Source organism: Antechinus flavipes, chromosome 2, assembly GCF_016432865.1.
Source record: "Antechinus flavipes isolate AdamAnt ecotype Samford, QLD, Australia chromosome 2, AdamAnt_v2, whole genome shotgun sequence".
In the NCBI taxonomy this organism is placed as follows: Eukaryota; Metazoa; Chordata; class Mammalia; order Dasyuromorphia; family Dasyuridae; genus Antechinus; species Antechinus flavipes.
In genome coordinates, this window is record NC_067399.1 from 48,428,724 (window position 1) to 48,717,081 (window position 288,358).

Sequence of the window (288,358 nt, forward strand, 5' to 3'; positions counted from 1 at the left end):
CAGAGATCTGTCCTGCAGGTTGGGATGAAGAAAATGACCAGGGCTGGGGCTGGCAGGGGAAGGTTCCCTTGCCACCATCCAGTAGTAGTAGTAGTAGTAGTAGTAGTAATGATTGTAGTAGTAGTTTAGTAGCGATTGTAGTAGTAGTTGTTGTTGTTATAGTACAAGTAACAGTAGTAGTTGTGGTAGTAGTAGTTATAGTAATAGTAGTAATAGTTGTGGTACTAGTAGTAGTTGTGGTAATAGTAGTTATAATAGTAGTAGTTATAGTAATAGTAGTAATAGTTGTGGTACTAGTAGTAGTTGTGGTAATAGTAGTTATAATAGTACTAGTTGTAGTAGTGATTGTAGTGGTAGTAGTTGTAGTAGTAGTAGTAGTTGTGATAATAGTAGTAGTAGTTGTGGTAGTAGTAGTAGTTGTAGTGATAGTAGTTATAGTAGTAAGTAGTTGTGGTAGTAGTAGTAATTGTAGTTGTGATAGTAGAAGTAATTGTAGTTATGGTAGTAGTTATAGTAGTGATTGCAGTAGTAGTGGTTATAACACTACAAGTAGTAATAGTTATGATAGTAGTAGTACTAGTAGTTGTGGTGGTGGTGATTATAGTAGCTGTAGTAGGTAGTGGTGGTAGTAGTAGTTATAGTAATAGTAATAATAGTTGTGGTACTAGTAGTAGTTATAGTAGTAGTTGTGGTAATAGTAGTTATAATAATAGTAGCTGTAGTAGTGATTGTAGTGGTAGTAGTTGTAGTAGTAGTTGTGGTAGTAGTAGTAGTTGTAGTTGTAGTGATAGTAGTTATAGTAGTAGTAGTTGTGGTAGTAGTAGTAGTAGTAATAGTTGTGGTAGTAGGAGTAATTGTAGTTGTGGTAGTAGTAGTTGTTGGGGTAGTAGTAGTAATTGTAGTTGTGATAGTAGAAGTAGTTGTGGTAGTATAGTAGTGATTGTAGTAGTAGTGGTTATAGCACTACAAATAGTAATAGTTATGGTAGTAGTTATACTAGTAGTTGTGATGGTGGTGATTATAGTAGCTGTAATAGGTAGTGGTGGTAGTAGTTGGAATGGTGGCAATCATAGTAATAATAGTAATGGTAGTGGTGGTGGTGGTAGTAATGGTGGTGAGTAATTGCAATAACTGGGGGCACAGTGGATAGAGTATTGGCCCTGAAGTCAGGAGGATGTGAGTTCAAATCCAGCTTCAGACACTTCCTAACTGTGTGATCCTGGGCAAGTCCCTTAATCCTTGCCTCAGTGTCTACTTGTAAAATGAGAGTAATGTCACCTACATCCCAAGGGTGTGAAAGTAGAAGGAAATATTTGGCATATATATGCATGTCTGTGTGCACATGATGTATGCATGTGCTTATGCACACACATGAGTTTGCATGTGTATGTGTTTACATTATATGTGCATGCACAGGGATGCATGTTTGTGCATTGTGCGCACATGTATGTGTGCATGTATATGTATGTGTAGGGGCATAGTATGTGATGCATCACATACACCTGTGTCCAGCACATACACGTACACACTTGCATACTGTGCACATGTGTACATGTATGTGTATATATGGGGCAATATGTATGTGTTTACATTATGTGTATATGTATCATAACTGTATGCATGTATGTGTGTTGTACATGCAGGTGTTTATGTGCGTACATATGGATAGCTGCACATAGTCATACATGCATGTCTATGCATCTGAGACAGGGTGCAGGTTGTGTTTATATGTGTATGCATTGTGACGCGCATGTGTGGCACTTGTGTGCACTTACACATGCATGCATGTCAATCTGCACCCATGCGCATGCATGCAGATTAAAACAAGGCACACTATGCAACCGTGCATGAGAACATGCAAGTCCATGCGCACGCACATATATGCACATAAACATGGCTGTCCACCTGGATGATTGGTTGGTTGTTTTCCTTCCCTCTTGGAAGAGGACCAAAATGGCTTCTCTAGGTCAGCGTGGAGTTACCACCGATCCAATGTGGCTGATCAGACCAATAAGAGCCACAGGTCGGACACACACATCCCGAGTGTGACTGTTTTTTGTAAATAGTATTTTAAAACTTATTTTTATTTTTCATTTTATAATATCATTTAATAATATTTATTATCAATATTCAAAATACATTTTTACCTAATAGTATTTTTTTAATTACATGTAAAGATAGTTTACAGCATTCACTTCTGTAAGATTTTGGGTTCTGAATTTTTTTCTCCTTTTCTTACTTCTCTCCTCCTCAAGACATCAAGTAATCTGATATTGATTATAATGTACTACTACTGTTTTTTGCTAAGGCAATTGGGGTTAAGTGACTTGCCCAGGGTCACGCGGCTAGGAAGCTTTAAGTGTCTGAGACCAGATTTGAACTCAGGTCCTCCTGACTTCAGGGCAGGTGCTCTATCCACTACCCCCGTGTACAATCATTTTAGACCAAAAAAATTTTATTTTTTCCAATTACATACAAGGATAATTTTTCAACATTGATTTTTTACATGATTTTTGAGTTCAATTTTTCTCTTCCCTTCCCTTCCCCCTTCCCAAGACATCAAGCAATCTGATACTGGTTCTACATGTACATTCATGATGAACTTGTTTTAAAAAATAAATAAATAAATAACTCTTTCAATAGACGTTGTTTCCTTTCTAATCCGCTGCGCTTTATTTTGTGCATTTAAAAGCGAGATTCGGAGAAGGCCTGAACAGGCCTCAGCGAACCTCCGCCCACGCACAAAAAGAGTCCCGGGACAAGCCGCCTTTTTCTCCCTTTGTTCCCGCTCGGCCCTCGAGGCCCAGACGCTGCCGTTGTGGACACGGGCTCGGGGCGGGCTCAGCCGAGGCCTCCCTCCTCAGCCGTCCCGGTGACAGCTCTCCGGCCCGGCCCGCCCCGAGGCCTGTTCTCAGCTCCGCTCGCTGGGAAGCCGTGGGCATTACAGGGGGCGGAAGCTAGTGAAGGGGGAGGGTCTCCTGTGGGGAGAAGCGGGAGCGCTCCGGGGCCGTCTGCGCCTCGTTCCTGTAAGCGAGCAGGGCCCCCGTGCCGGGTGCGGCGCTGCGGCTGCAGGGTCCATTAACCCCCCCTCCCCCGCCCCCCGAGCCGTCTGGCCTGCCGAGGATGCCCCGGCGCCTCTCGGGGGGCCGCCGCCCGCTGGGGAGGCCTCGGAGCCGGGCACGGGTCCCGGCAGCCCTTGGGAAGGGCCAGAGGACGGGAAGGGGTTCGGGCGGAGGACACGGATGACCCGTGGGAGCCGAGAACCAGAAGGCTCTCCCCTCAGACGCCCAGAGTTGGAGCTGCCCCCCAAGTGGGGCCCGGGGCAGAGCCTCCCGAGCTCTCCGCAGCCTCGGACGGGGGAGAGACGCCGTTTGGTCCCTTCGGGGGAGTAGCAATTCCGTGGAGAAATAAAGGTCCGGGATCACCTCGCTGCTATGGGAGGACGTGAATCCACGCCCAGCGGGTCAGGACCCCTTCTCATTACACCCCAGCTGGCGGGTTCGCTCGCCCAGGGCTTCGCGGCTGCGGGGGTCTCGAGCCTCGCGGTCCAGGGTTCTCTCCCACAATCCCCTGCTGACGGCGGTACAGCTAGCGAGGACTCTTTCTTTTTCAGATGTGGTTGGAGCAGATGGCGGATGAATCTAGTCACGGAATAAGTGCCGGCAAAAGCGAGGGGCGCAAACGGCCGAGAAGCTTGGGAAGCTTTCTGTGAACGGATGAAGTGTGACGTAACTAGAACCAGAAGCACGAGATGCTCGCAGCAACTGCAGGGATGCAAACGTAAGGAGGGAAAAAATCCGAAACCGAATTCTAGGGACTAGAACGTCCAAAAAAAGCGCGTCTTGAGGAATTAGGAGAAAACCCATTTCCTTGCCCTCCTTTGCCAAGACGCGGCCCCTGACTCGGGATGTTTCACACGCCGCTCAGTAGCCAGAGCTCGCTAGTTTTGCGGATTTACTTTCTTGTTCTTTGTGTCAAGGGGGGGCTTGTCCAAATGAGGACGGGGAGCGGGATCAGGCTGGGCTCTTCCCCCAGGGATTTCTCCTCATCCTCCCCTCTGCTTCCAAGCACTCGGTCCCGTGGTCCAATTGGCCCGGCAGGTAATTGATGACCCATAGAACATGATGGAGTTTCCTCGGCCAATCTTTCCTCCTTTCGGCGGAAAGAACTGTTCTCGTACTTGGCCCAACGTTGGACTGATCCCATAGGGAGAGATCTCCCCTGGTTAAAGCATTGTACTTAGCGTCTTAGCACTTCTTTTTAAAAGGCTGGAGTATTTTGATCATTCCCGGGTCACTTCCCATTGCTCTCCCCCGCCCCCCTCCACGAGCTCTTCAGTCTCTCCATGGGAACATTGCACTGTGAAAACAAAATCTAAGAACTGAGGCTGCGTTCCGATTCCTGGAAAGACCCAGAAAAGATAAGGGAGCATTCCCAGCTTCTACTTGGTGCCTCAGTTTCTCCCACCCTGTAAGGCTTGCAGCCGGAGAAGAGAGATTTTTAATGACTCAGCCAGCCCGTAACGGGCTCTGAACCAAGAGAAGAAAAACAGGGACTTCTTTTTTTTTCTCTTTATTAAAATTTTTATCTTCCAAAACATGTGCGTGGACATTAGCCCTTGCAAAACCTCGTGTTCCACTTTCCCCCCTCCCCCAGGCCCTCCCCTAGTTGGCAGGTGGTCCAACATAAAACGGGTTCTTCTTTCCCAGTTTATGAAATCTGCCAAAATCCAGGGCTCAGATCTGTTGATCGCCTGATGGGACGGGGCTTGGTACCCAACGCCAGACCTTCGGGCTGACCAGCTTCCATTCCCTCCTCAGCTCTGCTTCCGGTGCTGGGCGGACACCCCCGCCGTCCCCTGCAGCTCCGCTGTGTGTCCGGTCTCCTGCCATCAGAAGGCCGCTCCCTGGGACGCCGCTGGCTCCTAACTTGTTCCCGCGTCCCGGGACTCGGTGCTGGGGGATCGGAGGCCCGCTCTGGCCGTGTGGCCGTTCCTCAATGAAGAGGGAGGACAAGGAGGGAGGGCATGGAGGGAGGACAGGGAGGGAGGACAGAGAGGGAGGGCACGGAGGGAGGACAGAGGGAGGACAGGGAGGGAGGGCAGAGAGGGAGGGCACGGAGGGAGGGCACGGAGGGAGGGCACGGAGGGAGGGCACGGAGGGAGGACAGAGAGGGAGGGCACGGAGGGAGGACAGAGAGGGAGGGCACGGAGGGAGGACAGAGAGGGAGGGCACAGAGGGAGGGCAGAGAGGGAGGGCACGGAGGGAGGGCAGAGAGGGAGGGCACGGAGGGAGGACAGAGAGGGAGGGCACGGAGGGAGGACAGAGAGGGAGGGCACGGAGGGAGGACAGAGAGGGAGGGCACAGAGGGAGGGCAGAGAGGGAGGGCACGGAGGGAGGACAGGGAGGGAGGTCAGAGAGGGAGGGCACAGAGGGAGGACAGAGAGGGAGGACAGAGGAAGGGCACGGAGGGAGGACAGAGAGGGAGGGCACAGAGGGAGGACAGGGAGGGAGGGCAGAGAGGGAGGGCACAGAGGGAGGACAGAGAGGGAGGACAGAGAGGGAGGGCACGGAGGGAGGACAGAGAGGGAGGGCACAGAGGGAGGGCAGAGAGGGAGGGCACGGAGGGAGGACAGGGAGGGAGGTCAGAGAGGGAGGGCACGGAGGGAGGACAGAGAAGGAAGATAGAGAAGGAGGACAGAGCGGGGGACAGAGGGAGGACAAGGAGAGAGGGTAAGGAGGGAGGACAGAAAAGGAGGACAAGGAGGGAAGATAAGAGAGGGAGGACAGAGCTTTCATAGCTTTGCACAAGTCACCACCTCCGTTCCCTGTTCCATTCCCCTCCATGACTAAAGACTCTTCCTTCTGCTGGTTCATGCGCCACTTCCTGATGGGGCTGATGGGGAGAGGGCCCAACTCTGAAGTCAAGAACACCTTCGGAGCCTCTGGCTCCGGATTCGAGTCCCTCCGGGACGCAGCACTGGGGGATCTTGGGCCGGGGCCTCCTTCTCGGTGTTGCAGGGGCTCTCGGAGTCGATGGGCCGCAGAGAAGGGGTGGGAAGGGTCTCCTCCCTGAGGAATTCCCTACCCCGGAGAAACCGTGGGTCTCGGCCCTCCCCCACCCGGATACACCGCGCCGCCGGGCGTCCGGCACCGCCCGGTTCTTTTTAGTTAAGAAGCGGAGCCGGAGTCCAGCGCTGCGCCATCTGTGCTTCTTGGCTCCCTCCATCCCGTTTGTCGTTCGGTTCGGCGACCTCTGACTCTTCTTGACTCCACTGGGGTTTTCATGGCAAAAATTCCCATGCCATTTCCTTCTCCAGCCTATTTGACAGATGAGGAAACTGAGGCAAATGGGGTGAAGTGACTTGTTCAGGGTCACACAACTAATAACTGTCTGAGGCTGGACTTGAGCTCAAAAATATGAGTTTTGAATCCAGGTCTGCCTTCCTTCCCTTCCCCCTCCCTCCCTCTCTTCCTTCCCTTCCCCCCTCCCTCCCTCTCTTCCTTCCCTTCCCCCCTCCCTCCCTCTCTTCCTTCCCTTCCTCCCTCCCTCCCTCTCTTCCTTCCCTTCCTCCCTCCCTCCCTCTCTTCCTTCCCTTCCCCCCTCCCTCCCTCTCTTCCTTCCCTTCCCCCCTCTCTCCTTCTTTTTCTTCCCTCCCCCCCTCCCTCCCTCTCTTCCTCCTCCTCCCCTGCACCTTCCCTTCCTCCCTCCCTCTCCTTCCTCCTTTCCCTCCCTTCCTTACCTCCTTCCTTTCTTTTCCTTCCTTTCTTTCTCTTTTCTTTCATTCTGTCTTCTTTTCTTTTTCTTCCTTCCTTTCTTTTTCTTCCTCCTTTCTTTCCTCCTTTATTTTTCTTTCTTCCTTTCCTTCTTTTTTCTTTTTCTTTCCTCCTCTTTCTTTTTATTCTTTCTTTCTTTTTTCTTTTTTCTTTCTTTCCCTCCCTTCTCCCTAAGACAGCAAGTTATCTGATATAGGTTAAATACGTACAATTCTTTTAAATCACATTTTCATATTTGTCATGTTATTCAAGAAAAATCAGATCAAAAGAAAAAAAACTGTGAAAAATAAACAAACAAATAAAAGGTCCATAGCAGTCTCTGTAGTTCTCTCTCTGGATGTGGATGAAACTTTCTATCCCAAGTCTAATGAAATTTAGGCCTGCCTTTCTATTCACTCTGCCACCTTGCCACTTGTGTCTTGCCCTTAGTAGGTGCTTAATTAGACAAACACGTGTTAGAATTGACTTGTATGGAATACTAGTCTTTAGATGTGCATATTTCTTAGAAACCAGGAATAGGGTGTTTGGCTGAGCCGGGAGTGATGAGATAAGCAGAAAGCTTCTGCTTATCTCATTATTAGCAACCTCCCAAATCAGATACTGGTTAGAGACTAATTTGTTTAGAGATGGAGCCTGTTTTTATTGACTGAACACATCAGTCCCGTTCCTCTCTCTCACCTAGCAAATCACTTTTTTTTTTAATAACTTTTTATTTTTCAAAATACATGCAAAAATACTTTTCAATATTTACCCTTGCAAAAGCTTGCATTTTTATTTTTTCCCCCTCTCTCCTAGGCAGCAAATAATTTAATATAGGCTAAACATGCAATTCTTCCAAACATATTTCCCCATTTATCACAGCAAATTACTTTAAAATTTTTTTTTCACATACACAGATGGGTATGTGTAGAGGCTGTGTAGGCAGCCAGGTGGCGCAGTGGATGGCCTGCTGGGCCCAGAGTCAAGAAGATCTGAATTCCAATCTGCCCTCAGACCCTCACCAGCCTTGTGAATCTGGGCAAGTCACTTAGCTCTAGTCCCTCATCTGCAAAATGAGGCGGGGGAAAGGAAATGGCAAATCACTCCATTGTCTCTGTCAAGAAGACCCCAAACGGGGTCATGAGGAGTGGGACACGACTGAATGACAAACTGGGTGGCAGGCTTGCCATCAGGAAGACCTGAGTTCGCATGCTACCTTATTAGTTATGTAACTTTGGCCAAGCCATTTCATTTCTCTGTAAGACAAAGGCTTTGGGTTCAAATAACCTCTACACTTTTTCCCAGTTTAAAATGAATTATTAATAATTTAATTAAATTTTAAATATTATCCTAGGATCCTTTATAAATTGCAAGCTCTTTGAGGACAGACGGTTTCATTTTTATCTATCTTTAGTGCCTATAATAAAGTGGGTGATTAATCAATGTTTGTTGATTGAACGGGCATTAATTAAGCACTCACTATACCTGCCCTGTAATCCCCCCTTAGCATTAGTAGGAAAAAAAAGCTGGGGTCTGGTCCAACCAGCTCTCTCCCTGTCATCCGGTTCACTGGTAAGGAAGTGATTTCTTTTTATGAATGCCCGTTCCCAGGCAGGTGATGGGGCCTACGAGCTCTGCTTGTAGACACTTTGTTGATTATAAAAGCAGCTAAAGGTTACAATAATAAGTGATCGTTATCTCCAAGTGATCTAACAGAAAGGGAGATTGACTCACGGGCTTCCTGGCTGACTCAACTAGCTGAGAGATCAAATGTAGGAAGGCAGGGCTGCGGGTGGGAGCCGCCGTGTCTACACTATCCAAGTCTCGTCAAGTCTACACTGCCCTTTTGCCTGCCAGGCCATCCCCTTCTCGCAGGGACGGCACCGAACCGAACACTGTTGTAAGCAGATCATCTGTCTTCCATGAACTTCTATTCACAGTCTGTTTTCTTGTTTGTACAGAGTTGCGTGTATATATATGCTTCTTGGGGGCTGGAAATGTTTGTTTTTTGCCTTTTTTTGCATCCTCGCCTTGCCTGTGACCCTGTGGTTCAGTTATATCCAATTCTTCCGACTCCATAGGGGATTTCCGTGGCAAAGACGCTGGACTGGTTTGCCATTTCCTTCTCCAGTGGATTAAGGCAAACTGAGATGAAATGGTTTCCCGAGGGTCACACAGCTAGTGAGTCTCCGAGGTTGGATTTGAACTTGTCTTCCTGATTCCAGGACCCCCTGCCCCCAGCTGCCTTTGACATAGTGGGTGCTTCTTGACCGGTTCATTGATCGACTGGGGAGATGGAAGGACAAAGAGAGGAATCCAAAATGATTCTAAGATTTTTTCAGACTTGGGGGGCAGGTGAACATAACAAGGACAGCAAACACCGTGGGGACACTGGCAGTATCAGGGAGGGAAGGTTTCAGGAAGCGCCTCTGAGCATGGCAACCCAGACTTCGCAAGTCATGAAACTTTGACAGGAACACGTAGCGCCCCGTTTGGGCGGGAGATAATTCCCCCTCCGCGCCTCCTTCCCCCAAAGGCTGGGTTTCTCTTTAGACTCGTCCTGGCATAATTATTAGTGGAAGGAGCCAGAATGGAAATGAGGGGATCTACGGGCTTATCCCCAGGATGTCACCAGCCCACCGCAGGGTCCAAGTCTCAGAGTCTTGACCTGCTGGTAGACAGTGAGCCAGGTCGGGGAAGGGACTGGAGGAGGTGAGAAATCTCAAGTGATTTTACCCCCTCTGAGCTGTGACGGCCTTTTTGGTTCAATGAGAGTGAGGGATATGTGAGAGGAGTGGGGCGAGGTGGGAGCTAGAAGGGGAGCTCGGGAGTCCCTCAGCCCTTCCCCCATGCTGCTGGTGGCTGGCTAGAGCAGACTCGGGGCAATTAGCTGGGGCCCAGAAGGAAGTCCAGGTTTCAAGGCTGTCACACAGTAACAAGTGTTCATTCCGGCACTTCTGTCATCCCCGGATCACGGCTCCGTCCGGTTTTGGGAACGTCATCCGGGCTGTCCCAAAAGGCTTCATGAAGATTTAATAGATTAAAACTGCCTTAAGGCTTTTGGGATACTCTTGTCTAAATGTGAACTATTCTGAAGAAGTATATTTATAGGGGGAAAAATACCCTGAAACTTGTCTAGAGATTTTCTTTTGTCTAAAGGTTTTGAATTTTTCTTTTTATAAACACTCCTTCCTTCACTTCTAAGAGAGAGTCCTTGGAGAGAGGCAGAGAAAGTAAGGGGAATCCCTTTATTTTATCCAGGGTTGATTGGCAATTAATAATATGGAGAGGAGAGATCTAGTTTTCCTGTGTTCATAGCCTTTTAAGGCCAGCACAGTTCTTAAGTGGGAAGAAATAAAAGTGCTGTTATGGCCTTGGGCTCTAAGTAATGTAAGGCAGAGATTTATAAAAGGGGTCACAGCTAAAAGATCTGGGGGAGGGGTGGGTATGAGAACTGAGAAATTCACAGGGATAGTAGAGAGGAGTCAGAGCACTCGGACTCGAGGGGAACCCAGGGCCCGGCATCATTAAGGGGAAGCAGGGGAAGGCTGCCAACCTCGGCCCCACAAAATCTCAAGGAAGTGACCCTAGAGACCCCAGGACTTTGCTGACAGAGGTTTTTCCTTGGGGATGTGCCTTCACTCGCTTCCCAGCATGCTCGGGGCTGGCCGAGCCCACCAGCAGGATGAGGAGTGCCGCAAAGAATAAATGAGAAGGAGACTTTGCCAGCCCCGAGCCGGGCTGCTGCACACGGCAGGGGGAGGTGAGGCGGGCCCGGGAGCTGCATTGTCGCAGCTCACTGCAGAGGTTCTGCTGCATGTGATTGCGGCTGCCGCCCCAGAAGCCGGACACGGGAGCTGCAGGGAGGTCATTTGTGATCGGGCCGGTGACGGACCGGGCACGCGCGAGTCTCCCGGGGAGCGGCTCCCCCGGGGACCGGCTAATTGGGTTTCCTAGGGAGCCCAACTTGTTTCAAGGAAGGTGACAGACAGGACTGCGTTACTTCAGATGTCTTATACGCGGGGCCCTCCAAGCGTTAGACAAAACACGTTACCCCAAATGGTTCCGAGACAAAGGAGTGAGCGAGGGGGCTGCTGGGGGCAGACCCACTCATGGGCTTTTCCTTTTGAGCAAGAGATGCTAGGAGAGAACAAATGAACACCAAACAGTGTCAGCTGCTGCGAAGTTGTAGGGATGGTGACAGGAAAGGAGTCGGAATTTCATGGCAATAACTGCATTCAAAAAGAATAAAGCTGACTTTAAAAAATTCAACAGGACCGTCAGGGCAAAGGGGGTATCTCTTTTCTGTTTTACAGTACTTATCATTTTGGCCCCTAAAGTACTTTTTCAGAAAGAAACGAGATGGAATTGTGACCCAAACAGGTCTGTGGTTTGGTACCCAACTTCTCAGGGCTTACCACCTACACATACACACACACTCTCTCTCTCTTCCTCTGTCTCTGTCTGTCTGTCTCTGTGTCTCTTTTTCTGTCTGTCTGTTTCTCAACCTCTCAATCTCAATCTCTTTCTTTCTCTCAGTCTCTTTCTCTCTGTCTCTGTCTCTCACTTACACCTGGGGTTAAATGCCCTAAGTCACCAGCTGGGAAGTGGGAAGTGTCTGAGTGAGTCAGGTCCTCCCGACTCCCCGCTAGTCTTACAGATGGATGGGCTGATGGGAAGACCAAAAAATTGGAGGCAAACTGAGGTAGGAACAAAGGGGATCCTATAAAAGAATAAAAGGGTGACTAATTAGTAAGTGGAAATATCAATTATGAGAGGAGGCTGGGACAAAGTTATTCAGTCACAGACTCTCTGTGACCCCATGTGGGGTTTTCTTGGCAGATACTGGGATCGTTGGCCATTTCCTTTTCCAGTTCATTTGACAGATGAGGAAACTGAGGCAGACAGGGTGAAGTGTCTCTCCCAGGGTTCGAGGCCAGATCTGATCTCAGGAACACGAGTTCTTCCTGCCTCTAGGCCCAGGCTCTATCTACAACCACCTGGTTGCCCGAGGGGACATAGAACTGATATATAGCCTTTCCACACATTATTTATTTGATTTTTGAAATACCCTGATGCTTTTGTTCTCTCTGCTTATCAGAAGATGATGGAGTCTCTGGGAGCCTAGTAAGTGTTTAAGCTGAGATTAGACCCAGTTCTTCTTTACTCCAAGGACAGGAAGGTATCTATTGGGCCATCTGGCTGGACTACCAGGTTGGTCAATAAAAGACGCTGAGAGCACAGTGAATTCTGTGGCATCCTGGCTGGGGGAAAAAAGGGGAGGAGAGAAAGTGAAAGGGAGCTAGAACTGGGAGGGCTTCTGCCTCTTTCCTTGTGGCCTCTATGGACTTTCCTAGCCCATGACATGACTGCAGGGCTTCGGAAGCAAACTTGGAAAGAGGAAGAGGAGGGAAGTGGAGAAAAGAAAGAAGGGAGGGAAAATAGGGGCGGGGGAGGCCTGACTGAGAGGCCTGAGTGACAGGAGGTATATGCACATATACCTACACATACATAGCTACGCATGTGGCACATAAAGGTCTTTCTTATTCATCGCTCCATCTCTCTAACTCTGCATTTATCTATGCTTCTGTATGTCTGTGAATCTGTCTATACAGCCATCCCTCATGGATCTAATCCATCAATCCTTCCATAAGCCATCTATTTATTTTTCTATCCATCTATCCTTCTCTTTTCTGTCCCCTCTATCTATCTATTCGTCTGTCTGTCCTTCCATCCATCCATCCATCCACCTTATCTATCTGTATATCTCCTCCTTAATATGGTTCACCAGGTAAGGTTAAGCAAGGAGTGAAAAAGTGGGCAGAAATGAGGGCAGGAGTTGGTTTGAAAGGATAACGTGCTGGCCTTGGGAGTCAAGAAGATCTGAGTTCAAATCCTGCCTTAGGCACCCTGTGTGATCCTGGGAATCCTTGTCTTCTTCATTCTAAAAATGTGGATTTTAATAGCACCAACCATGGGGTTATTGTGGGGACGAGAGTACATAAAGCACTCTGCAAACTATATAAATGCTAGCTATTCTCATTAACTGACATAGATTTCAAAATAATACCACAGTTTGGGTTAATTAGCCACAGTGAAGGCGACTGGGCTGGAGAGGGAGACCCGCCCCGATGACACCGGGGATACGTCCCCAGAAAGTGTCCAACACGGTTTTTGATATGCTCACTATCCATTCAGTCCATGAAACGGCATCTTTCTTCTAAGATTTTTATTGATTTTTTATGTCACCTTCATTCTAAACCCACGCCTTCTCCCATCAGAAACGGAAACCCTCCCCTCGCACAAAGGGCGGGGGCTGCCCTCACCCCATTTGCCATCGACAACGCAGTAACCCACCAAATGGGGGAGGAGCGGGCAGAGCTGGGCCTGTTCTGGCCCGGGCAGGGGCGGCCCGGTTCTGGGGCAGCCGGCAGGCCCGGTCCCCCAGTCCCCGTGTGGGGTGCAGCCCTGTTGCTCGGGGTGGCCGGGGGACCAGAGGCCTGGCCGGGCTCTCAGGAGGCACTAACTCACTGCTGACAGTGCGAGGCGTTGGGCTGCACCCGAGGGTCCCCGAGGTCCCTTCTGGCTCCTCCCAGCTGTGCGGTGACCCCGGGGAGGAGGAGCACCCTCAGCATCAATGGGCAAGTGCTCCTCGTGGGATTCGGAGCGATGAGCCTCCCGCGGGGGCAGGATGTCCCGGGAGCCTCTGCAGGCATCCCAAGTCACCCGGGGGGAGCAGGGCGGGAGGGGGAGGGGCGTGGGGGCCACGAGCCCCTCATTGCTGCCCGGGGGAGCCGGGGATGGCTGCCTGCCCCCCCTCGGGAAGGGCCTCCTAGGGGAGCACCACTATCTTCTTCTCCAGCCTCTGGGGCGGGAACAGGAAGCTCCTCATGATGGCGTCCAGTTCTTCCAGGGCGAGCTGGGCGTGCAGCGCGGCCGCCTCGTCGGGCTCCGAACGCGCCACGTGCTTCAGCAGGCGGTACAGGTCCCTCAGGACGTCCCTCAGCACCTGCAGGGAGAAGCGCGCACGTGAGCCCGCGGCGGGAGCCGCTCCCGGCCAGCGACGGGCCCGGGGGCTGCAGCAGCGGCACCGAGTGCTTCTGCCCCACAGAATGGGCGCGGCGGCCCTCGTTCTTAGCGGGAGCCCGGCTCCCCGGGGCAGGAGGCCCCGCCCCAATTCTCTTTCTCCCTCTGGGCCCGGTGTCTCCCAGGAGACTTTCCCCAGGATTCCTCAGGTAGCCCCCATGGGTTCTCCGGGAGCGCCCCAAGGGCGTCCCCTCTTCTCTCCGGCTCCCGTCCTGAGGCCCCGGCCCCCCCTGTCACCGCGGAGCGGGAGAAGCGGCCCCCCTTCCCTTTGTGTGGCCGGGACCCCAGAGGGAGGGGCGCTCCGGAGGAGTCTTCCTAACTCATGGATTAATAACCCTTGGCCCTCAAGGAGCCGCCCCCAGCCCTTTGGCCGCTCCGCTCCTCGCTGCCGCGGCGTCAGTGAGGCAGGAAATCCCAATGATTTACGGTTGGTTTCTCCGACGATATACTTTCTCCCTGGAATTGGTCAGCAACCTGCACAGAGGAGGCCTTTCCCCCATGACTTGTGGCTTTCACAGTTTTTCCGAGGATCCCCATCCGAGTTTGGGTAGCTAGAGAGTAAGAGCCAGGAAAAAAGGTAGGGGTAGAAAAGAAAAAGAAAAGGAAGCGACACAGCAGGAGGGCTCCTGAAATGACCGTGCAGCATAAACTAGAGCAAGCTTTTATTACTATATGTAGTGACTTATGGGGTCAGCCCAGGGGGACGGCGATAATTTGCAGGCAGAAAGCCCCGAGTTCATATCTGCATTTATGTTTTTCTTCCCGGGTTATTTCTACCTTCTGAATCCAATTCTCCCTGTGCAACAAGAAAACTGTTCGGTTCTGCACACATATATTGTATCTAGGATACACTATAACCTATTCAACATGTAAAGGACTGCTTGCCATCTGGGGGAGGGGGTGGAGGGAGGGAGGGGGAAAATCGGAACAGAAGCGAGTGCAAGGGATAATGTTGTAAAAAATTACCCTGCCATTGATTCTGTCAATATAAAGTTATTATTAAATAAAATTTTAAAAAAAAAGGAAATGAAACCTCAGAATTTTTTTCATTTGCATTTATCTTGTTTTTAGTGAATTGAATTTTTTTATGTAGCTATTAATTTTCAATTCTTTTGCTCATACATAGTAGGAATAATTCTTAGTCATATATTTGTGTTAATTTATATTTTGCAAGTTAGAATTTTATAAATGTTTAATTCAATGATTTTTACTATTCTGCATTTCCTCTTACAGTGGCTACATTGATTTTTGTTTGTATGATTTTGAATTTCATATAATTAAATTTGTCCATTTTGATATTTTATTTAAAAAAAAAAAAAAGAAAGCCTCGAGTTCAAATGCAGCCTCACCCACACCCACCCCCACCCCCCTCCCCCCCACACCCAATGATCCTGGGCCAGTCACTTACTCATTACTCATTGCTTTGGTTTCCTCATCTGTAAAAGGAAGAGGAGCCCTCACCTTCTGGAAGACCAGATGAGATAATATATGTAAAGTGACTGGCACACGGTAGGTGCCATATAAATGTCAGCCATTATTAGCTATTCTCTTTGTCTCTTTCCCTCCATATCTACCCATCCACCCACCCACCCCTGCCTACCGATCCAGGTCTATCTCCCTATCGATTTCCCTACCGATCCATGTCTATCTAATCTCCAAGTCAAGCAAATCACCAGAGGATTCCGTCTGCCTCAGAAACAGTCCCACACAGGCACAAGAAACATTTTTACAGGCATTTTCCATTCAGTACAAGAACAGACGGCTCTTCTTTGGAGACTTTTTCCTTCTTCCTGATCAGAAGGTAGGGGCTCTGTGGGGGGAGGGCAGGCACACACCTTCCCCCGCTTTCCCTCTCCCTCTTCCCTCCCTGTCAGAGGTAAACACATGAGAGGAATCCTGAAAGAGCAAGCTTCCCTAAGCAGCAGGGCTGCCCTCGTTCTCATGGATTCTGTGCTCTGTCTGTGGCAAGGTCACTTTGTCCCAGCCTGAGAGCACCAGTGGCTGTGCTGGGCTCCTCAAATGCACCTGATGTGTGGGGGAAGGGGGAGTTTAGGAAAGAACCGGGAAGCCCCTCATTTCCCTCCAGAGAGAAGGCTGATGATTCTACATTGCCCTCACCATACAGCCTGCTCTCCCTGTAGGATAAAAATAATGATAACTTGCAACAATGCTTTATCCTTGAATATGAATTACCTGTAAAAGTGCAAAGGTCACTCACGCCAGCTGCAGGATCTCTCCTTTAGGCACCAAGTGTCAAGCGCAGCTCCTTTTTAATTAAAAACTTAATCCCAATAACTCACTGGTGCTCTTCCTCCCCGAATCCCTGTAACTCTGGGAATCCCACACATCACAGCACTTCCTCTGGACTCCCCATGGATCAAAGCACCACGTCAGGGAGGGATTGTCATCAAATCCCTCAGATCATAGGCTGAGCATGAAGAGAGTTCAAAGGTAAAGTTACACACAGGAGTCTCTGTGGTGGGCAGGATACAGGCAATCCCACCTAGGAAACCTCTCATTAACAGTTCAGCACACCTGCTGCTCACCCCCTCGCTCCGAGGGTGGGGGCAAATTCAAATAGCTTGGTTCACAACAGTGGGTGGTGAGAAATGAACCGCTTTGCTGTCTGAGAGGCAGTGGGGTTGGGGAGATCCTTAGGAAGCAGTCAGACTCTTTGAGGAATGTCAAGGAGGGATGGCAAGGGCATTTTGCCAAAAAAAAAAAAATGGATATTTTTTTCCTTTTCCCGCACAGACTTCTTGTAGCATGTACCATGGATGCTGCAGGGATGGGGACGGTCAAGTGGGATGGACTTGGCCTAGAAAGATCATGGATGGCCTGCATACATTTAAAAGGGAAGGGGAGAGCTCCATGGGGTTGAAGGACCCAGGTTCACTCACAACAGGAAGGACAGAGATGAGCATTTTTGCCTCCTCAAAGAGCCATTGGAATATCCTGATGCTGGATAGGACAGAGAAAACCAAAAGAAAAAAGGTGGTAAAAATTAAAAGTGATTTTGTGAAGGAAAATTAGATGAATGTCTCCCATTCTTCTGTTATTATCCCAGGATCAGGTTATCATAAATAATTACAAATGAGCACAATCCCTAAGGGGCAGGTGAAATGAGATCTCTCTCTCTCTCTTCTCCCTTCCTTCCTCTTTATCTCACCCCTCCTCCCCTCTCTTTTGTCTCTCTCCCTGTCTTCCCTTCTTTCTCTTTTTCTCCCCTACCCAATAAATTTTAAGTGGTAAAGAGTGTGAATAAAATATTTAAGAAATCGTACTAACATATGAGATAAAAAATCTTAAGATGCAGCTTCCGATGGCTAAGTACTATAATTAATGAATTCCTAGTTCATCTGTCTTATTACTCATTATTTCTTTCCAGACCCCTACCCTGGATCCCTTCTACCATCTCTCTGCACCATTCTGTGTTGCTGAGCAAAGGCAGAAGGAGTCACATTACAAATTAACTGGATCCATTACAGATCAATGTTATCCAATCTTATCTGGGCCTTCAATGTTACTGTCAATCCTTTTACTTTTCCCTGATTGATTTTTTTTTTAAAGCAATTCTATGTAGTATTTTATTTTTCCCCAGTTACATGTAAAAACAATTTTTTTTAAACATTCATGTTAAAACTCTGAGTTCCAAATTCTCTCCCTTTTTCCTTCTCTACTCCCCTCACTGAGAAGGCAAGCAATTTGATATAGGTTATATATGTGTAGTCAAGCAAAACCTTTCCATACTGTGAAAGAAAACATAGACCAAAAATCCCACAAAATCTGACAAATAAAGTTAAAAAAAAAAAGCATGCTTCAATCTGCATTCAGCCACTATTAGTTCTTTCTCTGGGGATATATTTTTCATCATAAGTCCTTCAGAGTTGTCTTGGATCATTGTTTTGTGAAAATAGCTAAGTGGTTCAGAATAACAATATTGCTGTTACTTTATATACAGTATATTTCACTCTGTATCAGCTCATCTAAATATTTTTAATGAAAACTTTTTATTTTCAAAATATATACATGGATAATTTTTGACATTCACCCCTACAAAATCCTGTGTTCTAATTTTTCTCTCCTTACCCTCACTCTTCCCCCAGTTGACAAGTGATCCAACATATGTTAAACACGTGCAATTTCTCTATACAAATTTCCGCAAATATCATGCTGCACAAGAAAAGTCAGATCAAAAAGAAAAAAATGAGAAAGCAAAACGCAAGCAAATAACAACAAAAAGAGTGAAAATACTATGTTGTGATCCATATTCAGTTCCCACTGTCCTCTTTGTGGGTGTAGAAGGTTATCTAAATCTTGACCAAGTTTTCCTGAGAGGATCCTGCCTGCCATTTGTTAAGGACCATGCCTAACTGAAGGGGCAGGTCAATTCTTCAAGAGCCTCCAGAGCTGTGACACTTGAAGGAGTTGCAAAGCAGTTTTTAGATGCAGATGTTCTTTGTGGATTGGGAATAAAATAAATTGGAGGCAAAGGGAAGAGGAGAGAGGTCAGAGAACAGCAACTGCCTCTCAGTCTCCTTGTAGCATTATCATCCTCTGACATGAAGATATCCATTCTACAGGTCTGAGTTAGCCTCCAGCAGCCACTGGTGGGTGGCTCCCGTATCACAACAGCCATTTCTTATAGCACAAAAGTTATTCCATCATAATACACCACAATTTGTTCAGCTATTCCCCAATTGATGAGCATCCCCTCAATTTCCAATTCTTTGCCTCCAGAAAAGAGTTACTATAAATATTTTTAATTTGCATTTCCCTGATTTGGCTTTCTATCCTATCCCTATAGCAGCTTTTCAAAACCTCTCTTCTAAAGGCACCTAACATTATCACCCTCTCCATTTCCTTTCTGCTAGCAGAAGATCCTGTTTCATCTTTCACCAAACAAAATTGAGACACTTATCCCAAATTCCTTCTTGTCCACCTTCATATACTCTCCTTCTTTGGTCTAGTTTTGAAGAAGAAAATGGTCAGCTCCTTCAATCATTTCTCCTTTCTCCATAATTATATAAACTACTTATCCATTGAGTCTTTCCCTGCTCTTTACAAATATGCCCAGAATTTCCCCATTATTAAAAAAAAAAAACTTCACTTGATGCTTCTCTCATCTTCTTGAGCTATTCTTCTAAAGCTTCCCTCCCACTCACTTCTCAGCCTTTTACAAACTGGCTCCATTCTCTCTATTTGATGGAAACCACTCTCTTTAAGATCCACATTAAGTCCAAAGACCTTTGTTCTACAGCATGTGACTGAGCCAATTACTCCTTTCTGGAGAGCCTTTCCTTCCTGGGTTTTCATGGCACTGTTCCTTTTTGCTCTCCTCCATCCTGAACTGATTATCTTTCATATCCTGGTCCTTATCTACTTATCTACTTAGTTTCCATGGATCCAACAATTATCTCTCTGCCATGTCTATATAGCCATCTCTCACCTCCCCAGAGTAAGTTCTCATACCTCTACCCTGACTGGGTATCATCTAGGAGTCCCACAGACATCTCAAATTCAAGATATCTCAAATACAACCATATGTCTTTCCTATAAAACATACTCCTTCTGGATATCTCAAATACAACCAATTATTTTTTCCCACAAAACACACTCCTTTCTGGATATCTCCAATACAACTGTCTTTCCCATTCCCATAAAACACACTCCTTCTGGATATCTCAAATACAAGTGTCTTTCCCATTCCCATAAAACACACTCCTTCTGGATATCTCAAATACAACTATCTTTCCCATAAAACACACCTCAGATATAAGAAACTCTCTTTCCCATAAAACACACTCCTATTTCTGGTGAGGACATCACTACTCTTCTTGACTTAAGATTCATAATCTAGGCAATATTTATCATTCTTATTCTACACTAGACTCCAATCCCAATCCAAATGGTTGCCAAGTCTGGTTGCTGAAACTATCTCAATACCTCCCTTTTTTCTCTGCATCATCACTGCCCTGGTTCCTCCCAATTGGACTATTACATCAGTCTCCAAAATAGTCCTCTTGCAGTCCAGTCTCTTCCCTTTCCAATCCTTCTTCCACAGACATGCCAAATGTATATTCCCCCCCCCATTTAATAGCATTTTATTTTTTCCAGTTACATGTAAAGATAGTTTTCAAACTTCACTTTAATAAGATTTTGAGTTCCAAATTTTTCTCCTTTCTTCCCTTCCCCCCCGCCTAAAACAGTAAACTATCTGATATAGGTTATACATGTACAATCATGTTAAATATATTTCCACATTAGTCATGCTGTAAAAGGAGAATCAGAACAAAAGGGAAAAGCCACAAGAAGGAAAACAAAACAAAACAAGAAAAAGTGAAAATAACATGCTTCAATCTATATTCAGACCCCATAGTTCTTTCTCTGGATGTGATAGCATTCTACTTCAAAAGTATTTTGGAAATATCTTGGATCATTGTACTGCTGAGAACAAAGTCTGTCAAAGCTGATCACAAATTTATATTTCTAAAGTGTAATTCTGACCACGATTAGAAATGAGTCTTTTGTATAACATACATACATACATCTCTATTTGGCATTTAAAGTCCTTCACAATCTGGGTCCAGTCTGTTCGTCCTAGACTGATTATACATTAACCCCCCTCAGATATTCCATATGTCCTCTCCAGGCTGCATTCTGGAATTCCTCTGCCATGCCTCTGAATGCTCTTCATCCTGGAAGCTCAATGTTCAGGTATTGTTCTGACTAAGCGTCCATGACCCCATTTGGGGTTTTCTTGGCAAAGATACTGAAGAGATTGGACGTTTCCTTCTCCAGCTCTTTTGACAGAGAGAAAACTGAGGCAATCAGGGTGAAAAGACTAGGGCTCTGTCTTCTTCACTACTTTGCTTCAGCCCTTGCGGCCTCTCCAACTGGCCCCCATTTAAAGAGAGTGCCCAGGGCACTGAGGTCTCACAGTTCTCCAGACTTCCTCTAACATTTCCTCTCTCCAGGGCACCTCTCCTTCCCCTTTCCTTCCCTCTTCTGCTCTTCAGCTTCCTTCTATGAACTGTGTTCTCCCATTAGGGTGAGAGCTCCTTGAGGTCAGGGACTATCTTGGGTACCTGGAGCCCAGCAAAGAACCTGGCACAGAGCAAAGGCTGAATAAGTGCTTGGTGACTGGCTGACCATGCTCCAACCAGTCGGTGTGCTCGTGGTTCTCTGTACGTGACATCCCATCTCTTGTCACCGTACCTTTGTGCATATTGTCCCCCACACTTAGTGGGGAAGGGCCGAACAAATTCTGATGCACAAATGACAGGAGATATTATTTTGCCAAGAGAAACCTGGGAAGACTCACGTGAACTAATGCAGAATGAAGTGAGCAGAGCTGGGAGAATGATTTAGTCCACAGCACTGTTAAGGAAAACAACTTTGGAAGACTTACTTATAATTGACTCAATGGCCAAACACTACTCTAGAATTTTGATGATGAAGTATTTTTCCCCACCTCCTGGCAGAAAAGTAGATAGTGCAGAATAAATAAACTAAAAAGCATCTGTTAAGTGCTTCCTACGTGCCAAACACTGTGCTAACTGGGGATACAAATATAAAAGTAAAGGCAGTGCCTTTACACTTACAGTCTTACAGTCTAGTAGTGGGAGATGACAAATAGCGAAGTGATGGCAAAAGAGGGATATAGTGGTTTGAAAAGTTACAAAGATGGTGGATGGGATCATAGTGGAATAAGCTGACATACTCTTTGCAGAAGCAATCACAAAATTAATTTGATTATGCTTCTGGAACTAGTAGGAGAGAAGGAAAACAGAGAGTGAGGCAATGGCTGGAAAAGACACAAAGCATGGCTACAGCCAGGCCAAGAAGTAGGGGAAGACTGAGGACTTTCATGCTCCAGGGTGAGACACATATTTTCAGAGAAGATCAATGTATGTTTGTTTTATTTCAATAAACTTTTTGTTTCAAGATAGATATGCAAATGCAGGCAGGCAGAAATAGTAAATGTATTTTTTCCAGATCATGATGCAATAAAAATCACATGTGATAAAAAACCAGGAGAAAATAGATCAAAAATGAATCGGAAATTACATAATCTAATCCTAAAGAATGAATGGGTGAAACAACAAATCATAGCCACCATCTAATTTCATCCAAGAGAATGACAATGAGATGACAAACCAAAATTTGTGCGGTTATTAGGAGAAATTTTATCTCTAGATGCTTACTTGCTTTAAAATAGAGAAAGAGAAGATCAATGAAATGGGCTTACAACTAAAAAAGCTAGAAAAAGAAATAAAAAAATCAAGATAGATATAGCTTTCAAAAATTTTTTTTATTTCACAGTGTGGGGGGAGAATAGAAATATAAAGGTCTAGTGATAGAAATAGATAAAAAAGAAAATAGTATTAATTAAACATTTAAAAACACATAAAAGGGTATAGAAAGAAGTTCAAAAGGCATCCCATATAAGCAGAACAGTACTGTTATTACCATATTAAATTTAAAATCATCTGGAGGAAAAAAAAAAACAAATGTGCATAATAGAGACTCCTAGTTTCACACACAAAACCTCTTTTCCTGTTCTTTGCATATGGAAATGTTCGTGCTTATGTTTGTTAAGTTCATGATTAAAAAAAGGAAGCTGAAAAAAAAAGAGCAGCAAATATGTTGTGAGATAATTTGGGTTCTCAGAAATCCTGGTAATCAGTAATTCAGATTTCAGGGTAGACAGTAACTGTTTATTAAGTCAAACATCCGATCAATTCAAACACCTGGACCAAGCTGACTGCCATACAGCTAGCGAGAGGAATTCCTCCTGCACAAACTGGAAAGCAGCAAACCACAACTAGGACTAAGTGTTTTTGTCCGAGAGGTGAATAAACTAGGATCGTGGGGAAATGAAAGGCAAAGGAGAATAAGAGGCAGGTGTTTCTGACCTGTGGGGGAAGCTTCTGGCTTGGAAAAGAATCAATTCTTTATCAATAAAGCCCACACCTCTGCTTTGATGGGCGCAGGGCAAGAAATTGCACCAATTTGAAACAAAAAGACCAGGCTTTTGAGACATTTCATCGAAAGCTCTGGGAGGGTCAGAAAAGAAAGACGGGATTACTAATGGAGTCTGGGGAATTTTTACCCTTGCTTGACAGATACAGACTATTGAGTGTGCTCTAAGTTCTATGCATTGTTATAAATCGAAGGTTGCTGAGCTTTAAAAAAAAAATCATTTATTTTTCAAAGCATTTCTCTCTGTTAGCCCCAGAGATAAATGCAGTTTTTACCCTTTCTGGATTGTGTCTGACTGTTACAAATGGGCAGAGGGCCTCAAGCGCTGATTGGAGGCTCTAGCAGGGAGGGTATTACTAACCCCGCTCATTGAAGAATAAAGAGAGGGGGATTAACTGCTGAAGCACCAAAAAGGCTACTGGGAGGCAGATCCACTGGGCAGCCAAGGAGACAGAGACCAAGATGGCAGCTAGCGATTAGCTGCTCTGAAAGGGGGCGAGGGGAGGGAAGCCGGGTGATACTTGTGGGAGATGCTGCCGGCCGGGCTGCTCCTCGCTGTCAAGGGCTTCCCAAGGTCACGCATCCCTCCCGAGAGGAGCCAACACCAAGCACTGCAGCAGCAGCCCAGCAGCAGCAGGCTCAATGTCTTTAAATAGCACCGCGGGCCGCAGCAGCTTCCCCACACCCCCACAGCACAGAAATAGAACAAAGGAGGCTCAGAAAGGGCTGGTGCGCACAGGCAGAGGCTGCCGCTTTCTGGGCCCCGGCCCATTGTCCTAGGAAGGTGATTAAAATCTTGGCATTAAAACAGCTCAATTACGGTGCCCGACACAGGAAGAGCTTCGTTTCTCTCTGCCCTGGGTAACCACAATGCAGGTAATCTTCGGGGAAGGGCCAAGTCCTCGTGCCCGGCTCGCAGCCCGCAGAGCGCAGGAAGGACGGGGCCTGCGGGAGGCTGGGCCCGAGAAGGCCCGTCTCCTCAGCCCCGACCCTGCTGGGCTATCCCGGGCCGGGGGGACCAGGGCGGGAGGCGGCGGGGGAGAGTCCGGCACGGTTCTCAGGTCTGGGGACCAAGAAGCCTAAGCCACCCTCCCCGGCCCAGTCTCCATCCCAAAGACTTCTGGTTGGACACTAGGGACGGAGACGCCGTTCCCCAGGGAACTTCCCCGACAGGATTCAGCCCCGCACAGGGCCGGGTGTTTCACAGGATCTAGAGCCTTTGTGGAGGGAATCGGGCTGTCTAACTGAACTGACTTCAGGAGGCAAGGACAGAGCCCTGGACCAGAGGCCGAGGGAAAAGCAAAATGCACAGAACACGTGGGAAAATCACGAGAGACCAGAGAAAGCCCAAGGCCGGACCGTGGCCACCACCTCCCTCAACACTGACTCACGGCGGCCGGTTTGGGCTTTGGAGGTCGGACCGAACGTGGGATGCACAGGCCCAGAGGGCCGAGGAGCCGGAGCCCCGGGCTCACAGGCCTTCAGAACTGGACGGGTCACTGGGCAGCCAGAACCGGAGGCAGAGCCTCCTCTGGCACTGACCAGCGGCCTGCGCGGAAGGCCTCCCGGGAGGGGACCCGACATCCTCACCCAGCCCTTGCCACTCTGGGATGCCTCACATCGGTGCAGGGAACAAGGGGAGTGCTGGAGCCCGTGTGCCCCGACTAACAGACAGAATTTACCTTTGTGCAGCTCCTGCCCTCTGGGGACCAAGAGAATAAGGCTCCAAGCTCTTGAAGACTGCTCTGGGCTGTGTCGTTCCTCCCCAGGCTCAACACCCTCAGTTCTTTTAATTGATCCTCATAGATTATGGACTTGAGGTCTTTGGACAAAAATCAATGTGATCTAAAACTCAATTGGTTGAACAAAACAGAAGGCAGAGGGACTCTCACTTCTCTCCCTTTCATTTTTTTTTAGCTTTTTCTTTTTTTTTCCCTACTCTTTTTTATTATAGTTTTTATTTTCAAAACATATGCATGGATAACTTTTCAACATTGACCCTTGTAAAACCTTGTGTTCCAATTTTCCCCTCCTTTCTCCCCTCTCTCCTAGATGTCAAGTAATCTATGTTCAACATATTAAAATATATGTTAAATCTAATATATACATACATATTTATGCAATTATCTTGCTGCACAAGAAAAATTAGATTAAAAAGTATGAAAATGAGTAAGAAAACAAAATGCAAGCAAATAACAAAAAGAATGAGAATGTTATGTTGTGATCCACACTCAGTTCCCACTGTTCTCTCTCTGGGTGTAGATGGCTCTCTTCATCACAAGATCACTGGAACTTAGCTTTTTATTTTCAAAATCTATGCAAAGATAGTCTTCAGCATTAACCCTTGCAAAACCATATGTTCCAAATCTTTTTCTCTCCCTTCCCCCATCCCCTCCCCTATATGGCAAGTAATCCAATATATGTTAAATGTTCAATTCTTCTATACATATTTCCACAATTATCATGATGCACAGGAAAAATCAGATGAAAAAGAAAAAAAAATGAGAAAGAAAACAAAAAAGCAAAAGAAGAGCAAAAAAAAGTCTTATTTCTCTTACTGCAGCCCAAGATTGTTATCAGCTTTTCCGGCTGCCATATCACACTGTTGACTCACACTGACCCATTCATCAGGCCACTAAGATCCCAAGATCTTTTTTCCAGATAAATTGCCCAACTGTGCTTCTCTCCTCTTGTTCCTCTGCAGCTGATATTCTCTACCCACATCTAAACTCCTGCTTGATTTCTTCTCAGATCCAGCCCAATGTTCTCACCTGTCATTATTGTTTTGGATTCTAACTCTGGGACTCAGTGGGTCAGTGATCCCTTCTAGCTTAGTGTGACTGGCCAATCTGACAAGGATGCCATCTACATCCTTATCCAAGTCACTGATAAAAATGTGAAACAGCCCAGAGCAAGCACAGATCTCTGGGGCACTCCACTAGAGACCCCCTGCCAACGACCCTGGGCCATTAAGGCCCACTCTTTGAGGCTAGCCATTCAACCAATTCCAAGTTCATCTACTAATTGAACTGGCATCCAGTCCACATATCTCCGACTTTTCAACCATAATTACTCAAAATATTTTATCAAATGCTTTGCTAAAATCTAGAGATAATATATCTATGGCATTTCTTTGATCTACCAATTTAATAAGTTTATTTTAAAAATGAAGGAAAACTGGTCGGACATGATCAGACTTCTTGATGAAGTCATCCTGATTCCTTGTAATCATACTACTTTTTCTAAAACAATCAATCTGTGATCATTAAGTGTCAGGCTCTACACTAGGTCCTTAAATAGTTTGGTCCTCCGAAACTTAAATTTTATTGGGGAGAATAACTTATTTACAAGTAAGTGCACACAAAATATATGCAAAGCAAAGATAAGGTCTCTTGGGGTTGGAGTGGGAGGAAACCATGAAAGATTCATTTAGGGGTGGTGGGATCTGGCCTGACCTTTAAAGGAAGCTAGAAATTCTGAGAGGATGAGGAGAGGAAGGGAGTAATTTCAAAGCAGAAGACGACTTGGGAAGAAAAGATGGGATGTCATAAGGGAGGAATAAAAAGGCAAATTTCGTTAAATAGTAAAGTGTGTGAAGGATACTAATGTGTGATGAACTTGGGAAAGTAGGCTTAAGCCGGCTTGAAAAAGACTTTAAGTGAAAAAGTCACAGAATATCCAGAGGGAAGACAGAGACAAAACCAAACTCAACAGTCTAGGACTTCTGAGAGGTTACGTTCTAGGTCAGATGACAGATGAGGGAAGAACGCGCCTGTACACAGATAAGCAGTGGCAATGGGGAGACACAGAACATTCTTGAGCAAAGGAGTAACGTGGTCAGAGCTTTAGGAATAGCCCACTGGCACTGGAGGATGGACAGGAAAAAGCAGAGACCAGAGGCAGGGAGACGATTAGGGACTGTAACAAGCAGTCCAAGTGAGAGGTGAGTCTGTAGCCATGGACTGGCGAACCTGGCTTCCACCAGTTCATGAGTCTGTGGCTGCATTTGCCATTTGCTCTTTTCTTTTTGATGAAGCGGGGGCACTAGCCCTTCTCTGGGCTGAACTCCCCTTTTCTGCATTTTTTTTGGAGGGAATTGGAATTAAGTGACTTGCCTAGGGTCACACAGCCAGGAAGTGTTAAGTGTCTGAGGCCGGATTTGAACTCAAGTCCTCCTGGCTCTATCCACTGCGCCACCTAGCTGCCCCCTTTTCTGCATTTTTCAAGTACCACTGACAGTGTTCGGCAACTGCATCTGCCAGTCTAAAGGTAATTTATCTTGCAGATAAAACAGAGGCAGGATAAAAATCAGCCCGTTCCACCAGTTACCAAGTGTTCCGTCCCCCCACCCCGGAGGGGGACCCTCGGCCGTTAATCCTGCTGCTCCCCACCATCCTTCCCCTTTTGTGTCTCCGGCTTCCGCCATTCTGAGCTTCAGCATCCCAGACTCCGTCCTTACGAGACACTTCTGCACCTTCGTTACCTTTCCCTGCCTCCAGTTTCTGGAGGTGATTGTAAAAACCTGTTTGCAGGGCGTTCCCTGCACGTCTGCCTTGCTTTTTTGGGATAATTCTCAGTCTTCCTCCTCAGCAGAGCCGCTTCCCATCCCAACTGCATCCTTGAGAGTTTCTTAAGCCTCCTCGGCTATTTTCTCTGTGGCGTTCTGAGCCGTGGCCTACCTTTCCCTCTGTGGCTTCGGAAGCCTGCCCCCCGAAACCTCTCCAGCTCCTTTATGTCCGTCACAAGCGCTGGGGTCACCCGGCCCCGAGATTCCCAGAGCTGCTCTCTGCTGGGGAGAACCACATCTCTGATAGAACCCCCACTTTCTTCGACTTCCGGAGAAGGAAAGGCAGGCAGGCGGGGAAGCTGGTGAGCGTGGTTCTCTGAGCAGGCAGCGAGCTCCAGGTGAACCCGGACAACCCTTCACCCATCCCCACGACAGCCTCTGAGCTGCTCTGTCTCTTCAACCCTTTTCTCTTTCTGCCAGATGGCTTCTACTATCTTCCAATTAATGAGGGAAAAAGCACCTGTGAGGAGCGGGTCAGAGGAAGAACAGAACTGAATTCTGTTCTGGAAAGAACTCAATCCAAGAAAAGTCCATTCTTACTTATCACTTCTAGATACAGGGCCACCGAACAGTCCAAAACAGTTCCTGCCCCCAAGCTTGTTTTTGAAGGGAATATAGCACACAATTAAGTAGAAAGGGGGGATCAGCAGGGACTTCAGCCGCCCCACACCTCCAGCACCCTGACCCTCCATCATCGGCTCTCTGGGCCCCCGAGGTCTCCCTCCCTGTCTGAGATCTACTTCCCTCTGCCTACCATGCACCTTCCTCCCTTGACCTTCCTGTCCCTGCTCCCCCTTGGTGCATGGCTTGCCTCCCTTTGTGGCTGCCCCCCAAAGCTGCCTCTGCTCCCCATTCTCTCTTCTGAGCCCCCCACTATTGCCTTCCCACCTTATTACCCACCCACAACTCCTCTCTTCAAAGTTATCTCAGCGGCCCAGACCTTTGTGCACTCTCCATTGCCCTCTCCTCTCTGGGTTCTTGGGGTACTGTTCCCACCTGGCTGTTCCTTCTCGGTCTCCTTGGCCAGACCTTCTGGACCGTGCCCCTAGCCATGGAGGCCCCACAGAGGCTCAGTTTTCTTTCCTCTCTTTATCAGCACTGTCACACTCAAACAGAACAGGGGGGCCTAACCCCCCAGTAGAGCTCCCTGAGGGTTGTACGCTGACAGCTTTAAAATACAGCTTCATTGCATGTTCATTCGGTTAAACATTTCCCAATGACGTTTTAATCTGGCTTTGGCCACACTTGGGCCCTGCACGTCTGCTACCTCTCAGTTCCCATGTGATATTATCAGCTCCCAGGTATGCAATTATCATCCCTGTGCCGAGGACTCACAAATTTACTCAGCCATCCTTCTCTCTACTGATCTCCGACTGCCCTTCAGACATTTCCAACTGGACGCAGAGTAGACATCTTAAATTCAGTTAGGTCCAAAAATGAACTTTCTATCTTTTTCCACAAACCCTGCCCGCTCCCTGCCTCCCCACCGTGCCCCAGTCCCCCAGGCTCTCCCCCCACATCCAAGGCCCGTAGACTCCCCTCTGCAACATCTCCCAGACATGTCCTTTCCCCTCTTGGTGCTCTCTAGGCTCACTCCTGGATAATTGTCACAGCTGCTGATGGGTCCATGGCCCAAATCTCTCCTCATTCTAGTGTACCTCGCTCTTGGCTGACAAAGTAACCTTCCTAAAGTGTACCCCCTTCTCCATTTACCTCAGTGATCCCAACTCTGTCTTTATAGTCCTTTACCCCAACCTCTCTTCTTTCCAGTCTTCTTAAATACCCCCCTCCCCCTGCAATATTCTGATCCAACAACAACCTTCCTCCCTGCCTAGGAGCCTCCAATGCCCAACTATTATTCTGGGGCCGGCCGCCATGTCTGGAACCCTCTCCAATCTCATCTCTACCCCTCGGCTCCCCCAAACCTTAGCTTCAATCCCACCTCTTACAGCAATGGTATCCCACACAAGGCGCAGGGCTCCATACAAATGAACAAGATTAAAATATGATTGGGGAATATTTGAAAAATCCATAAAAAGACAACATAGATAATATTACACTTTAAGATTTAGTTCCACATGCCTGGCTGTAGAGATCCTTAGGTAGGAAGTAATGGCTCCATTTCTATGTGAGTTTAATACTGCTGTTTTACAGGAAACTTTTCTTAATCTCTCAATTCTAGGGTCTTCCATATGTGGATGATTTCCATTTATCCTGTTTATGACTTGTTTGTTTGAATATTCTATCCCCCATTAGATTGATTTTTTTCCCCCTCCAATAGTATTTTATTTTTCCAAATTTCTATAAAACTTTGTGTTCCAAATTTTTCTCTTTCCCATCTTTACCTTCCCCCCTACCTACCTCCAGAGACAGCAAGCAATCTGACATAGGTTACATATCTCCCATTAGATTGGGAGTGGGAATCTGTCTTTTTATTACAGTGCCTGGAATACAGTAGGGGCTTAATAAGTGTTTATTGACTATTTATGAAGGTAAGCTTAGCAACTGAATGGATAATAGGAATTATCCTCTAATATCTTTCACTTTATTTTAAAATTTTATTACTGTCCTTTACTTTTACATCATACACATTTCCAAATAAACCTTTTCATATCCAGCAAGATTTCCATTATAACAAAAACTTTTACTTTAGCTTTTAAATAATATTTTACTTTTTCTCAGTTACATTTTTTATAAAGACTTTTTTTTAAGCAATCATTTAAAAAAAGTTTTGAGTTCCAAATTTCCTTCCTTTATCTCCCCCTTCCCTATCCCCAGATGGTACACAGGCTATATATGTGCAATCATGCAAAACATATTTCCATATTAGTCAGTAACAAAGCTATCAGCAAAACCTACCAACACACTGAGAGGATCAGACAACAAATACGACCTTCCACGCCCACAGTCCTTCACTTCTTGGAGGAGAGAAGGAAGGTGCATTTTCTCATTGATCCTAATGCCTTTTCAAAGACACTGCTTTGTTTTGTGATGTGCCCTGAGATCTTTGGGTGCAAATTTCTAAAGAAGGGCAGAGCCATGTATTGAACAGGGGGATGAAAAGCTATACTAACCCAGCTGCATTCATTGCAAGATCGTCTGTAGTACCGCCATCCAGATGGGAGGAATTAAAGGACGTGCGTGTGTTGAGTTTTTGACAGTACAATACAGAAAGTGGGAAGAAGCCAAGTTTGGAACATAGACTATGTTTGCCTTTCAATCATCCTTCATTCTGTCATTCTGCCTAAGGACTTCTTTCACTCTCAGAGAGCTTGCAAACTAACTTTTACAAAAACTTTAGGAGTTTCCAAGGAAGGGTAATTCAATTACCTGTTAAAGGAAACCTGTCCAGACAAATTCTAAGTTCTGTTCTTAGGAAATCTAAAAACTGGGGGAGTTTTAGGTGTCCCAGAATTTCCAGTTTAAAAGTTGAAAGGCTATTACCAAAGGAATTACAGGAAAATTCTACAGGGAATTCCCTTAGCCACTTATTCTTTGTGTTCCTGGTTTCAATTTCTTGTTCCTTCTCTTCTTTCCCAAGTGCCTGGAGCTCTATCAGTCAAATCTGGGTGACAATGAACCGGTTGCAAGCCCAAGTGAGGCTAAGTTTAAGAAATTGTACTTGATAACAATGAGATATCACTTTATATCATGGAAATTGGCAAAAAAAAAAAAGTCAGCATTGTTAGAGAAATAGGTACATTACTGACCTTGCTTTAAATAGATGCAATCTTTTTGAAAATCAACATGGCAATATAGCATCTGAAGCATAAAGATATTCATGTGATTGTACTATAAGGACTATACTGGAAAAATATTACTGATGGAAAAAAGGGACCTATTTTTACAAAATTATTTGTAGCAGAGTGAAGGAAACAGAATGAGAACAATGCATATGTTGAATACAACTGTGTAAAAAGAAACTCAAACGAAAGCAATAACGAAAAAAATCTCGAAAAAATGAAGAAAAAAGTTCAGAAGGAGACAGAGGCAAATGGGACTTTTTGTTTTCATGTCAAATTAAAGATTTTTGCATCAATATTCATTAAAGAAATTGGTCTGAAGTTTTCTTTCTCTGTTGTGACCCTACCTGGTTTGGGTATCAGCACCATATCTATGTCATAAAAGGAATTTTTGTAGGACTCCTTCTTTTCCCATTTTTCCAAATAGTATTGGAATTAATTGTTCCAAATTAAAATTTAAAAACAAATTGTGGTTTGTAAAAATCTTGTGAAGGACAATAGGTAATTCATTTCATAAGCAGTGGAAGTCAGATCCAAAGTCATTTTGCTGTCATCTTAGAGTGAAAATGGAAGGGAAGCAATAAGTAGAAGAAAATGAAAAAATATAGGCAGATTGGTTTTATAGGATGAAGAGTATCACCACACTTGGAACCTAACACGACAATTCTGGGCTGCTTATAGAAAAGTTGGAATCCATGTTTAAAAAGATGGGAAAAACAGCTGGATTAGTCTAAATAGCCACAGAGGAAACACATATTGGAAATGATAAAAGTTGAGGGTCCTGAGGAATTGATTCATAAGGTATTTGAAAGAGAAGATACTAAAATTATGGAAAAAAACTTGAACCTTATTAATACTAAAAAATACTTTAAAAGGGCAAATTTGAGAACACCAGCAACTAATGAAACCCAACCTGCTTTCCCATGCATATAAAATCTATAAGATTCATCTACATATTGAGAGTTTCCCCAAAGAGGGTATTAGTAAGGGAAAGGCAAACTTTTGATCGACCTTGTCTTTATCATCACATAGTTGACTAAAGGATGTAAAGAATACAAGAGACTACTAAGTTTATTGTTTATTATTAATAAAAAAGCATTTGATTCGGTAGAGCAAACACTGTCTTAAAGACATTCTAAATTACAATCTCCCAACCACAGGCCAAAATCATCCAAATTTCTTGAAATACTGAACAACAGAGATAACCTCATTTAATGGCCTTCTGATCATAAACATCACATAAGGCATAAAACAGGGAGGTGCTCACCAGTGTGATGAACTAAGTCCACAGCAAAATACAAAATGAATGGGTGATGATGATAATAATGATAAAGCATTAAGTGCTTACTATGTGCCAGGTATTAAAGATAGAGAAATCCAAGAAAGTACAAGGGTCCCTACTCTCAAGCACTTTAGTTTAATGTGGGAAGATAAACATATAAGAGGGAGCTGGAAAGTGGCAGGAATCCTCATATGACTACATGGTTTGGAGATGTTGGCTGGCAAGTGACTAGGAAGAAGGACTGTCTGTGGATTGTGATGTTCTCTAGGTGTTTCTGTTTGTGGATGATGCCATAAGGCATCAAGCTACAGGACATAGTGCTGTAGCGTCTCTGGAAAGAGATCCATATCACTTAAAAGAATTTGGGCTACTTTTTTGGAGAAAACAGCATATATATGTCTGGGACAGAAAATAAAAATGAATACCAAGTGAGACCCAGAATTAAACAGGAGAAGGGGTATGGGCTGGATAGTTTTTTGGAAACTGAAAAGCTCTTCCAATAACTCTAAGCTTCTCCAAGAAACAAAGATTTATCTTTAAAGATACCAACATCTTAAGTGTTGCTATAATCAAGAGGGATGTGGAATACCCCAGTTTCTAAAGAATTAAAAATGAATTCCATGCAAAGGTAATGGAGAAGCACACATTTAAGTATAGATGGGATGTACAGTATGTAACCAATGAGTAACTTGAAGAACAGGATTAAAAAAAATGTCCCTGGGGAAATGTCTGATTGGAAGAAAGCTTAGGCTGGTTAAGAGAGTGAGAAGTGTGGTCAGTATCTCTTCAATGCTCTGAGAAAGCAAGCAAGGTCTCTGGCAATGTTGGGCACGGGGGACTATAAGAATTTTATTTATACATATACATACATACATACATACATACATATATATACACACACACATACACACATACTCAGACACATATATATATGTAAAAAATGGGAGAAAATGTCTATGAATGGTCACTAGATGGGTAAGCATGTAAAGTATGGGATCTGTACTGCTGAAAGAAAACATTCTAATTAACAAGATCAGAAACCATTTGAACATATAGGTATTTCATAAAGGAGGGGTGTGTGTGTGTGTGTGTGTGTGTGTGTTTGGATGTGCTTGCTTTGACTGATGTTTACCAAATTTAGAATAAATTTCTTAAAATGAAGCTTTAATTGATAACCATATTTGTAGGGCACATATAGTTTTGTAAATGACGGCTCAGATGGGCAAGGTGGTACTGAGGAAAAGCCCATCTTTCCAATATATCTTTAATAGTTTTCCCCTCTAAAAAGAGAGCTGGGAAAACTGTTGAAAGGATAAATCCTTCCAGTGTTAACAAGTTTTCCCAGAACAGCCAGAGTGCTAACCCTCAGAGGAGGAAGAAATACTTTAGTGGAGGCCGAGGATAATTTATCCATGAGTTGGACTAGCAAACAGTACAAAATATTCATCTAGGTTGGCATCTTAAGTCAACACAGTATGTGGAGAAAGGCAAGTTTAGTCATATTTTATTCTCCCCATTAAGAAAGGGGCCGAGATAACTACATTTTGCAATCTGGAGACCCCTTTAAGAATCAGCATTTATGGGAACAGACCGGGAACAAAGCCTGCAGGGAGTGAGGGAAGAGGAAAGTCCCTGAGCTCATCCAGAAGGAAGTCCTAACGAATCTGTGAGCCCTCAAGAGACTTCATCTGCTCTGCTCCTGGCTTCTCCAGAGCACGGTCTTTGTGGGTTCCTCTGTTGCAATGGAGTGGGCAGAGGCCAAATTCAGGCCATGCTTTCCCCAAGACATGCTCAAACTGGAGAAAGAGGAAAGATAATAACCTGAGTTCTCAAAGAAATAATCCCTATGGTTTCTTTTTTGTGTTCTAAGGAAAATGCCAGCTTAGCAGATCCTGGGAAGTACGTGGGCTCCAGGAGAGTCCCAATCATTTTACTAAGGTGCTGTTCTTTCTGTTTCCCCTACAGTTGGAGTAGGGGACCTTTAAGGAGGTGGCTTTTCCCTGCTGGAAGTGAGGCAAACAGATAAGTGACTTGCTAGGGTCATACAACAAGTCAGTATTTGAGGCTGAATTTGAACTCAAGAATTCCTGTCTCCAGGCCCAATGAACTGGGTCAGTGGTTCTCAAACTTTTGTTCCCAGTATGCCTTTATATGATTAAAATTTGTTGAGGATCTGTCCCAAGAGTTTTTGTTTATATGGTTGCATTTGTGGCTATTCATCATGTTAGGAATAACAATTAATTTTGAATTTGTAGACCCTCTAAATGGATTTCAGAGACCCCCAGGATTCTCTACAACGCACTTTGAGAACCACTGGCCTAGGTGATATCAGGCAATCCCTCATATGAACAGAGGATTGTCCCGACACCTTCAGTTTCTTACTTTTCCAAATGCAACATAATAGCTCAGAACTTCCAGAGCCCAAGACTGAGAAGAAGAGGTTCACTGGATTACTTATCTACATAAGTAGTTCTTGGAAGCATATACTTTCTCAAGCCTATGTTTTCTCTGGTGTGTCTAGCTCACATTAAAGTTCCTACAACTAACATCCCCCCCTAGGCAATTGGGGTTAAGTGACTTGCCCAGGGTCACACAGCTAGGACGTGTTAAATGTCTTAGGCCAGATTTGAACTCAGGTCCTCCTGACTTCAGGGCTGGTGTTCTATCCACTGTGCCACCTAGCTGCCCCTACAACTAACTTTTGAAAAGCAAAAAGCACCCCAAAACTCTCCAAAAATAAACTGATCTTTAAAAATTTCTTGTCAGATTTTATCAGATCATCATTTTTATCAGATTTTATCAGATTTATCAGATTGAGAAACTGGAAGCATGCTGAGCATTCACAACCATTTGGCTAATCGTGACAAATGGAAACTAGTGCCAAGTCTATCTGAAGCTAATTTTAAAGAAATCATTGTCATTTGGAGATTTAATCTTCAAAAAAGGTCATGTTCTTGCCTATTTTACGAGACAAAAACAACGAAGGAAGGACAATTCTATAACAAATAAAGAATCGTACATTTGCTAAAGAAGAATACCAACCAAGACCTAAGTTATGCAGATCTATGCAAACAGTTATGCCGGAGCGGCAGGAATGGAGCACTTAGAATGTTCGCGTTCCCAAGCTGTCACTTCTGTCAGCTAGGTGCTTGTCAAGAAAAGGTTGAGCCTTTGTGTCTCGCAGTCAGCGCTGTTCCGAGCATCTGGTTCCGGGCTTGATTTCCCAGATCTGCCACTCACCTAGCTCACTTTGGACAAATCCCACAGATTTTCTCTGCCGGCTTTTTCATCAGCAGAGTGGCGCTGGGAGACGGGAGTGCACGTCCCTGGCCAGTGCCCAGCTCAGAGCTGGGGGCGGGGGTCCGATCTGTTCCCTCACCACTTGCGTATTGACTCGTTACTCTTGCCAAGGCTTAGTTTCCTTGCTCAGCGTTCTTTCCCCTGGATTAAGCCCATCAGCCCCTTTAATGATCCTCGTCTCTTACTCCTTTTGTTTCTGGCCTCAGTCAGACCTCTCACTGGTTCTCCTCTGGTGGATCCAGCTAAATCCCTCCCCTGCTTTCAGAGGTTTAAGCAAGTGCGTCTTATGTGGTGTGGCCCTAATCACCCCAAAATACAGCATGTGACACACAGGGTAGGGAGGCCCGGCAGGGAGGCAGGTGTTCGGTTTTCCCATTTGTAAAGTGGAGCCGGACTTGAAGATCTCGGGATCCCCCTCCACTTCTGAACTTGCCGCTCCTGTGAAATGGTCTCCACGCAATGACAAAACATGAAGATGTTTATGAGCTAATCTTTTATTTTACCATCATCCTCATGTCCCATTTCGTTCCTCCTCCTCCTTCTCCCAAGGCTGGGTCCCCTTTACTTCACTGGTGTCTGGGCATTTCTGACTCTTGGTGACCCCATTTGGGGTTTTCTTGGCAGAGATACTGGAGTGTTTGCCATTTCCTTCTCCGGCTCGTTTTACACGAGTCACAGGGTAAAGTGACTTGTCCAGGAAGCGACTGAGGCTGGACCCGGACTCAGGAAGATGCGTTTTCCTGATGCTGGGCCAAGGCTCTACCCAACGGACCACTAGCTACCCTGGTCCCCTTCGGGAAGGTTCAGTGAACCAACCAAAGCCAGGCCCAAATACGTCTCCATTCCCATCCTCCTCTGCAAAGACTAGTTGGAGGTGCTTTCTCACGGAGCTTCTTTGGGACTAAGCTTGAGCATTATCTGTCACTCCAATTTTGCAGCATTCACTTCGGGTGGTTACTGTAGTTACTGGATAGATTCTTTCCTGACTCTGAGTTCATTTTGCATCAGATCATAAAAGATGGATGAACAATTTAAAAGTACTTAGGCTTCAGTTGGAAGAACAGAGCTTTGTACATAGTGAGTACTTAATAAACGTTTGTTACGTTAATTAGTTAGGAGGTGAGGAGCAAACAATCTGCTAGAGAACTAATTTAACACAACACAGAATAAGACAGGCCTGTAAACACAAACAATATTTTCCTAACTACACAGCACTGCCCCTCAGAATACCTGGTAGCACAACCTACAACCAAAAATGCCAGCAGTCCTATCTGCCTAGCAGGGGTGAACCGTTACTATTCTCACTCATCTCTATTCAGGAGTGCAGTGAGCATCCTATTACTCAAGAGGAAGCAGCAGCCAGACCTTTGCATGAAACCGTTTCTACTGACCTGAAGGTCACATTATGAAGATTCTCAACAAGCTGCAAAAAACTCTACTTTAGAAATTAAAACCCCTACAATAGCTAGAGATTATATCATCTAACCTCCACAAAATACCAGAGTCGAAATTCATCTTCCACTGGATCCGAAAAGTTTTCCTTCTCAATTCTGAGTATAATGAGGCTTTATAATGTTTAGCTTACTTGTAAAAGACAATAAGGAGATAAAACAAATTGTCCGTGGCCTAACTCACCCTCCATCTTTGATTTAGGAGAGACATAGCACCCTTAATTCTGCTCCCCAGTGGTCACTTTCTACTTGGTTAATGTCTGGAACTAGGGCAGGAAATGACATGTGCAGACATGGGAGTTTGATCCCAATAGGCAGGTTCCAGAAATAAGACAAGACCACCCCCCAAAAACCAGGATTCTCCTGAAGGCACTTTGGAATTAAAATGACTCGCCCTTTCATTTTTCCAGATTAGGAAACTATGGCCCATGGAAGGGAGGTGACTTGCCTCATTTCCCCAAGGTAACAAGCCATTGTTGGGTGAGCTGGGCCAGCCCCCCTCTCTACTACACCAGGGTGCTGAGCCCCCTCAAGACGCTGGCACCTTTAAGCTGGGAGAGGAATGGCACGAGATGGGCCTGAAGGCCTGGGCAAGAGGCCGCGCAGGGCGGCCCCCCGGGAGCAGCCCAGCCCCGAGGCAGATGCAGCATCTCCAGGAGGCAGTCAGGGCTCTAACAAGAGGGATTGTTTTCATTCCTGCTAAGGCTCCAGCAGCCTTTTTCCCCAAGTTTGCACTAAATATAACTTGGATCTCAGTTTCCTCTGCATTCGCTCTCCACACAGAACCTTCTGTCTCTTGCAGGGAGTTGTGACTGTAGGAAGGGGCTGGGGAGTCACATAAAAACACCGCCAAGCGACGTCAGGGTGGGACAAACCCGACAAGGCAAGGACCGCCCATTCGGTCTGTCACTGAGCCTCCGACTTCGTGTTGTGGACATCCTCCTGCAGCCTTTGCGAGGCTCGCCCAGAGCTCTAGGACCAGCCTGCCTCGGTCTCTGCAGTGGACGATGGGTCATCTCACTGCACCAAAGCAGCTTTTCGTCTGGGCTCTTTCTCGCAAAGGAGCCTGGGGGGCTCAGTTAATGCCTCCCAATACAAATGCCTGGGAAACCCTCCTCAGAGTGCTCTGGGAAGAAGCTTCTGCCGTCGGTCCCAAGGGAGAGTCAGAAGAATGTGGCTGGTAGGAAGTCCGAGGCTGGCTCAGCACCCTGCTTCTCAATCATTATTAATTAACCATTCTTCCCCGCCACCCCACACTGTTGCTGCTGCCACCACCGGCCTTAGGAGCAGCTGCCTGACTCAGTGGATAAAGCAGTAGATTCCAAGTCTAGAAGACCCGAGTTCAAATCCCATCTCAGACACTAAGTGTTTGACCGCTGTTTATCTCAGTTTCCTCAGCTGTAAAATGGGGATGATAATAGCACCTAACCTCCCAGGATTGTGAGAATGAAACGAGATAATAATTGTAAAGTGCTCAACGCAGGCCCTTAATATGAAATGAGATAAAACACTGCAAACCTTAGAGCCTGACATAAATACTAGCTATAAATATTCTCTATGTCACTGCACTATAGCCCTCCTTCAATGCTTCATCTTAATGTGTCAGTCACCCAGACATTCTAAGGGGGAGGCAGCAAACTTCAAGCTGGATTCAGGCATAGGTAAATGAAAAAATGTTGTCTTAGAATAAACCATGTTAGGTCTGAGAGAATGAATTTTTCAGCCAAATCAAGCTTTGGAGACCAGCCTGTAATAGGAATAATCAGAATGACATAATTATGAATCACTGAGATAGCTGATATTACCTGGTCATGAATCATGGCAGTCACTATCTCAGAAGCAAGAGAACCCCAGGAGACCTCATAGGGAAAGTTCATAGGGGGCAGGACTAAAAAGGAAAGGGATATGAGCAATGATGACATGCATGCAAGAAGTGGCTCAAAAGGCAATCTGGAGGACACATATGGAGGGAGGTTAGTGATGGAGTAAGAGACAATGGAGAGAGAAGTTGGGGGCTTTGCAATGGTTTCTGTGCAATACAACTTGTCCCCAAAGTCTTAGTGCAACTTTAAGCTTCAAATAATTAAAAAGGTTAGTTATTAAAATTTTTGAAATATTAACATATTTGTAATTAAAATGCAATGACTGTCTTGGACTATACATTGCTTTAGTTAATTTTTGAAATTTGTGAAAATTTTCATCATCTGCTATTCAGTGGCAAAGGACTGCATTTGTTATCCTACCCTTAAGTCATTCAAAGAATCAGCTATGATGCATACATAACAGTTCTGATGTGACCCTTCCCCTCCCCCCAAAAAAAGATCAGGTAACTGAGGTGATCAATTAATAGGACTTCCTCTACCAATCCACCAGTCTAAGAAAATGTCACCCAGAAACTGTTGCATAGACAATGCATTATGACAAATTGCCCCTTCTTATTAAAATTAAAATGGAATATTTATTATTTAAGATTCATGCTAAATGAAAAGCAAATTTAAATAATTAAACTCTCGAGTGATTTTTTTTTGGAGGAGTAAGTTTGTAGCACTTACACTTCTGAAGTTATTAGTTTGAATCTGCCCTTTTGGGACAACCCAGAAAAAGACTTCTAAAACACTATAGAGATCCTCTGTGGAGAATTTCTAGAGGAACATTGACAAGGATTGCACAAGAGGAGTGGGCTTTACTGTTTCGTGATCTGCAGTGGTAGAGGGAATGATCTCCTAATGAGATCAGGCAACCATACATTAAAGTGCCTGACACTGGAGCTGTTTCTGGTTGAATAACATTTAGTTATGATGTTATTTCCCTTCATAGGACAGAAGAGATAGCAAAGCTTTTAAAAAATAAAAATGACAACTTAAATTTCATTTCGGATTTGAATACAGAATAAAGGCATATATTAGAAATACTCTTCAATGTTAAAAATGACAGAAAAGGTTGCTATAGTAAAAAAAAATAGTGACAGCCCTCACAAATCCATGTGTCAAGGTCTTAAGATCTTCATCATTCCTAAAAAATGTCAACTTTCAATCATACATCCTAATTCAAGGAGGATGATGGCCAAATGATAGATCAACTAAAATTCACTTATATTGTTCTCAGAGAGCTATCACTGTTCTTCTATTTGAATATGGAGGCTTTGGGAAGTTCATAACATCAAAAAACATTTTAAAGCTCCATTTTTTTTAGTACCTGAGCCAGTTTTGACAAACTCACAGATCAGAGTTCGCAAGGACATCAGTAATCATTTACTCAAATTCTGCCATTTGATAGATGAGGTGACGGTTGAAAAAGAAAAGTGGAATGGCTCGCTTAGTAAGGTCACAGAAGTAATCACTGAGGTGAGATTTGGACTTGAGCTGTATTGTCACTACAACAACTCTCCAACTCTCACTCCATGCTAAGGAATATCTTTTTAACTTTGAGGTTACTGCAAATCACTAAACTGAGCGGAACAAATCTTTTTTAAGAAAAGAATTTCTATTAATTTTTACATCTACTTCATCCTTCATCCAACGAAATGAGAAGTCTTTCTTTCCACTCCACTGGGCTGCAGAGCAAAAGTGGCAATATGGGCTAATAGAAACAAGACTGCTATCACCAAAAAGCTTAAGCAAGCAGAATGGGTGTTAGGGGCCACGAGATTATAGACATAAAATTTTCCTCAAATCTCTATGTGGGAATAACTGAGAGGCGACTGTAATACAGCACGATGGGCACCACGGTTGGGGATGCTGGCACTGTGTGATGAAGCCCAATAAAGTAGTTGGGAAGGACTTGTATCCTTTCTCTCCTACCCTGACTCTAGATTTCCGAGGAGTGTCTCCTTCAGATTCCCTGTAATTCCTCTACTGGTCCCTCCATCTCCTTTTCAAGACATCAGAACAATAAAAGTGCTTGGCAGACGTTTGGCAAACAAGAAACCCCGTATTATCGTGGGTTGCTCCATGGAGGAGAGACCAGCAGTTAGGAAAAAGCTCCCATCATCAAAGTGGCATTTTTGTTTCAGCTGCTCCCGAGGGCAAAATAGAAGAGTCGAGAGCAAATCCCCGACTGAAAGCTTTGTGGCGATCTCCGCTTCTCATTAACACGCCTGATGATAAACACACCTACGATTACGAGATTTAACACACCTGTCCTCAAGGATGCACCAGGAAGAGAGACCATAATTCACCCCTTCCCATTTCCTTTCTTGATTAAGTAAGCACAGCTTACAACGTGAAGTAGCATTTCAATAGGGAACATGGGAAGTCAATTGGAAAAGAGGGCAGGACACATATATTGTATCCTATTTTGTATTCTATATTGTAATCTATTTAACATGTAAAGGACTGCTTGCCATCTGGGGGAGGGCGTAGAGGGAAGGAGGGGAAAAATCGTAACAGAAGTGAGTACAAGGGATAATGCTGTAAAAAATTACCCTGGCATGGGTTCTGTCAATAAAAAGTTTAAGGAAAAAAAAAAAGGAAAAGAGGGCAGGGGGCTTTGGCTAAGATGACTTGGGCAGAGTGACTAATGCCATACAACTAAAAAACGTCATTAAGGAAGTCTTTAAGTTCGTTTTCTCTGGCTCTCTCTCCTTCTGCCCCCTCAGGTCTGGGCACTCACTGTCTTATGGCTCTGATACATATCTAGCTATGAATGGATCCAAATGTAAGCATCTTCCTTGGTTCTCACCTGCCGAGCAAATTCTCAACCAAGAGTTATGTGTCCACCATGACCGGAATTGTTGACAACTTGGTAGTTAATTATTTGAATGACCAAGCTCTGATATACTTCTTTCTGTGGACTTGGGTATGTACCTACAAGGTCAAGTGAAAGTTCTCTTCCTTCTGAATATTTTTGTTAATAGACCAGAACCACCTGCCTTTGAGAGGGGGGCCAGTCTTCTCTTCCTCTTGTACCCAGAGAAACTCTGAAACCTACACAAGATGAAAGGGCTACAAGAGGAATCCCACTGAATACAGGGAGCCCCTGCCTTGTGGGCCACAGAGGGAGATGCTGACAAAGGCAGGGGGCAGGGAAAGACCCCTAGTAAGTTCACAAGCCACCACCAAAAGACAGAGGGATCAGGAGCTCGCAGGTAAACCCTGGCTTAATGAAGCCCCCAGGCTGACTGTGTTGCGTGCTGGCTCAGTGCTGGTGAGGCGCATCTCTGCATTCTGTCTCTTGGGTCAACTCTTCCCCTAGCCCATGAGACTAAGAACTGACTGACACGGAATCAGCTACCTGGGGCAGCTCGTCCTGTGGGTGACAGCTGTCCTGGGGAGTGACCCATGGGGCAGACCTGCAAGATCTCCACACAAGTTCTGGGATTCACACATGCATTTGTCCCACCCTATTCTTTGCCTAACACAGTGCTTCCACATGGCAAGGTGACCAAAGAAGTATCGCTGAATGAATGGCACAGTGGGTGGGGGTCCACACATGTTCACATTCTAGCTGTGAGACCCTGACTTACTGAACTCCATTCTGTCATTTCCTCCTTTATAAAGTGAGAGGAGGGACCTGGTGACAGCTAAAGCTTTTTCTGGGATCCCATGAATGAGTCAAAGACCATGGGGAAGTCCAATTTGTAAGGAAGGAGATCCGAGGAGCCGGGCATCTTTCCCCATAAGAAACATGTTGTTGGCGGCTGCAGGCTGCCTCTGTCCCCCTCTTCCCGGTTACCCCTTCCCTGAGTTTGATTTCCTGTTCCAATCACCTGTTCCAACCTCCTATGGCTGGGAAACCCACATCTCCTAGTTCCTAGATCCCTGTGGATCAGAGGAAAAGAACAAAAACAAAACAAACCCTCTTTTCACCTCTCCTCAAACTTCCACCCTGCCTTGCTCAGCCGAGCCCCAAGGACTGCTAGCAACCTCTGCTGCATCTTCTGGCACTCAGAGGATCCTGGCTTGCTCTGGAAGAGATCGAGCAGCCGGCCATGCCCTGCAGCTCTGGCTGCTTCTGGAACATGCTGAGCCAGCAAGGGCACCAGGTCCACCCTGTCCCTCCAGACTCATGGAGTACTCCTCTCCACTCCAACCTGGGTCCTCATTCTGGGTGAGTCTGGCTAAGCTCCCTAATTAACAAGCTGCGGGCAGCCACAGCTCCGACTTCGTCCTTCCCAACCGGCCCACCTCCACGGTCCGGGAATTCTTATTGGGCTCCTGTCTCTCCCTTCATAAATTCACCTTTGGTCCTCTGCACCCGTTCCTACGGAGACTCTGTCCTGCTCCTGCTCCGGCCTCTATTTCTTTCCTTCCCAGTTTCAATCATCCATTCTGCTCCTAAATCCCTCTGGCCCCTTGTCCAAAGGCCACTCACTATTCTCAAGGAGCTGCGGCTATAAGTCACGATCTGTGACCATTTGTCCCCAACAATGGAGCTGTCTAATCTCACGAAGCAGCCCTCTCCAACCATCCCCCATCTCTCAAAGCAGACGATCTTATATTCACCTCTGCCATGTCCCTCCTTCACCTGTCTCTTCTCGGGCCCCAGAAGCCCTGGGCGCCTTTTTCCTTTCCAAGGTTAACTCTTCCTACTTGGGCCCTCCATGCCCTCGCACCTGCCTTCCAAGGACTAGTTTCATCTATCTTTCTCTTTCACTCATTTTCACTTTTCCCCCAGCCAATGACTACCTATTGCCTATAAAAATGACCCGGTTTCTCCTCTTCTTAAAACAAACCTTCATTTGACCCTGGAACTCCCTGTCATATTTCTCTCTTCCCTTTTACTGCCAAACTCTTAAATAAAGGGGCAGTGGACACTTGCTGCCTCCATCTCTTCCTCTCCCCATCATTTCTCAGTTCCCTGTATTTCTCTGGCCCTATCACTATGATGAAACAGATCTCAAACACTACTAATGAACTCGGAATCATGAAATCCTGCTGCTCTTGCTGGTTTTCTCTGCAGCTTTGGACATTGTTCACCACCTCTTCCCTTTGGATTCGACCAGTGTCATGACAAAAAGAGCTGAATTTAATCAGAGGGCCCAGGGGCAAACCTTGTCGCATTCACTGAAGACTGGGCTCAGCGGGGGCAAATCACTTCCTCTGACATCGGGTTCCTTGTTAACAAAATAGCTGACTAAATGGGACATTTAAGATCCCCCCACTTCTAAACTAATGGTCCCCTGATCCATGACCTTCTGACTCTCCTTAGCCCACAGCATCTTTGTTGGTTTGCCATCTGTAAACAGCGATCCCCTCCCCTTCCCACTATATTTTCTCTTGGGGGTCTCTCTTATTCCTATGATTCAATTATCATCTCTTGGCAGCCCATTCCCACAGTGACAGAGCCAGCCCTCATCGTCTTTCTCCGTACTCCGATCACATACCTGGCCACTTCCACCTGGATGCACCGCCGGCACCTCAGAGTCAACATGTCCACAGGGAAACTCCTCCCAACCACTTCCCAGTTCTGGGGTGGGCATTGCCCCCTGAGTCACCAGGTTAGTAACTTCCCAGTCATCCACGACTCATCCTCCTCCTCCAGGTCCCACATGCAGGGAGAGCTGCCAAGTCCTATGGATCTCACTTGTGCGGTGTGCCTCCCCATAGTGACCATTCTCTATTCAGGCAGCTTCCTCTATAATGTGAGCCTTTCATGGAGCCCCTTAATTGGTCTACCTTTTCATCTCTTCCCTTTCCAAACAATCCTCCATATAGCCATCCAAAAATACTCCTGAGGCACAGATTTAGCCATGTATATCACCTGGTCAAAAACCTTCTTCAGTGGTTTTTCTTCCGGATAATATGCCAACTTCTTACTGCCACATTGAAAACCTTTCACTATATGGCATCCACTCACTTTTCTTTCCAGTCTTATTTCACATTATTTCCCTTTATATATTCTACATTTCACCAAAGGGATCTATTCTCTTTTCAAAAATTATTTTAAAAAATTAATGGCATTTATTTTCTTTTACTGGGGAAAAAAAAGCAAAACCCATGCAACAAATCTACATTTACTGCAAAAAAAGCAAAATAAATTCCTACATTAAAAATGTGTGACACATTTTATACTCTGAAACTCACCACCTCTCTGTCAGAAAATGGTTAGTATTCTTTTTCCATCAGTTCTCTGAAATCCTAATGGGTCATTGTGTTGATCAGAATTCTTTAAGTCTCTCAAAATTGTTCATTTTTACAATGTTGCTGTCTTGTATAAATTATTCTCCTGGTTTTGCTCACTTCACTTTTTATAAGTCCACTGAAGTTTTTCCAGGTTTCTCAGAAACCATGCTTTCTATCATTTCTGATGGCACAACAGTATTGTATTACATTTATCTGCCACAATTTTTTAAGCCAGTCCCCAAATGATGGACACTCTTGATTTTCTAGTTTTTTGCCATGACAAAAAGTTGCTATAAACACACACACACACACACACACACACAATATGCACATATATTTTATATATGTATATATATATATGTATATATATATTTCTTTGGGATATAATGCTAACTAGTACTATTGCTGGGTCAAAGATCATGCACGGTTTTGTTGCTTTTTAGGGACTAGTTGTAAAATTATGTTCTAGACTAGATGGAGCAATCCACAAGTCTACCATGAGTACATGAATATTCTTGTTTTCCTATAGACTTTCCAACACTTCATATTTTCCTTTTTTGGTTCATTTTCTTCATTCCATCGAATATGAGGTTAGAGGTTTGAAGGGGATTAATATCTGTTTTCTAAATTCAACATCTCAGACCTGTTTCTGTGAAGTAGCACCTACTTTTAGGACAGTTGATGGCACATGGGATTGAGCAATGGGCCTACAGGAAGTCCTAAGTTCAAATTCAGCCTCAGACACTTCCTAGCCATGTGATTCTGGGCTCAGCAATTTCTCCCTCCATGAAGCTTCTGGTTATCTTTCCAGATGAAAGTGCTCTTTCCCATCTCAAAATTCCTGTGTGTGTGACACAGCTCATCCACTAGTGGAATCTAAGGTACTCGAGGGCAGGACTTCTCACTTTTGTCACTGTATTCTCAACACCCTAGGAATAGCTTATAACAGTCTGCTGAATTTAATGGAAGTTACCTTGTGGCAGTTAGACAGAGCAGAGGTCAGAGTGCTAGGCTTGGACTACGGAGGACCAGAGTTTGAATCCTACCTCAGATGTCAGCTGTGTGATCCTGGATAACTTACTTAGCTTTTCTTAGCTTTCATTTCTCATCCGTAAAATGAGATTAATTGCAATCCCTGGTTCATAGGTTTATTGTGAGAAACAAATGAGATAATGTGGGTAAAGTGCTTTGCAAACTTTAAGTAGTATATGAACATGAACTCTGATTACTATGGGCTATTATTACTTAACGTTTTAAGGCTTCAGTTTGAAACCCACAAAATGAGAGCCCTGAACGTGATGACTTCTAAAGTAGCTTCTAGAGGGATAGAACTTTGACTTTGTCAGGGAAGAATCGCTGGCAGGCAAATGGTTCGTTAAAAGCAGCACAATAGAATCCATCTGCCACACCCGGGTCTGAGCGGATATCAGCAGCATCTTAAAAGGAAATCTTCCCAGTAGGTTTTTCAGTGATTCAGCACCAACCACTGAGTCAAGGTGAGGAGTCACTAAAGTTCACGTTACAGCGGCCGAGGCTGGCTCCCGGCAGCTAACTCACTTAGTGGAGGCAGAGAGCCTCCTGCACAGGCATTCCTGGCAGCGGGGAGCTCTGTCCTGCCACAGGCATCCCTCTCCAACCCCCGGGGCTGCAGCGGCCAATGGGGGCGGCCCACTTACTTCAGTCGCCTTCTGGCTGAGCCCTCGCAGCAGGAGCACCACCACGTGGACGGCAGCTCTTCGAACCTGGACCTCAGGGTCTGTCTTAGCGACGGCCACCAAACAAGATGTCACCTGGAAGGCAGGAGAGAGAAGTCAGGGAGCGTCGGTATTCGGCTTCGCAGTCAGCTTGCGCCGAACCCCACCTTCGGCTCAGCATCAGCGGTCGGTGTGACAGAACTGCCTACTGTCAAGCGTTCTCAAAACTCAACTCGCACCCTGAAATCTCAGGCTCAGTCCCAACTCCCGTCCCTCAAAAGGGGGAAACCAGCTCCTGGTCTCCTGACTTTGAAGGGAAAAAATGTCACCAGTGTTTTAGAGACAAGTAGGGAATGGGAAGGAAATAAATGGTTATACATACAGACATAATGACTTGTTAAGGGAAAAAATGAAGCAACATGGAAATATTTCCCCTAGAAATGAGAAGAGTTGTCATTGTCAAAAGAGGGCAAAAATAGAGCAAACAGACTGACAGTCATGGAAACTTGGCTCCTTGGGCTTCACAGTTTGAGGCCCGACATGAACCTGCACATGCTCTGGGACGCAGGAGGCTCAAACGGCCCGTTAGCAAGTCCGGACGACGAGGCCCTCTCCGACCCAAGGTTAGCCCCAGCCTCATGGCGTGACTCACTGTGGGCAGGGTCCTTAGGCTCTTCCCTGGATTTCTCTGGCTGTAAAGGAGGGATGACAGTGCTAATCTGCCGCACAAGATGGTTCAAAAGCACGTTTCTAAATCTAGTACTTTGGACATAATCTGGCAGCATCACAACAAGCAGCTTTGCCCCTGACCTCTCACCCAGCCCTCCCTCACTCTGGAGAGTCCTCAGAGAATTCTAGACCCTGAAAGGACACACTACAAAATTAAAGTTTCTGGGCTTTTAAGTGAGAAATTGTTTCACAAGATCCACCACTGCAAAAGAGAGAATTCGGATGTTAAAACCTGAAAGGATGAACTAATCATGTAACAACTTTCACTCAAGTCAAAATTGCATGATGGTTCTGTCACATGTTATTTGCTTGGAAAAAGTATGTGTGTTTGTGTATAAGATTTAGACCTCAAAGGCAACATCAAGGGTAAATGGGTCCATCCCCTCATTACAAAGATGGCTAGAGGTTAAATGTCTCGTTCTAAATAACTTAAGAGATGGAGCAGCATCTGAACCCAGGTATTCTAATTCCAAATCTAGCATGTCTTCTGCTGCATCATATCTATTAATATGTTTCTTAGCCAACAGAGAAGATATTCTTTCTGCAATAAGGAAACAGGCAGACTGTGTCTTTATAAATACGTGCAAATATATATTAAGTTTTCTTACAGAATGGCTTTTCAAAAAAAGACCCCAGGAATATATGAGAAGAGGAGCTTGTTGGAAATGTAAACTCTGCTGGTTATATTTGTCACAGCTTTCAAACAGTTGAGCATAGTTCAAAGTGCCTAATTAATCAGTGACAGCAGAGAGGATCAGCAGAAGTAGTGTGTTCTTAAAGATAATTGCATCTGGGATGCACTGGCATTTAATCAAATTCTAATTCTAATAGATAAACCTGCAACCCACAACAGAAGGGAAAATTCAAAACAGCTCAAATCCATGGAATCCTGCTTCTCTGGGAGATCCAGCCGGGCCTTGTCCATGCTCCCCTTCCATGCTGCTGGTCATCCGGCCCACAGGGCCTGGAGAGCCTTTATGTGGCTGGCATTCATGGGGATCCTCAAGCTCATCAGCTCAAGCAAGAAACTGTTGGGTCTCCTCCAAACAGGCAGCAAATCTAAGAGTTAACTCTCCTTGGAGGTGGAGGCTTTACAAGGTAAGAGCTAAAATCAGAGACAAGTTTGAGCCAAGCTTGAGTTCCTCCTGACACCCAGAAGCTTGATCCAGCCAGGTGGGACTTGGGGGGGAAAGTATTTGTGGAATAAAGGGAAAGGCAGAGGCTCCTCAAGCTTTGTCTGCCCCACTTTAGGTCTGATTAAGGAGTCTTTCTCTTTGCAGACTTTGGCCAATCTGCTTCCTAATCTAGACACCCATTGGAGCCTTCCCTTTTTTTCTGGCTTTGATTCATTATGCCTTTATAGCAATTCTCAGTGCTCAGAACCCACTTGTAACTCTGGCAGTGCCTGGAATCAGGAGTGAGAAGAGCAAAACTAGCTGCCTCTCCAACGGCTCTCCTGTTAGTCAGGCATCCCTGAAGTGAGTGCTCCCTCCCCCCTCTCTCCTTCCTTTCTTTATCTGTCTCTCTCTCTCTCCCTTTTTCTCCGTCTCTGTTTCTGTCTCTCTGTCACTCTGTTTCTCTGCCTCTGTCTCTGTTTTTCTCTCTGTCTCTCTCTCACAAACACAGTTGGAGACCACACGCTGCTACAATCCCTACCTCACTGAAAGGAGCTGGAAAGCAGCCCCTCTTTTCCACCCGGAGAAGTGATTGATATGCAAGAGTGGCCCAAGCCTTGGTGCGCTCAGCCATCCAGGACAAATAGGAAGGGAACTGTGAACAGACGCGGCGCTCCTGAGGTTTCCTGGGCAATTCTGGAGGATCAGGCCTCAGTCCTGTGACACACAAGGCCTCTGACAACTTCCATGGACAGCGGAGCTGCTTTTTCCCTTCATCTTGTGCATTCTGAGAACCTGCACCTCCGGAACAAAGGTACTCTCTAGACCATGAGGTCATCCTTCCCAGAACACGGGGACTTGCTCAGCTCGTCTCTCCTACCTCCACTACATCAATTATCGGTTTATCCATGCCTTCTGCCCTAACAACCTGGACCTACATATAATGTAAAACCTATTTAGAAATGCACTGATTTAACCTTTCTTTTTTACTAGCCTGATTTTCCTCCCAGAAGCTGAAGAGACCTACCTGACCTGTGGGCCACTTGTTTTGAGCACTGAAAATGTCTTATTAACCACATGGAAGAAGGCTTCTTCCTTCCCGACTTAATTATAAATCAGACCTACTCGTGGAGAAGAGAGATAAGGATGAAGGAAGCTCTTAGCTATTGAGGTTCAAAGGACGTCAGATCTGGGAGAAAACTTCAAGAGTGTCTGTTTCAGGGGTCCTTAATTTTTTTTTTCTACCAAGGACCATCCTCATATGAGCAATCTGGTGAAGCTGATGAGCCCCTTATCAGAATTATGTGTGTTGCCAAATTTTGGTGAGAGGTTAGTGAAAATGAAAATGCATTTTTCTCCCTCACTCAAGTTCTCAAATCTCCTGAAATCCATCCATAGCTCAGGGGCTCCAGGTTAAGAACTGCTATAGTTCAACCATTTCATTTTACAGAAAAATAAAAATAGCAAAATCAAGAGAAATGAAGGAACTTATCCAATATCACCCACGTAATCAGGAAAAGTTGGTCTCCTAAGCCCAAATCCATTTCTCTACTGTACTCCACTGTCTTTGTGTTTGCAAGGAAGACAGCTCTTGACAGGAACCAGCAGAAACAGGGAGAAATGAAAACACTTCTCAAGCATGTCAAATCTTGACACCACATAGAAGAAAAACCTGAATTCCTTGTGTAGGATGTAGAGCAGCTGAAGTCCTGGGATCCTTCTTTTAGCGAGCACATCAGACCACAGTCTCCATTTGGGCCACCCAAATTGAGATCTTTCTATACCCAGTCCATGGAGACACATATTCATGGAGTTGGGGCCCTGGGGATAGTTCTGAATGTGCAGGCCACAAAGCTGTAACCGATTCAGTGAAACAGCGCGCATTAAGCAAACACTGTGCTCTGGGAGGATCCACTGACAGTCCCGGGCACACTGAAGACTCTTAGTAAATGCTACTTGACTGGCCAACCCAGGCGAGTCATCCTGGACTCTCGTTCTCTCTCCCCTGGCTCGTGTCAGCCAGCCAACCCCGGACCACAGCCCGCGGGACAGCCCATGTAGCCGCCCAGTCTCCACGAGGCTTTTCCCTGCTCACTTCCCCACGTGCGCTCCCTTTCCCTGTCACAAAGGAGGCTCCTACAGGGCAGGGGCTGCCTTGCTTTTGCATTTGTATGGCCAGCATTCAGCGCACTCCTTGGCAGGCGGTGGTCAGTGCGGTTCATGCCCAGGTCAGGCCTTCGTCCCCTTCCATCGGAATGGTCCCAACAGCCTCCTCACTGATCTCCCAGCCTCTGCCTCCTCCTCTCCCCCACTCCGTCCTCCGTACCGCCTTCAAATTTAACTTCCAATGGCAGACTCCACAACGTCACTTTCCTACTCAAGAGGCTTTGGAGACCTGGAGGACAAAGAGCTTGTTCTGTGTTTAAAGCCCCTCAGAATCTACCTCTCTTTTCCGGCTGATTACTCCCTGTCACAGACTTGGCTTTAACTGGATTCTTTGCCGTTCCTCACAGGCGACGTTCCCGGTCCTGTCTCTTCCCCTCGGCCCGATACGCTTCCTCCACGACCCCAAGGCCAACTCTTTCAGGAGGCCCTTCCGAGTCCTCCCACCCAAAACCGCTACTTTCCATATCACCCGTAAGTAGTTGTCTGTGAACATACCGTTTTCCTCAGCAAAAAGTAAGCTCCTTGGGGCCAGCGAGCAGCTTACTTCACCCCGCCCCGTCCCGGGCACAACGTCCGGCACCCAGTGGGTGCTTAACACACGCCGCTGGAAATCATTAAACAAATCACTTCTTGTTGGCTGCATAAAATGAACCTGAGCATTACTGAGATTAAAAGACCCAAGCCCGTCACAGGGATGGTAACAGAGTAAGTGACAATGACAGCCTGAGCTCTCCTAGTGTAAAAGATCTCAGAGCCTCGAAGGATCTGAGGGGCTTCTTAGGGAAACAGAAAAAGCTGTCAAAGTCTCCCTAAGAATGTGGAGGAAAACCTCACCTTTCTCAAAGAAGTGGGCGAGGGTCTCCCTCCATCTCCACTTACTAAAGTTCCTCTGACAGTGACGGCTGTCCGTACTTGTTGAGACCTGACATCTAGCAAAGGTAAAACATAGGCCTTGGAGCAGCCTGCCCCTTCTCCACTGACACGGCGAGCGTGGGATGCTACACAAGAAGGAACATCTAAGAGGAAGAGGCAGCAATTGTGTGGGATGGAAACACCTGGGCTTTCAAATCACAGGGAATACCCTGCCTTCTGAGGTTTCGTGGCTAAGAACAGTTCCATTAATACTGAATGGGAGGGGAAGGGACATGATGCTCCTTGCCATTACCCTTTCACATGCCACAGATTTATTCCCAGGAGCAACCTGGACTGTCTGCCCGGCAGGAGAGGAGACTCCAGTTCTGGAGTCTGCAGAAATGGCACCAGAAAAACCTCTATTTATAACCATATATCCTTAGGCAGAGATTTTCATGGTTTTAGGGTCATAGAAACAGCTTTATATCTTAAAAAAAACCAGGTTTTGCTTCTTCAATGAACATATTTAGCCTTTTCTTCTTTTGAAATAATCAAATCAATAAACATTTATTAAGTGCCTACTATGTGCTAAGCACGGGGGAATATAAAAATAGGCAAAACGTAGTCCCTGCCTTCAAGGAGCTCACAATCTTCTGAGGGAAACAACATGCAGATAAACACACACATAGACATATAGGTATACATGCACATGCACATGTAAATACACACACGTGTGTTTCTACATGCACACACACACATACACACACAGAGCACTTGCTACATGCAGGATGAATAGGAAATAATTAACAGAGGGAGGCCCTGGAATTAAGAGGGGTTGGGCAAGGCTGGAGAAGGTGGGATTTTAGCTGAGGAGGTCACAGCCGGAGCAGAGGAGGGAGCGTTCCAGAGGCCGGAGACAGCCACAGAGAACGCCAGGGGCTGAGAGACGGGGCCTCTCGTTGGGGGAACAGCCGGAGCCGGTGTCCCTGGTTGGGGGTGTACGAAGATGGAGAAGGTAGGAGGGGCTCTGGAGGTGACAAGGAGCCACTGGAGTTTACTGAATGGGAGGGGAGGTCAGTCAGAGCTGCGCTTTAGGAAAATCCCTTTGGTGGCTGAGTAAAGGGAGACTAGAGCGGGGCCAGAGACTGCAGGCTGCCCCCCAGCAGCTTAGGCGACCGTCCAGTGTAAGGGGATGGGGGTCTGAACTAGAGTCGAGATGGTGTCAGAGGAAAAGGGGAAGCCCAGGCTTCTGTGACAGCCTGACCTTGGGTGGGAGATGGGGGACTGCAGGCTGACTCCCGGATTGCTGCCCTCAGGAGAAATGCCAGCCAAGGGGATGGTGGGCTTCATTTGGACATGTCGACTTGACGATGACTACTGGGCATCCAGTCTAAGCTGTCTGAAAGCAGCCGGAGTGTGAGATGGGAGGCTAGCGGAGAGTTTGGGGCGGGAAAGGTAGATTTGCAAACCATCAGCATAGGGAGAGTCATTAAATTCCGTGGGAGCTGATGGGATCCCTCAGGGAAGCAGTCTGGAGGGAGAAGAGAAACAGGGGCCAGGACAGAGCCCCGAGGATCAGTCCCGGGGAGACGGAGCCTTCTGGAGAAGGCACCCTCAGCGAGGTAGGAGGAGAACCACGAGTGAGGAGCAGGGTCCGAGTCTGCAGACGGGCCAAGGACAAACGGCCACTGGGTCTGGCAGCCAAGAGCTCTCTGACAACTTTGGAAAGAGCAGCTTCCTTGGCACGGTAATGTCAGAAGTCAGATTCCAGGGTTCCCAGGAGAACACTTCCTGTCTGTGTGACCCTGGGCAAGTCACTTAACCCCAATCGCCTCAGCAAAAAATAATTAGACAAATAAATGAAAATGAAGAGAGGGAGAGAAGTGCAGCCGATGCCTTTTGGGAGGTCAGCCCCAAAGGGAGAAGAGAGACAGGAGGGTCACGGGGTGGAGGCAGGAACGTTGTGGAAAGCAGGGGGGGGAGCCAGAGAGAGGGCGGGGAAGAAGGGGACAATGGGAGGAGACAGGATGGAATGAGACTGCTAAAAAAAAGCCACCTTATCGACCAGGGAGAGGGAGGAGTGGTCAAAGGCAAGAAGCGAGCTGCCAGCAATGGCCTCAGCTGAGAGGAGGAGGGGGAGCAGGGGCAGTCTGAGGGAGGTGGGGACAAGGGGGCTGAGTGGGGGCCGGCCGCAGAGAGGGCCCCGTGTGTGGCCCAAGAGCGCAGCGGTCAGCCGTGTGATTTCCTCCAGACTCATTCAGGCACGTGTGTGGGGAGGAGTGACCCAGGCTGGGCTGACTATGACCAGTGATGGGATGGGGGCAGGGCTTCAGGACAGGATCGGTTCACCCAGGAGCCAAGAGGGGAGGAGAGCAGAGAGTGATCGGGGCAGGGGAGACTGGAGATCATGGGGAGCTTAGCATGCAGGGGGCCGATGAGTGAGAAAACAGCGTCTGGGCTCCCGGCCTTCAGACTCCAATGGCGATTAGGGGCGAGCCGGCATCTATTCCATGGGTTAACATTATGTCAGCATTCATGACAATGTTGAAGGAAGCCTCCTACCCATTTCACATGCCTGTTCCAAAGGCTGCTGAGACAACATTTGGTTCTGGTTCTGAGGAGAACAACTGGTGTGACTAGGGACATAAATTTATGCCTGAGGGGAGGGCTGAGAGGAGGACGGTAGTTTCCTAGTTTCATATTTGAAAAATAATCTCTCCAGGCTTTTCTCTTTCCCTTTTGTCCCCACTTATGACAGGGTCGTCCCCTTTATGTCTCAAGTTAAAGTTACCGTTAAATTGAATTCAATAAAACTTTTATGAATCAGCCACTATACACATGTATGGACATTAGACACTGGGGATTCACAGGATGCTACAGTCCAAAGCTTGCAACCTAATGGCTTGGAAATCGGGGGAGAGCAAGGATACACTCAAGCTATATGAGCTTTTTAACACACGAAGGTTTGCCAGCGCAGGCAGACCCAGAGTGCAGGTGTGGGAGACACTGTGAGCAAAGCAGAAACGGGACAGGGCAGGACCAGAATGTAGGAAGGAGTTCGAGGAGAGACCGGAGGGGGACATGAAGACCACTCGACAGGGCCCGGAAGGCGGGAGTTACTCAGGCAACAAGGCCCTGCGAGAAGTGACGAGATCAGGCTGTGTGAGGAGGAGAGCGCTGGGGCCAGAAGCGGCGGCCGCCGAGAGGTGGGGGCTGGGAGAGCAGCGAGCTGGAACGGCTGCAGCGGAAGGGGAGGAAGGGACCCACAGGCCCCGGGCCACATCATTGCCGCTATCAACGCCCCACTCCCCCTGACAGATCCTAGGATTTAACATTCGTCAGGAGCCTCCGATGAGCCAAGTGGCCTTCAAAACTGTGCCTCAGAAACACCACCCGTCCAGGTGCCGTGGGGATGGAAGCGAAGCACTCAGGGTTAGTCTAAGTACCTGGAAATTATGGCACAAAGAACGATTTCTGAGAGATTAAAGATCAAATTTAAGACCCTGGGAAAGAGAATAGGAGTCGTAGACCTCCAGGAAAAAGCCCCTGGGGAAAAAGGAAGAAGCAGCTACATGCGATAAAAGCCCTAGGTCGGCATTAAGTAACAGCAGAAGCCTTTGTAATTAGAATCCAATAACAGCCAAAGTACCTTATTACCAATAAAGCAAAGGCATTTAATAGCAGGGAGCCGAGGAGTTACAGGGACTAGAAGAAGGCGCCTATTTATCTCTCTGCGGGCCGTGTCAAACGCAGATTCAGGAGACAACGATTTCTCATGAAGCAGATTCTCCTGAATACCATATTCAAGGGACTAAATAGTCAACAGGCGCACTGCCTCCCCAGCTACGCGGCTCTCTCCATCTTCCCCCAAGCTTTCCTTCTTGAGGCTTTCTGGGTCCAAAGTAAGCTGAAGCACGTGTGCAAACCAAAGGACACGTCTAAAGGAGGATTTTAACCGCACAGATGCAGACACACACACATGTGCGCATCCATGAAGACAAAAGCAGCGCCGGCCGCGTGCTAATCTGTCTTGTCTCCCCCCCAGAGACACCGTCTCCCAACACAGGCGTTAATTGGGATGGTGAGGGGGAGACTGGTCCAGAAGGGCAACAGCGACATCTTCAAGGTCGCCGTGCCCTGAGCGAAAGAAAAGCTCGAAGGAAGCGGCACAGAAAGCATCACACAATACCTCGTGAACCACGGGGCCCAGGAGAAACTGGAGCCGCTGGCAGAGTTCTCCGAGATTGGACAAACTGCTGGCTCTGTGGCTGCCGTCGGGGTCTCTGGCTCCCCTCAGGAAGGTGTGAATCAGAGGCTCTCGGTACTTCGAGACCATGTCCCCTGGTGGAGAAAGAGAAGAAATCCAAGCTTGTTTTACAAGATGTTTTACAGCTTAAAAAAGAGTGTTTCCCACTTTGAGGGCATCATTTCCTTATGTTGTTATGACTATCTCTACGAGGCAGTGGATGAGATCCTGATTGGGGGTGCCCAGGGCTCTGGCTTGCATCCGCCTGCTCCCTCCGGGGAGCTGAGTCAGCTCTGTATCCTAGGCTCTGGGCTCTCTCCTGACTGCCAGACCTAAATCACTCTCTACTGGACACTGCAACCTGGGCCCTCCACAGCCATCTCCAACGCCACAGTCTTAACTAGACTTGGGCTCTTCCTCCCCCAAACCCGCGCCTTCTAAACTCTCCTAAACAAGCACCACAATCGTCAGCATTGATAAAGCGCCCGTCACGGCAGGGCCCGGTGCAAGCGCTCCACAAATTCTGCCTCATTAGCCAGGGCTCTGTTCGCCGTGCCCCTCCTTCTGCCAAAGGCAGCCCGGCTCTTCCAGGCTCAGCAGTGGGCCGGGTGCCTCCCCTCCCTCCCGAGCTGCTGCTAAAGCTTGCTCTCCATAATGCTCTTCCCCCTCCTCACCTACACTCACTGACTCTCGTCCACATGACTCCTCACTGGCTCCCGACTCCTGGCCTGCAGAGCCACCACCAGCACCCCCTTAAGGGCCTGCATGACCCCAGCACCTGCTATTCAGGGAACCCCAACTCCCATTACCTGTAGGCAATAGCAATATATATTATTTATTTATATTAACTGCTGTGGCTGGTCCACAGAGCCCTTCACAACGGGCTCCAGTTTAACTTCCCAGCCTTTCCATCAGCACTGTCCCCATTTAATCCACCTGCTTCTCTCTTTTACGCTCTCCTTCCCTTCCTCCTTCTCTGTTTGTCTGTCTCTTTCACACTTTCTCTCTCTGTCCATCTTTTCATGCCTAGAACAAATTAACATATCCCATCATTTTCCCTGTAGATTTCTCTCCCTTCATGCTGTACCTCCAGTGCCATCTTGTACAAAAAGGACTTCCCCTGAACCCCCATCTGCTGGTGCTCTCTGTACCCATTTCACATGCCAGATGCATGTGTGTTGTATGTTTGTGCGTACGTATGTGTATGTACGTGTGTGTGTATAGATTTAGACATAGTGTCTGCTTCTGTACATGCAGGTGGTCAGAGAATGCTGGCTCCTGGGGAGTCGGGGATAAATGGCTTCTCTTGGAGCAGCCAGATGACTTGGGGAATAGAGCACCGGGCCTGCGTCAGAGAGTTGTTTAGGTGCTTTTCCCTTTAACTCTTCATGATCCATTTCTTGGCAGAGGGAGGGGTCGGTCATTTCCTTTTCTAGCTCATTTTACAGATGAGGAAACTGGGGCAAACAGGATGACTTGTTCAAGGTCACACAGCCAGAAAGTGTCTAAGGCTGGATTTGACCTCAGGATGGTTCAGGAGGGGAGGGCATGAGCAGAAAGGTTCTCCCAAGAAGGCAGAGCATCCCAGGCATTGGGCACGGATAGCGTGAAGGCACGGAGAGAGAAGAGCGAGAACAGCAGAGTCCTGCCCTCATCCAGGAGATTCCCAGACTTCACAAGCACTCTACCTTCCTGGTTAATTCCCATGGCCAATTTCTTCATTCTACCTCAGCTATTACACTCAGGGACAGTCGCCTCTGATCTCGCTACCACCCCAGTGTTACACTTCCATGTCCATGAATTCCAAATTATTTTTATCAGATAGCTCATATACTGTTTTTTCCCATTACATCTTTCCCTTAACTTGACCCTTAACTTTATTCTCCATCCTCATGGAGAATCCTCATCCTTCTATCCTTTCTTGGGCCATCACCCCTACTCTGGGAAACTATCCACCATATTCCCACTCTTAACCCCTTGGTGAACTGTATGATTCTCTTCTCTACTCTTGATCCCCTGTTTCCTTGTCCAATGGCTGAATCTGCCCTGCTAAATCCCAACTCTGGATTAAATCCGCTACCCACTTTCATTCCAAATCACGTACTGCTGAATGGAATTGGAGGAATTTGTGACTATGACTATGTGACCGTATGACTAGATCCACTACCAATTCATATTATCTAAGCTCAGATGGGTCCTCACTATAGCAAGGCAATCTGATTATTCCTCCCTAATCAATTCTCTGTCCTACTCATCACAGAAGCTGTTTCAAACCTTCTCTTTGAACCTTAAGACTGCCATGGCACCCCCTGCCTCCACTTTCTCAAGGAGAAACCTTGTTTTATATTTAATGCAAAAAATGGAGCTTGTTCACTATGAGTGCTTTTCCCCTCCTTTTTCTCTTCTCCTTCTCTTCCTCCTCCAGTCACATCCTCTGACATCCTGCTCTGTCCTCCTTCCCTCCTGCTTCATATGAAGAGGGGGCCCTTTTCCTTGCTAAGGCAGCTTCTCTATGTGAACATCGATCCCATTCCCTGCCACCTCCCCCCACTATTCTCCCTCTTCTCTCTAACCTTCAATCTTTTTGTCTAGGGTTCTTACCCTGCTGCCCACAAGCACCTCCCACCCTTACAAAAGTCCACATTAGACTATTCTCTTCAGCTGTTCTTATCTTGTAGTTTCCCCTCCCTTCTCAGACACGGAACATACCGCTGCACTGGGAGCTACTACTTCTGATCTGCATCTTCTAAGATGCCTCAGAATCTGCCTCTACCTGGTGGCAGCTGCCCTCTCTCACAGCTCCTCGGATCTTTTGCTGGGTCTGCCTCTGGGCAGATGTCCCCTCTGGACCTCTGCTCCGGACCTCCTCTCTGGCTTGGTGATCCCATTGGATCCAGAGGGTCACCTGTCTTTAAACGGATGATTCCCAAAGCTACCTATCCAGCTCCAGAGTCTCTCCTGAATGCCAGTCCTGTATGACTAAGTTCTGGACTTTTCCATTACTATCAAGGGCACCACCACCCTTATCAGTCACCCAAGTCTGAAAATTTTTTTATATGCCATTTTATTTTCAGATCCACATTTTCTCCTTTCACCCTCCTTAAGAAAGCATGTGTGGTCAAGCGAAACCAATTCTCACATTGACTATGTCCAAACAAAGGATCTCAACCTGTAATCTGAGGCTGTCACCTCTCTCTCTGGGGCGGGATAGCATGTTTCATCATGATCTCTGGAATTGTGGCTGGTAATTGTGATGACCAATGTCCTAGAGTCTTTTAAAGTTTTATGTCTGTACAATGTTTTTATTGTATAAATTGTCTCCTGGTTCTTCTCATCTCAGTTTGCATCACTTCATACCTTTGTCTTTCCAGGTTTCTCCAAAACCATTCTCTTCATCATTTCTGACAACACAATAGTATTTCTTCTTAGTGTTTCTGCCCTCCCTTCTATCCTGCCCCTTCCTTTTCTTCTTTCTCCTCCCACTTCTTTATAGAGTTAGATAAATTTCTATACCCAATTGAATGATTAAATTATTCCCTCTTAGAACCAAAACTAATGAGATCAAGCTTCAGATAATGCTCATCCCCTTCCTTTCTTTCCCTTGATTGTAACAGCTCTTTTGCACCTCTTCATATAAACTAATTTCCCATTATACCTCCCTTTCCGCTTTTTCCAGTACAGGTCTTTTTCCACCCCTTTAATGTCTTTTCCTTTGATGTCATCACATCAGAGTCCATTTACAACCACACCTGACATCTATGTGCTATCTCCCCTGTCTGCCCCAGTGTCAGATACAGTTCTCAAGAGTTACAGATATTATTTTCCCATTTAAGGATGTAAACAATTTAATATTTAAAGATATATTTTCCTGTTTACCTTTCTATGAATACTGTGTTCGTAGATTAAAATTTCTGTTTATTTCTGATTTTTTCAATAGAAATGATTGAAAGTCTATTATTTTATTAAAGCTCCATTGCCTCCCCTGAAAGACAATGTTCAGTCTTGTTGGATAGTTAATTCCTGGCTGTAACCCCAAGTTTGTTGCCTTCCAGAATATAGTATTCCAGGCCCTCTGATCCTTTACTGCCAGATCCTAGGTAAGACTTGTGGCTCCTTGAGATTTGAATTGTTTTTGTCTGGCAGCTTACAATTTTTTTTTTTTTTTGAGGTTGAAGTTCTGGAATTTCACAACAATGTTCCTTGAAGTTTTCCTTGTGGGATCTCTTTTTGTTTTTTTTTGTTTTTTTTTGTTTTTTTAATTTTTTTATTTAATAATTACATTATATTTACACTCATTTCTGTTCCGATTTTTTTTTTCCCCTCCCTCCCTCCACCCCCTCCCCTAGATGGCAAGCAGTCCTTTATATGTTGGATATGTTGCAGTATATCCTAGATACAATATATGTTTGCAGAACCGAACAGTTCTCTTGTTGCATAGGGAGAATTGGATTCAGAAGGTATAAATAATCCGGGAAGAGAAACAAAAATGCAGATAGTTCACATTCGTTTCCCAGTGTTCTTTCTTTGGGTGTAGCTGCTTTTGTCCGTCATTTATCAATTGAAACTCAGGTCTCTTTGTCAAAGAAATCCACTTCCATCAAAATATGTCCTCATACAATATCGTTGTCGAAGTGTATAATGATCTCCTGGTTCTGCTCATTTCACTTAGCATCAGTTCATGTAGGTCTCTCCAAGCCTCTCTGTATTCATCCTGCTGGTCATTTCTTACAGAACAATAATATTCCATAACATTCATATACCACAATTTACCCAGCCATTCTCCAATTGATGGGCATCCATTCATTTTCCAGTTTCTAGCCACTACAAACAGGGCTGCTACAAACATTTTGGCACATACAGGTCCCTTTCCCTTCTTTAGTATTTCTTTGGGATATAAGCCCAATAGAAACACTGCTGGATCAAAGGATATGCACATTTTGATAATTTTTTGGGCATAATTCCAGATTGCTCTCCAGAATGGTTGGATTCGTTCACAACTCCACCAACAATGCATTAGTGTCCCAGTTTGTGGGATCTCTTTTTGAAGGTGATTGATGAATTTTTTCAATGAGTATTTCCCACCTGTTTCTAGAGTATGGGGACAGTTTTCCTTAATGATCCATAAGGAACTGTTTTCTTCACACAATTTTTTCCCCTTCCTTTCCAAGCTGTTGAGTCTCTCATACATATCTCTCATTTTTTTCTTCTATCTCTCTTATTTGCCTTTTAAAGTCTTTTATGAGCACTTCCAAGAAGTCTCTTTGTGCTTGAGATCAATTTATCTCACTCTTTTGAGATTTGTCCTATGGACATTTTGTCCTTGTCTGAGTTTTGTCTTTTGGTCTACCTCATCACCATAATAGCTTTCTATAATCAAGGTTCTTTTCTGTTTCTTGCTCATTTTCTTTCCTTTTCTTTTAGTATTTTTTTTTTTTTTTACTTTTAAGGTCAAGCTCTGCTTTGGGGGTAAAGGGGGAACACTGTTTCAAGCTTCCTGTGCAGCTCTGAACCTAGGTTTTGAGCTCAGAGCCCCTTGTGTTTGTAGGGGAAGCATTGCCTGCACTTTTCAGGAAACAACCTGGTGTCTCAGAATTTGTCTTCTGAGTTGGGACTGGAGGCTGCCCCACTGATCTGCTCTTATACTGAGCCAGGACTGAGAATTTTAGTTGCTGATTTGCTCTGATTAAGACCCTCTCACTAGCTTTCCCAGAGTCTATCTGAGCTGGGCTGAACAGCCCTTTCTCCCCAGTGAGACTGACCTTTCTTGAAGTCCTTCCAATCTATCTTTTTTTTTTTTTTAAATTTAATTTTATTTAATAATAACTTTGTATTGACAGAATCCATGCCAGGATAATTTTTACACAGCATTATCCCTTGAAATCACTTATGTTTCGTTTTTTCCCCTCCCTCCCTCCTCCCCCCCCCCCCCAAGATGGCAAGCAGTCCTATATATGTTAAATATGTTGCAGTATATCCTAGATACAATACACATTTGCAGAACCGAACAGTTCTCCCGCTGCACAGGGAGAATCTTCCAATCTATCTTGAGCTGGAAAATGTTTCATTCCGTCAGACTCTGTTCAGAGGCATGTTTCATGGGGTTTTCAAGGGAGACTGGGGAAAGCTTAAGCAGCTTCCTGGCTCTACCCCCAGAACCCCACAACAGATTCCATTCACATTCACACAGCATAACCTGTTTAGGCATTCTCCAATTGATGGGCACCCCTTTAGTTTCCAATTCTTTGCCACCACAAAGAGCTATTTTGCTCATAAGGGTCCTTCTCCTCTTTCTTTGATCTCTTTGCGGGTGGAGTCCTGGTTGTAGGGAGTATTACTCGGTTACAGGGTATGGACAGTTTGATAACTTTTGAGGCTTAGTTCCAAAATGCTTTCCTGAATGGCTGGCCAGATTTGAAATCTTGAAGTCTTCCCTGACTCTTTAATCTTAATCACTCCATTTAATCTAATCAGTAATAGTCTTTCTCCAAAATAGCAGGAGCTACTCCCAAAGCTACCACCCTAGGTCCTCTGTCACCACATAGATACTAGAGTTTCCTTAAGCAGAAATTTTACCATGTCACTCAATAAACTTCAGTGATTCATTGTCTCTAGGACATTCCAGTGTGGAATATCTACGACATAAGTTTTATTATCCTCTGAACCAAGCATAAACTCCTCTGTTGATCATTTAAAACTTTTTACAACCTGACCCATTTCTATATTTCACACTTACTGTTTCTCTCTACATACTTGATGGATGACTCAGTCATACTGGCTGACTTGCTGCTCTTCCCTACACACGATGCTCTATCCTAGGCAGCCAAATTGCAAGGTGCATATATTGCTAGATTTCGAGACAGAAAGACCTGAGTTCAAATCTTGCTCCTGACATATTTTAGCAGCAGAATCCAAGGCAAGTCATTAGCATCACTTAACCTCAGTTTCCACTTCTATAAAATGGGGATAATGACCTTATACCTTTCAGATTGGCTAATATGACAGGAAAAGATAATGATAAATGTTGGGGGGATGTGGGAAAACTGGGACACTAATATATTGGTGGTGGAATTACGAGATGATCCAACCATTTTGGAAAGCAATGTGGAATTATGTCCAAAGGACTCCAGCAATGTCACTACTGGGCTTATATCCCAAAGAGATCATGAAGGAGGGAAAAGGACCCACATGTGCCAAAATGCTTGTGGCAGCCCTTTCTGTAGTGGCAAGAAATGGGAAAATGAGTGGATGCTCATCATTTGGAGAATGGCTCAATAAGTTATGGCATATGAAAGTAATGAAATATTACTGTTCTATTAGAAATGATGAACAAGCTTATTTTAAAAAGGCTTAGATTGATTTTTTTACAAACTGATACTGAAACAAGCATAAATGGGAAAACATTGTATACAGTAACAGCAAGAATGGGTGATGGTCAACTATTAAAAGACTTAGTTCTTCTCAGCAGTTCAGTGATTCAAGGCAATCCTAATAAACTTGGGATAGGAAATGCCATCTTCATCCAGAGAGAGAACTATAGAGACTGAATGTAAATCAACACATACTATGTTCACTTTTTTTCTTTTTCTTCTGTTTTTGTTTTCTCTTGTGGTTTTTCCCTTTTGGTCTAATTTTTCTCTTCCAATAGAATTCATCAAGAAGTGTGTATTTAAAAAATTTATGTACATTTATAACCAGAAAAAAAGACAATTAAAAAAATAAAATAAAAATAAAATGGGGATAATGATAGCATTTACCTCTGAGGGTTCTCATAAGGATCAAATAAACATATATAAAGAGCTTTGAAAACCTTAACGTACTTCATAAAAGATATTTATTAGCTATGATTTTCTGTCTCTTCTGCCTTTATACTGGTAGTCCCCAATACCTGGAATTCTCTTCCTCCCAAGCTCTGCTTCTTGGACTCTCTAGCACCTTTGAATACTCAGCTCAAACACCATCTTTTGAGAAACTTTTCCCAGTCTCCCAAGATGCCAACTAGAAGAATATCTTCCATTTCCTTTGTATTCACCTTCAATATAATGATCTATTTACATGTTTTCTTCCCAATTAGGGAACTTCTCACTCCTATTGTTGTTTGGCCTTCATTCTTGAAGAGAAACAATGACAATATCCTGATTCCTGCATGACCTGGTTTTGAGTGGGATAGAGTTGTACAAAATCTTGTTTCTCATTCTCTCCCCTTGGGTCCCCGAAGTCCAGTGGCAAGACTTAAGAACGTGGATGAATTTTGCTTTTCTTGAATCTTCTGAACTTCGTGCATATTAAACACTTAATAAATGCTTGTTAACTGTATAATGTGGTTGGAAAAGCAAGTCAGAGCCCAGTTGTTAGAGACTTCCCTAGCGAGGAGTCCTTATTTTTATCTTAAAAGCAATCCTCTGGAAGTTATAAATGAATGCTTTCTTCTAGCTAACACCTTCTACAAAATTTGGTCTTACGGAGTCATTTTCCACACCATCTTCCCCTTCTTCCCAGATCTACCATCCCTGTATTTCCCCGTTAGATGTGGTAAGGTGTCAGTGGATAGAGAGCTGGCCCTGAAGCCAGGAAGGAAGGGTCAATTCACATTCTACCCTGATATATCCTGCCTGTATCTACCTGGGCGAGTCACCTCAGTGGTCTTGGGAACTAGGAAACTGCATGGGGAGGAGTTTCCTCATTAGTTCCCTTTACCAATGAAATCAGAGATGCAACTCTAATTGATTGCCTTGAAGGTAATAGGGATTATTTCTGACTTTTTCCTCATCTTGTCTATTCCACTGATCTTTCCTATTTTGTTTTTTTTTTTTTTAACCAGGACCAAATGGTTTTGTGAAATTTTTACTTTTCATATGTGATCACCAACTCAGAACTGGAAGAGAATGTAGAAACCAGAAGGTCCAACCTATCCATTTCATAAATGAGGAAACTGAAACCCATTGAGATTAAGTGACTTCTGCAAAGCAGGATTTAAAATCAGGTCTTCCTAACTCCAAATCCTATGTCTAGTCCACTATGCAATGCTGGGAGAGGGGAATATTATTTATTTTTTTTCATTATTATCTTCCCCATAAATTCTATTTTTGTACTGATCTGCTCCTCCAACTGAATTCTATTATTGTGTCTTGCTCTATAAAGGACACCTTTGGTTGATGTAGCACTAAATATCCCTCCAATTATTGATGTCTTCTTTATTTTTTAAGGAATGTTTTCTAATTGTATCTATACAGATACTGACTGTACTTTGATGGATTCATTCTCAGATTTTTTAGATGCTTTGTAGTTATTTGGAATGGAATGTCTCTTCCTCTTACTGTTTCTTCAGTTTTGCTATAAAGAAATGCGATTGATTCCTATAGGTTTATTTTGTAACCTGTATCTGACTGGAATGACAAATTATCTTAATTAATTTCTTTGCTTATTCCTGAGTTTTCTAAGGAAATTCATATCATTGGCAAAGGGGGTAGTTTTATCTTTGCTTATATTTGTGCCTTTATTTATTTTGCCTTATTGATAAAGTCTTAAGGACTAAAGTTCTTCACCTCAGTCAATAATGTTTCTAGCATTTCTAAAACTATAACAAATTACAGCTGGAAAAAGGAATGTTCTTGCTTTAATCCTATATTTGTTTGCAAAGCTCCTAATATTTCAGTTGACCACAATTTTACTTTTGATTTTAGATACTTTTTGTCATATTAAAAATATGTCTATATTTTGCAGGGTTTTAAAAAAGAATATGCAAATATCATACCTGGCCAAAGACTGATTCTTTATTTGTTGATATAATCATGTGGTTTTTTAAAAATTATTAATTATATTATTTTCCTTTCTGGGCTAAATTTAGCTTGATCAAGTGAATTTTTTTCTCTAAATTGCTGTGATTTTTTGGGGGGCTGGATTTTATTTAACATTTTTGAATTAATATTCATTAATGTTATGGACTTAAATATAAGAGCTACATTTGTCTGAAAAAACAAGTTCAGAAGAATGCTTTCTTCTCAATTTTTCAGAATAATTTGTGTTGTATTAATTGTCCCTTAATTTTTTTACTTAATAGTATTTTTTCCAATTACATGTAAAGATATTTTTAATATTCATTTTTGTAAGATTTTGAGTTCCAAATTTTTTTCCCTTCTCCCCAAGACAGCAAGCAATCCCATATAGGATATACATATGTAATCATGTAAAACATATTTCCATATTAGTCTTGTTGCAAAAGAAGAATCAAACAAAAGGGAAAAACCACAAGAAAAAGCAAAAAATAAATTTTAAAAAGTGATAATAGTATATATATCACTCTGTATTCAGACCCCATCTTTCTTTCTCTGGATATGGACAGCATTTTCCATCTTTTGGAATTGTCTTGGATCATTGTATTGCTGATTAGAGTTAAGTCTATCACAGTTGATCATCACACAATGTTGCTGTTACTGTGTAGAATGTTCTCCTGGTTCTACTCACTACACTCAGCATTAGTTCATGTTAGTCTTTCCAGCCTTTTCTGAAATCTGCCTGCTCACCATTTCTTTTTTTTTTTTTTTTGAATTGTTTAAATAGTTCCTCCCTCAAAAAAAAATACATACAATGTAGTTTTTAAATATTCATCTTTGCAAAACCTTGTGTCACAACTTTTTCTCCACCCTTCTCCCCTAGAGAGCAAGCAAACCGATGTAGATTAAACATGTGCAATTCTTCTAAACATATTCAACATGCTGTGAAAGAAAAATCAGATCAAAAGGGGAAAAAAACACTAAGAAGGGAAAAAAGCAAACAAACAACGACAAAAAGGTGGAAATCTGATGCTTTGATTCACATTCAGTCTCCATAGTTCTTTCTCTGGATGTGGATAGCTTTCTCCATCCCAAGTCTACTGGAACTGCCTTGAATCATCCCATTGTTGAAAAGAGTCAAGACCATCATAGTTGATCATCACATAATCTTCTTGTTACTATATACAATGTTCTCTTGGTTCTGCTTACTTCACTTAGCATTAGTTCATATAAATTTCTCCAGCTTTTCTGAAATCAGTCTGTTTGTCATTTCTTAAAGAACAATAATATTCTATTACGTTCACATACCATAACTTTTTCAGGCCTTCCCTAACTGATGGGAATCCACTACATTTCCTGTTTCTTGCCACTACAAAAAGGGCTGCTACAAACATTTTTATACATGTGGGTCCTTTTCTCTTTTCTATGATCTCTTGGTAACGTAGAGCTAGTAGTGGTAATGCTAGATCAAGGAATATGTACAGTTTTATAGTCTTTTGAGGCATAATTTCAAATTGCTCTCCAGAAGGGTTGGATCAGTTTACAACTCCACCAACAATGTATGAACTTTTCAGTTTTTCCATATTTCCTCCAACATTTATTATTATATTTTCCTGTCATCTTAGTCACTCTGATAGGCATGAGTTGGAACCTCAGAGTTGTTCTAATTTGCATTTTCCTAATCAATTTTTTTCATATCACTAAAGATAGTTTTAATTTCTTCATCTGCAATTTGTCTATTCAGATCTTTGGACTATTTATCAACTGACAAATGATTTGTATTCTTATAAATTTGACTCAGTTCTCAATATATTTTAGAAATGAGGTCTTTTATCAGAAACACTGGCTGTAAAAATTGTTTCCCAGCTTTCTGCTTTCTTCCTAATCTTGGTTGCACTGGATTTGTTTGTGTAAACCCTTTTAAATTTAATGTAATCAAAATTGTCCATTTTATATTTCGTAATATTCTCTATATCTTACTTGATCATAAAGTCTTTCTTTATCCAAAGATCTGACAGCAATATCACTATTTAGGTCTAGTCCCCAAAGAAATCATAAACAGGAAAAGGACTCACATGTAGAAAAATATGTGTAGCAGCTCTTTTTGTGGTGGTTATTGTTATGTTATTGGAATATGTTATTGGAAACTGAAGGGATGGCCATCAATCAGGGAATGGCTGAACAAGCAGTAGTATACAAATGTAGTGGAATACTATTGTTCTATAAGAAATGATGAGAAGGCCCAAGAGCCCCTAGACATACATTCCAAGAAATTGACTCCCAGGTCCTGTTTAGTCAGAAGCTGTCCACGGCCTTTTCCCACAAAAGGGAAGCGGTAGGGAAGAGGCAGACGACGCATTTATTGCATGAAGGTACCACACACATTCAGGTGTCTAAATTCCTGGCACCCCGAAGGCTTTTCTTGGAATCTCCAGCCTGAGCCCCCTGAGCAGCTGTGAGGGCTGGGGCTGACGGCCCCTGACATGGAAGCGGGCTCAGGGAAGCCGCTCTCAGGCTGTGCTCCAGGTGCCAGGTGTAGAGCGGAGCTCTCTTTGCACGCCTGGGTGTGGGGAGAGCTGGCCCACAGCCAAAGAGGAGCTGAGCCCCGGGAGATCGGTAATCCGAGGGAAGGTCTCCAAAGAGAAGAGTCATCCTCTGGGAGATGCTTCCCTCCCCTCATGTTGCGGCAGGTCCGACCCGAGTCCGACTGACTGTCCTGCTGACGACACTGACAAGGCGCCCCTGTTGCTGACGCAGGCAGCGAATAGAGCCCCTGGCAGTCGGTGTCCAGAGAGTGGGGAGAGGCGGGAGGGCAGCAAGGGGGCTTGTAAGCTGCTTCGTGTGATTCCCTCTCTTTATGGAGAAGCTCCCAGAGGCCTGAAAGCAGAACTTCTGGCTCCAGAGCCCAAGCTCCTCCAACCGCGCCACCCCAGGAGTCCTCCGATTTCCCAAGTTAAAATAAGATGTTCTGTTGTTTAATGTCAGCAAATATGTCATAGGTACCTAATTCCAGGTCTAGCCCATAAATGAGAAAATTAAACAATTTAACCTAACTAAAATGTATGATAGGCCACTGAACTTCAAAGGGTTCTTAAGCTGTAAAAGAAGGCTTAGCTCTGACAACCTTCTGGTCCTTCAGAATTGGATAATTATTTACTAAGCTGCTAAGGATATTTGGCTTCTTGGTAAATAAGTATCCATGACAGCAGCAATATTGGTAAATAAATACTGGCATTACATTTAAAGTTTTAAAAACCTGCTATCTCTAGTAAGATATCTCCAGTTTTGGGAGAAATATACTTATCCCCATGTAAGTATTTATTTTTTTTAAACTTTATTGTAGCTATATTATGGCAGACACCCAGTTAGAGCAGCAGATAAGAGCACTAAGCTTGGAATTGGGAAGACATGAGTTCCTATGTAGCCTCAGACACTAGATGTGTAGCTATGGGCAAGTCATCTGTGCCTGCTTCAGTTTCCTCAACTGTAAAATTGGGATATCAACAACATACACCACCATCATTGCTGTGACGACCAAAGGAGATGACATTTATAAAGTCCTTAGCACAGTGCCTGACCCATAGCAGGCATCTTGTTTCTTCCTTCTATTCTCCCCTGACAGGGAAGTGACTTAATAATTCTAGAAATAAGATGCTTATTTCATATTCAATTAGTCATCAAGGAGAGTTGAGAAGGATGAGCAGGATCTTCATCAGACATAGAGTGGGAGGTTATTTTATTCAAAGGGAAAAGACTTTCACTATTAAGAGGGAAGGAAGAAATGGAAAATGAGAAAGGCTGAGAAAAATCCTAATGCAGGGGAAAGATGTCTGAGTAGGAAAGCTAAAGACAAACATTTCTCTGTTAGTGGAAACACCATTTCCCCTTTCACCCAGCCTCAGAAACTTGGAATCATCTTTGACTACTTCCTGACCCTCCCTCCCATCACATTTCAATAATCTTCAAGTTCTATCAGTTCTTATTTTGGACAATTTCTCATTAATGTCTCTCTTAGCACCCCATAGTTGGGCTCTAGCACCAACCCCTTCCAATTCATCCAACACGATGACAATAGATTAATCTCAGAGCACCAATTTTATCATAGCACTTTCCTGTTCAAAATCCTTCAATGATTCCACATGGTTTACCAATAAGATCCAAACTTCAGCCTGGGATTCAAGAGCTTCTAAATGCAATCCCATCCCAAACTCTAGGTTTTAGCCAAATCAAGCACTAATCCAGATCTCGTTCTTTCACGTTTGTTCCTACTATTTCTTCTGCTGGGAAGATTTGTCCTTTCCACCATTTTTCCTTATTATATTGCTTTCAACTAAAAGACCAGATCAAATTCCTTCTCCTCCATGAAATTTTCTCTGATCCTTCCAGCTAGCCTCTCTCCCTAAATTCCTAATGCATTTTTGGGAGGTCCACTCTTAAATCCAAGCCTTGAATTCATTGTTTCTTTGTGTCTCCTCTCCTGTAAGTGCTTTGAAGGAAACAAATTATTATTATAATTTCAATTCTAGTCATCCCATAGAAGAGATAGGGATAGAGTTTGGAGCTATGATTTCACTGGTATGAGGAATTCCAAGATCAGAAAGTTCCTTCTGCCAATTTAAGCTTGGAACACTAAGAGATGAGGTGACTTGCCCAGGGTCACAGAGTCTTAAGTGTTAGACAAAGGAAGGACTTCAACCTAGGCCCTGAGTCAAGGCTGGCTCCGTACACTATGTCACATTTCTCTCTGCACACTGTTCAAGAAATATTTCCCGCATTGAATTAGACTGAAAACCAGCATCAGGAGGCAGATAAGAGATTTCAGTAGGCTGGTAGTAAAGTTGACGCGGTCTTTTAGGGGGCATTCCTTCTCCCCGCTGCCCTTCTGGGCTGGAGGAGCAGACTGACAGAACAAGCAAGCAAGACCAAGGAGTTCATGTTGTACAGCCTCGGACCTCGAAGGGCTCATGACTGGTGTATTTAAAGGTGCCCGGCTCTGACTGCTGACTCCAGCTCCCTCTGTCCACTTGAGTTTGCTAACTACACAGCTGCTCCCAAACTGGGTCACTCAGAATCAGCCTGCCAAGGTACCTGATTCCTCTCTCTGAGCCAGAACCAAATTCAGCATCTGGGCATACTCAGGCACGCTCCATAGTCTTGGTTCACGGGGTCACTTTTATCCTATGATCCTGTGGTTGTGACTGGTCAGCTGTTTTTCAGTCACGTCCGACTCTGTGACCTCATTTGGGGTTTTCTTGGCAAACGGATTGGAGTGCTTGGCCATTTCCTTGTCCACCTCATTTTATTTTAAAAAATTTATTTAATATTTTTCTCCAGTTCAAAACAAAATTTTATCTTACATTTGTTTTTAAAAAATTTTAAGTTCCAGCTCATTTTACAGAGGAGGAAACTGACACAAACAGGGGTAAGTAAGTGACTTGCCTCTGTCTGAAGCCAGATTTGAACTCTGAGTGGAGCTTTATCCGCTGAGCCACCTGGCAGCCCAAATCCAGTACTCGGACCAACCACTTATGAGGCTCGGTGTCTGTACTTTGAAATCACAGACTCTATCAGGAAAGTGGAAAGGGACTGAGAATTCAATTCTGTCCCATGAATGGACTCACTAAGTGCTCTCTGTAAGCTGTAAGAGCTGCCAGGCCGGATTTCAGAAAAGCCTGGAAAGACTCCCATGAACTGATGCTGAGTGAAGTGAGCAGAAGCCGGAAAACACTGTACACAGCAACAGCCACATTGTGCTACGATCAATTATCTGAGGCTTGGGTCACCAAGATAATTCCAAAAGACTTGTGATGGAAAATGCCATCCTCATCGAGAGAAAGAAGATGGAGTCTGAATGTAAATCGAAGCACAGCATTTTCACTCTTTAAAAACTTTTTTTTTCCTCATGGCTTTCCCCTTTTGTTCTGATTCTTTTTTCACAACATGACTAATGTGGAAATATATTTTTTGAAAAAAGAATCCTTGAAAACCCTCTTTTAAAAGAGAGAGAGGTGCCATACCAGAGGTGTGTGAGATCACACTGCAAAGAAAGGAGCAAGGAATGTAAACACAGAAAGCCTGAGCTGGAGTCCCCATTCTGCTACTTGGTAGATGTATATCCTTGAGCAAATCTTCTTTAACCCTTAGTTTCCTTACACATAAAAGAAGGATGATAATACTTAAAACTTACTTTGGGGCCTACTGTGAAGATCAAAAGAGACGTATATAAATATTATGCAATAATAAAGTATGATTATAAATGTCTCAGTTTTCTCATCTGAAAAATGAGGCAACTAGACCCATAAGATTTGTTGTAGAATGAAATTCTATGATTCTATAATTGTGATCTGAGGATCCCATGGGTCCCAAGTGACCCCAGTATGGTAGTCACCAATGAAGCCCTTCCTTGGGCCAATCTGCTGGTGTATCTTTAAAGATCAAAACCAGGGCTGACAAATACAAGAAAAGAAGTACAAAAGCTTCAGTGTGTTCTTCGCCAATGACCACCCTGAGGAGCGATCCTGGCCTAGCGCCCGATCACAATGCTGGCACGTTCATTTCCACCTTCCCACCTGGTCCCCAGCTTTGGGAATTCTCTGCACCTGCCCACCCCATCCTCCTGCGACTGGAGCTGAGAACCGAGGGGCAGGGCCGGGAGCTCCTGGGCCGCTCTGGTAAGAGGATCCCCACCAGGCCCCTGCCAGATGCCTCCCTCCTCCCGAAGCCTTCTGCCTCCTTTTTGTGTGTTGTGCAATCCAATAGGCGAACCAGGGGATTGTAAGCTCCTTGAGAGCAGAGGCTGTCCGCTTTTATTTCTATTTGTATTCTCAGTATTTCCCTCAGTGCCTGGCACATGGACTTACTTACTGACTGATGAGTTCCCCAAGGGACTAAATTCCCTTTCTGTATCCATCAAATTAAGAGGAAATAAATGAGTAGTAAACCAACTTTGTGTATGTCAGAGTGGGATGCAACTATTGGCAAAGGAGCGTCTTTACAAATGTGAATCCAGGGCTATGGAAAGAAGCCTACAGAGACAGGAGAGTTCCTGACTGAACAGCCTCCTGCCCCCCACCCTAACAATGGGCTTCATGGTTTGGAGCAAGGCCCCTTAGAACACAGAACTGCACCTCTGTCTGAGACAGCTCACACCTGGCTCGTTATTTCTTCACGTTATCTGGCTTCACTAGACTTCTTGTTTTGGGGCTTCCCCCCTCCATCCCTCTCATTTCTAGAGAGGAAAGAGAGATATGATCTAGCTCTCATCATTTCCTAAAAGAGGCAAATTAGGGAACTCCCCTTCTGGCTAGAATCGCAAGATTTTGGACAAAAGGAAGCACTCCTTCACAAAAGTCCTTGTCTGAGGCATCATTGTGGCTTGAAGGTGACCCAGGGTTCTTGAATCCCGTGCCAGGAATACAGGTTCTGGCTGGTCCTGCCTGGAGCACAGTCTCTGTGACAGATCCACCAGATCAAACACGAGAGTGTAGATTTTTAGCTAAGAGCCCCAGAAACAGAGCCCCACACAGTAGTGCTATGCCCTGGGATTGTGGCAGAGCAGAGTGCCAAGGGGAAGGGAACAGAGGGGCGAAGATCCCACTTTCCACCTGGGTGAGCGTGGCGGTCCTCAGTGGGCAACCTTTACCAGTGACTGATGCATTAGTAAGCTACTGAAGGAAGTATGATATTGGCTTTCTTGATACATCAGAGTAAGGGGAGCGGATGCACAGCCTCGGTGTTACACTAGTCCCGTTGAATTCTTACAAGAATCAGAACAAAGTCTCCAGAACAGCGCCTCCCTTGTAGGGCTGTTGTGAGGACCAAGTCAGATAATATTTGTTCAGTGCTTAATTAGCAAACAGTGGATATTCCTTTCCCCCACTCTCCTGAATGTTCAACATGATATTTATTGGTGCATTTCTCACGAATTTCAAAATGCTCAAGTCTCCCCCATCCTTAAAAAACTTTCACTAGAGCACAGACCACCATTTCATACTGTATACCAAGATAAAGTCAAAATGGGTATGAACGTGACTTAGACATAAGGGTGATATCATAAGCAAATTAGGGGAGCATGGAAAATTTTACCTGTCAGATCTATGACAAGGAAAGAGTTTATGACCAAACAAGAGGGAAGATCATAGCAAATGGAATGGTTAATTTTGGTTACATGAAATTAATAATTTTTTGCACAAACAAAACCAATGCAGCCAAAATTGGAAAATAGGAAACTGGTGAGAATATTTATAGCAAGTTTCTCTAATAAAGGTTTTTATTTCTCAAATATGTAGGGAATAGAGTCAAATTTATAAAAATAAGAATCATTCTCTGACAAATCGTCGAAAAATATGAACAGGCAGTTTTTGGAAGAAATCAAAGTTATCTCTAGTATGAAAAAAATGCTCTAAATCACAATGATGAGAGACATGAAAACTAAAACAACTCTGAGGTATCACCTCAGAACTTTATGAGTAGAGACAAAGGGTCAGATAAAAGAGATGTTTGTGGAAATAGGCACAGCAAGATTTTGAAACTGCCTAGAAATGTGAGGCAAGTGAGAAAGAGGGAGAAGGATAGCATTTTTACAAACCTCTTTTATTGGAAGATGGTTCTGCCTTCCGTAGAAATAGGGAAATTTGGGAGAGGGGGTGGGTTTGGGGGAAGAGATAAGAACACGTCAACTCTGAAGTATCTCTGACAGTTTGAAATGTCAAATAGACAATTAGTGATGGACTGATAATTGGGGAGAGATGGGGTTGGACATATTGATGTGGGAATCATTGGCTTAAGGATGACAATTAAATTCTTGTTTGCTGAAAAGAACACAGGAGAATAAGTGTAGAGGGAGATGAGGAGGAAGTCTTGGAGAACACCCACAGTTAGGGGGTGTGGTCTGGATTTTGCTCCAGCACAGGGACTAAGAGGGAGAGATTAGACAAAAAAGGGAACCAGGAAAATAGTGTCACAAAAGCCATTTCATCAGGCTCTCATCTCTTCCTGCCAGGTTCCTGGAATAACCTCTTCATTGGCCCCTCCTGCCTCATTTCAGCTTGTACTCTACACAGTGGCCAAAATGATTTTTCTTGATGTAGATGTGGCCAGGTCACTCTCTCTACTCTACAAAACTTCTACAAAATCCAGGAGTTTTCTGTTACTTCTATAGTAAAAATAAACTTTTTTGTTTCACTGTTAAGTGCATTATAACCTATCTTTGTAGGCTTAATAGACATAATTCTCCCTGTTCCTTACCAGGGTCTAACCATCCTTTGTCCTTCTCCACTCTGGTCATCTCTCACACTGGAGATGTACCTCCCCCTTATTTCTCTACCTTACCAAAAACTAAGGGGTAAAAAAGGGAGCCACCGAACCTCCATTTCCTGAAGGAGCGCTAGACTCCTCCAATGCTCCAAAAAAATGGAGCAGAACAAATCCCAATCTGCTTTTCCGACATACTCAAGGAAGGCAGTTTCTTTCCAATTCAGCTCTAAATGGCTGACTTGTACCATGATAATGGTTAACACCTGGATGTTAGAATCTTTGGATTCCTTTCAGGAACCCAGAAATCATCAGTCTTATTGAGAAGAAAACAGCTGTGTGTTCAGCAAACAGGGGGTTTCAGATTTACTTAAATGTGCTTTATAAGGATGGCAAAGACTTTAAAGGTGAGAAGTACAGAAATAATGAAAAGAAGATTAGAAGAATTTTTTAGTCTGTCACTGGATTGCTCCTAAAATACTGAGGAGAATACCAAGAAAAAGATTCTTTAACAAGTATGAGTTTGAAGGATTTCTTGATATCTCATCTTTTCTTTTTTTTTTTTTTTCCTTGAGGCAATTGGGGCTAAATGACTTGCCCAGAGTCACACAGTTAGGAAGTGTTAAGTGTCTGAGGCCAGATTTGAGTTCAGGTCCTCCTGACTTCAGGGCTGCTGCTCTACCTAGGTGCCCCTCGTCTTTTCTTTCTATGCCATTCATATGACGGAGGTCTCAACTAACAGAGTTCCGCTAAAGTGGGGGCCCAATATTTCTGAAGGACTTATAGCTGTCAGTCAAAATAAGCCAGTTGAAGGAGGAAGACTGAAAAAATAAAGAATACTGGATACTCTACTTTTATCATCTCTCTCACCAAAATGTCATTATTTATTTCTGGGTCCTCTTTCCTAGACAAGAGGGTGAAGTTTGGAGAGAAAACCATCCCCTATTTTCCAAGTCACCTTCTCTCTTCTCTAGAAGCCAAAAGTGGGTGATAAAAGGAAAATCCTATATATTAAGAAACAGCTGGCAGTCTTATACACAATGTAAGTGAATAGTAAAGATTTTGTGGAGTGGAGGGCAAGACAATGAAATCTATGGAAAGTGAATGGATGCCTATCAGTTGGAGAACGGCTGAATAAGCTATGGTATGTGAATGTTATGGAATATTATTGTTCTATAACAAATGACCAGCAGGATGATTTCAGAGAAGCCTGGAGAGACTTACATGAACTGATGCTGAATGAAATGAGCAGAACCAGAAAGTCATTGTATGTGGGAACAAGAAGACTATATGAAGACCAATTCTGATAGAAGTGGCTCTTCTCAACAATGAGATGATTCAGGTCAATTCCAATGATCTCGTGATGAAGAGAGCCATCTCCACCCAGAGAGAGGATTGTGGGAACTGAGTGTGGATCATAACATAGCATTTTCACTCTTTTTGTTGTTATTTGCTTGCATTTTGTTTTCTTTCTTTCTTTTTCCTTTTTGATCTGATTTTTCTTGTGCAGCAAGACAATTGTATAAATATGTATACATATGTTGGATGTAACATATTTTTAACACGTTTAACATATATAGGATAACTTATCAGCTAGAGGAGAGAGGAAGGGGGAGAGGAGGAATTTGGAACACAAAGTTTTGCAAGGATCAATGCTGAAAAATTATCCAGGCATATGTTTTGAAAATAAAAAGCCTTAATAAAAACAATAATAAAAAAAGATGATAAAATCTATATTGGAAAAGCTGAGTCTAAGGTGACTACAGGACATTTAGTTGAAAATATTCAAAAGAAAGCTAATGACTAGAATTTAGGATAAAGACTTTAGACAGGTTTAGAGCTATTTGCATCAAAATGACTACTACAGTAAATAGAGGAAAAAAAGGCCTAGGTCAGAGTCTTCAGGAAAACCCATAATTAGATTATGAGATGTCAACTACAATCCAGGAAAGGAGATTGAGAAGACATTATTAGAGAAGATGAGAACCTGGAGAAAGCAGTGTCACAAAAACCCAAACAGGAGAAAGGATCCAGGAAAGGAAGATGGTCAAGAGGTCAAATGTTGTCATATGGTTAAGAGGCTGATTGAGGACATCAGATTGAACTTGGAACATAATGTCTTCCATGGGATTCTCTCTTAGGAGAAATCATAAACTAGATGAATGCCCAAGGAGAAAAGGAATAACTCTAGACCTTCATTAGGTAGAACAGAAAGAACACTGGCTTTGGAATCAGATGTTCTGGGTGCCAAAATGGCACTTAAAACCCACATGCCTTTGACCAAGTCACTTCCCTTGTATTCTCCCTTCTCGTACTACGATTGGGGATTTTCTGGAAGACTCAGGAATAGGAGGAACAAGACAATTGATAACCTAGCTCATTACAAAGTTCAGCTTCAAAAGTTCTGATTACCCCCCCCCCCCACTTCTGCCACATCACACATACAAAAGCAGTCCACTTGGAAATAATTTAGAGCAACCAACGTATCCCAACTTGCCTTGGAGTCCCTCAGCCAGCCAGGTGTTAAAGGGGCGGTAGGTGGGGAAGAATGGGGGAGAAGAGGGGGAGCCATTTTATGATGAAACTGATGAGACTCCCATTTCCTGGGATGAACGTCACTTATTAGAAGAGGAGGGGCAAGGTGGGTGGGGAAGGGTGGGAGGGTAAGACTTTGTGTCATCCCTCCTCCCAGCAGCTCAGGGCTGATCTCACACACAATCTCTCATTACATCTTTTGTAAAAGAATTGACAAATAACACGACTGATTGGGGGCTGCAGGGTTACAGGAAACATGAGTGTGGGCTTTCACAACCACTGCAGAAGAGCCCGTAGACTTCCTCCCTCCCTCACTGAGTACTTTCTGGTGGACGGTTCTAGTTTATGTTCTAGCAAGGAAGAGAACCAACATAATTTTAGTTTTTAGTACCTCAAAGTTCCATGGGTAACTTAAAAAGCTCTTCCAGATTAAGTTTCGGTTTTTAATGCAGTCACAACTCAAAAGCCTCTTCCTATCACGTGAATAGGTCGGCTAAGTAAGTGGCCCTCGGCCTAGAGTTAAAACAGCACGTAAATGCTGGCTGCTGTTGATATTTATTGTTACCACTCCATTTCTTTTTGATCAGGTTTCAGAGGGAATGGCGAACAGCAGGCTATCTCCTTTCATATCCCTGAAGTCTGCAATGTCTCCAGGCTAAATGATCTCAATTACGGCACTTCAATCCCAAAGTGTCTACCTTTCAGCCCTTCAGGTGTTTCATCAGACCTGTATCTAGAGCCACTGACAAGTTCAGGCACTCCCTTTTTCCTCCTGTCTGGCACCTTTGGGTCTGGTAGAAGAAGAGATTCAGGGAGCAGAGCTGTCAAAAGTTGTATTTAGCACCCATGGCAATGAGTTGGGATTTCTCTCTTTACCAAATAAGATGACGTCGGCAGCTTCTTCCTCTTTGAGAACACGACATACCTTCCTCTTGACATGTTTGACAAATGTCCTTCATTTTTTTTTTTTAACATTCTGATTTAAAGTTTTGAGTTCCAAATTCTTTTCCTTCCTCCCCTCTCCCTGAGGTGGTAAGCAATCAGATATAAGTTATATATGTGCAATTACACTGTTCATTTTATACAAGAAGATTTGAATAAAAGAAAAAAATGAAAAAGAAAAAATGAAAAATAGCATGTTTCCGTCTATATTCAAACAATATCAATTTTTCTCTGGAGACAAATTGTATGCTTCATCATTAGTCCTTTCTGATTGTCTTGGGTCACTGTATTGTTGAAAATGTTTTTCTAGTTCTGTTAATTTTACTCTCCATCAGTTCAGGTAAGTATTTCCAGATTTTTTTCTGAAATCATCCTGCTTGTCATTTCTTATAGAACAATAATAATCCATTACAATCACATACACAGCTTGTTTAGTCATTCCCTAATTGACAGAAAATTCTTTGATTTCCAATTCTTAGCCACTACAAAAAAATGCTGCTAAAAATATTTTTGTACAATAGATCTTTTCCCCTTTTGCAGGGATGGATGTCTTTGGGAAACAGGCCTAGCTGTGGTATTACTGGATCAAAGGATATGGACAGTTTTATAGCCCTTTGGGCAAAGTTCCAAATTGTAGTCCAGAATAGTTGAATCAGTTCACAACTCCACCAATAGTGCTTTAGTGTTGCAAGCATTTCTCTAATTAATAGAGATTTAGAGCATTTTTTCATATGATTACAGGCAGCTTTGATTTCTTAGTCTAAAAACTGCCTATTCATCTCCTTTGACAATTTATCAGTAGAGGAATGACTTGTATTTTTAGAAATTTGACTCAGTTCTCTATATATTTGAGAAATGAAGTCTTTAATTATGATACTTATTGCAAAAAATTTCTCCGCACATTTTTGGTTTTCCAATAACTTTGGTTATATTGCTTTTGATTATGCAAAAATTTTAAATTTTATATAATTAAAATGACGTATTCTACATATTGTAATGTTCTCTATATCTTCTTTGGTCCTAAATTCTTTCTTTATACATAAATCTGGCAGATAGACTATTCCATGATCTCTTAATTTTTTTTATATCATCCTTTGTGTGTAAATCATATACCCATTTTGACCTTATTTTGGCATACAGTAGAAGATATTAGTCTATACCTAGTTTCTGCTGTATTGTCTTCTAGTTTTCCAAGCAGTTTTTGTCAAATACTGAGTTTCTGTTCCAAAAGCTTGAGTCTTTGGGTTTATCATATACTAGATTTACTACGGTCATTTACTATATTATAATTTGTACTTAATCTATTGCACTGTTCCACCACTCTTTCTTAGCCAGTAACCAGTTGTTTTGATAAATACTGCCTAATAATATAGCTTGAGATCTGAAAATGCTAGAACACCTTTTTTCCACATTTTAAAAATTGATTCCCTTGAGCTTCCACATGAATTTTGTTATTATTTTTTCTAGCTACAAAATAATTTTTAATAGTTTTATTGGTATGGCACTGAATAAATAGATTTAGATGGAATAATCATTTTTATTATATTGGCTCTGCTTGTCTGTGAGTAATTAATATTTTTCCAATTGCTTAGATATGACTTTATTTGTGTGAAATATTTTGTAGTTATGTTCATATAACTAACCTAATTCTAACCTAAACTATTCTGGGTTTTTCTTGTTGGAAAATATTTTATACTCTACAATTAATTTAAATGGAATTTCTCTTTTTATCTCTTGCTGCTGGACTATGTTGGTCATTTATGGAAATGCTGAAGATGTATTTGGGTTTATTTTTTATCTTGTAACTATATTAAAGCTGTTAATAATTTAAAGTAGCTTTTTAGTTGTTTCTCTAGGACTTTCTAAGTATAACATGATATAGTATGCAAAGAGTAATAGTTTTGTTTCCTCCCTGTCTATGAACCTTAACTTTTTGAGAGTGACATCACGGAGCACCACTGTGTCCTCTTGCCAATTGCCCTGGACTTTAGGTGAGGTCACAATCATATCTAGAGTACACAGAGATAAAATCCTAAGCTAAATGGATTGTAAACAGATATTTTGTTTAATTCTCTTAGGAGTTCTATCTAACACATATTCAAATGTCAAAAGATTTCCACTCCAACTGAGTGTGATTAGAGGACATGATGTCATATTCCATTAATCCCTTCACTGGAGACTTCCTGTCATATCTAGAACAACTAGAACAAAATCGAAGCTCTTATTTCATCAGACATATTTTAGCAACTACCAAGGTCAAAAGAGATTGATACAGGACTGGCAGAATTTCCCTTTGTGGTTAATTGAGATAAATAATTTATAGTTAAATATACAGATTAAATTTATAATTTTTGAAAACATGTTGATAAATTTTGTTATTAACACCAAGTATATTCCAGGCTGGGACTCCCTTGACAGGTCTGAATATGCAGAATGGACATTCTCTCTCTCTCTCTCTCTCTCTTCTCTATTCTAGAACATGCACAGGGATCTAGGACTGTTTTCCATCTACCTACTGTGTGATAAAGAAGGGCCTTTTAACTGACTTTGGAGCTGGAATATATAGCCAAAATGCTCTAACCAGCCACCTCAACCTCTCTCTTCTTGCTGTAGTCAAGTGAGCAGGATGAAATGCTGGAAACCTTCAGGCCTTTATCTCCCCCTCAGAGCTGCTAGGGTCCATGAGCCGAGGGTGCTATGGTTGCCTCTGTCTTTGGGGTGTCTATTCTTTTCAGCTCGTGGAGAGGACTACAATCTTGCATGTGAGCTGAAGAGTGAGTGGCCAGAGAGTCAGGATCTGGGGTCCAGGGACCTGTGAGGAGTGATCTGCTTGAGCCGGGAGAGTGGTGGACGGACTGGAAGCTGAGCTACGCCATGCTTGGAAGTGAATCTGGCAGGATGAAATCTCTGAGGCAAACTCTCCCCAGAGTCTGAAGGGGTGGGTAGGGGGAAGTTATGCCCCAGTTCAGGGAGATGTTCTGTACTTTGGGTCTTGCTATATATTTTCATTAAATATTCCTTTGTAAAAGCTAATTGAGATTAATTAATTAATGGATATGGGGGTTCAAATCATGGGTCGAATCAATGGTATAGTGGAAATACTAATTGTAACTGATGAATGACATTATTGGGAACTCAATGGAATGAACAATTGAGCAAAAGCCATTAGAACAATATTCGCAATCCCTCAAACATATCCTTAGGATTCTGAAGGGCAGTTGTAGCCCACTATCCTCCAAGGACCCAACTACAAGTGGGAAGTGGAATAAGGATTGCTAGAATCTATGAGGTGTGTGTGCATGTTAGTGAATGTGGAAGAATAGTTATCACTATTTCTCTGAATTGTGTTCAGAAACCAGAATTGTCTCATGTTTAAAAATATGAATATGATTAACTTTTGCTAAAACTCCCTTCCTCTCCCAATCTTCTCCCATTCTTATAAAGAATAGGGAAGAACTGGCACTTCCTGTTTCCTGAGGGGAGGAGGATGACTGACAAATGGTCTTGTTAAAAGTGTTAGTACCAAACATTAGTGTACATTTTAGGGCATTACAAAGCTTTCGCACTAACGCCAGCCCTTGATCTTGATGGGGCTTGTCAGTGGAGCAGGTGGAACAGTCACTGGGCAGGAATGTTGGGGTAGTACCTGGACAGATTCCCCCTGCTGGTTTCCACATGCCAAAGCTCATTTTTTTTCCCTATAAGCCAACTGACTTTTGCTTTCAGAATTACATTCCCGCTGTTATCCCTTAAAGGCATCAATCTCCAAACTATGGGTCCTCAGCCATTAATAATCCGGTAGATTTCAACAAGTCCTTCTCCCCTTTCCCAGGGAGAATTCTATAGCTCCTTCATGTGCATTTCTAGTGAAAGATAATCAAATTATAATTTTGATTTTTGTCACAGATCATAAAGGAAGAGTCATCCAGATGGCAAGTATATACAGATATACTTAAAATAATCTTATCCACAAACCTGTGTATAGCTGTTGAGAAGATACTTGAATCACAACTATGAATTATAAATACATTATTTTAGACTTTCAAGGGGTCTTGGAGATTATCTGGTTCAATCCCCTTATTTTGCAAATAATTAAAGAGATGACATTTACATCTGTTTACAAAGTGCTGTGGATATGATCTCATCCAACCCTCACACTAGCCTTGTGAGATATGTCTAGTAAAATAATTATTATTCCCAATTTTACAAATGAGGGAAGTGAGACTCAAAAATAGGATGTAAATTATCCTAGTGATTCAGAAACAGAGACGAGACTAGAAATCAGGGCTCCCAACTCTCAGGTGTAAGCTTCTTCCCATTATATCATAGTTTTTCCATTTATGTGGGGAATCTCTTTTTTAATGTGAGTCAATGTATTAACTAAAATTTCCCATTGTTACTTTTTCTGAAAGCCTTAGGTGATCTATGGAGTATAGGAAATTCCTCCTTGCTTCCAGATTATTTCCCAGGAGGATCTGTTATCTCAACTTCTACCACTAGAGATTTATTCCTTTAGCTAACACTAGCCATTTCACTTAATTATTTATAACGGTAGCCATTTTTAAAAAATGCAAATATCCTTTCACCATTTCCTACCAAAAGTTGTAAAGTAAGCACCTCCACAAGGAATCCAAAAGGACTAAAAAATATCCTCATCCAGAAAACACCAGATTTTCTTTTTAGATTTTGATAAAGACATAGCACTCAAGAGCAACACTGTTTTAGCACAATTATTTGTAAAACATGACAAAGCAGTATGGTAGAAGAACACAAGTATACTGATTTAAAAAAAAACCATAATATAGCAGTAGAGGAAAATGAGTTTGTGAAAACGCAGCTAGAGCAGATTATCCTAAAACTACTCATAGATGCAACTGGAAGGAGAAAGACAGCCAAAAACCCTAACCGATCTGTTCCTTGTAATATAGTGATTTTTGTTCTCTGTGATACTGAAATTACCACATTTTCTATAATAAATCTAACTGGCATTTAAGAAGAGGAAGAGAGGAAATGCAGCTGAAGCAGATCAAATATACACCAATTTAGAAAGAAAAGAAGACTCAATTTTTAAGATATATTGAGAGGATGATATCAAAGAAGTAGAAAAAACTCCCACAAATCCAGAAAAGAATCAACCTTAATTTAATTCAAGGATTAAGAATAGGAAAACTAGAATCTGTACAAAGCACATACTCCATGCACAATGTTATTAAGTGCTGAAATACAAGAACAAAAATAAAGTATCTCCGGCCCTTAAGGAGTTTACACTCTGCTGCAGTAGAAGACATGATAACCAGGCAATTTGATAGGAAGGAGAGAACTAATAATTGAAGGAGTCAGGGAAAGATTCTGAAAAGCAGAAATGAGGAGGGACTCCAGGGTTATAAACCTCTCCTGTTAGAGGCAGGTTTAGAAGGAGGCAAGTTTAGGTGGAGAAGACAGTGATGAGTTAGAGGACCTGAGTTCAAATCTAGCCACAGACACTTCCTAGCTGTGGGACCCTGAGCAAGTCACACAACCCTGTTTGCCTCGTCTATAAAATGAGCTGGAGAAGGAAATGGAGAACCGCTCCAGTATCTTTGCTGAGACAAGCCCCAAATGGGGTCATGAAGAGTAGGATGTGACTGAAAAATATTAAACAAACACAACACAAAATACTAAAAATTGTAAACAAACACAACTAAACAAAACAACAACAGTGAGTTAAGTTCCTGCTCTATATTTAGTTTTAGATGTTGAATATGTAATGTCAATTTAAGATGTCTTCTGCCTTGGGGTTACTGAGCCAACCTAAGGGAGTAAATGAGCTTATGAGAGTATAAAAATGAAAAGAGGTGCCAGAAGTGAATGTGGAGGGGCGCAAACACTTAGGTGGCAGAAGATGGACAATGATATGGAGAGTAAGGCCAGACAGGGAGAAGGAGAGGGGGGGAAGTGCTATGGAGAGGAAGGGCTGAGAAGTGGCTCATTAGTTTGAGAATGGTTTTCAGTTGGACTGTGGCTGAGATAGGAGTGGACAATGGGGCACTGGAGGTGGTCAGAGAGGGGTTTTCTCTAAAGCCTGATAGTGAAATAGAGACAAGTTAAAGGACAAAGGTTTGAAGGGGAAAGTAGGGCCAGCGGAAGATTTTTTAAAAAGATGGATGAAACCTGAGCATATTCCCAGGCAGTCGGGAAGTAGAGAGAGACTGAAAATGAGAGCAAGAGAAATGACAGATAGGGCACGTTTCCAGAAGAGATGGAGGGGAAGGGATTCAGGTTGACCTTGGAAAGAAGGATCCCCTCTTCAAGACTTGATCAAAAAAGGAGACAGGTGAAGAGGTAATGATGCAGAGGAAAAGGAGGAGCTCATTCGGAGGTTACTGATCTTAGGGGAAATTATCTCACATAATTAGGGTGCAGAAGTAGATACCGATACAAAGTTTGAGTGTGGAGAGGTGCTACTCTCTCATCTAAGTTGGTCAAACGAAAGAACTATACACAGCTGGGTACAGAAATATATTCCACTTAACAGTAAATTAAGAAGGAAAGGGAAGAAGGGAAATTAAGAGGGAGAAAAGAAGGGAGTGATGAGTTCTAAGCAAAACAAATTATAAGGAAGTTCCAAAATATTTATAATTCTGTTGGAGGCAACAAAGAATGTAAACCTGAGGAGATACCCACAAATTGAAGAATAAATAAATAACTTCTGACATATAAATATGAAGGTATACTATTGTGCTGAACTCATCAACATAATGGCCAACAATTCCAGAGGACTAATGATAAAAAAAAAAGTTTCTCATCTCCTGAGAAAAAGGTCAAGGATTCAAAATGCAGAATGAGCACTCTCATTTCCTAGGATACAAATGATGTGGGGATTTGTTTTGACTGACCACTCATGTTTTCAATGAGTTTTGTTTTTCTTGTGGTGTGTGTGTGTGTGTGTGTGTGTGTGTGTGTGTGTGTGTGTGTGTGTTGAGGGAATTGAGAAGATTAGGGCAGCAACTGTATGTAAGAACTGAGGGAACCACATTGGCTTTATTTTGTGACTCAATTCTGAAGCTAGCTCAGTTTTTCTATCCAATTAGGAGGCTGGTCCATGTGAGAAAATTTTATTTAATTATGGGAATTGAGAGAAAAACCCTATTGCACCATTTGAACCCAGCTCATGCAAGGACTTTGGTTATGCTGACCAGAAACTCAGATCCAAGACTGAGAGGAGTTTCCTCAAAACTATATATTTCGAGTGACCCATATGTCTTATTTGAAAATTGGCTCCATAACGGTCAATTAGTTATCGGTTCCACGTTCCTTTGATTGCTTAAAGACACTTGGGGGAAATGGGATATTTTTTCCAATTTCAGGAAACTGCTCCGATTTGCTCACCTTCTCCCAACTTGAAAAGTTCCTATTCTTTCATTCAATTAGAAATCTGATTACTTAATGTTGAACTGTTTCCTTTTAATTAACTGACTGGCCTAAGCTGAGGAGATCTGGTCCTGTTTTGCTGGGCAATTGGCATGTGTCATGTGTTGCTTAATAAATCCATAAGCTGAGAAGATTGAACCTTTGTTTCCTCAGCCATTTAATCCTTTACCCACCAGTGTGTGTGTAAATATAAAGAAAACCTGGGAACTCTGATCAACACAAAGACCAACCAAGGATTCATGATTCAAATATACTTCTGATACTCAAATCACCTTCTGATGAGAAAAGATAAAAGAGTCAGATTTCTTTTTAGACATAGTCAATGAGAAATTATATTTTGCTTAACTATACATCTTTGTAACAGGAATTCTGTTTTTTTCATTTTTTCAAGATATTTGTATGAGTATATGGGAAGTAGGAGGAAAAAAAGGTTGATCTTTGCTTGAAAATAAAATAAAATGGGGCAGCTAGGTTCTGTAGTGGATAGAGCACAAGCCCTGAAGTCAGGAGGACTTGAGTTCAAATCTGGCTCAGACACTTATCACTTCCTAGCTATGTGACCCTGGACAAGTCACTTGACTCCGATTGCTTTAGCAAAAAATTTTAAAAAGCAAAGAAAATTTAATTAAAAAAAAAAGTCCAGGAGGCAATCCTTTAGTATACAAGACAGATCTTTGGTACACTGTCTCATCCCCACTCTCTGCCTCCCATTAGAAGATGGAATCATGAACTCTGAAGCCTCCATTTAAGGAGACTCCGCTCACTTTTGGGATGTCCCTGACTTCACTACCATGCCCCCCTCATGAGGGTGACTTCCTTGGTGTGCAGTCCAGCCTACTGCTCTTCTATTTTTGCTTTTTGTCTTCCCTCATTTGATTATAAGCTTCTGAAGTAAAGGAATTGTCTTTCTTTTTTTGTATTCACAATTCAAATCTAGCCACACACTAGCTGTGTGATCCTGGATAAGTCACTTAAACCCAGTTTGCCTCGGTTTTTTCACCTGCATAAAGAGCTAGAGAAGGAATTATCAAACTCCAGTAACTTAGACCCAAACGGGGTTCATGAAAAGGAAGATATGGCTGAAATGACTGAATCATAACAAATGTACATATTTTATGAAATAATTTTCTCTTCAGGACTAGTTACAAGTAAGGCACTAAGAATGGAAATTTTGAGAGGAAAGCAGGAAAGGAAGAAGGTTTGTGTTGAAGGGAATTCCTCTCCCTCAGAATTCCTGAGCAAGTCCATTAGAAAACCTACACCTAGGGATGAAATAAGCAAGTGCCCAGGGGTTCTTGGCTTCTTTGAGATGTGGATTTCTCTGGCAGTCTGGTAAAATCTAAGGAGCCTGAGGAGTGGGGGGCTCCGATCAGCTGATTCTTCTTTCATCCTATAATTGACCAATTGACCTGATTATGTCAATGTCTTTGTCCTCCATTTTCTTTTCTATAAAATGAGGGGGATGGAATAGCTCTAATGATGACCAGCTAATCAATGATCCTATAAACTCAACATCACCATCTCCTGATACAGAAACCCTTTCCCTACGATGGTTCACAAAATTTTCTTATCTTTATCCATGTGTGCCCTATACCTCTCCATAGTCCATATCCTCCTATTTGAGCTCCTTTAGAGCTCCTTCCTTCCAACTATAAGCTGCTATCCAACTCCCCTTCATGATAAGTGTCTATTTTACACTACTCCATCTTCTATAGTAGAAAAATGGCTTCGATAGATACAACAAATGACTACCAAGTTTATCAATCTAGTCTGTATCTTTTTCCTGATCTCCATTCCTGCATAGCCAATTGCTTCTTGGACACCTCCATTTAAATGTCCAACTAGCATGTTAATTCAACACATTAAAGACTAATTTCAATGAAGTCTTTCTATAACCACAAATGCCCCTTCTTTAAACTTCTCTATCTCTCTTGAGAGTACCACCATCCTTCCATTCACCCAGGTTTGTAATCTTGGAGTCATCCATGACGCTGACCCTCTTATTCATCCCTTCCCATATCCAATTATTTGCCAACTTTGTGGATTCTTCCTCGACAATATCTCTTTATTTCTACTCATGAGGGCTTCATTACTTCTTACCGAGGCTGATGTTTTCACCAATGAGGTCAAGACTCACCAGTCTCCCCCATGTTCAATCCATCCTTTATACAACTACCAAAATGTTATTTCTTTAGAGAACTTTGTTCACATTTAACTATTCATTGGGGAAAAGCTCTTCTCATATATCTCTGTTAGTTTCCCCCATATCATAAGTATCAGACATCCATCAGAGACATTTGATGGCGACTTCTCAATCAATTGCTTCCCTTTTTATCCTAGTCAGTCTGAATTTGGTAGTACAAAGACTTTTCAATTTCATGAAACCAAAATTACCTAATGAAATGATATTCCTTAACCTCTGCTAGTGAAGCTTCAGGGACACAACAACATAAACAGAATGAACAAAAGCCCCAAACAGAATGCTATATAATGATAATGATAAAGACTGGTCCCCAGAAAAGGGTTGAGAAAATAAACTTCTCTCTTTTATTTGTGGGAATGAGATATTATAAATACAGTCAAATGTAGCTAATGTGTAACTGAATTGCATTTTTTCCCCTTCACTAGTGTCCATCAAGTTATATAGGAAATTCTTCAGTTTCCTCAAATTCCCATGACAATAGATTCATCCCCAAGAATACCATTAAAAAGGTTATCAGATTTAGCGAGAAAAAGGGGGGATTTTCTAACATGGTAAAGCTAACAGTATGAGGACTAGAAACAATGATCACAAGGATGGAGATATTCCAGGTTTATGGCAAAGTTATTTAAAAAGATTAAAGAAAAGAAATGAGATGATTTAAATGAGGGAGCCATTCTTTTCAATTTTGTAATGATTAAAGTGTTAAAGCCATTGCACTCATTTAATTAATTTAATTTGCTACATAAATGTTCCAACTAGTTAAAGCAGGTCCTAGAGTTTGGCAGACAAAGAAATATAGCCCAGATATTGACAAACACAAGTCATTAAGTCTATGACTTGAGAGTAAGCCTCAAGTTTAAATATAGAAAAATTCCAAGCATTAAGAACTCCTGTTTTTTGCCTACTGAAGAAGTGTCACAGTCTTCCAAAACATATAAAGTACTTTGATTATAATTACATAGCTAATATTGTCACATAGTATAGATCATTTGAAAACTTGCAAAAAAGAGAGGGGGGAAGGGAAAGAGAGAAGAAGGGAGGAGAGGAGAGAGAGAGAGAGAGAGGAGAGAAGAGGGAGGGGGATGGGGGAGAAAGAAGGGGGAGGAAGGGGGAGAGAGGGAGAAAAAGAGAGAGAGAGAGGGAGGGGGGAGAGAGAGAGAAAAAGAGAGAGAGAGAGAGAGAGAGAGAGAGAGAGAGAGAGAGAAGAGAGAGAGAGAGAGAGAGAGAGAGAGAGAGAGAGATATTACATGATTTTTCTAACCTGCTTACAAATGCTTTAATTTACCTCTGAATTGAAGGAAGGGGGGGGAGGGGAAGAGGCAATAAGGCAGGGGATGAAGGAGCTGCTTAAAAGAAGACAACAGAATAAAAAACGTTGACACATTAAAGTGTAATTATGTTATTATCTTTAAAGAAAGGGCCCTTTGCCAGTTCCATCTTGCATCTAAGAGCCAATGATTCTTGCAGCTGGTGATTGCTGAAAAAGAGCTAGAATATCTTAGATCTATTTAAGGGGATCCAATTATAAAAGGTAAGATTTCTGCCTTTAAAAGGAAAAAAAAAAAGGCTTTGCTTAAAAAAAATCAACACATGGATGGTTATGAAACAGGAGAAAGTCATTTCTAAAGTACTTTCATTGAGAAGCCAGAACTGAGTGCTTACGTAATAGTTACTCTTCAATGCTGATTGTGTCTTCTTAGTATTAAAAAAATAGATTAAAAAATGACAATTCCCACTCATAAAAGCTTAATGACATTCTTGCCATAAGCTCTGCTTGCTCTGACCAGTATCTTTCAGGAATCTATTATTCTACTTTTTAAAAGCTTACATTTAATAAAGATATAAAGAAAAAAAACCGGAATATTAAAAGTCAAATCAGCCTCATACTGCCCCTAGATTCAAATTTTGACTGGGATGTAGGATCTTCCTCGCTTATATACACAGATAAAGGGAGTTTCTATTCTTAAAATTAAAGTCCCAGGCTTGGATCAAAAATAAACAAATTAACTGTATTTTTTCTTAAAATGGGTTGGAGTTGGAGGGGAGAAAGAATGAAATGGATTGGAGGAGGGATGAGTCAAGGATACCAAGATTTCCAATAGCAGTGAATGGTGGCATCTTAAAAAATAATCTGATAAATAATCATGAGATAAAGATTAGGTGATACTGAAATAGCATTTTCTGGTTACAAGGTGGGAAAAGGGAAGGGAATAAGCATTTATATAGAGCCTAGTATGTGCTAGGCACATGTGGTACTCTTACTGTTCTTTTTTACAGCTGAAGAAACTGAGGCTGAAAGAGAGGAAGTGGCTTATCTAGAGACATCAGGCCAGCTTAGAATTCAGGTCTTACTGACTCCAGGACCAATGCCTAGCTGCCTCACAGTGTACCTTATAAAGCACTTTACATATACTATCTTTATCTCATTTAATCATCACAACATTCCCCACAAAGTAGACAGATAATGTATTATTTCCATTTTATACATAGATGAGAAGAGAGAGGTTGATGGATGTTAAAATTACTCCTTCTCTTCCCAGCCCCCAAAACAAAAGGATTTATAGACACTGGGTTACTCCTTTCCACTCAAGTTCTCTATTTGAACTCACTTTTCCCTGGCCTCTCCACATATTGCTCTATATACCTCATTAATAAATATTTTAGGCTGATTAATTGATCAAAAAATATCAGTATGGGCTCATGACTACAGCATTGAAAAGGGCAATTATCCCTCATGGTTAACTCCAAGACCTAAGGAGATATGGTAGATGAGCTGTGGAGACTGAACCGGGATTTTAGAATAATGGTTTGGACCAACAGCTCTTGCAAGTCAAATCTTGCTCATCACCTCCTTTTGGCTGTGAATGGTCTTTACATTTTTAAATAAATATAATATAATAAATACTTTAAAATTAAAAGCCATTCTTAGCTGCCACCCGCAGGTCATGGATTGCTGATGTGCTATAGAGAAGAGTCAGAAAAAAGAAGAGATAGGGTAGATATGGTAGAGCACTGGCAGTTTAGTGGAACTAAATGTTGAGTGTGAGGTGGCTGTGATCCACAGGAGTGAAGCTATAGAACTACAGTTAAGTGAACGAATGATTTTAGCTAGAGATAAACACAATAAACCCAAAGGCCTAACCAAAGAAGGTGTTAGTTCTCAGCTATTTTTTGTCTCATCAAAGCTAGAATAATACAATGTGTTCTAACAAGTTCCCTACTTAATCATATAACTTGACATCTGCACTGCTAAGAGAACTTTTCCAAGGATGCAAAAGGTTCAGCTGATTTTGGAAAGGCCCTAAGCACTTTTCCCATCTGGGCTTAGGCCAATGGTAGCCATAGTTGCCCTGATAAACACCAAACTGGACTTGCTTATATAGAAGATAACAAGTGGGTACACTTTAATAATTTTCCATAAATATATCAGCATTCCTATTTCTCCAAAGACCCAGAAACACTGAGTTTTGTCATTTCTAATTATTTTGCCATTTTATGGCCTGTTTCATTTTTATAAAGAAGTTGACCATTGAATCAAGGGATTTTTAAAAAATGTATATTTCTTTGGTAGTTCTAATGCTCCCTAGGAGTGAATGGGTGCTCCCTTGGAGGGCAGCCTTGGGATACCATATTTGTACAGAAATACACAAATCTTGACATGGACCCAGAGGGTCCATGGGCTTTGGACGGTAAATGGAAGCTCTCCCTGGAATCATAGGCTTGGGGAGAAAGAGAGCATGTCCCTTAACACCCAGTGCATGCATCCTCAGAGATTTCTAGAGTGGACTTCTTGGGTGAGATCAAGCTGTTCTTGGCTAAGCTGAGATTTCATTTCGAGTCTTAGAGCCCCTTTCTTCTAATGTATCTTGTTAGCTAAATTAATCTCTAATTTCTGTTTTACTGCTTGCTTTGATAAGTATGGTTGCTTGATGTCTCTATTTGTGTGTGTAATAAGTATTTGGTGGTAGGAAAGTTAAATGATGAGATCAAGCTAATAGTTAACCTCTCACACTAGGGCAGAGCCACTTTCCACCCACAAGAAGGGAAAGTAAGTCTGATAAGGAACATATAGACATCATTATAGCCCAATATTCTTCTTGAAGATAAGACAGCAAAGTGATTCCCTAATTAAGGACTCCTAATCTCCACAAAGGTGGAAACCACAGTGTGCCTTGGAGTGAATCCATGCCGAATGCGTCCAAGTCTTTGAAGCCCAGTTCAATCTTCTGACTATTTTCCATTATATTTTTTGATTGTTCACTCATTTGGACTTAGAACTTACTTTGGAACTCTCTTTCAGCTAATTAGTTACATTGAAGATACTGCCTGAAACATATGTTGTGAATATTTTCCCCAATATGTTATTTTTTTTTCTTTAAAAAAATTTTCTTTGGTGTTGTACAGGAATTTTTTATTTTTTATGTAGTCAGACACATCTATCTAGTTCCCAGAAATTCTATTTGTTGAATAAGAAAAATCACTTTCCCTCTATAACAAGGTATTTATACTATTTCATTATTTTAAAAATTCACTAATATCAGCTTCTATAGCTTCTCCCCCAGAAACTAGACAATGACAGCATAAATTGTAATCCTATGAGAAATCTATGAGGAAGAGACAGTTTAAATGTCATTCTGAAGATAGTTCATTTTGACAGCTGAGGAGAGGACAAAAAAAAGACTAGGGAATTTATTTACTGAGAGAACAGAATTTAACCCTTATGTTTTGAAAAAAAATGTGAGGATAATTCTTAAGAGATTTTGAATGGAATCCTCTGAGAATTCAATGGTGGGATTGTCTTTCTGAAACAGAAAAGTCACATCGAGATGATTAAAAATGATCTTTGTCATAGCTGAGACATCGTAAATAATTACTTCGGTGTTTGTTAACAACAATTAATTAAGCACTAAGTATGCGCCAGGCACTGTGCTAAGCCCTTGCTGGGCTGTTCAACATCATGCTCTGCCTCCACCTTCTCCCCCTAGCTACCTAATCCCTGATGGGTCGGTTTCTGCTTTAACTTGCTGGGGCCCAGATCTCCCAACACTTTCAGGCCATCGCACACCATGTTTCCCTATGGGTACATCCCTCCCACTCCCATCCCCACCCCATTTTCCAACTCCTCTTCAGGCATTACCTTCCCTTCCTTGGGAAGGAATTCCTTGAGGCAGGAGTGCTTAGCCCAGAGCCCCAGACACAGCAAGGGCTGCTCTGGCCACCTTGCTGTCCCCCTGTCCGTCTGGCACATGGTGGGCACCCTAAGGAGAGAGAAGGTGAGGTGAGGGGGGAAGCCAGCGGCAGCCAGCAGAGCTGAGGGGAGGAGAGGGAAGGGGACCCAGACTTGCAGCTGTGAGGACCGCAGAGATGGAGCGCTCCATCCGAGAAACCGCAATCAGGTCTGCTACGGCGTGGGCAATTGTGAGCCAAGGGGAAGGCCACCGGAAAGGAGGAAAGGCTCTAAAGGGCCTGAGACGCCCTTTTGGCTCTCTATTGGCTCCTGGAAGTACCAGGAACCACGCGGCTCCCTGAGCAGAGAGGAGCTGGTGGAGGATGGAGAGACTGGGAGGAGAAGTGACAAGATTTGGCAATCGAGGAGCCATTTCATTGTTTGATACTATTTATCAAGAGTGTGGCTAGTAGGGGCTGCTAGATGGCTCAGACACTTAGTAGTTTTGTGACCCTGTATAAGTCTCCCCCCCACCCCCAATCTCTGTCTGTCTGTCTCTGTCTCTCTCTGTCTCTTGCTGTCTTTCTCTTGTTCTCTCTCCCCTCCACCCGTCTCTGTCTCTATCTCTGTCACACACACACACCCATTAAAGCCAGCAACCTTGATGTTTAAGTAAGCCTAGGAGAATTAGGGAGAATGATTGACAAATAAAGACTATTTTCCTATGGAGAAGAAGCTGCCTGCTTCGCTGTTAGTCTCTGCAGCCGTTTCCGGGGCCCACCCCACTGGGAGCCGCAGCTCTGCTGTGGTGAGGTGCCTCCGTAAGCCGCTGGCAGGGTGAGGGTGGGCAGGGCAGGGAGGTGGGCTCTTTGCAGGGAGGCCCGCTCTACATCCTGCCCCCGCCCCCCAATAAGTGCTGACTAGGATATGTCCCGGTCATCCTGAGCTGGTCACTGTGGTCTTGTCCCTGGCCGTTCTCAGTTCTGTGCCCAGAGCTGGCCCTGGCACTCTGGCCATTGGCCATTTGTTATTTCTTGGTCACTGTTTTTAATGGCCCCAGTAGCAGAGCCCACAAGAAGAATTTCAGGTGCCTTTCCCTCTATGTTTAAAATACTCATTTCCAATTCCACAGACATCGATTACACACTTACTAAGTACCCATGCACAGCATGTTTTGTATTTTTTCTCCTTTAGAAGGACACAGCCATGAACAGGACTTATCTCTCCTGGTTCACATTTTCAAGCTTCTGCTCTAAAGTAACCTGGAGCCTGTCTGAGCTTGTTTAAAATGAAGTTGAATCTATGACTCAAAATGCAATAAAAATACTCCATTCTTTATATATCAAGATGATGCTACTGGACTATTTTTTTAAATTTTATTTTCAGTTCCAAGTTTGCTTCCTCTTTCTTCCCTTCCCTCATGCGTTGAGAAGGCAAGAAAACTAAAACCTACTCCAAATATGTGGGGACAGCCAGGCTGGGCAGCAATCAGAGTGCCAGAGAGGAAGATCTGAGTTCAAATGTATCCTCAGCCACTTTACACGATGAGAATTTCTGAGAAGACTGGCCAGGTTTTAAGTATAGCCTCCTCAGCCATTTAATCAGTTTTTCTCTGTGAAACTTACCTAGCCTGGAATCAAATGCCAGCCCAAGCTTTTTTAGCACTAACCAATTAAATTAATGGATCTGGAAGACAAAGCTAGACAAGATCTGGATGGAAGCACTTTGTTTGAACCACAGAATTTCTTAAATTTACAGGACTCTGACCCAGAGAGGAAAAAACCAAATGAGAGTCATGCACAAATGGAAAGAATTTTCATTAGAATGTTCTTTTTCCTGCAGTGTAAGAAACATAAAATACTAAATTTATAAGAGAGAGACAGAGAGTATATGGGAGGGGAAAGGAGAAGGAAAAAGAAGAAGAGAAAGTAAAGAAAAAGAAAGAAGAAAGAACAGGGCAGAGATTGGGGAGAAGAGGGACAGAAAGAACCAGAGGAGACAAAAGAGATGGGGCAGGAGAGAGCTAGAAAATCTGAAACTCAATTCTTTCTTTATGTTTTCTGTTAGCATGATATAGTTGAAGATGTGTCAGCTGACTTTGGGCAAATTGCTTCAGGGCCTCTGTTTCTCATCTGAATGATGACATTAGACTAGAGGATTCATTTCTAAATCTATGATCCTATACTCTTTGTTCAATTAACACATCAAGTCAAAAGGCATTTATTAATCACCTACTCCAAAGAGCTTATCTTCTCATGGAGGAGCCAATAAGGACAAATATAAATGTATACAAAATAAGTACAAAGTAATTAAATTTAAGGTAATTTGGGAGGGAAAGACTAGCTAGAAGGTGGTGCTTGAGCTCCATTTTGAAGGAAAAAAAGTGATTTTATGAGAGGGAATATAGCCCAAGCATGCAAAGGCATGGATTTGAGAGCTGAATTTAAGGCCCTGGGAGGAGCCGGTTTTGCTGGATCATAGAGTACAGGAGTCATGTCCAAAAAGGCAGACGAGCTGGGCCGAGAGTTGTGAAGAGCTTTAAAAGCTAAACTGTCAAGTTTATGGTCGATTCCAGAGGCTACTGGACTTATGTCAGAAGCAGCATGCTGGGACCTCTTATCACAAACCTCTCCGGTACCCACAAGATCATCTGCACTGGATTCTTCTGAGGCTTTGGTACTCCATAACGCAAAAGGATCTCTGGATGAACACTGGCCTTAAAAAATGTGGGATTTTGTAACAGTTTGGGATCACTGAAATTGCTGCACGTTTCCCAAGTGCCATCCGGCCTATCACCCCTAGAATCACATATACCTTTGTTTGGCATTTAAAGCTCTTCCCAAGCTGGCTCAGCCTAGCCTGCTAGTCTTACTACTGCATGCTACTCCTTCCTATGCAGCCTAAAGCACAGTCAGCAGGAAGCTTTCCTGGACCCTTCAGGTACTGGTGCCTTTGTCCCCAAGGATACTTGGTATCTGTGCTATAATAATTACAATACATATGCATGTAAAGACTAAGCTGCCTGCCTCAGGCTCTGCCTAACAGAGTCAACAATGGTCCTTAGTCAATGTTTGTTGATTGAATCTTGGCACTACCCACACACAATAAGTAGATGCTAATGGGAACAGATCCCTTTGGAAACCCTAGGAAACACATTAATTTCACTTTTAGATACTGTTCTCATTTTACCTACAAAGTACTTTACAGAGGTTACAGAGATCTTGTTAAAATGTTTTTAGGCTGATTTTCTTGAGTTGCTCTCCCCTGTGTTAAGATGTGGGCTACTTAAGATGCCTTCTATAGCCCCCTTTTTTGTTCTTTTCAAATTAGCCTATAACTATCTTATCGTTGGCTGTTTTGTCAGAAGACCAAATATTAGCTGGCTGGCATGGTTGCTAGTCTCTGTTGTTCTCCTCTGGCAAATGTTTTATACTGGCTACACTATTCTAAGAAATCGTAGCTAGATTTATGCCTTTGTTTTTGTTTATTTGGCAAGTGCTAAGTCATTTTTCAACCACAACTGACTCTTTGTGTTGGGGTTTTCTTGGCAAAGATACTGTAGTGATTTGGCATTTTCTATTCCAGCTCATTTTATAGATAAGAAAACTGAGGCAAACGAGGGTGAGGTGAGTTGTCCAGAGTCTCGCAGGTAGGGAGTGCCTGAAGCCAGATCTGAACTCAGGAAGATGAGTTTTTCTAATTCTAGTCCTGGCATACTGGATACTGCACCACCTAGCTGCATTTTTTCAGTATAAACTTTTCCTGGTAGAAGTTTGGTTGGAGTTACTGTTATCACATGCAGGATTTTCTTCCAAAAGAGTCAGAGAGGATACATTTCTGGAACAACTGAATCTCTTCAATACTGATACATTATCAATGAAACTAGAAGACATAAAGAAGCTGCAACTCACTTGAAAGATGAATTCTAGGCAGTACTAAAAGGAACAATTAGTAAAATTTGGAAGAGTTGGCTTTACTAGGTATCCCAAACTATAAGACACAGTTGGTCATTTCACCTTGCAGAGTCCCTAATAAGCATAAACAGACAATTGTGTTAAGTGCCCTTGAAATCCCAAGATTTATTACATTGAACAGATAAAAATTCCACTAAGAACCTGAGAAGGTCCTAAGTCAACTAATATCTTGATTCCTAGTAGCTTCATTGAAAAGGTGGAAATAATCAGAAAGGCCTGGAGAGACTTACACGAACTGATGCTGAGTGAAATAAGGAGGTCATTATATCCTTCAACAACAATACTATATGATGATCATTTCTGATGGACCTGGCCATCTTCAGCAATGAGATGAACCAAATTGGTTCCAACGGAGCAGTAATGAAGTGAACCAGCTACATCCAGCGAAAGAACTCTGGGAGATGACTAAGAACCATTACATTGAATTCCCAATCCTTCTATTTTTGTCTGCCTGCATTTTTGATTTCCTTCACAGGCTAATTGTACAATATTTCAGAGTCTGATTCTTTTTGTACAGCAAAATAACGATTTGGTCATGTATATTTATTTTGTATTTGATTTATACTTTAATATATCTAACATGTATTGGTCATCCTGCCATCTAGGGGAAGGGGTGCGGGGAAGAAGGGGAAAAATTGGAACAAAAGGTTTGGCAATTGTCAATGCTGTAAAATTACCCATGCATATAATTTGTAAATAAAAAGCTATTAAAAAAAGAAAAGAAAAGGTGGAAATAAGAGAAGGCAGTGAAAATACATTTGGAAAATATGGTTCAGGTTCAAGATGTATAGAGATTAAAGACTCTAGAAGCTGACTACTCAGAAGACTCATCTCTATACATTATTAATAGTGTCTTTGAAAAAAAGAGTCAAAGGGGGCAGCAGCTAGGTGGCACAGTGGATAGAGCACCAACCGTGAAGTCAGGAGGACTTGAGTTCAAATCTGGCCCGAGACACTTAATACTTCCTGGCTGTATGAGCCTGGTCAAGTCACTTAACCCCAACTGCCTCAAGGAGAAAAAAGTCCAAGTGTAATAATTCTTAATTCTCTTTCCTTGACCTATTTTCCAGATCAGTTGTTTTGATATCAGCTAACTTATACTTTCTCCTATTTTCCAAACTTTTGATTTTCTAATTATATTTCCTGCTACTTCATGGAGTTACTGATTTCTATTTTATTTATTTGAGTTTTCAAAATTTTATTTATGTAAGGGGAAAGAAAAAAAACAAAGACCTAGAATCTAAGGGGTGCCCCTTAATTGGGGAATGGCTGAATAAACTGTGGCATGTGAATGTATTTCATTCATATTCAACAAAACATTGTTTTGTAAGAATGATAAAAGAGATGACTGCAGAAAATTTTGGTAGTATAAGCTGATGCAAAGTAAAATGAATAGAGTGGCAAGAACAATTTATATAAGGACAAAAATGGTGAAGAAAAAGTCAACTTTCAAAAATTCAAGAATTTTGTTCAATGAAATGAGCAATGATTAGGTCTCCATGCAACATGATACAACATTTATTACCTCCTGAAAGAGAGAAGATGAATTCAAGATGCAGAAAAAGACAAAAAGGACTTTCATTTGAGAATGTGGCTATTATATAGATTTGTTTGTTGGAATTCAAATATGTTTTCATCAGTTATGGAAACTTCTTCATGAGGCAATCTTCTATCAATAGAGATTCTGCAACTAATAGTCCTAGAATTTCATTGAGGGCAAAGCTTAAATTGTGGGTTGTGATCCCTTATAAGGAGGATGTAACTGAACGTGGGGGATCATGAAATTATGACTTGTTATGTATTCAGTAGCCCACCAGGACAGCTCAGGTATACAAAAGAGAATTTGTTAATAATGAGTAGGACTTCAGAGAGGAATACTGGAAAAATGGAACTAAAAGCTTGGGCATGACATAGAAATCGTGCATCACACAGACAATATACATCAGAACTAGACTTGAACCTAGGTCTATGTTGTCCTACCTTACCTAATATATTTGACCTGCTAAGTATACAGTTTTCTGTCATTGGGTCAATATGAACACAACATAAAGATTACATTTTTCATGAGACAGACATTGCAGAGAACCTAAATTAAGGTTAAAAAAAGACACACACACACACACACACACACACACACAACTCCATTCACAACAAAATAATTAAAGCAACATTTTAAATTAAAATTGGCAAAGAACTGGTAAATTAAATGCCAATCAATTAGAAGAAAAGTTAAATTTTAGTACATGAATGCAATGGAATATTATTGTGTTGTAAGAAATTATGAATGTGATAAATACAGAGAAGGCTGGAAATATTCATATAAACTGATACAAAGTGAATTAAGAAGGACCAGGAAAACAATATAAACAATGACTATAATGACATTGCAAATGAAAAAAAAAAAAAACAGACTAAAAATTATTAAGACTTGCATAAATTGATGCAGAATGAAGTGAGCATCAACAGAAGAAGCATTAATGTAATAACAACAGTGTTGTTCAAATGAATAACTCTGAGGGTTGAAAACCCTAATAAACAAAATGACTAATCATGATAGTAGAAATAATGATGAAGAAGGCGATTCTTGAGAGAAAGGGAATGGAATAAATATTCAGAATAAGATATACTTTTTTTGGACATAATCAATGAAGGAATTCATTCTGCTTGACAATGCATATTTGTTATAAAACTTTTGTTTTTCTTTTTTCTTTTTCTTTCCCAGTAAGGAGAGGAGACAGGAAGGAGAAGAATAAGTGCTTGTCAATTTAAAACATTTTAAATAAAAAAGAACACCCTGAAAACTATGAAATTATAACCAAGGTTGACCCCAAAGAAGAATGCTTATTTGCAAAGGACTATGGGTGTGGAATATTATATATATAATACCTGATTTTATTGATCTGCTGATTAATTTTTCCGAATTGGTTCTTTTCCCTTTTAAAAATTTTTTCTTTCATGAGATGGTTCTCTGGAAGGGAGAAGAGGATCTAATGTATGATAATATGTAGGTGTTTGGGACAAAAATACCTACCCAAATTGACTACTCAGAGATCACTCATAGAAAGCAGAATTATTTATTAAAATCTCGAGAAGTGGACCCTATCCTGGTCTGTGAGCCCCAATTTCACAGCAGGATAGAGCCACTTCCTTGAAAATGTTCATAACAGTTATACATTTCAGAAAAAGATCCCCCAAATCCCACCCTCTATATGGTGTGATTGGTCATATAAGCTCTACTCCCCTATTTGGTCAGATGTATAGCTTCTTTCTTTGGACAATGGAATGTAGTCCAGGCCTTATCTAAAATCCCATGCTTCTGGAGAAGCCAAAATCAAAGACTTCAATTAATTTAGCTAACAGTCTCTGATTAATATGTGCTTGATCTGTAAGTTCTTCACCTTTTTTTCCCCACACATAGGTGACAAAAAAACAAAATATATCAGTCATCATTTTTAAAAGAAAATAAATTTTAAAAATTTCCATTTTGGAAATCTGGGCTTAGTGGTAGGATTTCAATTTTTTTTTTTAATTAAAAAACCAACCCCAAACCAAAACCCATGAAATCTCATAACAGCTATTATTGATCAACATCTGCTTCAGACTACATAAGAGGAACATATGGAGAAAAAGAGTAATTGGGATTTGATACTACACTGGGATTGATTTTTTCAGTTAAACATGTCCATGAGCAAGAATTAAACCATGTACACATAACAATAGTCTCTATATCAAAAAATCATTGACAAATTAAGTTGAAGCATAAATACAATATAACTGCGTTATATTGTCTCTTAATATGATGAACTTTTAGTTCAAATTATATTCTTGGAAACCTTACTACAAAAATCCTAATACAACAGAGTGTTAAGACTAATACCTATCAACAGTTATTTTAAACTGTTTTGAAGAGAGACCAAAGAATTGCTGACTTGCTAGTTCGTATAGTGATAGTAACCTATGGGTTACAAGATAGATAGTAGCATACTGTGGTTGACTCCCAACGAGTTGTTCACCATCTCTTCTTCACTTAGTGTGAAGAAAGAGTAATATGGGGTTCAAGGCAAGGATGGGGCATATAAGTAAGGATGATGCTGAAAAATCATATTGAGGGATTACAGGGATTTCCCCTGTACCACTGGGCTGGGAATACGTTCTAAGACTGGTTATCACTGCAGAAAAAGGCTTTAATTTCACTTAAAGGATTTAAACAAGCTACCCCATCCATGCACCTGGAGTTAGCAATATGAATTAGAAACTTTGGCATAAGCCAGGCTGTGTTTATAGTTTGATATTTGGAAGAATGAGCCCAGAAAGATTAATACTTTGAGAATTGGTGGAATTTGCTTTGAAACACAAGAAGACTATTTTGGAAATGTTGCTAATTACAGTATCTGTTTTAAAGGCATGTCTTAGAACCACCTCAACAACCTAATGGAGACAAGTCAGCATGCATCTTCTAAACTGGTTAGTTATGAGCCATTCCAGCAGCAGAAGGCTAATTAAGGGCACAGAAATGGAAGAGATTTTTTTCATTGGAAGGGTACACACCTGCCTCAGCTTGGACAGTGTTGATGATATATACAAGCCAAAGACAGAGCTTAGAATCCAACTTGTTATATTCAGAGCCTACGATTCACACTTACTATTAAATAACCCTCAACATTCAGCACCTTGTGACTACCCAAGTAGTGTGTCTAAGACCCAAATTTAGTAATAAGGAAAACAAAGCCCTTTATTTATTTAACTCTTTTTTCAAAGAGTGGTAAGTTTACTTTTCACTTCCTTCACAGATTCCCTTCAGGCTATTTCTGGGTCTTGGAGGCATATAGCTCAACAATCCATCTTTTTTCTTCCTCTGCCTACCAGAGTGCTTGGCACTTAGTGGTAAGTTCTTAAAATGCTCACAGAATTGAAATGTCTTGTTATATAGCTCTCTGAGTTCAAGAATTGTGGTCTTCAGTCTGAGAGACTAACTGGAAACACAGAGATCCTAAATTTGACTGAAAAGATGCTGGAAATGGTGAAGGAAGAGGTACAGTGAAGCAGAGGAATGGGAATGTGGGTGTATAATAGATGCTTTTTAAAGGAGAGGATGAATGAGTGAAATGTGGTTAACCCGGTGGAAAGGTTGAGGAGGAGGATTTGTGCCTTTCCAGAGCTTTCTCCTGGGTAAGCAGTAAAATTCACAAGTTTTACTTAAGCTCCCAGGTCAATTATTAAAATTGGTGTTGAGATCACTACTTCTAATTTAGTCTTAGGTATTTCTGCCAGTGGATACGTGATGAAACTATAGCAAAGGGCAGATAAAGCCACACCTAAGGAGAAAATGCTTTCTGCTGGCTCTAATACAACTGAAAGGCCAACAGCTGTACCTGCCATAAAAGAGAAGGACCAATCAATACTCCAGCCCCAGCGTTTACTGCGGAAGCATGCGCCTCCACTGATCTGATACAGAAAAGCACAGTCAGGGGCAGTCCCGCTACATAACAAAATACTCCCAGGACATTTCTCCCATGGGCCATACCTGAATGCTACAGCGAGCCGCCTACTCTGTGGCTATGTATAACGAAGAAACTGTGATAGATAAGCCTGGGGCAACTCAGGATGATAACAACTTACAGTAATGAGGGCACCAGTATAATTCCAGTAGGCAGTCTGCCTTTACTAAAGCTTTTTTCCATTTGGTTGTGATGGTGATGAGATTCTTGAAGGTTATGCTGATTCAAGTCAAGTCAACAAGCCAAAAAGCAATGATCAAATTACCCACCATGTGCTAAGAAAGAAAAAAAAGGTTCTTGTTCTCAAAAAGCCCACAGCATGATGGGGAGGCTACAATAAGAAAACAACTATGTACAAATGTACAAAACCCAGCAGCAAGAGGTAGAAAGAGAAATTCCATTTGAAATAACTAGACAGAATATAAAATATCTAGGAGTGTCCCTGCCAAGACAAACCAGGAACAATATGAATACAGTTACATAATCAAATAAAGTCCGATCTAAACAATTGGAAAAAATATTGATTGCTCCTGGGTAGGCCAAGCTAATATAATAAAAAAGACAATTCTTAATCTACTTAATCAGTGCCAGACCAATTAAACTCCCAGAAAATTATTTTATAGAGCTAGGAAAAAATAACAACAAAATTCATCAGGAAGATGATGGCAAGAAACTGGAAATTGAGTAGATGTCCATCAGTTGGGAAATGGCTGAGTAAGTTATGGTATATGAATGTAATGGAATATTATTATTCTATAAGAAATGATAAGCAGGTTGACTTCAGAAAAGCCTGAAAAAACTTAAATGAACTGATGCTAAGCAAAGTGAGCAGAACCAAGATATATTGTACATAGTAATAGCAAGATTATATGATGATCAACTATGATAGACTTTAAAGCTATTCTCAGTGATATAGTGATCCAAGACAATTCCAACAGACTTGGGATGGAAAATGACATCTGCATCCAGAAAGAGAACTATGGAGACTGAATGTGGATTTAAGCTATCACACAACTCATCTCTTTAGCTAACTTTTTTTTTTTGATGATATCTTTTATTCAACTAGGAAAAAAATGGCCATCCATTTTCAAGGTACCAGAATCAAGGCATTGTGCTTTACAGTGTACAAACCTGGGACTGGGTCTGGGATTTCAGTGCTACATGGTACTCCCCTGTCAGGAAATTCCCTTTGCCAATAGAGATCAGGCTCAAAGCTTCCTAGTGCACTGAGAGGTTAAGTGGTCTGGATCCTAGACCAGTGTCCCTTGGAGGTGGGACTTAACCCAGCTGGCTTCCAGTCAGCTCTCTTCCTCCCACCTCATCTTGCCTCCCTCTATGGTCTACAATGCCATCTATGCATTATCCCTATGGTTCCTCCACAAGGCCAGTAGTGTAGCCCCACTTTACATAAAAAAACTAATATTCAAAGTAGATAAATGACTTAGTGAGTGACAAACCTAGGACTAAGCTTTTGCTGCTTAACTCCAAACCAAATTACTTTTCAAGAACTCCAAATACACTGTCACAGCTTCAAAAAAAATCAGAGTCTGCCTCGAAAATGTGTTAGAGGAGAGAAGGGCTGTTTATGTGCTACAGACAAAGAAGGCAAGTGGCCACCGGTGACCAAGATCATTTTTTTGCCACACCAAAAAATCCAATGCTCACCTAATGCTCGGACGATCCTCATCAGCGCTTCTCCCACTTTCATTCTGGTCTCTGGTGGATGCTTTCCAGGGCTATCCCCATACTGTGCCAGCAGGGATGGGAGGATTTCCTCAGGATATACATCTGCCAGCAGGGCAACACCTGGGGTGGGAAATAAAAGAGCTTTATTTCTGTGGCTGGAAAAGTCATGAAAATGGAGGCATTAACCACAAACCTATGATGATGTGAACAAAGAGAAATATGGCCTCTGTTAGTGTTCAAACATGGAGCTCTATTAAAAAAAATGTCATGGACTGTCCCATAATGGCAGCTGAATTCTACGTGTCTATGGCCAGGTGGCAGTACTTAGTGACTGTGAATCTGCTGACCTTATCTTTAAAGCTCCCAGGAGTTTGCAGATCACCAGTCAGGATACCCTGAAATTACACAGATACAACCCCTCCATCCCAAAGCTCCTTTTCTCTTACTCTCTCCTCTTACCCCATTTGTCATTTTGCCCTCAGAGGGGTAGAGGAGCCCACTTAGGATAAGGAGATAGACCACGGACACTTCTATGGGATCACTTACAACCTGACCAAAGCGAGTCAAACACTTGCTATTCAGTAAATGACTTAGTGAGTGACAAACCTAGCACGTGAGCTTTTTGCTGCTTAACTCCAAACCAAATGCCTTTTCAAGGATTCCAAACACACTGTCAGAGCTTCAAAAAAAATCAGAGCCTGCCTCCAACATGAGAGCTCTGACAACTCCGAAATGTGTTAGGGGAACGAAGGGCTGTCCGTGTACTACAAAGAAGGCAATAATATTGTAATTGAGGTTAAAAATCAGTGTCCCCGTCCTTCATGCCTTTCATCCTCTATTTTTTCACCAACAGTTCATTTAAAAAGTTGGGCTAACACTATTTTAATTATTCTTTTTCTGTCATTTTAATTCTTCATTTTAGTTGCACACAAACTTAGATATTGTTCTGAGAAGTTGGTGGTCTGACTGTATCCAGATGGTTGATTTAGGAATGATTCCTACATCGATAACAATGTATTTTCTGCCTACTAAACTGGAGTAATCCCTTTAATTTCTGTGACATTATAAGAGTTCGTCCCCTTCAGAACTTCTGTTCCTGTTGTGATAGAGGCAGGATGGCAAGAGGGGGAGAAGAGACCTTTGAGTCTACTGATAGGTGTTAAATGAACGGCTGCTACTCATGGACTGGGCTCTAAGCTGGAGAGGACTGATAGCTAACTCATGTCCAGAGTTTGAAAACCATGGGACTTGTAGCAGTCTCTTCTACTTTCATTGCACATGTGGAGTGGGGCCAGAAATGATTAAAGGCAATAGTGCAGGTTTCTTCTTTCCATGGATTGCCAAGGCTAGAGAATGCATTGCTGAGTGGCCAGCCAACTGGGGATGAGTCTCCTTGTGCTTAATAAAACTGGTCATCATCAAACAAACAAAATATGTTGCCAGGATCATATTGAAAGCTTTTCCAGCATGTCAGAATCTCCCAAGCTTCTCAAGCTTGATGCTATCTTTTATTCAATTAGAAAAAGATAGCAATCCATTTTCAAGGTACCCAATGTCCCCTCTTAGGTCACAATGAGGGAACAAGAAGGACTTTCTGGGAGAAATTTATTAGTAAAGGTTTTAAAAAGTCACTGGAAAAATACTTTTTAACACACATCATGTTTTGGTACTTATTAAAGTATAGCATCCCCCCTCCAAAAAAACCCAAACAAACCCAATAACAACAAAAAACCCAAAATGGCCTCAAAGTGAACAGTTAGGTTGATATGTAACATTTGGGTTGATAGAGAAAAGAAGCTATGATGTTTACTGTTAAAACAAGAAAGGAAGGAAAAGGAAAACATATAGTAATTATTGAATCTCTGGAAATAGCTACCAGTCTACTCATAGGAAACAAGTTATGTTACAATTTACCTTGGATGAGAAATAAAAAATGGTGACTTAGTTCATTTTTTTAAAATGCCTATAAAACATTGAAAAGGCCATGGAAAATATTCTTTAACTTGTAAAATTTCTTGAAAAAATAGGCCCTTTGATCCAGAGGTACCACTACTGGGTCTGTATCCCAAGGAAATTATAAAAGAGGGGAAAAGACCAGTTTTATTATGCACAAGGAGACCCAGTTGGCTGGCCATTCAAGAATGCATTCTCTATCTAGCCTTGGCAATCCATGGAAAGAAGAAACCTACAATATGGCCTTTAGTAATTTCTAGCCCCACTCTACATGTGCGATGACAGTGCTACAAATCCCATGGCTTTCAGACTCTGGACATGAGTTAGCTGTTGGTCCTCTCCAGCTCAGAGTCCAGTCCACAAAATGTTTGTAGTAGCTCTTTTTGTGGTGGCAAAGAATTGAAAAATGGCTAGATGCCCATCAACTGGTGAATGGTTGAATAGGTTGTGATATATGAAGCTAAGGGAATATTATTGTTCTATTAAAAAATTATGAGCAAGCTGATTTTAGAAAGTCCTGGAAAGATTTATATGAACTTATGCTAAGCAAAAGAAGCAGAAGCAGGAGTACAATATACACAGTAACAGCAAGATTGTTTGATGATCAACTGTGAAAGGCATGGTTCTTCTCAGCAGTTCAGTGATCCACGGAAATCTGTACAAACTCTGGATAGAAAACAGTATTTGCATCCAGAAAAAGAATTATGGAGACTGAATGTAACAAATCAACATATACTATGTTCATTTTTCTTCCCTTTTTCTTCTATTTTTTTCCTCTAGTAGTTTTTATATTTTGTTCTGATTTTTCTCTCTCAACATGACTTATAAGGAAATGTGTTATTCAAAAACAAAAACAAAAACAAAGAATGGACATGTATAACTAGAAAAAATTAAAACAGAAAAAAGAAATTGAGAAAAATATCTGATTTTCCAAACCACAATAGGCACTTTTCTTTTGACAACTGTACAAAGGTAGAGAAGATACACCTATATGGAGTGTTTAAAGAGCTTCCTGTGTGGGGTGCTGGGATGGAAATCCACACTAGACTCCGAATCATCTTCTCAAAACTTGTAACAAAACTCAACCTGAGGCTACTTTCAAGCTCATCCAAAAAGAGAGCGCAGAATCAGTAATCTAGAAGAATACTTTGGTTTGGGGAGCAAAAAATCTCAAAGCTGGGACTGGCTCTCCCTTTGGGAGCTCGGGAGCAATTCTAGCACGGATAGTGTAATCTGGTCATTTCCCAATATTGTACATTTTTCTTTCAGTCTAGCAGGTGCCCTAATGATGCCAATGTGCAGGACTGTGACAGGAATGCTAGGCTTGGGATGCCTGAGGACAAGCAATGATTGTGAAATCTGGCACATGCAACTTGCCAGAGCTTACTTAGCAGCAGTCCCTCATACAAAGAGTAAAGCGCCAGATGCTCTCCAGATCTTGTCAATCAGTCAATAAACATTTATTGGACATCTACGCACGTGCCAGGCATTAACCTCTGGGGCTCCAAAAAGAGGCAAAGCATAGTTCCTGCCCTTAAGGAGCTCACTATCTAATGGGGGGTGTGGACAAGCAAGCTGAACAGGAAATAATTCAGAGAGGGCTGGCACTAGAATCAGGAGGAGGTAGGAAAGCCTTCCTATAAATGATGGGATTTTAGCTGGGACTTGAGGGAAGACAGGAAGTGGGTGATTGCCAGGAAAAAATGCCCAGAGTGGAGAGATGGAGTGTTTGGCTCATGGTGGAGCCAGGAGGCCCAAGTGATGGGACGGATGCGTTCATGTGAGTAAAGTGTAAGACTAGCAAGGTGGGAGGGCCCTGGGTTCTGAAGGACTCTGAACGCCAAACACTGTACATCTATCCTGGGGACCACAGGGAGCCCTGAGAGCTTCCTGAGTAGGGGATGACATGGTTCGACTTGAATTTTAAGAAAATCTCTTTCGTGACTGACCTCAGCGGGGAGAGACCTCGCCAGCGTGCTGTCACAGCAATCGTACCGTCCAGACACAAGGTACCGTGCACCTGTACCTGGTACGGTCAGTGTCGGAGAAGAGGAAAGGGCGACTCCGAGAGAGGCTCCAGAGGGGACACCGCCAGGCCTTGGCAACAAGGTGGCTATGCAGGGTGAGAGAGTGAGACTCCTCAGTTGGGAGGGTGGTGGTGCCCTCCAGAACAATGGGGAAAGTGGGAGGAGAAGGGAGGGTTTAGGGGGAGAGGTAATGAGTTGTTTGGGCATAATGCAATTGAGACGTCTGCTTCACATACAATTTGAAATCTTGAAAAGTCCTCCAAAATTGCAAAAGGCAACGGCAATGGAGCTGGGCGGGTGGAAATATGACTTGGCATATCTACAGACACCCCAGTGACTGCGCTTTTCAGTTTTTAGTAATCTTTATACAGAAAAATGGGAAAAACAAGAATCAGAAAGGCAAAGCAGCAAATAATGTCAGAGTGTACAAACAACTGGGACATCTGGGAACAAAATGATAGTTTTCACCGTCACCGATATATCATGTGCAAACAAACAAACAACAACAACAAAAGTATTGTTCTTTTCAGCCAAATTCACCAAGGCTGCCTAAGGAAGATGATGGGGAGAAGATGGAGTTCTATGTTAAAGCAATCAAAAACAGAAACTTCTCAGTCACAGAGAAGACTTGGGTCCTCAGCATGATGTAGCAAAAGAAAAGCAATGAACTTGAATTCCCGGGCTGTATAGCAAGAGGCAGGTTACTTCTCATTTCTCTCCTATAAAATGGGATAATAACCCACTTACTAGCCACAATTGACAGGACTACTGTGAGGAAAACACTTTGTACTGTACAAATAAGGATAAATAATATCCTCTAAGATTTAAAAGTGCTATTGAACTTTTAGTAAGAGTACTATATTAAATTTCTCATTTGCAAAAAAAGTACTATTCAGGTTCTCCTCAAATCCAGTTTCAAATACTAGCTTTGTGATTCTGGAGAAGTCACTTATTTCTCTTTGTCTCAGTTTCCTCAATTGTAAAATGGGAATAATATTAGCACACATTTCACAAGGATCAAATGAGATATTTATAAAAAGTGCTTAGCACAATGCCTAGCCCCAGGCAAACCACTGGATTGCTCTAGATTAAATTTCCTTATCTGTAAAATGAGATGATTGGCCCAATTGATTCTAAGTGTTAAGATACCAGGTCTAAGTGGTAGAATACCAAGACAGATAAAAATCTTTTGTGCTAAATGAATATATCATTCTCTGAGTTCCTCCCTAGTTTGATTATCTTTAATTACAAGCAAATCTGACATTGAACAAAGACTGTGACTTCTGTCAACTAAATAATATCTAACAAAAATCATTTCCATTATTCCATTTCTATTTCCATTATTTCCAAAACCAAGTCAGAGGCAAGTCAGGGTGAATAGGTTTATAAGATTATCAGTTAACTCACGGTGCATATGTGTTCCTTGTCAGAAATGCAATCTTGTCACATGCTGTTAAAGACCCTTCAAATACTGTGAAAGCCCAAATACTTAGGATTATCTACCAATTAGCAGCTTTAGGAAAAGGGAAATAATGGATATATTCTTTTCTAACTAAAAGGGAATTTTTCGCAATTAACAAGACAACCATCACCTTAAGGCAGGATAGTTGCCATCATGACCTAGTTTCCAAGCAACCGTTCATTAATAAAAGCTGCACTCAGGTGCTGCATCTTGTCTATCAAACAGGATCTTTGCACATCCAGTTTTTCAGCAGTAGAGTCACAGCGGTCACCCAAGGATGACAATTCCTCATCATGAGGGAGCCAGCTGGAGCACAGTAAATGGAATTATCAGCTGTTTCCATTTGCACCTGTCTCAGTTCTGTCATCATCCAGTTGTTCCATTTCCCTATCAGTCTTTTTCTGAAAAATAAATCACATGCAATTTAGGAATGGAAAAAATGGAAGAGACTGGAAAATCCAGCCTCTTCCTTTAATAAAGGTCAGGGGCGAGTAACAGATATTCTTAAATTCTCACATGTAGAGCCAGAATTTGAACTGAGGGCTGCTGGCTCCAAACCCCCAGAGCACTATGCTGACATGGATATGCCCAGGCCAGTAGGAAGGAAAAGTTGTTCAATGTTCTCTACAGATTTATTTTCAACAAAACTCCTCCAAATAATACTTTCTCTTTTTGCTTTAGAGTTTTAGCTATTTTTGTGAAGGTTTCAAAGTTGGAAAATGAGTCCTGAGGAATGAATATTATTTATACATTTAAAACAATTAAGTAGTATAATTTGTATTCAATTGCTAACCATTCTATTAAAAATTCAATGGGAAAAATAGTATATATGTACAATTTATATTAAATTGCTTATCTTCTTAAAGGGAGGAGGAAAATTTGGAATTCAAAATTTTAAAAAGTCAATGTTAAACATTGTTTTTGCATTTAACTGAAAATAAAAATAAAAGTTTAAAAATCCAATAATAGTCAACGTAGCACTTATTAAATGCTAACTATGTGCTGGGCCCTGTACTAAGCACTAGAGATATAAAGGAAGGCAAAAGACAGTCCCTGACCTCAAAAAGTCAATAGTTCAATGGGAAGAGCCAATATACAACTAACTATGAACAAAAATGATATAGATGGGAGTTTCAGAGAGAAAAGGCACTAGAATTAAGTTTTCCATTTTAAGTACATGTTTTTTGTCTTTAGCAGTGTCTTTGAAGATGTGTCTCTGCCTGATGCTTAAGTATGTGATTTTTTAAAAAGATGACATATCTTGATTATTTCAATAATATTTCTGCTCAGCAAACTTTACACACAATAGAGCAAACTCTAGGGCTCTTGTACTTTTTAGTGCCTCTCTGACTGATCTCCCTTTGTCCATCTGCCTTCTGTTCCCTCCTTAATTGCCCTCGAACTCCATTTCATCATTCTCATTCCAAGATTGTTTTCCTCTTTTAAAAAGTAAATAACAATAAAAACAAATAAATTTCTTCTTTTTCTCTACTTCTCCATTTTCCCCTTCAGCCCTAATTCAGGAGTCATGCAAAAAACTACCCTTCTTTATAATTCCTCTGTAGTGAATGAAATGAAATAGTTACTAGTTCAGTGAGAAAAGTGGTGGTGCTGTGGAAAAAAAAGGGAACAGAATGAGGGAAGGAATAAGCATTTACATAGCGCCTACTGTGTGCTAGGCACTGTGCTAAGTAAGCACTTTAACAATTATGATTTCATTTAATCTTCACAACAGTTCTGGGGAGCAGCTGGTGGTATTATCCCCATTTTATAGATGAGGAAACTGAGGCAAACAGATATTAAGCCCAGGGACACACAGTAAATCAGTCTCTAAAGCTATATTTGAACTTGGGTCTTCCTTTCATGGATATTTTTTTTTATTTTGTTTTTATTTTTATTCCTTTCTCCAGGTTTGCTTTTATTCCCTAAGCAATCCAATTGTTCCTGATGGGTCACTGAACTTCCCTGAATATCAGTTTTTTCTCTTATAAAATGGGCCAAATGGCTACATGACTTCTAGCTTTAAGTATCTGAAACTATGAGACAGAGAAGAACCAATTAAATTATAGCAGGACGATGGTGGACTTTTCATCCCTAAAAGCAAAGTTAGCTGGAAGGTGACTTTGCACATCTGTTCAACTTTTATTTCCTATTACTGGTGTCCTAAGTATTAGATATTTGCTGTTTTGAGTAATACTCCAGCTAAAATGATTGTTAGTCTTAATTCTAAAAGGGCTGTGATAGGGTTAACAGAAAATATAATTGGGTCATTCAGGTTGTGAATGCATTGTAGAAACAAAACCATCATTTCTAGTGAAGCTGAGAATTTTAATTTGCATTTCAATTGTACCATAACTATCTATTTATTGATACCTTAGTTCTTGATTAATAGAGGGGAGTCAAAGCAATTGCTATAGGTATTTTGGATACCAAGTAAGAGATTAAATAACATTTTTGAAAATTATTTTTATTATTATGAACTTAAAAGATGGGGGCTAGCTAGCTAGCAATGGAGAGCGTATTGGGCCTGGAATTGGAAAGGCTTATTTAAAAATCTAACTTCAGGCATTTAACAGCCGCGTAATGCTAGGGAAATCACTTCATCTGTTTGCCTCAGTTTTCTTATCTGCAAAGTGAGGATGACAACAATAATGCTGTTATACTTCCTGTTGTGATGCTCAAATGAGATAAAGCACTTGTAAAAGTGCACAGTGCCTAGCACATAGTGGATACCATATAAATGTTAGCAACCACTGCTAGTATAGTTCTTCTACTAATACCTCCTTCCCTCTTTCCCTTCCCTCTGTCCATAAAAAGTATCGTACCCTTACCAACAGATGCTCAAACATAAAACTTTTTCTTTTGATTGCTCTCTATTCCACATTTTTCTGCTTTCACTCAAGAGAGGTTTTCTTGTTTTAGTTTTTAGGGTTTTTATTTTGGGGGGGGTGACCACAAGAAACATAGTACTTAATAATGAAATTAATATAATTTTTTGGGGGGGAATATAGATTTCTTTTAGAATTCTTTAGGGAAAGTCAAATTTATGTAATGTGAATTTATGTAAAGTGAGAACTATCTGTGTGAACAGCAAACAGCAATTCACACTTAAGTAAAAAGTCCTGAAGGAGTCATGGAATTTCATTTTTTACCACTTACTCCCAGACAGATACTTTTTCCTCTTCCATGGGGTGTCTGAGTCTTTTAAAAAAAAAATGCATAAAGATAAATTAAGCAGTCTGCACTGTGCTAAGTATGGGGTGGGGGAAGGGGAAGAAGGCCCCTATGTAGGGAGCTGGGGAGCACACAATGTGAAGACAGCTATACACCAACAAGCTAGTCCCAGAGACAAAGCACTAGGCTGTCTTTAAAGTTCCCAGGGAAAGTTTACGAAGCTATCTTGGCAACAGTTTTGGAGGCTTTCTCCCCAGGCTATTCCCCACAGAGTCCGTCCATGGCCCTCTCATCCCCTCTCTCTCCTCCCTTTGGCGGCGAGGCTGCTTCCTCATTCCATGGTTGCTGCTCCCCAGTGGTGCCCTAATGGCCCCCGAGATTGCTCGGCAGCCTCTGACCTTTTCCTGAATTCCCTCTTCTCTCTAGGCTTCCTCGACACTGCTCCAGCCTCAACGTGGGTGCCTTCTTGGCTCCTTCCGCTGCCTCTTCATCCGGCTCATCCCTGCCAAAGGCAGGTAGCCTCTGCCATGTGTCCTGGGCCCTCTTCTCTTAGCCCTCCATAATATTTCACCTGGTGAAATTTCATCAGCTCCCGTCTGCTGATCTAGGTTAAAGCTCTGATCTCTCCTGACCTCCAGACCAGCATCTCCGAGGGGATGTCCACAACTGAACTCATTCTCTTGTCCTCTTCCAAATCTCCACATCACCTGGGGATGCCTCCATCACCATGTACCTGTGCTCCTTGAGCCCCGTCACCCGGGCTCAATGATGGCCGGAAGTCATTCTCTTAAGAGACTTATTCTCTCTCACCGCCTGCACCCAATCTGTTGCTGAGGCCTGTTGATTTTGCTCTGTAACAGCTCCTGTGTATACCCCTACCTCTCTGCGGACACTCCTGCGCCACTCTCATAGCCTGGGTGGGGGACCATGGTCACTCGGGCCCAGCCTCCCCTCTGCTGTCAGAGTGACTGTGTCAGTCCTGTCACCTCAGGACGGCCTCCACCACTTCCAGGATCAAAGACCAGGTGCTGCTTGGCGCTCAAAGCCCCTCATTGCCTGCCCCACTCTTCCCAGTTTTATTCTTCACACTTGTCACTCAGCAATCCCATGGTCCCAGCCTGCTGGCTGCTCCTCAGCCAAGACAAGGGGCCACTGGACTCTGGCCCTCAGGCCTCCTCCGGGCTTCCCTGGCTTTCCTACACCGACCTTCACTGACCCTGAACCCAAGGGCCTTCCTCCCACCGATTTTGTGTCTTCTCTGCACAGAGGTTCTCATGCTGTCTCCCCATGAGATCGAGAACTTCTTGAGAGCAGGCGTTTATCTCCTGCCTCCCTTTGCATCCTCAACACTTAGCACTGTGCCTGGCACACAGTAGGTGCTTATAATACTGAATGACTCATTTAACTCGAGAATCTTCCTGTCTCTTTGCCAGGATAAAACAAAGAGTTCTGAGGACAAGAACCACTTAGTACATTTTGTAGCTTCATCATATTTCCATTTCTTGTTATATTTGATAAGAATACTAATAAAATTAATCTGTGCCATCAAAGAATATGCTGTCCCACCTCTCAGCAAGATCAGAAGAAAACATATTTCCTGCTTAAAAATTATTGAGGATATTTGAGAAGTGAGTATGTCTGAAGAGTGAAAAGTCAATCAACACTCAGACAAAGCTGTACTAACTGCTAAGTATGTGTCAGGTGAAGGTACAGTCCTTGGCCATAATTCCACTGGGGGAGAAAACACAAATCACTTTGCAAACTAGATCTACACAGGCTAAACTGAAGATAATTGTGGAGGGCCAGCACTAGCAGTAAGAGCTCCTGGGAAAGGCTTTTTTGTAGAAGGTGGGATTTTAGCCAAGAGGCACCAGGAGGAGGGATGAGAAGGAAGAGTGTTCCAAGCATGGGGAGCACAAAACTAGCTGATAGGGAGTCTTGTGCAAGGAGCAGCGACATTGTACCACATGAGGGGAATAGAGCATGAGAAGTGTGGAGAGTTAGGAGGGGGCCAGCTCATGAAAAGTCTTAAAGCCAAATGGAAGATTTTATGTTTGATCCTGGAAGCCAAACACAGCCAATAGAGTTTACTGAATGGTGTAGAGTGATGTGGACAGACCAACCAAAAAGCTACTGCAATAGTACAAGGACAAGGTGATGCTGTGAAGGCAGAACTGACAAGGCCTGGTTATGGGGTATATGGGATATAAGGGATAAGAGACTGTAAGGAGTAAAGGATAATGCTTTGGGGGCATAAAGTCAGTAGCCTTGGCAGAAACAGGGAAGCTCTGAATAAAAGGGGTGGGGAGAGGTACAGGTCTGTTCCGACCCCATGGCACACTGGTGGTACATCAAGTTCCAAACGCCAACAGGCAGCTGGCAATGGAGACTGGAGAACCAAAGGACTATTGTTAGATATCTGGATAGACCTGATGACTGGATCAATGGGAGATGATGAGGGCCCCAAGATGAGACAATGAAGAACTGGAGAAATTGAGTAATTTGCCCATAGTGGTAAGTTTTACCATGAGGATTTGTAGCCAGGTCATCAGAGATCACAGATACTTTACTGTACTGGACAAGGAGACAAGAGATCTAGGTCACCGAGGAGTTAAGACTTGCAAGCTTGCTGTGTCTGAAACTGCTTTCCCTTCGGACCTAATTTCCCCTCCCTGGGTTCTTGCAACCCTTCTTGCCACGGGTGGATATTGCCATGCAATCTGTTCGGGCATGTCAGTAGCCTGAAGCAGCTTCAAGCCATAGATACACAGAGCACTAGGTGAGTCGCTTGGCACAAATCCCTGTTTTCTAGTTTCAAAAATCAGCACTCTATTTTCAGCTAAAGCTCTGAATGATACAGCTTACAGGGATCCAAGAAAGTCATCTCTCTCTTCGGAAAGATATTCAAGTTACGTTAAATAACACGAATTGTCCCTTCTAGGGCTATTGCAGTACAGCCACAATATGACATATTCCCTGACATTCACACCAGGTCTCTCTTCTCATTTGCAAGTAGTCTGTTTTTAAATTCCTATCTGAAAAATGCTTCCTCTCTACGTTTAGGGCACATAACAAGCAGCACGCACATCCTAAGGTGAAGACTGTCTTTGGGTCTTTCACATTTTGATCAACACAGTTGGGAAGGATTCAACATTGGTCTGTCTATCCAGCCTGCATTCAATAAAACCCAATACTTTTCATCACCATCTGTTTCAGTCATGTTCATCTTATTAGAAGTTAAAACAAAATTTATCAATTTTTAAAAGGTCAAATATTTGAAAAAGAATAAAGTAAACAAAAGAATACATTTCCTTATGACCAGCAGGATGAATACAGAGAGGACTGGCGAGACTTACATGAACTGATGCTAAGTGAAATGAGCAGAACCAGGAGATCATTATATACCTCAATAACGATATTGTTTGAGTCTGTATTCTGATGGAAGTGGATCTCTTCGGTAAAGAGAGCTAATCCAGTTTCAATTGATCAAGGATGGACAGAAGCAGCTACACCCAAAGAAAGAACACTGGGAAATCAATATAAACTGCTTGCATTTTTGTTTTTCTTCCCAGGTTATTTATACCTTCTGAATCCAATTCTCCCTGTGCAACAAGAGAACTGTTCGGTTCTGCACACATATATTGTATTTAGGATATACTGTAACCTATTTAACATGTATAGGACTGCTTGCCATCTGGGGGAGGGGGTGGAGGGAGGGAGGGGAAAAATCGGAACAGAAGTGAGTGCAAGGGATAATGCTGTAAAAAATTACCCTGGCATGGGTTCTGTTAATAAAAAGTTATTTAAAAAAATACATTTCCTTTCTCAATATAGAGGCAGTGATCTATGGCCAAAGAATATTTTATTTATTTATGTATATATAGACATATAGATATATGTCTATATATATCATCAGACAGTGGGCATTTTTGTTTATTTTCTTTGTCACAAGGGAGGAGAAGTTATTGAAAAGCAAGAGTTGGAAAAAGAAAAGGGTACAATGAAACATTTTTAGGTGATGGTCAGCCTTACCTAGAAGGGTTCTGTGAGTATTCAAGGTAGTCATGGAATTGTTTTGATAAGCAATGACTGGGCCCCAGAAATGTGCTAGAAAGGACTGGCCCAGATGAACATTTCTATAATAGAACTGGCCTAAATGAGAAGGCTAAATTATTCAATGCAATATGATGAAATTCTCTAAATCTGAGTAACTTCTAAAGGAAGCACATACCTCCTCAGGGGATCCCTGAACACAGTGTAACAGGAATTTTGTGGAATTGCTTAGTCAGCCTTGGAAGCAGGCAAAGGACAGCACCTTTTCTCACACGCACACATACTCTCAACCGTAAAAAGGACACACTTGGAACACTTATTAACATAAAAGTTTCTAAAGCATCATTTTGATGGTTTTCAGGTCAAGAGTGTAGAGTTCACAGAGACTGCTGGTTGAGGGATAAATTTCTCTTCTCAGTCCATTCTATGATAGTGAGTTTTCCACAAAATAGCTAACAATGGAATGGGAAGGGAGTGAAAGAGAAACATGGAGTCCAAGAACAGGCATTTGGGGCAAAGCTTCACTATCTCTTGAAGTAAAAGAGAAGACAGTCCATCGAACATTGCTGTCAGCACATGGAGACTGCATACATCAAGCTGAGTCAACTGAGGCTTCATGGATCTGGGGAAGGCAGGAGAGGACCCTATCCTTCTCTTTCATTAGGCTTATTCACAGCTCTTCTGGACTCCTTCATCTTTGCCATAACTTCCTTTTTTAAACTCCTCACTAAGGTGTATTTTAATCACCCTAGCTATCTTTTCCCACTCTCTGTGCTTACCCTATCTCAGCAAACACTTCCAAGTCCTGAGAAGAGAAATACCCGAGCAACAAACACTTCACATCTCTACAGAAAAATGCTTAGAATTTAGCAGGAAGGGGAACAAAGACGAGAGGAGAGATTGAGTATGTGAGTCAATATATAAACTACTGAACACCAAAGCCAGGAAACACTCATTCGAGAGCAACTATATCTGAAGTAGTCATGTGAGGAGAATTCCTGAAGAACTGTGATCTTACACAAGTCATTTTTTCCTCTTTTAGAAGGGGAACAGATGAAAAGATCCGCCAGAAGCCCTTTTTGAAGTGGCAAGGAACTGGAAACCGAGTGGATACCCATCAGTTGGGAAATGGCTGAACAAGTTATGGTATATGAATGCTATGGAATATTATTGTTCTGTAAGAAATGACCAGCAGTGGAATTGTGAACACATCCAGCCATTCTGGAGAGCAATTTGGAACTATGCTCAAAAAGTTATCAAGCTGTGCATACCCTTTGATCCAGCAGTGTTTCTACTGGGCTTATACCCCAAAGAGATACTAAAGAAAGGAAAGGGACCTGTATGTGCCAAAATGTTTGTGGCAGCCCTGTTTGTAGTGGCTAGAAGCTGGAAAATGAAAGGATGTCCATCAATTGGAGAATGGTTGAGTAAATTGTGGTATATGAACATTATGGAATATTATTGTTCTGTAAGGAATGACCAGCAGGATGAATACAGAGAGGACTGGCGAGACTTACATGAACTGATGCCGAGTGAAATGAGCAGAACCAGGAGATCATTATATACCTCAACAACGATACTGTTTGAGGATGTATTCTGATGGAAGTGGACCTCTTTGATAAAGAGAGCCTTAATTGATCAAAGATGGACAGAAGCAGCTACACCCAGAGAAAGAACACTGGAAATGAATATAAACTGCTTGCATTTATGTTTTTCCTCCCGGGTTATTTATACCTTCTGAATCCAATTCTCCCTGTGCAACAAGAAAACTGTTTGGTTCTGCACACATATATTGTATCTAGGATATACTGCAACCCATTCAACATGTAAAGGACTCTTGCCATCTCGGGGAAGGGGTGGAGGGAGGGAGGGGAAAAATCGGAACAGAAATGAATGCAAGGGATAATGCTGTAAAAATTACCCTGGCATGCGTTCTATCAATAAAAAATTATTAAAAAAAAGAAATGACCAGCAGGATGATTTCAGAGAGGTCTGGAGAGACTTACATGATGAACTGATGCTGAGTGAAATGAGCAAGACTAGGAAATCATTGTACATGGCAACAAGATTATATGATGATCAATTCTGATGAATATGATTCTTTTCAACAATAAGGTGATCCAGGACAATTCCAATAGAGAGCACTATGGGGACTGAGTGTGGATCATAACATAGAATTTTCACCATTTTTGTTATTGTTTGCATGTTTTTTTCCCCTCATTTTTTTTCCTTTTTGATCTGATTTTTCTTGTGTAGCATGATAAATGTAGAAATATGTATAGAAGAACTGCATGTATTTAACATATATTAGATTACTTGCTATCTAGGGAAAGTGGGTGAGAGGAAGGGAGGAAAAAAATCTGGAACACAAAGTTTTGCAAGGATGGATGTTGAAAACTATCTTTGCATGTATTTTGAAAATAAAAAGCTATTAAAAATAAATTAAATTTTAAAAAATCCACAAGAATTCTTCCAGTTCTAACTTTTTATGATTCTGTAAATTGAAAATTACCTTTATATTAGGATCAGCCCTCAGGGAAGTTAAAGATCAAATGCATTATTTATTTTTTAGAATCAATAGCCCAAAAGAAAAGAGTCAAAATAAAAAAGAATTAAGAGGGGAAAACATTTACAATTCCAACTACTAGAAACAAGGTTTTGGTCACACTGTAACCATGGCTGTCACTCAGCCAACAGTTGGGCAATTTGGGGCTGAATTTTCTTGTCCTTCACCTCAATTTCTTCACTGACTGTACACATTAAAGAACTATAGAAATAGAAGCTATTTATAATCACATTGCAGCCAAAAGAAAATACAACTAGTTCTCAACTGTTCAGTAAAAAGCAATTAGAACAGGGATAATGAAAATTCATAGAAAATCTTTTTTAAAACTTCATTTCTTCCATATCATATATATGTTTATATATGTATATATACACACATATACATGTATGTGTGTATGTTTGTATCTCACATATAATTCTTATAAATCCACATATATATCTACATGTAAGTTCTATCACCAAGAGGCTTCCCAGGTTCCAAGATGATGTAATACAGATGCAAAAATTCAATAGAAACAATTAGAGTTGAGCTATCAATAAACAGAATAGCTCATTTGTTCTTAGAATGCTAGATCGAATAGTGGAATTGAAGTTAGGAAGGTCTACGTTCAGATTCTGCCACAGATACTTCCTATCTGTGTGTGTGGTCCTATCTACACAATAGTCACTTAACTTCTTTCTACCTAGTTTCCTCCTCTGTACAATGGAGATAATAACAGCCCCTACTTCCCAGGACTATTATGAATATCAAATGGGATTATTTGTGCAGCACCTTCCAAACCTTAAAGTACTATATAATGCTGGTTATTGTCCCTAGATTCAGTGAGTTGAATTCAACAGGAAAACCATCTTAGCAAATATTAGTCTGGAATCTATGTGCAGGGCACTTAAGAAAGATAGCAACAGTCTTTGCTGTAAGGAGCTGACAATGGGGTGAGGAGGTGGCGAGTGGAACAGCCATAATATAAATAATTGTGAGACATGGGAAAAGAGAGATCTTGGCAAAGTGTTTTAGGAAAATTGGAGGAGGGAATGATCAATTTCAGCCAGTAGGATCAGGGCTAGCTTAAGGACTGAGGTGACAACTGAGTGGCCGTAAAGGAAGAAAAGGATTTCAGGAGGCAGAGATAAAACAAAAGTGGGCCTCCAGCTTGGAAAAAATGCAGTAGAGCTGGGTGCCATCTTGGTTTGCGCTTTTCCAAATGGTAACCAAGAAAAGTGAAACAGATGGGTAGGGTGAAAGTTATGCTGTCTGTTCTCCTGCCATCTGCAATCTAAAAAACTACAACCCAATTTCAAAATATTAAATCAATTAAAAAAGGGATACAGTCTGTGTTTCACATAGAGCCACTATTTAGGCTACTTTGAGAAGAAAAAAAATAAAATAAAATAAAACATTAAACAAAGTACCATTCCTAAAATAAATGCTCCACAAACCACAACATGGTAAACTTTGTTGTATGGGATCATTTACAAGGGGCTGGTCTTGTCAAGTTGTGAGACCAAATTATCAGTTCTGCCTCTGAAAGGCCGTAGGCATTTTTAAGCGGGTGGGATAGAAGGCCTAACAGTAACATTGCCAGGTACGAGGTAGCAAACTCTTGCTCTACCTTTTTATTAAAAATTTACCCAAGGCATGAGTCCCTGTGTGTGTTTCAAGTATATAAAACATCAATTAGCTCAAACTGTCCATCTTGGAGAGTGGAAAGCCAAACTCTAGGCCCTCCATTACCCAAATTAACTAGTAAATTATTAGTACACTAATTAAAATGACTGAAAACAAACATAAAGCCAATAGACACATGCTTTGTATTTCTAAATTCTAAAAACTTAGATGCTCAAGCAATGGGCTAATCATCAAAGAAATAAATGTTGATGGGCAACAAACACAACCTCCTTTTTGGAGTGATCTGCCACCATGTCAGAAGCCTCCAGTCCCAGATATCAATAGGAAACATCTCATTAGCCTTAGAGTTTCTTAGAAAGGAACAAAATGAGTTGTTTTCAAAGGTCAATCAAGTTTAGGCATTTTAGATTTTTATTTCCTCTACGAGGATGGGTTTCTTGTCATCAACTTCCCTGAGAATAGAATCTTTTCCAGGTCATCTCTATACTATTGCTCTCCTCCCTCTTCCCGTGGCTCTCTATTCTTACATCTCTTATTACTTATACTGATTATTCATCTTTAGTGGTTCCTCCTCCTTCTCCCATACCTAAATCATGGTAACCCCTTAATCTAGTCCTGGCTCTCTGCCCTTTCCCTTTTACTTATTATCAATCACTCAATTTTTCAACTACCATCTTGATGAAAATTATCCTCAAATCACATCAAGACACAATTTCTCAAAGCAATTCTGAACACGAATTTGTACTCAGAGCAAATTTTAGAAAGAACACAGGGCACTGGAGGCTATTCACTCTCTCTTCCTCGCTACTCTCTGCACTCTAGGTTTTTGGGACACCCCTCACCCCGACCTACCTGACATCTCCTCCATCTCTTTGGCTGGTTCCTTCCCCAAATCAAATCTTCTAAGTATGGGAGTCTCACAGAGTTCTGTCCTGCCCCCATCTCTCTGCTGACTCCAATCCTGTATATCCAGCTGCCTTTCAGACACCTCAAACTGGATGTCCAGTGGACAGCTCAAACTTAGTATGCTAAAACTGAACTCATGTACCCTCCCTCGCTCACCTTCTCTGTGACCGGGGGACAACTCCATCCTCCCATCCCTCAGACTTACCACCCAAGAGTCATCCCAGACTCTCTCAAATCTGATGCCAAGGCCCATTCACTGTGCCACGCCTCTTGGATTTGCCTCCTTATCCCCTTTGACATTGCCCCCAACCACTGTAGGTCCTCACAGCAGGACCACCACAAGCTGCTGGCTCTCACCACCATGTCTCTTCTTACTCCAGTACATCCACTACTCAGCCTCCAAAGTGATTTTCCTAAAGCCCGGGTCTAACTATGTACCCCCTACTCCATATTATCCAGAGGCTCCCTATTGTGTCTAAGAACAAACACAAAAGCTTCCACTTGGCACCTAGTCCCTCCTCCACTTCCATCCAGTGACATGGTCTCCTGGTTATTCTCCTCCGTCTTTTGGCCCTAGGCATTCTCTCTGGCTGTTCTGCCATGCTTCAAACTCTCTTCCTACTCTGCTCTGAGTACTGATTTCCCAGGCTACCTCTAAGTTCCAACTAAAATCCTACCTTCTACAAGAAGTCTTACAACTCCTCTCAATCCTATTTATTTATTCTACCTCCTATTTATCTAGTATATAATTTGCTTTCTATATATTTGTTTGCATATTGTTTCCCCTCTTTTTGTATCCCCAACCCTTAGCACAGTGACTGGCACATACTTAATAAAAATTGACTGACTGCATCTTCTTAGTGGACTATTATCTAGGCCTAAAGGTATGACATAAGGTCTACCAAATAAAAAGTGGTCAAATAATTTGTTACTCTGTGATAAATCTGAAAAGGCAGCACAAATCAATACTATTATCCTGCAACTCCAAAACAGTGACAGAGCAAGGAGAAATTAATTTAAATCCAAGCTTTCCCTAAAAATAAGTTTCAACCACCCAACTCATTCTAGCTTCTGATCAGCATTTAATTAGTATATTGTTTATCCTTTATAAAAGTTAACAAATAATACTAGCAACAAAGAAAGATAAATAACTAGGGTGGTAAAAAAAATCCAAGAAACTTAAAATATAACAGACCTTAAGAATGAGGTATTATTATTATTTTTTTAAAGATCATGATACTGGGGGGGAAAATTCAAAGATATTTTGTAGTACTTTTTAGATGAAGCCTTCATTATACTGTGTCCTTTCATAAGGCCTCTAATGGAAGATTAAAGTTTACACAGTATAGGAATCCACAGATTAATAGAAAGGTGTAGAATTACAAAGGATTTAGAAGTCTAAATGACTAAATAGCCAAAACATCCAACCAATGGGAAAAAAAGATTATAAGATTTGGATGTATTTGGAATGAAAAGAAATCTAAGAAATGCATTAATAATACTCAGGTATCTGCAAGGACACTGTATAAAGATATCATATATAGACAAGCCTCCAAATTATGAACACTGTGTTCCAAAATGGAACTCGTTTTTCCATAGAAATAATGTTATACATAGTGATTAGGTTTCCAAGCTGGCCCATTAAAGCTACTTTAATCTATAAGCTACTTGAAATATAATACTATGTATATAGTCCAAAACAATCCCAATAGACTTTGGACAGAAAATGCCATCTGCATGCAGAAAAAGAACTAAGGAGACTGAATGTAAATCAGCACATGTTATGTTCACTTCTTTTTTCTGTGTTTTTATCTCTCAAATAGTAGAGATGCTTTTTCCCTTTTGCTCTGATTTTTCTCCCCTAACATGATTCATAAAGCATTGTATATTTAAAATAAATAAATTTAATAGAAAAAAAATTATGTCCATAGTATTACAGAATTTAACTAACACTACCACAAAATTTCTATAACAAAATAGATCTCAATCCCAGTTTGAGATGTCAACGAGGCAGTCTTTCCCACTTTCACAGATGGAGGGGGTCTCCTAACTCCAAATCACAGGGTGGGGACTCCCATGAATAGAACCAAGGAAGCTGATGGAGGCGCCAGAATTTGGAGAGTAAATCCTCCTGCCTGTATAAACCCCTGGAGTGTTCTCCAAGTTAGATTTCTATCGGCTCTTTTCTTTTCTTTTTTTCCCAAGAACACCAGGTGTCTGCTTTCCTTTCCTCGGCCACCACCCATTGCTTGCAATCAAGATTTCTCTTTCCTTCTTAGCTGTATGAGGTACAAAACAGATCATAATCTCACAGCTTCTTCTCAACCCTGCTGTCTCTGAAAATGAGTCAATTCTTGTAAGAATTGTAAGAATTCTTGTAAGAATATACATGTAAGAAACATGTATATATGAGTTGGGATTGTGTATTCAGAGGTATAAATTGTTTGATATTGTTACTGAACTATGGTAATGGGCTTAATCCAGTGACTCATTAAAAAATTAAATACAAAAAAGCTTTCCTTACGACTGTAAGACACTGGAATGGATTACTGAAGGAGAACGTAGAATTTACTCCTTTATAGTCTTTCTGAAATTATTATTGATATAATTTAAGAAGAGTGTCATATACACTAATATGGTCACTAACTTCACACTATATGTTCTTTTCATATAGTTAGTAATGGCACCAAAGGGAACAAAAATAGGAAAAATAGCCAGGCTGGACCAAATACACACAAAGTTCATGTTGGAGGAGACTGCAAGACAACTGTGCTAATAGATCAATATGTAAAATAGACATCTGTTTCAAAAAACTGCTGAAAATCTTTCCTTATTTTTGAGCTGCGAGGTGAGAAAGGAATTCCCCCTGGTTTAGCCAGTAGCACAACCTAATTACCTGTATATATTTAGCATGTTATAAATTTTGGACTTCATTAATACAAAAAAAATGGAGACTTGGAAAACATCAACAAAACTGTCATGCAAATCAAGAATCTTCTTGAGAAGGGCATTAGTAGGGAAGGAGTAGGCTTTTGTAATCGAGCTTCACCAAAGGACCATGACTTTGCCATTTCATGTCTGACTGCCTGAAATATAACCTCCTGTTAACTTTGGTGATAGTGAAATTCTATTAGGTAGAGTTAAATATTGCCTTAAAGACTTTTGAGAAACAAGAAGTTTTATACCTTCTATTTATCAAAATAATTTAAGATTCTTTGAAAGAGATAAAACTGAAATAATGTCATCGATTATTCTTTTGATATAAAATATAGTTAGCTTGCAAAGTGTGTTCGATAACCTATGATAGAGAAAATTCAGAACAGAGTACAAGTTGAAAAGGGATTATCTGTGGATGGTGGAGTTCCCCTTGTGCTCCTGTTTGTGGATGATGTACTATCACATGAAACAATTACCCAGATAATATGTCTCTATCATAAACTCAGAAATCCTTTTTGTAGGAACATTTAATGATTCTATTCTTGGTTAGCATTCTAAATTGAACCAGGGTATTAAGAATTAGTTCGTAGGTCATACTTAGTGAAGACCAAGTTTTGTATTTCTATTCTTTCATATGTGTGTATGTATATACACATTGTGTTCACATTTGTACACAGTACATGCATGTATACATAACTATACAGCAAATATATAGGCAGACTTTTAAAAATATATACAGATAATTAGTTGAGAATCTAGTTATAAAAGTGGCTAAATCAGAGGAAATTCCTTTCTCATCTAAATACTCAAAAACAAGAAAAGATTTTCAGCATTTTTTGAAACAAATGTCTACTTACATATTATTAAAAAAGAAACAATTATGCTGAAAAAAAAAATCCTGGAACAACGAAATCTCCACTAAGAATCTGAGTTTGGACTAACTGTCCATCTATATAGGAAAGGCCAATTGGATAAAGAATACCTACTGCCCAGATTTTTACATGAACTTAGAAGGGCATCCTGTAGAGATTTTTCATCATGATGTGTATTTGGGACAAAAAGGGCAGAGGGAAAGCAAGTTGGGCATGGAACTGAATAGAAGAGGAGAGGGCTAGACTGCTTTTGGGAAATTATGTATCTCCATCAATGATCCCAAACTTCACAAGGAAATAGAAGTTCATATTTTAAATACCAATATTCTACCTATATGGAATTTTGCTGTATGATTAAGACATGGAAAACTGTCTCTAAAAGAATTAAAAAATGAATATCACACAGAAAGGGAGATTCACAGAGTGGGTGGGAGAAGGCTGTAAAATAGAACCACTGAAGAAGGAGGATAAGCAGAAAAAAGTTGTCAGCATAGAAATGTTTGACAGGAAGGGAGGATGAGCAAGGAACGACAGGTGTATGGCTAAAGTACTCCACTGGTACTCTCTTAATGTCAAGAAAAATGCAGGAAAGTTTCAAGCACATTGGGCAGACTATTTTAGTGAACCTCTGGGAGGATATGACAGAGGCATTGCTATCTGCATTCCTGAAAAGAACATATCCATTGGAGTAATAGGAAGAGTCAGAGAACCGTGGATAAACCATGACACTATGCACTTATGAGTATAAAATTCTTGGCTAACACAAATTCCTGAAAATCTGAACAAAACAAAACAAAACAAAACACTAGAGGAAACATCCTGTTGATAAAGCCTTTTATTAGGACTACTTACCCTGAATAGCAGACAAATACACAAAGGTGTCTTCATGTTCCATATTCTCTAAGAATACCTGAAATCATAAAACACAGCAGTCTTAATGCACAAGGAATAGTCAAAACTTGGGAGATTTATACCAGCCTTTCCAACATAAAAGTTAATTTTCTTTTTTTTTCTCTTTTCTAGACAGTGGGCCCAGAAAGTCTGTAAAAAAAAACTTTGTAGAATAAGCAAAATGAATTTTGGAGACCAACTTTTAAATTTAATAAACAAAAGCTTTTCCACACCCTTTGTTAGGAAGATAACCCATCCCTGGTGCTGGAGCAGGACATACATAATTATCTGGAGGAAGGTAAGCCCCTTGAAGCTAGACTCATGGTTATCTCTGCATTCTGCTAGCACAGATGAGCACTTAATAATTTGTTGAAATGAATGGAATCACTGGTGATGTTATTACATAATGATAGGAAAGGGAAAGGAAAACAGACAAGGGAACAAAGTCATCAGTCCTGTAAAAAATGCTCTTCAGTGACAGCTGAGGTGACTACAGGTGGAGATGTTTTGTTTCATGCTTTTCCCAAAGGAGCCAACAAGAACGTTATCCATGTTGAGTGACAGAATGCTGTCTGCACGTTCTGGGTCAGAATGCTTAAAAAGGTGACCAGTTTCTGACTAGTTAGCACTAATGTGATTCCTAGCCCCAAGGGAAAGTAAATGGAAGAGGGTTATCTGTTGTCAGGGAAACACTCAGGGAAACAATGGAGCTGTGTCCCTACACCAACAAATACACAATTAAAAGTCATTTTTTTCTCCCCAAGTCGGTGAGAAAGTGGTGATGAGGGAGCTGGGGACAATGCAGGAGCTCTCAGTTCTGTCTCAAACTTTTCCAAGGGTAGATATGAAAGGGAGCAGGAGAGCCATAGAAAGGGTGATTTTTTCAAAGCAATTGGTTTTTATTAAAATTAGAATCATCTATCACAAAAGGTCTCTCTTTGCCTTTGTTCTTTTGCTCCTACTGTCTGTCTGATATTCCAAATCCTAATTCTTCCTTACAAGTCCACTTCCAATGCCCAAAGTCAACATCAAGCTCCTGATAGTCAAAAGCATTTGCTCTGTAGTGGACACATTTGGACACTGTGGTTGAGTTTAATTGAACTGCCTTATTTTCTAATAAGGCAGTGTGGCAAAGTGACTAGTGAGCTAGTCTGAGTTAGGAAGAGCTGGGTTCAAGTCCAGCCTATGGCAAGTCACTTAAACTCTCACTGCCCCAGGCCACTCTCTAGGATTTTGAGTTGAAGAACAACAGCCAATCTGCCTTGGTGAAGAGGGTGTCCTTGCCAGGAGTGCAGTTAAAAAAAAAAAAAAAAGAATTGTTGGTTTGTGTGTGTAGGTCTTATTTCCACCACAAAATTATGAGCCCGTCAAAAGCATGTCATCTGTTTCTTTATTACCCCCATGAGACCCAAGTACAAATAGAGGATTTATTCAACCCAAAAGAGAGGTGGGCTTGTCTTAGAGCAAGAAAAAGAAGTAACAGATGGGACTATCCAATTGAAACACTTGTGTTCCCAAGTATTAAGGGAACCAAAGGAAGAGCTCCACTACATGACTGGAAGCTATGTGGAGGATTTATGGGATAACATGACCAAGACCGATCCAAGATAAAAGGGATTTCCATGAGCATCCTATGAGTAAGTACTCAAGACTGTTGAAATAACAAGCCCATCCAAGTGTCAAGTCCAAGTTCACAGTGTGGCCCTGGGGAGAGGGTCAATCAATCCTTGTTGAAATGAAGCCTTTCCTAAAATTCCTCCAGTTTCTCACTGCTTTCTCCTTCTCCAAGTTACTGCACTGCCCTTCCTGAGTACTGCTGTGACTCTCCCATCCTCACCCCCAAATGTAGGGTGCATAAGGAGGAAGGGTACGTGAGGGGGAAGGGCTGTTCTTGTTCACTGGCCCAGAAAGTGCTTAGTAAATGTTTGTGGAATCCACTGAAGTGCTTTTAAAGCCACCCTCCTCCCCTCGGATGGGTTTCAGAGTGTGTTCCCTCACCTTTAGAAGCTTCTCCTGGCCCTGAAGTGCCTGCGGAACTCTCTGCTCGATCCAGGAGGAGAGAGTCCTCAGAGCAGCAGCCCGTGTTGGAACTTCAGGGTCATAGGCTGACAAGAGGACCTCCTGAAAGCGTTCTGGGCCCAGGCTCCTGGGGCCCTGGTTGGCAGCGGCACTCTCTGCCAAGGGGCGCTGCCGCCTGGGGCTTGTGCCCTGGACCGTGGAGGGTGCGGGGGGAGCAGTGGAGGGGCTCTCGGTGGGGCTGACTGTGTCGCCGTGGGGCTGCAGCCCATCCGAGCTTCTCTGAGCCCTGGTATGAGGCCGACCCTCCAGCTTGCCCCCTCCTGGCTCTTTTTTCTTCATCGTAGCCTCTGCCGCAGCACTGACCGCCTCAGTGGAGAAGGCACCGTGGGTACAGATGGTGATGCGGAGATCAGCAGCGAGCTCCTGAATGACGGGCTCTGGGTAGGTAGAGGAGACCTCTTCTAACAGGGGGACCAGCTTCTGCAGGACTTCAAAGTCACTGGATTTCAACTGTGAAAAAAACAACAAACCCAGATCAACACAACCAAAATGGATAGATAGCCCGGTAACAATGAGCCATGTATGTCAAACACTGGCTAATTATGACACAAGAAAATGAGGCTTGGAAGGGGCAGAGAGATCCCTGTGATTCCAGCTTGATTCTCCATCCAAATCATCTTGTACAAAGGGTACATTTTATTTATGATTGAACATAAGGGTAAGAATTACAAAATAGTTTGCATTTTCTGAAGAAACACTGTTCTGTTAATCTCATATTCTCTGGCAGTAAAACTTCGAGTACTAAATGGAAAAGAAAATAATAAATATAAGAGATGTTAGGAGGGCCCAAAACTTAAACCTTTGTAGGTTTGGGACCTTTTAAATCACCTCACACATCAAAATTTGCTGTGCCCTAAGCAAAGATTACCATTTTGAGGACAGACTTGTGGTAGAATCCCACTGCAGACCCTTTTCACATTACTTCTGCCAACGCCATGAGGTATTAAATCAGTGTATTATCTGATAAGAGGAAATGACTTATCCCTCCCTCTCTGCTGCTACAGAATTCACACTAAAAGCTTTTCTGATTTGGGGGAGGAGCTTCATGTATGAAACAATTGACAAAACTAATGTTATAAAAATCCAGAAAAATAAAAGGAATGTAGATGTGTAATGTGAGATGATATAGGTTTTCTGCAGGGATAGAAGGATTTTTCTATAATGTAAAACTGGGGAAAAATCCTTCATAAATAATTTTGTTAGTTTCACCATCCCAGATTTTCATTTGTGTCTAAGCATTTGTTCATATTTTGATTTTTCCTGAATCAATTGAAGTGGAAATGTTATACCTATCTAGACCTTACACAGTTTCATGTCACTTCTTTATTTAAAAATTTTAAACACCCTCCCCAAAAAAGAGGGGCCGTTTTGCTTATGTGTAACAGAACACAAAAAAACTGACTGTATAAGAAACTGTGAATTTCTATTTTGTATTACTTTTTAAAAAAACCAGTAAGTTTTTTTTAAGGCTATAATAAATTCGGTGTTACTTTCAAAATTGTGTAGCTTGCCTATGCTTCTTTCTCAACTTCCTTCTATTTGCTTTTGTGAATTTCTGGAATATTTCAATGGCCTTCTTTTTTTGGCATCACTATTTCTAACTCACCCTTACTCCCCCTCCAATTAAAAACAGAAAAAGGGGGAAGGGGAGAAGCAAAATGAATCTACCCAGTGGCCATATCCAAAAATGTATGTCTCTTTTTGTACCTAAGTCCATTCATCACCTCTGACAGAAGATGTGTGATAGACTTTATCATAGTCACTGAAGACATATCTGGTGACTGAATTATCATAGATCTTAGTCTTCCAAAGTTGTTTTTTCTTTATAAAGTTGTTGTCCTACTATAAAATGAGTTTATGGTTCTGCTCACTTCACTGTGCTTATCAGGATTTTCTGAAAGTAACTCTTGCTATTCCTTACAGCACAAAAATATTCCATGACATTTATAAACCACAATTTGTTCAGCCATTCCCCAAATGATAGGTACTCCCTTAAGTTTCCTATTAATTTCTTTTTTCCTTTTAATTCTCCCTTTCAAGATCATCCTGTTGATTCTGTTTGAGACTCTTCCTTCTAGGGAATGTTTATTTTAGGTTTTCTTTTAGGAAATGATTGATAGGTTCTTTCTACTTTTACTCTGACCTCTGGTTCTAACTGATCTGGAAAATTTTTCATTTATGATTTCTTGAAATATAGTGTCCTTGCCTTTTCTTTGTTCACAGTTTTCAGGAAGTCCAAAAGATTCTTAAATTATCTCTCCTTGACCTGTTTTTCAGGTCATTTTCTTTTTTCCTTAATAGGGAATAACTTCACATTTTCTTCTAGTTTTTTTTTTCAATCTTTTGATTTTGTTCTAATATTCCTTGCTGTCTCTTTTCTAATTTTCAGAGAGTCGGTTACTTGAATAAGGCTTCTCTCTTGATCTGTCTGATGCCTTAGGACAGAATACTTGGTACCAGTGGGCATCATGGCTTTTCTGGTATAAGTTACCATGTTCAGTGGGTCATTCCTGCTACTGTCCCTCTCTCATTGGTTTTTCCATTAGTCTGGTGCTTTCTTGAACAAGCTTTCCCTGACTCCAGAAACAGAACCTTGCAGGCTATATGCATTCCCGGTCCTTCTGAGGTTTCCCCAGTAGGTTGCCTGTACTGGTCCTGGTTTTGCTGACAATCTCTCTTTTACTGTCCAAAGGCATCAGCTGCCTATTTGTGCAGTTCTCAGGAGGAAGAAATCACCCACTGCTAGTTATAAATAATCTATCCTTTCAGTATCGTACAACTAGATTTTTCACAATGTGAAATGATCAGGGGCAGTAAATGGAACAAGCCCAGAGGCTTGGAAAAAATTTACATGCTGATTACTTATCATAAACCATGCTCTAATTTTGGATAAGAATTTGCAGTAGAAATAAACCCTAACCAACTAATGAGAATGGTCAGGCATGAAGTAGTGTAAGTGAGAGAGAGAATCAGTGGGGGCCTCATTTCCAGCATCTCTGCTCTCACTGTTTCTCCAGCACAGATCTTATAACCAAATCTTGGAATTTTTTTAACACCCATTGCAGATGGAAGGGGCCTTATGCCAATGGGTGACAGGTCCCCTTTTTATCTGGCTGCTACTTGCATTTTTAAGTGGGAGAGAGGAGCACAGCCACTGCAACCAGATCGAATACCCATATGCCCTATCTCCTGTTAGGAAGCTTGGTGAGAAAGTTACGTGTTGAGTGAGTTTTTTTTTTTAATCTTCTCATTTTTTAATCAATTCAAAAATTTTAAGTTGGAATAAAAGATCCCTAAAGTTGCTTCCAGCAACAAAACAACTTATGCTTCATTAGTATTTGTCTTTATTTTCTATAGTCTGTTTTTTCTACAACTAATTATTTTTCTTTAAAAACTTAGTTGAAACTTGTTCACCATCTTATTTGTATTGGGACAAAGAATTGATTTCAGTGCTTCGCACAATACCAGACCCATAACAACTACGTAACTTAATGCTAGCTGACTGACTGATTTGATAATGGGACTTGTACTAATTCAAAGGATCAGGAAAAAAAAAAGTCATATCTTATGATGAGTGACACAAAGAGAACAATATAGCAGGATGACTGACAGATTTTGTTTTTTGTTTTTTTTAAGTAATTATACTTTATTTAAATTTTGAGCTCTTAATTATCTCCCTCTTGCCCCTTCCCCAACCACTGAGAAGGCAAACAATATGACATCAAGTATACATGTGAAATCATACAAAATATATTTCATGTTAGTTATGGTGTACCCTCCCTAACCACTCCCCCCCCCCCCAAAAAAAAAAGGACAAAACAAATAAAGTTAAAAAGTGTGCTTTGATCTGCACTTGGAATTCATCAGCTCTCTCTCTGGAGAGACTGGATTTTCAGAACTATTTTAGATCACTGATCAGAATAGCTAAGTCTTTCACGCTGATTATCATGACAATGTTGCTGTTAATTGTACAACATTCTCCTGGTTCTAGATCATTGGACACAGCAACAACAAGATTATATGATGATCAGTTCTGATGGACATGGCTCTCTTCAACAATGAGATGATTCAAACTAGTTCCAGTGATCTTGTGATGAAGAAAGCCATCTACACCCAGGGAGAGGACTATATGTGTGGATCACAACATAGCATTTTCACTCTTTTATTGTTGTTTGCTTGCTCATTTTTTTTCTTTTTGATCTGATTTTTCTTGTGCAGCAAGATAATTGTATAAATATGTATGCATATGTTGGATTTAAAATATATTTCTACCATGTTTAACATATACTGAATTACTTGCTATCTAGGAGAGGGGTGGGGGAAAACTAGAACACAAGGTTTTGCAAGGGTAAATGTTGAAAAATTATCTATGCATATGTTTTGAAAATAAAAAGCTTTAATTAAAAAAAAAATTCTTGTGGTCCTGCTCACTTCACTTTGTGTCAGTTCATGGGAGTCTCCCCAAGTTTTTGTACAAGTAGATCCTTTCCCTTTTTCTTTGATCTCTTCGAGGTACAGACCTATTAGTGAGGTATACACAGTTTTGTAGCCTTTTAGGAATAGTTTAAATTATTCTCCTGAATGGCTAGATCAGTAAGAGCATTTCAAGGTTTACAAAGGGTCTTACAAATATCACCTCATTCCATCCTTTCACAACACTGGGAGGCAGATACTATTATCATCCTCATTTTAGAAATAAGGAAACTAAGGGAGACAGAGGTGAAGGAAGGTAAGCAGGAAAGGTCTGTTGCACTAGGATGGGAGTTCAGCACAATCCGGATGCAGACTGTGCCAGCATAGCCCCAGCCCCAACCTGGGCACCAGCAAAGTGGGAGCCAGCCTCAGGACCTCTGAATCCACAGCAGTCCTGGTAGTGTCCAGACCTCTCAGCCCAGAGACACCAAAGCGGGCTTGGAATTTTGGCAGGAAAGGTTTGTCTCTCTAGGGTGAGAAGGCTGGGTAAACTAGCAAACCAGGAGCAGTGACAGCAGTGGCAGTTTCCAGGGGCTTCGGCCCACAGCGGGTCTTTCTACTAGCACTGAGGAAGGACTCTGATGCTTTAGCACACTGGAACTTACAGCCACAGTGAAGCAGGGACCCTTCTCATATTCCCATGGCAGAAAAAAATGCTTGTGGTCAGGTCCACAGAAGGAGCTCTGAAAACAGCTGCTCAAAACCTCTGAAGCTTGGGATAGTGCACCCTCCACCCTGGAAACAGAACCTTACTTTATCAAAGAGTTAAAAGCTGAGTGATAGGCTAGGAAAATGAGCAGGCAAAAGAAAAAAAAAAGATTCTTCCATAAAAAGTTGCTATGGTGATGAAGAAGATAAAACACATTCAGAAGATAATAAAGTCAAAGTTACTACATTTAAAGTCTCCAAGAAAAATAAGAATTAGTTTTAGGCCATGGAAGAACTCAAAAAAGACTTTGAAAATCAAGTAAGTGAGGTAGAAGGAAAAATGGGAAGAGAAATGAGAGTGATGCAAAAAGAAATAGAAAAAGCCAAGGAGGAAAAGAATGCCTTAAAAAGCAAAATTGGCTAAATGGGAAAGGAAGTACAAAAGGTCACTGAGGAAAATAATTTCTCAAAAATTAAAATTGAGCAAATGGAACCTAATGACTTTATAAAAAAGCAAGAAATAATAAAAAAAAAATCCAAAAATGAAAAAATAGAGTACAATGTGAAATATTTCCCTGGAAAGACAAATGATCTGGAAAATAGATCCAGGAGAGATTATTTTAAAATGCTGGTCTACCTAAAAACCATGACAAAAAAGGGGAGTTTAGACATCATCTTTCAAGAAATTGTCTTTTTTTCTTTTAATTTATTTTTAATACATATAGCCTTAGGAATCATATTGGGAGAGAAAAATCAGAGCAAAAGGGAAAAACCATGGGAGATATTTTTAAAAAACACAGAAAAAAAGAAGTGAACATAGCATGTATTAATTTACATTCAGTCTCCTCAGTTCTTTTTCTGGGTGTAGATGTCATTTTCTATCCAAAGTCTATGGGGAAGGGGCAGTTGGGTGGCATAGTGGATAGAGCTCCCTGTGATCCTAGGCAAGTCACTTAACTCCTACTGCCTCAGGAAAAAAAAAAGAAAGAGAGAGAAAAGAAGAAGGAAGGAAGGAAAGAAGGAAGGAAGGAAAGAAGGAAGGAAGGAAAGAAGGAAGGAAGGAAAGAAGGAAGGAAGGAAGGAAGGAAGAAGGAAGGAAGGAAGGAAGGAAGGAAAGAAGGAAGGAAGGAAGGAAACAGTCTATGGGGATTGTTTTGCTCACTGAACCAGTGAGAAGAATCAAGTCTTTCATAGTTGATCATTGCACATTCTTGCTGCTTTTATATACAATGTATTTCTGGTTCTGCTTGTTTCACTCTACATCAGGTCATGTAAATTTTTCCAGGCCTTTCTAAAAATCAGCTTATTCATCATTTTTTATAGACCAATAATATTCCATTACTTTCATATACCACAACTTGTTTGGTGATTCTCCAATTGATGGTAATCTATTCATTTTCTAATTTTCTGCTCCCTTTCAAGAAATTATCAAGGAAAACTGTCCTGATATCCTAGAATGAGGTAGTAAGATAGAAATTTTAAAAATCCACTCATCATCTCCTTGAAGAAGTCCTAAGATGAAAACTCCCAGGAATATTATAGCCAAATTCCAGAACTCCTAGAAAATATTGCAAACATCCCAAAAGAAACAATTCAAGTATAATGGAGTCACAGTCAGGATAACACAAGATGTAGCAGCTTCTACATTAAAGGACCAGAGGGTTTAGAATATGATATTCTGGAGAGCAATGGAGTTAAGATTACAACCAAGAATCACCACCCTAGCAAAACTGAGTACATAATACTTCAAGGGAAAAGGTAGACATTCAATGAAATAGAGGAATTTCAAACATCTGTGATAAAAAGACCAGCGATAAATAGAAAATTTGATTTTCAAATAGAGGACTTGGAAGAAGCATAAGGAAGTAATCAGGAAAGTGATATCATAAGGGATTTGATAAGATTTAACTGTTTATATTCCTATGTGGAAGGATGATATTTATAACTCTAAGAACTTTCTCATTATTATGGTAGTTAGAAAGAGTATATAGACAGAGAGCACAAGAATGAGTTGAATATGAAGGGATAATATCTAAAAAAAAATAAACTAAGAGATGAGAAAGGAATGTATCAAGAGAAAGGAAAAGGGACAAGTAAAATGGTATGAATTATTTGCCATAAAAGAGGCAAGAAAGAGTGGAGGGGAAGAAAGGGAGAGAGGCAAGTGAGTAAAACTTACTCTTGTCAGAAATGGCCCAAAAAGGAAATAATATACACACTCAATATGTATATAGAGATCTATCTCACCCTGAGGGAAAATAAGAGGGGAAGGGACTATGAGAAGGAAGGAGGATTATTGAAGGGAGGATATATCAGGTGAGGGGATGGTCAGAAGCAAAACACTTGAAGAAGGACAGGGTAAAAGGAAAGAGAGAATAGAATAAATGGGGGAGGGGGAATGCAGTTAGCAATAGTAATTATGAAAAGAATTTTGACAAAAGTTTGTCTAATGAAGGCCTCTTTTCTCAAATGTAAAGGGAACTAAATCAAATTTATAACAAAAATAAGAACCATTCCCCAACTGATAAATGATCAAAATATATAAAAAATGCCCAAAGAGCTATAAAATCATACACATCCTTTGACTTAATAATATTACTACTAGGCATGAATCCCAAAAGAGATTTAAAAAAAAAAGGAAAAGGAGCTATATATACAGAAATATTGATGGCAGCTCTTTTCTCAAGGCAAAGAATTGGACAGTGAGGGGCTACCTATCAATTGGAGAATTACTAGATAAATTGTGCTATGTGATTATGATGGAATACCATTGTTTTATAAGAAATGATGTGCAGAATGCTCTCAGAAAAATCTAGAAAATGCTTCATGAGCTCATGAAAAATGAAAAGTACTATGTGCAAACTAATAACAATGTTGTGGGATGACCAGCCATAAATGACTTTACTATTTTCAGCAATACAATGATTCAAGACCACCCTGAAACAATAAACTTATGATGAAAAATTCTATCCATACAGAGAAAGAACTGAATGTCAGATTACAGATTGAAGCATTTTAAAAACTATTTTTCTTGAGGTTTTTTTTGGGGGGAGGGAGGCAATGTTTTCTTTTACATGAGTTTTATGGAAATTTTTTGTGTTAGAAAAAAAACAAAACCTTGGAAAACTTACTTTAGATCTCTGGACCACAGTGAGGTCCTTGCCTCTAAAGAGAAAGGTGATAAATCTATATGACCTCTAAAGTTCCTTCCAGCTTTGGATATATATGCTTTAAGATACATCACCAATCTACAAATGTGTAATAAGGTCTTATTATGTGCCAACCACTGTGTTATTAAAGGCTGGGAATATAAGGAAAATGCAAAACCAGTCCCTGTCCTCAAGGAGTTCCCAATCCAATGGGGAAAAGCATATGCAGCAATCAGGACGTGGGGGAGAAACACAGAGTACACTAAAGGTAGCCTTATTGGGGAGGGTAGAGCAAGAAAAGCCTGCTGGGGGATTGGGGAGGGTACCATTCCGTAAAGGAAGCTGGGGATTTTAAGATTTGGAGATCAGGAAGGAAATCATTGCAGGCAGAGAAGACATCCCAAACAAAGGCGCAGAGTATCACATGTGACACACAGCAAGTGAGACCCAGGATAAAAATGCAATTGAGCTCCAGAGAGCGCTGATGAATTCTGAACAGCAGGAAAGAGAGTAGATTGGTGATTTCACTGGTAGAGGGCTCCCAGGTGAGGAAATTCCCTCTGCAAGGCCAGTTACCAGTGTGAGATTGAGTTAATTGAGCTGGGTCATTTGGCTTGATTAGGTCAGAGTCAGGAAGTGAGCCCAGGTTCTTTTGGCTTCAAGGCCAGTTCTCTGTCCACTAAGCCTTTCTTTCAGTGTAGACAATTAAGTCTTGATCTATTGGGTTTTTACTGGGTAGAATGGTAGGTTAATCTTTTTTCAGGCTTACAGTTAGTTAATAATTATTTATGGAATACCTATTATATTCAAAGCTCTATAAAATAAATAAAATCTTATGCCTAAATATGACTCTAGGAAAGGGAAGAGAATAAGCATTTAATAAGCACTTACTATGTGCCAAGCATGGTAATAAATGCTTTTTTACAAATATTATGCCATTTGATCTTCGGTAGTGACCTAATTTAGCTGCACATTCTTTTTTCTTCTATTTCCCAGTTTTAAATTCTGAACTCTGCACTAGAAAAAAATGAAGCTAGATTATTCCTACAGGGCATATTCTCAGGACCAGGAGAGAAAAGAACAGAATAGAAAGAAAATGGGTTTTTATAATGAATGTCATTTTGGGAAATAATCTTTAAACCTGTGCCAAATAAGAAAAGACTTGAGGACTAGTGCCTATTTGGGAGTTGTCTATTCGTCATCCAGGAAGATATTAAAACAATTGTGCCAAGTACTTAAGAGTGATTTGAAACAGATAAAAATCTTCCTCAGTGACCCCTGGAGTCAACATAAGAGTAAACAGAATTCAACCTTCTCCAAGTTTAGAAAGACAACGGACAAGTGTGTGCTTGGTCCAGTAAACGAGAAGCTCCCCAAAGCCTAAGTGCTCAGAAGGCTGCTCCTGGGTCTCCGTTCCCTGAGAGTCTTCCTCATCAGATGGATCACTGACACGGGTGCCCAGCATTGCTCCCCTTGCCATACAACCCGTCATCAACATCAGGCCTAATACCCAGAGACACCAGGCAGCTGCCCATGTAATAGCTGAAATTTTTCAAGGCATCGGTAGGAAATAATAATGGTCTGCTCCCCTTGTAAACTTCACCTGGTAGTTGGTACCCTGCGAATACCCCCAACCTGGCACTTCTGACCTGGCAGTGCAAGGACATGGTACAGACTTATGTGGAGAAGAATCAATCAGCTCCCAAGGCTCTGTTGAGCATAACAGCTTCTAGACTAAGTCAACTCAACGGCCTTTGGGAAAAACCAGTAAAGTCTGATCTCATCTATGAAAGTGGGAGCCAGGACAAATGCTTTGCTCCCCTAAATTCACACACTACGTTAGTACTCTTACATGAGGGCAGAACAGACGTCCATTTAATAGCTAACATTTATATATCCGTTACCGTGTGCCCATCTACTGTGCCAAGCACTCCACAATTACTATTTTGGTCTTTACAACTCAGGTCATCCTGGGAGCCAGTGCCTCACACAGACATGTATAAAACATATACATAACATAAAACATATGTACATATATTATGCACACACATACAATATAAAAGATATGGGATTCCCACAGTTTGGCACAGTGCCTGACAAATAGTAGGCCCTTTATAAATGATGACAGACTTACATGATTGCATATATATAACTTATTTTAAGTTATTATATTTTTAGGGAGAAAGGAAGAAAATGTGAAACTTAAAAACTTTTTAAAAATGAATGTCAAAAATTGTTTTTACATGTAATTGGAAAAAATAAAATATTAATAAAAAAATTAGTGTTGACTGAATGATCTTAGAGGGAAGATACTACTAGCTGCAGGGTGGGTAAGATCTCATAAAAGTTGAAATTTGAGCTGAATCCAGAAGGAAGCCAGGGAAGCTGAAAGGGAAAGGTGAGGAGGGAGGCATTCCTGCCAGGCAGGAAGCTCAGCCAATGAAAATGCAGAGTCAGGAGATGGAAGATTCTGTCCCAGGAGCAGCAAAGAAGGTCAGTATGGAAGAGCATAAAATGTAAAAAGACTAGGACAATAGAAAGGGGCCAGATTGTGAAGAGAAGGGTGTTAAAAATATTGTCCTTTGACCTTTCTCCCTATTAACTTGTCAAATTATATGCATATAATTAATCATTCTTTTAAAGTCAAGCATTAATAATCCCTATTACAAATGCAAAGGCTACTGAAACCATTAATCTCTTATTCCATTAACATCTTAGTTCATCAAATTAGCCTTAGTCATCTGGATACCAGTAACAAGGAACAGAGCACTGTTTTTTATATTTATGGGACACAGGGAACTCAGTAGATGTTCTCCTATAGGAGAACAAGCCAGGCACCCAGGCCGTGGCAGCTCGGAGCAGCAGGTCATCTTCTGGACTCCTTAGCAGTCATGGAGAGGAGGGTTAAGCAGCGCATGGAACCAACCAGGCTCTTGGTATGTGAGGGAGGAGCACGGAGAAACCTTTTATGTGCTGTCTGACGGTGGACGCCCGGGGGAGGATCCCAGTGTGTCACAAGGAAGGGCCCGCTGCAGTGAGGCAGAGCAGAGGATTCGGTGAGTTGGATGGGAGAGAGAGTACGGTTCGGCCAGGCTGGCAGGGAGCAGGCAAGCCCAGAGCGGGGCAGGAGCAGTAAGCTAGGATGAGCTGCTACTGACGAGCTCTGGCTTGGACCACTGCTTTCAATCAGTTAGTTTCCATAGCCCGGGGATAGCAAACAGAGCCAGGTTTGAGTGCAGGTGGGTCTTGACATGGGAGTGGGAAAGCTCTGAAGAATCCTGCTGAGGGACACAGTTGTCCATAAATAGGAGTGTCTGGCAGACCAAGTAGACAAGGGAGATCCTGTGAGATCTTGGGGGCAGAGACAAGGAAGACTTCACTCGGATTTTTTTGCCAAGGAAGGTTCCCTGCCCTTTAGAAGATTAACTGGGAGTGAAAGAGTTGTCTACTTAGTAATATTTTCTCCAAATTCTGATATTCACCTTAACTGAATACATTTAGGAAGGAAAAGGAAAAGTCTCAAAGTCTGAAAAGAGCAAAAATAGAATATATAATAAATAACTTAAAAATAAGTGTTCAAATTGGCCAACACAAAAATCAATCCCTCCTCAACCTAATGGTAAACACATACTCACACACATTCCAAAAATACAAAAACAAGGCAAAATACCCTATTTCGTCATTATCTAAATTGTGTATGTGTATTCCATGTACGACTGGCAATTCTGAAATGGGAGCCCCTAAACAGAGAGATTAAAAAGGTCCATCCTCCAAGAAAAACATAAAGTAAAGAATGCTGAACAATTGAGAGGAAGGCCTCGCCTCTATAATCAGTCAACAAGCATTTATCAGCAGCTTACTCTGTGCACTGAGGACATAAAGAAAGGCAAAATCACAGTCCCTGCCCTGAAAAAGCTCAGGTTCTATCTAATGGGGGAGAGAACATGCAGTGGTCACACTCTAGAGATAGACATGCACATTTATTTTTCTCTAGATCTCAATGAAAAGTCCCCAGGAGCAGGGCTTCTACAGAAGGTAAAGTGGGAGCAGAGGCCAAGGGGGAGAGGGGAAGACAAGGACCTTCCAAGTGTCAATTGGCTGGAGTGGGAGATGAGGAACAGAAAAGGGGCCAGTGGAGTGAGGCACGCTGAGGGGCTGGGGCTGGAAAGGCAGTAGGAGGCCAGGCTGTGAAGGGCTGAAGAGTTCTTACTTGATCCTACAGGTAAGTGGAAGCCACTGGAATTTCTTAATTAGGGAATAAAATGGTCAAATTGGCATTTCAGGAAAATCACTGACAACTGAGTGGAGGATGGACAAGAGAAAAATATCGATGCAATCCCTTTCCCAATAGGACAAAATGTAGGGAAATACCTGAACAGGTTCTCACCAATAAAATGGATTGTCTCCATATTTCCACCTGCTTAATTCTCTTCAAAAATCTCCCATTCTCTCCCTGGATCTCATTTTTCTTCTTCCATCTAAAAGCAATCCTTTCCTACCCAATGTCATCCATCCTTATTTGAGCTTGGCTATATCATTTATCATTATTCCAACTTGAATTTCAATTATTTATGTGTATGTTTTATTCTCTTTTCAGCTGCCTTGCTACTATATCCTAAGGACTCCCAGGGTTTACCATCTGCCCTCTGATATGCCCTCCACACACACAGGCTTTGTCATCTGACTGGCTAATACACCTAAAAAATCATTAGGCCTTTCAATCTGCCCCCTAAGGACCACCTAGCCTTTCCACCTGCCTTGAAGTTGATCTTGATGAGTGCTTGTTGAATTAAATTGAAACAAAAACCAATATTCCAAGAATCAGAATCTTCAAAAATGAATATTATTTCGCTGAGAAAGCTCCATGTTAATTACTGAGTTTATTCTAGTATAGACTGGGATAGAGTCAGATTTAAGATCACTTGAATGAAAATGCCTCCTCATGGCACTTGCCTAACCTAATACAACTGATCTGATATCCCAAGGCATTTTAAAGGCACTCATCTTTGAAAGTGGCTGGAGACAAAGCTTCTACATTATAATAAATGTGATAATAGTACCAGTTTTTAGCTGGGGATCTTCAAAGTAGCTACAGTTCTAAAAAGCCAGAAGACCAGGAGGGTCAGAATCTTTGGTTAAAGCTGTCTCTGGACAGCAATGAAAGGAAAAAGAATTAGATTCTAGATGGCCCGCTGAACAATTGGTATTAAGATGTATAATACCAATACAGAACAAGATTTCTAAGATAGTCTGTGTCTAAGTCTGAAAGGCCAAAGGAACAGCAAAATAACTCCCATCTATGGACCTGTTTAGATTTACATTGGGCTTTTCTCAAAAATTATATGTCAGATCTATGGATAAAGGGAGACCTTCATGACCAAACAAGAAATAGAGAGGAATATAGGAGTTAAAATAAATAATTCTGATTAAATTAAATTTTAAAATTTTTTACACAAACAAAACTAATACAGCCAAAATTAGAAAGCAGGAAACTTAGTAGAGGGAGTGAATTTATAGTGATCTTCTTTGATCAAAACCTCATTTCTCAAATATATAGAGAACTGAGCCAAATTTATAAAAATAAGAACTATTTCTCAACTGATAAATGGGTCAAGGGATATGAACAGGCAGTTTTCAGAAGAAGAAATCACTTATCAATGGTCATGTGAAAAAATACTCTAACTCACCAATAATTAGTGAAATATAAATTAAAACAACTCTGAGGTTACCTCTCACCATCAGATTGGTAACATGACAAAAAAGAGGAGATATGGAAAGTGGAGGACACTAATGCACTGTCGATGGAGCTGGAAACTAGTCCAACCATTCTAGAGAATAATTTGGAACTATGCCCACAAGGACATAAAACTGTGTATATCCCCTTTTAAAAAAATCTTATTTAATATTTTATTTTTCCTAATTACATGTATAAACAATTTTAACATTCTTTTTTCCTCTAAATTTTGAGTTTCAAATTTTATCCCTCTTTTTCTTCACCCCTTGTCACTGAGAAGGCAAGCAATTTGACATAGGTTATACATGTGTACTATCCTAAAGAGATCAAAGAAAAAAAATGAAAGGCTCTATTTGCAGAAAAATATTCATAATAGCTCTTTTTGTGAGGCCAGAGAATAGGAAATTCCTCATCAACTGGGGAATGGCTGAACAAGTTGTAGTATATGATTGCAATAGAATATTGTCTTATAAGATGATAATGAGGGGATAGTTTCAGAAAAAACCTGGGAAGACTTATCTAAGCTGATGAAAAGTGAAGTGAGCAGAACCAGGAGAACACCATATACAATTATATGAATATTATAATAATGATCAGTTGTGAATGACTTAGCTACTTTGATCAAAACAATGATCCAAGGCAATTTCAAAGAATTCATGATGAAGAATGCTATCCATTTCCAGAGGAAGAATTGATAAAGTTTAAATGAAATAGAACTACATATTTTTTCATTTATTTTTCTTCCTTTTTTTCTCCTACAATATGACTAATGTGGAAGTATGTTTTGCAAAACTTCATATGTTTTGCATGAATTCATATGTATAATGAATTCAATGTATCAATATTGCTTGCTTCTCAAATGGCAGGGGAGAGGAAGAAAAAAAAATTGGAATTGAAAATAAACTTAAAAAAAAATCCAAAACAAGAAAACCAAATGCTTTCCTTATCACAATTCCAGGAAACACAGGTATTATTATTCCTATTTCAGGGAAAAGGTGGAACCTGGCTCTAAGATTTCACTGTTATCACTGAAATAAGGAAACTACCTCTACTGGGATAGTCAAGTAATGACAGGATGTGAGATTGACAGGAACTTAGCCCAAGTTTTCCCGATGTAATCTACAATTTCAACTTGTCTCTTAACAATTGAGAAAACTGAGGCTGAAAAGTAAAATGATTTTACATAAGTCAAGAAGTCTTACCCCAAATGCAACCCCCCAATCTTTGTACTTCCAGTTGTTCTGTTCCCTTTAGGTAGAAGTTTGAGATCAAATGAAGTCTTCAAGAAATAGGAGGAATTTCCTACTCTCTTAATCTGTGGGAAATTCTTCTGAGGCAGGATTGTTCACCCAAGTCATAAAGAATGCCCCTTAAAATGTCCATTCCCATTTCAAATGAGGGAGGGAAGTAAATCATATCTTTATTTTCTCCCATTTTGCCTCCTAATAAAGCTGTCTTAATTTATACAACTTACCTGAACAGCTCCTCCCAAAATGGCAGCCACCAGTCCCATTGACATACTCAAAGTCTGTGCTTCCACAGTACTCTCTAACTCTTGGGTTAAGCTAAGACATGCTCTCTTCAATGTTGCTGCTACAAATTCCACCACCTGCCATAGAAAAGAAATTTAAAATCACTGGCAAGTTACAAAAACATTCCTGAAACTCTTGTTTAAAAAAAATAGATTTATAAATCTATTAAATGCCTTTAAGCAAAAGATATTTTGCAGAAGCAGTTAAGAACAATCAAGACAATGAACCATCGAGCAGAAGGATGTAAGAAGTTAAGTCAACAAGTGTTTATTAAGCAATTATTCCATACCAGGAACTGTGTTGCTGGAGTATAAAACAACAGTTATTATAAAATGCCCCTGGGTGCAAAATATCAGAAGACATAACAGCAATATCTTATTTTTATGTAACACTTTATACCAGCAGTATCTTATTTTTATGTAACACTTTGAATTTAATATACAGAGCAGTTATCACCTTTGTTGCCTAGTCAATTTTAGCAAGAAATTTCAAGTAAAAGATCAAAAAAGTTCCCTGTCTCCAGGGATGTCAAACATTATAAACCTTATTAACAAAACCCTTTCAAGTTTGTTTGGAGGGTTTCAAGACAAAGAATCAACATGAAATCTCTTTCACAAGTTTGTGTGTACCCTACAGTCTTCAAGGTATAAAACAAAAGATTAATAACTTTTTTAAAAATAAGCAATCAAAAATAGTAGACCAGTATTAGATAAACTCAAGAACATAAATCACTGGAGGAAAGACCCAACTGGTTAGTTTTGTTATTTCCTTTACCTCCAAACAGATAAAGGAACTCACAGTTTGTTAATATGGAAGTGGGATGTTGGTGAGAACAGGAATGAGGAAACTAAGTAATTGAAAAGTAGGAATATTGAAGAAGTCCCCCACAAAGAAGGCAGGAATTAGGGAGGAGAAAAATACTGAGTCAGGCACTAAACTCACTGACTACAACAAGAGAGAATATTCTAGAGGTGGCTGAATTATGGCCATCTGGATATGAACTGGGTAATAAATCTGAATAATGCAAACCTCAAGAAGGAGAGATGGTGTTGAGTAGGTGGTAGAGGGAGAATCAGAAGGGGACGGGGGAGCATGGAGCATGCGCATTCCCCCATGATGACCACTGAATAGGGGACTCATAAGAATATGGATAGTATAGAAAAGAATGTTAAAGGAAGCAGTGTTATCAGGAGGGAGCCAGGCTTCTGTGAATAACAGAAGATGGAAGACGTGAAAAAGGAAGAGGCTTAACATAAAAGAAAACTTGATAATTATGGAGCAGGCAAGAAAGCAGACAGATCTGAAGTGGGGCACTAGGGGATGGGTGAGGAACGAACTGAATAGGAGGAAGGAAATGTTGGAGGAGGGGAGTAGGATTTGTGCTTCCACATCCTGGGGTTCAGAGATTCTGTGACAAGGAGAGTCTAAAGTCGTGGGGATGCTAAACCTTGAAGAGGGAGTCCAACAGAGTATCAGTCGCTGGCCAGAAGACCACTGGGGGTGGGCGTGGACATGTGATGAGACTGCTTGCAATCCTTCCTTGAAGTCCAACCCAGAAGCAGGTGGTGATAGTTTCATCCTCTGAAGCCCTGGGAGTCCCACCTCGCAGCAGGCAGGGGCAGGAGGAGGCATGGGGGTCCCATCAGAAGGAGCTAGGACAGGATGGTATCTTGCATGTATTACAAAAGGCTGGGATGAGGAAAAAGGAAGGCGTCTTGCCCTTCATTGTTATCCTATTGTCACTATTCTTTTATAAAGTGTTATGGATGAAGGTATAAAATCAGGTTATAGCAGTACTATACTGTTTCCATTTCCAGAAATATTCTGAGTCAAAGATCTTCGGTTTGGGTAATAAAGCCTCTAGAGAGTTCATGTCAGTACAGTAGGGAAAAATTACCTGGAGGGGATGAGTTAAGGATGAGTTAATTCAAAGAATGAGTGTTGGAGAAGCAGCCATCAATATAAATAATGTTTTTAGAGAGGTAGAAGATATAAGAGTTTATGGGTGAATACAAATTTTCCTATCAGGAAACATAATAGAATGCTGCCTGGTAGATAAAACTGGGATTTCAAAATTTTTAAGTTACATGCAGGGCCATACAGTTCATTCTGGTCCTTAATTTATCCCAGACCCATCAGTTTTAAAGAACCTCCAAGGTTACTGCTGAGAATGATTTTTCCCTGAACAAGAAGGGCCTCTGTAACAGGCCCAGAGGGATCACCCTCCGCTGCTGGACACTTAATCACAACAATGTTCCATGGCTCAGGCCAAAAGATGCCTCTTTGCAACTTCCACTCTCATCACTCTCGGTTCTCAATCCAGAATGGAAAAGAAAAACCAAGCTCTCTTGAGAGCCCTTCAAATACCCGACAAGAGACCTTATGTCCCTTCCCACCCCAACTCCTTCAACTCCCTCCTATGGCCTGGCTCTGAGGCCTGTCATCATACCACAGGCCCTCCTTTAGACCCTCTCTGGATGATCCATGTCCTCCCTCCAATATGATCCCCAGGACTGGACACAGTACCAAAATTTATCCCTTCCCTCACTCTGTATACTTTGCCTCTCATGACATAGCCCAAGACTACGCAAGCTTTCTAGTCTACATTCCTGCATTTTGGCTAATATTTTGTGAGTATTTGTTACATTATTAATTGTGTCTTATTTTTCAGTCTATATTATTGTCTTATTGTGATAGTGATATTACATATTTACATTAGAGACATAATGACAGTTTCTAGACCTTTCAACCATTGGATAAAGTATGGAATAGCTTTTTTTCCCCTTACCCACTCAAGATCTCATCTCTTCAAAGAACTATGCTCCCAAAACTTCCTATACGCCTACAAATATAGATTTAAATTGGTAAAGTTCTTATATTATTGATTTGCAAATATTTCCTTAGAACACTTTCAAATACCCTAGGAGTGAGTGGAGATAAAAATTAAATGAGCACAATGTGAAGAGGAAAAGTTATTGAAAAATCTAAAGAACCGTCATTGTCATTAGTGATAAAGAGAAATCAGATTTTTTAGAATATGCTTAGGAGCAATAATTTCACACATTTATGTGTCGTTTGGTGGCTTTACAAAACAGCAAGCCTGTTACACAGTTATCTGCCAGTATCATTCACTCCTCTGAGAGAAGAGGAAAGGCCATCAGTGACAAGCACTGCTGCTACTTCCCTGTCCCCCTCCAGGACTCTTTTCCCAACAAGCCAGCCTGGGGCATTCCTGTCCTCCTCTGGCCTGACTGACCTGGCTGATGCTGGTAAAGACCGTCTCGGACATCCTCTCACACAGAACGGCCACCACCTGCAAGGTCAGCAGCTTCTTCTCCTGCTCTTCGACCAGAGCCCGCTGGTACTCCTCCAAGGCCAAGAGGCTTCGGTGGGAGAAGGGCTTGGAGGGAGGTTTGGCTTCCTTCTCCACCGCTACATGTGTCAGCTCCTGGAAGAGCAGAGCAAGACAGAAGGTGGCCCCCAAAGCCAGGTTAACAGGAATGTCAGAGACTCAGACCCTGTAATCCGAGTGAGCCATTCTCATAGCAATGCCCACAGCCCCATTACTGCTCAGCAGATCATCGCTGTGGTACCTGGCACTTACTGCCCGGGTCTCTCTCAAGGATCCTGCTATCACCCCCCCCACCCCGAGCCAGCTGCCAGGAGATGCCACAGCTGCCAGGGCTCTGAGACAAAACCAACACAGAAGGTCTCGGGGCCTCACATCTGGCGCTAGGCGTTCATTCCTTCGGGTATTTCCCGAGATGCCCATGAAAATGCAAACACTGCTGGAAGGGACAAAACCTTAACCTGCGGGTCATCGAGATGAAAGGGCTCAGAACAAAGTCCCTGGGATGAAATAAAATCGACGGCTGAGAAGATGCAGGAGCTGAGATGCCTCCCATGCTTGTGAGGGGAACCTGTGCTGAGACAATGTCACCTCAGAGGGGCTCCCACCTCCTGTCGCCCCAACCTTCTCCTCCCCACGGATGCTCCAGGAGCACCATGTCCTCCTCCCACAGGACAGGGAAAGGAGGGCAAGAAGACAGCCATGGAAGCATCCTCCAGCTATGGAAGACCTCAAGGCACAAGAACACAGGGAAGATGAAGAAAGGGGCAGCAGCCTTGATTCCCTCTGAGAGCAGGCATTGTAAAGCTTCTAAGTGGACACAAGACAGCCAGGTTCTAGGGTTCCTCCCTGACAAAACAACAGTCAGACTCAATAACCGCAAAAGCACACAAGGTTTTTCAAGGGCCAATGTTGAAAAAAATTATCCTTGCACATGTTTGAAAATAAAAAACTTCAATTAAAAAAAATTTAAAAATTTAAAAATAAAATAATTGCAAAACTCTTACTGCCTTTGGAAAGGTCTTTCCTATCCACCCAGAGTGAATATTAAGCCTGTGCCAGACAGGATCGGGTTCAGATCTAAAATGAGCACTGAGCCCGTTGTGGAAAGAAGCAGAGTTACAGATGACTTCTGTGGGCTGAAGAAGGATCCTCCTCCTTCCCATCTAATAGAGGGCTGCCACGGGCCTGCTTCCTACTCCAGCTGCTCTGGTAGTGGGGCAGAGAGCCGTAAGGAGGGCCCCCATGGGATGCCTCAGGGCTCCACTCAGGGATGGGGTCCCCTGGGCGCTGCTGCTCCAGGGTGCATCTGACTCTTACCTCCAAGCAGCAGATGAAGAAGTCCCCGGCCAGGCCGCTCTCCTGACACTGCGACAGCAGCTCCACCAGAAACTCCGCCTGTTCCTGCTCGGACACCACTTTCTGATACAGAACCTCATCCTCATCACTGCAAGGCAGGACGACATTTACTACATCAGTACTACCTACAGGCGGAACTTTAAAAAAGAATCCCACATTTATCTAAAGCAACACTTAACTTCTATACAGAATTAGCATTTCAAATTGGGGGAAAATTTCAATAACCTTATGAACTATACCTATAATATTTCCCATAGAGAAAATTCAAATGATTAATTGTCAATAATGAAGTTACTGACCTATAAACATAATCACTTGCTTAAGTCTATACAAATAATACATATGACTTAAATAAATACATATCCATATAAAAATAAATTATATGTTGTCCTAAGGACTGCAAAGCTTTCTTTTTCACTCTCTCTCTCCCTACATAAATATATGTGTGGACACACACACACAATATAAAATCCCATGTGATCCTCACAAAAATGCTATGAGGTTGGTGCTATCATGATCCCCACTTTTCAGTTTAGGAAAGTGAGGCAGGCAGCCCTTAAATGACTTACCATGGGTCACACATCTAGGAAAAGTACATGGCTGGATTTGATCTTCCTTTCTAGTTTACTGTCCCACCTGAATTCCTTAAAACTAAAAGGATCAATCCGGCAGATTGTTCCATTAAATCCCCTTACTTCTCATTTTCTAAAGTCCCTACTCTTTCATTCTTAGGAGAAATGTATTGGACTAGCCTCCTACAAACATCTGAAACAAACAAAAATGGGTAGAAGCTAAAGTGGGGATGCTCCCACGGAAGGGAGAAGACGCTCTTTCTTCCCAAAGCACACCAAGTCCCCATAAGATTTTCCCTACTCTCCTTCCCTGATGTTTGCTCAACTTTGTCTGTAAACCTCCCAGGGGTTATCAGAGGACCATTGGCAAAGGAAAAGAAAATGAAAGGGGCTTCTAGATGAATTATCCTATTCCCAAGAGAACTGCTTCCTCTCCATCTTTTGTCACCTCTCTCTGACATCCTGCTCAATCTAATAGATCCTAAATCCTTCCTAGACTTCCTTACCCAACCTGTCAGGAAACTTGATGGAGGCTTGTGATATCGGGCCTAGAGCTGATCAGGTACATGACACTCAGCCTTGAGAGCTGCCACGGGGCACTTTAAACAAGAGTGGAAGGGGGTCCCTGTGTGATAGCCCACATGTAAACTTCAAGAGAGCTGAGAGGAAGGAGGAGGTGTTCAGCTAGTGACTTTCCCAGGTGACTACTTTCCCAGTAGTTATAAAGACAAAATTGGAATTTTTCCCTGAACTGGGATCACAAAGCCCCCCAGCTATAGAGAATGGGCATTATACTTATGACTCTCAATTGTTTACCAATATCAGCACTCTGAGGTACACTGGTCCATTTCTATAACTACTAACTCTTCAAAATCCAACTGTCTTAGGTGGGAAAGATAATTTTTACTTAGTAACAATGTGAAAATACAAGTGAAAAACAATGTTTAGTAAAATGTGAAAAGATCAGTTGAGATTAGAAAGTGAATATAAAATCCTAATAAAAGAATAGGTAAAATGGAAGTAGGTAGGATATGCCTATTATTCAAAAGATTTTGGAACCTGGGAATAGCACTATGATTTCTGTCACAAGTCCCCTACAAACTTTTCATAAGGGAGTAAGAAGAGGATTCTTGCAAAAAATCTATGTATAATTTATATCCCAAAGAGATCATAAAAGAGAGAAAAGGATCCACATGTGCAAAAATGCTTATAGCAGTTCTTTTGGGAGTGGCAAGAAATTGGAAACTGAGTAGATGCCCACCAATTGGGGAATAACTGAATAAGCTGTGGCATATGAATGTAATGGGATATTATTGTTCTATAAGAAATGATGAGCAGGCTGATTTCAGAAAAGCCTGGAAAGACTTATATGAATTGATGTTGAGTGAAGTGAGCAGAACTAAGAGAACACAGTACAAAGAAACAGCAAGTCTATGTGATGATCAATTGTGAATGACTTAGCTGTTCTCAGCAATACAGTGAGACTGTGATCCATAGACTTGGGATGAAAAATACCACCTGCATTCAGAGAAAGAATTATGGAGATTGAATGTGGATTGAAGTAAATATTTCACTTTTTTTTTTCTCATGGTTTCTCCCTTTTGTTATGATTTTTCTTTTACATAACAAATATGAAAATATGTTTAAAATGACTGTTCACGTACAACCTATATTACATTGCTTGCCATCTTGGAGAAAGAGAAGAGAAGGAAAGGAGGAAAAATTTGGAACACAAACTTACAAAAATGAACATTGAAAAATATCTTTACATGTGATTGGGGGAAAACATACTGTTACATAAGAACAAACAAAAAAAATCCACCTTTGTTTATTATCCTGAACACAGTGGGACTATTATTAGAAGTAGAGAGAAGTCAAAATTTACAGTGATACTTTACCTTGACAGTGGCTGAGATCTTTTTCACCATTAAAATATCATAAATAATTATCAATTATTTCATTGTTGGCCAAGTATATATTTGGTAGCTTTCATATTTACTTAATCCTATTTGAGAGTTATAATAGAGATATAAGTAACTAGTTATGTGAAAGATTCTCTAAGTTTATTAAGTAAATAATAGCAACAGTTAATATTTACATATAGCTTTAAGGTATGAAAAAAGTTTTACAAATATTATCTCATTTGATCCTCCCAATAGCTTTATGCAATAAGTGCTATTAATAGCTCATTTTGCTGATAAAAAAACTGAGTCAGAGAAGGCTGCCAGAGTCACACAATTAAGGCAGGATTTAACTTGGGATTTTCATCTATTTTATCCTGTTACATGTGAGAGAAACTCTGTTTTACAAACTCGATATAGAAGAAGATAAGATTTTAAGCTATTTTTCTTCAGTCAGCAAAATCATACTTCCCAATGAGTATCTTTAACCCACTTAGAAGTGAGTAATCTGGATATTTAGTTTTTGAATTAGTTTATCAACTACAGTTCTTTAGATTACTCACATTTTCTCTAACTTATTTAAAAAAAAAAAGAAACAAAGAAAAAAATTGAAATGCATTTAAAATTCTTCCAGATGTCTCTCTAGTAGCCTCATTATTTACATCTAAGTATAAAATTATATATTCCTTGACCCAGTTAACACATCATTGGACATATATTCCAAGGTATTTGTGCAAAAATGTTTGTAGCAGAATGTTTCTAGTAGCAAAAAACTAGAGGCAAAGTGAGTATCTATTTTTTGAAGGAACAGCTGAACAAATTACAGTACATGAATGTAATGGATATTCCTAAACCAAACAGCAATGACTATGAGGAATATAGACAAAATGACAAATAACAAAGTGAGTAAAATCAAGAAAAAGACCTACAAAATGGCTGCAAAAAGGTAAAAGAAAACAACATTTAAAGACCATGGGCACTCTGATATATGCAATGTCCAATCCCAACATCACAAAATGGGAATGGAATAGGCCTCCTTCTCCAGAGGAAAAGATTATGGACTGGAAATGCAGAACAGGTTTCTATGAAAGAGTGGGCATCATTAGGAAGAGACAGAAATATAAAAAATTAATTTAATAAATATTTATTTAAAATAAAAGGGCATGATAATAGCAAATTGAGTAACAATGTTTTATTGTGTTAATATTTGGCTGCTAAATAGTCTATTAATTAGCATATGTGTTGTTCCAAAAATAAAACAGCCAAAATAAAACAAACCAAACAGTACTGTTCTTCTCTTTGGTTTATTTAAAGTTTTTATTTATAAATTCTTTATTATCAAACTGATACTATAACATTAACTACACCATACATTTGTCTTTTGCTTTCTTATTAAAAAACTTTATTTAAAAAAAATTAAAATATTAAAAGATCTGATTTTATCTAAACAATTGGGAAAATATTAAATGTCTTGGATAAGTCAGGCAAATGTCATAAATATGAAAATGCTATCTAAACTAATCTATTTATTTAGCGCTATACCAATCAAACTCCCAAGAAACTATTTTAAGGACCTAGAAAAAATAACAACAAAATTCATCTGGAAGAACAAAAGGTCAAGAATTTGAAGGAACTAATGAAAAAAAAATCAAATAAAGGCAGCCTAGTTGTACCTGATCTAAAATTATATTATAAAGCAGAGGTCATCAAAACCATTTGGTATTGGCTAAGAAATAGACTAGTTGATCAGTGGAATAGATTAGGTTCATAGGACAAAATAGTCAATAACTATAGCAATCTAGTATTTGACAAACCCAAAGGCCCCAGTTTTTGGGATAAAAATTCACTATTTGACAAAAACTGCTGGGAAAATTGGAAATTAGTATGGCAGAAATTAGGCATTGATCTACACTTAACACCGTACACCAAGATAAGGTCAAAATGGGTTCATGATCTAGGCATAAAGAATAAGATTATAAATAAATTAGAAGAACATAGGATAGTTTACCTCTCAGATTTGTGGAGGAGAAGGAATTTGTGACCAAAGAACAAGATCATTATTGATCACAAAATAGATAATTTTGATTATGTTAAATTAAAAAGGTTTTGTATAAATAAAATGAATGCAAACAAGATTAGAAGGGAAGCAATAAACTGGAAAAACATTTTTACATTCAAAGGTTCTGCTAAAGGCCTCATTTCCAACATATATAGAGAACTGACTCAAATTTATAAAAAATTAAGCCATTTTCCAATTGATAAATGGGCAAAGGATATGAACAGAAAATTTTCAGATGAAGAAACTGAAAACTATTTTTAGTAATATGAAAAAGTGCTCCAAATCACTATTGATCAGAGAAATGAAAATTAAGACAACTCAGATACCACTACACAGCTCTCAGATTGGCTAAGATACAGGAAAAGATAATGACAAATGTTGGAGGAGGATGTGGGAAAACTGGGACACTGATACCTTGGCTAGTGGAACTGTGAATGAATCCAACCATTCTGGAGAGCAATTTGGAACTATACTCAAAAACTTTGACCCTTTGACCCAGCAGCGTTTATACTGGGCTTATATCACAAAGAGAGATCTTAAAGGAGAGAAAGGGACTATATGTGCAGAAATGTTTGTGGCAGCCTTCTTTGTAGTGGCTAGAAACTGGAATCAATTGGAGAATGGCTGAATAAATTATGGTATTTGAATATTATGGAATATTATTGCTCTGTAAGAAATGACCAGCAGGATGATTTCAGAGAGGTTTGGAGAAATTTACATGAACTGACACGGAGTAAAACGAGCAGGATAAGGAGATCATTATATACTTCAACAGCAATACTGTATGATGATCAATTCTGATGGACGTGGCTCTTTTCAATAATGAGTTGATTCAAACCAGTTCCAAATGTCCAGTAATGAAGAGAGTCAACTACATCCAGAGAGAGGTCTGTGGGAACTGAATATGGGCCACAACATAGCATTTTCACTCTTTCTGTTATTGTTTGCTTGCATTTTTGTTTTCCTTCTCAGGTTTTTTTTTTCTTTCTAGATCATACTTTTCTTGTGCAGCAAGAGAACTGTATAAATATGTACACATACATTGGATTTAACATATACCTTAACATATTTAACATGTATTGGACTAGCTGCCACCTAGGGGAGGGGGTGGGGGGAAGAAGGGGAAAATTTGGAACAGAAGGTTTTGCAAGGGTCAATGTTGAAAAAATTACCCATGCATATGTTTTGAAAATAAAAAGATATAATAATAATAAAATAAATATATTAAAACACTTGCATTATGCCCTAGAGGGGTTATCCTTAGTGTTAGAGATAGCAGCATTCTTAAACATAAATGACAGAATAATAACAAAACAAAACAAAACCTCACCTATTCCTCTAGGGTAAAAGAATCTATTTCTTTTTCACAATCTATTTTTTAAATAGCTGCCCATTCAATTCTATCCCTTTGGCAAAGAAACCTAGTTATTCCAATCAGTACCAAGGGAATTCTATCACCATTTGGTGTTTTGGATTTCTTTTTCTTAAGGCTCAATATTTAGAACTCATATCAAATCAAGTAAAATACCCAGTTTAAAATGGTTCAAAGAATTGTTGAAACAAATATCTGAATTAGTTAACTTTAAATATTTCAATATATGTGCACATTTAAATCACTAAACCTGAAAATGTTCAACAAAAATTATCCAATTTGAGGATTAGGTCTCAGTTCATTGATTTATTTACTAAAAAAAAATCCTTCACACTAAAACGGTATTTTAAAATGTCATTAAATGAATAAGAGCACAAGTATAATGTTTCATTCAACAAATGTCAATATGTTGGTTGTGATGAAGGCCTCTGTTGGAATCTTTACAAACTGTTAAGTCATTAGAGTTGATAGAGACAATAATTATCTAATTTAGCATGGTTCATCGATCTGATCTTACAAGATGTTTTGGGCCAGAACCTGAAACAAGCTACTAAGTAGAACTAATTGATACAATGCTTGTGTTCACACCTTTACTCATTGGAGTTCAAACGTTTGGGAGATTTCAGGGTTTAGTATGAGATATCCGAATTCACACCTTCCTTGAAGCTCTTAGGGCCAGAGAGCATGCTGGGAGATATCCCACAATCCCACTCTCTCAGATATAAGAAGCAGACAGAGGCCCAGTCGGGAGAGTTCAGCTGAATTTAGATTGAGAGGGGAGCGTCAAATGAGTTCAGCCAGAAGCCCTCTCTGAGTGAGGAGTTTTACTTCGGAACATTGACTGGGGTCAAAGAGGAGCACTCTGGGAGACTGAGAGCCAGAAGCCTTCTCTCAGAGGCACGACAGATTCACCTTTGTGCTGGCTGGGCTGAAGGACAAACCTTTGGATTTGGAGACATTCGTTGGGAACTCTTGGAAACAAGAGGCCGAAGGACAAACCTCTGGATATGAAGACATTTGGAGGGAGCTCTTGGAACCAAGCAGAGAGATAGGCCTCTAAGCTAACCGGGCTATATTGGAGGCAATAAAAGATTTGAACTTTTATCACCTGGCTATGTTTTGAGGTGATTATTACTTTCAACTGCAACTAAGGCTGCCTCCAGAAAACCTCCCCCAAGAAACCTTCTCTCTTCCAGAGAAGAAAATCACCACAGGCCTCTGATAGCAAGCACAATACAGTCACTACTTAAACATATTTACATGATTTCTGAACTAGAAATGTCTATTTTATAGGAATATGCATTTAACATGTTATGCAGATGTTATAGGACCCAACACACACACACACACACACACACTCACAAACTCACACACACACAAAGAGTTGGGTGATCACCACAAACTAGGCCAGGCACAACACCATGGCTCCAGGTTCACTAGGTAAATTCCAGGCAAAAGACACTCCTGTAATTTTCTCCTAAACTCAAAAATATAACAAATGAATATGAGTCATTTTCAGGGAGAATTATCTGGTTTCCTGCAGTGCTGAGGTCAGCACTGTGATTCATGGGTGTGAAGACTCTATGGAAGAGGTGAATTTGTCTCTCAGCAGAACTATAAAGTTCTAGCCCCCTGGGCCTCCAATCCCTTGGCTCCTAGAAAAAAGCCCCCTCACCCAGGTTTTCTAAATGCTAACATTTCAGACATCACTTTGTGTGGATAACAATAACTTCAGAGAAAAGAACATTCAAGCTTTTTTTTCCATGGGTTCCATGGGTTTTTTTTCCTTGGTGGCTAAGCCAAAGAATGGGTTAAATCAAGCTTTCAGAAGAGAGGAAGGGAGAAGAGGGAACTCACCTGCTTGTCTCTTTGATAGTCACCATTGTGCCGCCCTGACTGGCAGCCCTGAATTCACACAGAGGATGGAGTGAAGGCACTGACTTATCCAGACCTGCCAGTCCCTTCAGAGTTGCAAGAGCGGCCTTTCTCTCCAGCTTCTCCAGCATCCATAATAAGATCTCTTGGCAGAAAGACCTGGTGGGAACAATAGAGATGCACGAGCCTGTTTGCTCATGCTGTACTGCAAACAAGCTGATGTAGCTGAAGAATATTGGCCGCAACACTGAGCTGGGCTGCTCTGCTCATCAATCTCAGGTTATGGGCCCTGTATGAAGAATGACTATTCTGGAGGAAAACCAATCAACCAACATTTATCAAGTACCTACCAAATGTTAGGCCCTGGGCTCAGAGCTGAGAATGCAAAGAGAGGTGAAAAAAATATATATAACCTAATGCAGAACCTCCTCTCCAGCAATATATATCATATGGGGAAAGTAACATGAAATAGCAAGATATATGAAAGTTATCTGTGAGAAGCAAGCATCTTATCAAAAATAGAATTAAAATCAATTTTCAATTTTACACCAGGTCCATTCAGGCCAGTCTGGTTCTCTTTCTTGCGACATCCCTAGCAATCAGTCAAAGTGATAAAGATAGGAAGGTACATACTAGAGCATCTCCTCTCAAAACAAGTTTAAACCAAAGTTACCAGACAAAAATGCTAACTTTCTGCGGCCAGTTGGATGTTATTCCTGAAAAGCAGGAGCCTACCAGAATGTTGACTAATATGCTCTAGCATCCCTGACTTCCTATGCTTTTATCTTCTAACTTGCCAGAATTTGTAAAGCAAAAGTCCTGAGTGGTGATGGTGAGGAGCCGGGCGAGGAGGGATGAATACTGGACTAGTGACCACCCTATGGTATCCCAAGCCTCAGCCTCTAAGCCCAGCCCTGCCTATATGACTTTCACCAAGTCAAGTCCCCAGTCTGGCACTTCTATGTAACTCTGCACACACCATTTAACAACTTTGGTTAGCTTAAAATGATGACAATACCCACCCCATCTAACTACTGTGAGGATGGGCTTTCATAATGTGAGGTGTCTTGTACACCCTAAAGCATGAAACAAGCATAAGCTGTTAATTATTAATAGACTTGAATATCAGAAAATGGAAGAAGAAAGGAAACTTAAGTACATATTGCTGCACAGTCTAGTTTCTAAAGTGTGTGATAAGACTTTGGCCAGCCTTTTTACAATCAAGTATTGCTAAATAAGCTGACGGTAAATGAGTTGATGTCATTTCTCTGCAGCAAAAAGGGCATGAATGAGAAACTCCTTTAATGAACAGCTCTTTAAACTCCATTACAGAAGATTACTTTGTAGACATTTACGTATTTCCTTCATTATAAATAAGACACTATCACTGCTATGACCAAATTTCACCATCAGGTTTTTTCTCCCTATCAGCCAACCTCCATTTCCTCCTTCCCAAACTCTTAATTCCTATATTTCTCAATGATCAAGCAGTGACAGGTTTACCTGAGAAAATGTCAAGTCCCTTTCCCATGAGGAGTACTATCTCAAAACCTCACTGCTAGCAAGGCAAAGAATAAACAAGTGCAATTCCCAATCACCTGGGAGCCTCCAACATTCCCTCTTTCTTCAAATGGGCAGGAAAACATGTTGTCCAGTCTACTCTCCATGCAGCGCCCAGAATGGCCTGTATGGGTATGACTGTGTCACCCCCACCCAGGGACCCATCATGGCCCACACCACCAGGCTCAAATACAAATTCCTATCCAGAATTCTGACTCTTTCACCATTCAGGGACGCCAGCCTCCTGGCCCCACAAGCCCCACTTACTAACTGTCCCCCGTCTTCCTCATCTCAGCTTCCTCTGAGGCTCAGACAGCAGGCCGTCCTCCCAGGCCCACTCTGCTGTCCCTCCAAGCTGACCTTCCAGTTACATTGCCTCCGTCTTGTGCCTACATGGTTGTTTGCCCTTCGTTCTCCCCCATCAGGTTGGGGACTGTTTTGTGCTTGGCCCACACAAGATTCCTGCTACAAGCTGATTTCTCCAGAACGTACCCCTAATATCAACAGAGACAGTGCCAGCTATAGCTAGAGAGGGGAACCACCCGGAGTAAGAGTGAGACGTTTCCCAGGTCAAAAAAGACTCTTACCTTAAGGGAGAGACATTCTTCCGAGTAAAGCAATAGAGAGAAAAAACAACCCCCAGATCTGGAAGCAAGGACTGCAGCAAGGCCATGCCGGGCTCATTGCCAACCACAAACACCTATGGAGAGAAGAGAGTGCATGTGAGATGGAACACCAGCTGGGAAGGAGGAGGCCATCTCTGCAGAGTGGAATAGCACCTTTCCTAACACCAGGATCCAGAGCCCAAGACTTCGGCCCCAGCAGCCTGATGGGGGTCCCCAGCCTGGCACACACTTGTACGTGATGCTGAATATGTAGAAACTGAACAGGGTACTCTTACATATATGCCTTGAAAAAACCTTGAAATGTTGGGTAAAATCAGTCATTTTAAATGATAAATTCCCTAACTTTTCTCTACCATAAATTCTGCCTCCAAGGAGACTGATGTGATCTGGCCAAGATGGCTGTCTCGGTAGATCCAGATCACTCTACTCCCTGTATATTTAATCTAGAAAAAAAACTGAAACTCACAGTAAACTGAATGGATTCCTCAAGAAATTCAACTACTAACTACCAAATACGAACTACTTTCAGCCCAGAACTACACAAAAAAGTCAATCAGAAGGCCACAGGCAATACGAGAAAGGGCCAAGCAAGAGCACAGGCAAACAAGTCAGCATCCCTCCAGGATGATCAAAGAAGGTCCAGAGACATGTACAGCCTGCATGGCTCAAGTGAAGTGGAGACCTATCTCCCTACCCCCAAAAAACCCAAGGTTGGTCATGGAGACTGTGGAAGAAATGGGGAAGTGACTGGGACCAGTAGCAGCCCCGGCAAACAATGGCACCAAAGTATCTGTTCTGAAAATCCATACAGGTCTATGATGATCCAGTGTCCTTTCCCTACAAGGTGGAATTAGCGCAGGAATCCAGGGGATCAAGGGGGAGACGAAGCAGGGCCAACCATTCCACCCAAAAAGTTTATAGGGAACAGAGCTGGCACAAAGACCTTACTGAGGAACTCAGGTGAGAAAGTTGAGCAAACAGAAAAAGATAGCAACTATTAGAAAAAATTATAAAAGATCCAAACATACCTCAAAAACCCAAATTAGGAGATCACATCTCCATAACAATGACAAGCAGAGATTTAAAGGAAAAAAACAAAAAAACAGATTTTCTACAAACACTGCATAAATACCTTAAAAAAAAATGAAGCATGAAATAAAAGTTGAGGAGAAAAGCATTAGAAAGGTAATAAAATGCTTACAAGATAATGATAAAGCTAACCCAAGTAATAGTTTTTCTAAAAGTTAAGAAAAAAGATCAAATTTAAACAATGATTTATGGAGATAAAAAGGATTATTAAAACAAAATCAAAATGTATGAAAGGATAATTTTTCAGCACTGACCTTTGAAAACCCTTGTGTTCCAATTCCCCCTCCTTCAACTTAACCGCTCCCTTAGATGGCATGTGATCCAATATATATTAAACATGGTAAAAATATGTTAAATCCAATATAGGCATACATGTTTATACAATTATCTTGCTACACAAGAAAAATCAGATCAAAAAGTAAAAAAGAAGAAAGAAAAGAAAATTCAAGCAAACTACAACAGAAAGAGAATGCTATGTTGTGGTCCACACTCCGTTCCACAGTCTTCTCTCTGCGTGTAGATGGCTCTCTTCATCATAAGATCATCATGACTGGTCTGAATCATTTCATTGTTGAAGAGAGCCATGTCCATCAGAATTGATCATCATATATTATTGTTGTTGAAGTATACAATGATCTCCTAGTTCTGCTCACTTCACTCAGCATCAGTTCCTGTAAGTCTCTCCAGGCCTCTCTGAAATCATCCTGCTGACTGTTTCTTACAGAACAATAATATTCCATAACATTCATATACCATAACTTATTCAGCCATTCTCCCACTGACGGGCAGCCATTCAGTTTCCAGTTTCTGGCCACTACACAAAGGGCTGCCACAAACATTTTTGCACATGTGGGTCCCTTTCCTTCCTTTAAAATCTCTTTGGGATACAGTCCCAGTAGTAACACTGCTGGATCAAAGGGTATGCGCAGTTTGATAAGTTTTTAGGCATAGTTCCAAATCGCTCTCCAGAATGGTTGGATTCATTCACAATTCCACCAACAATGTATCAGTTCCCAGTTTTCCCACATCCCCTTCAACATTCATCCTTGTCTTTTCCTGTCATCTTAGCCAATCTGACAGGTGTGTAGCGCTCTTGTCAATAGTATGAACAGCATGTCTCAAGGAGACCTAGTAGGATAAAGGATCTGCCTACCTCCTAATTGCGAGGTGACACTCTCAAGGTGAAGGGACATAGATTTTTGGAAAGAGCCCCCGTACAGATTCATTCTGCTTGGTTGTGCTTACTGGTTAGAAGGGATTTTTTTTTCTTTCCCTTTCTGGGTTTTAAATCAGGGAAAGAAAAGAGAGTAGAGAAAGGTAATTAACATTACTAGTATCAACAACAACAATAAAAAGAGGGGCATTGAAACATTATTTAAATGTACTAAGAAGGCAGAAATAGTGGTGCCAAGGTACCAGGGAGGCTAAGGCTGGCAGATCATGTAGGTGAGGAACTTGTGGGCAAAGCTGATCAGGATCCCAAGGTGCCTAGGACCCTTGAGTACCCCTACACTTCTAGCCTGGATGAGATAGGAAACCCAGTCTTTAATATAATATATAAACAAATGACAAAATGAAATTATATTACATAAGAGAATAAAGTTCTGAAGGAAGTACAAACAAGAGTAATTTTAAAAGTAAAATGTAGAATTTGTTACATACATACATTTATGTGTATATATATGTGTGTGTATATATATATACACACACATACATTTATAAATATATACTTATTTAAAAGCAAGAATATGAAAAAGAGATTCATAGTTTCATATACAATTCTTTGTATGTTTTGTAGTATAGTCTATAGAAAAATTCTTTTTTGGAGTTTTAAGTTTAATAAAAAAATTTTTGAAAATAATTTTAAAAAACCAAACTGTAAATACAGAGAAAACAGTGACAAATTTTAATTTTAAAAATGTATGTAAAGATGATGAAATCAAAGATAGATTATGGAAGATGAATATAAAAACATGATACAAAGCCAAAAACTCTACAAAGTAAGCTCTTTTATGAATACTTTTTCATTCATTCATTCATAAACCAGGATGAGGAAAATCTCAGGAACATTAAGGTACAGAATGAACTGAGGCTAGTAAGGAAAATCAAGGATTAGTACCTGTAAAAATTATATGCCAGAAAGTTTAATTTTGAATCCTGGCAAAATTCTAGAATGAATTATTAATGGAAGAGTTAGTGAGGAAATAGCGATCACAAAGAACCTATATGAACTGTTTATCCTAGACTAATCTCATTTCCTTTTTTGGCAGGTTTAGGAAACTGGTAGATGAAGGAAATGTAGATAGATTTTATATAGACTTTAGTCTAGTATTCAACAAAGTATTTCACATTATTCTTGTGGAAGAGATAAGGAGATATGGACTAGCAATATTAAACTGGATGGATTCGAGGCTGACTGATGAGATCCCAAGAATGGTCATGAAATGTTTCAGCTTATTGGGGAGTCTCTAATGGAATGGACCAGAGATCTATTCCTTCCCTTGAGGCAACATTTAAAATTCAAAGACTTGAATAAAGGTAGAAATGGCAGGCTTATAAAATTTTCAAATCACATAAAGCTTGGAAGAAAAGTTAACAGACTGGATGGCAATCAGGATCCTCAAAGGTCTCAACAGTCTAGAACTTTAAGCCAAATCCAATATGGTGAGACTTAATCAAGACAGGGTGACATAATGGAAAAAGCTTTCAGGTCTAGGGTCCTAAGTCAAAATCCCAGCTCTATCATGTGTTAGCAAAGAGATCTTGGACAAGTCACATAATTTCACCATCTCAGGTTCCTCATCTGTGCAGTGAGATGGAGGGATTCGATGGCCTCAAAAACTATGATCCTAATCAGAATTAATGTAAAACTTTAGACTCAGTCTTAAAAAACCAACTGTACAATGTGGGGGGAATATAGATAGCAATTAGTTCAAAAATTTTTCTAGAGGTTTTAATGAACTATTTTTGAAGAAGTGACCGAGTACTCTACTTTGGAGCCTTCATCAAGGCAATGTTCATTTATTACTTATAGCTGAATGCATTTATAAATGTGATTACAGGGTCTGACAGCACCTTGTGGAATTATACAAGACTGAACCTTGAAGAAGAAGACAGTAAGATCAAATATTACAAAGCATAGCAGAAATTAATGGTGAAGCTCTAAAACAGTATAGCCATTCTTGAAAGCAATCTGGAAGTAAGCCCTGGAAGTCACTGTGTTAACTCTGACACAATGACTACCATTACTAGGTCAAAGATCCAAAGGGATCCAAGAAAGAATAAGTACAGAAATATTTATAGCAGTTCTTTTTGTAGTACCAAAGAACTGGAAACTAAGGGGCTGCCTGCCCATCAAACCAGGTTTGGAATACAATGCACATAAGACTAAGGGACAGCTTCAGAGAAATTTGGGAAGATCTGTATGAACTGATGCAGCATGGAGCGCAGTAGACAGAAGCAGGAGAACAATTTATATAAGGAAAACAACACTGCAAAGAAACACCTTTGAAAAACTTAAAAAGGGACAGATAAGTGATGCAGTGAATCAAGCCAGTGGGCCCTGAAATAGAAGGAACTGAGTTCAAATGTGGCCTCAGACAGTTACTAGCTGTGTGATGCTAAGCAAGTCACTTAACCCAGTTTGCCTCAAAAAAGAAAAAAAGACTTAATTGTTCTGATCAGCACAATGCCTTTAACTGCCCAAGAATTCTGCAGAGAGCCTCTGACCAAAAGTGCTTCCCACCGCCTTCTTACAGAGAGATACAGACTGGTACAAAATGCCATACATTTCTGAACATAGACAATGTGGGGTTTGGCTCTGATTAACCAGATATATTTGTAACAAAAGTTTTTGTTTTTCTTTTTCTTCTTCTTCTTCTTTTTTTTTTTTTTTTTTTTGAGGGTAGGGGGAGAGGAGGTGGAAGAAGACAGATCATTGAAGCCTTTTGGAAGAATGCAGTTGGAGCCAGAGGAGTAGATTTACACACCCCTTCTAGAAAGAATGGCAGAACTGATTAGACCATGATTCCAGAACTGAAAAAGGGCAGGGAGAGAGAAAGAAATTATACACATGGCAGGGAAGCTGTTGAAAAGATGGTCTGGACAAGGACTAGGGAGCAGAGTAGAGCCAAGCTCGTCTGGGGTCAGTCTGAAATCACGAGCCTAATAGGGCAATCACCAATCAAGTCAGCAGCTCCCTAGACTGAAGGTATGGAAATGAAAGAATTAAACCCTTCAGGACATGGTTTCTAGTGTGGGCTGTCAAGCTGTTAGGAAGATAGATGGCAGGGAGAAGGGAGCAAACTTGGGCCCTATCACAGGGCTTTGGTGTTCAGGATTAGAGAGTATCTCTGCCATCCGCCTTAGATACATTTCAAGTCCCACGGTCAGTGCCAGACACACGGTTTTAAAAAGACAATGATGAACAAATGAACGTCCAGAGGAAAGAAGCAGGACGGAGAAGGTTTGGGAAACTATGCCATTTGGAAGAAGGAACTGAGGATGATTAGTCTAACAAAGATAAGACTTCCAACTATCTGAAGGATTTCTGAATGAAAAAGGATAAAATGTGTTCTGTCTGGCCTCAGAGGGCAGGGTAAGGAGTAATACATATAAGGTGAAAAAAGGAAGTTATCATTCATAGAAGGAAAAACTCCACCAAAGGTCCAGGTAGCAAAGGCTGGAGAATGACTTGCCAGGTATTTTGTATAAGGGATTCTCCCTGTTCTCAATTATCTTTTAAATCTGTGTTGCAGTAATCTATTTGTAATAATAATCATAGCTGCTGCTTACAAAATGCTTTACACATATTATTTCATTCAATCCTCATAATAACCCTTTGTAGGTGATACAAACATTATGATCTTAATTTTACAAATGGGAAAACGGAGGCTTTGAAAAGTTAAAATGGTACACAAGATCACAGAATCACGAGAGTGGCAAAGGCAGGACTGACTTCATACACCCATGTTCAGCACTCCTTCCAATATCTTGATTTCCCTAAGATTAGTTATGTCAAAGCAGCATTTTATTTTATTTTACTTTATTTTTTAATTAATTAATTAATTTTTTAAAATAACTTTTTATCAACAGAACTCATGCCAGGGTAATTTTTTACAACATTATCCCTTGCACTCACTTCTGTTCCAATTTTTCCCCTCCCTTCACCCCCTCCCCCAGATGGCAAGCAGTCCTATATATGTTAAATATGTCGCAGTATATCCTAGATACAATATACGTGTGCAGAACCGAACAGTCCTCTTGTTGCACAGGGAGAATTGGATTCAGAAGGTATAAATAATCCGGGAAGAAAAACAAAAATGCAAGCAGTTTACAGCCATTTTCCAGTGTTCTTTCTTTGGGTGTAGCTGCTTCTGTCCATCATTGATCAGTTGGAACTGAGTTAGAGCTCCTTGTCAAAGAAATCCACTTCCATCAGAATACATCCTCATACAGTATCGTTATTGAGGTATATAATGATCTCCTGGTTCTGCTCATTTCACTTAGCATCAGTTCATGTAAGTCTCTCCAAGCCTCTCTATATTCATCCTGCTGGTCATTTCTTATAGAACAATAATATTCCATAACATTCATATACCACAATTTACCCAACCATTCTCCAATTGATGGGTATCCATTCATTTTCCAGTTTCTAGCCACTACAAACAGGGCTCAAAGCAGCATTTTAATGCAAGTCTTCCTACAGCCACCAAGCTATTCGACTCAAGAAAAACAATACCTTACCCTCAATCTATACAGCAACAAAAATGTCCTCTCTCCAAAAACAGGACAATTAGAAACAAAGAAAATAGCTCCCACAAAAACCTAAGAATTCTATATTTTAAAATGTTGCTATCTTTGGCATTTGACAACAATGTTTTACATTAAATATTTCAGACTTTTCTTTTTACCATATTTCTAGCATCTTGTAAGAACCTAATACATAGAAAGGTTTTAATAAATGCTTGTTGCCAGCTTGCTTGATTCTATGAGGACAATCCTTGGACCCATCAATGTGTTTTGTACAAGACCACCTACATTTGAAAATAGTACTACCTATCTAAGAATTCTATTCTCATTCCACCTATTGGAAAGGTTTGCATGAGTCAATATTTCAATCAATCATATTAGTATTTCATAAATCATTATTATTGTGAATACAAATTAGTGACTGTGATAACTAAGACTCAAATTTAAGGAAAATGTGCAGGAAGAAAGATAAAAGTAATTAAATGTAGTCAGGGGAAAAAATCATTCCAAGTTTGCAAAATCAGGATTAAATACAGTTATGAATGTAAAACATATTATAAAACCTAAAAGCACTATATAAAATGTCAGTGATTTTTATTGAGATGAAGAGAAGAATCAATCCCATTAATGTAAAAATCACAGTTCATAGAATCACTACTGATAAGCTGGAAATTCTAAGATTTTTCAGAGAACACTGTCCCTTTAAGCCAACCCCAATCTTTTTGTATATACTTTAAGCCGCCAGACTCCACTCTGAAGCTTGATGACGGAAAAGTTGTTTTCTTGTGCTTGAGCTAATCTCAGTAAGCCCAGCTAAGTGAAGTGTATTGTATGACAAAGTTCAGAAAGAATATTCAGGCCTAATTATGAGATCACCAATTACATGAGGAAAAGACGAGATCTTCCTGATAACGTTTGGGTTCATTGTTTGACTGTAGATGGTATTTTTCCCATGTTAATCCCTGTGGAGCCATCCTTCCTTACCATCATTTTTTGTACCAAAAAAACTCCCTGGTGGAGTCATGAGAAAAATTTTCCACTGTGGCATTATTTGACCTATGAAGGGGCAAAAGCCCACAGACAAGAGATAAGTTCTCATTGTTTATTTGCAATTATTCAGGTTACACTAAACCTCTTTAATAAAAATTTAATCCAGCACATTTTTAATGAATGATTATTTTTATGATTCTACCCAAGCCCTGGCACAATGTCCTTGCAGAGCACAGAGATGACCCTGGCAGACTGAAAACTATGTCAGCTAACTATAAGCTCTGGGTATCACCTGAGAACCAGCATACATGAGTTGAGAGAACATAAAGTGAGATTTTTTTCAGCTATAGTTCCTTGCAAAGACTTTCAGCTAAGGGATCGAAAGCTTGCTGTTTGAATAAGTAGAAGTATCCTTACAAATGAAATCATCAATTCTTGACCTACTAAAATAAGCAGAAATGATCTATAGGCTCCAGATATATTCTAATTTCCTCTACTTTGAAATCCTGGTTTAAAACAACTATAATCCTCAAAAAAGGCAATGTCCTATGACTACTGTCTAGGTCTCACTATTAAGTTTTTACAAGTTTAATATCAATGTTTCCAGAAACATCCTTAAAGTATAGCAACAAGATTCATATGTTTCTCAAAAAAAAGATGAATAGAATTGAGAATTCATTAAAGAGTAAGAGTTCTATATGCCTTTTAAAAAATCATCAAAATATGAAAGAACCTTTCTTCTAAATTAAAGTTACTGGTCAGGTCAAAATATGGGATGAGAGAAAAAAAAATAAAAAAAAAATTTCAATTTACAGTCATCCAGTGAACATTACCAGGTGACTGAATACACAGTAAAATAGGACACACATAGAAACAGAAAGATTGGAAGCATAAGTGTAGGAAGGAAGCCAAATTCCATTTGGGATTAGAGATATGTCAGGCAGTTGTTCCTGTAAGGTTTAACAGATAGACAATAACTGAACCACTGAGTTCATCAAGAAAGTAAATAAAAAGAGACCAATGAGTCAATGAACATTTAAGTGCCTACTATGTGCCAGGTACTATGCTAAGGATTGGGGATATAAGATGAGGGCAAAACACAGTCCCCACCACTAAGAACTTACAGTCTAATGATGGAGACAATAAATAAATATGTACAAACAAGCTACTTAAAGGATAAATAGAAAGTAAAAGATAGAAAGCAAAAGAATTAAGAGGGATTGGGAAAGCCTTCTGTGTAGGAGAAGAGATTTTAGTTTAAGCCATGAAGGAAGTCAGGGAGCCGAGGGGTAGCAGTAAGGAGATGGAGCATTCCAGACATGGGAAAGAATCAACAAAAATGCCTGGATCCAAGAGACAGGGTGCCAAAGTTCATTGAACAGCCAGAAAGTCAGCAATACTAGATCAAAGAGTATATAGTGGGGAATAAGATAAGGCAGGAAGGGGCTACGTTATGAAGAGTTTTAAATGCCAAACAGAATATTCTATATTTCATTCTGGAGCTATTAGGCAACCAATGGAGAGATGGGTCAAAAGTGAAATCAAGAGGCTTTGGCAACAGCTTGGATATGGGGGGCAGAGAGGAGGAGGAGATAATGAAGAATCTGGGATGACTCTGAGGCTGTGAGTCTGAGGGATTTGGAGGATGCCCTCAACAGTGACAACAAAGTTAGGAGGAGGTAAAAGGTCTAGAGAAATATAGTGAGTTTATTGTTGGACAGATTGATGTCTACTGGATAATGAGATGACTGAAAAGCAGTTGGAAATACAAGACCAAATGTCAGCAGAAAGACTAGAGGCATAATTATAAGCTGGAAAGACCAGAAAGCACCTTGGATATGCAGGACATACTGATCTAACAAAGGAAATGGATAAGGGCTGGCTAGAGAGATGAGAGACCTGGTAATATCACGAAAAACATAGGGAGGCAAAATTATCCAAAGGGAAAAGTTAAGCAATATTTAAAATGTTACAAAGAAGTCAAGAAAGATGAGGTTTGAGAAGATACTCTGGTTACCTTGGAGATAGCAATTTCAATTAAGGGGTAAGATCACAAGCTGGACTGAAAAGGATTGAGAAGGAAATAAACCTCAAATCTATACACAATCTAAAAATAAAAAGCCACATCATTTAAGAATTAGAAGAAAACAGGAGCTATCTTGTACAATTGTGGTTTTAGAGGAGAAATTTCAACCACTTAAAGGCTAGAGATGATCATAGATACTGAAATGAATAATTATGACTTTAAAATTGAAAAGTTTTTTTATAGATTAAAATCAATGTAGCTAGAATAAAGAGAAGTAAGTCAGAGAGAGAAAAAAATCTCTGAAGCAAATCTAATATCTGTCTGATAGCCAAATTATAAAAGGAAGTGATATCATACCTGGATCATGAGATAGTCCAATAATATGAAGACTGAATTTTCAAAAGAAGAAATGCAAACCAACAATAACCACATGAAAGGATGCACAAATCACTAATAATACAAGAAATGCAAATCAAAACAAGTTGAGATTTTCCTGCGGAGCTATAGGATTAGCAAAAATGACCAGAAGACACAGATGATATCTGGAAAGGATGTGGGAAAACAGGCACACTAATGCAATTTGTAGATCTATGCATTGATCAAACCATACACCATTTTGGAATTATATCCCCCCAAATCACTATATTATATATAACCATTGTCCTAGTAATACCATTAGTATGTATACGTCCAAGTCAAAGACTATCAAAGATCACAGAAAAATACACACACAGACACACACGCACATGCAAGATGCCAATATTTATATCACTATTTTGTCTATTTAAATACTACGTGCTATCTTTGTAGTAACCAAAAACTGGACCCAAAATGAATATCTATTGTTTGAGGGATGCTTAAACAAACTGTCATATAAATATAATGGGAAATAGAAGAATTGACAAATATGAAGAATTCAAAGAAATGTAAGAAGACTCATAATGAACTGATGCAGAAAAAAGTAAGCAGAACCAAGACATTAAGGAACAGGATGACAGCAATAATACCAAAGAAAAGAGCAATGAAGGATTTCACCATTCTGATCAATGCAGTGGATTGCTGACAGTAAAGTATGATTGACTCCCTTCCTTTGGAATAAAAGCGGTTCATAAGGGGTGTGAAATAAGACATATATTTGACAAATGTATTTGACTTATTTTGTTTGAATATTAGTTTCATGAGAGAGTTCTACTATGGTGGTTAAGGGACGAGGGTCATTGGGAAATAGGTATGACATAAAAAGAAAAGTACAGGTGAATCATTTTTAAAAGGGATGAGGAGGAGAAGAAGAGACATCAAATGCAACCAGCCATTTCTCAGAGTTTTTTCTGAGAAAGAACTAGGAAATATAAGCTTAAGGGAACAATAGGGTCAAGTGAAGATTTTTTACGCCCAGAAGCAGGGACACCTGGGCATATTTGTTGAAAGCCGAGAAGGAGCCAGTAGCTAGGGAGAGTGGAGAGTTAGCATTAAATCTCAGTACGCTAGATCAACATGCAGAATCAAAGTAGTGTTGATGACCCCTATGTCAGGGCTGCCTCATCTGTAGTCTCCTTATTCCTTTCAGTTTGTGATCTCCCCTTTTAGCTGTCATTCAGAAGTACTCCATCACTATGACTGACACATGAAGGCATGCAAACATTAAAAGAAGTCAGAGATGTATACAACTGCTTAAAGAAAACGGTTGGCTTTTTTAGAGATGAACCTTATAGAAAGATGTATCCTTCACCAACCTAGTAACTGAATTCATCTCTGAGAATGATTAAACAAAAATAAAAGAAAACAAAAATAATAAAAGAGGATACACAATAACCTGTAGTTTTATTTAAAATCAATGAAAAAAGTAATATTATATCCAGAAAGATAGATCCATTCCACAGCCTTTTACTCGGCTGTTAATAGCTTACAATAATTTCTTATTGTAATGCAGAATCATCATCTATTGCATCTCCTGCAAAACCTTGTATTCTAATGTCACTTCCTTAAAAAAAAAAAAAAAAATCCTACCTGAACTCACAGGATGAAACTAGAATAGGTATTTTTTTTTTTTTTTTAAACCTTGTTTATTTCAGGTCCCCTTTGACAGACTGATGAAGCCTACAGAGTCTCTTCTCATAACAATATATTTAACTGCACAAAAAACATAGGATGATAAAGGAAAAAAATCATATTGAAATATGGTTATCATTTATTTTCCAGCAAAACCAACTTATTAAATAAAATTGGAGATAATCTAAAAGCACCTGATAATTCATTCACGCGCTCCTTCTCCAAAGACGTACAACTTGAGATTCCAACTTTTGAGGTTTCATCTTCATCTAAGCCATTTTCTTGATTCAAACACTGAAATTAAGTACATGCTAGAACCTGAATGAACCACTGCGAGATTAAATGAGTCATGTGTTATCTTCAAACACCTAACAATTTGACATCTGAATCCTTGGTTAGCAGAATTCTGGTCCTTCTAATAAAATGCTTACTGAAGCAATTTTAAAACTGGGATGAACAGCAGCGTATTAGGAAGCAAAGCACGAGGCCTCCAACAGCCCAGGCTCACCTTCAGGATCTTTTCTTAGCTTTCAATATCCCCCTTCATAGATGAGGAAGTTGGACAGCCCTTTGTAGTTCTAATGTTTTAATTCATTCAGCAGAAATTTACTCAGATTCAGAAAAATGAAACCATGAATCTCATGAAACAATCTTAATTTCAAATTCATTGTGATTAGATGGGAAAAAAGACCCAGTTTACTTAAGCCACAATTTCTAGAATTAAAAGCATAACACACCCAGGAGACAAGAAGGAAGAAGGGCACTTAACATTCTCTCTTCTTTTACAACCATTTAATTTCTAATATATAATAATTTTAAGGGAAACTTGGGCTCCCAGTCCATGGACTACTAAAATAAGGTAATTTTTCTCAATTCAGAATATAGCTAATTTTCTCCTGGTTGAAAACTATGTCTATGAAGTGATGTGCAAAATGGGAGCTCCAGACACCCTTCTAAACCTGCATTTGAGCATTATGGGAAGTTGGTGCCAAATATAGATACCATTTGAAGCCAAAGCTTCTTCCTTTCCTGTCTTTTTCACTATATTAATTTTGCTTTAGTGAAAAATGTAGATGCATGAGCTTAAAATGGTCTCTATTTCCAAATAAAACACAGGTAGAATTTCCAGTGTTCCAATTTCAATAAGATTTGAGTGTCCAGCAGCACTAAGTATCTTTTATCCTGTCCTATTACATGACACTGTCCTAACTGTATCATCCTGACCCAGTTGCATAAATTTTAAATCCCTAAATAAAATTTATGGAAAAAGCTTCACCTATAACCTATCACATCTCCCACCACAAATCTGTCTTCCATCATAGTAAGCTTTAAATACCCTTGCAGATATGAAATAGGCTGCAAAAGACACAAAGACTGAATGGTTGAAAGAAATCAAAGCTTTCATTAATTACTGCTGAAAACATGCTTACTGCTTCTGACTGTAAGTATGGAAGGGACCACCTCACACACAGCTCACTACTGCAAAAACTTGCTATCACAGAACTTAATAAATCAAACAATCGAATCTATATTTGATACTATGGACATTCCCCATGCCTCTTATCCATGTTTCCATGCATGTTGTGTCCAATGATTTCCTATCATACAGGCTAAGGAAAAATGCTTCCCTATTGGTTCATTTACAGCTGCATTCTGAACAGCAGTCCTTCTTACACTTCTCCTGACCAGCCTGCTAATTTCCAGGGATCAGCTGAGACTCACCAAAAGAAGAATGAAATACAGATAACAACAACAAATTCGCCTATCTTTATACTTTAAAGTATAAAGTATCTTTATACTTTAGAGTATTTTGGTCAGAAATCTGACATAAACTGACTTTTCAATCCAATGCAGTCTATACAATTAAGCTATCATTTTCCCCTCAAGAGATCTCAGAGGGATTATCTCAGACATAAGAAGGACATCAGCTACTTTGCAATTATATTCAGCAAAACTGAACAGCATATTATTAATAATAGATCATGATGAAATCAGATGTCCAGACCAAAAATAATATCACTCCTACTAATATTTAACACTTATATAGCACTTTATGATTTGCAAAGTGTCTTCCACACATCTCAATTGATAATTTATTTTTAACAATAATAAGGCAGGCATTTTAATTTCTTCTTTAAATATGAAGAGTGAAATAAGTAGCCCCCAAATAACATAAGTACAACAACAATGTAGATTAAAAGATCAGGAATAAACAATAACAGCCCCAGAAAATGGATGATGAAACACTCCTCTATTCAAGATAGAGAACTGGGGGAGGAAGCGGTCTGATTGGGGCAGAAGAGGCAAAATCATTCTAACAGCTATTTTTTTTTGTTTTAATTATTTTTGTTATAAGAGAAAATTCAACATTTCCCTTAGAGGAGAAAAGGGAAAAGGCAGGAGTATTCCCAGAAATAACTGTAAAACACCTCCCAAAAAGGAGTATAGCAGAAAACGCATTTTTAAAAAGTTACATTTCAATGATAAAGATTTGTTGCATGCCTGAAATGAGATTTATCAGTTTAGTAGGGAGTGGGGACACTAAAGTGAGGAGAGGGGTGAAGATAGGAGGCACAATAGATAGAGCATAGACCTTGGAGTCCGGTGGTCATGAGTTCAAATCTCAGACACTTAATGGATGACAGATTTTGCTGTTGTAAGTGTACTGACCACAAAGAAATACCAGTCCCAATTTTGCAGCTAAGTCAAGAGAAAGCATCTCAAAATACATTCAGTCTACATATTATTTTTCACAAATTATACAAAGTAAGCTTCAATTATGATTTAAAGGCTATACTCAGCCCTTACTTATTGATCCGCCCCACTGAGAGAACTCTCAAGACCAGAAACTTCTTGAAGGCCTCTGAGTAATCTTCTCTGTCTCAACCACTCCCTACTTACTGGACTGGTTAGGAAAGAATTTGCACATATTCCCTAATCCTACACTGGGAAATACTTATAAATTTAATACCTCCTAGTTCAGTCAGGAAGAACCACTATATAAAACTTTTTTTTCCTTTCCTATTTCCCAGATACCCTCTGACCTTATCATTTATAATCAGAATGAGAATAATTTGTGTACACAGGAAAAGTTCTTGTCCCCTGAGATTCTATCCCATCTGTATAATGAATCATCTCCCATCTATATAAACATTGATCAACAAATGCTTTCAGAATCAGCACATTTTGGAGGTCTTAAATTTAAAATGTGCTTGTTTCTAATTTGCTGCAAGCTTAGAAAACAGAATTCAAATTTGTTAGAACTATATATAAAGTATCTGTAAATAAGCTCAGAGTGAGCATCAAAAGCACAGCAACTGACCTTCCTATGTTTTCATGCTCATGGAAGGCAGCTGACTACACTGTTGAAAACATCATGCTAAAAGGCATGGGAGCAAGCACACAACCCTGCTTTCTAAAAGCAACATGGCCCTTTCTTCTCTTCTCCATGTTCAACTCTAGATCCAGCTCACTGCCCATGCCATTGCACACTGAAATCTAGGCAAGAGACATTCTTTACCCACTTTATCTTTCTTGTGTGGTGGACTGCCCAGACTCCTTGGAATGATTACAAATCTGTTCCAGGAGACTTTAATATAATCAGAACAATCCCTTAACATCCACAAACAGGAGCCCTGAGAGGGCTCATCACTCCCAGGGAACCACTCTGCCACTCAGATAATGCTGGCTCACTTCCATCACAGTAACTGTGGCTAGAGCCCACCTCCTTCTTGGTTGTAGGCTTCTTTTGATGTTTACTCTCAGAGGAGCACTGAATAGAGTTTCTTCTTTTATTAAATCTTCCAGAGAATCTTAAATGATAGTCAAGGATGGATGGCAGGAAATACCTGGTTATAAAGGAGTCTGTAAAACAGAGTTTTAGTCTGCAGAAAATTCAAAGGCACTCTCCTCAGCAACAAAGCAGCACAATGGAATGTTACATTATCTCTACTTTCACTTAATTGTGAAATGGTAAAGATGTGATTCATTAATGAATGTTCTCTGGGGAAGCGTTTTTGTAGCCCCTTTAAGGACATCTTCAATTCCTGTAAGAATAACAACTCTCAAAGACTTGGTGTGGATAGGACAGTAAGCATGAAGGTCAGCAGCTACTTATGTCTTCTTGAGCATCATTTTCTAATACTGAAAAGGTCTGGGATTTCTTGGTATATTTTGTTTATTGAGATAGTTTGTATACTGGTCCCTCAACATCCTCCCAATTTTATCTTCACCACGGACAGATTTTTCACCAATTAACGTATACAAGTGTACTGTACAGAGTTCCTTTTCCTTTTTTTCGTTGGTTATTTTTAGTCATGACTGACTCTTTGTGAGCCCATTTGGGGTTTTCTTGGCAAAGACACTTAAGGGCTTCACCATTTTCTTCTCCAGCTCATTTGATAGACAAATAACTGAGCCAAACAGCTAGTAAATGACTGAAGTCTTTTTCTTTTTTATTTTAACCAAATCAACTCAATATATACTGATCCTTGGTGGGTTCAATACACAGGAAAGAAAGGCTGAACATGGAGTGAAATAAAATCGGTCCAATCCAGGGCTTTTGCAAGTCTTTTCTAATTTTCTTCTTTTTGCAGACCTTTTCATATTCATCATAGAATGGTTTGGGGATGATTTTGCTCAGTTGGATCTCTTGGCAAACTTTCTTTAAATTGGTTTTGTCCTTCACTGCTTTGTTCCACTTTATGAAACAAAACTAACCATAATCATCCATCAACCCTCCATATTAAGTTTTTATAAACAAGTTTATAATTGAATCAACTGTTGCCTTTGGCAGTGATCTCCATTTGGCAAACAGCTCAGATGTTTGACTAAGTCGCTTTCTAGGTTCTTTTGGTCTCCTGGCTGTGGCAATTAATTTATATTGGCTAAACTTCTGGATGAAATTATCGTAGTCAATGCTGATGTCATTTCTGTTGTCCCTTTCTCATTTTTTAATTTCTTTTTACTTGTTAAAATAATTCAGAGTTAAATGGTTTAAAGGACCATTACCTTGTTTCTCACACTTATTTTTACTTTATTACTAATTCTAATCTTAGTTCTGACAAGTTAGTTGATTGATCTGACTATATACAGACAACTGATTCTGGGATAATTCCCACATCAATAACAAGTCTTTTTGTCTTTGTTAAAAACAGAATCCATCAAATAAGTTTAAAATGATTATACACTTATAACTTATATCAATTTTCGTGCTGTCTTGGGGGAAGGAGGAAGGAAGGAAAGGAGGGAGGGAGAAAAAAGTTTGGAACTCAAAATCTTACAAAAGTGAATGATGAAAACTATATTTACATGTAATTAGAAAAAATACTGTTAAGTCAAAAATATAGAATCCATTTTATTTTTTATGAAGTTTATTTGTGCTTGTCATACACAACTAGCTTCTATGTCATCTCCAGTTTTTTAATTTCTCTTGTTCCTTTTTATTTAACCCTGTTTTGTTATATTTACCCCACCTGCACTTTTTTCTATCTTTGCACTGAATTCACCTGATATAACAATGTATATTGATTTGATATTATTAAAGTTAAGGACAAATCAGTATTATTATTGAGGGAGGAACTGTAGTTTCACCAATGACAACCTGGAAATGGGTGATAAGATCTTTGTGATAAGAATCACAAAGTTGATCGTAGTCTTTCACCAAGCAAAATGATTGCTTAGGACTTTATTCTAAAGATAACATTAAATAAAGGGGAAAAGGATCCTAGTTATACAAAAATAATTTTAGCCTTATTTAAAAAATGAAAACTCTGAAACAACCCATACATCCAAAAATGAGGAGTTAGATAAATTATGATATATTAATGAAACAGATTATGATGCTGAAAAAAAGTGATCCACATTCATATACACAATGCAACTGCTACATATAAATACATACATACTATGTATATGTGTATATACATATGTGTATGTATACATACATTATAAGTAGTAGAAAAGAGGAATAGTTTCTTACATTTACTTTTGGCTCAAAAAATATTGGTTTCCCTGCCATCATTCATTCAGCCCCCTCCTGCCCCCACTCCCCCTGTCCAAAATGTGATGTCAGCAACAAACATGGAAATATAAGAATTACATCTGTAAAATAACACTGTAAAATAGCAAAATAAGAATAATCTACATTGATTACACACATACACACACACAATGGAGCTTTTTTAGATACATAGATTCAGGAAGAACCACAGAACAATAGGCTTTTTTTTTTTTAATTTGTAAAGTATATGCGATAATCTTATTTTATATGATATGTGTTTTATTGGTATTTGCTATGAATCCTGAGTTAAAATAACAATAACAGGATAAAAAGGTCCAATTCTTATGTTCTAAGAGGTACACAGAAAGCAAAAGAAAACCACAGCTGGAAATGATAGCATTACATCCTCACAATCATCTCTGTCAAATCAAATGCCTCTCCTTGTTCCATAGTTGCTGGATCAATTCTACCCTCTGAGATGCTTTCCTAATTTCCTGTCTCTGAAGCCACAGTCTATAATTTGGTATTAGCAAACGATGAGCAAAGACAATGTGTCCTTTGTTGCAGAATTTTGCACGATATTTACCTTTTTCCCCAACATAAACTCTCCCTCTGTTTTCTCATGGCAGCTGAGCTGCCAAAACCCTGTGGAAGGAATAATTACTTGTCTCCACTTCCTTCCTGGTTTTGTTACATTCCAGACCCTTTGTGGTACCAAGTGCTTTTACAGCCAGCTAAGAGCTGGGCAGGTTTAAAATGCAATTGCTGGAGGAGGGAGTGGCTCTTTCTTCAGAGGCGCCAAAGGGCACCAGGAAGCCCTCTGTGCTCACCTGAAGGGAGGCAGCTCCTTTATTCTGCCTTCTTTCAAGGGGTTAGCTATCTTGAAATCCCATGAATCATAATTATATTATTTTGCTGATGGAAATTGTAATCTATTTTTTTTATTCAGACCTCTATATTCAAAATTAATCATCTTAGGCCTGTATGCATAGGAGACACTCGTATGTGACCTATCTGGAAGGCCCTGGGCTTCAGGATCTTGAAAATACTAATTTTCTAGACTTGTAATTACAATTCTCTAAATTTCCACATTCCAAAAGAACCCAAACCTCTAGATCCTGATGACAAGACCTATCATTTTAAGGTGATTTGTTTTTTCCTTTTAAGCATACATGTATGGTTTTATTCAGTTCCTTGCTCTGAGATTAAGTTATTTAAATTCTCTATTTCTTGTTGTTAATCTGAGTTATTTATATTTTTGTAAATATTCATTCATCTCATTAAATGATAGTTCTGTTGGCATGTAATTGGGCAAAGTTATTTCTAATAACTTCTCTGTTCTTTTGTTAACTATTTTTGCTTTCTTTTTTAAAACAATCAAATTTGGTGATGGTTTATTTTATTATTTTTCAAAATAAGTCTTACTTTTATCAGTTCAATGGCTTTTTTGTTTCTGACTTCGTTTATATCTCTGATTTTCAGAACTTCTGTTTTTTGTATTTGGTTGTGGTTTTAAATGATAGTTATCCTTTCCACAATGTAGAGGTTAAAGCCCAGCATCCCTGTGATCTGGAAAATCCAGGTAAAATGTTTTGGCCCTCCCTTCATATCAAAGAAGAAATTTGAATTATCATGGTATGAAAAGATACTGATATTATACTATGCATATATGTTATGTACTTTTGAGTTTCTATAATTTTTTCTGTGTTGTCTACTGGCTTTTGTGTATTGTCTGCATCTTCCGAAAAACTCCCCCAAAATTCCCATTTAACTCTTTATGCTGACATATTGAAACTGGGAATGAGTAGTTATTGGAAGGGATAACTGTAGTTATTTTTTTAGTTTCATGCTCAATTCAAAGATCTTTTTTTCTCTCTTTTGTTGATGAAACAGTTTGAAAAAAAAAATGACTTTTGCCTACTTCCTCCAGATTTTCATGTACTGTCTTGGTCTTATCATTTTCCTTGATAAAATTATTATTTCTGTAATTTGTTTTTTGACCTATATATTTTTCAGGATATTTTTTGGCCTCCATTCAAGTATGAAAATCAAATGCTCTTACTGATTACTTTTATTGTACTGTGATAGATAAAAAATGTATTAAATATTTTTATGACATTTTATTTATTTATGAGGTTTTCTTTAATGGTCAATTTTTGTAAAGGTACCATGCACAGCTGAGGAATATTTATATTGTTTTCAATTCCCAGTCAGTAATCATCAGTGATCTAAAATATTTAATTTTATAAAATTCTATTTAAGTCCTAACTTTTTTCTTTTTATCTTTTTGTTAAATTTGTGTAGATCTGAAGGGGGTACAATGAAGTTTCCATTTATAATACTTTGTAATCTACTTTCCCCTGAAACATGATTAGCTTTTTCTTTAAGTACTTAGATAGATGCTTTGCTATTCAGTGCATGTACTATATTAAGTAATGCTATTATTTCATTATCTGTGGCACTTTTAAGCATAATGCAATATCCTTGCTTAAATTTTTTTTAAACATGAATATTTATGCCATTCCTGTTTTTTTAATTTGTCTGAGGCATAAGAAATTCTGTTACAATTCATTTGAATTCTGCATAAATCTTTATGTTCCAAATATATTTCTTGTAAATAACACTGTAATATTCTGCTTTCCTCACTATTCTTCTACTCTCTATTTAATCGATGAATTCAATTCATTCACAATTGCTATTAATAATCTTTTTACAGCTAGCAAGTTCCCTTATAATTTTTCCTTTTTTCTCTCCCTCTCTCTTTGCAAAAAAAAAAAAAAAAAAAAAAAGGGGCGGGGAGGGGGAGAAAGAAAAGCAGTAGGATCCATATTAGTAATCTATAAACAATGTTCTGATCTCTCTCCTCTGCCTCCTTCTCTTCAACTAGCCATGATAACAATTATTGGTTCTTATACTTTCTATCTCCCTTTTTTTGATATACATTTCAAAGCTGATGTTTATTTTACTTGCGATTACTTCATTCTCAACTGTACCCTTCGTCTAAGGCAGTGTGATCCCCTTTCTCTGTCCCTGATGAGTACCCTGTTGAATTTAATGTTTTTCTTAAAAAAATGTGTGTGTGTGTGTGTGTGTGTGTGTGTGTGTTTTCAACTTTCCTTTATCCAGTGCAGATAAGATTGAGGTTCATGATATATCAGATCTCCTCCCACTCTTCTGTCTTGATACATACATTTGTACACACACACACACACACACACACACACATTATGTATAGAATAGTGTGTGTATATAAATAAATATAAATTATATATAATTATTATTCTGTACTCTAATCATGAGAAACAATAAGTTCTTCCCCTTCTTCATTTCTTCTCTAGTGTATTCTCGTTTCTCTTCCTTCTCTATCTTTATAACCACCCTCAGACTCTACGTTTGCCTTTCTTTATTTCTTCAATGACTCTTGAAGACAATGGAATTCTGAACCCAAGTTATCTTCTTCCCCCTATTAGAATGTAAACACTTACTAATATGTAATCATATCTGAATACTCAAATGAATTTATATTACCAGGTTTCTCTTGTCTCCTGTGTTTTCATTTCAAAGATTCTCTCTAATTCTGGCTTGATGCATCTTCCCCTGTAGGATTATACTAAGTTTAACAGGGCTAATTATTCTTGATTGTACCAAGAACTGTTATAATTGTTTATTATGATGTCATAGGTGTTGTTATTCACATTAAACCCTTCATCTTTTTCTTTTGCCTTCTGGAGTATAATACTGAAAAATCTTTCCTCTATTAGAGGTGGAAGCTGCCAGGTGCTGTATAATCTTGCCATATGAACCTGACTATGTAGCATTTTCACTTTGATCTGGAAGCGCTGGAGTTTTGCTGCCATTCCTGAATATTCTCAATTTGAGTGAGTGTGTGTGTGTGTGTGTGTGTGTTTTAAGGAGAGAGCAAGTATAGTCTTTTTACTTTTACTTTGACCTCTGATTCCAAGAAATCTGGGCAGTTTTCTTTTATGATTTCTTAAAATACTACATTCATGTTTTCTCTTTGGAGATGATTTTCAGGCAATCAAGTAATTCTCAAATTCTCTCTCTTTGATTATAATCTATATTAATTGTTTTTGATAACAAATACTTTATATGTCTTAATTTTGATTTTGTTCAAATAGGCTTAGTTGATATATTGGCTAATTTTACTGAACTGCCTTTTCCTCTTGTAATATTCTTCTCTAAAATATAAAGTTCTCTGGGAGCAGGTTTCTTGGGGGGCTTCTGGAGGCAGCCTTAGTTTCAGTTCAGCAAATCACCCCAAATGCAGCCAGGAGTTAAAGTCCAAATCCTTTATTGTTTCCTTTTAAGTTTTGTCTCCTTCCTGGGGCCCAGTTAGCTTTCTTAGAGGCCTATCTCTCTCCTTGGTTCCTGCCACTAGTCCTTTGCCTCTGCCAGCTTCTGCCTCTAGCTTCCTCCAAATGAGCTTCTAGTGGGCTTCTGTCCTTTGGCCCTGAGAGCTCCTTCTTATATATGTTCTTTTAAAGGTGTGAATCTTGTGGAATTATAATAAGTACTAAACATATAAATTATAGAATCATTATCTCATCAATTCCACTGACTTGGCACCTTGTAAGAATCCTAACATTCTCCCTCTCTTGATTTTTTTGTTCTTTGTTGCAAAGGGTCACTTTCCAAGAAGGGGGAGAAGGGTATTATTCAGAAATTAAGGCAATGTAACAAACAGAACTTTTCTTTCTCTACTGGATTTATGATTCTATTCCTATGGCAATTCAAACTGGCATCTGCCTGCTACTTTTATTTTAAAGAGTTACCTGGGGCATAGGTTGATTAGGAGAGTGACTCCCTAGCTCCAAAGTCAGCTTTCCATCCATTACAAAACGCTATCTCCCCAACAACAACAACAACAAAAATCAATAAAAATTAAAAAGAAAATAATTTGAATTCTAATCAACTAATCCAATCCCACCAATTCCCTTTCTTCTAGTACTGGACCACCAACCTAGTTCAGACCCTCATCATATCTCACCTGGGCTCTAGTCATAGCCTTTTAATTGGCCCAAAGTTTCTGCCTTCTCCAATCCACAGCTATCAAAGTGATCTTAAGTCACAGTTTAAACTCAGTTACTACTGGCTCTATAAGCTCCAGTAGCCCTTTATGATCTCTAGAAACAAATATAAATGCCTTCTTTGGGCATTTAAAGTCCTTTACAAACATGGCTCCAACTTGTCTTTCCAAGCTTCAACAAAAACTCCTGTAATGTGGACTCTCAAAATTCACCAGCTTATTCTCAAACTTCATTCACAATAAACTCTTAACAGAATATAAAGGAGACTTCAACAATAAATAAAATCCCTCTGGCAAGTCCCATAAGATACTCATGTAACAGAAATTCACATTCTAAAAATCAGACTACAAGACAGAGTTCAAGTTTGCATTTCACTGAAAGTGCTTTAATCAATGTTGTGAGCCTCCTTAGAAGAAAAACAGGAAAAGTATTATTAAAATAGGCATTTCTATAGAAAAATTAAACATGAGCTATTAGTTATACAGATCCATACCTTAAGCATTCCAGTGAATCAAGGTTATACTTTCATACTGTTTATAGATCAAAACATGCTTGCATGTATATTGCAAAAAAGAAAATGGCACAATGAAATTATTTATATTATTAGATTTTGTTAATATTTGTGTATTAAGCTCTCTCATTAAAGATAAATCACCCACACACACAAACCAGGTATGTCTTAATGATGTCACTAAAAAGAATAGTTTCACAGAGTTCATATCTCAGGGACAGTGTGAGATTTAGAGGTGGCAACCCTTATTCTCATTGTCCTAAGAAAAAAGACAAAAGTATTTTCTTGAAAGTTGGACTTCTAAATCAGATGAAGAAATTAGGTTGGGTTGTAGTTTTATATAATGAAAAGGACACAGACCAAGGTACAGAGCTGAAATTCTGACTCTGACCCTAGTTATATGATTTTGGGAGTTTGAGGGCAGAGGAAAGGGAAGAGAAGGGAATAATCATATATATGATGCCTATTAACTACCAGGAACTGTGACAAGTCCTTGTTACAAATATCTCATTGGATCCTTACACAACCCTATGAAACTCCATTTTGCAGCTGAGGAAACTGAGGCAAACAGATTAAGTGACTCGGCCAGGTCACAGTGCTGGTCAAAGACTGAAGCAGAACCTGAATTCCCAATTTCCTAACTCTAAGATCTGTGCTTTATCTCCTGTGCCATGTCACTGTCTTGAGCAATCAGCAATCTCTCTGAATCTACAGGCATAAAAACACTCAGAATACCTACTTCACCTGCTTATTAGGAGAGAACTTCACAAATCTTGGTATTATCCAAAAATGAATTCTTATTATGGAATTACTTACCTTAAATGCATCTTCCAAACAGCGGCTAAGTTCTTCCTCCTTTACCACAATGGTTCCTGGATGTAATTCCAGCTCTGGTAACAACTCTGGAGAACATAAACAGGGAGATAAAACCTCTATAACTCATTAATTAAGAAGTCTCAACAAAAGCAATTCCAAATAGTAGTCCAGTATTTGATAGAACACTAGAGTGTAAATCACTGCAGGGAAGGCCCCTCTGGCTGATAAGTAACGGTTAAAAGAACTGGAAAATCATTTGATATAAAGAGGTTAGGACTAATACCTCCAGAGTTCCATGTGGATAAGTAACCTGAATATAAAAGATCATATTATATATTATTTTTTTAAAAAATTAAAGCACAAGATTAAGTATTCTCACAACTATAGACTGAATTATTTATTTTTTCTTTTGCAAGACAATTGGTAAAGTGACTTATTAGCTGTCACACAGCTAGTAAGTATCAAGTATCTAAGGCCAGATTTAAACTCAGGTTATTCTGACTTCCACTGAGCAAATCTAGCTGTCCCCATACACAGAATACTTAAAAGTATAAGGAAGATCATTTTCATGTTCTTTCCCCCAAAATCCAATCTTCTTCCCATCATTTCTCCCAAGAGAACACAAGATCCTTCACTGGGAGTCTAAGAACCACTTCTGATTTTTGTTCTCCCCAGCCCCAGACTGACTCAGACAAGGAACCTAAATGCTGACTGACTGATCGACTGAACTGAGATTACAAACACAGAGAACACAAAACATTTAGGTTACCTGGAGTTAAAAAGGTCTAACTTTAATGTCTCTGATCAAAGTCTGACATCTAAGATATAGAGGGAGTTGACATAACCATAATAAAACCAGGAGCCATTTCCCAATAAAGAGATGATGAAAAGATATGAACAGTTTTGAAAAGAACCACAAATGGATTGTATAAAAACACAGTTCAAATCACTAATAAGAGAAATATAAATTAAAATACTTTATTTCACCTTATACTCTTCAAATTGGCAAGGATGTCCCCAAAAACCTATCAAGTCATGGAAGAGAAGCTGTAGGAAGACCGGCATCTTAACACAATGTGAGGAGAGGAACGCCAATGTTCTGGAGTTTAATTTGGAATTATGCAAGAAAAGTGACTAAACTATTTTAAACGTTTTGACCCAGAGAGCCCACTTATTGACATAAACCCCAAAGAAGCAAAAAGTATAAAGAAAGGTCTAGTATAATCCAATATAATCAGAGAAGCACTTTTTAGTAGAAGCAAAGAACTATAAATAAACAGGAATTTCACTGATGGGGGAATCACTGCACAAAATATGATCTACAATTGTAATAGAATATTACAGTGTTGCAAGAGATGGAGGATATGAGAATTCAGAGAAAGATGGGGAAGAATATGAAGTGAGACAGTGAAATGAGCTGAATTAGAACAATATTCACATTGGTTACAGCAATATAAAGAACACTAAAAGGAAATTGGACTGGGAAGAACTGAAAAACCATTATGATCAAATATCTTTTGCCCCAAAGACCCAAATATTTATAGCAATTCTTTTACCAAAGAACTAGAAATGAAGGGGAAGTACAATGCAGCAAAATTGTGCTTTACAAGTACAATGGAATAATACTCACACCATAAGAAATGACAAAAGAGATGACTTCAGAGAAGCCTGGGAGGATAAAAAAGAAATTGATGAAGAATAAAGTGAGCTAGGACAACAATTTATCCAATAATAAGATTGTTAAAAAAATTTTTAGGAATGCTAATCAATGCAATGACTAACTAAAACTTTAAAGGGGAGAAGGGAAGAAAAAGGCATTATTTATTAAATGTGTATTATACAGACAAGCACTGTTCTAAATACTTTACAAATCTCCCATCTCATTATTATCTTCATTAAGACTGATCATAAAGCATGCTACTCATGTCCTGCTAATTCAAGGTACAAAATGATACATATATTTTGGATGGCAACCATATGGATCTGTTCTGCTCTGACAGTGCTCATTTTTGATAAAGATCAAATTTTTCTTTCTTTTTTAATTTGAGGATGAGTAAGAAGCTTAAAAATAAGTGTATATATATATATATATAATTTAAATATGTGTGTGTGTGTCTACATACACACACATACAATAACCACATGGGACTATGAAAAGAAAATGTTGTACATACTGTCAAATACAATCACTGTATCAATTATTTTTGCTTAATATTATTCTTTGTTATAAGGGAGGTTTCAATTTCTAGGGGCAGAGTTTGGAGCTGGAAAGAAGTATATCTAGAAATGACTGAAATTAAAACAAAAGATATCAATAAAACCAATTTTTAAAAATAACAATAAGGATCTGCTTTTATCCAAAAAAGCTTTACTACAACAATGAGATGATAAGTAGCAGTCAAAATCAGCCAGTCTACATAACTGCCATTCCCCAAAATGACAGCATTCAAAAAATCTGACCTAACAACCTCATGTTCCTGAAAAAAGAAAGCATATATTAATTACATAAAATCCTGGTTTATAAGTGTATTTTACTTTTAGAAGTGATAATGAGTCAAGTTACACTTTTTCTTAGTCACCCATGTAATCAAAAGCACTGACCGTGAAACAAGGCCTGTGACTATGGAAAAGAATGAAATTAAATGAGCTACAGAGAAATCAGACCGACAGTTCTGGCCTCATTAACTCAATGTTCAAACCAATTGAACTAATTAGTTACTCACAAGCTGTGGTAGTCATAGTAATAATAACCATAGCCACCATTTATATCATGCTTTAAGGTTTGCAAAGTGCTTCTTCACAACAAACCTGTAATGTAGACATTGTTATTTTTTTTCTTCTTCCCATTTTTCAGATCAAGAAACTGAGGCTCCCCAAACTAGTAAGAATCTGAGGCAAGATTTGAACTCAATTTTCCTTATGTCAAGTCCTGTCCTTTGGTCATTGAATCACTAAGCTTATTCTATTCTAACAAATGTTTATTCATTAAAAACACCCCATAGGCTTGTTGCACTATTTGCTTATGTGAACATAAAAACTAAGAGTCTAGAACTCTGGTTCTGAAAAGAACATTTCTGTTGTTATTCAGTTGTGTCTGACTGACTGTGACTCCATTTTTCTTATTTTGGGGGGCAAAGATACTTAGATGGCTTCTTCTCCAGCTCGTTTTACAGATGAAGAAACTAAGGCACATGGATTTAAGTGACTTGCCTATGATCACACAGCTAGCATGTGTCAGAGGCCGCATCAAACCTAGAACAATGAGTATTCCTGACTTTAGATCCAGCGCTCAATCAACTGTGCCACTTAGTTGATTTTAGGCATTTTACTTTTCTTTTAAGATAATTCACATTTTTCACTCAAAAACTATCTCCCATGTCTGTGAATTATTATATTTCTTTAATCAATAATAAGAAATGACTGGTTTGCTGATCATTATTATTAAGCTAAAATGATATGACTGGTTTACTGAGCATTATTATTAGGCTAAAATGATATGACTGGTTTACTGATCATTATTATTAGCTAAAATGACTTTGTAAAACAAACTCTTTCATTCAACCAAAATGTCAAATTGTTCCTTCTTTAAACCGAAGCAGAGCAATCTCTCCTTAGATAAGCTCTTCCTGAAAGGGATATTCAATAGCAAATAAACAATCTTCCACAGAAAGAAGAGAAGAGGAAAGAGAGACCAAAGAAGTTGTTTAGCTATCCAAGTTTAGTTTGGCCTTACGTGGCTTCTGTGAGACAAGTAAAATGTGGAGCAAAGACCCCCATCCAGAAGGATCCAGAAACAAGAGAAAATAAGAGAAAGGAGGATAAACTGTAATCACCTGAGCTCTCTCCCATCCCAATAGGAATGATTCTGGAAGGAGCCAGACAGACAGGGGCCTGCCCACCAAGAGCCAGCCAGGGTAAAAGGTAGACCAAAAACTGACTATTTTTCATTAAAATTTTGTTTTGTTTTATATTACATATAGCTTCCAGAACAAGGAGAAATAGCTTTAAAAAACAAAATTTAATTGTATGTTAATATACACTTTGTTGTTCTCTGCGAGCTTGTGTCAGACTTGGGGAAGACATGCAAGATCAGGGACAGGACTTGGGCTGGACCTGTAATGCCACAGAAGAAGGAACTTCCTCTATCAGTGCAGCTTAGCTCCTTCTCTACAACCTCCAGTCTTAAGAAGGTGCCCAAAGCATTCCTGTAGGGTTATGGGAGAGTTTTGAATCTAAGTCTTCTTGATTTCCAAATCTGTTCTCTATCCATAAGGACACTGCCTTTCACAGAAATCAAACATGAAAAATGGACATTAAAACTCCTAGGGAGTTTAAAAATTAATTTAATCCATTCTTGAACCACACCATGATAACTAATGTAAGTGGTGCTTTAAAGTTTACAAAGCTTTTTCTGCACAAGAGTCCTGTGGATTAGGACAAGCCTAATTAGCTCTATTTTACGTGTTTGACTAACTTCCAGACCACTACCAAACATTCCCATCAAAGCTCCCTCAAGACCTTTTAAATTCTATTCATGTGACCTCTTATTTTAGCCATTGGCTAAACTTAACTACCATGGAAAGTTCTGGCAATACACATATTTTTACCTTGTAATATATCAATACTTAACACTTATCCCAAAGAAGCCAAATACAGAGGAAAGGTCCTGTAATATTGATAAGTATTCAGAGCAGCACTTTATGTAGTAACAAAGTGGAAAAAATTAAGAAAGTGACTCCCCCCCCCCAAAAAAAAAGTAAGAGGCAAATATGATGGATTCTTTTTCTTTTTCTTTAAGGAATGATAAATATGAAGAATTTAGATAAACTTAAGCAGTATAAACAGAAGGATAAGAAAAAGCAGAATAATTTACACAATGAACAAAGTAATGCAAGGAATAAAAATGATTGGAGCTCTAATCAATGTAGTAACCAGCTGTCATCATAGAGGACTGATGATTAAATGTGCTTTCCAATGTTTAACATGATTGTACATGTATAACCTAGGTCAGATAGGCTTACTGCCATGAGAAGGAGGGAAGAAAGGAAAGAAAAGAAAAATATGAGTCTCAAAATCTTACAAAAATGAATTTTGAAAGCTATCTATCTTTACATTTTTAATTGAAAAAAATAAAATACTATTAAGAATGCTTAAAGTATATGTATATTTATATAAATTATGATAAGTAATAAATAAACGAATAAATGTGCCTTCCTTCCTCTTCACAAAAAGACAGACAAGGTCAATGTGTTTCATTACTCTGCTTCCCTCTACTTTCTCATAACAAATAAGAATTCTATTTGGAAAAAGACAGTGGGAACTGACAGCATTTTTTTAAAAAGTATCCAAAAAAGTGAAGGATAACTCCCAAGGTTGTATGCTGTAGTTGAAATAGAAATAACAGGTAATTTTCTTCTGGCTGGTAATTCCAACTTCATCAATCCTTTACCTGCCATACTTGAACAACGATGAATTGGCTCTAACATTGGCTGAATCAAGTGTTTTTTAGCTAATTGAGGGTGTTCTCTTGTCATGGTCAAGAAGGTTGTGGTGGCAACTCTCTGAAATTGCCGGGCTACCAATTTATCCTGAATGTGCAATAAATCTAGAATCTGAAAGGGAAAAAAGAGAGACATCAGAAAAATCACTGAAAAATTCCAGATCTTCAAGCTACTAGAGCCTTTGAGTAACCAGTGGCTGTTTGATTACCAGAGGTGTCCCAAAGAGACTATTAATAAATTTTTAAGTACCCAAGCTACTTTAGTTGTTAGTCATTGTTTAGAAACTGCTAGCTTTATCTTCATTGTCAAATATATATATACACATACATACATACATATACACACACACACACACACACATATATATATATATAATTCATGCATTTAACAACTTTGCATCAGATTTTTCTATTTTGTCTGTAAGCATATTCTTCAGTACAAGGTAACCCTGGAGAACAGAGCACCCCAAGAGCACAGCTTTGAATTTCAACTAACAGTTCACTGTAGTGCTTTATGACTCTTCAGACTCCTGCAGATGCAAAATGATCATTCAATCTAGTGAAAGGAAATTTTCATCTCTACATTCAAAAGATCAGGAATAAGATAACAACTTCCATTTCACCTTCTAACCCCAAAGAAAAATTAATCAGCCCTTCAATATGTCACATTGTGGGTTCTCAACTAGTGGCCAACCTCCCAAAGGAATCCATTTAAATCCAAAGAGAGAGTGCCTTTTCACAACAGACTAAAATATTATCCCACTTTTTCCTCTAGCCCATCAAAAGATACACAGAGATGCTAAAAGCTCCTTTCAAGAAAAGAATAAGAGCCTTCTAGAGGTAAAAATGTAATCATGACTTACCTGAGGGGAGATTTGCTGATAGTAAGCTTCTAAAGAAAGGGACTGTTGGGGACAGGAGGCCAGAATCTTAGCCACCATGTCACACTTCTTCCAGTCAGCAGCAACTGCCTCAGCACCAGCTCCACCAGCTGCTCCAGCTGTACTCAATAGATGAAAACATCAAATAAACTCAAGGAACTTACTTAAGACCAAAGACTCTGAGGCTCAAAGGGAAGTTCATTTATCAAAGTGTAGAATCTGTTTGCCTAATGCAATGCATGCCAACACTGACTTTTTCTTATTTCATCGGCCACTAACCCTTCCTTGATGCACAACAGGGTAAGCAACAGCACATTTATAGTTTCCCACTTTTGTCAAGTGCAGCTTGCTACTCCTAAGACCTCCCTCTTATTTAATTACTGGAGAGTTTTTAAAATCATCAAAAGCTACTTACTCAACAAAGTATTTAATTTCTATCCATCAAAAATAATGTAACTAAGGAGATTAGTAGAATATAAATATTCACCCCATTCTCATAGGAATCTTCAGGATTCTGAACTGAAAAAGAACTGCTTCTTTAGTCATGAAGTAATGTCATATTTAGCACCCTTGTACAAATAAGGGCTTTTTTAAAAAGAATTTCACAGCTCCTTTGGCAATATGCCCTGGAATGTCTGTGAAATGAATTGCTTTGGCATTGTATATTAATATCTGCTCCCCTATTGTTCGGTGAGTATAAGGGGCAGATGCTGCCCCTTTCTTAGGTGGACATTTGCATGAAACACAGAGAAAAACAAATAGTTCTGAGGGTCTGCAGTTGATACAGGGAACTGACAGGACTGGAAGAAGGGATGCTGAGAGCTGATTAGAGACTGTCTTCTGCAGGAGCTGAAGAGCTGACTCTCTAGCACCACCTAGAGCTTGAAGGAGGAGAGACCTCTCAAAGGCTTGCTTGCATTTCTCCCCTCAGCCTTTCTCCTCCGTTCTTCCCTATTTGCAACACCAGCTCTCCACCTTATGAGCAGCGGTAGTAAGCATGGGCAGTCAGGTGGCGCCACAGTGCAGGGAGTGCTGAATGAATGTCACTCTGGCCAGTCACTGAATCCTGCCTGCCTCAGTTTCCTCATCTGCAAAATGAGGTGGAAAAGGAAAGGCCCAACCACTGCAGGATCTTTGCCAAGAAACTCCCAAATTGGTCCATGGAGATTTGGACATAAATGAACAACAAGAGTGGTAAACCTCATTTAAAGAATATTCTATATTTACACCTTACAGTTTATAGATACTAATTTCACATAAATGACCTCACAACAATTTTGGGAAATAGGCAGAGCAAGATTTATTCTGTGGGCACAACAGGTTCAGAGAAGTTAGGTGACTATCTGGAGCAACACAGCTAAGAGATAGCACAGATGAAAATGAAATCCAGATTTATTACTACTACAATAGTGTGCCCAAACAGATTATATATGATAGCTTTAGATTAATAACAGAAAAATGAAATACCATAAAATAGGAACTCTTTTTTTTTTTTTTTTGGTCTTTATCTCAAACCATGATTTTCTAAGCATGGAGAACTCCTAAAGTAAAAAAAAAATACCTTTACCAATGGATATCAGCAATGTATTATCAAGCCCTTTGCCTATTTCTTGGACTCCTAAACTAAGAATAGTTGTTAAAATAAAGTCTTATTGTCTTTACAATAACAGACAGGACGTAGTTTGCCTCCTCCTACTTACAGACTTGGGAAACTGCCTGGGACACAGTGAGATTAAATGATTTGCTCCTTGTCCCACAGATGGTAAATATGTGTTAGAAACACAATAAATCCGGGTGAACTCCCAACCTGCCACCTCCAAGTACAAAAATGAATTATTTCAGTTAGTTTTCTTGCACTTACTCTTGGACAAATGCTGATCTATCTCACAAATGAACTCAAAAGAAAAGGAATATAAAGTGGAAATATCTGATTTCTTACCACCAGCTCCTTCCAGAATGCCCCGGACCACAGCCTGAACACCATGGGGTTTCATCAACCTTTCTGAAAGCAGCTGTCCACAAAGACGTCGGAGCCAGGCTGGAGCCCGACTACTAGCTGGCATTTTCGTATCTGAGGATGTCTGAAGGAATGGGGAAAATATATCTTTAGAATGTTATAAAAATAATAGTGAGATGTGAAATTTAGAAAATATTTCATTGTATCCTAATACAGAAAGAGGAGATGTGCAAAATGTCCCAAAAGTCTCTGTGCAAATGTCAGCTTCAATAGTTTAAAGGCTTAAAGCAGCATGGAGACTTTTGAGATGCTTTGTATACAGCAAATAAAGCAACATTCTTTTCAAAAATCCAAAAAGTAATAACAATAACAACAAAAACGCTTTATAGAAATTAGTGAAAGCTTCTCTTATTCTCAAAGGATATGAATGAGCAATTTTCTATAGAATAAATCCAATTTATTGATAACCATATAAAAATATTCTAAACCACTAATGATTAGAAAATGAAAATGAAAGCAACTCTAAGATTCAAACTCATACTTATCAGATTGGCAAAGTTGAGGAAAAAAGAAAATTATAAACGTTGTTAGCGCTGTGGGAAAACAATTACCTTCATGCACTATTCAGGGAACTGTGAACTAATCTAGCCATTCTAGAAAGCAATTCGGAACTATGCCCAAAAAGTTACCAAGCTATATTAATTTTCTGGCTTATTGATGGCCGTACTCGGCTAACACCCTAAAGAGAGCAGAGAGGAAAGGGGCTCAATTATGCAAAAATATTTGTAGCAGCAAAGAATTGGAAACTCAGGTAGTGTCATCAATTGAGGAATGAATGAAAAAGTTATAGTGAGTGAGTATGATGGAAAATAATGATTCTGTAAAAAAGTGATGAAAAGGGAGCATTTCAGAGAAACCTGCTAAGTATGAGCTGGCATAAGGTGAAAGGAGAAGAAAAAGGAGAACAATTTATACCATGAAGTTATTGGTAGTTGTCCTTCCCTAACAATAACACTATAAAGACAATTCTAAATGGCTTAAAAGCACTGATCACGAGAATACTCCACAATTCCAGTGGCTTAATGATGAAGCATACCTGGCACAGAGGAGCAAAATGGGATATATTTTAATTTGGGACATGGTAAATGCAAGAATTTGTTTTGCTGGACTATGCATTTTTTGTTATAAAAGTTTTTATTTTAAAATTTTTTCCACTTGGAAGTGGAAACAAGAAAAATGAATTTTAAATCATTTAATTTTAGTATCAGTAATCTCATTTTTCATCCTCAATAAAACAAAGAACTTTCATTTACTGAGCAATGGCATTATCAAATGCAGAAGTAAACCATTCTCTGGGCAAAATGCCTACCACTCCAATTTGTATTCATCTAAACATATTAACATATTTAGGAACTAAAAATAAAGAGACCTAATCAACTACAAATTCCTTCCATTAAATAATATAACAAAAGAATATTTGGGGGGGCTCAGAAATCAATAAGGAAAAATATCTCAGGCTTAGCAGGACCTTCTTCAAACTCAGTGTTTGGCTCATAATGAGAAGCACATTTTTAATTATTCATTTTTAATGCAGCCAAACACCCCATTAGACTGTTATCCTCAAATGCTTCCAGAAAATAATTATTGTTTGAAAATAACTTTGTAAAAACAGATTTCATTTTGGTGATAATTCAATTTTAAATAAAAAATCTTGATAATGTCTTTTTTTTTTTTAATGGTCCTGATATTCCCCTGGGGAAAAGTTCTCCTATCTACATCCTTTCTAAGTCATCTAAAAGAAGATTCCATTTTAATTAGTTTCAAGTTTCCTGTCCTTTGCTCTTTGTTGGAACAAGTTAAATAAATACCATCAAGTGACCTTGAAGGGTAAGGCAGCTTCGCTAAATTATAAATTGTTAATCATAGCACTCCAATTATGCGATCTCCTATTAATTCCCCATTGGATAAAAGTCCCAGCACACATGCCCATTAGCCGTTCTCCCAGGCTACAGTCTAAGCACCTGGTGAGCTCCTCCCTGGAGAAGAATCAGCTCCCGAACAACCAGGGGCTGGTAGACTTGATCCAAAATGCTCTGCAAGGCTTCTCTTGCTCGGCCCCTCTCTTCTTCCTTCAGACCCTAAAAAACAAAAGTCAAGGTTTTCTCAACAAAATAGCCAGCCATTCTGCTCCAGCCCCTGGGAGCTGCAATAAAGTGCTGTCTCCCTCTAGTGGTCTACTGACCTCATAACACAGCCAAGCAGTAAGTTTCAGTTCCCTGTCCCCATGGCCATCATGACCTGCGGGCCACAGAGAAGTGCCCTGAGCAACCCTGCGGTCTATCCTCGGCCTTTCCTCCTCCCCATGGGCACAAGTTACTCCTCCCTTCCTACCCTCTCTCCTGCTCCTGCTCCTGCTCTTCCTCCACCCTGCCCCTTCCTCTCCGATATGGCCAGGCCAGCAGCCCTTATGGGCCTAACACTGGATGTCCATCAGGCTCTGGGAAGAACAGGCAGGATTTTCAAAATTAGCTGCCAAGGAACTAAACACAGGCTTTAATTGGATAGAGCCAGTAATGGTCATTGTCAGAAGTAATAATTAATAATAATGGAATGACTTACTAGAAGGCAATGTCTCTTAGCTAAATGCCTAAGAAAAATACTGCTTTTAGATTTTTCAGACTTCACAGAGCCATGAGATGCTGGACTTTGAGTGAGAATCAAGTCCAAATTCAGCCTTAATACTTTACTAGTTGTATGACCCTTGGCAAGTAATTTAGCCTAATTTTGCTTCCCCAGATATAAAATGAAGATTATTTATAAGGATCAAATGAGATAAACTTTGTAAAGCACTCTATAAGCCTTAAAACATACTATAAATTGAGTTAATGTTATATACATTTAAACTTTAAATAAGTTTAAAGTCCTGTACAAGAATAATAGAATCTTTAAGAAAAGATTAAAAACAAGTTTAAAAATTTCAATAATAAAAAAAAAGATGGCAATGTATATGTGTATGTGTATATGTATTTGTGTATATAGCCTATTGTATATGTAAATTATGTATAATATATGTATATGTAACCTTCTTTTGACAAATATATTGTAAGCTATTTGAAAATAAACTATGCTATTTCTTTATTCCTCATGACACCTGAAGCAATATTAAGTATGTGGAGCAGTGATGAATGAACATTTGCTGATTGGTTAATAGAAACTAGAAGATTCCAAAAAATATCTTGCACTAGTCATTCCATCAATGTGTCATCAAATTGATAAAAGACAACTTTCCCATCACTAACTAGGGCATAATAGAAAGATGTGATCTTTCAATTCATAAAGAGTCAACAACTAATATCTGAAAACTTCTATAAGAGGATCCATTTCTCTTAAGTGTCTTATTTTGTTTTCAATTTTCAGAGCAGTATGCCTAAGCCACAGCTCTAAGATTTTATAAGACATTAATGGTCCTTACTCCAGAAGATGTATTTTAAAATGATTCTTTTTTTAAATTTATTATCCATGTGAAATACTTCTTTCTCTTGTGGACATTTTATTTATTGAAAAGGTTTAAAAAAAAAAAAAGGAAAGAAAGAAAGAAAGGAAGGAAGGAAGGAAGGAAGGAAGGAAGGAAGGAAGGAAGGAAAGAAGGAAGAAAGGAAAGGTCATTTGGGTGAGAAACTGAAAAAGGAGCTTGCAAAGAATAAGAGAATTCTCAAAAAAGACCTGAAAGGAAAATTGATCTTCAGATTGTTTTTTAAGGAAAGATAAAGAAGTTTCTGGAATCAGGTGTAAGCACATTCCTCATGGCTGGAGTACTGAGTGGCTGTAAGATGGTGGTCCCAGCAGTTAATTCACATAGGGCTGTTTTTAGGACTTGGAAATTTATTTCTGGGAAATGATTCAAAAGGCTATTTTAGGATTATGGAACTACTGTATATTCACTGTTTGTGTCCTGACTGACAGAACTATGGATCTTATGTTTCCAACCTAATCTAGAGAGATGAAGCCTGAGAAGCCACAAGAGAAGTTGAGCATAGAAGCAAGACAATAGAAGCTGGAAGACAGAAGATAACACACTGTCCAGTGGATCTGAGAAGCTGAGAGAAGCTGAACACAGATGAGAACAGTTGACGAGAGACAGACTTTTGATGCTAGGAGCTGATTAGAGAAAGCAGCATCCTGGTACAAGTTGAAGAGCTGGATAAGGAAAGGTGGAACTTGTTCCTTAGCACCATTCTGAACTGGGGAGAAGAGAAAGTATCGCAAAGTGCAAAGACAACAGGTCTCTGGAGACTCCAGGTTTGAAAGGAACTACTTTTCACTTAAAAAGCATCCCACCGCTTCCATACTATGCCAGGGTAGCAGACTGGGAAGCTCTGCAGAAGCCAGGCTTAATGCTCCTGAGAAAAAAGCTTGGTGCTGTTTCAGCTGCCCAGGGATTACAGAGAAGTGGCTGTCCCCAGCAGAAGGACTAAAATAACAGATAGCCAATCCAGTCATAAGCTACCCAAAGCCACACGGACTTCTCTACTCATGTACCTCAGTGCTACCTTTCTTTAAGTTTGCATCCACTCTCTAACCTAATGTAACTCAAGTCCATCATGTTATGTTTTGATTATTGATTTTCTTCAATAATTTCTTCTTATTTGATTATTGATCAATTGATATTCAATTAATATTGATATTTATTCTATGTAGTAAACATGTAGTAAACAAATTATAAAATAATTATATTAAGATTTTCCTTGATGCTGCCTTCTCATTTAATGTTTTATAATTAAGAGTTTAATGCCATCATTGTGACTAATTTGTAAAAATTGAAAGCACATTGTGAGGCTCAATCAGTATCACAGCACATTTCCCCCTACACAGGATTTACTTGTACAAATCTGAGAATGGTAGCCATGGCTGGTCTATCTCTCAGAAACATTCCCGGACTCACTAGTAAAGGTGCTAGTTGGGCTGAGTACCATGATGGCACTATTCATAACCTGCTCTCTCCCCCTCCTCCCACGTTCTTTATATACTCACTTCTCGCCCAGGCTTTGCTGGTTCATCTTTTCTTTTCATGGGGCAGAACCCTAGCTGGCAGAGCCCCGCTGCAATGTCTCCAAAGTGGCGACTTAGAATCAGACTCCCCAGAAACACATGTTTTGCAATATCCAGCAGTAGCATGCAGGTTGTATAGAGTCTATGAATCGCGCTGGGGGCAGCAGCAAAGGAGACGACATCTTGAATAACAGCACCGAACTCTGTCCGGCATCGCAAGGGTATTCCAACACCAGTCAAAAGGAAGGGGCAGATGCCCAAGGTTACCACAAACTGCAAAGCCGACTGAACGGTTTTCTGCTGATAGACACTAAGTGTATCAGGACTTAGGGCAGGAGCAGCTTCTGCAGTTCTGGGATTTGGCTGGGATGGCTGGAAATTAGCGGCCAGCAGGACCATGCTTTGTTTTAGACATAAGAGTAAAACCAAGAGCTGAGAAGTAAAACTCCAGGTGACATCCACAGAGTTCTGCAACCATTCTGCCTTCCCGGCAATTTCATCTCGCAAGCTCTTCAGTTCCTTCCACTGAGGATCCTCCTCAAACTTTTTATCCAACACTGACAAGTTAGATTTTAAAGTATCCAACAGCACATCATGTTTTGTGATCTGAAGGGAACTGGAACCGGATCCTTTAAAAGAAGAGGGAGAGAGAGGAAAATTAGACATGAAGCAGTAAAAAAAAATTTTTAATTAAAAAAATTATTAACCATAGAGCAGAAGACTGCCTTTTAAGCATAAAAACTTTGGAAACTTAAATTGTAGACCTATAAAAGAAATATACAAACATTACTATTTATAAGGCCTAAGATTAAGAAGATGTTGGATACAAGGGGCCTAATTTAAACAGCACTAAAATTTTAAAAAAAATTTAAAACTAAAAGTTTTTCATGGTTTGCCAGAAAACTCAGCATTAAAATGGGTTCTTCTGCCCTCTGCTGGTTAAGGGAGTTGAAAATCTGGTTGAGGATAAGCACAGTAATGTATTACTTTAATGAGTAGCAATTTTACCTTTTACCTTTATCTTTTAGGATCATAAGGCTAAAGATCTGGAAAGAACTTTAGAAACTATATCGTTCATATATGTCATTCTACAAAGAAGGAAACTGAAGCCCAGAAATATAAAATGATTTGCTCTAGCCCACAATAAAATAGAGCTGGGAGGAGGAGATGATAAGTGCAAAGTAAAAAAATATATATATTTTCTGATGGGGTTGGGTGAAGAACAAAAACTCACAAAGATAGGAACTGTTATGGAACATTATTATTTGTAGATAAAGTAGGATATAAAACAATTAAAAATGAGAGCCAATATAAGAAATAATGCAGGGAAAGACTTAGCTGCTCTGATCATTACAATGGTCCAAGACAATTCAAAAGGATATGGTGAAAAATGCTATTTACTTCCAGAGAGAACTAATGAACTCTGAATACAGATTAAAGAATGCTTTTTTCACTTTCTTGCCTTTTTTTTAAACATGGCTAATATGGAAATGTTTTATAAGACTTCACATGTATAATTTATAATCATATTTTTTTTTTGCCTCCTGAATGGGAGAGGGAGGAACTGGAGGCAAAGAATTTGGATAACAAAATTTTCAAAAATAAATGTTAATATATTGGATTACTTGCTATTAGGGGAAGAGGTAGAGGGAAGGAAGGAAGAAAAATCTGGAACATAAGGTTATGCAAGGGTGAATGTTGAACACTATATGTTTTTAAAATAAAAAGCTATTATTTTAAAAAATAAAAACAAATAAAGGTTTTATTAACTGAAAAAATGAATGTTAAAAATTTTTCACGCAAATAAAATCAAGGAAGCTAAGATTAGAGGGGAAAGAGGAAACTGGGAAAAGGGGAGGTTATAAAAAAGCCTCATTTCTCAAATATATAAAAAACTGAATGAAATTTACAAAAATACAAGTCATTTCTCAATTGGCAAATGGTCAAAAGACATGAACAGGAAATTTTCGGGAGAAAAAATTAAAGTCATCTATAGTTATATGAAAAAATATTTAAAATCACTATTGACTATAGAAATGCGAATTAAAATAACTGAAGTGGTACTTCATATCTATCAGATTGGTTAATATGACAGAAAAAGAAAATGACAATCATGGATGGGATAGGGGATGGGGGGAGAAGGACTGTTAGTAGAGTTGCAAACTGATCCAACCATTTTGTAAAGCAATTTGGAACTTTGCCCAAAGGGCTATAAAACCGTGCATATCCTTTGACTCAGCAATATCACTATTAGGTTTGTTTCCCAAAGAGATTTAAAAAAAAAAAAAAGAAAGAAAGAAAAAAGGAGGCCCTATATATGTACAAAAATATTTGGAGCCGTTCTTTTTGTGGTAGTGAAGAATTGGAAAATGGAAATGCCCATTCACTAGGGAAAGGCTAAACAAGTTGTGTTATATGACTGTTATCATGATACAAGAAAGGCAAGGAGGACACATTATAAAAATCTGGGAAGACTTACAGGAACTGATGCAAAATGAAATGAGCATGTCCACCAGACTCTAGCCATACAGCCCAATCAAACAGAGCAGGACAGAGACGGGAGAGTCAGGACACAAACAGAAGTTTAATTCATTCCAGAGTGAGGCAAATGATGGTGACAAACAGAAATCTCCCTCCCTCCTAAGAAGGAGGGGTTAACATGTTGGACCAAAGGCAGGTCTTATATACCATAAATGGGCAGGATTATGACACAATCATATTTAGGTCTCAAGTTACTATTCCCACAGGCTTTGTGAGAACAATATAATCTCAAGTCTTGGGGATCATACCCACCCTGAGGGGGACAGAATCAAAGTATTGTGACAGGAACAGGAGTGCAATACCTGTCAGTGACTAGGAACAGGAATAGTGAATAGGCAATGGATAGACCTGGAAAATAGAGGGAGCTAAATTCCTCAGGGAACACCTGGTGCTGGCCCAAGCAACATACTTTGCCAGAGGGTGATGTCATTCTGAGTGCAAAGGATTTTTGTTATGTCAAGCTCAGGATACGGTCTACTCACTAGGGCTTAGCTCTGGGAAACAGGGTATCTCTGAAATATTTTGACAAATTCAAACAGGAGAACATCATACACAGAAACAGCAATATTGTACAATGACCAACTGTAAAAGACCTAGCTACTCTGATCAATACAATGATCCAAGATAATTCCATAGGGTTTTTCTACCTCCAAAGAAAGAAGAGATAGAGTCTGAATGCAGATTGAAGCATATTCTTTTAAAACTTTATTATTCATGGGGGTTTTTTAGGTATGCATTTTCTTTCACAACATGGACAATTTGGAAATGTTTTGCATGACTACACATGTATCATCTATATCAAATTGCTTGCCTATTCAGGGAAAGGGGGAGGAGTGAGGAAGGAAGAGGATTTGGAACTCAAAAATTTTAAAAACAAATGTTAAAAAATTTTGTTTACATGTAATCGAGACAAAAATAAATGAATGTTAAAAATAAATAAAATATAATTATAAAAAAAGAATGATATCCAAATTGGGGGTAAATTGCTATTTACTTTGGAGCTTCTTGGGAAGATCATTACATAAACATCTCAGATTTTCACAAAATACCACATTTGAAATGCTTGAACATCTTTAGATTCCACTTAACACAATCTAGAGAAACCAATTCTTTGAGCATAACAGCTTTTTATATTTGCTTATATATGAGAGTCATGAAAAAGAGGGAAAGAAAGAGAACCCTAAGATGAAGCAGAATCTCTACTAGAATGTTAAGCTGCTTGAGAACAGGAATGGTTTAGGTTTTGTCTTTATATTCACAGCCCCTAGCCCAGTGCCAATTTTGCACAAAGGCCCTTCTCCCACCCCTAACTAGCTAGTGTAGCTAGGTGGTAGAAAGGATAGAGTGCCAGGCTCAGAGTTAGGAATTCAAATCTGGCTTAGACACTAGTCATATGACACTGGTTAGGTCACTTAAACCCCCTTGCCTCAGTTTCCTCATCTGTAGAAAGAGCCGGGGAAGAAAATGGTAAACCTCTCTAGTAACCTTTGCCAAGAAAACCCAAAATGGTCACAGAAAGTGGAACAAGATTGAAACAAGTGAATAAAAGGACAGCTCCACTTCCCTACTCCTCTGACTACTCCTTTTGTCTTCTACAACAGCAATACCATTCCTATTCCCATTCTCTGGAAGTGGGCAAAGCCCAAGGTTCTGTTCTAAACAATTTGCTTTGGTCTATATATTCTTTCCTTTGGAGATCTCATGGCTGCAACTATATTTAAAGTCCCTTCCAACCCTAAAAACCTGTAACTATCAACTCTTGAGGAACCAAGAGGAAATTAATGAAATGTCTGCTGAGTGAGCGCAAACTTAATAGTATCATTCCTTCACAATCATTTTCCTGACTGTCCCTTTTCTTTCTATTCCCACTGTCCCTACTCTATTAAGGCTTCAAACATGGAAAACTGAAATAACTTCCCATCTGGTCTCAATGGATTCAAGATGAAGAGCTAGGAAGAACCTCAGAGATCATCTAATCCAACATCTGTTTTAAAGATGAGGAAACTAAAGCCAAAGCAGTTTGAGAAATTTACCCAAAGTTACAAAATTAGTCAAGTTTCAGAGATGGTACTTGCACAATGCCTTAAGTCTCTGTTCTTTCCAAAATATCATACAAATCCTTTTTGGAGAAGGCTTTTTGGGGGATAGGATCCATGATTTTGGTGACACAGGGAAAATTCACCTCACCAACTGGGATCAGCAAGAGTAGCCTAGAGAATCGGGGCCTGAAGGCCCATAACATTCCCAGAACCAGATGTAAATGTAATTAGGAAATATTGAAGAAAATAAATAGAAATACAACAGAAGTTAATGTAATAAGTTTTCTAAGTCAATACGTGGTCTGCAGGGATGTGACTCCTTTCACATTGAGTCTGACATCATTAGCTTAAAGCATCGAGAAGTTAAATGGCCGTTCTGTCACACAGACAATATGGGTTCCAGGCAAAACAGAACGCACAATATCGGATCCTTATTTACTACATGCCAACCTACTGGTCAGATCTTCCTACAACACTGCTTTTATCTTCAGGTCCCTACTCAAACACCTTCAATGGCTCCCCATTGCCTACAGGCGAGTGTGGATTAATTATTATTATTACTAATTAATGATAATTAATAATGCGTGACATTTACATGGACATGTTACTATCCAATCTAACTGTCTCCATTCATCTCCAACATCTGCCCTTCCCTAACCCTCCTCCCCTACAAACTGGTCTACGCTACTCTACAAACTAGTCTTAATTCAACAAAGATTTATTAAGCGGTCATTTATTAAGCACCTACTGGGTGCAGGCACTGGGCTCTGGAGGTACAAAGAAAAACCGAAGCACGGCACGGGGAAAACCCTTATAAATGATTATTGACTATTGCTGAACGACAGGGAATTCGAGAAATGACTAACATTCCTTCCTCTCGGCCTGTTTTTTTTTAGGGCAGGATTTGAACTCGGCTCCTGCCGGGCTCGCTCGCACTACGGGCGATCCGTCGGTCCGCGAGGGGGCGACTCTGAATAGAGGCCCGCGGAACTCCCCTCGCCCTCGGGGATGCCGGCCCGCAGCAACAGTCCAGCCACGAGGGAGGGAAGGACGGCGGGGCTTGGGGAAGGGAGGAACGGGCAGAGGGAATAAACGGCCTGGCTTGGGAGCGAGAGAAGCTCCGCGTGGCCCTCGTACCTCCGGGGCTTAGCAGCAGCTTCAGAGCTCCCACGATGCGCTCAAGCGCCACAGGCTCACGAGCCCCGGCGGCCGCCATCACTGCCGCGGCGCTCTGACTCCCAGCATGCTCCGCGCTAGTCTACGTAAGGACTGCACGCCGGCGCCATGTTGAGTGCGGCAACGAGATTGGTTTGGGGGCGGGGCCAAGAAAGGGTTGGACTTTGGTTTCTCAGGCTCCTATTTTAACCTGCTGGGTTCCGGCAGAGGAAGGGGGTAGGGGAGAAAAGAGGGGAAGTCGTTCGGCCACGCCCCTGGGAGGAGGAAGCTGTCAATCACTGCTCTGTGCCTTTGCAGGAAGAGCGGAAGGCAGCCGAGGAGAGGAAGGAAGGAGGAGGGGAGGAGGAAGGGAGAAGAGAAGTGAGGGCTTTAGTCAGCCCACTTTTTTCTGGCTTCTTCCTCCTATGTGTAGCATTCTCTGGAAGTTTAATTCAATTAAATGAAGATTTCTACTTTCCGAAAACTTTTGTGTTAGATGGGGAGCATATAGTCTGGATAAGAGAGCCCCTCTTACCCCACGTGGTTTACATCTAGCCGCAAGACATAGCGAGATGGAGAGAGCAATGAACCCTGAGCCAGGAAGAGCTGAGTTCAAATCTAGCCCCGGACAGGCACTAGCTGTCCCCGACTCCGCTAATCATACCCATCTAGAAAATGAGAATAATAATAAAAATGCCTACAGGTCTCAGGGTTATTGTGAGTACCAAAGGAGACCATTGTAAAACGCAAATGTGCCTGCCGTGTGGTTACATAAATGTTAGATATTATTATGATGTTGGCTATGACATAAATAATTTTTTAAATGAAAAATTCAAGAGAGATGCAATAGAGTGCAACAGAGATGCACAGATTGGAGCAGGTAAAAAATATTCTTAGCTCAGTCCATGATGAAATTGTGTAAATGAGTTTACCAAAAAAAAAAAAAAAAAGGCTCATTTTCCTTTGTTAAACTTGGTTGTTACTGTGAGGGATGAAGAAGACCCTTACCCAAAATGACTACTCAGAGATCACTCAGTAGAAGGCAGAAAAGTTGTTTATTAAAAACCTCCAGAGGATGAGCCGTCTCATCGCGAGATAAGAAAGAGAAAGCTCAGGGTAGGAGGGCTAAAGAAGTAGTAAAGATACACAGCTTTTATACAAGAAATTACATCACAAGTAAGAGAGCATTGAGAAGGGGAGGGGAAGGCATCTAATTGGTTGTTGCTATTTGGGGAGACTGGAATGGAAGGTTTCTGTTTCCCTGAAATCTCCTGATTTCTAGGAAACAGAAAATCAGGCTTTCAGGTTTACTCAAGCAGATAATGGTCAAGCTAATAGGCTAAATAGCGATAAATGTCAAATACCAATAAATGTCATCAGCTCAGGTTAAGTAAATATGTTTCTAGCTGGCCAAGGCTCAAGTAAATATGAGCCTGCACATGTTATACAGGTCATAGGGGAAACACAGAAATAATGAAAATAAAATACAGAAAAAGAATTTAAACATTCCTGTAAGTTCTTCACTTTATCTCTCCATTCCATACATTATTAATTCTGTGAAAATTAATTCCAGTAGCTCTACCTCCAGCTTTTTTAGAAAATTTTATTTTAAATCCAAGCACTGCAGCTCTTTCTCATTCAAATCCAACTCACTGGTAAATCAAGACATGTTCAGGATGTTACTGGTTCTCTTCAAGAACAAAGGGCACACAATAACAACAATTGGAGATCTTTCAAATGAAATTCCATTAAGTAGCTTTTTTTATAGTCCATACCTACCATTTGAAATTGGAAGGACCAAGATCAACTCTATCCAAGAACCAAAATCATAAATGGCTATTCAATACTATTTTGAATAAGATTATATCAAATTGGAATCACATATGGTGAGAAAGCAGAGCCCCAAAGACCCATTTGGAAGGGAAGTTTTGAGACCTTATAATAAATTCAAGTTTCCGTTGATTTGGATTTATGATATATGGATGATTAGACACTTAATTTTTATTAAGGTCTCAAAACTTCCTTTCCAAATGGATCTTTGGAGCTCTAATGTCTGCTTTAGAATGGCCCCAAGCAGTTTTCCATACTTGAGGAAATTCCCACCTAAGAGCCATAGAAACTTCAAGTATAAGAAAGACAAGACATAATATCACACACTATTTGTGACTCCCACCCTAAGCTAGAGTGTTGATATCTCCTTGAGACTCACAAATTTCACAGTAATTTGTGTGTCTCAATACAACAACATGGTGGGAGTCTAAAGCAAGGCTTCTTAAACTGAGTTGTGACTCCATATGTGATCATGACATTATGATTTATTGTCAGTAAATGTTTGACTTATCTATTTCATATCTTTTTCATATACCTAGGATCATATCAAAATTTCCTGGGTGAAAAGGGATTGTGAGGGGGGAAAAAAATCCTTTAAGGAGCCCTAGTCTACAGAACCAATAAAGAGGCATGGCCCTGATTTCCAGAGATGGGGAAAAGTAAAGGAAAATCCATCCATCATAGTCTTATGTGATGACCGTGTTAGCACCCTGGATATCTTGGAATTAACTGGAGTCAGGATAAGCAAAAGTCCTTAGTCTTTATTTTTTGCCTTTAGAGGTAGGATTGAATTAGATGGAAGCAGAGTCTCTATGACCTCCTTCTTCCTGATCTACTGCCAAAGTGATTCTGGCTAGTTTTACTCCACCCCCTAGTCCCTCCTACACTCCTCTGTATACACCAGTCATCGAGCCAGCACAGGATAGTGGGAAGGGACATTTTCCAAGCATATGCCCAGAGAGTATTGTCCAATTGGTAGTTAGCCTTAAGTGCTCAGCTGTCCTGACCTCAGTGCATCAACTCAAGAGTTCCAAGCCCATTACATCTCCCGCTTTCTTTTGTTTTAGAACCAGGTGGTCATGCCATCCCTGACTTCTCGGGAAAATGAGAACCCCAAAAATGAGGGGATCAAACCCTCCCTGACTTCTCAGAAAAGGAGGTGAAAATACCGAAAAGGAGGTGATCACAACCCCCCTGACTTCTCAGGAAGGGAGGTGAAAGCACTAAAAAGAAGATGATCACACCCTCCCTGACATCTCAGGAAGGGAGATGAAAAGCACCAAAGGAAAGTGGGGATGGCTAGCGAGTTTCTGGGCTGAAGGGTCTTATTAGAAACAAGTATGCACAAACCCATCAGCATGGGAGGTATTACACAAGCACAAAGCAATAACACACAGACTATTAGTGATGTCTCTCCCCACAGCCAGTGCAGGCTCAATGTGGTGTAACAAACATGAATTGTACACACAAGTAACGGTATGACAAACAATATGAATCAACATGGTGTTGTAAAAGATTTCCACAAATCCTAGAAGGAGGGTATGTAAACAACAGTCACACATACGCCTTCTTCGGCAGCCAAGAGATAGTCCAAAACCAATCTATTGTTCATTACTTCACATGTCAGGGAATCCAATGATCCCTGTGAGTTTTTGAAGTCCTGCAACACTCTTTTTGTGTGTTAGGGAATCCAATGATTCCAACAGATTTTGAAGTCCTATTACAGTCTTATCATGTCTCAGAGAATCCAATGATTGCTGAGGGTTTTGAAGTCCTACAACAATCTTATCATATCTAGGAGAATCCAATGATTCCTGAGGGTTTTGACTTCCTACAACAATCTTATCATATTTAGGAGAATCCAATGATTCCTGAGGATTTTGAAATCCTACAAAAATCTTATCATGTCTCAGAGAATCCAATGATTACTGAGGGTTTTGAAGTCCTACAACAATCTTATCATGTCTCAGAGAATCCAATGATTGCTGAGGGTTTTGAAATCCAACAACAGTCTTATCATGTCTCAGAGAATCCAATGATTCCTGAGAGTTTTGAAATCCTACAACAATCTTATCATATCTAGGAGAATCCAATGATTCCTGAGGGTTTTGACTTCCTACAACAATCTTATCACGTCTCAGAGAATCCAATGATTCCTGAGGGTTTTGAAATCCTACAACAATCTTATCATGTCTCAGAGAATCCAAGATTGCTGAGGGTTTTGAAGTCCAACAACAGTCTTATCATGTCTCGGAGAATCCAGTGATTTCTGAGGGTTTTGAAATCCTACAACAATCTTATCATGTCTCAGAGAATCCAATGATTCCTGAGGGTTTTGACTTCCTAAAACAATCTTATCATGTCTCAGAAAATCCAATGATTCCTGAGGGTTTTGACTTCCTACAACAATCTTATCATATCTCAGAGAATCCAATGATTTCTGAGGGTTTTGAAGTCCTACAACTATCTTATCATGTCTTGGAGAATCCAATGATTCCTGAGGATTTTGAAGTCCAACAATTTTTGATGTTCATGAGTCAAATGCCATAATTGCCATGTTCATTCAGTGGTGGGCCTAGTCAGCAATGGAACCACCCAATATTTCTTGGGTCTTCTCCTTTGTTTCAAAGGTCTACCCCGTATCTTTTCAATGGACCAGGTGAATACAGCTCATTGGCCCCCATCTGATTCCTTCTCCATCTGTAGAGATACAAGCAAAGCCTCTCCCCCGAGCAGTTAATCTATCTGGTCCCTTCCATTCACCACTTCTTGGATCTCTCCATATTACCTGGCAATTATCTTAAAGATAGTGCTGGACACTGCCCTTCCAGTGGGTTATAAAACCTGTCTGTTGGAGCCAGTGCATCTTTGTCAAAAATCAAGAAATTAATAGTCTAAAGAGCTAGATTTTGAAGTTCTCTAGGGTTACCTGTGGCTCCCCCTTTCTTTTGTTTTTGGAGAAGAGTCTTAATGTTTCTGTTTTTCCTCTCTAGTGTTGCCTGTCCTTGAGGATTAAAGGGTATGCCAGTGGTATGTAATGTGCACAAAAGTGTGCAAAATGTTTAGAACTATATGCAGAAGTTTTTATTGCCTGTGGCACACCCATAATTGCAAATGCTTGGATAAGGAATTCAGTGACCACTTGGGCTGTCTCTTTTGCTGCTGTATCGCAAAATCCTGAATCCTGAAAAGGTGTCTACCACAACATAGATAAAAGACAGATGACCAAAAGATTTATAATGGGGTCACATCCATTTGCCAGATTTTACTGGGTCTCAAACCAGTAGGGTTTTTCCCTGGAGGCAGTGTAGGAGCATGGAAAGGAAGGCAAGCTGTACAGGCGATTACTATGCTCCATGCTTCCTCTCTTGTTATTCCAAATTGTAAATGTAAAGCTCAAGCAGCCTGATGATATTTAAAATGAGATTCTTGGGCTTCCTGAAATAAAGAAGTATTGTCCAGCATAGTTAGAAGGCTATCCTTTGAATTACCATCAAAAATGGGACCTGGAAGTCCACTATGAGAGTGGACATGCAAGATATAAATCTTACCTGGATGCTTTCTCACTTGCTCTTGAAGTTCCTTAAAGAGTTGATATATATTAGAGGCTACAAATTTTATTTGGGTTGTGGCAATTCTTTGTACCACACCTACTGAATAGGCTGAATCAGATATTATATTTATGTCTCCTAGATAATAAATAAGAGCTAGAATGATTGCATACAATTCATTCTGCTGAGTGGACTGAAAAGGAGTTCTGACTACTACTCTTTTATAGTTAAGTCACAAGAGTATACAGCACAAATATTATGTTTGGATGCATTTGTAAAGATAGTTGGTCCTTTAAGAGGAACTTTAGAAACCTTTTCTTCAAGAATCCATCACCAATTATGTAATAGTCTGTTTATCTTTAATGGAGACCCGTGTGTAAAACTTGGAGCCATGGCTAATAAAATTTGCCACTCTGGGATGGTTTCACAGCATACATTAATTTGTGCATTAGTATAAAAGGTATATATCTTGTCAAGTCTTATTCCAGATAATTGTACTGCTCACTTAATGGCCTTTAATAAAACTCTAGCCACAAGCACTGGGTAAGGAGTAAGGCTTTGTTCTGGTTGTGCTGGGAGATTCACCCACTCTATCACACTGTCTCCTTGATGAAGAACTGTTGTGGGTGCCTCGTGTAGCAAAAATTGATATTTCCAAGGGTTTTTGAGTGACTCTTTCAACCACATTGTATAAAGCCATCTCTCAAAGCCTCTTGAGCTTCTTTTGTAAGCTGGTGTGGTGAGTTTAAAGGACTGTCTCCCCTTAAAATGTCATATAATGGTTGTAATTGATAGGCAGTCAAGCCTAACACTGGACACATCTATTGGATATCTATCAATTTCTGAAAGTCATTTAAGGTGTTTAGCTTCTCTGTTCTTAAGGAAAGTTTTTGTATGTAAGCACCTTAGGATATACTTCATATTCTAAATATTGAAAAGGAGCATGTCTTCGAATTTTTTCTGGAGCTATGTGCAATTTATAGTACCTTAGTGTTTCCATGGTCTTTTGTAGACATGCTTTTAACATTTGTTCCTCAGGTGCACATCCCAATATATCATCCATGTAATGCAATAACATTACTTTTGGAAATGTTTTTCTTACTGGAGTAAGAGCAGCAGCAACATACATTTGACACATAGTAGGGCTGTTTTTCATTCCCTGTGGCAAAACTGTCCATTCATATCTTTTATAAGGCTCAGCTAATGCTGGGCACTGAAAAGGCAAATCTTTCCATATCCTCCTTATCTAGAGGGATAGAATAGAAACAATCCTTAATATCTATTACCCAAAGAGGCCATTCTCTAGGCAATTAATTAGGAGATGGAAGTCCTGGCTGAAGAGTTCCCATAGTTTCCATCTGTTCATTTATCTTTCTTAAATCAGTCAACATCCTCCATTTTCCAGATTTCTTTCTTACAACAAATACTTGGGAATTCCAAGGACTTAAAGAAGGTTGTAAGTGTCCTTGGTCAAGTTGCTCCTGTACTATATCTAATAAGGCCTTAATTTTATTGCTACCTAAGGGCCACTGTTCTATTCACACTGGCGTATCAGTTTTCCATTGGATAGGAACAGGTGAAAGTGTTGGCAGGCCTTCAGCAGCAGCTCTGCCTAAAAGCCAAGGTACTCATTTTTAATCCTAATTGTTGTAAAACATCTCTTCCCCACAGATTGATAGGGATTTTTTTCAACTATAAAAGGAGTAAAAACTCCTGTTTTGCCTTCAAAAGTCCATCTCAAAGGGGTAGCACTAACTTCAGCTGCTATTGATCCTCCTACACCAGACATGTAGGTGTCTGCCTTAATCTTTGGCTAGTAACTGAGCCAGTTGGCACCTCTAATGACTGTATGATCTGCACCTGTGTCTACCAATCCTTCTAATTGTATGCCATTTACATAGATAGAGAGCATAGGTCAGTCAGCTGTCACAGCTGCTGTCTAGTATATTCCTGGATTTTGTTGTTTGGAGTCAGAATCTGGGTAACTATCACCAGATTGCTTATTAGGAGTCTGTATCAGTAAATCTGATGCTACTACTTCTCCTGGGTGATAAGTCATACATTGTCTACTTGTATTAGTAACTGGGATATTATCTACACATTCCCCAGTTTCCCACATCAATGTTTGGATGGACACTGTTTTGTAAGTGCTCTCTGGAGGTGAAATGGTCAAGCCTACTGTGCCTGGAGGCAAGGGATCCATAGGCTGAAGAGGAACAGATTTCACTTCTCCAGGGGGTATCTCAATTGTCCCAGCTACATACAACTCTATTCTCCCCAATTGTAATCCCTTTCTCCCATCAGGTTGCTTCCTGGCTGGTTGATTGTGTAATCCCCTTCTCCCATCAGATGGCTTCCTGGCTGATTGGTCATGTCTGGGTACTGGACTTCTAGGTACTCTCTGGGTGTAGCATCGGCTGCCATCATGCCCCAAGTGTTTTTTCCCTGGGGCCCTAGAGCTGGGCCCCTCATCTCATTTCCCAGAATCAGTCTACATTCTGATGCCCAATGGAAGCTTCTGTTGCATTTTGGACATGGAGTATTGGGTCTTATTCTCCCACCCTGTTTCTCACTCTGTCTCTATGTCAACACTGACCTTTCAGATGCCCTATTTTACCACACTGAAAGCATTGATGAGTCTCTCTGGAAGTCCCTTGCCAAAAGGGACCCTGTCTTCCCATGTTTGGATCTTGGGAAGTCTGCAGCATAGCCTAGCTATAAAAGGTACTTGTGCCCATTGTGGCGCAGCATCTTATGATCTCCTCTAAAGGAGCATCCTTGTGTAGTCCCAGTATAATTGTTTTACAAACCTCATTAGCATTTTCTTTAGCAAGTTGCCTTATCAAAATGTCTGTTACTGTATTTTCACCATTAGTTTATATGATAGCTGTCTGCAAACATCCCACAAAATCAGCAAAGGGTTCATTTGGCCCTTGTGTTATTTTTGTGAAAGCTTCACCCTTGTCGTTTTTATTGGGGAGAGAAGCCCATGCTTTGATAGCAGCAGCAGCAATTTGCTCATATGCTGCTAAGGAGTAATTAATCTGTACTGAAATTTCTGCATAAGAACCTACACCTGTTAGTTGGTCACAGGTGATTGGAGGATTAACTCCACTATGACTATTTTGTTGGGCTTGTATCCTACAGAGCTCACTATATTCAGAAAACCACAACAAGTTTTGTCCAGATTCTAAGCATGTCCTTGCTACAGATTTCTAGTCCCTAGGGGTTAAGCCTTCATAAGCCAAATTCTGTAATAACATCTTAACATAAGCTGATGTAGCCCCCATAAAGAGTACAAGCCTTTTTCAGGTCTTTGAGGATTTCTATATCAAAAGAAGTGTATCTTCTACTTTCTTGACCTGAAGAGTTAAACTATTCAATCACAGGATACATTTCCAGTTTCAAATCACCTAAATTCTACTCTTCTTCTGTGGCTTTAAGCCTTTTGCAATCTAGCCATAGGAGGGGGTGATTTGGGCAGGTGGTAGAGGGGAAGGGGAGGGGGAGAAGTGCTGGTGGTATCACTGCCCCTCCAATTCCTCCTTCCCGCTCCATCCTGGAAGGTGAAGTTGATATGAATGTATCAAAAACCAGTTCCAGTTTAGGCAGGGTTGAAGCTGTTTTGTAAGAGAGTGAGAATCATCATGCCCTTCATCCTCACGTTACTTCTCATGCCCTCTGGAGATATCGCTTTTAATCCCACCTTTGTTCTCATTTTTGTCACATTTCCTCATCTGGCTGTTCTGAAAACTTTTCTTTTTTCTATAACTTGCAGTATTTTTAAAGGCCAAATGTATTATGTTGTATATATATAGTGTTTCTTTGGAAATTGACTTGGAATCATTATCATTATAATAGTTGATCTCCTACAAGTTTCCAATTATTTAGGCTTATCTCTTCTTCCTCTAAGAACCAAGGGGACGTACGTTCTAATGTATCCAGGAATCCATCAATCTGTTCCCAAGTCATAAATAAGCCCTGTCTCTTTATCAGTCTGATTATGCTTCCTGCAGATCTCCTTTGGGGTGGGGTTGGGGGTGGGAGTGGGGCTCAGATTGGGGGAGAATCTTTTCCCAATATCTGCCCCATTGCAGCTAGACTAGTTTAGCCCTTAAGAAAGTAATTTCCCTGTTTGTCTATTAAAATACTCACCCTATTTCCTGGTCACCAGGGACTTCTTCAGTGAAAGTAGAGTCCTTGGCCCCACGCTTGGGCACCAAATGTGATGACCATGTTAGCTCCCTGGATACCTTGGAATCAACCAGAGTCAGGATAAGAAAAAGTCCTTAGTCTTTATTCTTGGTCTTTAGAGGTAGGATTGAATTAGATGGAAGCAGAATCTCTGCGACCTCCTTCTTCCTCATCTACAGCCAAAGTGACTCTGGCTAGTCTTACTCTATCCCCTAGTCCCTCCTACAATCCTCTGTATACACCAATCATTGAGCCAGCACAGGATAGTGGGAAGGGCCATTTTCCAAGCATATGCCCAGAGAGTATTGTTCAATCCATAGTTAGCCTTAAGTGCTCAGTTGTCCTGACCTCAGTGCATCAGCTCAAGAGTTCCAAGCCCATTACAATCTTAGAGCTGGAAGGGAATTCACACAAGTATTTTCCAGAGAGAAATAGGCTCAATGACTTGCTTGAGGTTTGCATAACTATTAAGTATCTGAGGTAGGATTTGAACTCAGGTTTATCTCCTCTTCAATCTCAATTGTACCATCTCATTTTCTAAGAGATAAAAGATCTGAAGATTCTCTGCAGAGAATAAAGCAGTATCTCACAATAACTGACTGAGGGAAACTTTTGATGTCACCCAAGGGATACTGAGGCAGGGAAATAAAGGCCTGAAGAAACATGTTCTATGGGTCTATTCTGGGAGCTCTGACTCCCAAGAACACAAGTACTGTGTCATGGGCTATTTCACTGTAGTAGAACTGTCCCTCAGGCACATAGCTGGGAAGGTGAGAGCTAGAACGTTTGCCAGAACTAATAGAATGACGTGTCCAGAAATGCAGGACAAAGTGATGAAGAAAACATTTCAGTAGAGAGGAAGCTTTGGGACCAAGTATGGAAGTAGAACCAGCTTGATTTGCAAAGGTAGAGGTGGAGTGCCATGGATTAACAGCTGAGGAAGCACGCAACCAGCATCCAGTCAAGATGGTGGGTTCTCCAGTCCCCTGCCAAGGTGTCAGTTAGGAGGGAAGGAGCTGCCCATGGAGCTGTGATTCTCAGAAGCTATGACTGACTCATAGCAACTCCTCCTCTACCCCCATCTTCAATGTTTGGAGCATGACTCCTCACCCACACCCTATTTCTCAAGGGACTTATTTCTTCCCTTTTTCCTACTTGTAACGGAGTTCTTGAGGAAGATTATTCTTCATCAGTTAATGAAGAAATTAAAGCAATTTTCTTCCATAAAAGTCCTATCCCAGTCATTCACGAGGGCAGAAAGCTCACAGATTCTTAAAGGTTATATTGCCAGACTGTGCGATCTGTCAGATTCTGCCATCCATGACCCTATTTACAGACTAAATGTTTTGTGAGAACCAACCTTGCTAGTAACAGACACATCGTCACTAAATTTTTTGGAGTGCCCTTCTAGCTGGATTCTGATTTTCTAGGCCACCAGGCCTTGGCTGCAGTCTGCCCTTGGGACATCCTTCAACACTTGGGAATATCCATCTGCTCTTGTGGCCTTCTTTTTGGGAACCATCCCTCTGCTAAGCTGTAGAGTCGTAATCTCCCATTGATGAATTCTTCCCAGGGTCTCCATTTTGGGGAGAGATCCAGTTTAGCCATTCACCTTCTGACTTTTCAGTCTTTGATATCATGAACCCTCCCCACTCCCATCCACACACACACAGGTGTCCCCAAGTTAGTGTCAATTAGAGCATAAGCTCTTTGCATATTGCTTCGCACATGGAACGCACTTAATACATATATGTTGCTGATTAAAAAAGAAGAAGAAACTGAGAAGCCTTTTTGAGCAAAAAAAAAAAAAAAAGAAACAACCTTTATTAAGAGAAACAAAGGTGAGGTCCACAGTATACATGAGACCCTGAGATACAAAATTCACAGTTATTTATAGGTCTCAAATCATTTATGGTATAAATGGGCTTGTTATGGTGCACATCAATACCCTTTTGCATCACTCATCCTGTCACAGTCACAAATAATCTTTTACACAATAGGTCAGGGCATCCAATTCCATCATGATCAATGATCAATATATTTTAGGGCAGATCAACATATGAAGATGATCATCATAATTCTGTGTTTAATACACATTCAAGATTAACACAAGTATTTACCTTGGACTATCCCATATTGTTTATGTAGACTTTTTACTCAGGACTATATTCTTAATATATATCACAAAGCTATTTCTTATTCTAAAGATTATAGCTAATAAGATCTAAAGATCATAGCTGATAAAAGATTAACAAGGCAATACAAAGTACTCAAAGTATTGATTATTTATTTGGCAAGGCAATTGGAATTCAGTGACTGTCCAGGATCACACAACTACCCTGAGATCAGATTTGAACTCAAATCCTCTTGGTGCTCTATCACTATGCTACCTAGCTGTCCCTCAAATCAATGATTATTGCTCTTTTTCTTTTGTGCCTTATGGCAATCCATGAGAACCTCTTCCCTCTTCCCCCAAAGGCCTTCAATCTGACTGTAGATCTCTTCTGCTTCTGTAGTGATAGTAGCAAAGTGATGGGAAAGGAGAGAGATACAGCTAAGAATCAAGTAAGTTTTAGAGCATCAATAAATGTTAATATACCATTTGGTAATCTAAATATGAGTTTGTTGTCCAATGACCAAGAAAGAAGCATGTTCTTGGAGGAGTTGAATCCTAGTAAAAAGAGGAAAGAATAAATAGCTACTAAATGGCTTATATCTTCTTGGAAAGGCAAAGTAAGGACCTGGCAAATGTTTTATCCTACCCCCAAATTCTACAAGAAACATTTTTCCCCCCACAGTCATCGTGTATTATCATGTACTTTCAAATTTGGTAAATATACTGTGAAGGTAAGAACAGGGAGAAATATGGGAAAACATGGTTCAGGAAGAAAAAATGTGAGAAGTCCAGAAGATAGATAAGCTTCATATCTTTATATCATGATTTCTTGGAAAAAAGTGTTAGTAGATATATCAACGAGTAAATAACACCATAATGAATGAAATAGATCTCATTTTAACAGTTAAAGACTTGACATAAATGGAAGTAAGGTTATTTTAACAAACTTTTTTCCTTTAAGGACGAAAGATAGAATCACCAACATAATCCAAAATATGCTTATAGAGAAAGTAGAAATGTTACTAAAGAGAATAAAGACTGGTATGAGTTTAATTTGGGACCATTGTGAACTTTGAGCCAGGAAAATTAAAAAAGTTAAAGCCCACCATGAATTTCTTTGAGAAATACACAGTTGTAAAGAAACAAACTAAAAGGAATGGGGGGAATAACAAGATAAGAGCTAGAAAGAAGCAGCAGCAGCAGCAAAAGGAAAAAGATAGCAGAGAGTGGGAGGGGAAAGAGGCTGTTTCAGCAGAGAAGGGAGAGAGGTCCAGCCCCAGAGGCTCTTTTACAGGAAATTATCTTCCATCTATATATCAATATCATTTGAGATTGCTTGAAATTTATAAGGATGCAAGTAACTCTGTGCAAAGGCATGCTGGTAATAAACAATAGATGAAGCATAAAACAGAACTGTGCTTGCCAGCATGATGGAGCTGGTCCAGAGCAGAGTTCAGGTCAAGGAGGTATTTGGTATGGATGATGAAGTCTTCCAAATGTTTTGTTGATGGATGACATTACTCTAATTACATTAAATCCCAAAGCATTGAAGAGTCTCCAGGAAGGGAGCTGTAATCTTTCAGAAAGTTGTTGATCTTTGTCAAAGACCAAATGTGGATTGCCCAGATTTCATGCATTTGGATAGACATCCCGCTGAAATAGAAGACTGGGCTAGACTACACAGATGGCATTGAGCTGGAATGAGAATGTGAAAAGAGAGAAGGCTGGATTGCTTTCAGAAAACTGCAAATTTTACTGACTGCAAGCTTGCCATGAAAACAAAAGCCAATCTTTTTGATACTAATCTTTTATTTGTTGTGATATAGTGGTAACTCATAGGCCACTATTTCAGAAACATTAAAAGATGAGTATGGAAAGTGCTTTAAATTATTGATAATTAGCAAGTAGACAAACATTTATTAAGCACTTACTATGTGCAGGCACTGTGCTAATTAGAGAATTGCAAATACATGCAAATCTAAGGTAACACTTCACACCCATCACTTCTACTAAATTGACAAAAAAGGAAAATGAACATTGCTGGAGAGATTGAGAGAAGAATAGCATGTTAATCTACTGTTGGTAGAGTTGTGAACTAGTGTAGACATAATGGAAAGCAATTTTGAATTATGCCAAAAAGTTATTTTAAATTGTATATACTGGTCATTGATTATTGCTATTTTAAGCTAATAAGTTTAAACTCAATACTTGAGTATAGACACTTTGATCCAGTAATACAACTATTAGGTCTATCCTCCAAAGAGATCAATGAAGAAAAAAGACCCCTATGTACAAAAATACTTATACCGTCTATTTTTGTGGTGGACAAAATTAGAAACTGAGGCTCCATACATCAATGGAGGAAAGGTTGAACAAGTTTATAGTATATCAAAGTGATGGAATACTGTAAGAAATGGGGAAGCTCATTTCAGAAAAACCTCGGAATTTGAACTAATAAAGTGAATGAGCGAAATCTGAAGAAAAATGTATATAATGCTAATATTGTAAAGACAAATAACTTTAATGGATCAACACAATAACTAACCATATTTCCAGAGAACTCATGAAGTGTGCTATACACTTCCACATAGAACTGATTAAGTCAAGTGTAGATTGGAGCTTTTTTTGTTTTTTGGATGTGGCCAATGCAGAAATTGTTTTGCCCCTTTCTGTTTATAATAGATTTTTATACTTCTTATTCTCTCAAGGAAGAATGAGGGAAGTGGACTTGAAAACTGAAGTTAAAAAAATAATAAACCACTATTTCTCAGGAAAAAAGATGAATTTCTCTCAAAGAGTAATGAAGAAGTGCATGGGGTGTGAGCAGGCTGCAAAACACAGTAAGAAGCTCCAAAAAACAGAAGAATGTTGTCAAAGAATTGTACTGACAGGAAGAGATGAGCTGGTAATGTGACTTGTAACAAGAGATCACAGGTGGATGGCCAGAGCATTCCGCTGGTCCCTTGGCAATGTCAGATGAAATGGAGGAAGGCTTCTGCTGTGTGGGGCAGGCAAACTTTGGACACAAGTCACATAGGAAAAATTGGGTCGCAGCAATATGCCCTTGTTGGAGCGAACTTTCAAGTAAATAAAATCAGATTCACTTCAGTGAGAATAATTTTATAGCAGGTATCTGATTCCTGCTAGTTATATTTTTTGGTATTGTTCAACAAAATGTTTTAGTTTGTGTTGGTTCCTCCCCAGCCCCAAATTTCTACATAGCCTTTATATCACTAGGGTTTATGTGGTCTGAAGAGGGTCAAGATCAGATGGGATTAGGGTCAAGAATTTGTTTTCCTTCCCTCAGATTGAACCAAAGCATAGTCCTTAGATGAAGATGAGAGATCTTTCCTTGTTATATAGTATTACTGGGGCATGGGAGTCCCTAGATGAAGATGAGAGATCTTTCCTTGTTATATAGTATTACTGGGGAGTCATGTTTTAAATGTGGGTGGAGGGAATGTTAGGCGGCTCACAACAGTCAGAAACTACAGAATTATTTAACATTATAACATTATCCTGAGGCAGCTGCGTAACACAGTGGATAAAGCACTGGGCTTGGAGTCAGGAAGACTTATCCCCATGAATTCAAATCTTGGTCTCACACACTAGCGGCATGACCCTGGGCAAGTCACTTAATCCTGTTTGCCTCAGTTTCCTCATCTGTAAAAATAAACCAGAGAAGGAAAGGGCAAACTACTCCAGTATCTTTGTCAAGAAATTCCTGTCACAGAGTTATGACTGAAGTGATTCAACAACAAAATTGGCCAGAGGATAAACCAGTTTTCCTTCAGCCTGTGGGCTATTTCCTTCAAACACCACAGAAGACTCCAAAACAGTTTTTTATTAAGCTCAGACAAAAGCCCCTGTATACTGCCTGTGTTAGAGTAACTAGTTATTGATGATGACGGTATTGCCCCAGCACCAGATCCAAACTCAGTCATCCCAGCAGCCTGGAGGATAAATAGGAAAAAATCAACTGAGGAAAGGCACTAGAATTAGGAGGGGATGAGAAAGGTAGGATTTTGATGAGGAATGGAAGGAAGCCTGGGAAGCCAGGAGGCAGAAATTAGAAGAAAATTCCAGGCTTGGCAAACAGCAGAGACAAAGCCCAGCTCAAGAGGAGAGGGTCTTGTTCACAGAACAGTAATTCTGAATTCAGAATAGAACAGTGTCACAACTGAAAAGAGAGGAGTTGGACATTGATCTGAAGACTGAATGCTAAACAGATTATCTTATGATTCAGAAATTTGGATTTAATGTCTGCTTTCCCACTACTGATTCTCATACTATCATCTCTATTTTCCCTTTATCGCTACAACCCACTATTTCACTCCTCAAATAAAGGATCTGGGTAGAACTTTCTGTTCCCCTGTATCCTCTCCAATCAGAAGGAGAGAGAAGCTCCAGGAGCAGGTGGGTTTGAACAAGCTATATAAGGATAAAAAGGAAACAATGAACAATCTCATCATCTCCCAACCTAATGCACTCATGGAACTTGGGTATCGTATCTAGAAATTCATCTTCCTGAAAGATGACCTCACTACTGAAACTAACACTTCCCCTCTTTTCCTTCTCATTGGAAAGGGGACACGAGACGGGTACTCCGAGGAACCAAGGCATCCAGGACAGCCAGCTCATCATTTCCATTGAAAGCGCTGCCCTCTCTTGCCCCTTCCATTCCTAGCTCATCAGTTTCTTTTTTGTGTTGTCTCCCCTGCATTCATCATCCCTCATATTAAGGGATGAGATTGTAAGCTCTTTGAGGAACTGCCTCCTGACTTTCCTCATATTCCCAATGTCTGGCACATAGTAGGCACTTCATGTTTATTGATTGATTTCCTTCCACAGTGCTCTCTCAAACTCCATTCTATTGCTAACAAACTTATCATAAATCTCTTCCCCTCGTGTTCTTACATTTTCCTAGTACTAGCAGGAAACTTGGTTCCCCTCCCTGACCTTTCTGTCCAGTTCTGGATAAGCCCGTCATCTCCAAGGCCACAAAAAGCCATATCCCTCACTCTCTCTTGCCCCTGCAGACCACCCTTAGCACTAGCAACACTAGCTATTATTGTTGTATGGCAAAACAAAATATAACAATTAAAAAAAAATCCTGTTGGAAACTGAACTTTTTAAATCATAGAAGATTCAAAATTGATATTAACACATGAGACTCTCAGAAATGACTGAGCCTTGGATCCACCATCAAGTCAGGATTAGGAGCTTCTGTTTTTCTTCAAGGTATAGGACTATGGCGCCTACATGAATAAGATAACAATCTGACAACAGTTTAACAAAATTATTTAATAAAATTTATAAAAATGCATTTTCAAAGGTTTGACTTCCATATCCACTGTACAATATTCAAAAGAACCTAAATCATCACAGACTGTTTGGCTACAAAAAACAAAAGACCTTTCAGAGGCTGAGCTAAAACAGGAAGCACCAAAGCCTCAATGGCCATTTCGACAAAATTAGTCTAAGGTCCTCTGTTCAAAATCTCACCTGCCGGTCTATGGTCTAATGAGGGGGAGAATTTAACCAATTTAATCTATTTCTAGGAAAAATGTCTGCATGCTAACTTCTTGTTTTTCTTGTTATCTATGTCTGCTAGTACATCTAGGAGACATGACCCAAAGGAGGGTCTGTAAATCTGTGCAGAATGTTAGAACCTGCGAGACCGTTGTTTGAACGGTAATGCTCTTTCTGGAAATAATCCTCATTTCCAGGAACTTGTTAAAGCTTCCTTCTCCAAAGCTTTTGTCTATTGCTTCCTATCTAACCTATCATTTTCAGCCTTTGGAGGTTGCACCCATCAAGTGCAACTGGTTTGTGTACCATGGTTTCATTCTATTAATTATGACATGAAAAAAAAATCCCAATTTCCCACCCCCCTTCTGCAGTCTCTCTCCAATAGTCTCAATAATAAGAATGACACTTACCAGGGCAGCTAAATGGTGCAATAGATAGAACTTCACTAGCTGTATGACCTTAGGTAAGTCACTTTATCCCAACAGCCTCACCAATATACACATACACAAACTAATTTATTTATTTATATATTGAGGGCACATGGGGGATAAGTTGACTTCTGCAGGGTCACATGGCTACCAAGCATCTGAGGCTGCATCAGAATGCAAGTCCTCCTGACTCTATTCATTGGGTAATAATGACCCATGAAACTAGTAATAAAGGAAAATTTATGAACATTACGAGATCAGATTTATAAAGTGACATGGGCTCACACTGCCCATAAATGTCAAGTAATCTTCCTGCCTGGGAAGATATGACAATGGGAGTGGGAAGGAAGCAATTTGAAACCAGTGTAAAAGCACAAATGGAAAAAAAACCACAAAAAACATTACACACATTTTTAAAGGGGGACATGGGTGTGAGAGGAGAGCTGCCATGTGTTTCAAAGAAATGCCTGACAGCAAAGCCTGAAAAATTGCCTTGGAAATACATTTCCTTTACTCACGTTTTACAAGAAATTAAAGATGAGGGTAAGGATGGGAACAGAGAGAATTGATACATACTAGCCTTAAAATATAAAACTAACCTCGTAAATTAGCAATAATTTCTATTTGGGTTATACAGTTAAAGGAGGTAGGGATAGAACTGATCAAGCCCCTGCCCTTTTCCTTGGATGCCCGCGGATGACAGCCAATAGGGACTGATTCTTGCCCTTGTTCAGCTCAGGTGTGGCTTTAGTCATCCTCCCCTCCGCCATACATGTCAGCCAGCTTTTTAAAGCGATTGCCCCATTCATTCAGGTAATCGTAATCCTGGTCTTCGTCAGAGCCAGAAGAGTTCAGGGAGCTCAGGGAGGCCGCCTCAGAGCCGTTTCCTTCATAGTCAAACACCAGGAGAGAGTCATAAGGGGGGGCTGTGGGGTCGCTGTCAGCAGCCTTCAGGTTCTATGAGGAGAGAAACAGAGACTTAGCCCGCCATCACATCTGGGTTTGTTATTCCATCTTCCCGGGAAGGGGTGGGGGCAATATGGCACATGGAGTCCTAAAAAGCATTCAGGAAACACAGTCCTACTTATCCACCGCACCACCTAGCTCCCTAGAACGTGAAGGTACCTGTCTTCCATGGTCACTGGGACCTCTTGCTGGTTATCAAGAAGGGAAAGGAAGATTACCCTTAAAAAGCATTCTAGATATCTCAAAACTGCCCTTCCTTTTTAGCAAAAATGGGGGTATCGGTGTGGTCATGAATATATTTCAGTGACAGATGTTGGGAAATAAATTCTGAGGATCATTATGAAAAATCCCCCCCCCCCCACAACACTGTATGTGTGTGTATATACATGGAGAGACGCACGTATTCCTTTATTTATTTTTAATTAAACCCCTACCCTGCCACCAAAATATTGGAGGATCCTAGACTGAGGATGTGGAAAAGACTTGAGAGGCTGGCTTGTCTAATGCCTTCATTTTTACGTTCAGAAAACTGAGGCCCAGTGAATTACCAAAGATCACCCATTGCCTTCTCCCTCTGGGGTTTTGGATCAAGCCAAGTGTAGCTTGGCAGTGTAGTGTAGTCCGGTGGTCAAAGTACTGGATTTGGGGCCAGAAGCGTTCAAATTGTATTTCAGTTATTTAATGACCTTGGAGGAGACTTAGGTGACTTGGCCAAGGTCACACAGCTAGTGTCTGAGGCAAGATTTGAACTTAGGTTCTCCTGGCTCCAGGGCCCTTGCTCTATGTACTGCATCACCCAATTACTCTGTGTGATCCTTACCACTTAAGGATAAGGATAATCAACTAATAAGATCCTTATTGTTGAAAAAAATAAAAAACAAAACCAAGATGAGTTCTTAACTTTTCTTGGGTCAATCTGATTAAGTCTAGGGAACCCTTCTCAGAATAATACTTTTAAATGCATAAAATAAAATATAGAAGATTTCAAAGGTCAGTGAAAATAAAGATATCAGAGTTGTTTCCATCCAAGTTCATGATCCCCTGAGTTAGAAGATCTAAAGGTTCTTCCTAGCTTGGATTCCTAAGAGTCCTGTTGTCTAGCATATCTCTCCCCATTTCATTTGGGTTCATCTTCTCAAACTTAAGCATAAATGCTAACAATTGTCACCATACACTTTGGTCTGTCCTTCTAGATTCTCAACAATGTCTATGAATCAAGACTGTCACAATATCCCCATTTGGTACTATCTGAAAATCTGACAGCCATGTCCATCAGGATCTTTGACCAAAACACTGATAAAAAGCTTAAAAGGCCCAGGTCAACGTCCCCCAGGCATTTCCTCTGGTCCTGTGCTGTTGACTAGATTTAATCAATAAATATTCTGATGCTTTTAATTTGAGGAACTCTTATTCTCTTCATGCAGACTTTCTGGACTATCTAAGGCTGATCTGAAGTTCTACAAATCCTTATTAAATTGAGGTAAAGATTCTAAAATAGGGAGGAAAAACTATGGAAAGGGAGAAAGAAGACAATTTGGCCCCTCCCTTCGGATAGTTTAGTCGGAAAGTTTACACACAAATTAAAAACTGTGGTTCTTGAACTTGTTCTGTTACCTCATCAATGAAATTGCCAATTTCATCTGGATTTGCTGGACGAGGGCGATACTGGGGGACGCTCATGAGTGTGGGAGCCACATCATTACGAATCACTTCTGGTCGAGCATCCAGACCTCGGTGCAACTGACTCAGGTCAAAGTCCTTTACAGAAAAAAAATGAAGAACAAAACGCATACGAAATTATTGCCAAAGGTAAAATTTTGGATTCGTTTGCAGCAGGAAATAAAAGGGATCCTTACTTAAGGCATAAAAAGTTAATTATGATAATGAGTTCCTATAGCACTTAAGATTTATATAAATACCAAATTCTTGGTGCTGATTTACTGTCAAATATTTGTATATACATTTCTAAAATAGTAGCCCTATGAGATAGAAAGATAGAAAGTCTTGGGTTTTAAATCAGCAGAGGGCAAAATTTAAATCCACCTTCTTACATATATTAATTACTGTGTGAGTCTCAATTTGCCTTATCTGTCAAGTGGCACTGCACCTATATAGTACCTCTTGGTGTCTAAACGGGATAATGTGTGTAAAAGCCTTAATGTTATATTTAATATAAATGTCTGTTATTCTTTCTATATTGGAACTAGATGTATTTCTAAGAAGACAGAGGAAAATTATATTCAGTGAGAAATTCTGGATTGCCTTGATAATTTCTAGCAAAACTGCACAAGAATCTGGATCAAATCAAGACCCAACAAGGCTACTTATTAGCCCAGAATAACCCTAACCCAACACATAACTAACTTCTGCCTCTGAATTTTTTCCAAGGGGCTACTGACCTGATCTTCTTCTCCACCGCCCTCTTCATCATAATAATAGACATTGTCTCGAGTGTCATCCTCAGGTGGCAATAATGGCTCTTTCACTGCTGGCCGTCTTCGGATAAAGAGGAGCAGGAGCAGTAGTAAAACTAAGATAAGAAACAGACTAATGAGAAGGATAGCAAAAAGTATTAAAGAATAATGAATAATAAGGTGACCAAAACAAAACAGGGGTGAAATATATAATTAGAATCTGATCCAGGCCAATCTGAATAGATTGTGGATCTTGGTGAGAATGGTGAGAAATGCGAAATTAAGGAATATCATTATACTTTAAACTTGATTTTTTTTTTTTAAATCTCAACACTAAATTTCACTGGTTCAGTTAATTTTCACTGTAAATAAACCATAGAAGGCAATTAAAAGGATCTCTTCATTATCAAACATGAAAGACACTTTAAAAAATCATACCCCCAAATCTATGCTGAATTTATGAGAAGTGGCAACACTGAGCTCATTTTTAACCTTATTTCTGACCAAAAAATAACTAAGTAAAGTGCATTTCAATATACACATAACTTTAAATTCCCAGTCCAATGTATTATTTGGATATAATGGTGATTCTGAATCAAATGTAATTTATTGCTGGATAAGGAAGAATTCTAATATGAGCAAAGCGATAGATTAGTGTGTTTCTAGATTTGGAAAGTCAAGATTGACTGTGGATAGAGCCATTAAACAGGTTCAATGAGTAATGTTGAAAAATTTTTTTATCATGGAGGAACAGAGGACAACTTAGGGCTCAAAATCTTATAAAAAATGGAAGTTAAAAACCATTTTTACAAGTAATTAGAAAAATAAAATACTATTAAAATATTTTTAAATCCTTTAAGTTCAAAATGATTTTAATACAATCACTTGGTATAACCTAGCTTAGTTATTTATTAACCTCTTAACCTCAGTTTCCTTAGCTGTCAAATGAGAAGATAATCTATTTGTCATAAAGATCAAATTTAACTAATGTGTACCTAGTACCTAACAGTGCAATAGCCATACCTATTCTTTCAAGGACTAGCCAATACTTTCTAAAGAAGCTGTGGTCTGCTTTATGGGACAGAGGAATTGGCAAAATCATTAGTGTTGAAACTTCAATGTATATTTGCTGTTCCCACTGTTGGAAAATAATCTTCCTATTTGTACTTAATAAATACTTGATTATTTGACTTAACCTTCAACATTTGTAGGACATGAGCCTGAAGTCCAAGAACTCCCAGAAGATGCAGCTATTCATTAGTGACTTACTCAACAGTGCCAGGATTCCTCCTAGTATTCCCAGGATAGCTGGTACACCCATGCCAGTCTGGGCAATTACACCCGTCTTCGTACACTTGGATACAGCTCCTTCACAGTCACACACGTACACCTCCAAGGTGGTCACCTGGTCCTTATTCTGGTTGTCTGTTAGCTTGAGATTTATCTTGTGTTCGCCAATTTCTAATTCTTTCTTTGGCCTCAAAGTCAGAGATTCTCTTGCTGTTAAGAAAGCATAAACAAAAAACAAATTAATACACTCCTGAAATCTATACTCTCTAGAGTTTCAGTGCACACAGATTAAGAATCTTTGAACTAGAGTGAAATATGAAAGAAGCTGACCATATTTCAGTGGAACCCAAACAAAGCATCAAAGGGAGATGATTGTAGATTCATAAAATTTTAGAAATGAAAGGGACTCTTGAATTTGGGTAAGCAATCCAACCTTTTCACTTTTCAATTGAAAAACTGAAACTCAAAGAATCCAAAACCAGGGTCCAATTTCTAGTTGTAGTAAAACTCTTCCTATTCATAAATAATCTATTTGCACTATGTGATCAAGATTGAAATGGTAACATAATTGGAATCCTGAAGAACACTTTCTCCTATCTCTGCTCCTTTGAACTCCAAAGACAGAGCCCAGTATTGTGTTATATTACACTGTTGGATAAGGATCATAAATGATATCAGAAAGAATCTATAATCTGACCATAAATTCAAGGGACATAGGGGTAGTAATAAACACGAATTTCCTCTGTGGAGTATGTCTGGCCAGAGGATGAAATGAAAGCTTCTGAAAGACAAACCCAAGGCTCAGTAAGGAATTTTTCCCCCTTTCCCCCCATATAGATACTATTTTGTTTTTTTTCTAATTACATGTAAAGATAATTTTCAACATTTACTTTTATATAATTTTGATTTCCATTTTCCAATAAAGACTTCTTTTAACATTCAGGAGGCTCCTGTTTCAGGTTAAGATTGGACTACGTGACTTTCAATGTCCCTTTCAGGTCTATGATTCCATGACCATGAAAACCTGTGGAGTTTAACAGTGTTGAACCTGGAATGCTCTGGAATACTTTCCAGTTTGATTAATCACCCAAAATGATCCAACTGTTCTAGAAATCAATTAGCAGATGTATGAGAGAATGGTCACAAAATCAACCAGATCTTAGACTCAATAATTCCAAAAGACAGAGGTCCAATGGAGACCAAAATACTCATAGCAACACTTTTCCCTGTCTGGAATGGGCAAGCAAGAAAAATAGGAGATATACATTAACTGGGATCCTCAGCTTGCAAAGAAAATCAGATACCTACTATCATCATTATATGAAAAAGTCCAGTTAACACTAGCTCCATGTGTTAATTCTGCTGTGAAGGGAGAAGTGTTTGGTGGAAGGTCTGGATCAATAATATTTATGATCTGAGGTTCTGGATCCCTCTGGCAAATGTCCATTTTTCGGGGGTCTGGTACTGGGCCATTATCATTCACATCAGAAAGAAGCAATAGAAGGGTTCCTGTGCCTGTAGCTGGAGGAGAACCTGAGAAAAGAAGCAGAGAAAGAAATCTTAGCTGGAAGAAATGGCACTACCTCATTCTATAACTTACAATGGATCTTTATTACTTACTTTCCTCTTGCTTCCACATATCCTCCTTCCAACAATAAATCATGTTTACCTATAATCATCCATCTCCCCTATCTATCTCCTCAATATTGATTTCATTCAAGTACTTTTTTAGTTAAGAAAGTAATACTTTCATGATTGGAGATAACACTTTAGAATCAGTCTTATGCTGTATCCAAAACTACTTTGTATATAGTGACTCAGGAGAAATCAAAAGAATAACTTACAAGAAAGCAAAGATAAGATGGACATATGCTTTCTTGAAATGGAAATTTATTTTTACATATTTTGAATCCTCCCTGATGTTCTCCTGGGCACATGACAATCTTCAGGTTTTTGTTTTTTCTTTTTCGGTCGTTCTTTTCCTGTTTTGTTTTTTTCTTGATTTTGTATTTAAGTTCAAAATAAATAATAAATATGAATGAATTATGGGGGGAAGAATACCAAATGACCGCATGTCAGATGACATTTATGGAAAAGATTATTATAATGGATATAATTTCAGTATTAAAAAAAAAAGCTGTGGCAGATTCAATTCTGTTAAGATATATACAACATAATAAAATAAGAGTAGAACTGAGGCACCAGAGAACAGAAGCCATATGGAAAATAGAGAAATAACTACAAAAACTTAAGTCTCCACAGTGATGAGATTTCAAGCAATCATCTTAAACCGAGGAATCATTAATATTCTCAAATGGAAACTAAGCAAAGTTGTTGATGAGACTTCTCTGAAATTGTCATCAAGTTCCAGCATTTCAACTTCCTCTTTTGTTATTTTCCCTTACTGAAGTGATTAGGAATTAAACAGAACCAAGTTACAAATTTGCATGACCACTCCAAGGATGTAAAGAAAAACAATATGGAAGGACCTTAGAGTTTTGAGCAATACAGCCAGTAACTATGAATTCAAAATTCTGATGATGAAATGTGCCTTATGCCTCTAGGCAGAGAGATGATGGAGAAGAGGTACAAGATAAGAACAGGAAAAGGGAGAGGGGGGAAAATCAATATTAAAAATACACAAAAGAAAATAATAAGGAACAACTTTTGTTTCTAGCATGTTAAGTTCAATATATACATAAAACCAAATCACATAGAAGTTCTCATGTATGCTAACCTCTTTTAAAATTCTTTATGTTGAATTGTTCATGTACATTTGATAATTCCCAAGAATGTAAAAAAAATTTTTTTGAAAATTATATGCTAAACTACATGTCTAATGAAGTCTGAACTATCTCCTCTGTCCCTTTGAAAAACCAAACCAAACCCCAAACCCAACCAATCTGGTTGATATCTATGCAGATGGAAGAGCCAGAGGGTAAAAGGAAAGAAAAGCAGAAAGCAGTAGAAGCACTAATATTCTTACCATCATCCACAGCCACAATGAGGGCCGTGTAGGTACTATTCTTCACATACTCTAAGTTCTCTCTATCCAGATTGTCCCGAGTAAAAATGTCCCCAGTCTCAGGATTAACTTCCAACCAGTTGGCTGGATCCCTCCACATACGATACCTGAAAAAATTGCAAAAGAGTGTGTATATTATCGAGCCAATCTTTATAATTTAGATTAGTTCATTTACGTGGCTCTTTTCAACAGTGAGGTGATTCAGGCCAGTGCCAATAGACTTGTGATGGAGAGAGCCACCTGCATACAGAGAGACTGAATATGGATCACAAAATAATATTTTCCCTTTTGTTGTTGTTATTTTCTTGCTCATTTTTTCCTTTTTGATTTGATTTTTCATAATTGTGGAAATATATACAGTAGATTGCACATTTAACATATATTGAATTACTTGCTATCTAAGGGACGGGGTGGAGGGAAGAGAGGGAGAAAAAAATTTGGAACACAAGATTTTGAAAGGATGAATGTTGAAAACTATGCATGTATTTAGAAAATAAAAAAGTAAAAAAAAAAAAAAAAGAAAAAAATAGTAACAATAATAACTATAAAAAAGTAAAAAAAATTTAAAGAAGGATTAGTCCATTTAAATACGTCCCCAGTGAACTTTTGTTGCTCCTTATAAGATAGTGAAGAAATCAAAATAGTTCAAAGATAAATCTTTCTCTCTTTAAAAAACAAACAAAAAAACCCACATAAAAAATACTATTAGTCCACTTTCATTCAAGACAAGATCTCCACCCATTAAAACATAATGCCTTTCACATCCATGTCTCTACAGTGGGTTAATGGATAAAGAACTAAGTAAATACGGATAATCCACCATACCAAAAGACAGTCAATTTCTATCAAGTTGTAAATGTAAGTAATGGAAAACAAAAGGTAAGCTCCATCTGTAGAGAAACAGTATAAAACCCCTCAGAGCCTATGGATCTCATCCCAGAACTAGTTTTTAAAAGATGGAGTCCCCACAATGAAACATATTATAGATCTCCTGACAGGTGATGGACTCAGAGAACTGTTATTTTATTTTATTTTATTTTGCGTGGCGGGAAAGGAGGCAGGTAACCAGTGCAGGAATTTATTTTGTATGACTATCCATGTCGGGGTAGAAGGAGGTGGGAGATAGATAGGGAATGAGTCATTGGGACAAAAATACACTGATTTCAGCCTATCTAAACCTGCAAAACAAATATCACCTAATACCACACAGCAAACACTACATTCCAAATGTTATTTACCCGGGTTACACAATGGTGACCTTAAAAAACAACAAAAACAAACTTTATATTAACATTTAAAAGGCACAAACTTTTCATTGGATGCCATTTTAGTGATTTTTAGCTAATCAACTCAAAACTGACGCCTCTCAGATTATTGGTAGATACCACAACTGTCTTAAAAAGTGTCTCTCCAAATGGTTTTCCAGCTTCAAAGCCCAGAGGGACACTAAGACATCAGGACATTTAGATAAGGAAAAGAACTCAGCCTCTTATCTAGTCTAATGGGGAGCCTTGTAGGGACTCTTTTGGGCTTAGAGTTTTTTCTCTTAAGACTCCCAGAGTAGGGCAGTTAGTTAGGTGATGGAGAAGGTAGAATTCTGGGTCTGGAGTTGGGAGTTACTTGGCCTCAGACACAATAATATTCCTTTCTGCCTCCTACTTCGCTTTCCCCTTCATAGTGCTTTCTATACCACAAAAAACTTTATATACATTATTTCATTATATCCTTTTTTTTTTCCCCCCACTGAGGCAATTGGGGTTAAGTGACTTGCCCAGAGTCACACAGCTGGGAAGTGTTAAGTGTCCAAGGCCAGATTTGAAAGCAGGTCCTCCTGGCTTCAGAGCTAATACTCTATCCACCGTACCACCTAGCTGCACCCCCCCCCCCCTTATATCCTTACAATAATCTAGATCATGAAATAAATAAATGAATAGAAAAATTTCAGAATCCCTGAATTTGGATGGAAAAAAAAAAATTACTTCCTTGCTTCAATATAACTTTTTCCATTCTAATGCTATGTATGTTATTTCAGACATTTAACATTTTTCTGAGATGAGATCCATAGGTTTCATACAAAAATGTCAAAGGAGTCCATAATATTAAAAAAAAAAAAAAAAGTTAAGAATTCTATAATCATATGGAAAAAATGCTCTCAATCACTAATGATTAAAGAAACACAGAAATAATTCAACCATTCTGGAAAGCAATTTAAAACTATGCCCAAAAGGCTATCAAACTGTATACCCTTTGACCCAGCAGAGTCATGACTGGGTCTCTATGTGCAATGATCAACTATGAAAGACTCAGTTCATCTCAGTGGTTCTGTGATCCAAAGCGATCCCAATAGACTTTGGATAGAAAATGCCATCTGCACTCAGAACAAGAACTAAGAAGACTGAATGTAAATCAATACATGCCATGTAACTTTTTTCCTGTTTTTTTTTTCCTCTATTCCTCATGGTTTTTCCCTTTTGTACTGATCTTTCTTCCCAACATGATTCCCAAAACAATGTGCATCAAAATAAATTAATTTGAAAAAATTCTTGGTCTGGAATATGATTTCCATTACACAGATAAGACTAACTTGCTTAATGTTAATGATCGAGCCAGAACTAGAAACTAGAAGATTTCCTAAATGTTAATTCTAGTGCTCTTCCATTTTAGCAAAATTTAATCTATTAATATGCAAAATAACTTGGTTATCACAAACAGATGTGTGTGTGTGTGTGTGTGAGTGAGTTTTGTATCATTTTTCACTCTTACGTTATTATCTGTGACAGGAACTTATCGGGATCCTGTGCAGTGTAGGCTGTAATTTTCTTGCCTACTTCAAAATCCTCTGGAATCTCCAATCTCATAACCGGTGGCATGAAGACTGGTGCTTCGTTCACATCCAAGACATCCACAGTGACTGTGGCCGTGGATGTAGGGAGGGTGACAACAAATGGATCCTCATTCACTACTGTTACATGAAGAATGTATTGTTGTTTGGTCTCAAAATCCAAGCCCTGAAAAATAAGAGTAGAGAAACATGAAGATGGTTTTTTATTGGAAAATAGAATTTACCTGGAATTAAATAACAAAAATGACAACAGAAACCCCCTCCGAGTCTGAGGCTGAGAAAATCAGATTAGAAAACAACCCAGATTATCAGACCGCCCCAGCCACATTCTGTTTTCTTTGCCCATTGCCCCAATATCACACACAAACCTTGGCCGTTTTCAAAATTCCTTCATTGGTTTCAGGGTCGGTGGTAACAACAAAGAGACCCTTTTCATCATTTTGGACAGTATAGACTGCCCTCCATGCTGCGGTATGAGGAACGTCCGCATCGGTCACTTTCAACCTTGTAATGACTGCGTCCACTTCGTTCTCAGGCACGGTACCCACATACTGCAAAGCAGAGAACCCGGTCATTTAGGACATACTGAGCTTGAACACCGCCAGGGGGGAAAGGCTCAAAAATACGAGCCCAGTCTTCAGAGATGTCCGCTCAAAACAGATTTTTATAAGAAATAAACTATCCATAAATATTATTGCTTGGATTAAACTAACTCACTACCTTGAGGTTACTTCTGACCCTCCCATGTAGCCACAGAATCAAATTGGGAGGAACCAGGCTCTTACTAAGCCTTGAAACGTGAATTGTGGAACAAGGTTCATAGCCCCACTAGATCGCTTGTGACTTACAGGATCTTAGACAGCTCAAATGGACTTCTCTGCGCCTCAGGTGCTTATCTGCCAAGTGAAAACTATTCTAAGCCATTTCCAATTTTAAATCTGGATTCCAACAAGTGGCTGCCCTTAAAGCCTGGGAATTCCCCTAAGGCTTCCATTTGGAGATAGATCTAATAATTAGGAAATTCTTCCTTATTCTAGCATAAAATGTCCTCTGCAACTTGCATGGGACCTAATGGGACAAAATCAAACTACCTGCAACCCGACAATATTGGAAGATAAGGCTCATATCACCAATATGTACGTGTACACGTACAGGTATGTGTATACACTGCACAGACTTCTCCAGTTTCTGTCAGTGATTTTGTGTTGACATTTCCATAGAAAGTACTGGGAATATCACAAGCTACAACCATGAGGGACTCCAGGTTTACCGTGGCTGGGTTGAAGATAGGGGGATTGTCATTTGAATCCGTGACTGTAATCACCGCTGTGGCCGTGGTGCTTAAACCTTCCCCATCTAAGTCAGCAGCTTGGACAATCAGTGTATATTCTGGGATGCTCTATAAAACAAACACGCAGGAATTAATTAGGATCCACTACCAGCATTCCATATAGCAGGCCAAATATTTTTTTTGAAACCATTTGATATGTCAGGGAAGACATTCATTGAGCTTAAGAGCCAGCAAAGAGCCATACCATTCTTCTTAATAAACACGTTATTGTGCAGCAAGATAAGTGCATAAATATATATATATATTGGATTTAACATGTATTTAAACATATTTAACATGTATTGGACTACCTGCCAGCTTGGGGGGGGGGGGTGCGGGGAAGGAGGGAAAAAGTTGGAACAGAAGGTTTTGCAAGGGTCAATGCTGAAAAATTACCCATGCATATGTCTTGTAAATAAAAAGCTTAAAAAAACCCAAACATGTTATTGGATACCTCCTTAGACTCCATGGGGATCTGGTTTAATTGACATCTGACCCTTAACAACCAAACTCTTTAATTATGTTCTGAATATTGAGATTCATCTCATTGGATTTTAACAAGTGATAACAATCAAAAATAGTGGAAAGGCAGACCTAAGGAACAGAGCCGGGAAATTGGGGCCATCTAGGATTTTTGCGATTACTAAAGGTTGACAAAGAATGATTAAACCTGTTCCCAACCCAAAAGAATGACAGAAACCCAGTCACACTGATGAATATGGTGAGAAGTCCTCTGCTCCTGAAAGCCAAGAGTTTTTCCCAATCACAGCCTGCTCTGAAATTAGTTAACACTTCTCTCTAAACATCAATTATTCACACCTGAGAACTTTATTGGTCCACCACTTTACACTGAGGGCCAGCTCTCAGAAACACAGTGGCTGTGACAACCCACACTGACCTCTCTGTCCAGACCAGTTGTGACCACACTGATGACTCCAGTTCTCCGGTTAATGGTAAACATACTATCATGGGGTGCCTTGGGTTCCTGGCTGAGAATGGAATAAGCAATCAGAGCATTGTAGGTATTCTCATCATCATCCTTATCAGTGGCTGACACCTGCATCACAGAGGTACCTAGAAATTTAAAAGGAAGAGTTTAAGACTCAGGTACTATTCAGGAAACAATAAGATATCCAGCTAACATTCACTGTCATCAATGGTAACCTTAAGTAGAGGTAAAATCAAAAAGGTCTGAGAATATGATTAGGTGTACTATTTTCTAATTCCTACAAATGAAAATAGCAGACCATTGTAAAAATCAAATTTGTATAAATTTTTTAAATTGCAAAAAAAATTGATTCAGGGCTGATAGTATTGTTTTAAATTTTATCTGAATGTTTTGTTACTAAGCTCAGAATTATTATTATTATTTTTGCATTTGGGTTTAAGTGACTTCTCCAGGTTCACAAAGCTAGGAAGTGTTAAATGTCTGAGGCCAGATTTGAACTCAGGTCCTCCTGACTTCAAGGCTGGTGCTCTATTTACTACTGCACCACTTAGCTGTCCCCTAAATTCAGAATTTTAAGAGATACAACAGACTAGTTATCTTTCCTTTCATAAAAGATTTGAACCTCAGCTCCCAGAATGAACAACAAGAACCAAAATAGATGTGAGGATGCGTTTGACTTTGCTAGCCATTAATTATTTGGAAATGAACATAAGATTCTTCAGGGCAGGGACTATTTTTTAAAATATGCTCAATACAATAATGAACTGAACCAGCTACACCCAGCAAAAGAATTGTGGGAGATGACTAGGAACCATTACATAGTATTCCCAATCGCTTTATTTTGTCCAACTGCATTTTTGATCTCCTTCACAGACTAATAGTACACTATTTCAAAGTCTATTCTTTCTGAATAGCAAAATAACTGTTAAGACATGTATACTTATATTGTATTTAATTTATACTTTAACATATTTAACATGTATTAGTCAACCTGCCATTGGGAGGAGGGAATGGGGAACAAGGGGAAAAAGTGGAACAAAAGGTTTGGCAATTGTCAATGCTGTAGAATTACTCATGCATTTATCTTGTAAATAAAAAGCTATTAAAAAAAAATAAAATATGCTCAGTAATTTCATCTGTGTAAGAAGCTCTGTTGTAGATCATTAATTGATTAGTTACTTGGAGACACTGAGAAATTAAGCCCATAGTTACACAGCTAATGTGTACCAAGAAACAAAACCGGAATCAGCAAAATACCTTCTCATAGGGATAGATTAATAAATGCTTATTGATTGGGCAACCCTTTTTGTGGCATCTAAAATTGAGAATTTTTCTAGCTGAAGGGTCCGTTTTAATGGGCTGCTTTTAATTCCTTAAAATCTGTTCAAGACCCAATGTGAAAAACTATGCATCTTTCTGGGTTTTTCAGGGGAGTATGTAAGTCATTGCCTGATTTTTACTCTAACATAAACTTTAATTTCTACTAAAACAGACATTCAAACCAGGAATATATTAAAAACAAAACAAAAGCTAAAAGAAGTGATAATCATAGAAGTATTTCTTATTATCATCCTATCCCAAAAGAAAGCAACATGATATAGTGGTAATTGTCCCACTGGGGAAGAAAAAGGGGAGATATTAAAAAGATGTGAGCTCAGGTGTTTTTGATAATTTTTTTTTAAGTTTCTGATACATACACTTAAGTTCTGACACTCAATTTATAAATTATAGATTGGTGTGAGATGAGGGGGGTTTTTATATGACAATCATATCACACCTGGAAAAACCCAAAAAACTGAATCCATAGGATCCAGATATAGATTGTAAGTCAATAGCACCTAATGTCCTTATTTTCATGGTACCTTGACCTTGCCTATATTTCAACATAGAATTACTGCTATTGTTTCTAACTACACAATCTTTTTATTCACTTTATTTATACCATCATTTCCTCTACCTGTGATTTCCTTCAATTATTTCTAACTGGCTCTTATGGTACAAAAATATTCCATAACATTCATACTCCAATTTGCTAGTCCATTCCCTAATGATTGGGACACTAAACTAATTTCATTTCATCATACCATGCATGACATCCATTTAATTTTGTCATTTTATCTTTGTCAATTTGATAAATCCTAGATTGTTTTAATTTGCATTTTCTCCAATTACCAGAAATTAAGGTTTTTCCCCCCACAGTTGTTGATTTTTTAGTATTTTAATTTGTTTTATTTTCCTTTTGTTCAAGTTTCTTTTTCCCAATGCGTTCCATTTGTATCCTAGTTCCTTTACTATTAAAGAAAAATTCTCAAGAGAACATTGCACACAGCAAAAAGAGGATTATGTGATTGTATGATGAGGTGAGTCAAGACAATTCCAATAGACTTGTGATGGAAAGTGCCATCCACATCCAGAGTGAAAACTATGGATACTGAATGTGGATCAAAGCATAGTATTTTCTTTTCTTTTCTTTTTTTTGTTCTCGTTTGTTTGTTTGTTTTTTGGGGGGAGGTCTGATTTTTTTTGAGCAACATGATGAATATGGAAATACATTTAAAAGAATTGCATTTCAATTGATCAAGGATGGACAGAAGCAGCTACACCCAAAGAAAGAACACTGGGAAATGAATATAAACTGCTTGCATTTTTATTTTTTCCCCCGATTATTTATACCTTCTGAATCCAATTCTCCCTGTGCAACAAGAAAACTGTTGGGTTCTGCACACATATATTGTATCTAGGATATACTGTAACCTATTCAACATGTAAAGGACTGCTTGCCATCTGGGGGAGGGAGTGGAGGGAAGGAGGGGAAAAATCGGAACAGGGCTGTAAAAAATTACCCTGGTATGGGTTCTAGCAATAAAAAGTTATTAAAAAAAAAAAAAAAAAAGGATGATAGTGAAGACAATCTGCTAGAGATAAAGGAAGAGATAACATCAAGTGTCTATAAGTAAGGCCTTATCTAGGAGGAGGGCATTTGCTTGAGTGGAATAAAGGAGTTAGTGGAATGTGATAGCAAAGATCTGTAAGTTAAGAATTGGAGAAATAAAAAAGAAGCTCATAGGGAATGACCTTAATTTTCTTGGTAAAAATTTTCTTTGAATTATTAAACTCAACCTCAAAGAAAAAAAAATAAAACAAGAATTGCACATGTTCAACCCACATAGGATTGTTTACTTTCTAGGGGAGCAGGGAAAAAATTTTGAAAGGTTTTATAAAGGTGGATGTTAAAAAACTATTTTTCATGTATTTGGAAAAATAAAAAGCAATAAAAAATAAAATTAAAAATAAGTTCTTATTTTTAAAGTATCTTTTATACTTTGGATGTGAGATTTATCAAAAATATTAAAATATCAAAAAATACTTTTTGTTCTAAATATATTTAGAAAAATTGTTGTGCATCAACTCTTTTTATAATCAAACTTGTCTATTTGATCTTTAAATCATGGATTAATAATTTATCCCCTCTGCAAGGGGGGAAGAATATAACAGCTTCTTTTATTACACTGAGATTTTTGTTGATTCATTTGGAATTTGTCTTATTTTTTTAAAAATTACCTGGATGAGCTCCTTCCATCACAGACCCTCTGAAGACTTCCTGGGTAAACTCGGGACGATTGTCATTCTGATCTGTTACTCTAATCACTATTTCCATCGGATCCTCCACAGATTGGCCATTTGAAGACACAGCATGGGAGTAAAGCTGTAAATTCCAAGTAAGAGAGTCACATGGGGTCTGAGAATGAGGGGGAAAGGACAATACAACACAGAGCTGCCAAGAAGGTGCTCTTTAGTCTTCTCTCACACTGGCAGAAAAAAAAATCCTTCATATCAATCAAGCAATTAGTTTTAAATACTTGACACTATTAAAGAATATTTTAGCTACTGCTATTATGAACTAGAGTCCCAAGTCTAAGTTAAACAAGACAGGAACACATTTCTCAGCAGATTTCTACCAAATTATTGCTAACATCAGGCATTTAAACAGCCTCCCACTTTTTCTTACTCTACAAGAAGAAATCTAGATTCCTAAAATGTTCTGAGCACCTTAGATTTACTTCCTATAATAAAATGACAATTTCTTCCCAAGACCAATTATAAGTGTATATATTCCCATCTCTAATATAACTCATAACCTCTTTATAACTTTATAGATTGTATCAAAGAGCTGTTGAAGCTAAAAAAAAAAAATAAAAATCATGCAGTACCTTTTGGTTAAGTTTGTGATGAGCTTCTATGAAGCAAGCTAGCCTAACAAATCCACATGGGGGCTATACTCAAAGACCTAATTTGCTATGAACAGAGCGGGGTAGGGGGAAGGAAGGAAGAGAGAAAAGCAGAAAGAGAGAGGGAAGGAGAGATAGAATGAAAGAAAGGGAGAGAGATAGAGACAGAAAGAGAAAGAGACAGAGATACACACAGATACAGAGATAGAGGGATATTAGGTGACTTGCTTGAGTCAAATAGCTAATAACTGAGATAAGAATGGAACTCAGATTTTCCTGAATTTTTTGGGCTCTTATGATTATACCACAATTATAAGATTGTAAGGTCCCTTTTGCCTCTTTTTATATCTTAAGCCCATCGTCTGGCACATAGCAGGCATTTAATAAAGGTTTATTGGTTGAATTATAGAACTTTAAATTACTGACCCAAAATATTTAGAAAAACAGGATGATGAGGCAGCTACATGGCTCAGTGAACACAGCACTGGCCTTAGAGTCTGAAGCCCCTGAATTCAATCCCAACTGCCTCCCAGACACACAAAAAAGAAAAGCAAAAACAAGAAGTTAATTCTACTGAAATGATCCTGGAGGAACTCACGACGTATTTGGGAATGTCTTCTCTGTCCAAAGGCATTGTCACTTTCAGGATCCCTGTTTCTCTTTCAATAATAAAGACACCTTTTGGAGGCTCATCGGCTCCTTGGCCTGTGATGCTGTAGAAAACTTTTGTTTCTTTATCTCGATTAGATTTGATCTAAAGACAACCAGAAAGAGTCTTTTAAGTCACAGAGAATGAAATTCTCTCATTCAACGACAATTTCCTTTGCATTTCTTCATGGTAAAAGAACTCCACCCATGCCCATAAAAACTTCCCTCCATACCTGCACCAACTTTTTAGGGAATGGACCCTTCTCATTTTCTGGGCAGCTAATAGGAGGAATAACCCAGTCTCTCTTCTGCCTCTTATGACCAGGGCGGAGAGGAGGAAAAGTCATTATTTCTCTTTGTTCTTCTGGGAGAGATTCCTAAAATGACAGATATTTCAAAGAGCTGTCAAGCAAGAAGGAAGCAGGAAAGTTAACAATTCAAAATTATAAGGAATATCATGTTCTCTGGCTTTCTTTTCCATTTTCTTCAATGACATCCATTCTAGTAAGAAAGATCTTAGAACTGATCTAATGAAATTTCACATACAGCTCTTGCTGTGACTGATATTATTCTAGGACATCTATAAACAACACCTTCTACTCTACAACAACATAAACTCTTCCTTAGTTCTTTTATGGGACTCTTATTGTGAAAAAACATGACTAAGAAGCCTTCAAATGAATGAATAAGATTTGTTCCTGCTGTTAAATGTTTCCAGATCAAATAATCCTGCTTAACCAAGGAGATTTGTCCTAAAAGGAACAGAAAAAAAGACTATGATCAAAAAAATCAAAGCATTTTGACAATTGCTCAATAGCTTCCCATCTTTGTAAAATGAATGCTTTCTTTGTGAAGGACAGAAAATGGGGTGGGAAATAATGAACTCAATGATCTTAGAAAAACAGGAAACAAGCAGAATCAAGACATTGTTGTATATAGTAACAATAATATTGTTTTAAGAATTACTTTGAAGATATGAATAATTTTCTGATGAAGAAATTAAAGCCATTTCTAATCATATGAAAAAATGCTAAGTCACTATTAATTAGAGAAATACAAATTAAGACAACTCTGAAGTACCACTTTATATCTCTCAGAATGACTAACATGACAGGAAAAGATAATGATCTGACGTTGAAGAGGATATGGGAAAACTAGGACACTAATGCATTGTTGGTGGAGTTGTGAAATGATCCAACTATTTTGGAAAGCAATTTGAGGTTGTGTCCAAAGAAATATCACACTGTGCTACCCTTGATCCAGCAGAGTCCCAGAGAAATCATGAGAGGGAAAAGAATTCGCATGTACAAAAATGTTTGTAGCAGCCCTTTTTGTAGGGTCAAGGAAGTGGAAATTGAGTGGCTGCCAATCAGTTGGGGAATGATACATAAATGTTATAGAATATTATTGTTCTGTAAGAAATGATCAGCAGGATGATTTCAGAGAAGCCTGGAGACACTTATATTAACTGATGTTAAGTGAAGTGAGTAGAACTAAGACAACATTGTACACAGCAACAAGATTATGTGATGATCAACTCTGATGGATGTGGCTCTTTTCAACAGCGAGGTGATTCAGACCAGTTCCAATGGTCTTGTGATGGAAAGAGTCTTCTACTACCAGAGAGAAGCCTGTGGGAACTGAGTGTGGATCACAACATAGTATTTTCACCTTTTTTATTGTTGTTTACTTTTTTTTTTCCTTCCTTTTTGATCTGGTTTTTCTTATGCAGCAAGATAAATGTGGAAATATGTATAGAATTGCACATGTTTAACATATATTGGATTGCTTGTTGTCTAGGGAAGGAGAATGGGAAGAAAGAAGAGAGAAAAATTTGGAACACAAGGGTAAACATTGAAAACTACCTTTGCATACATTTTGAAAATAAAAAGCTATTCTTTAAACAAAGAAGCAAAGAGCAAGTCAATTTCAGAAAAGCCTAGATGAACTGATGCTGAGTGAAGTGAGAATGAAGAGAAAATTGTACCCTATAACAACATTATGTGGATGATCAACTGTGTTTTGGCTCTTCTCAAAAATGAGGTGATTTAAGGCAATTCCACTAGATTTGGGATGGAAAATGCCATCTCACCCAGAAAAAGAACTTTGGAGACTTGAGTATGCAACTTCTGTTTATTGTGTTTTTCTTTCTCATGGTCTGATCGTCGTTGTCGTTATTGTTGTTTTGCACATGACAAATATGGAAATACATTTAAAAGAATTGCACATATTTTATCTATATCAGATTATTTGCTGTCTTGGGTAGTGAGGAGTTATGGAAGGGAGGGAGAAAAATTTGGAAAACAAAGTCTTATAAAAATGAAGTTTGAAAACTATCTTTATATGTATTTGGAAAAACCAATTTTTAAAATAACTTTGAATAATAAATTACTTTGACTATTATAAATGCCCAAATTGGCTATAAAAAACATATGAAGAAAGACATTCTCTGTATCCAAATAAAGAACCGATAAATATAATTATAAAATAATTTACATATGCATTCATTTGTATCAAATAGAAACCCTAAGTTGAGGGGGAAAGGGAAAGGGAGAAAAGAAATTTATATAACTATTATATATTTTAAAGGAATAGCAAGTTATACATAATAGATTTGTAGTTTCATATGCAATCTTTTTTATTATACTATGTTATGGAAATTGCTTAATTCCATAAATGGGGAAAAAAAAGAAAAGAAACTGGGGGAAAAATTGGATGTGTAACTAAGATATTTGGTAGAGAAGGCAAGATTTTAAGAGGTCAGAAAATGTGACTAAATCTAATCAGCAAAAGAGACAAAAGTAAAACTTTAATCAGATTGCTTGCTGTCTTATGAAAGGAGGAGGTTAAAAAAAATGAAGGAAGAAAAACAGTCGGCTAATGAAATCCAACAAGCTCACTTAAATCCATAGAAATTAGATCAACCAGGTAGGGAAAAATCTGTGAAAGGAAGAGGTAAAGGAAGGAAAAAATTTTGAACTCTAAATCTTACAAAAATGAATGTTGAAAACATATATAGTTGGAAAAATAAATAAAATGCTATTGAAATATGATAAGCAAAGCCTTATAGTTGGGCTCAATAAAATTATTTTCACAAATGAACTATGGGAAAGGTATGTTCTAATGTAGTTTCTCACCCTTAAAAATTTCTGAGTGGTTAAGTTAGCACAATTTTAAAGATATTTAAAGAATCAATTTTTATCTCAGAAGGGTAAAAGGAAAAATTCCAAAGGACCTCAAAGAAAGATTACAAAGATTATAAACAGTATTGCTTTTTTTTTTTTTAAAGGAAATGACTAAGAACCAGTAACTATTAACTCACATTCCTACTTTCTCACACAAATTTCATAAAGATAACAACTATCTCTGTACAATCAGACTTTTATATTCTTGATGAGAAGGAAACAAAATCAAAGAAAAAGGTTCACATTCAGATAAATAAAAATAAAACAGAAAAGAACCTAGAAATAAAGTAGGTACTGAACAATTGCTTGAGCAAGTCTATGAGGTATTGGAAAACACTATAAAAAATGACAGAGAAACCTTGGAAGAATTGTGTAAGCAATGGAAGAGTAAAATTAGAAAAGCTAGGTAAAAAAGTTTATGCAATACATGTAACATTGTAAAGAAAAACATCTGAAAGTCCAATACAAATAAATAACAGTCCCTGATCCTCAGAGAGCTTATATTTTAATGGAGGAATATACACTAAGGAAGACAGGGCCAATACCAAAAAGATCATAGATCTATTAAAATATCCCAGTGTTTTCTTGATTTGAATCCAGAATCAAGGTTTTTTGTTTAAGTTTTTTTTATTTCTCTTAACAAAAGAAATACTGTTGAGAATAAATCTTCTCACATAAAAATACAAAACAAAATACATCAATAAAAATTAAAAGAAAAAAAATTAGTAGATTCCTTTAGATTTGGTCTCTGGGGAATATTATTGTGCTATTTAAAAAAAAAAAATGACACCAGATTTAAGATAAACCTTGAAGGACTTATATGAACTGATGTAAAGTGAAGTGAGCTGAACTAGGAGAACCTCCTACACAGTAACAGCAATATTGTATGACAGCCAACTGTGAATGACTTAGATATTCTCAGCAATACAGTGATCCAGGAAAATTCCTAAATATTCATAAAGAAAAATTCTATCCACCTGACAGTCTTTGAATGAGACCAAAGCATACTTTTTTCTTTCCTTTTTTTTTGGGGGGGGGGTGGTGTTTGTTGGGTTTTGAGCTATGTTTTCTAACACGACTAATGAAAATCTTTTGCAAAATTGACGTGTATAATCTGTATGAAATTGTTTATTGGCTCTGGGAGGGAGGGGAAAAAAAGATTTTCTAATTCAAAATTGTAAGACTTGTTTTGACCTGTGGAGAAAAAAGCAAAATATTAAGGGAGAAAAAAGACCTGTCTCTGGACCAGCAATTAGAGAAAATCTTTCCTGACTCCCTTACTTAGTGTTTGTATCACCTCAACTCACTCTATATTACTTATCTGTTTATTCAAGTGTATTGCCCAGTAGATTGTTCCATGAGGAGAGGAATTATATTGGAAGGTAAACATATAACTATATGTTTATTATATAACTCCTAATCAATATTCAGTATTATGCAAAAACTCAAAAGATTTTAAAAAATAATTACTCACATAATACCCTCTTCCTATAACTACTATTATTTCTAAGTGATCATGGGAAATAAGTAAAATAGATATTGATCTGCCCTAGGGCAGATTTGTGACTCAAAGTTCATATTGAGAATAGTTCATTTAAGCAAAGGCTTGGACATGGGATCTTGTGCCAGTACAGGTCAATACCCTGTTTTTTTTCCCCCCCCTGTACTCTCAAGCATGGGCGAGTCAGTGTAGATAGATGAGCATAAATCCAATATTATGACTGAAAATAACTCCAAGGGCGTTCTCTGATGGTAGAGCAATACTGCCACATTCCTATCAGCATCTTAATGTGTGTAATGAAGGAAGAAAAACAGTCGGCTAATGAAAGCCAACAAGCTCACTTAAATCCATAGAAATTAGATCAACCAGGTAGGGAAAAATCTAATACAACCACAGGATAAATCTGGTAATCAGGTCAATTTAGATACAAGTGAGGAACAGAAAAGATTGGTGGTAGAGGAAGAATGGGATGGCAGAATCAGAAGCACCAATGGTAATGTGGTATTCAAGGTATCCTTCCTCTATCTCTTTCGCAAAACAGGGAACCAAAACCCCAAAGAGTTAGTAAGTTCCCATTATCAAGTTTTCTAGGAGAAAAAAAGGAAGTAATCTAAAATGGGACTTGGACATCAAGTCATACATAAGCTATATTCCCTGGGTTAAAAAAAAAAAAAAAAGACTTTCTGGTACCAAATGCCAGCCCAGGATAGAATCTAGGCCAGAACTTATTCTGATTTGAAATCATAATCTCCCAGATTTAACCTTTGCCAGCTTCCCTGGTAAGCCCTTAGTTTTCTCTAAGTACTAATTACTAATATATACCTTTTATCCAAATAAGATTCATGGTAAAGATAACAAGAAATTATGGAAGGAAAATGACACAATCATAAATTTAGAACTAGAAGGGATATCAGAGATCTTTAAATTCTGGTTCTTATCATCATCTCCTTAACTTATTGCAACAGTCTCCTCATCTATAATCACCTAAAATGAGCTTTGAAGCTTTTCTCCACTCTTCAATTCATCCAACACAGCAAGTATCATGTTTCTAAAGCTTAGATAGAACTGTGCTACTCCTGTGCTCAGTAAATTTGTAGCTCCCTATTACTCCCTCTAGGATCCAAATACAAATGCCTCAATTGCCACATCAAGTCCTTTGTAACCTGACTCCAATATACCTTTGCAGGTTTGCTCACATATATCACTCTCCTTCATCCAATCTAAGGTGCAACTGAGATGCATCAAATTCCCAGCTGACGGCCACAACACAAAAGCTCATTGATTTCCTTGCCACCATCCTCCTCTCCCTCACCCAAACATGATTTAAACAGACTGTAATAGGTATTATATTTCTTGCTCAATGGGCAGGGGAGAATCTGAAACTGAAAACAAAAATAAAATATTTTTAAAAAAGTAATTGGTGACTTTCACAGAGTGAAATCTACGTTCAGTGAGAACTATGGAAACTAAATATGAATTAAAGCATTAGTTGTGTTGTTTGTTTCCTTGTTTTTTTTTTTTTTCTTTCTTGTGTTTTTTTCCCTTTTGGTCTGATTTTTCTTGAACAGCATGATGAATATGAAAATATGTTAGAAGAATTGCACATGTTTAACTTACATCAGATTGCTTGCTGTCTAGGGGAGGAGGAGGAGGGGAAAAATTTGGAATACAAGATTTTGCAAAGGTGTATGTTAAAAACTATATGTAATTGAGAAATAAAGAATACAATAAAATACATAGTTTATTTGTGGTTATCTAAATCAATATATAACCCACAGGGAATCTATTTCTTTATGAGTTTGACTCTATTGGCAGTCAAACTAGTCTTATTGCTACTGCTCACATAGGACATTCCATCACTTGCATCTATCACCTTACTAATACTTCCTAGAGTCCCTTTAAAGCACAAAAACCATTTTATATATGAGATCTTTGTCCTGTTCTCCTTCAGCTCCTTCCTCTCCAAGAATTTTGTGTATTTCCTAGGAGTGGCTGTCTCTCCCTGGAGAATGCAAGTTTCTTGAAGGAATGAGACATCCCTAGGATGTCTTCTATAGTCCTAAGATGTTTCAGACCAACATGGAAGAAGAAATTATTTGTCCAGTATGGAGAATAGTTTGTAATTCACAGAGAATGACGTAAAAAGGTAAGAAATCAGAGTCAATCAAATACCCTCAAACCAAAAGACAAATGCTCCAACATACCTCTATTTGCTGGCGTTGATGGTAACGGTGTCGTTGATGGTGTAGTAATGGCTTCTTTAATGTCACTTTGGTTGAGAGTTTTTTACCTGCAGCATCCCAAGCATAAATATTAAAGCTTGTTTCTAAATTGTAGAGATGTAGAGCCCTCTTGACAACTACAACACCTTCAGGAGTCACTTTGAATCTTGAATCCTCAGGAAAATAGGCATTCAGCTTTCTTCCAGAACAGCTTTCAAAGTTAACTGCAAAAATACATACACATCTGATGAGAACTTGTCAGAGCAATATAGAATATAAGCTCCCAGAGGGCAGGGCTTGCTTAATTTATTTATTTACTTAGCAAAGTGTTTTTTAATAAAAATTTATTGATTTCTAATAGATGGTAGCGTAGCCTTCCAGGAGTCTTGAGTGGAAATAAGATTCAATTCATCCATCCATCAAGAACCAAACCTTAATATACTAATATACTATTTATTACTAGGCAGAAGGGGATACAAAGTAAAGAGGCTTGTGCTTTTTGTTATTGTTGCTAGGCTTAAGGATAGAACCTAGCCCAGAACCTATTCTTGTTTGAAATCATAATCTCCCAGATTTAGCCTTTGCCATCTTCCTTGATAAGTTCTTGGGTTCTCTAAGTATTAACTATGGATATATACCTTTTAGCTAAATAAGATTTATGATAAGGATAACAAGAAATTGTGGAAGGAAGATGGCAGTTGGAGTTAAGTGGTTCGCTCAGTCACACAGCTAATAAGTATTAAATGTATATTTGAATTCAGATCCTCAAGACTCCAAGACTGGTGCTCTATCTACTTTACCTGCCCCAAGAACTTGTATTTTTAAGTATCAAAATATAGATAGTCTTTGAGATGTTTGAGATACAGGACTCTACACAACTTAAATTTTTCTTGTTCAGTTGATTTTCATTCAAGCCTCATTTAGGGTTTTCTTGGCAAAAATACTGGAGTATTTTGCCATTTCCTTCTCCAGCTCATTTTACAGATGAAGAAACTGAGGCAAATAAGATGAAGTGGCTTTATGATGGAAATTAAGAGACATCAGCAATGGAATGCTAAACAAATTTTGATACATGAACATAATGGAATACGGTTTTGAGATTAAAAATGATAAAGGGAGGCAAATGCTTTAAAGCAATTTAGGAAGACTTATTTTTCTTAATGTTTAGAAACATTTTTCCTTCCCATAGGGGAAATAAGGAAGGAAGAAGCACCTACCATGTGCTTGATAAATATTATCTAATTTAGTAATGGGAGAAATAAGAAAACAAATGCATATTAATTGACTTTAAAAAAATTGATATTGACTGGAGTCCATCTGTCTATGGACAATGACATGTAATGTTACATGGTGGATGGAAAGCTAACATAGAAGTTCTGGGTTCAAATCCTGTCTCTGAATCATAGTAGCTGTGACCCTACCCAAGTCACAAACACAGTACCCAAGATGACATCTTTAGACTCTTTGGTTGGAAAATTATTTCTAATCTACAGTGATAGAATTTCCTTCAGGCACGAAAGAAATTACATGGCTGATCTTATCAACATGGGAGTCCCTAACTGTGTGACCCTTATCACTTAACTCCAATTGCCTCCAAACAAACAAGCAAAACCTGGGAGTCCAAAAGTAGGGTTCTTAATTTCAAGGTTTATTTTTGGTTTTGGTGGGATTTTTGAAGACACTAAAATTTGGGGATTTTATCATGCATCTAGTTTCCCCTCAAAATTAATATTAGGTTTTTGTACGTCTCCATTTTAATTTATACTAAATCAAACAGCTTTAACATTCCTTTTTATTATAACCTTTTATTTTCAAATTATATACATGGATGATAATTTTAAACATTCACCCCTACAAAACCCTGTGTCCTAATTCCCCCCCCCCTCCTTCTCCCTCAATGATCCAATACATAACATTCTAATTCTGAGGGCCATTTCCCTATCTGCTTCCTGGCAGATGCTGAGAATCTTTCTTTTTAAATAATAGCTTTTTATTTTCAAAATACATGCAAAGACGGTTTTCAACATTAACCCTTACAAAACCTTGAACTCTAAATTTTTCTTTCTGTCTTCCCCCCTCCCTAGACAGCAAGTAATCTAACATGGGTTAAACATGTGCATAACTTTTTTTTTTTTTTTTTAAATAAAATCCCTATGAGAAGTTGTGGCTGCAGTTCCTTTTTTCCCCACTTGGTGTTCCCCTAGGCAATAGTTTGGAAGCCAGAGAAGCCAGAGAACCACGTTCTCTCCAGCCAGAGCAAAAATAAACCTCTCATTTATCCAGTTCCTTCATTTTATTAATGAGCTTGTGAAAGCCCTGAAAAGTTAACAACTTTGCCACATTGAAAGTCAGAAGACTTGGATTCAAGTTCATTATTTTCCTCACCACATACTGCTACTTAGTCATAGTTTTTTCCAATCTGGACGAAAGGATTGATGCAATCCCCACAAAAGGATTGACCCAATCCCGACGAAAGGACTGACCCAATCCCTTTATTTCATAATCATACTCAACATTGTTTTAGGACCAGCCTCTGGAGGCAAAGACCATATGATACCAAGAAAACATTATAGCAGAAAGAAACTGGGATTTGCATTCTACACTAAACCTACCTCCCCGACTTGTTTCCTGCTCTGAAAAGAGGGACGGACTTAGGCTAGATTGGGGGGTCTTGACCTTTTTTGTGTCCTGGCCCCCTATCCAATAGGCTGGTGATGCTTGTTGATCTCCGTCTCAGAATCATGTTTTTTAGAAAAATCCATAAAATTCACATAAAAGAAACCAATTATATTGAAATGCCTACAAAAGTATTTTTTTAAACTTCTTAACCTCAAGTTAAGAACCTCTGGCCTAAATTTCTCCAAGATTTACTGTATCATCTCTAAAATGATCACCAATAATTTGCCTGCAATCTCTCTCTCCTTAGACCCCAGTTTACTTTCATTTCATTAAGTCAGAACCCATGCCTTGTCTCCCATATTTGTCTATGGCTGCTGTTTGGAAGAAGGGCTACCAAGAATGGAAGTGAAGGAACAGGCCCTTAGAAAGTGTCCTGTAGTTTTAGAATTTGAAATAGCTAGTCAAAAGGCATTTGAGGAAATACCTCTGACTGTGGGCAAAAGCAGCATTCACAAGTGAGAGTCAGTGTTTTAGAAAAGGCTGTGGGACTGTCCCTGTAGCTTTCTCAAACCAGCCAAGCCGGCTCCACTTGATTTCTGCCCCAACCAGAAATGGGGGGAAATGAAAGTTAGAGGGAAGGCTTATGAATGGTAGGTGGTTCAGGACCCAACAGTCCCAGAAATGGCAAAGGCTTTGGAAAGAATGACAACAAAGCACCTAACTCTTCTCCAATACACTTTTCAGTCTTAGACAAGGTCCCACCCTGTAGAAAAATGGAGAGGGTAGTTTCTTACCCTGCCCCCCTGCCCCATGGAGAGAACAACCTCAACCGGAATTTCCAGATACAGTGTGGGAACCGCCCTTCTTTGAAACCTGAACCTTTTCTGCTGATGGCTGGGGAGATAAGTATGAAATAGGTGGGAAGAGAACAGACTCCTAAGCTGTGGGGAAACTTTGATTAACCCTGATCAGGGAAGGGTAACAGCTTCAAAGTTGCTAACCAGGAAGGCAAGCAAGTGGTTGATTCTTCTCTAAAACTTCCAATAGCAATGCAGCTCTCTGTAGGCCCTCTTGGTAAAGGAGAGAAAATGATGAGCTGGAAGCTAAGAAGTAGGGTTTGAAGACTGGCTGTGTGAATCATAGCTGGACAAATCATTTCACCCTTCCCTGAGCCGTACTTTCTTCACCTGTAAAACGGGGTTACCCATTTATTGGACTATTTGCCATCTTGTGACAGAGGTAGGGGGAAGGGAGAGAAATATTGGAACATGAGATTTTGCAAGGGACGATGTTGAAAATAAAAAGCTTCAATTAAAAAAAAGAAATTTTAAAAAATGGGGTTACCAATTTTCAGTGAAAAAAATCCAATTTTTAATACTATATCTGTGGCAACTATCACTATTTGGCTGTATATAAATCAGATTCTTGATTTGTTTTTTTAAATAGAGATATCCTTTAGTAAAGGATTATATGAAAAGTTGGGATGTACAAATCACTTCCCTTGCCAAGGGTGAAGTCTAGACAATTCCCTATTTTCTCAAGTTATTTCAGAATCAAAGGCACAGAAATCATGTTGACCTAAAACAGTGACATCCGATTTAGTGAAGGTTTTTGGTCAAGAGGACCAAGGGGAGGGACTTTGAAACATTCCAACTTTCAGAATTTAACCATCAGTTTCTCCTCACAAATGAACGTGAGTGAGTGCGCAGCCTAAATCTCTGTATGATTTACAGGCTCCTAGCCTCTAAACCAGTCTTATTTGACAGAGGAGAAGAAAGAGAAAAGACAGCTGGACCTAGCCTGGCTAAGCCTGCTAACCAGTTGGGTTATTTCCATGACCGATGGAGGAGGGAGAAAAGGTAGAAAGGAGGAATAATGGGGTCTCTTCGAAGAAGTGACTTAACATAGTTCTCATTTATTATTCATTATTTTTTGTTTTGCCTGGTTTAAGATAGCTTTCCCATAGCAAATTTAAAAGAAGAATCTGTTGAATTTCTTGGCATTTTAACACAAACTAGTAGTCTCACTCACAAAAGGAACAGACTTTATGATCTCAAAGACAAACTCAAGGCACCGACCAACTTTTGAAGCTTATCTGGGTCACTTTAAAATTGTACAACTGATAGGCAAAAACATCTGTCTCTAATATTATTTATATTCAGATAAATGGGAATGAGTTACTGGCCAGAGAAGGAGAGCTCAGAGGCCGGGAGCTGGGTTTTAGAGGGAAGGAAGGGTCTTTGTGTACTCTATGTGCAATGGGGGTGGGGGAGTGGGTTTAAACATTTTACAAATAATATCTCATGAGGGTCAAGCCTTGCTATTTTACAGATGAAGAAACTGAGGCTGGAAGAAATTAAGTGATTTGCTTGAAATCACTTATATTATAATAGAGCCTGAATCCAACTTCTTTGGACCTTGTGACAGGAATCCAGTTACATTTCCTTCCAGGTTCAACTGTTCTAAGTACCAATAACTAATTATCCAGTTGTCTTTTGGTAGATAGTCCCATGATTTCTAAACAGAGGGAACATCAGTGTTAAGCACAGACTGTTACAGCATACAGTCATGAAGAATTTGGTAGGCCTGGAAAATGTCAGTTCTTGAAAAGGCCTCTGATAATTCTGACCCAATTTCATGGGCCCAAGGAGTCCCCAGAAAAAACTTGCCCAAGTAGCAAACCTGAAAAACAATTTTGAGAGTTCTTTTACAGGGTGTAAGGTGGGAAATGGGGCAATTAAAGTAAATTGAATAAAAAATTAAAACTACTTCAGGATCCAGCAAAGGAGGAAGGTGATAAAGAAAATTGATAATGTCAGTCACACAAATGCAAAAGTTTTGTTTTTCAGGTCCAATCTCAAGACCTAAGGATATTCATTTTAGGTCACAATGTTTTATAAACAAAAATGAATCAAAGTTTTCTCAATCATCCAGCTTTTTGACCCCAAACATTTTTTCAGTCTGAGATAAGCCTCTTGGAATCTCACATTACACAAGTGGAATTCTTCTTATGCACATAACAAAGCTGCTTTTAAAAACCTCTCAGGAACAACCCACCTGAACCCCATCAAAACCTCCCCCTTGACAGAAGGCAGCCATGTGACCATGAGAATGGGGAGTTTATTTTCAGTGTAATTTAACAAGTTTTATAAAACAGTCTCATACAAAGTGATTTATTTGTGGCCACCACCTACATCAGCTCCATGCCAAAACCAGACCCCACCATGAAAACGGCTCATTTGACAAAAACCAAACACAGTAATAGCTAGCATTTATATAATATTCTAAGCTTTGCAAGATGTTTTACATGTTGCCTTACTTGAGGTTCACAGTGACCTTGGCAGGTCAGTGTTATTATGCCTCCATTTTTACAGATGTAGAAATTAAGGTTCAGATAGCAGTTACTAACTTAGACATGCCCCAAATATAGTATATGTATTTAAGATATATATATATATATGTAGTATTTGAGATGTAATTCAAATCCAGTCTCCAGAACTCTATTTTCACTCCTTTCCCCACTATATCACACAACTTTTCGAATTAAAATAAAGTAGAAATCCTAATAATCTACTCTGTGATAAACCCAAAGAATACAACTTCTGAGGTAAGAACTCACTATCTGACAAAAATTGCTGGGAACACTGGAAAATATTATGTCAGAAACTCAGCCTAAATATACATTTTACCCCCCAAAATAAGGTAAAAAATGGCTACATGATTTGGGTGTAAAGGATGAGACTATAAGCAAATTAGGAGAGAAAGGGATCTTTGAAGAAGAGAGGAAGTTATGACCGAATAGGAAATAGAACATTATGAAATACAAAATAGATAATTTTGATTACATTAAATTAAGTTTTTGTACAAACCAATGCAGCCAAGATTAAAAGGGAAACAGAACCCTGGAGGAAAAAATTTACTGCCAGTATTTCTGATAAAAGCTTCATTTCTAAAATATGTCAAGAACCAATTCAAATATGTAATACAAGTCAGTCCCCATTTGCTAAATGGTCAAAGGATATGAGCAGACAATTTTCAGATGAAGAAAATAGAGCCATCTTATAGTCATTATGAAAAAATGCTTTAAATCACTATTGATTAGAAGAATGCAAATTAAGATAAGTTACCTCCTCATACCTATCAGATTGCTTAAGATGACAGGAAAAGATAATGACAAATGTTGGAGATGTGGGAAAAATGGGACATTAATGTATTGTAGGTGGAGCTGTGAACTGATCCAACCTTTCTAAGAGAGCAATTTGGAACTGTGCTCAAACTATATATGTCCTTTGATTTAGCAATGTCATTACTATGTCTGTATCCCAAAGAAATTACAAAGAAGAGAAAAGGACCTACAAATGCAAAAATGTTTGTAGCAGTCCTTTTTGTGGTAGCAAAAAAATTAAATATTCTTTTATTTTTATTTATTATTAAAAATAGATATTCATCAATTGGGGAATGGCTGAACAAGTTGTAGAAAGTAATGAGATACTATTATTCTATAAAAATTTATAAACAGGCTGATTTTAGCCTGAAAGATTTACATGAACCAATAATGAGTAAAACAAACAGAACCAGGAAAACGTTGTACACAGCAACGGTGATGATCAACTATGATAGACTTGATTTTTCTCAGCAATTCAGTGATCCAAAGCATAACAAAACAAAACAAAAAAAAAAGGGTGAAAATAATATGCATTGATCACATTCAATTTCCATAGTTCTCATACTGGATGAGGATGACATTTTCCATCCAAAGTTTATTGGAAATGCCTTTTTACTGTATCATACAATTTTTCCAAATAAAATAATGCAGAAATCTTAGTAATCTACTCTGTGATATACCCAAAGACTCCAACTTCTGGGATAAGAACTTTTTGACTGATTATTCATATATAAAATCTGGTTATTTTTTTAACTCATAGTTTTTCCCTTTTGTTCACATTTTTCTCTCCCAATATGATTTATATGTCTCCTGGGCATTGTGGAGATAAACCCAGAAGTCTAAAGCTTACAGTTTCCCCCAACTAGGTACCAAGCTATGCTTTTCTGCCAGGTGAATTTTATAACCCGAGCACCACCTGTCAGGGCATGACGTGGTCACAATCCACTAAGCAAGAACAAGATCCACACAGATGAAATCACTGACCCTTGGCAGGAACATTCACCATCTCGGCCCCTGTTCCAACTCATGTTGGTTTCTGAGCACACGCCTGGCTGCTCTCATGTTAATGGGCAGAGTTCCAGCTTCATCTAACCTCTATCCCTCTTCCACTAAATAGAGACCATAATTATTCAACAAAAAGCCAGGCTGGTGTTAATTTAAAAAAAAAAAAAAAAAACTACACATACACAAACATAAGCACAAACAGATAAAATAAAACATGCAGATCAGTGGATTTTAGATTTTAAATTTGGAGAGGACCTTGAGAAATCATTTTTTCTCTCTCTTTCTTTTTTTTTTTTTTTTGGATTTGAAAATGTCTTTATTTTTAACAAAACAAAATCCAGAAAGTTTGAAAGGCAATATATCAGAGGGCTTAAGTGTAGCAGAATTGGGTGGTCATTCAAAATATTCAAGGAATATGTTAATGTAAATATCTGAAAAGCATCTTTTATAATAAAATTTCAAAACAAAATATGTAACTCATTCCAAACAACAGAGTTCCATAGCATTCAACTTTCTCATTTGAACAGATGAAGCAACTGAGGAGGGGGGAAGGGAAGGAAGAAATTGAGGTCCAATTGAGGATCACTCAACAAATTTGAGTGTTTGAGGCAGGATTTGAACCAGATCTTTGTGACTTGGAGTCCAATGCCTTTTTGACTATACCCCTTAGGTGCTTATCAATGTCGGCTAATACTAAGAAACAATTCATTCAGTATCAATAGTATAATTAATAAATATTTATTGACTTGGCATCTATCATGTGTAACTATTGTGTGCAAAACATTACCAAGAAAAAATGATAGCTTCTTCCCTCGAAGATCTTATATTCTAGCGGGAAATAGAAAGTATTACAGCTCTTCAGCTAAGTAGGCAGTGACTGGGGCAAAGAAGAGAAAATACCATAAAGAAGCAGGAACTTGGGTTTGTGGGGGAGAAAAGAGGAAGGAATCTGGACAGACTTCTTGGAAAAGGTGGCACCTAAATCTAGAAGAAAATCTGAAAAACCAGAGGGAATGGACTGAACAAATCTCTGTAAAGCACAATAAAGTGGGAGCCTGTCTTAAATGTCTCGGGTAAGGAGTTTGTGTTTTAACCTATCGGGGCATCATATGGACATGTTTGCCAGAGAAAATGATAGGGCCAGACTGGTACCTACCTTATTTTCCTGCGATTCAAAAAAACTAGAATGTGAACTCCCTAGCAACTGTCTCTCTTTAATAAAAAAAAAAAAATATATATATATATATATATATATATATATTTATATTCCCCTTTTCCTCCTGCTACAATGGCCTACAGACCCTCATTGCCTGGGGTTCTGCCATTCTCCTCGGTGTAACCCTGCCCCCTGCTCCCAACCCATGAGAGTTTCACAAAGGTGAGAGTTTATAAATGTTGTAATGCAAAAGGAAAAAATAAAGAATTAATAAGGGCCTGCTCTATTATGAATCACTGGCCCATCAAACTTGATCGAACTCCTTATAAATTCATCTGTGACAGGCTGGATTAAGAACAGTCCAGATTCTACCCGTGAGCAGCTCTCAAACTTCCTAAGTCTGTGTTTTGTTTTTAATCTGTAAGTGAGGGTGTTATTACCTGGCTTATTTCCATGATCAAATACAAAAGCAATTTGAACTTCTACATACAAAAATGAGACATCATTGTAACTATTACCAGTAGCAGCATGGTGCGGCTTAATGGGAAATACAGTGGATTTAGACTCAAATTCCAGTTCTGCTATTTATTAGTGGTGAGAGCATGGCCAAGTCCTCTGATAACTTAAAATTTATGATTCCATGACCACCAGCACTACCAGCAATGAGCTTCCACCTATTTATCACATTGTTAAATGAAGAACCGTGAAAAGAACCTTGTACAAGGTAAAAGATGGAAACCCACTTAGACAACTAACAAAATCTCATTCTTCTTTTTATTTTTCAAAATACATACAAAAAATAGTTTTGAACATTCACCCTTGCAAAACATGTGCTGCAAATTTTTCTACTTCCCTTCCCACCTCCTGCTTCTCTAGACATCAAGTAATCCAAATAAGTTAAACATATGAATTTCTTCTAAATATTTGCACATTTATCAGGCTGCACAAGAAAAATCAGATCAAAGGGGGAAAAATAAGAAAAATGCAAAAATGTTTGTGGCAGCCCTTTTTGTAGTGGCAAGAAACTGGAAACTGAGTGGATGCCCATAAGGTGGGGAATGACAGAATAAGTTATGGTATATGAAGATAATGGAATATTATTGTTCTCTAAGAAACTATCATCAAGATGATTTCAGAAAGATATGAACTGATGCTGAGTGAAATGAGCAGGACCAGAAGATCATTATATATGGCAACAATGAGATTATAAGATGATCAATTCTGATGGACGTGGCTCTCTTCAACATTGAGATGATTCAGGCCAGTTCCAATGGTTCCAATACAGAGAACCATCTGCACCCAGAGAGAGGACTGTGGGAACTGAGGGTGGGTCACAACATAGTATTTTCACTCTTTTTGTTGTTGCTTCCTTGACTTTTGTTTTCTTTCTCATCATTTTTCTTTTTGATTTAATTTTTCTTGTGCAGCAAGATAATTGTGGAAATATGTATAGAAGAATTGCACATGTTTAACATATATTGGATTACTTGCCATCTAGGGGAAGGGGAGGGGAGGAGGGAAAAAAAATTGGAACAAAGGTTTTGTAAGAGTGAATGTTGATGTATGGGATTGCCTGCCATCTGGGGGAGGGGGTGGAGGGAGGGAGGGGCAAAGTCGGAACAGAAGTGAGTGCAAGGGATAATGTTGTAAAAAATTACCCAGGCATGGGTTCTGTCAATAAAAAGTTATAATTATTATTTTTTTAAAAGTGAATGTTGAAAATTATCCATGTATTAAAAGCTTTAGTAAAAAAGAAAAAGAAAAACAAACAAGCAAACAACATAAAAGATGAAGACACTATGATGTGATCCACATTCAGTCCCTGTAGTCCTCCCTCTGGACCCAGATGGCTCTATCACAATCTTGTTCAACCCATTTACAACCCTTAGGACCCCATTTAGGGATTTCTTGGCAAAGATACTGGACCGTGATTGGCCATTTCCTTCTCCAGCTCATTTTACAAATGAGGAAACTGAGGCAAGCAGATTAAATATCTTGCCCAAGCTCACACAGCTGGGAAGATGAGTGCCTGATTCCAAGCTCACTGCTCTGCCCACTGTCCCGCCTAGCTGCTCTCCCTTCTCCTAAGAATCCCTATGATAAATTTTCCTCTTCCCCTCAGTAAGTCACTTACTTTGTTCAGCCTGTTTGGCACTCTTTGATGTCAGAGACCCACCCACCCTCTCTTGAGCCAAAGAGTTTTGCTCTGGGACCAATACTGAAGAGTCATCCTCAGTCTCACACCTGTATTGCTGGAGGGGGGGAAACTTCTTGCTATTTTGTTGTGCAACAGCACAATACATAGGAAATGGGAATTCTGACGCTCCAGTCCTTCCACACCAACAGACCTCCTTCCACTAGCTGCATGGTTTCCGTGTTAGGTACAGTGACCTCCAAAGCTTCAAGAGGTCACCACAAAAGTTGTGAGCTAAACTAACTTCACATCACTCCCTAAGCAGAGCTTTAGAAAATTTTGAACTGGGAGGACCCTCAAAGAGCAAATAATATAAAGTTCTTATCTTATAGAACAAGAAACTAGGAGCTAAAAAGTTTAAATGAATGTGCCCCAAGGTCAAACCTGCAGTCTACTGGGCAACAACAAAGCAGGAGGTTGGAATTCAGATTCCTCAGGCCCAGACTCTTTTCAATGTACCATTCCATAGTTAAGTACAGATTTCCTGTGATCAGATTCAGCCATGTTTTTCCCTGTGCTTAGTACAAACTATATAGTTCTATCTGTATGTATATACATATCATGCTTGTGTATACATGTATATATGGAATTATTTGTAAAATTCATTTGGTATACGGACAAACAAGTGAGTTACAGCATAAAGAAAAAGACTCTAATCTGGACCTTTCAGTGTCGTCACTTGCCCGGATCTTAGTTTGCTCATCAATAAGCTGTTCCTTCCAGCTTTTAAAGTCTGAGATTTTATCTCCAACCCTGTTGTCTAGAAGCACCATTCCCTACCTTGTATGGCCTTAAAGCTGGCCAGTTCTCTCCTCTACCTCTTCCCTTTTCCTCCTACCCTTTCTTGGCTAACTCTTAAAGGAGCCTTTATGTTCGATTTTCAAGCAGTTCAGGGTGACTCCTGTGTCACACATTCCAGCAGAGTGAGTAAACTGCAGAGATGCCAGACCTTTAGGCAATGAGGTAGCAGTGATGATAACAATGAGCAGAAACTCTGAGAAAAACTCCAAGAATTTACCATGTGAGCAAGAAGCTCCCGTCTTCTCCTGTCGGGGCCCGCCCCTCCCTAAAGAGATCAGGACTGTGAAGGAAAATCAACTAGACTGTAAATCAGAAGGTACAGCTTGTACTCCTGATACTGACTTGACTTCTCTATTATTTATTTAATCTTATAATAATTATATATTATAATTTTATAATATATTATTTAAACAAGGTACTTCTACCAATTTCATGAGTAGAAAGATATTGACTTTGTATGTATTAAAAAAAAAAGACTGTTGACATGACTGTTATCACCTAAAGTTTACAAAAGCATTTCAATTCAGCTTTAGCTGATACAAATACCATCCCTGCTACTGATCCCATTTTACAGATGAGCAAAACTGGTGATTGGTAGCTTCACCCTTCTCAGACCATTTCCTTACCTGTAAATTAGAGATAATAATAGCACTTATTTCACAGGGTGGTGAGGATTAAAAGCAGCAAGAAATAGAAAGCACTTTCTAAATCTTAATGCACTTTAGAAATACAGTGAACTGGGAACTAAGAAGCTTGCTTGTTCACGATTTCACAGCTGGTAAGTGCCAGAGGAGGATTCAAACACAGACCTTGCCACTTCCAAATCCAATGGTCTTTCCATAATTCCTCCAAAGTCTCTTTCCAGCTCTCACTTTATGCTGGCATACTCTATGTTTTTCCCATGTAACAGAGAGAGAGTTGAAGGGTACACTGGTCAATTCTTGACAAAGGGGGATATGTAGGCAATTCATGATGTAAAATATAAAATACCAAGATAATCATTAAAATTTAAAGGGAAAATAGTAGTGGCAAAGGGAAGACAAGATCACATAGTAATTCTTTAAGAAGAGTAGCCAGGTAAACCGCCTTATTAACTATTCCACACTCTGCTGAGCAACAGGTGTGTCATGCTTGTGTCCATATATTATCATTTACGGAAGTTGAAACATGTATTAATCCAGAAGGGAAGCTCCCCAAGAGTTAATGGACTTTGGGAAAAAGAATTTTGCTGACATTGATTTCATTAAAACTGGAAAGCTTTTGTTGAACTCAGAAATCTTGCAACTATTCAATATTTTTTAAAAATATTAACATTTCTTCCCCACTCTGCTGAGCAACAGGTGTGTCATGCTATGTGTCCATACATTATCATTTACAGAAGTCAAAACATGTATTAATCCAGAAGGGAAGCTCCCCAAGAGTTAATGGACTTTGGGAAAAAGGATTTTGCTGACATTGATTTCATAAAAACTGAAAGCTTTTGTTGAACTCAGAAATCTTGCAACTATTCAATATTTTTTTTTAAATATTAACATTTCTTCAACAGAATAAGAATGGGCTTGAAACACATTTGAGTGGCCTGCTGGGAGAAAGTTGGGTCCCGGTGCTTCTGACATTTGGAGCAAAATTCCAAAACAATTCAACAGAACAGCTGGTAAAGAAACCTAAAGAAGTTGGGTGTTTCCCACAGATGATGCTTTGGGTTTTTTTAAGGTCACATGAATTTGCAGATGACTGGAGAACAAGTACTCGCTTGTCCAACAACTTTTAAAGGAGTTTCTAAAATGCATGTTAGCATCACTTTTTACCACTCAGAACAATGGAGCATTTATATGAAATGCAATTGCTTCCTAATGCATTTACAGAAACAGCTTGAATTTAGTGGGCCTCAAGGATAAAGAGTTTAACACTTTATTCCTTTGGGGAAAGGAATATAAAAAGATCAAGGCTTTGGAGAATGCAGGATAGTCACAAAGGCCTTAATCCTTAACTTTCACTAGAGCCAAGTCCCTTCTCAACAGTGTGATGGAGAGGAAAAACCAGAGCTACCAGCTTGACTCTACTGCTTAAATAAATAGTAATTCTATCCTTTGTTTAAAAAAAAAATCTCACTATGATATTAATAAAAAATAGAATTAAAGACAAGTAATTTTCCTTCTCTATGTCTCTTCCTTCCACAGTTATTGTTTTATTTTCTTATAGCTTTTTATTTTTCAAAGCATATACATGGATAATTCTGCAACATTAGCCATTGCAAAACCTTGTATTCCAGTTTCCCCCCTTCTTTTAATCCCCTTTCCCTAGATGGCAAGTAGTCCAATATATGTTAAACATGGTATATGTTAAATCCAATATATGCATACATATTTATACAATTATCTTGCTGCACAAGAAAAAATCAAATCAAATCAAATTGAGAAAAAAAATAAGAAAGAAAATAAAATGCAAGCAAACAACAATAAAAAGAGTGAAAATGCTATGCTGGGAATCATACTCAGTTCCTCAATCCTCTCTCTGGGTGCAGATTGCTCTCTTCATCATAAGATCATTGGAACTGGGCTCAATCATCTCATTGTTGAAAAGAACCACGTCCAGAATGGATCATCTTATAATGTTAATGTTTCCGTATTCAGTGATCTCCTAGTTCTGCTCACTTCACTCAGCATCAGTTCATGTAAGTCTCTCCAGGCTTTTGTAAAATCATCTTACTGCTCCTTTTTTACAGAACAATAATATTCCATAACATTCATATACCATAACTTATTCAGCCATTCCCCAACTGATGGGCATCCACTCAGTTTCCAGTTCCTTGCCGCTACAAACAGGGCTACCACAAACATTTCTGCACATGTTCCATAGTAATTTTAAATGGGATTTCTCTTGCTTCTCTTGCTGTTGGACTTTGTTGGTAACATATGGAAATGCTGATGATTTATGTGAATTTATTTTATATCCTGTATCTTTGTTAAAGTTGTAAATTGTTTCAAACTAGTAATTTCTTAGTTGATTCTCCAAGTATGCCATCATATCATCTGCAAAGAGTAACCATTTGGTTTCCTTATTGCCTACTCTAATTCATTTCTTTTTCTTTTCTTATTGCTAATGCTAACATTTCTAACACAATAAATAGTAATGGTGGTAGTGGGCAACCTGGTTTCACCCCTGATCTTATTGGGAATGGTTCTAATTTATTCCCATTACATGTGATGCTTGCTGATGATTTTAAGCAGATGCTAGTGATTTTTTAAAGAAAAACTCCATTAATCCTTATATTCTCGAGGGTTTTTGTCTCTTTTGGGCCTCATGTGCAATGAGAGGGCAGGGATGCTAAGGTTGCTTTCATGGTCTCATGTACAATGAGAAAGCTGGGTGTTAAAGTATCTTCCATATCCTACGGCCTTTTGAAAATATTCCACATCTCTTTTAATAACCTTAAGCAGCTCACAAGTTAAAGATTCATATAATCAAAAGTTTAATAAAATCACTGAATGAGTAATAATAACAGCTCTTCACTCCAGGCACAGAGGGACAATAAGGATGGCAAAAGCAGGGATTCCAGGGATTTAGCAGATTATGGGGCTCTGACAGGCTGTCCTGGCTGGAAGCCTCAGGGATTACTCAGTACTGGAATTGTAGCAGACTTTACTCCTGGGAATCCAAATTGAGTACTGGTCCTCTTGTGGTACCAGAGAGAACTGGATGGACTTTGTATGACTCAGGAGACCTGGACTAATTCTGCCACGCCCTAGCTCCAGTCTAGGAGAGAAGATTAAGGCAACCAGAATGAACTTCTAAGTGCTTAAGGGACTGCCCTCTGGCACTTATGCCAAGATGATTTTTAGTTTTTGATGGGAAGACCTCCCTGCTGGGTTCTTTTGGCTCTATTGCTGCAAAACAGGCTCCAGAATCTAGGCAAGAACCCAGCAAAAAGGAGGTGCATCCCTTCCAATCAGGAATACATAAGTGGGGTTGGTAATCTGACCATCCAGGATACCCCCAGAGAAGGGAGCTTTGAATGTGTCACTAAGTGCCTCTGACTGACTTCATCAAAGTAAAGGCTTTGCTAAATGGAAGAGACCTTTTTTATCATCCTTATTTTAAATATCAGGCTCAGCTTTGCCCAATGTCACACAGCTAGTTGGAAAGTAGAACTAGACTACTCTAGAATACAGGTGTACTCTCTACTGGGCCCACCATTTTTCTCAGTCTTTCCCCCTTAACTCTCAAATTGCTTAGAAGAAGGCTCATTACTTATGTCCAAAAGATTCCTGTCCTGGACTTTGGGTCTTTAAATTCTACTGCCCATCAAGAACTAGTAATGATTTCTTACCCAATAAAAATCCCTTCCCTTTTCCCAATTCAAAACTCAGGGTATGGACTTTTTCAAAGCATCTTCTAGAAAGAATGATTCCACTTCTCAGGATCACAAAATTTCAAAAAAGGGAAATTTGGGAAATTTCAGAAATCTCAGTAGCCAGCTGGGTCAACCAATAACCGGAAGGGGCAAAAATCTTCACTATGGCACAATCCTATGAGTGCTCACACAACCCTGGCTTATGAAGAGAGATGATGGACGCTCTTGATGTCAATGGAACAAGGTTTTATGGTGGGTCTTTACCACTCACCAGATCCTGGGCAAGTAATTCATTTAAAAATATTTCCAAGTATTAGCATCATCTGGGAACAATGGGAGAACTATTATCTGCCTGGCTGCTCTCCCCATCTCACGGTTGTCACTGGGATTCAGTCAGCGACAGGAGTGAATGCACACCTGGGCCCAGAGTTTCAGCATCATTGAAATCAGGGCCTAGCTCATCTTCTCACGAGATTCCTTCTCTTCATGGCTGTTGTGAATATTATACATTAAAGTCCAGTTAAAACAGTGGCTAGGCCACATAGCCTTTTCATCAGCGCCTTCAGAGATGGGGGTAGTTCAGTCGTATTTTCTTTTATCTCTGAGTGTCTATTTCTAAAAATATCCAAATGGCCTTAGGTCAACTCCCCACCCTTCTTCCTCCTAAAATAAATTAGGGTAACAAATCAAAGTGAGAGGTGGGGGAAGAGGGAAAGAACCAAGTTCAACTGGCCTCTTTACCCAGTGCTGAGACAGAGATAGGTAACAGAAAAAAGAGAGACAGAAAGAAAAAGAGAGAAGGAAAGAGAAAAGACAAAGAAACAGAGAAAAGGAAAAAGAGAGAGAAGGAAAAAGAGAGAGAGAAAAAAGGAAAGAGAGAGAGAGAAAGAACATGAACCCTAAAGCAGGCAGGTAGAAGCTGCAAGGTGGCACAGCAGACAGAGAAATGGAGTCAGGAATACTTTATTGGTTTAGGATCCCTAGCAAATCTCTGTCTGCCTTATTTGTAAAATGAAGGTGTAAATAACACCTTTGTCACAGGGCAACTGTGAGGATCAAATGAGATGGTGTCACTGAAATGTGCCTTGCAAACTTTAAAGAATTATATAGATGCTAGCTATTATCTTTACACTTAGTAAAAATTTGGAGTCAAATGGGTGTGACATCCAATTTCCAACACTACCTGTGTGAATCTTTTGTCCAATCACTTCTCCTGGGAGCCAACATTTCCCTCATCCGTAAAATGGTGACAACATGGGCACCAATGATACCCTTTGTGCCAGTAGTTGGGCGCTTTTCTAAACATTAAATGTACATATTAAGAATGAGAGGCAAAAAAAGCAACTCATTAAAGCATTTTCTAAAATGCCCAGAAAGGAACAGTTCAGAAGGAAACGGACAAGGAAGACACCTTTGAACTGATGGGCTTTACTGAAATCAGCCTGCTCATTATTCAGTTGGGAAATAGTTATGAAAATAGTGGAATATAATTGGTCTATAACAAATAATGAGCAGGCCGATTTCAGAAAAGCCTGGAAAGACTTATATGAATTGATGCTGAGTGAAGTGACTAGAACCAGAAAAATATTGTGTACAGTATCAGCAAGACGATGTGATGGGCTTGACTCTTTTCAGCAATTCAGTGATCCAAGGCAATTCCAATAGATACAGGATGGAAAATGTCATCTGCAACTATGAAGACTGAACGTGGATTGAAGCATACTATTTTCACCTTTTCTTTCTTTGCTTTTTCTTTCTCGTGGTTTTATCTCTTTTGTTCTAATTTTTCTTACACAGCATGACAAATATGGAAATATGTTTAAAAGAATTGCACACATTTAATATGTATCCTATTGCCTGCTGTCTTGGGAAGGGGGGAAGTAAGGGAAGGAGGGAGAAAAATTTGGACCACAAAGATTTACAAAAATGTTGAAAACTATCTTTACATGTATTTGGAAAACAAAATACTATTAGGAATTTTTTAAAAAAAATTTTTAAAAAAAAATTTTGTTAAGAAATATTTAACAAAAAAATAAAAAAACAAGAAAACATTTAAAAATGAATGTTGAAAACTATCTTTACATGAACTTTACATGGAAAAATAAAATATTAAAAATTATAATAAAAAGTGAATTATTAACTGATCCCAAAAAAGTTCAATGTATCATATATAAGTTGATATATTATATGTTTTTTAAAATGCTAAGCAAGAAAACACCACCAAAACTTACTTCTTTATCAACACATGTCTAAATTTGATGTTACTGATCATGGGATTCATTCTGCCCATAGCTCTTGGTCAGTTTTTTGTCCTCTGCACATCCCCTTCCCTCTCATACCCCTTGCTTTTCTCTACCTTTTCATTTTCAGCACAAAAGAAGCCAAAGTGGGTGTCATATTCCAAATAGGAGTTGTTTGTTGTCTGAGACAGATAACCACTTGGCATCTCATTATGTTTCAGTTGCAGCTGGATGGACTGAATTGCTGACAGTGCAGTTAGTATGTTGACACTTGACAAGGCCCATTTATACAAGGCCTTTGGGGAATTTAAATAGCACAGGAAGCTCCCTCCAAGAGCTTTATGTAAATAAAATCAGCTAAACACCTTGGAAATGCTAGGGTGTTTGCTCCCATGTTTTATCCGGACAAAACAGGTTTTCTGGTTCACTAGGGAGATACCAGAAACCTTAATTAGCCTAAGCCAGAGTTCCCCCACCCTTTTTTAAAAAGTGTTAACACCCAAGAGTATCTCAGGATGCTTAGAATAAAGTGGCTAAGAGGGCCAGAAACAAAAGATTTCTGCCAAGAAAATCAATTTCAGGGGAGAATTATGCATTAACTAAATGCAAAGGCAGTCATGCTGTGGGATGAAGCAACCAGCTAGCTATCACTGCCAGATTTAAATACTTTCTCCTCTCATTCTTAATGCTTGAATTCTGCTTAGTGGGCAGGGGACAGAAGTTACTATCTATCAAGAGTCAGGGGAGGTTAGGACCTATGCAACTTCAGGTACTCTCTTAAAAACACCCTTTTAAGCCATTAGACAAAGATCATTGAGAAGCCACAATTTTGATTATATAATACATCAGTTATCTTTAAGTGTCCATTTTCTTCTGGAGTCAGGTGGCTGTGGTTCCCAGAATGCTTCTGGTTTATGGGAAAACTGAATGTGTACCAAGGTCATTCATACCAGGCTGTTCCACTGAGGGTCACTAGGGAATGTTTTGCAGAGCTCAAGAAAGGAGCCCCATTAGTCCAGAAGAATATTGGACTATTTTCTAATTGTTAAAGTATACACAAAGAGTAATTTACAGAGAATTTTTTTAAATGCTAAAAATAGGGTTTGATGCTGGAAAGAATCTTGGAGTCACCTATCCCATCCATTCCACGCCCATTCCCATTTCTCAGATGAGGAAACTGAATTTCAGAGAATTGGCCCACAGGTGGTTATATAGCAGAGCCAGGATTTCCCATTATATGCAACTCCTCCCCCTTTTAATCTTGGCCAGTGATTTCTTTCTTTTTTTTTTTTTAAAGCACTTCCCTGGCTGTAAAATTATAATGACCAGGGTTGGCTCAAAAGAAGATATGAAAAAATATTCCTTCCTTCCTTTGCAAAGATGGGGGAACTATTAGCATGAAATACTGTTCTCCATACTCCCTGTACCCCAGCCTTATTACATTTAATTCTTTATTATAGAGAATGGCTTAAGAACTTATTTTTTAGGTGGAACAAGATACCAATAAAGCTTTTAAAAAAAAATACTTTTCTTACACAACTAGTAGAGAATAGCAGTACAAAAGACACCATACATGCAATCCTTTTTTTTAGGGTACCCATGAATTTTTTTAGGCACTAGCTTTTAGGGGTCAGTCCATGAATTTAAGATGAATAAAAATCTACATCCTTACTTTCACTAACCTTTGATTTCCTTTGTAATCCTGTATCATTGATTTTGTGCATTTAAAAACATGGTTCTGAGAAAGACTCCAGGAGCTTTCCTAGTAATGATTGCAGAACGATAACTAACCAGTACTCTGACTAGGAGGAATCCCACATGAACTCCCAGGTGACCACAACCCAAATCACCGCCTTTTGAAGGCAGCAGGGTGGCTGCCATGTGTCAGATCTTCACACCAACCCTGCTTTATTAAAGGGGAGAGAAATGTGACATGGCTCCACCAATTAAGGTTCCTAATTACACACTTGGGTTGAGTGTGCATGACTCTGCATCCTCACATCTTCCACAAATAAAAGGTTCGTGTACTTATAAATGCCCACATTAACATGAAATGCCATAACTGATTTAATAATCTCACTGATGCCTATAGATTTGAGCATGAATTGGGGAAACAGAGATGAGAGAGATGGGGTAGCTAATTAAAAGATAGAGATGCTGCGTGTTTTAAACAGACTGGGAGGGACTTCTCTGCAGGCTGTTGCCAAAAAGAGCAAAATGGCCAGGCACACCTCCCTGAGGACAGACAGGTAGTAGAGTATCAAGAACACTGGATCTGGCTCTGGAGGACCTGAGTTCAAAACACCTCTGCTACTTCCCACCACTGTGGGCTTTATTGTGCTCATGTACAAAATGGGGGGAATAAGACTAAATAAATAAACTATAGCTATGGAAACTTCCAGTTCTAAATTCTATGACTATAACCTTCACTCCATGGTCCAGGCTGATCTTTGGGAAAATATGCATTGGACAGAAGAGACAGAATCCATCCTAGAAATGCCAGAAGTCCCATCTGTTGACAAATTTAATATGATGCACTTTAGTGGCACAGTGGAAAAACATTGCAAATGCATACAATCAAGATCAAAATTTGAATCCTGCTTTGGGTCCTTATAAACGGTGTGACCTCATTAACCTCTCTCAGCCTTAGTTTTCTTATCTGTAAAATGGGATAATACCAATAGCACCTACCTCTAAGGACTGCCAATTTACAAATCTTATAGAGCTGTGTGTGAACATATATACATATACATATATAGTAGTGAGCCTACAAGACCATGTTTTCATAAATCCAAGCTAGCCTCCAATGATTCAGCGCCTATTATGTTATATGAGGGGCAGCCAGATGGCACAGTGGATAGAGTACTGAAGTGGATACAGCGCTCACTAGTCATGTAGATCAAAGAAGACCTGAATTCAAATCCAGTCTCTGATACTTATATGTGTCCCTAAGCAAGTCACCTAACCCCAATTTGTCTCAATTTCCCCATCTGTAAAATGAACTAGAGAAGGAAATGGTAAACCATGCCAGTATATTTGCCAAGAAAACTCCAAATGAAGTCCTAAAGTCATACACAACTAATACAACTCAACCTGTTATAATGAAGCACAAAAGGAGCCCGAGGGAGGTATGAAATAATATTGGATTTTTTCTTTCACCAAAATCAAGGAGAGGACAGTTATTCAACAAAATAAAAAATAAACTAACATTAGAAGCCATCAATCATTGTTATTGTCCATGGTGACGATGGGTACTTTAAACTCTTTTGGGGATGGTTCTTGATCTCCTTTGACAATCTTATAAGGACTTAAACCCCTTCTCAAACTCATGTTTTTAAATGCACAAAATAAATTACAAAAGAATTGCAGAATTACAAAAGAAACCAACTATGATGAAAAAGTTATCTAAATAATAAAAACAAAAACTACTGACATAGACAATTAAGAGTTATCAAACCAGATCACAGTGGACTGTTTTGGGCTGACATTACTGAAGCCCATTCACTTGAATATTTGGGCTAAAAAGAAACCAAATATTACTTAAAGAATAGATGTATCATTAGATCAGGGTAGCAGTGAAAGAACGCTGGATAAAAACATTAATGGGACCTGCTGAGGTCAGGGTGTTAGAGGTATAAGCTAATTTGCATTAATTAGTCTTCTTCCTTCCTTTGGCATCCATGAAGGTATACATACATACACACACACACATTTATTTTAAAATTCTTTATCACAGTTCTTTCCTCTAAAGTTCCACTGAGGCATGGGAAGGGACTCTTTTGTTTCCTAGAAAACTATATATCTGATGAGCAGAAAACCTAGAGGCTAGCCAAGACCAACCAGCCAATCAAAGTTCTCCCAAACCCACCTCCCATCCCCCAATATGTGACCACAGGATAATTTTAATCAGGACAGTTCTTAAACGACCCTATCTCCTAAGCCACTGAAGCAAAGTATCTATATTGCTAGGAGGGGCATATCCAAAATGAGAAAAATGAGGAAGAAAAATGTTTTTAAAAAGAAAAAATAGCTGCTTTATAAAATGAAACCAGGCACAGGATTTATTATTGTATCCTCTTCAACTTTCACAAACCACAAAGACCCTCCCCCTACATTTCACATTCAAATCCAATTTCCCTTTACTAGTAGCAAAGAGACACTTTATATGGTCACAGGAATGAGTCAGCAATAGGTTTCTGTTTTAGCCACTTCACAAATCTCAAGCTCCATCCTTTCATTAGTTAATGGTGAGTCATTTCACTAGTGTTGGAGAAAGATCTCCCCACCTTCCCTTATTCACCTACCTGAGGGGGTTTTGAGCAGATTCTTATCAGTTACAAAGATCAGACTCGGGCTAGGAGTTCAATATTTTTAATCCAAATTTTTTATGGCTTATGGAAGGTCAAAGTAGAGTCTGACATCTTTATATCATGGTCCTCTTGGGCAACAATCCAATGAAGTTTATGGACCTAATCTTAGAATTATGTTTTTAAATGCATAAAAGAAAATCCATAGAATTATAAAGGAAACAATGTTATTATAATTCTAATTTTGCACATCACCCCTCCAAAGGCAAGTGGACCAGAAGTTGAAATTAAACATAGGTAGAATTATTACTGTAAATGAACTGCACTCCAAATCTTAAAATCTCTAGCTTCCTTCAAGGTTCAGGACAACCTCCATCTCCTCCAATATAACTGATTGGTTATATATTTGTCTTTTCTTCTAGATGGTTATGTGTTATTATGGGCCCAGATGAAGGTGAGATCATTGAGAGAAAAAGCTGTATTTGCGTCCCACCCCACCCCAGCTCCTTGATAAAATGCCAGCTGTTGCTAAATGCTCATTGACTGATTAAAAGAAAATTGTTCTTAGCAAGAAAGCTAAGGAACTCTTCAGGTTCATGACTAAATAAATGTCACGTCCCAGATGAAAGCTGGCTTTATCTCTAAAATGCTTTATACATCTTTTGAACTCTAGATGATTTAAATTTTAATGTCAAATCCATATATTCCTTTCCACAGGCATATAGTGAAACTTTATTCCTCTAAGCAAATGTTTCATAGAAGGCAGAATCCCTTCTGGACAAAGGAAAATCTCTTAAGATTCTTAATATGCCCACCATGAAAATGAAATTGTATACACAACCCCATTATCTTCTTATGCAGACTTCTTACCACCTGAATCTTCCTGAACCCAGTTACCTGCTGTCTGTGGATTTATGTAATACCCAACAGAGAAAACAAACTAATCTGAATACTAGCCTCAAAAAAACCAAATAAAGGTTAGTTTGTGAACTCAAACAAAACCTCTCTAATTCCTAAACTCAAATAAGAAAATGTTCAGTCATGAATTATTTTGGATCACCTAAAACACTTTATCTCTTAGGCTGGGTTTCCTTAAATGTTCGAGAAATAATCACCATTCTCATGGGAGTTTGATCTACCATGCACTAGTCAGTCCAGAAGCAGTCCATTTTAAGTCCCATATTCCATGATGCACTTAAGACAGGCACAAGAAACCTCCAAGTTCTCAATGAGTCAGTCACAATAATGTTGCTCTGCTCTTTTGTTGCAGTAAGTTCTCAATGATTCAGTCAGACAATGTTGCTGTGATCTTTTGTTGCTATGAGTTCTCAAAGATTCAGTCAGAACAATGTTGCTCTCATTTTTTGTTGCAATTTAAGTTCTCAATGATTCAGTCAATGTTGCTGTGATCTTTTGTTGCTATGAGTTCTCAAAGATTCAGTCAGTTGCTGTGATCTCGTTGCTATTTGTCTATCATTTCAGTGTCTTTGGGATCCTATTTGGGCTATTCTTGGAAATCATTGGAGTTATTTACCATTTCCTTTTCCAGCTCGTTTTACAGATGAGGAAACTGAAGCAAACAAGATTAAATAAATTGCCCAAGACCACATGGCTAGTAAGTGTCTAGAAGCTGGACTTGAACTCAGCTCTTTTCCAGGTCAGGTTTTTCTTTTCATCACCTAACTGCTCATAACTGTCACTGCTATTCAAATAGACTTTTCATAACAGTGAGGTAGTCTGATTATGTATGAGAGAGGAACCTTGGTAAAACTCTGGGATTCAAGTTGGAGGATTATAGGAACTGGATCTGAAATATTGTCTTAGAGGTCATTCATCTGGTCAACTGATCCTTATAGATACAGTAGAAAGAACATTGGCTCAACAGTCAAAAGACCTGAATTCAAGTCCCACCTTGGATACTGCTTTGTAATATTGGGTCACTTAATTTCTCTAAGCCTCAGCTAAGGAAGGATTAATGAAGAATTGGACAAGATGTCCTCTTCACATTCTAGATCTATAATCCTGAAACCCTTGCTCAAGATATTGGAGTTTAGAACAGCTTAAAACCTCTGAATAATGATTAATCAGCTAATCAAAATGTCCAAGGACAACAGATGATCATGAGCCCCACAGTTCAAGTACATTGCAAGGTATGAGCTCATCCTGTGATAGGCTGTCTTTCCTATTCCATCTTTTTCTATACTATGCAGGTCGCCTTCTCTCCACTTAGAAGTGGGGAAGATGGGAAATAAGAGGACTGATCACATGACAGATGTCTCCACCTCACCAAAAGCCTCACCTTCCTTATTGAAAACAAAGAGGATTAGACTGAACAAGATGAAATGTAAGTTTCTTTCAACTCTAATATTCTTAGCTGGTTTGACTGATTGATTAGAGGCTGATCACAAGGAGAGGAGGAATAAGGAGCTTTTGGACAAATTCCCTAGCCTGAGGGAAGAGGGAAGATTAAAAATAAAAAGCAAAGGTCAGACTATGGCAGTCCCCAAAACAAAAAGCTCCCAATGCCTCTAAGATAAAAACAAACTCTTCTCTCTAATTTGACATTTCAAATTCCTGACAATCTAACTGCCAATTACCCTATCCCTACCCCCAACCCCCTCCTTCAAACAATCTAAATCCAAATCTCTTGGCTTATTTCCTGGTTCTCTATATAACAATCCATCTCTTGACCTTTTATAACTTTGTACATTCATGAAATGTATTTCCTCCTCACCTCCCAATAGACTCTGGACTTTCCCTATCACTCTACCTTAGAAAAAGCTTCCACTGATTGTTGGGCTCCTCCCAGAAGCTCCAACTTAGACAAAGTGCCCAGGCTACCCCAACATGCTTTCCCCTGTGTGTGCCTATTGTCTCTCCACTCTCCTCCCCACCTTTATGTATAAGCTCCAGGAAAGCAAGAACAGTCTATTTCTGCTGATATTTGTATCCTCAACAGGGAAAATTCAGCGTTTACATAGTACTTATGATGTACTAGGTACTCTAAGCACTCTACAAATATTATCTTTTTTTGATCCTCAAAACAACGAGACAAGATTGTTTTTCAGTCATTCCTGACTCTTCATGATGCCATTTGAGGTTTTCTTGGCAAATATACTGCAGGGGTTTGCAATTTCCTTCTCCGGATCATTTTACAGTGTTATGAAGCCTGTAAGTGTCTAAGATCCAATTTGAACTTGGGAAGATGAGTCTTTCTGACTCTAGATCCAGTGCTTCGATCCCCTTCACCTCCTAGCTGCTCCCAATTGGGCATTTAGGTACTTAATTACTCAAGGGTCACATAAAGGAGTTTGGGAAAGAAAAGCACAGAAATGTGACCATCCTAAACTAGGAGCTGAAAGAGAACTTTCTATGACTTCACCCATTTATAGCTGAGGGCTCTGTAGCCCAGAAAAGCTTTACGTCCACTTATAGAGAGCAAATCCAACTCCACTGTATTTACTGGACCTGCAGCTGTCCATGGAGCAACACTCTTCCAAAGCAAGCAAGTGGAACTTAGGACGTTTCTCCTTGGCGCCTTGCTCACAGCTCTATGTAAGACATCAAAAGGAAGTCTGCAACTCAAGTCAACAGCAATCCCAAGGCCTTTCTCTTCATGTTTCAGGTTTTTCCAGAGACAGAATGAGCTACTTCATTTCTGATGGTGCTAAGCTCCACCCTGGGGGGAGGGCCCCCCCAAACCTGGTTTGCCTGGTTTGCCTGGTTTGATAGGAAAATGCATCCCAAGCTTAGCCATGGAAAGCTGCAGTTCCATCATCAGCCAAGCACCTTACAAAACCACAGAAAAAAATCTCAGCTTCTCCAAACACCCTTCCTATCAACACAGCCTCACCTGGGCCAGTTTTCCCAGCTCAGCCAGGCAACCCTAAAAACCCAGGGTTATCAAATTTTGAGTTGACAAGGACCTCCACCCTAACATTTCTCCCTCCCAAATAAACTCAGCCCTTCTTTGAGGGCTTTCTCTGCAAGAAAGCCTTTTCTAATTCTTTTGGCCTTTTCCTCAACCCCCACCTCCTCCTCCCCCCCCAACACTGAAAATACTTATCTTCTAGACAATCATTTCTTTTTCTTTTTTTTTTTTTTTTTTAATATAAATGGCCTCCTGGCTTTCAGAAGTCTCCAATATCTCCTTCAAGAATCATTCCTCCATCTCTAAAACATCCACATCTTAAGGGACCTAGACTCTTGGACCCCTAATAACTCTTGTTTCTGCACTTCTTTGATACTCTTATAGCCTGCTATGTATTACAACTGTTGAATATATTTATGGCTCGTTTCTCCCTACTAGATAATAAATTCCTCAGGGGCAGAAATTGAGACTTATTTAAATTTTCAGTCTCCCTCCCTAGTACCTAACCCAGTGGATTCACAGTACAGGTTTCAAAAATTAGATCAGTTTCCAATATGCTCCTTGAGAATGGGAGCCACACAAATTCTCAGATCTCCTGATACTTGTCAAATAATGCAACAATTATATTTTCTATTCAGATCTTTGTCAGAGAAACTCAGGTTCAGGAGAGGACAGAGTTAATAGTTGCAGTTGACAGAATTCTTGAAAATGGGGGCCCATCTAATGATGATGGCAGTTTGCAATCTAGGATTTAGAAAGCACTTCATTTATATTAATCTACTCACTCCTCATATAACTTGTAAGGTGGATGATATCCTCTAGATCTTTTTTTCAGCCCTTATTCAGGCATTTTTCAATCATATTCAACTTTTCATGACCCCGTTTGGGACTTTCTCGACAAAGACACTAGAGTAATCCGCCATTTTCTTCTCTAGCTTATTTTATAAATGTGAAGAACAAAGGATGAAGTGACTTGCCAAAGTCACATAGTTAGAATGTGTCTGAGGCTAGATTTAAATTCAGAAAGGTAACTCTTCCCGACTCCAAGCCCAATACTCTATTCACTGTATCACTCAGTTATTTTATGTGTTTTCTCCCCTAGTTAAGAGTGTGAATTCCTTAAGAAAGGGGGTACTTTTCATTACAGTAATTCAGATTATCTGCTTCCAAATCCAAGCCTTTAGCTACCTCACCTGGGGCCTACTCCACTAATTTGCTCATCAGTGATATGGTATTGGCTCCCTTTTACCTTCTCGACTTCAGTTTCCTCCTTTTGGAAAGGCAATTGAACTGGATCTTTTCTAAGCATTACTTCAGACCCTCTGGGACCCATTATTAGTGGCAGGTTCTGCTCCTGACCACTTTCCTAGGGTACAGACTACTCCAGAAATCAAGAGATAATTCTTATGAGAACTTGGGTTTTGACTGACAAGGAAGAAGGTAAAGGGAAGTCCTTCCCACTTCTTGGAATAGGAAGTCAGCAGTTGGGTAACGAGGACCAGGATGTTGCCAGTATGCCCCCACAGATCAGGAAGTTCTCTCCGTGTAATTGAGGCACAATTCATTCTAGAGCTGCCTCAGGAATACAGCTCTGCTCTTTCTTTTCCCAAATCCTTTCTGCTGCAATTTATAAATTTATAAATTTTCTTCCTTTCATTCTGTCCTCAGCAGATCCATGTAATTTTCTTTTCTATACAGAGAGAAGCCCATTAATTGCCTCTTGGCTTTCTCTAATCCAGATTAATTTCTCTAGCTTTTCCCCCTTCAGTCTTATAGAAGAGGAGGAGACAGCCTGGGAAGGAGAAAGTTCCAAGCCAGTGGATAATAATGAAAACAATCAAAAGGTTATTATCATTGATTATAGTAATAGCTAGCATTTACGTAGGCTTTGAATTTTGCAAAGTGCTTTACATATGCTAATATCATTTCATTCTCACAACTACTTCTGTGACATAGGTGCTATTATTCCCATTGTATAGAGGAGAAAAGCTGAGGCAAACACAGGTTAAGTAACATATTTGGGCTCAAACTAATAAGTGTCTGAGACAGAAAATTTTTTTTAAGGTCAAGTCTTAACTCTGGTGTTCTGTCTCTTACCTCTTGCTACCTTGTTGCTTCTCATTAGGCACAACAGGTGTGTGTTTAGTGGCTGCCTTAGACTAACCCCATGTGAAATGAGGCAAGTATGCTGAGGCTCTTAGGCTAAGTTGAAAACTTTTATAGGAAAATTTTGTCTGTGGTTCATCCCCAATTCTGATCTACCACCTGAATCAATACCACAAGACAAAACCTTAGCACCAGAAATAACACCATGAGAAATATGTTTCACTTGCTAGGTAGAATTGCACTAAACCCCTTATGCCATCTTTTTATTTTGCAACCTTACAGCACATAAGTCCACTTACAATAGCCTTTGACTAATTAACAAATATTACTTCCTTAGAGGAATTACTCATATAGATAAATAAGTATCTTAAGTTTTTCCTTCAGCAGACACATAGTCTTCCCAATTCTCAGAAAGCTGGTTTATATAAGGGTACAGTGCTAACCCCTCTGACAAATGGATGAGTTCTTCCTTGCCCCTAATTCTGAGGCCAAATCAGCCTAGTAGCTAGTTACAACTCTAGCTGTAACAACTAGCTGGCTGTAGTGTCAAACATTATTTTTTTAAAATAATAATTGTATATTATTTTTCCAATTACAAGCAAAGATGGTTTTCAACATGCACTTTTATAAAATTTTATGTTCCAATTTTTTTCTCATTCCATCTTTTTTTCCCCATAAAAATATCAGTATACAAACTGATATAGGTTATACATGTACAATTTTTAGCATATTTCCACATGAGTCATGTAAGGAAAGAAAAAAATCAGAACAAAAGGCAAAAACCATAAACCAACAACAATCAACGACAAAACAACAACAAAAGTTGAAAACAGTATGCTTAGGTTCATATTCAATCTTCACAGTTCTGTCTCTGGATGTAGATGACATTTTCTATCCCAAGTCTATTGGAATTGCCTTGAAAATAGCATTTCCCACTTTTTAAAAAAGCACATCACTCTACAAAACTTCAGAAAAGCCAGGGGTAGGAAAGGGGTGTTTTAACACAGAATTGAGCCTCAGGAATCTGAAGGGACATCACAGACCTTAGGGCCCTAATCTATACGCCAGTGAAACAGTGAAGAAAACAGCCATGGTAACAGACAGGTTATCAAATACAGTTGTGATTCACTTTCTCCAGAGGGTCCTATTTCCGACTGGGGAAGGATAATGTGGACCTGGAGCCAATCCCCTCGGAACTGAGTGGGATCAGGTTGGACAGTGGCACCTGTTCTTGTGAAAAGATGAGGTCACCACGAGCTGATTCAATCTCTCAGCTACTAAAAAGAGACAGCCCATCAGGTATCAGTGACTCAATTGCTTTCCCTTCACCACCTGTCAATATTAAAGGCTCAGTCACTATTATTCTACAATTGAGTCACTCCACTGACTTATCTAAAATTTTAGAGTGGTTTGCTTTTCTTTTAAACAGGAAATTCACAAGTGATAAGGAAATTAGATCATAGCCTAAAGTTCCCTTTCCTACACACACACACACACACACACACACACACACACACACACGACTATTTCTTGTTCTCCCTAGAACTAAGGAAATTAATCTGTGAGGCTTTCTAAAAATAATGGGTCCCTAAATATCCCCCAAAATCCAACTTTTGAACTGGGAGACACAGAGTCTAGAATACTCCTATGAAAGAGTCAAAAGAAAGAGAAATAACTGTTAAACAATACAGAAGTGGTTAAGAAAAAACAGTTTGAGGGTGGAAATCTCTTCCTGTCAGTCACGTAGTGTCAAACTACACTAAGCACTAGGGATAACAAAAAAAGGAAACCAAAACATGGTTCCCACTATTAAGGAACACACAACTAATGGGGGAGTGACCATACAAAGTATATATAAACTATACAAGAAAAATTGGAGATGATCAAATGTTGAGATTTAACTTAGAAAGGGAGCAACTAGGAGGTACAGTAGATAAGAGTTCCAGGACTGGAGTAAGGAAAATACAAGTTCAAACCTGGCTATAAATACCAGCTGTGTGACTCTGGGCAAGTCATTTAACCCTATTTGTCTCAGTTTCCTCATCTCTAAAATGAGGAAATGGCAAACCACTCCAGTATCTTTGCCCAGAAAACAGCAAGTGGGATCATGACGAATCGAGTAGGACTGAAATAACTCAGCAACAATAGGATTCATAGGATTCCTGGGTGCCAATACCAAGTGAGAAGTCATATTTTCTCCAAACCAGCTCAGAACCCAGTAGCTTACTTAAGTTTAGGGAATCAGTAATTCACCAAGGCAGGAAAGCTTGAGCAATTATAGTCACTTTCCTAACAGGGGACAACATTTGTGACACCTGAATCCACAAGGTATAGAGATAGATTATGAGATCACAGAGTTAAAGCTGGAAGGAATCTCAGAGATCTCAGCATCTTCCTGATCTCATTTTACAGGCCAGGGAACTGAGGCCCAGTGACCTTAATTGACTTTCCCATTGTCACCATGGAACAGAACGGAAGAACCAGAAACTGAATGAAGATCCTCCCAGCTCCAAATCCAGCACATGCTCACCTGAGATGCTCTCATTTGCCAGCACTGTGGGCCATCAAGAGGTTACCTCTGGTGATGGACTGCCTCTAATCATTGCCTGAGCCTCTTATTTTCACAACAACCTTGTGAGGTGATACGTTCAAATATTATCACCCCTAGTTTACAAGAGAAAAAACTGAGATCTAGAGAGATTAAGTAACTTGGTGGCATAAACCTAAGTATCACCTTATTCCAAATCCAATGTTCCTCCCACTAGGCTCCATGCCCCTCAGTTCATCAGTACTGGCACCAGATCAAAAATGATGCATCAAAAGTTTATTTAAGAGACACAAAAGGGATTTCTACCTCCAAGAGCATTCTCTGTTGTTTAGTCATTTTTTTTTTTTTTAGTCATGTCCGACTCTTCATGATCTTCACTTGGGGTTTTCTCAGAGTGTTTTGTCATTTCCTTCTCCAGTTCATTTAACAGATAAGAAAACTGAGGCAAACAGGATTAAATGATTTGCCCAGGGTCAGGCAGCTAGTGTCTAAGGCTGTATTTAAGCCCATCTGCTATGCTGCAAACTGTCTATTTCCATTGTATGGCCAATAAAAGAGAATTTTCCTTAGGAAATCAACAAAGCAGTTAAACTCTTCAAGATGGTCTTCAAATTCAGTCTTCTCCCGAAATCCCCTTCAGGACACCTCCCTCTAGGTCTTAGCAGTACTTCCCAAGTCATCTTTTCAAGTACAAAATGTCTTATTGATCCAGTTGGATCACCGTGCCAATTCTAACCCCACCCCGCCCCAGGAACCTGCTTGCTTTTGTATCATATTTCTGTGTCTGCACTGCCCGGCAGGGGATAGGGCCTTGAACACAGTAAGCAAACACTTGTGGGTTCATTAGAATTAAAGGAATTCTGGGTGGCATTTGGCTCAAAGCTGAAAAAGGAACAACAATAATATGATACAAGAACCAAAAGCAATGTACCAAATGATAGTGGTAACATTACCAAGAACACCATTAACATAAAATATTTCCAAATTTGGCTTAGTTGCAATCACCAATATTGGTTCCATAGAATTAAAGGAATAACATAAGAAGTAAGAAATTTCAAGTGAAAAATGATGCACAAAGGTAATTGCCTTTTCAGGATGGCTTTGCCCAAGTGTTTATTACAAGGGAAGATGCAATAGGGGGTTATAGTGGGAAAAGATCCTGGTGTTTAAAAAAAAAAAATGAACGAGTTATTAGGGGAAAAATAAAACAAAAACATCAATCTAAGTTTCTTTTGAGTTGTTAACTTCTATAAACATCTTTTGCCAATGACAAAAACTGAAAATTCCTAAAAAGGAAATTCTCAGCTAGGAGGATTTTGATAAAAATATTCCTTAAAGGAGTGGGGAGAGAAGGAGAAAGGAGACAAGGCAGAGATAAAGGAGAAACAGAGACAGAGAGACAGAGGGACAGAGAGAAGAGGGAGGTAGCATAAGGTGATCGACCACCAGGTGCCATCTGCTTAATTCCCAACCTTCATAATCTAACTTCTCATCTGGTGCTTCCTTACTCAGACATGTGGAACACAAAGATGCCTCACCTGATCTTCACACCTGGGATGTAAATGAGGAGCTTTGTGCTGGGAACTGGAGACTGGGGGATTGAGTGAGATGGCATACAAAGAGCTCCACTTTAGCCGGATAACTCCTGGAGCATCACTCAGCACAGACATGGTTACAAGAATACACTGCTCTGGCTGCAGCTTCTATCTCCATCTCATAATAGCAAGGTGACCCTTTCCCAACAAAGTTCATTTTAAAAACATTTCCCTGAAGGGAGCCAAGTTCCTCAAGATAATGGATTTAAGGAAACCCTACTTGTAGACAAGTCCCTTTTCCTCTAGATCTTCATTTTCCTTATCCACAAGAGGAAGAATTAGACTAAATGATGGAAAAGTTCCTTCTGCCCCAATAGTCTAGGTATGCATGCCATAAAATAAAAGGTTAGATGAACTGTTTCAATGATGATGCCTTTATGAACCAGTTTTCCAGAGGTGAGAGTAGTGGAAGAGGAAGAGTGTTGCAAGTTCCCACTCCAAAGTCTATCCTAAACTTAAATGCATTCAAAATTGAAAATGTACTTTAGCATTTTACGAGTTGGGCTAATTATTGCTTGCCACATTAGCCAATTACCCGACTGTCCTGAGACATTGAGCAATTTGAAACTTTACCAGTTTTTCTTTTTTTAAAAGAATATTTTGATTTTTTTCCCATTTATACGTAAAGACAATGAACAATTTTTTAAATTTTGAATTCCAAATTTTCTCCCTCCCTCAGATGAAAATTGATTCAGGAAAGGAGATTTAAGTATGGATGTGAGGATTTAGAATGGTACCCCCCCCAAAAAAAAGCCAAGAGTTCATATCCTTTTACCCATAGTACTTTAGGAGGGTAAGGACAGTAAGATGCCATGTATTTAGAGCAATGCTCTTCGTGGCATTAAAACACTGGAAACCAAATGAGTGCCCATCAACATGGGTTGCACATACTATCATGTAATTGGGATGGAATATCACCACCCTATAGCAAACTCTAAAGGGAAATTCCAGAGAAACATGGAAGACTTGTTTGAACTGATTAGAATAATTGGAGCCAAGAACTACAAAAAGGTAGAGAAAAATTAAGTTTAAGTGCCTGTAATGACCAGTCCTGACCCTGGGGGAAAAAAGAGAGAAATTCTTTGCTCCTTTCAGTTGAAATGGGGTAAGAGAACTATGTTTGGAGAATGTTGTGTATGTTATCAGGTACAGTAACTATGTTGCTAAATTTTATTTAACTGTTTTTTAAAAATTGAATATTCAAACATATCCAGAAACATTCAGAAATAACTAGTTAAAAAGCCCCAAAAGTGGGCACAAGATATGCCTGCAATCTTTGCTACTGAGGGAAGCTGGTGAACTGAGTGAGCTTGGGAGTTCTGAGCTTTAGCAAGGTTAACTAACTGAATGTTCCCAATAAATCCCACAGCTTTCTCTTTTCTCTTCCTGGCAGGAGTATGGAATACCTGATTTCCTAAAGGGAAAAAAAATACCCAATAGGTAAGAGATCATGGCAAAGCTTTCATGCTGGTTAGCAGTGGATTCAGACCCATAAGTGGCCCCACACTTCCAGCATGGGTGAGAAAACCTACCAGCTTCCTTGGCATCTTCCAATCTCAAGATCCTAAATCTCAAGAACAGGAATCTTTTCCCAATTTTTTCTAGTGCTTTCCCTTCACTGATCACTTTCAATTTACTCTATATATCGCTTCTATGAACACAGATGTTTGTATGTTGTTGCCTTCATTAGATTGTAAATTCCCCCAAGGGCAAGGAATATCTCTTGCTTTTCCTTGTATCCACAGTGCTTAGCAGTGCCTGGCACATAGTAGGTGTTTGAAATGAGATGCTTATAAGATCTTTGTTGTGCAATGTCTCTAGAAATTGAGAGACCAACTGGAAAGATAAGGAAATAGTCCCCTGTTCCTCTTCTTCCCTCCCACTAGGCTTCCCAATAATCTAATCTAATAACCTAATCTAAAACATGAACTTAAAAATAAAGTCCAGCTCCAACAGGCTGTACAAAATAGTTGGGGGGAAAAACAGATCATATTTAATTTTCTAATGAAAGGCATTCTGGTCTATGGTAGTGTTTGCAGAAGGATGTTTGCTTAACACACACGAAGAGTCCAATCAGGGAAGTTGCCTAGCTTGTTTGATAATCAACTACTCAAGGAGAGAAATGTAGCAAAGAAATGGAGTCCAAAGGAGTATTCTAGAGAATGAAAAAATTATTCAAATGGCTGCCAATTCTTATGAATCCCAACCCTACAAAATCTCCTCATCCTTCCTCTTCTTGCGCAACCTCGCCCTAATTCAGGCCCTTATGACTAGACCAAAACTGTCATATGAGCCCCATATGAGCTTTGTAATTGAATGTGAGGGTCACAAAATTATGATGTATAATCAGCAAATGTTTGCTGCATGTAGCTACTTTATATACCTATATATTTGAGGGTCACATGAACATTTCTCAGGCATAGTAGAAATAGTTCAGGAAGCTCTGATCTAAACTATACAATTGACATTGGCAAATCTCTTCAATTCACTGTCTACTCAACTGCCAAACTAGTAGACCCAGAGTTGACCCAAGTTACTCAACTCAAAAATGCCTCTATCTAGGACAAAATACAAACAAACACCTTGGCATTTAAAGCCCCTCCCCCCCTCATTTTAATGCTCACTCCTACCTTTCTTTCCAGTACATACTCTGCTTGATTTAATTACTTTTCATTCCAATCCAATGCAACATTCCATCTCCCATGCTAATGGTACACTTCTTCCTAGTCCATATCTCTTAGGATCTGTAACTTCCTTCTACACGAAGTCTTTGATCATCCTCTCTCCCCACCCCACTCCCCAGTAGTCAGAACTTCCACTTGCAAAATTACAGAACCATAGAATTTCAGACTTGGAAAAGACCCTAGGGCCATCAAATCCAAGCCATACTACTGCTAAACAACAACATAGCCAACAAGTGATAGTCTAGCCTTTTGTTTGAATGTCTCCAATGAGAGGGAATCCCATTAATTTTTTCCTTACTTCAAGCCAAAATTTGCTTCTTAAAATATACTGTCTCTGCTTAAGAGTACACAATAAAATGTAAGACCCTCAGGGGTAGAGATTACTTGTGTGTGACAGTGATTCACAGAGAATGCTTGCTGAACTGATTTAGTATCATTTCAGTAGCCATCCTCCACCCTAAATAGTTTCCTAATCTATGTTCAAGAGACTCCTAAAGTCTAGATTTCTTAGGAGCAGCTCATTCTGTCATAGAGTCTGGGGGCACATAAGGACTCATCTGTTAACAAATAGACAATAAAGCAACAAGTATTTATGAAGCATTTAGAATATTATGTGCTAAGCCCTGAGTGTCAAGAAAGGAAAAGAAGAAATGTTTGATTGTCACAATGTTGTGATGGGCAAGGAGTAAATTTGGATTTTAAAATGGAAAAGAGGACAAGCAACAATTTTCTCTTTTGGTGATTAAAAAATGCAAGAAAACATTTCTGAAACTATCAACAATTTAAGTTGCTCTTTATTATTGCCCATTAGAGTTTTCTGATCGAAAGAACTAAGCCTAATTCCTTTACCAAAGAAAAAGGTATCTGGGAGAGATTGCTATCCTTTGCATAGTTTTATAATTTGGGAGATTAGGGAGGAGACATGCAAAGTGTTCTGAAAACTAGGAAGGGAAAGGGAAAGGTAATGGAAAATGGTAGGGGATAATCCAAGACAGTTTCCTGAAAAAGGAGGCTTCTGAGATGGGCTTTAAGGGACAGGCAGAAAAAAATCAAAGGGCTAAGACAAAGCTTCTATAGCTGATCCCATATGGTATCTTAAAACTGAATGTGGGGAGTTGCAGGATACAAAAATAGGATACGGGATTTACTTTCTCAGATCATTTTAAATAGGATTAAGACATTGATTCTATCATCTTTCACTGATCTTTTGAAATTGAGGAAAATGATGATAAAAGTGATGGAAGATATATGGGATATCTGTAATGTCTCAGCAGGAAAACAAGGCAACAAAAGTTCAAAGCCTCCCCCCACCTCCCAAAAAAGAATTTTTTGTATAAGACATCCAGGAATAATAAAGAAATTCAGGAAAGATTAAAAATAGTAAGGGAGAAAGATGTTAAGCCCAATCATTTCACGAATTGCAACTTTCCTATGTTATGGGTTTTCTTTATGCGTGATCTTGCCCCATTGGAATGTAAGCTCTTAGAGGGGACTGTCCAGATTTGCTTATATTTGTATCTCCAAAAGAAGTTAAGTCATTTCCAGATTTAAATCCATAAAGGAAGGGCCTTAAGTCCTCACTATCAACAGGAATGATAATGCCCTGTTGTATTTCTAAATAGCAAAGAAACATCTTAAGCAAAAATGTAAGGAGGCTGCAAAGGGTTGGGGGATAAGGGGTTACAATTTCCCTTTGCTTCTAGTTTTGTTCCACTCAATATTCCCTCAATAGTCTATAGTTTGCTTCTTCAAATGAATTATTTTGTCTAATTTCATAAAGTAAGCAGTTGGCAATTAAATTGGTATAAAAATACCAATTTAGATTTTTCTGGCCCAACCACGAACAATGAATATTCCCTTTCATTCTTTATTATGTTACATTCTGTTTCCATTTCCCTCACCGAAATCTTTCATGTCTTTCAGAATCCGACTTGTTCACCTCCAACAATTTTTGACTATTCCAGGCCGCTGGCAAATATTTATTATACTCCCTGATATATATATATACTAAGAGAAATACTTCAATTCTTCAAATTTTCCTAAGAGCTACAGAATTAGTAGTGTGAAGCCTTTCTTTAGCTATCCTCCTAGCCTTTCAATTTCCAACATTTATGCAATCATATGAAATGGAAAGAAAGCTAATAGTGGAAAGTGACCTGGGCCTTAAGAATTCAAGTTGATCTAGTTGATCAACTACTGATCTACTTTACTGATGAAATCCCAAGTGCAGCCAATATTTTATATATACTATAATAGACTCACATACATATTCCCTAGGAGTTAAGGTCTCTGTGCTCATGCAATTTAGTGTAGGAACTCTTTTCCTCTGAATTTCTCTAGCATTTGCTGTATCACCAAATTGAATTATCAAATTGTATTTGTTTCATAATAGTTCACATTTGACCTTCCCAATTTGGTTGCACACTGAAAGCAGACAAAGAACCAGTGTTTAAGGTAGATTATGAGTTCAAATTATGGACTCAAATTATGGACAAATCAATCTAGTGCTTTAGGGTAGATTTTAGCACTCTCACTGTGACTAAGGGTCAGCCTCCAGGCAATTGTCTAAAACAAAATTATAGTAAAATTGCTCAGAGAGGGGGTGTATGGAGTTTCAACACAATCAGATTCCCCCCCCCCTTTTTTAAAGGCAAACACTGGAGAAAACTAAAGTGAAACGTCCGCTCTCACGGTGTTGCCAACTGTCATATTGAAACTGGAAGAAACCATATTTCAATCATTCAGCCAATGAATAATATTCCAAACTTCCCCCTTAGTTGACCAACAAGAGGAGAAACTCAAACATAATTCTGATAGCACCGTGATAAACCCAAGAAATGACCTTCACTCACATACTTTTCCTCTGAGTCAGTCATCAGGTGTTTTTATTTTTTAATCTACTAGCTATAGGAATATTATCAGTTTCCTTTTTAGCCCTAAATAGAAAAAAAATACAATAATTTGCAAAGATGGGGAAGAGAGAAAGCTCTAAAATCATTTAAGGCTTAGATTTAGGTTCTAAACAAGATAATGGAACAAAAAATATAGAAATCTTAGCAAGTTCAATTAATGTATTGGGGCGGGGATAGTTTCCAAAGAGAAAAGGGATTCTTTTACACACGAGTTAATTTCAACCCCAGGGAACTAGCATAAAGGTTAATTTGATCAAATCCTATGCAAAACAGGAGGGGGCCAGTCCTTTCCCTGCTCCCGCTCCCGCCCCCCAATTCACTAGCTGATCACTTTCTAGGTCTACGATTCTCCACCCACTCCCCCGGGCTGGGCACCGGAACAGCAGTCGCCCCGCCTCCCCCACGGGCCTCTTACCTTGGCCCAGGATTCGGCCTCGCTCCAGGTATGCCCGGGACACCTCGAAGGTATAACTTTCGGAAGCGAAGCCCGAACGGCAAAGCCCAGTGTCCTCGCAACGCCATAACGACACCTGAGAGGGGAGAAGGGGGGTTTGGGGTGACTGGGAGCTGGAGGGAATTACCTTCCTCCCCCGCACCGAAACCTGTCAGCCTCGCCCCAAAGGGGGGTGGGGGTGAAGACGGCCTGGTCCTGGGCCCTACCCTCCCTCCCCACCCGAAAACCGCACCGGCCGCAGCTTCCAGGGGACTCAAAGAGTTTTGCAGAGGAGAGAAGGGGGACCATTCGGTCCAACCTAGACCGGCCATCCTTCCCAAATCAAAGCGACGTGACTCCCCCTTCGCAACCTGAACTCATCCGGCCAGAACCCCTGGGTCACCGACTCCATCACCGTCCTCCATCAACCCCCTCCCTAACTCTCATTTAGAAGATTCCCAACCTGCCCATATCCCACCCTCAGAAATGCCCCCTCCAGTCACATACCCCAACAACCCGGAATACACTAGAGATTTCCCCTCCCCCCCACACACTGGCTGTCCCCAGGCTCATCTCCCAGTCCAGACTCACTCCACCCCTACAGTGTGACCTCAGGGTCAGTTTAGATTGCTCTCCTAAAACTTTGGATTGTTTCCTCCCGACCCCCCACCACCACCAGAAAAAGGAGGACGAGGACTGAGAGAGGTTCCGGATCGGCGCTAACACCCCAAAGCCGAATTTCCCTACTTGCCCCTTCGGGGGGCACGGCGCGAAGTTGAGGGCGGAATGAGAGCCGGCTATACCCCTAGAAAGTCAAACTTCAGTTCCCGAGAGGTTCTGGGTGCCGGAGTTAACTCGGTGACCCGTGGGAACGAAGGGGAGGTGAAGGGAAGGATCAGAGAAAGGAATGGGCTTGGGCTCGAGGAGGGTAAGGGGCGCGTGGTGGAGAGAGAGGCTGGGGATAATCCAAGTTCTCTCCAGGGGAAGGCTCAGTTTCTCCCTACACTTCTCCTTTATCCGCCAGGGAAGTGCCCGTTCCCCGCTCGCTCCGGGGCTTTACCTGCAGCAGCAGGAGAAGAGAGACAAGGCTGAGAGACCAGGTCCGATTAGTGCCCATGGTGGCTTCGGGGGTGCGGCCGCAGCTGGGGCTGTAACGGGGCTGCGGCCCGAGCGGTGCAGGTGTCCGAATCAAAGGTTCCCAGTCACTCCCAAGGGCTAGTACTGCGGCAGCAAGCCAGCGGCCAGCCAGGTGAGTCCCGAGGGACCCGCCCCCCGGAGCTGCTGATTGGTCCGCACGCACACCTGCGCCGGGTGGAGCCAATGAGTCCGTCGGGATGGCCTGGCCTCGCCCAGCCTGGAGCTCTCTCTCCTCCTCTCTGCTGGAGTTCCGAGACTGGACTTGGGGCTGTTTACCCACCCAGAGCAACTTAATCACTCCCCTTTGCAGCCTTCAGAGCAGCGACTTCCCATCTCTGGGCCAAGTGAACTTCCGATCTTTCACCAGTTGTCTGCTACTTGCACCTAGGAGAACCGGGGCAGCCCACAACCGGACTCCGAGCGGTATGTCATATGCTAATGAGAGGCAGTAGTGGGGAGCCGGCCGGGTGTAGGAGAGAATCTCATTGTCCCGGAGCCCTCCGTATCTTTTCCCTCCCCCCATATTATCTGCTAGAAACTAGAATTAAAAAAAAAAAAAAAATCCCAACACACTGGGAGAGCTCTGAGCCAGGGATCCCCTTCTTCCCATGAAAGAAACTCAGGTATCTGAGCTTTTGGGGAAATTTGTTTTGACCACCTTTAGATTCCGCGTAGGTGAATCCCACATGGTCCTCAGAAACCAATCGCTTTCTGAAACAGGAATTCTCTGCTCTTCATCTCTGAGAAGAGGTTTAAGAGGTCAAAATTTACTACTTCCCAGCTCTTCTTCGCCCCTTTCTCCCATCCTCACCCCCAGTTTTCCTACACCTTCTTGCTGGGGCTTGTTACTGGTGTGTGACCTAAGTCTTGGTGGTACCTGGACTTCAGTTTGTTCCTCTCTAATATGAGGGAAAGTGGACTAGATCCATGGTCTTTAACCTTTCTGTCCATGATGACCCCTTTTAAGTTTAAAGTTTAAAAACATTTCCAGACCATTGGTGATTGTGGTAGTATTATTAATGGCAGGTTATCAAGAAAATGACAAAAACTTTTTAAGCATTCATAACAACTTTAATGTTATTAGTAAAATAAATATATTAAAAAGCTTTGCAACATCATCTACATACTTCCAAAAAGCTGCATATTATTAATTGGAGTGAAATAAAAAAATCCAAATGATGATGTTTGTTAGACAAATTACACATTGGCCAAGTGGATTAATTGGAGTCAAGCCAACAAGTATTTATTAAGCATTTATTAGGCACCAGTCACTTTGATGACAGCTGAGAATACAAATGGGAAAAGATTGTGAGCTAGGCCGCTGGAACCACAGTAAAAATAAATAGAATGCAAATAGAAGTAAAAAAAGAAAGTCCTTGTCCCCTTAGCAGCTTACATTTTAACAGAAGAAAGACTTCACCTACAAGAAAGCTAAAAGCTGTTAGATGGGGGAAAGAGAAGGAACAGTGGACAAAGAAGTGAAGAGATTCGAGAGTCGGCTCAGAAATGAAGGGAACACTATGGCTGGCCTAAATTCTTCCTTAAATCAGAAGAAAAAAGGAAGGTAATCTCTCAGGGTGAGATCAAAGCAGAATACATTTATCTTCCACAGTAAGAAGGATATTTTTGATCATGGTGGCTAGACATCTTCCAAGCTAAGAAGACTACTGGGACATGGTCTAGAAAGAAATTGAGAGTCGAGTAGAATTGGAGAGACTGAAGTTAAATAAAAATCAAAAGGCATATAGATTCCCTTATGCCTTGAAATAATTTTTACTAGCTGTCATCCATAAATTGGGAATCACTGATCTAGATGATTTTTAATGTCACTTCCAGTAATAAATCCTAAGCCATCTTTTAGATCTGGAAGAAGCTTGATATCTGGTAATTTATAGTCAACTGTTAATATAATATTCCAAATTTTGAACTGGAAGGTCCAGTCCTCTTCCAGGTGTTCAACCTCCTCCTTAAAGTTTGTTCTAGATATTCCATTTGAACATATATCAGAAACAAGGCAAGTTTTCTTAGTAATTCTGTTTTACCTCCTTTTTTTTTAACAAAAGGAAAGAACTTTTACTTTAAAACAAAATGCAATCCCAAAGAGATCATAAAAAAGGGAAAAGGACCCACATGTGCAAAAATATAGCAATTCTTTGTAGTGATAAGGAATTGGAAACTGAGTGGATGCCCATCAGTTGGGGAATGGTTGAATAAGTTATGATATATGAATGTTATAGAATATTATTTTATAAGAACCAATCAGCAAGATGATTTCAGAAAGACTTGGAGAGACTTACATGAACTGATAAGTGAAGTAAGTAGAACCAAGAAAACTTTGTACACAGTAACAATAAGATCATGTGATTAGATTTCTGATGGACTTTACTCTCTTCAATAATGAAGTGATTCAGGCCAATTTCAATAGACTTGGGATGGAGAGACCCATCCAGAAAGAGGCCTGTGGGGACTGATTGTGGATCACAACATAGTATTTTCATCTTTTTTGATGTTTGCTTGCTTTTTGTTTTCTTTCTCATTTTTTCCTTTTTTGATCTGATTTTTCTTATACAATGTGATAAATGTGGAAATAGAATAATTACATGTTTAACATATATTGATTGGATTATTTGTTGTCTAAGGGGGAGTGGAGGAAGGGAGGGAAAAATTTTGCAAAGGTGAATGCTGAAAAGACTTATTTAAAAACAAAATGCAAGATCTTTGCCAACATAAGGCAATACTGTTCTTGCCAACCGCACCTAGAAGATATTTTACTGGTGGGGCTGTCCAATAGGTGTCTTCCTGCTTGAAGACAAAAGATAATGCCATTTTAATATTTTTATCAACCACCACTTTGTTTTACACTTACCGACCAATAACATTTTTGTACTTTTAACTTGCCCATTGTGAGATTGAAGATTTGAAACTCTGTGAAAGAAGAAATGGAAGCAGATGGAGAAGTTTAATAAGCACTTAAAATAATGCCCAGAATATTAAATCCTCATTAATCAACAAACATTTATTAAGTCCCACTATATATCAGATATGGCACTAGAAGTTAGAAATAAAAATATAATGAATCTATACCTATGCTAAAAAAACTTTAGATTTTATAGGCGAAAACAAGGAAAAACAGATATTTAGATAGCTAAGTAGGTATATATATGTGTATATATATATATATATATATAAACATAAATATACATATATTACATAAATATAATATAGACTTAACATATACTTTAATAAATTTAACATGTATTGGTCTACCTGTCATTTGCGGGAAGGGGTGGGGGGAAGGAGGGAAAAATTTGGAACAAAAGGTTTTGCAATTGTCAATGCTGAAAAATTAC

General features: G+C 39.8%; 2 protein-coding genes across 2 annotated transcripts; both read right to left on the minus strand.

The window, feature by feature from the left end:
* Positions 1-12,969: 12,969 nt before the first annotated feature.
* Positions 12,970-202,690, minus strand: TANGO6 (transport and golgi organization 6 homolog). The gene is made up of 18 exons (XM_051974727.1): positions 202,612-202,690; positions 196,877-197,523; positions 193,867-193,983; positions 191,828-191,969; positions 189,871-190,007; positions 188,957-189,119; positions 183,508-183,593; positions 159,188-159,300; positions 157,023-157,199; positions 149,223-149,349; positions 147,810-148,001; positions 144,496-144,630; positions 128,937-129,467; positions 126,900-126,957; positions 104,451-104,591; positions 55,978-56,129; positions 46,909-47,022; positions 12,970-13,764 (listed from the first exon to the last, which is right to left on the minus strand). The coding sequence occupies exons 1-18, from the start codon at positions 202,688-202,690 to the stop codon at positions 13,588-13,590; spliced, it is 3,288 nt and encodes a 1,095-aa protein (XP_051830687.1). The 3' UTR covers positions 12,970-13,587.
* A 16,914-nt stretch (positions 202,691-219,604) lies between these two features.
* On the minus strand, positions 219,605-285,113 carry CDH1 (cadherin 1). Its single transcript, XM_051974728.1, has 16 exons — positions 284,932-285,113; positions 283,854-283,968; positions 244,864-245,105; positions 238,207-238,350; positions 237,924-238,079; positions 236,658-236,802; positions 233,046-233,221; positions 232,088-232,216; positions 231,186-231,368; positions 230,739-230,983; positions 227,937-228,082; positions 226,259-226,483; positions 224,930-225,160; positions 223,646-223,776; positions 222,861-223,004; positions 219,605-221,237 (listed from the first exon to the last, which is right to left on the minus strand). Exons 1-16 carry the CDS (start codon positions 284,986-284,988, stop codon positions 221,028-221,030), a joined length of 2,679 nt encoding a protein of 892 aa, XP_051830688.1. The 5' UTR covers positions 284,989-285,113; the 3' UTR covers positions 219,605-221,027.
* Between the last annotated feature and the right edge of the window lie 3,245 nt (positions 285,114-288,358).

Excerpts from the sequence above, each read along its gene's own strand:
- CDH1 (XM_051974728.1), bottom strand. The coding sequence starts at position 284,988 with ATGGGCACTAATCGGACCTGGTCTCTCAGCCTTGTCTCTCTTCTCCTG. Across the intron at positions 226,484-227,936 it reads CATTGTGGCTGTGGATGATG|GTTCTCCTCCAGCTACAGGC; the intron begins GTAAGAATATTA and ends TTCTTTTCTCAG. Across the intron at positions 221,238-222,860 it reads TTGGCAATTTCATTGATGAG|AACCTGAAGGCTGCTGACAG; the intron begins GTAACAGAACAA and ends CTCTCCTCATAG.
- TANGO6 (XM_051974727.1), bottom strand. The coding sequence starts at position 202,690 with ATGGCGGCCGCCGGGGCTCGTGAGCCTGTGGCGCTTGAGCGCATCGTG. Across the intron at positions 191,970-193,866 it reads TCCAGGGAGGAGCTCACCAG|ACATCCTCAGATACGAAAAT; the intron begins GTGCTTAGACTG and ends CCATTCCTTCAG. Across the intron at positions 190,008-191,827 it reads CATTCTGGAAGGAGCTGGTG|CTGGAGCAGCTGGTGGAGCT; the intron begins GTAAGAAATCAG and ends TATTGAGTACAG.